Here is a 218,940-nt window from a genome sequence, read left to right as displayed (position 1 = left end):
TCGGTGCTAACTTAAACTGTCGAGCCTGGCTTACCGAGCGCGTTGCCGATTGCAAAGGGGAAGAAGGCCTCCACAAGACGTGCATCTTGGCGTGCCGACGGGACAGTCGATTTCAGCTCTGGCATGCATCGAATCCAGTTTTCTACGGAGTAGTTGGTCTTGCTAACCCGCCGATGCTAGAACATCTTGGCATCTGTGCTCCGTCCAACGTCCAACGTCCAACGTCCTCGCGGGTGCATGATGTACGGCGACGACCATTGGCACAGATGCCGGGGTACTCACTCAGTACGCCAAACGAGGACGGGCGGGCGCGTAATAGATGAACCCCACAGCTGATGCAACGCGTTTTATTGAATTCATAGAGACCCTCCCTCATAGGGGTCCAGGAGGATTTTGTATCGTCACCTGTGCACGTCACATGCTGGCCAAACTGTAAGTGTGGCGCTCTTTTGTGGTCGACATATGGCTAATCACATTACTTCTTTTAGTTTAGCGAGGCATTATTCAAAAGCAAAAGGAGCTTTTTACGTGTTTGACCTTGTCGAAGCAAAAAAAAAAAAAGCAGTTGGGCGCGAAGCAAGCAATGTCGTGAGCTTGATCAGTGTCAAGGCATCTTCCTTTTCAAGTAATGTCAAATCAATATATTCAAAAGACGCCTCCAAGCGTCCAAAGGGTCGATTTTCGACCTTTTCCCATTCATCAGTTCAACAGCATCACTGTCAGCTCTTTTCCAACTCTTGACAACACCGCGCTCAGATGCGAATAGCCATCGGATAACACGATCTTGGTAACGTACTCCGTAGAGCTTTTGGGATTAACTAGCTTTTTTCGCTCTTATCACCGGCTCTTAGGCTAAGCCCTTCCAGCGGAGCCTTCTTGAATGGATATTGTATGAGCCTCGCCATTGGGTGATGATGATTGCGCCACGAGAACTAGTTGGCTCACCTCCTAGCCATGTACATGCTTATTCGGTGGAGAGGGAGCTCACTCTGGTTACTATCGTTGAGAGATCATGGTGCCGTACTCTTTTCTCGTGAATTTCCTATTCTAGTCTTCAATTCAATATTTCTCATTTTTGTTCTTCGCAACCATGACTCGTCCAGTTTTCCTCATTCTCATCGCTCTACTACGCAAGCCAGACCTCATGTTATGCACAGTCTACCGCAGCCTTGTTATATATTGATAGATATATATATATATACATATATATATCATTACCCCTCACCCTCAGAAAGCAGGCTGCACTCGTTGCCTCATCCTCAACTAACCGTTAACCAGAGCCAGAATCACAATGCACCGGCCGAAAGCTGTCCTGATCGTTGCTGGCGGTTGGCACGTCCCCGTTCACTACCGAAAGCTCATGGCAGCACTCGAGTCCCGCCAGATACGCACCATCTGCGAGACGCTCCCCACGAATAACAATGCTGTGCCACCCAACGCGACGTTGTACGATGACATCAACTTTATCAAGTCCATCGTTGCCAAAGAGGTGGCGGTGGGCACTCATCTCACCGTTGTTGCACATTCGTGGGGCGGCATCGTCTCCAGCGCTGCTCTCGCCGACTTTGCCGTCCCTCGTGGTTCCGCGACGGGCGGAGTCACGGATCTCGTCTTCATCAGCGCCTTCATACCCAAGGAGGGCGAGTCCCTGGTCAGCATCCTTGGCGGCTCTCTCCCGCCGGACATCGTGACACAGGGCGACATCCTCTCTTGGCGCGATCCCATCGGCCGATTCTATCACGACCTCAGCCCTCAGGAAGCTTTGTGGGCTGAGTCGTTGCTTGTGGCCCACGGCACAGTAGTTCAGTATACGCCGGTCGACGTACAGAAGGTAGCGTGGCGCACCACACCGTTGACGTACGTACTCTGTGAAGATGACCACGCACTACCACTCGATATGCAGGATATGATGGTGGGACGAGTTGAAAGCGATGGCATCCCAGTCAAATGCTTCAATATCCCATCTTCGCACAGTCCATTCCTCAGCATGCCAGAGAGAGTGGCTGACATTGTGGAGGAAGTTATGAACCAGGCGTCTCAGTAGCTTAACAAGTATCTGTGTTGCCTTTATTCACAAAGGGGCTCAAATCGGTGCTCTGTACTACTGATAGATCCTTGCAGTGGTGGCACGCTATCATTTCGATGTTGTTGATGTGGTTGATGTTGTTGATGCTGTTGGTGTGTTGATGTGTTGATGTGTTGATGTTGTTGATGTTGTCTCAAATTGTTACTGTATCGGTTCCATTAACCAAATCATTTAGCTAAACTGTGTGAGAGAAACTGATCTTTTGGACTGTTACATCTGTGCCAATTTTCCGAAACGTGTCATTCAGTGTGGGATAGTAGATGCACTAGACAGCATTGTTGGAAATACACCTTGGCTCGGCTTGCAAGCTGCTTCCATCTAGAATCCTATCTTTGTTCTAAGTTGTTGTTTCAGTGAATCGAATCGCATCTCAATACTCTGCAAGTTCCCGGATGGGACGTAATCATCGTTCTGCAGTGCCGTCACTGCTGCCTCACGAAGTTGAAAGCCGTCACCACCAAGCTGACACTCGACCGACTTCACTGCTGTGCATAGCGTGTGCATCTCTGCATAGATACGATGCAACTCTAGAATTGATGCAATGCATGGAAGCTTACCTAGCCCCAGTCCAAGATCCGGGAGAGACAGTAGCCCACTTCGGTGTTCGCTTAGTAGGTCGGGCCACAACGTAGCATGGTCCAAGAGCTGGCTATGGTCCGTCACAGTTGGTATGTCATCGATTCGATTTTGAACATGATCTAAGACAACGCTGTAGAGCCGCATCAACCAGATGTGCCCACAGAGGAGAAGGAGAACTGCCGGTGTGTCGGCCTTGGTCCCATAATGAGAGGTTGGTCCAATCTGGTAGTTGAGCTGATTCTCCCGGAGGGCTTCCTCACTTTTTCCAAAGATTGCGCTGGCCACTTCACGTATTTCTCTCGCCATCAGCACAATATTCCAGATGGGATAGTCGTCGAGGCTCGCGGCGCCCTCGTTGCGCCAGAATCCGTTTTCGAACTTTGAAAGCTCTTGTTTGATCTTGGGCAATAAACGCAGGAGCTGAGAAGTAGCACGGCTACTATAGCCAAACTTTTGTTCGATGCCATGCGCCGTGTTCCATTGCTGAGTTGAGTTATTTCGGTTCGAGGCGCTCAGTATAGGGTCCCCGGCCTTTGCTGGTTCCGAAGGGAAAACGTCTTCACCTGGGAAGGCGGGGATATTCTGATGGTACGAAGCTGTGATGGGTGATTGAGCTCCCGAGAACCTCTTGTCGGCTGCAAAATCTGGTGTTCCCAACAGTGTGGCGAGATCACAGCCCCCTTCGTCAAAGGGGGGTGCGGTCGATGCTGCTGACGCCAGGTCAACTTCTTCTCCGGCACTCTCCAGGCTATGCGTGGCGAATGGGTCGTCTGTAGGAGTTATGTGGCCAAAGAAAAAGCTCATTGGAGAAGGTGCTGCTATCGCTGCGAATGACTTGGCACCTGACGGGCAATTGTCGTGGCTTTCCGCTGGAGCTATTGACTCCTGTGGCCTGCCATCGGTATCATCAAGCTCATCTAATGGAAAGGTCGTCTCCACGCCGGAGGTACAGCCTGAGTCTCTTCGACGCTTGGCACGGACTCGTCTTCCGAATATACAAGCTATCCGTGCCTTGTTGCAACGCTCGCAGGACTCTGAGAGGGCAGTGACACGGCGGCACTTGAGCTTCAGTGACCGACAGCGGTCACATGCCCCACGCATGGAGAGCTGCGGCCATTGGTCGCCTTCCGAGATCGGGCACATATTCGCCATAGGCATCGTACGTTTTGATATGGTGTTGCAATCCAACACTCGGGGGCCGGCGATTGATCGTCCAACGATGTTGAGAATATCCCACGATGTGACCTAGCGGCAAATCACGGTATTCTATGCAGCCTTCAGACGTAGCAATAAAAGGCCTTGGACTCTGTAGCAATACACGGGGGACTCGACGTGGGACAAAGTACAATAGATCGCAGATATACAAAGTCAACATTAGTCAACTTACTATACTTGCTTTCTTTCAGCTCATAGACTGCGTCAGCTATTCAAAGTGCCATTTAGACGCATTGTGGGGGGGACGGCAGAATAAGGCTGGGGTAAACGGCTCGCCTCTTGTAAGTCTCTGATTCAATAGGGCCGCGCGACTAGTCTAAAAGGTATAAACGGGCTCTCTAGTCTACAAAGGTTGAGGCTCACTTGAATCCGAGGACAAAAGTATCAGCCAAAAGATAATCACGCAATATAGAAGGGGAGGTCGAGGCCTATCAGAATTTCAGCCACTAGTTGTCTTCTGCCACGACGGGGAAACGATCCTTCAAGCAGCGATCAGATGTCTAACAACCTGATTTCCTGTTATACAGCATTGCGAGCACCGTCTCTCGGCTCATAAACTCGAAGGTCATGTTAGCACACTTGAGTCTTGGATAGACCACTCATTTCGCCAAAAGCTAACGCTGGAAGAGACAGTGCAGAGCACAACACCCAACATTCTCCGCAGCCAGATACCTTCTACTTGCGGTGCCAGAGGATACTGTTCGTAAAATCAGCCTCGTACGTCTTTTCTAGGCATCCTTAGAGTAGACAACTCATCGTCGCCGACTTCAACTCCAGATTTTCAACATCCATAAGAATGAACGATCGCGGACGCCACGTGTACCAGTTCATAATCGTAGGTTTCCGCCATACACTTGCATTGTTCACCAATATAAGTCAAAGGCTCTAGTTCATCAGCACTTTAATTCGTGAAACTTGTCAGGCACAAGTCGGAGTTCTTCGGAGACATACGCGACCGCTGCAAATCCTATCCGCCACCATGAGCCGCAATTCGACCCCAACAACCCCGGTTGCTTCGCGGTACTTTTAGTAAGGAGAATCCTTTGGTAACTATACAGTCGAATGAGTAGTTGGTCCAGAACTGCACCCAGCGATACTCTTTGAGCCCCCCCCCCCCGGAAATTGTTACTGGGGACGCATCGTGGAATATTTGCCAACGCCCTCAAAGACCGCCAGCTCACAAAGCAGGAGGGTCCGCCTGGGCCCGAATATAGCACGTCCAATTACGATTGAAGTTACTTGGAGGCGCAGACCCCCTTGCGAAGGCGGCTTACATGCATGTGCATTGCGAACCTACAAATCGAGCCGGGAGTTGCCCGTAAAGCCTTGCTGTAACCTTTCGGGCTGCTAACCCAAACAATGTGGATCGGGAAATTTAGAGGCGGAACTTGCACGCCAATAAGCATTTGAAAGCATAGCCTGACAGACTACGCATCGGAAAGTTTTTGTTAAACCCTGATTCTATACGAGTTAATGCGATGTCGAACGTGAGTGGCGCATTTTCGGCAATTCTCAGCTCCCATAATCCAGGCCCCGCAAGGCAGAACAGCATATTCATGCTTCATATGCCCTGTACATCATGCTTTCAATTGGGATAGTTGAAATCTGTGCTTACCTGAAGGCAGGGTGTGATTGAAAGTGCACATCGCAACGCACATGACATCGATGGTGGTTTTCCATCCGCAATCCGTAATTATGGATAGTGAATCTCTAGCTTAAACTATCATCATTGATGGCGAGAACAGTCAGTCCATTTTATTCTTTGAGACTGCAATTCCTCAAATCACGAACGGCATGATCCGGGTCCGCAACGGGGCCATTGCCGCGAGCCATGCCGGCACGGAGATGGTCAGCACGTGTGTTTCGCGATTTGTGCTTGGAGAGCCAACTCTACCGTAGTCGTCCTTTGAGTGATATAAGATAATATCAACACGAGTGAATACAGCAGCCAATACCTTTGATACATACCAGCGGCTGGTCAATTCAATTTTGCTTCGGTTTGCCTCCGAAACAAGTTTTCCGCTCTCTTCATATTTACGACGCCGCCATACTGATTGCGAGACTTGGTCGCCTTCATGTCATCTATCGGTTAGGCTTTGGCCGGAATGGGCAATTTTCAAGGCCTCGCGAGCAAAGCCGGTATCCCAAGCCGCTTCAATGAGAAGTAGTATCATCCACAGGATAGTGTATCGCACCGTTGATCCTGCCAGAATTGGGTTCAAACTTGGTACGCAAGAATGGATGATGATACCTCAGGCCATATGTTGTCCACGAGCTACAGATCCGAACACTGGTACCAAACCCTAAAATTGTGTCTTAAAGGGGGCCAGCAAAAGCCGGCATTATCAATAACAAGCCTAAATGGACGTGGCCTTGCTACAGCATTTTCTGAATGTGACTCGCGAGCCCTGCAGCTTGTCTGGGTTGTACACCAGGGCTTCAGCAATAAGTCAGATCGTTTTATACTATGAGTATTTTCTGTGTTTTGGAGACCTATAATAAAAGCTTGAGCGAGGCATCACACATTACGATACATGTCGCAAGAGCGCGTGTTTGAGCGGCCGATTTGTACATATGTCAACGCGTGAGAACCGAAATTCATCATTGCCCACCAGGGTTTCGCTTGTATAAAAAACTTACAAAGTCGTCTTTTGAGGAGAGTGCCAGGTTCAAGGGGTGAGCTGATTGCAGAAACCCAGAATTCCCGAATAACTGCGCGCGTTACGTTGAATAGGGAGACGCGCCAACAACAACCTAGCTTTTTCCCAAAGGCTATTAAAAGATGTTAGATATTCTAAGGAAATATGATAAACTAATCTATAAGGTTAAGCTATAACTAATAATATACTAAATGTATATTTACCAATAATGAGTTTATATTATAAGTTAAATAAGACTGAAGTGTTACTAGGATGTAGCTATAGCCTGGGGAGCCCTAGCTGTCAGCACCGCGGTGGTAGATTCTAGAGACAACATGATTTTTACATTTGCAACACAACGCTCGCATCTCGAACAACCTCTGGCGACTGGCCATTCGAGCTCTATGTTGCTTGGTCCGCAAATTACGATCTGGTTGCCAAACACCAGGCTAAACAGCCACAAAAGCGATGGCCTTTAATGTTCAACATTCATCACAACCCGTGGCAGTGGACAGCGCAATCGACCGTGTCGTCCCGCCCTGGGTGCATTTCGCTGCTGGCGCGTAAGCCTACTACGAGCAGCCAAGGTTGTGCTGTTTCGCACCCGCAGCTGATGTCCTCTTGCTAGGTCTGGCGGTCTGATCACCGCAATCGTCACCTCTCCGCTTGACGTGCTGAGGACTCGCATGCAGTCAGATCTTTACCTGAGCGCGTCCCGATTGCGGGCCACGTCAACCATGCCGTTGGCATTCCGTCTTGCCAGCAGCCCGCTCCGGCACATCTGCGAGACCTTTGAGACGATTGGCGCGATACACCGGACCGAGGGCTGGCGCAACTTGTTCCGTGGGCTGCTTCCCCAGCCTCGTCGGCGTGGTGCCCGCCCAGGCCATCAAGTTTTACGCCTACGGCAACTGCAAACGCCTAGGTGCGCAGCTTCTTGGCCGCGCCGAGAGTGACACCCCTGGTGCACGCGCAAGCCGCCGTCGCTGCCGGCATCGCCACAGCCACGGCTACAAACCCCATATGGCTGGTCAAGACGCGGCTGCAGCTCGACAAGAAGCAGTCTCGACTGTACAGCGGGGTGTTGGACTGTGTGTAGCAGGTCTTCAAGAACGAAGGTATCAGAGGCTTTTTACAGAGGCTTGAGTGCGAGCTATCTGGGCACGCTGGAGACTGTGGTGCACTTGGTCCTTTATGAGCGTCTCAAGACGCTGTTTCGCAAAGGGGGCGCCAGCGCCTCTGGAGCAGCGTCTTCCCGTCACAGCGAGCTGTCGCACTGGGCCAGCACGGCGGCGGCGGCGGGCTGCGCCAAGGTGGCCGCGGTCCTCATTACATATCCTCACGAGGTAAGCACAAGGCCGACGGGAAGAATGCGGATAGTCTCGAAGGGGCTTGTTGACCGAATGCGTGTGCACGAATAGGTGTTTCGCACGCGACTGCGTCAAGCTCCAGCAGAGAGCCTGGGCCGGGTGCAACAAACGAGCCTCGTCCAGTGCTGCCGGACAACATGGGTGCGTGAGGGCTGGCGCGGGTTTTACGCCGGCCTGACGCCGCATCTGATACGATCCGTCCCCTCAGCCATCATTACATTCGGAGTATACGAGTTTGTGCTAAGAACAGCTGGGGTGCGTTCGTGACGGTAAATGCCGCCCTCGGGAAATACATGTGTGTCGATTGAGGCAACTAGCATTTTATATTTGTCCTATGATCATATTTGTATAATAGTTGGTTTCGTGTATTAAATAAATAGAAAAGTTTAGGCGAAATGACGGAACTCGATACCTAGCCTACATCTTTTTAATTTATATATATAATCAAGTATAGCTATCTATATTAGTATGCTCAAGCCTCATTTAACGTGATAACTCTAAAATGGTATAAGCTAGTAGACTCGAATATCCAGATTCTACATCTTTATGCCCAGATGCTGAGTTGTCTCAGTATCTGGGCATTAAATGCGGGTTCTCTTTCGTGATCTAAAGAACATATTGGCCCAAGTACTTGTAAAAGGAAACCCTTCAAAACAATGCAGTGGCACTCCAAAGACAACAGTACGTACACTTGCATTGTCCAACGGCTGATACAACTTTGCGTCTCGGTACAAACATGGTTGCCGCTTCGACGTCCGCGAAACAAGACGCATATGGACCCAGAGCTACGATAGCATGGCCCTTATGAGGTAAGTCATTTCCGTTCTCTATCCCAGATGAAATTTTCAGGTGGGAGCTGCCTCGATTACGACACGAGAAGCCGAACATCTGAGGCCAATGCAGATCAGCAACAGTCCCTCCCTCTCCACCTAATTAGCCATCATCAAGGAGTTGTTGGCATCATCGCCCCGCTCGGGAGAGGACGCCACGGCAAAGGCGGGAATCGACTGGAGACTGAAAGTATGCGTCGTGACTCGTCAGTAGTTAGTTACCAGGTCCCAGTCGTGCTATGGCGAGAAGCGCGCCCAACAAGGTACCTCGGGCCATCAACTGAAGAACGAGCGGGAGGCACCCGCCATGGCTGTACCAGTATGCCAGTTACCAGTACAAACACCGATGGACCGAACGTTTCCCCATGACGCATTGATCCCTCAAACTACCAATGTCCTCCCTTGCATTAACCGATGTGGTGAAGCATTCATTGTGGGTTCCCCTTCTGTCATTGGCGGCATTAACCATGGCCGTAAGCACCGGCAAGTGGGGGATTTATCCTAGCCTACGTCCAAGGTTTTGGGGTCATGTTGCGGCCACCCAGATGCTGCCTTTCGTTCTTTGCTGCCTTAATGGGAATCTGCTTACTGGGTACTTATTAGGGTGGCATGCATCTGTTCGAGTTGTGACTTGCATGTCGCCGGTCAAGCGGAGAGCAAGCTTGACGATGTTGCTACACAGATCGTCGGATTGCAAATTTCGAGTACGGCACAGTGTACGAATGAATGACCCGACAACAGTAACTTTTCTTTTGCATTTGATTGACTTGCTCTGGAAGAAAAATCCCACGAATGGCACGAATCTAGCATCAAACGTGAAGCCGGGACCCCGGTTCGATGAGCGCTCGAGAGTCGACCCGCCCTGTCAGCGTCGCATCTGGAGGTGGGTTTGGAGCGCCGCCTCTCTCTCTCTCTCGATATAGTGCACAAGATGGGGGCAGCAGCCATGGCAACATGGGTAGGCAAGTGCCGATCTTGAAGGCTATTGGGGCCTCGCTTTTACTGTACGTATATGGATAGGACTCAAAATGGATCCAAGCTTGCGTGCTGTCTGTTAGCGTTGAGAATGCAACGAACAACGGCTTTTGGCTCGAGAGAATAAATAGATGTAAAAGTCTCCCATCTTTTTGACGTCTGTTTCTCATCGACCAAGTTCTTTGCACGGGAACCCAAGACGACCAAGACCCCCCCCCCCCCCAAAAAAAATGAGATCCGCCATTACCACCGTCGTCGCCGCCGCGTTGGCCGGCTTCGCCTCGGCCTGCTCTACTCCTGGCAACTACATTGTCACCTTCTACGGCTATCCCGACAACGACCCTCCCGGCCCCGCCATCTCCGGCAACTGCGGTCGCGGCAACCGTGCCGGTGGTACGTGTCACATAAGCCTCGCCCGGCCGACTGCTTTCACGATTTGCTAACAGGCCCCCATTCAGGCAAGGGTACCTATGATGACCCCGTCACCATTGCCACCGCCCCCGGTGAGCTGAACCAGTGCGAGATTGTCTACCTGCCTTTCCTCACCAAGTACGGTCGTGTTGAGGACTACTGCGCTCAGTGCGGTGAGTATTTTCCCTTCCCTCAAACTTCTCCCGGAGAAGCCGCCCCAGACGCTGACTGACATGGTTCAAGATTCCGACTGGAAGCGCGGCCAGCCTCACATTGACATCTGGACGGGTTCTTCCAGCCAGAACGGCGGCCAGGCCCAGATCAACTGCGAGAACCGCCTCACTCCCGGCGGCCGCTACTCGATCGTCCGCAACCCTCCCAAGAACTATGGCGTCAACAGTAAGTCTTGCCCTCGTCACGGATCGGTGTGTCAGGTCCAAAGTGCTAAAAGTGAACTTTAGCTGCGCCCCTGTTCTCTCCCCCCAACACTTGCAACACCGGCAACGTCTATCCCAACAACCCTGCTCACTGCTGAGCGGCGACACGTACATAGAGACTCGTCTCAGCATGATGTAGTACATGCAGACGTTTTATACGTAGTCTTTGCGCATGATAATATATACAGACCATTATAGAAACTTGTCCATAACGAAAGCTCTCTTCTGTGCATGGATCTATTGTCTTTGAAACAAGTACAGCTCTATCGACTCTTGTTCATTCCCCCGGACCGGTAGATTCAGTACTTGGCTGTCTTCAATAGACCACTGCTTGTTTGCCATCAGGTCAAAAAAGGCTCGCTCAGATGCATGCCGCGGTTTTGTAGCTAGAAAAACCTTTGTCCTCATCGCTCTGCTCTCTGCTCTCTGCTCACTCAAGCACTCGATAGCACTTATGGTCTCTACCAGTGCCGGGAGCATGTCGACATTGTAAGTGCAGTCACTTATGATGATGAGATCCCAATGGCGAGAGGCAACCTCGTGGCCGAATATCCCCTCCTTTCCATCCTCCCAATCGAGATTCTCGTATATCAAGGAGACATCATGATCTGATGTGTTGGAGGATGATTGCCGCAGGTTTGACCTTGCCCGCTCCTCAGCCTCTTCCAAGTCCGTCATCATGATTGTACATTTCTCCAGGCCCTCTTTTCTCATTTCTGGGAATATCGTTGCCAGTCCAATGCCTAGTATCCCGACGCCACATCCAAGTTCAAGGATGTTTAATGAGCTTTTGGAGGAGAGAACAGCTTTCATAGATCCGGGAAGCGATTGTTGGCTGCATTCGAGGCCCGGGCATAGATAAGCACCAGCGATGGAACACATTGCGAGCAAACCAGCGTCCCAAATGTGCCGTGCTATGCTTTCGCCGATTTCTTCTTCGAGTTCAAGGTGATACCTGGAAGCGCCGGCGTCGTCCAGCAATATTCTACGTGTTGACACGTCTGTCCGCTCATTTGAGCTGCTCAGCGCGGCCCAGACCGGCATGATTTGGCCGCAGCTTTCGTCTCTCTCAGAACTCGAAAGGATAACTTGTGCGCCATCTGCGGATATGTCTTTGCCTGCGGTCACACAAATATCGACCCTGGTTCCCGAAGCCAGGGCGGCTTGCAGTGGTCTGGGGACTGCAATCTTTTGTTTCGCCACGCGCATACCAGATTTCCACACAGCCTGGCCTTTTTTGGTCAATTTCAGCCTCGAAGCATCAGGAGAGTCCTTTATTTCTGCCACTATATGCAGATCAATTGGCGCATCCGGGTGGAGAAATGAGTCTCCGAGATCAGTCGTAATGGTGAAAACCAGCTCCAGATGGAGCCCAGCCTGTCGAATGACCTTGGGCGGCCGAAGAAACCGAACGTAGTGCATGACGTGTAATTTGAAGGGGAAATACAATGTTCAAATCAGCCATCAATGGGCACCCTTGTGCTACCCTTGAACCATTTCTGACAGATTGACATGTTCCAATTAGCGAACGAAAAAACCTCCGTACTTATTGTGAACGGAAGTTTTTCATTGCATGAAATCGCTTAGTCATCCTCGCAGAAGAGTAGGCAGACCAAGAGAGCTCTTAAAATATTGAAATCTCGATTTGCATTCAATGATATGATTTGATTACTTGTTAATACTACACGTGTCTCGCTGTCTGTTTGGTTCACGCATCAGCGATCTACATTGTGTGGCGGTAGCCGGAAGGCGCCGGCGACCCGTAGCCAGGCGGTGTTCGCCGGGCTACAGGTCATGATAAAAAGCATACTCACAACTCTATTGCGGTTTCGAATTGTGCTCTAAGCAAGTCTTCGAAAATGCCTGCCAGCGCCAGAGATCTTCTGTCCACTCTTCTTCACACCATCGAACATGAAATTGTCCCGATGACGCGGGACGGCGTTGCGTCCGGCTCAAAGGTTTTCGGAGCCGCCATCCTGTCCCGACACGATCTGGCACGGCTCACCCTCGTGACGAACAATGAGCGCGTGTCGCCGCTGCTCCACGGCGAGATCAACTGCATCCAGGCGTTCTTCACCAGAGACTTCCCCGACCCGGCCAGCCGCCCCGACCCGCAGACGGACTGCATCTTCCTGGCCACGCATGAGCCCTGCAGCCTGTGCCTGAGCGGCATCGCGTGGTCGGGCTTCCGGGAATTCTACTACTTGTTCACATACGAAGACAGCCGGGATCTGTTTGCCATCCCGTACGACATTGACATTTTGCAGCAAGTTTTTCGCGTCGCCGGGACGGAGTCGGAGGAGCAGGTCGAGAGGCGCGAGCTCTACAATCGAGAAAACAAGTTTTTCTCGGGCAAGTCGTTTCTGAGCCTGGTCGAGAGATTGGAAACAAGGGAAGAGAAGGAGCATTGGCTCGCGGAAATCGAACGCGTCAAGGCGCTATATAATGCGCTGAGCGTCACGTATCAGGAAGGCAAGAAGGCTGGAGCTCAGACAGCCAGCGCTTGGAAATAAGATTTAACATAAACTGAAGGAGTCTCATAGCATGTCACTGATTTCGACAGTTTTCCACTTAGTTGGGCGTTGTGTGCTGTCATGTTAGAAGGGTATTCAACCATGGAGACTTGGGGTGGCGGCCTATTTGGTATTCCCGCGGAATACGACTGGAAACATTATAAGACATCTTATTCCGGTATTGTGTTTGCTCCTTCACCATTAAAGATGGTTCGTCCACCTCCGCGCCACTCTCCGGGACAGGCCGTCATGTGTAGAAGCGGGCTGCTCCTCCTTCTACTCTCCAGCGGTGGCGTCGACCTCCGATTGCCCGGCGTGGTACTTGTATAATCGACCGGTTCGATTGGCCTCCGTAAACCCGCTGACAACGGTTCAGCTTACTTTGCCTCTCAATTTCATTCCGAAGTCTGCTCCGTTCTTGTTTGCGTTGAGGCTAATATCACCGTTACCGGCACTATTGAGGCTATTGGTGGCTGTGGTACTGCCGCTGTTCGTGCTGTTGTAGAGATTATGGTAATGATAGAATTATGTCTCGATATGATCTGTGGTCAACTTTCGTCTGAAATATATTGAAAGCAAGCAATTGGCTCCCCTTCCTCAAATGTTAGGATCAGGCTCGTCGTCACTTTGGACTGCTGTTCTAATACCAGTCTCTTGGGCACGTCAAGGTCACATGCCTTGCCGAAAGCAACAGTCAATTCCATTGCGGAATATGAAGCTCTCATGGTAAGTCATGACACGTCGATCGGAAGCCGGGCATCCCCTCGTCCGCGGTACCCCGGATAGCCTGTTTATCAACAAGGTAGTCGCATGACAGCTCGGTCATTAGCACTACAGAAAGCTTAGCTCGGGCATAGCAATCCATCTTTCGTTGTGCTAGTCCCTTTTTTTCTCTATCCCAGGCACCAGCCGTGACGGCGTATGAGGTGAAGGCCTTCATGGCGATGCGGGACGGCATTCTAATCAACCCGGCCGCGGGTCGAGGGCTCGAGTGAAGAAGATTCTATAAATTGGAAACAGGCAGCTAAAAAAGCGTCGAGCTTTTCGGTTTACAACCGGTTTCCAACATTGACTTGTATACAACTCTCCTACAATGCCGAAGCAGAAGAGCAGGACCCCGAAACAAGACCACACCCTACTACAGGCGGCACGGGCGGCGCGCGCCGCACGCACGCAACACCAAAAATCCAACATGGGGGTCTCACTGTCCGGCCTCGCGCCGCGCAAGCGGGCCGCGCCGCGCGACTCGCTCGAGCCGTGGCTCCGGAACGTTTGACCCGTCGCCTTTGGCGGCGGCATGGTGCTGTTCTTTCCTGCCGGTGCTGGCGGCGCTCCGCTGGGGCCCCCGGCGGCGCGGAGCAGTACGAGGACACGATTGCGGCCGTCTACTTGGTCTGAGGCGTCTTCCTGGTGCGCGCCGTCGGCGGACCCGCAGAGGCACGCGCTCTTCCTCGACTTCCACCGGCCTGCGGCAACGTCGCGCACATTGGGCTGATGACGCTCATGGCCGTCGCCAACGTCGCGCACATTGGACTGATGACGTTCATGGCCGTCGCCAACGCGGGGGGGACCGCGTCCACATCGTCGGCGACGTGCTCGGGGCCTGGCTGGTTCCTCGGTCCGTTTGTCCATGTCTGGAGCTCGGTGAAGAGGGAGCGCGGGCCGCTCCTGCGATGATGTGTGGAAGCCTTTTTTTTCTTCTTCCTTGTTCACGAGCCGCAAGCCCGGAAAGGGGGAAGAGGCTCCATGTATCGGCTCGTGACCGTGTTCATGAGAAGCCGTCTTACCAAAATCCTTCGAGTCCAGATGCTTGAACGATGCGCTACGGCTCGACATTCTCGTCGCAGACACAGCCTCGAGTTTCTCAAAGGAGTCTAGTCACATCGTTTCTGATAGATTCGCCATTATGCGCCCCCCCCTTCATCAACCCCCCCTTCCAAAACTAGCCGTGGACATGGGTCTTGCGACGGGCACTTGGGAAGAAGTGCTCCACAGGTGCCGTCATTGGGAGGTGGCTTGCATGCGTTCATGACTTTCCTTGGATGGTGCAGCCGAGTCGAGTCGCGAGCATGACTGCCCCAGCAAGTTCAGACCAATTCCCTCATGCTCTATATCCTCTTTTTTTTTCTTCTTTTTTTTTTTCTTCATGTAGACAGGCATGCCAAATGCGCTCCCCTTTCGCTCTACAGCCACGAGAATCGAGATAAGCAGTACTCTGTAGAGTTTCTCAGCTCTTGGCGTTTCTTACCAGACAGCTGCACGGTTCAAACTTTCACGGCCACAGCAAACGAGCGTGCAGCAAAAATTTAAAAAAAAAAAAAAAAATTTACTGGGTAAGCGATGGCTTGCTTGCTGCATGGCTGACTACCTGCGTGTGCCACTGGTTCGGTAGCAAAGGTGCCAGGTGCTAGTGTGGGCAAGCCCCAACTGAAAACGACTAAGAAAAAAGACAGAACCAAAAGGGGGGCATGGGTTCTTAATCTATTATGTAGAGGGGGCGGTTTGTCATGACTTTTTTTTTTCTTATTGTTATTTGCCAAAAGCAAGTTTTAAGGGTGTGGGCATAAACCGCTCAGAAAAAGTACATTGAGGTACTTGATATGTCTTCCAGCCTCAATCAGTGAGCGTCTCTCTCTCTCTGTCTTTCTTTTTTTTTTTTTGCCAAATCCTTTTTGGGGGCGAGACATCCCATCCCATCTTTTGCTGTATAGATTGCGGCTGGAAAATGATATGAAAAGCCAGGCGACCCGGCCAGCTGAATTGATTCGTCGTGATGGCTGCCGTACGCGCCGAATGTAACAGTGACGTGCATCACAAGGCTTGCATCACAGAAGCTAGCTCTGCGGCATGCACGCAAAAGCAGGCTACCGCTAAGCTTCTATAGGAGGAGGAGGAGGAAGGGCGCGGGATAAGTTGAAAGAGCTAGAACGCCCGATATCCCCAGTCATGGCTTGTGAGCGGCAGAGACAGTGTCACTAGCAACGCAGCCTGCCGCAGCAAAAAACGGCATCTTACATCCCATAAGGCAGCCTCCCGGTCTGACTTACAACCCGGACGGGCCCTGAAGTTGCATGCTTACCATGGTGCTTTGTACGGAATACTCCGTAATCAATATGCCACCCGTTTACTTTGCCTTGTTGCCGCAGGAGTGGTTTTCTCGGGCGTGATGAAGTAGGATGCTTTATTCTCGAAATAATAAAGAAGGTAAGCAACAGATGCTACCGTCAAGTCATGCCGAGACCACCTCTACCTCCTCCTCTCCCCTCAGAAGCAGGTCGCCGGCATATAGGACGGAGGAGGGCTAGTTTGTCGCAAGAAAAGCTCGGCATAGAGCCTCTACTGTACCAGTAGGCGTCAGAATGCATGTTTTCACTCTTCAACTGATCAGCGAAACTGGCCCTGAGATGGGTCATGCAGGTGATGGCAGCCACGCAGCCAGCCACTGGCGAATACTACTGTAGCCAGGCAAAGGCTTCGGTACCCTTGCTTTTTTTTCCCCTCACGAGAAAGAGGAGGGGGGGAAAGCATCGCTCTCCATTGGAACGCCTATTGTGTTGTCTGTCTGCTTTTCTTTTCTTTTTCTTTTTTTTTTCTCAAGCCCCCTTTTGTTGCAAAAAAATCTGCAGAAGCAACAAGTATGTCCCTGCGCGGCGACCTTGGTGCGCGTGATCGGACCGTGGCGAAACAGACAGGTCTTCAAGACAAAGGAAAGGGAGAAGGAAGAAAAAAAAAAGTCAAATTGTGTAACACGCGCGCGCCCGGTCTGATGAAAATGTCCATGATGCCTGCCCGCCGCCTCACACCCAGTCAATTCATTCGGCCAAGTATTTCTGTCCATCGCCCTGCCGGTTTGACTGACCCCCCCTTCCCCAGCCCAACCACCCCCAACAATCCCCCCCATCACCCTGCGGCTCGGGCCAGGCACGGACTTGCCAGTTCTTTTTTTTTTTTTTTGTTCCTTGTTAATTACTAGTGCGCCCGGCGTCCCCAATGACTACTAATAATACGGAGGAGAGGGGAAGGCCGTCAGGAGAGACAGGTGACTGACTGACTGGGCGCTTTTTGGTGCAGTGTGAGTGAGTTGTTGTTGGCACAGGGAATCAAACAAAGAAAACTTGATATGCATGCATCCTTTCAAACAACAGCGGTCAGACTGCCACGCTTTTGGACGGTCAGCTGGAAAGCGACAGCCAGCGAGTAATTTATTTAGCGACACATGTATTTTAATCAGTACCCAAACCAACCAACGTGTAGTTGATAGAACAGCCACAAAGATGAAAAGGGGGGGCGGCGCGCGTCGAGCAAAGACATTCTCAAGAGGCCTCTGAAACATTTGACGGAGAGAGAGAAACAGAAAGAAGAGTCTAGTTTTGGACCAAAGAATCACACAAACAATTAAAGGTAAACAGAAAGGCTGGTCCAGCTTTTTTTTTGTCTTTTGGACTCACGCCCTTTACTTCTCCGCTCGGCTGCACTTGTCCGAACCCGTCTATCGTATTCCCTCGATGAAGCCCCTCCCCCTCTCCCTCCGGGAGTCCCTCCGGGAGGACACAGACAGGAAACCGAGCTTTGTGAAAGGGGAGAGGAGAGGGGGGAGGGGGCGGGTTTTTTTCACTGATTTTGCTTTCCCGCCGTCTCCGCCCGCGAAAACCGGCGGCACAGCCGACGCTTGGCTTGTCTCACTTTTTGGCTGGGACGCGCGACTCAAATTCTGGTGGGGGGTGTGAGTGTCCATGCAAAGCTGGACAAGGCCTGCAAAAAGGGAGGGTTAGGTAATGAGCATCGTATGATTCTCATCTTGTTTCTTTGTTTTTTTTTTGTTTTTTTTTTTTAATTTCTTCCTTCTCAATTGTAAAATGGAGCTAGCAAATCATGGAGAATACGAGTACTCGCATAGTCCCCAAGAGAAGAAGAAATACTGATAAAGCACGTCCTGCAGGGGCACGTACGCACAGGGAGCCTTATCCGTTCACGCAGGCCCAACTACCACTAGCAAGAGCCATGCTGGCGAGTAAGATCTCGCCATCTACGTTCATCGTCGAGCCCACTGGTACTAGCAATGCTACGCTGTTCAGTCGCCTGCTCCATTATTACCCGTATGTATAGGCATGTATTGGCACATGGAGCGCTGAGCCTCCTTCAATTCAAGCCCGGCAGGTAGTGGCCCGACGGCGAAACAAAGTTTACAGTCAAAGGGCCAAAAGATTTATAATATATCCTCTATTGTCAACTCAAACTATGAATCTCGGGCGTCTTGCTTCATTATGCGAAGCAATATTATCAATATAGCAAAGTTCTTCATCTCCAAATCCCATACTTTTCCAGTCTATAACAAAAAAAAATCAACAAGTCGACATCTCGCCCCGCGTATCTCGTTATTGTCTCAAACGACCGCCGGGGTATCTCTAAAATGTTCAGCATAAAAAACGACAAGAAACATGATTCACCAAACTTGGTGTTCTGCGCAGCGCGCGCTTTCCGGTTGATAGTACAGGTTGCCCTTGCATTCCATCTTGCGCATCGTGCTCGCGTGTCTGTCTAATAGACCCAGATATCCGAAAGAGGATGATAAGAAATAGGAAATAAAGCAAATACTCCGGGGTATAAATTTGGGTATCCAGGCGTGCTCCGTCCTCGGATAAACAAAAAATCAGATTAGTGTACAGTCTGACGGTGCCATTCCCTGGGTGTGTTGAAGGCGTTTCCATGTGGTTCGTTGCTCCAACAAGGGTCAAGAGGTTCCGAGATCCAAATGGTTTGAATGGCCGGGTAAAGAAAAAGAAAAGGGAAAGTCCAGGGAGCCAGGGATATAATACAGGCTTTGGGAAATTTCTCCTTTGGGGGGGGATGAATGAGGGGCCGTCTCTAATGGTCCAATCCAGGCATTTATCGGGTGGGATTCCGGACAATGTCATCACAATTGGCATCAAAGCGGAGAATGAAGAGACGAATGCTCTGCATAAATTTGTCCGTCTTCTCGCCCTCGCGGTCGGGACCGAAGAGAGTGTGGACGAACTCGATACCAGAGCTCTTGCCCAGGCCGGACTGACGCTTCTTGGCAGCCTTGAGCATGGGGGCCTCACAGGCCTTGAGAAGCAGACGCAGCTTCTCCATGAGACGCTCGCCCGACTCGAGAAAATCTTCCAACATTTCGCGGCTTTCAGAGTCGCGAACACTACCGATAACATTCTCAGAGACCTTGATCTTTGAGTTGAGCTGAATCAGAAGCAGCCATAGTTCACCGGCAATGTCGGCAATGGGAGCGCCACGGCCTTCACGGTAGACAGTCCAATCGAAAATCCACTTGCCTAGACTGTTGAAGTCGAAAACACTGCCGAGCAGAAGGATGGGTCTCTCATCGGGATCCCAATTTTTGAGCGCATAGCCGGCAGGAATTCTGTGAGCCTTTGCATCAGCCTCAGTCGCCTTTCGCGGAGCAGGAAGGTCTTCCGGTCTGGCCTTGGACCTATGGGAGCTCTGGGGACGGGCAGTGGAGGGGCGCTTGGGGGTGGCCATGGAGGCATGGCGGGCATGACTGAAGCTGGTGGGGGGGCGAGTCTGGAAACGCGGAGTCTGGGGTGGCTCGCGAGGGGCGAAGCGCTCGGGACCAGGCGTCGCAGCGCCGCCGCCATAGGCAGGGTAATCGTAGCCATTGGGGTAGTAGTATGGGGGAGTCTGGGTCTGCTGATAGCCATGTGTGTTAGTGTACCACCCTCCGTTATAATATACGTGCTGAGGGTATGCGGGGCGGCCGGTGCGGCCGCACGTCTGAGCAGGCAAGACGAATATTCCTCCGTCCAGGGATTCGATTATCTCGTCCTCGTCGGATTCTCCAAAGGGAGTGGAAGCCCGGACATGGGAATACGAGTGTCTACGATCACCCCATGGAGGGGGAACGTGAAAAGAAGGCCACGAAGCCGAGTGTCGGCGCGACGAGAAATATTGGGGACTCACATCAACATCAACCCTGGCGGCGTAGACTCCATCGCTGGTGTAGCGCGGCGAGTCCCATGGATGAGGACTGTAGACGGGCGGCTGCGGACGCGGCTGCGGCTGCGGATGAGGTGGGAACGGGGAGCGCTGGCAGTAGCTGGCAGCCCTTCCGTGAGCGGCACGCGTGGCAGGGCGAATGGGAGTCGTCGGGGTGTCGAAGGTCCAGTCTCGTCGTGGCGAAGGCGTCGCAGAATAATCGCGATAGTCGCGATCGTATTGGGGGGTAGATCCCGGCGTCATGGGCGAGGGAAAGTTCATGTTTGTCTGGGTTTTGTTGGTGGGTGGCTTGGAGTCGGTCTGGTTTTTTTTTTCTGTGATTTTTTTTAAATATTGAAAATTATTGACTGATGCCCGTAGGACATCTACTCCTCGGCTCTCATCCAACAACTACCCGTCGAGGGTGGGAGTGGCGCGATGTTGTGGTTCAAGCCGACTGGTTGCTGTCGTGTGCAAATGGAGTCGATGTCATGCAGGTGTCGGGGTGAAGTAGGCGAGTCACCTTCCTATGTCGTGAGACGCGTATTGTTGAGGAGAGGTGTTTCCTGTTGCAAACATGACAGGCCTAATGTGTATTTATATTCGATTTCCTCGTGCGAGGAAATACGGTGTCAAGTTCCGAGAGGAGACCTGACGAGCAGTGACGAGGAGTCGAGGCGCTTGGGCTCGCAGTGAGTCAAAGACGATCGTAAAAGCGACGAGCGTACGAAGATAGGAATCGACAGACGTAGCTAAACGGCTGTGTTGCGAATAAAAGAGCGGCTGGAGCGGTTTGTAAAGTGATTTGGTTGTTGGCAGAAGCCAAGAGTGGTACAGAAGGAGGAGAAAAAAGAGAGGGGGGTTGGAAGGGAGTTGCAGTGAGGCCATGTATATATTGTGTGTGCGAGGGCGTGGGCAAGTAGCGGGTAAGGGGGTCGCCTTTTTTGGGGGGGGCCGTTGTGGGCTTTGACTGTCGTAGAGGGTCGTGGAGGGGGGGGGGGAACCTAAACAGAATCAGGACGCCAGGACGCCAGGACGCCAGGACGGGCCAGGACAGGGCAGGACAGCCCACAACAAGCCCATGACAAGGGGGTGTGGGCAAGCAAATCAGGCCGAGCCAGCGGACGTGGAGCGTACAGGGGGGGGAGGCTGGGCTTGCAGGGGCGACGACAGTGGGTGTGGACGCTACAATTTACTTGGTTGGTACTTTTTTAGGGCGGTACATAGGGACATCGTAGGGCAGGTAGGCACTGGTGTAGGGGTGCATGTATGGTAGGGGCAAGATAGGTAAATAAATAAATAGAATTAGTAGGCACGGCACACAAAAAAAATGTACCCGCCTGTACTTTGAATAACAATTAGGCTGTACCAAAGATGCCGTCACAGTTGTTGTTTACACCCCTCCCCCCCCCTTTTTTTTGAGCCGGAAGGCAGAAGAAAGAGGGAAAAGAAACAGAAACAGAAAAAGAAGAAAGAAGAAAAAAGGGCGGGACGACTTGGATCTCGTCATACTGATAGTGTTGGGATGGCATGTGCGGCGGACCGAGTACGGTATGGTTGGGTGTGGCATGGGTTTACTCAATATTCCGCAGGTATTTTCCTCCTATCTGTTTCTGGTTGTTAACTCTGTCTTTCTTTTTCTTTTTTTTCCTTTTTCTGTTTGGTCTAGACGCACGCTTCTACGACATGCGCCTGGCCTATAATACGGTTTTTTATTTCATGTATTCATTTTTTCACAAACGCGCGTAATTTCCAGCACCTGCTACCAGGCCCTGGACGCCGCCCGAAGCCCCTGGAGAGAGTCAGACAACGAAGAAGAGAGAGAATTAGCAGGGTGCATTAGCCACTAATTAGCCACTGCCAACCTCTCTCTTATTGCCGCGCACAAGCCACAACACCGCTGTTGGAATCCGCCATCTTGGCTATTGGTGCCACATTTTCCCTCCCCAAACGCACTGAGCCAGGCTCCTGCTAGGTATGCGTATACCAACAATAAACAAAACAAAATAGCAACGCCGTGCGAAGATGAAAAAGAAGAGGGGTGTGGAATCACGGCATAGTCCAATCAAGACGCATGCCGACCCAGCAAAAATGACAAAAAAGGAAAATGCCCATCGAGAATTACCCTTTCCATACTCTGTAATCCGTACATAATCTTAATATCCCTCGCTGACTCGCCCACACATCCACCACTCTACTGAGTAATAGTACCTGTGCTGACAATGCTTTCCTCTCCCGGCCCTGCTATTTGCCAGTCGGCAGTCGCCCATCCGTGGCCACGCCTATTTGCCACCAGCCGTCTGTTCTCTGCTAACCAGGCAAAAGCCACTTCTTTATTTCTCCAAAACAGCCGCCCCGTTTGCTTCTCTCCGACGACTCAATACTGGTATTGGTACTGATACAACACCCGCACGCCCCCTTGAGCACAAATCATAATCACATCTCGGCCTTGCATCTCAGCCGACCATCCAACCATCGTTGTCTCACCCTCACGGTCTCCTCTTCACCCTTCTGGAAAGCCCGTCGACCCTCAGTGACGTTTACCTTGCCGCGGTACCGGTAGCTGCTAACCTCTCGCGCTACGCCAGGGCTACCTGCAAGAAAACTCTGCCCCCAGCCCCGTCGATGGAGTTCAAATTACCACCTTGCCACCTTTCAGGGGTCTACCGAAATGATGGCTCCGGTGGCATGTGCGAACCGACCTTGTCTAGCGGCCGGATGCACCTAGACCACCATTCCGCCGCTATAACCAGTTCCAACCATACTTAGTACCCGGCTGAAAAGTGAAGGGGAAAAAACGAAGAGGAAAACTCTGCGTCCATAGCCGCTCTCCAGCCTACTGGTACTGGTGCAGCCTATTGCCATGGATCGCCTTCCTGTTATGGCCATATCGCACCGTCGTATTCCATGCCATTCACGTACCAGTAATAAGCTCGAGACTCGACCCTGCCTGTACCCTGTCGTTGAACCATACCGAATCGGCTCCCTCGGCCAACCTGCTTCATCCTAGCACCTCTGGCTCCCTCAACTACGGATACTGGTACAGCCGCTTCTGGTAAAATGCTCGTTTCCGCAGTCGGCGCAGCGCCATGTTGCCTTGCTGATACGGTCGCTTCAGCTAGCCGCAGGTCAAGCCTTGTATTAGCATTGCGACTGCGAAGCAAATCCCGTATCGTCATTGGAGAGCGTCGTCATATTGCTCAGCGCGCAACTACTAATAAGCCTGGCTGGCCCCGTATCAGAACAGCCAGCCACCAATCGTGTAAGCCAGGACGTTGTACGCAGCGCAAGGCTACGAGCCTCATCCTTACAAGACTCGACATTTCATGCAGTCAGTACCTCACCTCGGGCACATCTGCGTACATGCATCTGCCGGCCAGATCGCAACTTGGGTACTTTGAAAAAAAAAAAGAAAAAAATTACCGACTAGAAATAAAAACGTCCCGTGAGTCGTCCTACGCCTGCCACATTGCCGCATTTCCTGTGGTTTGTTTGTCACATGCCCGCGCCAGGTGGTGGGCGAGCAAGACAGCAAGACAACAAGACTCAACCACGGTGCCATGTCAGCCCGCGCTACCCGGTGTACAGCGAATTCGAAAATCCGAGCCCTCAGTCACTTGGCAGCACCAACAAAGCCGAGACCAGAGCACCGTGTCTACTCGGTACTTGTCATTTTGACTTGCCCAGCTTTTCATGATGTGCCGATCCCATCATGCCGCCAATACTGGTACAACTTGTCCATGACTCGGCCACCTTCATCAGGGTCGCAGCAGAATCGCCTCTCGCTATGCTCAACTCGCCACGCTCCGTGCTGTCAGTAAGACAAGGGCCGACTGCCTTGGGCGAATAGGGTGCTTTCCTGCAACAGTTCAAACCTCAAGAGCCACAATATGCACAGCTATCAGCAGTATGCAACTACATTTTCTACATTGCAGCACATATGACTAGTCGCATTGTACAAGGCTTACGACACAGCTGGTCGTACGAGTAAAGTGCCAAATACAGCTTTCTAGCCACGGCCACAACCTTGACACATGCGCCGCCCGTCCGGTACACAAGCGCGCAGATGCAGACTGTTTGCCTCACATACTTGGCTGCTCGCCTACTGTGACGAGATACGGCGTGCAAGGCTGTCAGCAGACCTTCGCGCTGCACCGCGAGCAGATTCACACCTCAAAGATGCTCAGAGTGCTACGATTCCGTTCTCAAGCTCCTGCAACTTCGGACATGGTGGAGTTCAAAGTTCCACAGCACGCGGGAACCCGCAGCCCTCCCGCTCTCCGCAGCATGCTAACGCAGTAGTGGCAGCGGCCCGCCATGCTGGATGATGAGCAAAAACCAAAAAGTATGTGCGCCGCTTGCCTGTGAGTATATATGTGTGACGACGGCTGTTTCGACTCGAGTCCAAATCCGTGTATCGCTGTTGGCGCATCACGAGGGAGTTACCGCCAAGGCCCAACAGGATACAAATTCGATTTACCATTCTCTTTTGACCGGAATTTCGCATCTTTGTGGAGCCTTGGCGCTGAGACCAAGACCAGGGCTCTGACCTAGCGTCTCAAACTGTACCAGGTTCTTGGGGCGGCCAGTCCACCAAGACCTCTGACAACAACAATAACAAACAATGGCCTGTGTCGTTGCTGTGTGCTCCGGCCTTACAGATTACAGCCGTTCCCATTCACACCGCCACATACGTACTCAGTAGTCACTCTTTCTGGAAGACATTTATTTTCATTTCTCTTATTGGGTTTCATGCCATGGTTTCCCTTCTGATAGTCTATGTTACTATGCACACGCCCATGGCGCCAAGCTGGACTGATCAAAGACACACACGGCAGGGAACCCGCCGCCCCTCAAGACTATCCGTACTGTTTAAGAAGAAAAAATGAAGAGAGTGAAGCAAAGGGAAAAAAAAGGAAAAATTATTGTGCGTATTAACACCCAGGTCTTTCATCATACCTGACAGGGATGGGGTTGATCTGGCGCACGCACAGCGATAATTAGTATTACAGGCCCTCCTCAGCCAGGCTACCCCTGGCCTCAACTCGACACATGTTGACGCCCAGGCCTTCTGGCATAGCTGCCTGAATCCCATTTCAAAATTTCACGCCCGGAAACCAAGAGCCATGCCGGCCGAGCACCAAAACAGGGCAGCCGCCTCACTTTGCTCCGGGAAAAGACTTAACAAGTAGCAATGATGGATAAGCGGATGGAGCGTCCTCAATGCGCACGAGTGCCGGTTCCCTAATTTGCAAGGAGAGACTAAGAAATGCAACGGTGGGATGTGACTCATGACATCAGATGCTCGCCTCAAAACGATCGAACGAGGCTTATGTATTGTCTCCCAATGGCGGCGCAGCTGCAGAAATATCTGTATTGATGCCAAAAGCTAACCCTTTTCACCTTTAGCCCCTCTCCATGGTGTGGAATACGCAAGAGCACGAACAGTGTTGGCCGAATTGTCATTGGTAGCTGTAAGCTGAAAGGATGGGTGCAGTACACGTCGAACCAAGCCGAACAGCGCTCGTTTCGTCGACAACGACACACCCATTGCTTTGCCCTGTATGTCTGTGTATCTCTACCCCAGTCATATCTGGTGACCCGTTGTTCTGGATTTGTCCCTACCCAGTACTTCTCACGTTGGCAAGGACCATGGCAGCGCCGTCATGTCGCGTGTGAGCGATGGACGGACCATGACGGCCACTCATACGCGCTGACCGACTCTTTGCATTGGACAAGCACGACGGGCCCATGGAGGGGGTGTAAAGAGGGCCTCAAGCGATATCAAGGGCTTGTTAAACACAATTCATATCTGATTATGCGAGCTGGAGGGGAGAGTTTTCCAGCTCTTGATGGCAGTTTTAGTTTAGTTCCGGCCCCTCCTGCCTGGCACGACGCATCACCCATATGCGTATTGGAAAGGGAGCAGTTATAGATGCCTCAACCACTTCGTCTACAGATTTCTTTTTCCAACTTTTTATTGGATATTATTCATTCATCGCTGGCCAGACAGGGTACCGGAGACCAGGCTCTCTCAACAGCACACCGGCCGGTGACCGGGGCCGCACAGCAGCTGGGTTGGACAGAGAGCTCTTGTCATATCAAGAGGCGGTTTCGCCTTGTTCTTGTCTTGGCCATATACTGCGATTTTGATGCCATCTTTTTCTTGCATGTTACTCTTGTTGCTGTTCTAGACTGCATCATAATCCACAGCATGGCCCCCAATGCACCCACCAACAAAGAAGAAGAGACAAGATGCAATGGTTGGGCGTGTGCATGAAGATTGCAGCTGCCGGATGGGTGGATGGAGGTTTATGGATGGATGTATGGATGTATGGATGGATGGGCGCTTGTCAAGATGTAGTCGTTTTGTATGTGGGTGCATATGTAGAGCCAGGCAGCTTTCTGCCTGCGCTCCGTTGCTTCTCCATGGCGCCCCAAGTGCCCCTCCAGCTCGGGAGGATCTCAAAGGTTTTTGGAAGCCGTTTGCAGTCATTTCAGTCGTAGACGGAAGCCCAACATCTGCGCGGATACCCAACCTGTTATGCGCTGGCCCACCCCAAAGGAGCCAGAGGGGTGCGCCAGCGCAGCAAGCAGAAAGCAGCATGCAGCTCATGCCGGCGCCCGCCTTGCCGCTGAATGCACGTAGATGGAATCGTGTCTCTTTTTTTTTTTTTCTCCTGCGGTAGTAGTGTGGCAGAAGCCCTAATTCGCTTTTTGTTATCCACGATATGGGAGAAAAAAAAAGTGAGGCTTTCCTCACCGTGTGGTGGTTCCAACTGCTACCCGCTGCCCATGGTTAGGCGGCATCAAGCTCTCCTGTGGACGCCTTTTTCAGCCGTAGTACACTTGGTTTTGGTTGCCCATCCATCTCTTTCTCTTTTTTTTTTTCCCTTCTGTATACATGTTGGGCCTCCATGGCATAACAGTGCAAAAGAAGAAGAAATAGAAGAAGCCAGAAACTCCAACGTATTGAAGGAGGGAGACGTTTGTCGCCAAATTTTGATCTCTTGGTTCGCTGCCCAACGCCACAACGCTTGAGCGATGCGCCACACTTAAACGCCACTCGCCACGTGGAAAATGGCTTTATTTTTTTGTCAAGTGTGGCGGTGCGCGGGGGAGCTCATACTCTAGCGCCCCTTTTTCCCGACCGATTGGTTTTCCTTTTTGTTTGCCTAGCCTGACCTTTTCTTTGTGTTGCATGTAAAGTACGTCATTCTCATGGTTCTGGAAGATTTGTTTTTTTATTGTTTATTTTTTTTCTCCCTCGGCCTTGGTCCTGCAGGGAAAATGTTGGTCATGCAAGATTTCGGTGACTCGATCGTCGGGAAAAGGTAGGCAAGGGAGAGGAGGGGGGGGGGGGTGAATGACTACGACGACGGTTTCCCATTCACTTTGCAGTATGAAGGGGGAATTTTTTTTTTTTTAGAAAATGACGAGCCCAAAGAGTAATTTTTTGTAAGGCTGTATAATTCAAAAAGTGGTCGGTAATACATACGCCACATGGACTGACACCCAATGTGGCAACACACGCACACACATGACACGGGGAAGAAAAAGCCATCACCAACATTTGCACCATGTCGACAAGGAATGCTCACGTCGCCGAAAACTGACCTTGACAAGGCCAGGGAAAAGAATAAACCTGAAAGTTGGATATTGTCAAAAATTTTGAGTCACTTTGTATAATGCCTTTTCCATGATACACATTTAGCTCCCAAAAAACGTCTTCCCACCAACGGTGACTCATTGACTTCTATTCCCTGGTGTTAATAGTATCAGTGAGAGCCCAAACCCCAGGCGGCGGGCGTGCATTCACACCCAGGTTTCTTCACGACGCACAAGCCAAGGCCGGGAGCGCGTGTTCTTGCTCTTCTTTTTCTCTCTCTCTCTCTTGTCACCCTCCTCCACAAAGACCCATTGACGTGACGTAGATGTGCTTGCTTTCACAAGCATCGTGAAGAGTTCACGTGCCCCCTCTTCCTCTCTCTCTCTCTCTCTCTCCCTCTCTCCTTCTGTATCGCCCAACTCCGGGGGTGGCGAACAACGGCTTGTCCCGCGCCCTAGAGAAACTAGTTCTGGACTTTTCCCATCTCTGCCTGGAAATGGGGGGCTGGGGGGGCGACTTTTGAGCTTTGGAATCAACACTAGGCAGCCAGTACGCGTGAATCTTCAAACATGGGGCCCAAGAATACTTGGACCGTTAATCTTGTACTTCTCTTTTCACGTCCACAACCTGTTTCTGTGCTTGAGGGGAATGAATGCGAGGGGGGGGGGAGGGCTTGGGCCACTCGGATGAGGCCATCGTCGGTTTGCCACCCCCATGCTTGCACTTATACAACAGCAACACCAGCAACAACAGCAACGTTTCTCGATGTTGAAGACTCACAGAGTATGACAATGTACTCCTTTGTACCTTCAAGGCAGAAGCCAGTCTACGCAAGTCTTCTTTTGCTATCGACACGCCCACGTAGGCTACCTCGCCGGCGGCTGGGCAAGATGAGTCAGTAGCCAACTTCATCACTTTGGCGATAATTCACGCCACAAGAAGGGTGGCAACGGGCATTTGTCATGTTGGACGTCAAGTTTTTGATTGAATGTTTAATCTTTTCGCTGCTGACTCTGGCCAAGGTTCTTGACATTGCCACCGTCACATGGCACAGCTGCCTGAATAGAAAACCAACAACAAGAAAGAAAGGGAAAACAAAAAAAAAAAAAAAAAGTAACGCGTAAACACGTCCTCGAAATCGCCACCTCAATCGTCGTCATCGGCTTCTCCTCCTCCTCGTTCTTCTCCTTCGCCTTCCTCCTCCACCGCCGCCGCCGCTGCCGCAAAAGCCATTTTACGCATCCAACGGTTTCCTCGCGTACAGGTTGTGAAACGGAAAGTACGAGTGGAAGCGGGGCAACCCGTTGTCCGCGACCGCCGTGAGGGCCTTGCGTACGTCGACGAGGAACACCTCGGTCTGCGCGGGCGTCCACCCGAGGCCGTCGCGGAACGGGCGGCGCGCGAGGCCGACGAGCCCCTCCATGCAGACGTCGCGCAGGATGTGCCCGCACTCCTGCAGCCGCCGCCGCCGGGCCCACGGCCCGTTGGGGCACTTCTTGCGGCGGTACCCCAGGTCCGCGAAGCCCGCCCGCGCCAGCTCCTCGTCCGCCCGCCGCACCCCGAGCAGGTCGGAGCCGCCGAGCGCCCGCAGGCCCGCCCGCAGGTGCTCCAGGAAGTCGCGCCACGCAAAGGGCCCGTCGCACGACGCGTCGTCGCACGCCGCGACGTACTCAAACTCTTGGATCTCGACGTAGCCGCCGGGTTTCAGGTGCCTAAGACGATGGGGAGAAAAGGGGCGGGAAAACGGGTTCAAGGTTTCCCCCCCCCCCCTCCCCTTTGCGTCAGCACTCGAGGCCTGGTTTCCGATCCCGCACCTCCCGGGGCAGAAAAGAAAGAAGAGGAGAGGGGAAGGAAGGTGGTGGGGAAGGGTTTGGGAACACGAGCAGTCTCTCTCACTTGTATATCCGTTCCCATAGCTGTTCCCGGTCTCGGATGGAGTGGATAATATGGCGAACGTGAATGTAGTCAAACATGTCGTCGTCGTACGTCCAGCCTGCTTCATGTTCAATGTCATCCACGACAAAGGACACGTTTTCTGGCACCCAGTCAGGTTGTATGGGAGAAAGATCCATTCCTTGAAACGTAGCATTCGGGTAAATATCCGCCACTACAGACGGGGGGGCAAACACCGTCAGTTTAGTATACTTTCAAACAAAGAGTGAGTGATGAATCAGTAGGGTTCTGTACTACGCACATTCTATACACCATTTTCCATTGCCCGTTCCTTGTATGCTAATCAGCAAACTCATGTTCGGGCCCAGAACAGGTCGATCATCGGGTTTTACCTAGATCGAGCACTTGGGCTCCATTCTTGAACAAGTCTTCGACGGGAGCCAGGAAATACTTTCCATCACAAAGATGCAATGTCAAGTCATGCTTGAGATCGTCGCGACGCTGCTCATTCTCATCATTGGGAAACGCATACTGCCCGGCATGATACGCGTGATACCGGAGACCGCCGTCTATAATGTGTTGGCGTATGCTGGATGTGAGGCTCTGGGTGTCATCCGTGTAGTCCGAGTCGATGTACTCGGCTCCGCGCTCGATGCCGTATATCACAGCCACCTCGTCGGCAGTGCCGACGGCGACAAAGTCGCTAGGAGGTGATGATCCTTTGCTGCTCATTTTCTGCTCCCGGTTATCAGACTGCGCGCGTGTGGACAAGGTGTTGATCTTGTGTGTAGATTCCCAGTTGCAGGTCTATGCAGCGCCGGGTTTGCCAGCTGCCAAGGAGCACGCACTTGTCTGGTATAGAGGCGAAGAATGGCAGAGATGCATGAATCATCCGCCGGTGGACGGGAAGCACCGAGGTTTATACTCGGCGGACAAACCTCCAGTCGAGACACAGGCAAGGTCCTTTGGCGAGCATCTCGCAGCAGTGGTCACTGCAGGCAGCCGAGAATGGAACCGGGGCGTTTCTGCAAGTGGTCCACGGAGAAAATCCATGCAAGGTCAGGCAGGGCTGCGTTCTTCCTGACTCGTATAATAGCCGGCCGGGCCTTGAGTGTCAGACACCGGCTCCCCCTGTATAGCGCTCCAGTGCCGCCCTCGGCTAATGTCTTATCACGCGGGCGCCGAAGTTTGTGTCACAATACTATTTCGGCCTTTTTTTTTGTTTTTTCTCTTTTGTCAAAAGCCAACCTCGAGGAAGCGAGAGAGCGAGAGCCAAAGTGTGCTCGTGTGCGTGCGTGTGGGTGTGTGTGAGGGGCCAACGTAAATTGTCTTCTCATCTATTCGGCCAGACTCCGCTCTGGCCCTACCAAAAGCACCAGGATTTTGGTGGTGAAAATAGAGTCCGACGATATCTCGGGAAGCACGAGGCGAGGCCCCTGCAAATGCAGATAAAAATGTGGACTCGGCAGGGGAGAAAGCGAGGGTACCGTGTGAGTGTGCGTGTGTGTGGAAGGGCGATTTTTCTCGCCACTCTGGCCTAATCAGCCACCGATAGCATGGGGGGAAAAAAGAGAGTTATACCAACTCACGCACGCTCTTTATTCGTTGGTGGCCGGCAGAGGGCGGCTGAGAAGGGCTATACCAGCGAGCTTGGTAACTGCGAGAGTTGGAAGGTTGATGGCTCGGGTCCGTGAGACGGGGAACAGAGAGATGGCACCGGCAGCGGAGAGACAGGAGAGCAGATCGAATCAGGGTTCATGTTTGCCATGCACATCTCAAGCAGGACAACGTTCGTGGGGAGCGCAACCAGAGCACGAGATATCAGCCGTGGCTATGTAACCCCCTTTGCGCCGCCCAGACGGAGCTGCATCGAGTTTGTTCCAGGAAACCGGTAACAAGCTCATTTGCAGCTCAAAAGTATCGAAATTTCTGCTTGTCTTTTCTCTTTTTTTTTTTCTTTTTTCGGTGTTTTTTTTTTTAAAAAAAAGAAAGATAACCGAGTGGCTTTGTCTTTGCCTTCCATCTCTCGCTCCCCATCTTTTTTTTCCCTTTTTTACCCACGGCTACGCGACTTGATTTTACTTGAAGCAGAAAAATAAAATGCTTGCATTTGTGAGAGGGCATGCATGAAACTTGAGATACGTGCGCACGCAGCAATAAGCAACAACTTCCAGTAGTTTGATGGACGGCCCCTTACAGTCCCAAGAATTGACCGTCTTCCGACAAAGAGGCATGGGTCAACCAACCCGTCGCCGCGGAAATCCGTCTTGTCTCGCCGCAAACCACGCAACGAGAGAAGGAAGCGAGAGGAGCGAATTCGTTAAACAAGTATGTCTGTCTGACAAGACCCGCACGAGACAACAAGGCACATGGATTTGCGGTACAAGCAGAAGCCACTGCAGCGCAACCTTGTCTCCGGTACCACCTTTCGACTCATCTCTATCATTATGCACGCAGCAAGCATGCTTTTTCCTTGTACCTGACCAGAGAGGCTGTCTCGGCCGGAGCTGTTTTTGTTCGTTGCCTTGCCTTGCCGCCGTTGAACCTTGGCTCATCCGAGCCGTCCAGCCTCTCTTCCCCCCCGGCCAACTACCGCCGGCCTCTCTGTAGAAGAATGTCGTCGAAAAGACGACTATACATATGAAGCTGGGCATTATCATCATTGCCGCTCGACTCGGCTCCAACTTGCCTCTTTTCCTTTTCCATGTACGGCTCGCGCAACATGCAGTGCGGCGTTTCCCTGCTGCCGAAAGTTCCCTCCAGGTCACCGACATCTATTGTGCTGCACAAGATAACTGAGGGCTCCGGACACAGGATGGAATAAATCTCGCAGAAGGAGACAGCTTGGTATCGTCGTACAGCAGATGCCCGCGTAACGATACACCAACCCAGGACCGCGGAGCTGGATCCCTCAACTATCGGCTATTGGTCCACCGACCCCCTGACTGCGCAAAGACCCGTCAGGAAGAGGCGAAGCACCGCTTCGCCCCCTCTCCCATCCTCTCTTGGAGCGCAAACCATTCAGGCGATATTGTTTGAAGTTAAGTGATGACCAGGAAAATCTGTCACACATCTTGGTACCTCGGAGGGTGAGGCAGAGAGCGAGGGCCGCTTTCGAGAAAGTGGCCCGACAATTCGTATTCGGTGCACACTCGGAACCACATCCATCATTATTCATCATTCGGCAGAAACGGCCATGATGATATGGGCCCCTTGCCTTGAGGGGCTTGTCCAGTTGCAGGCAACCGGCCCGCGACACCTGCGGGCCTCGCTCAGATTTCGGAGGCTGGCGCGCCGTGCCCCCCCTTGGCTTCCCGCAACGGTACGCAGATCCCGGGCGGGCAAGGTTCACACTAATTTACTAGTAGTAACCGGCAGGCACTTTACCACTTGGCGCAGAACTACTAGAGGATTCGGGTCAAAGGACTTGGTATGGAGCCGGCGGATACGGACAGACTGGGAGGGCAAGGTAACAGAGACAGAGAGAGAAAAATCTCGCTATTTAAATGAATGAATAAATGAATGACACTAAAGTATACCTAATAACCCAAAACACCCTCAACCTGCCCGGAACGGTCAAGTGATATCATAACCCGTCAATACGCTAGCGAACAGTAGAGCTTGTCATGACAGCAGCTCATTTACAGGAAGAAAGCAAGACCAGCCAGAGCACCGAAGAAGGTGACACCGCTGCGCTGAGCACCACCGACCATGGGAGGGTGAGTAGGGCCGACGACACTGGGGCCACTGGCAGTGCTGCCCGGGGCGGGCTTGCAGTGAGGCGGGTGGCAGGCGTTCTCGCCATTGTTGTTGCCCTTGTTCTCGCCATTGTTGCCCTTGTTGTTGTTGTTGCCCTTGTTCTCGCCATTGTTGCCATTGTTACCGTTGTTACCGTTGTTACCGTTGTTGTTGCCCTTGTTGCCGTTGTTGTTGCCAACAGGAGCAGCAGTGACGACGGGGCCGGAGGGGTTGGTAGGAGGAGCAGGCTTGGGGCAGTGGTCGCCCTCGCAGGGAGCAACAACGGTGCAGTCCTTGCCGTCCTGGCAGACAACCTTTTGGTGGCACGCTCCGCTGTCGCACTGGGCGTAGTGGCAGTCATCGCCGCTGCAGACGAGGTTCTTGGCGCACTCGTCGCCGACGCACTTCTCGGTCGCGCACTTGCCGCCGTAGCAGACAATCTTCTTGTTGCAGTCGCCGTCGTGGCAGCCGGGAGCGTAGTGGCAGTCATCACCACCCTTGTAGATGACGAGCGTGTTCCACTCCTCACCAGCCTTGCAGGCCTCGGTCCAGCAGTGGTCGTCGTGGCAGACAACGCGCTCCTTCTCGCACTCCTCGCAGGGGTTCTCGTGCGCGCAGTGGGGGCCGTAGCAGACAATCTTCTTCTTGTGCCAGTCGGGCTTGTGAGGGACCTCCGTGGTGATGATCTGAGTCTGCGTGGTGGTGATGGTAGTGATGTGGGGAGTGTGCGTGCAGTTCTTGAAGTGAGGGGGGCAGGCGGTAGCGGTGATGGTGCTGGTGATGGTAGAGACGTGGTGCTCAGTCTTGGTCTTGGTCACCGGGGGCGGGCGGACGTAGACAGTGCAGGGCTCGTCATCATAGTCATCATCATCCCAATCGTAGCAGCTATCGCGGCTGAATTCGGACAGGTCGTCAGTGATTTCATCACCGCAGTGGCATTCACTTGATGGACTGGTCAGCGAGATGATCATGTGGGTAGCACGGGCCGGGATGTGATAATAGACTTACTTGCTGCGGCTGACAAAGTACTTAGCGTCGCAGCTGGCGGCGCAAAGGTCCAGGTCCATGTATTCGTCGAGGGCGACCAACTCAAGATTCGCCCAGCTGAGCATGTCAAGAGCACAGCCGATGAGGTCGTAGTCGCCAACACTGTCCGGCACATTGGCGGCGTGGGAAGAGGCGTTGCCGGCGTTGGAGGCGGCCATAACGGCGCTAGCCGCGCCAGCGGCGAGGATGATGGACATTTGCATTTTGGCAGCGTTTATTCAAGATGCTGTTCGGGTTAGTCAACGAAGGAAGAGGGCGCTTAGCCGGACAGAAATGAATGTACTCGCGAATGCGGGAGTGGATGATGAGGATGAGAAAACTGATCCATGGAGGCAGATGAACGACGGTTATTTATAACCAGTTTGGACCGGCAACCCGTACTGCGCTGTTTCCGGTATCTCTTCTCTCCCTTTGGTCGTGTCTTGCCGTCCAAGACAGCATTCTCTCCCATAGAATGTCGACCTGTACATAGAGCGGCCGCCGGGAGCAGGCGTTTGGGGGTCGTGTTGAAGAATGCAAGCTTCGCGGGTGGCGGGCGTGCCAGCACTTGTTGTGTCTCGCATTAGTCCCACGAGCTAGTCCTGTTCCTCATTTTCGGCTCGTCGGTTTGCTGGAGTGCGGACGATTGAATGCGCAGATCCGGCGGAGGTGAGACAGATGGGATGACTGCCCTACCCACTTGGCGCCGACGCAAAGAATTTCAGTAGCGCGGTGCCGTCGACGCGGCATGCTCGAGACCAGTCTCCGGATGCAAAAGCAGGTATGCTGATTGCAAGATTGCCAGCCTCTGGAGGGCAAAGCCGCCGCGACCTTGCTATGTTGTCCCATTTAGCTTCATCTGTAGCTGGCCACTCATCCCAAGCGCGTGAAAGCACTAGCGTTGAGTACAGCATCTCCGAAGAGACAGTATGCACATGGCTCCATTATCGACTTCATTCGGCATCAATCGACTGGTGCTATTTGCCCAGCTCTGCGCTGAGTGAGGTTGGAGTCCCCGCTTCGAGAGTCCGCCGATGGGCCGTGACATAGGCGACGCGCCTTGCGATGTAATTTCCTCCTGCATTTGCTTTATATGGCATTGAATCGGGATATCAGAGGTCTACGCGCCTCATTTGACGATAGCGTATGGACTCGTAAAAGCATCGCTCCGAGGACTGCCATCCCATGCTGGTGCCGTCAGTGCTGTTTGATCGTTACCACTATCATCAACGCATTCAGCGATTCTGACAGTATACTGGTACCAACCTGTTGAACCAAATTCATGCATCTATGATAGGCCGCGTCTCTGATTTCCTGCCAACCACCTGATATCGTGAGGCCACTCCGTACCGTATGTGGGAATGCGTTGGTTGGTGACGCGAACAGAGTGAGACATGCTGGGCGCAGATGTCAGTTTCGCGTTTTTGCTCTGTTTTCCTATAGGGTAGTCCTGTCGCGTTGGCTCAGCAGCGTCTTCGCACGGGTCTAGATGGTGTTTTGATGAAGAAAAAAACATGTAGTCATTTATTCAATCGTTGGATGCTTACGAAATAACAATTAGTCACAATCTACGGCAATATGGTAGTGCACTGGGCAAAGATTCAGCAGACGTTCCCCAAGCCCTTTCACGAGCTTCACTGGAGATTTCCGCATACGGCCAACATTTAACGGTGTGAGCTTATTCTTTGTCTGTGGTTGCTGCAAAACTTGTCTTACAAGCAACTCCTAGGATCGGCATTGAGGCTTCACCCACGCGGAGAATAAGGAGGAACGCCGCTCACAATCGAGAGATCAACGTGGCACTGTGATATTGTGATTTACCATGTTACTATAATTATCAAGACCCCTATAACATCGAATTCAGCACTCAAATGCCGACATCGTGGACGAGTTCTGAAAAAAGGTCTACCAGCAGCCTCTCCGTATCATTTCTGGTGACGGGAGGTCGGCTTCTTGCTGCTGTCTGGGCATATTTCCTCAGTAATCGACCGACTGGACCTATTGACTGGGCAACTGGGACATGCCTATGTAGACCCAAGTGTAGAATGGTAGACGAGACATTTGGGATGATCCGACTTCAGCTGCGGTAAGTCAGAACACAGATATGAGCAGTCGCTTTACAAAAACAGACACGAGCATTCTACGGATCGTGGGGTCCACAAGGCCATCTGATTAGTTGAAAGACAGTCTATCAGTTATCCCAAGACCTCAACCGTCTTGAGCGACCCTGTGCCTGTGTAATCGAAAGCGTGGTCGACCGAGGCAACGGCTCACGCGTCTGCAACCGTCATTCCTGCACGCGACAAGTGTATGCGGAAGGGTGGTTGGGGCAGCCGTTTAGCGTGCTCCCGTCGAGACACAAGTCTTGTCTGGGCCCCCCTCCTGTTTTTCGAATTGAGACATGTATTTTTTCCCTCGGGAGATCATAAATCCAACGCCAATTTCGTATGAAGATATAAAGCGCATTCGTCGAGGAGTACAGAGACAGCTGGTTCAAGCCAGTGGAACGTATCGCTGTCGCGAGTGCAAGACTCATACGATGAACGATTCAAAACGCAAACGTGTACATATGCAGCCGAATTCAACATCAACAGCCAATCTCGAGATGATTTAAGCAACGCGTTCCTGGCGCGCCGCACTAGGGAACGAAGCCGACTGGCTTGTACTTGGCCGCCTGTAATGAAGCTGATACGCATTCGCAACGGCCCGAACTGTTCCGTCCGAGATCGTGTTGTGCCTGACTACCCGTCATGCATTATCAGCCCTATCATATTTTTGCTGGTATAATGTAGATTTGCGGAGGATGAGAACCGACGACTGTCTGCTACGTTCGCGAACTACTGAAGGGCAAGCCCCCCCCTCACCCCCTCACCCCCTCACCCCTCCCTCCGTAAATCGATATCCATGTTCGCATGAACGTTCATCCGGATCACTCTTGACTAGCACAGCTCAAGCAAACCAAGCAAAGCTCTCTCAGCCGGGTTGGGCTTCTGCGTGACGCGAGGCCAAAGGAAGGACTTCCCCCACTGCGGCTGTCCAGAACGGCAGTTGGCCATCGAACTGCCGATTTGATGCGGGGTTGAAAATGGTCCTGTTGCCATTGACACGGAGAGAGTTGGAGCATCGGTCTTGCAGATATCCATGAAAGACAAAATTACAAGTCGATCAGTACGGGCTAAAGTGTAAATGCTAGTCTAAGAGTCTTACAGCCACATCGTACACCAGCCTTGATAGTGCCACACACCAGTCGGGTATCCGACGGACCTGGCGTTGCGAACTTGAACGGCTTCGAGAATGAATAAGACTGCAGCGTAGATCGTGCGGGGCAACTACTCTGTAGCACTATTCCCGTAACAATCGTATTTCAGCTGGCTCTATGTCCTGGGCTTCTTGCTCCCAGTTGTTACCCTCCAACTTTGTCCTTCAGCTTTAGATTGACCATCATGAGTGGCACGAAGCTTCCATTTCACGCGGATCATATCGGGTCCTTGATTCGGCCAGCCTCATTATCAGAGGCCCAAGAACAGGCTGACAAGGGGACCATCTCGGACGCCGATTTACAGTTCGTTCAGCGAGTAGCCGTTGCGAACATTGTTGAAAAGCAGCTGGCGAATGGGGTACGTGCCATCTCGTCCGGCGAATACGATCGCAAGTACTACTTTTCAGGCTTCTTTGAGAAGCTGGCTGGCTTCAGGGAGGTGAGTCCGGTGCCATGGGAGCTCGCGCGCGTGTCTGCGCCCCCGATTGCGGCCTTGAAGAAGGCGGGCAAGCCGTACCCAATGGCAGCCGTTTGTGATGGCAAGATTCAGCGGCTAGAAAGCCCATACATGGATAGTTGGAAGATGCTGCGCGACACGCTGCCACAGGAGAAATGGAGCGCGTGCAAGTTTACGATGCCTCCACCTTGCTACTTTCACCTGCGTCTAGCCAAGGGCAAGTGCTACAGCCCGGACGCGTACAGCAACGACGGGGACTTCTTTGCCGACTTGGCTGTGGCCTACCAGCAGGAGATTCAGGCTCTGTACGACGAGGGCCTGCGCAATCTGCAGATCGACGACCCGACACTGGCCTACTTTTGCTCCGATGAGATGATAAGCGCGCTCAAAGCCGAAGGCGAGGACCCAGAGGCGCTCTTTGGGCAGTATCTCGACGCGCACAACGACTGTATCGCGAAGCGCCCCGCAGACATGCACGTCGGGCTGCATATCTGCCGTGGCAACTTTGCCAAGTCGATGCACTTTAGCCAGGGCTCGTACGAGCGCATTGCTGAGCGCTTCTTCTCGACGCTTCGCTACGACACCTTCTTCCTCGAATACGACGACGAGCGCTCGGGCGGCTTCGAGCCGCTGCGCCACCTGCCGCGGGGAAAGAACGTGGTGTTGGGCGTGGTGACGACCAAGGACCCGGCGCTCGAGGACAGAGAAGCGATCAAGCGGCGGGTGGTTGAAGCGGCGCGCATCGTGGCAGCCGGGCAAGGCATCAGCGTAGACGAGGCCATGGGCAGCATCGGCATCAGCCCGCAGTGCGGATTTGCCAGCGTGGCGGTCGGGGCGGACGGCATGACGGAGGCAAGGATGTTTGCCAAGCTGAAATTAGTGCAGGATGTTGCGACGGAGCTATGGCCGTGAAGGATAGGATTCGAGGGAGTAGGCAGATCGACGGGGAGCTGGACAGATGGCCCTGCTGCCTGGTTCTTCCGCACACAGTTGGATCTTGAGTAGCCGAAATAGACGGTTCATGGTAGAGTTGGCTTCCAAGACACGTGTGATACCGAGTTTGAGTCAGGATGCGCAACGTGAGATGCCTGCGTCGTGCGTCTCCTGCAGGTGGCGATGCTGGCATGGGCTGTCGGCTCTCTCCCTTTCCCCACTTGTAGATGTCGTGCTGGGGATTTATTAGCTTTCGGCGTCCTGTGGCGTAGTCCCTGCAGGCAGCCGCGGAAGAAATTCACAATTCAGACAGTTGGATGTGAATCCTCTGAAACTGCGTCTTGCTTGACATAGTGTGCACCTGCAGTAAAACTACTGTCAAGATAAGCTGTACTTTTTGCCTAAGTCCGTTTGTGCGCGCAGGTAAGTATATTGTGGTTTCGCCGTAGGCACGACATGGCTAGCCGAAGCCGAGAGTCGGCCGTCGGCATCCGAGCGAGCCAGGGCGCATGAACTGGCGGGCTGGTTGCTTATTAAATGCAATGGCGAGGCATGGGTTTTCTCACCAGGCCAAGAGTTTGGATCCGTGATCAATAAAGAGGTCACGCGTGGCCGATGACGTAGGAGGGAGAACAAATATCCAGCTAGATATAGTAGTAAATGGTAAGCCTAAACCAAAGGCGGCGAGCTATATGTACCTAGGTACCTAGTGCTTGGCCAGTCCAACTAAGAAGTCACCCAGTAAATTATAGCTACTGCAGCGCCCGCATGGCTTGTTTAGCGGGCTGCAGGGCGACGACGCCCGCCCCCTCCCCCTTGTAAGTGATGCCTAAACACCGCTAAATGAACCCCCCGAGGACCCCTAGACGCCCCCAAAAGCACCCTCAACGTCCCCTGCATGCAAGCCACTCGTCAGGCTTCGTCAGGCTTCTTACGGCAATTTTCCAGGCGCTAAACCGCTGCAACCTTGCGCATTTCCCCCACTACGACCCCCCGAAGCTCTTCAAAGCCAGTGACACCAACGTGGGTCCCTTTGTTTCCCTATTTGGAGCTCGACGCTCACCTGTGCATCATCGCCCGCACCCGGCGACGCAACTCTCGATTCCCCTCCTCCACTTCCAACTCCAACCTCTTCGATAGCTTTTCTCCCGACATACTTACAACCTGGCCTCTACTTTCTGCCATCGTGTCATTAATTCTTCCTCCGTTATGAGCGGCTAGCTGGCTTCGTTCTGATATATATTTCCCGTGCAGTCTCACTACCCCTCTGTCACGCACCTTATCACGAGAGTCAGCTGCCCAGTTCACCCTCCCGATAAGCCAACCACTAGTTACCACTTTCCTACGCCGCACGATATCTCTTCTCTATCACAACTTTCTCAATATCGGCAATATAGACCATACTTAACCTTGTGGCTATCCTATTCAGCAGAAACCACAGATTCCTAACTCCTGACCATCATGTTTGACCTACCTGCTCTGTTACTTTGGTGAGCCTTCCATCCGTTTGCCCCGCCTTGGGCTTGCGCGCGCTCCGTATCCCTACCACTGGTTCTGACAATATGCGTTTGCAATGCTCTTTTAGCTCGGTAGCATCTTTCCTCTTCCCAATATTCGCTTCCTACAAAGCTCTCAAAACATCCGACCCGGCGCAGCTAACACCATGGCTCATGTATTGGGTCGTGTTTAGCATCTGCCTCCTAGCCGAATCTTGGGTATCATTTATTGTCACTTGGTTCGTACTTCCACCTTCATGTACGTAGCCAATTCAAGATGCTAACCTCTTCATTTTAAGGATACCTTTTTACGGATACTTTCGTCTGCTGTTTCTTCTCTACCTCATCTTGCCACAAACCCAAGGGTCCCGCATTTTATACGAACGATACGTCCATCCATTCCTACAGGACAACGAATCCCAGATCGACGAGTTCATTGCCGGCTCCCACGAGCGCCTCAAATCAACGGGTCTGTCGTACCTTCGGCAGGCCATCAACTATATTAGGGAGAACTTTCTTGGCATGCCTCCGGCTGAGCCGCCCGCACCCATTCCCGAAAATGTCGGCGCGCAAGGCTATACCCAGGCTCTCCTCTCTAGGTTTAGCATCCCTTCCGCCAAATGGACCGCTGCCGGCTCTCATGGTGGCAGCGACTTTTATAGCCTCCTGTCCAACGCTGTCGCAGCCGCCAGCGGCGCTGGAGCTGCTAGGAGTGCTCCAGGCTCCAGTGACATGACTGCATCTGGAACTCTCATCCCGGAGCACCTACGTGATTCCGGTGAGAAGATGAGCTTCATATCCACACAGAAAGAACGTCTTAGTTATCTACTGGCAGCTCTCGATCGTGAGGCGCAACAACTTCAAAATGAAACGCCGAGGCAGTCCACCTTAGGCACTTTTGATGGAGCAGACCCTGGGTCGACACCGCGGTCGCCTAGTGGGCTTAGTATGCTGAGCGCTCTTAGCAAGAGCCGTAGCGAGACGGATTTTGAAAAGATTGACGTTGACAGCGGGACCGAGGATGAGCTCACCATGCGCAGGCGCAATGTGTCGGGAGGCAGCTCTTGGATGCCGTGGGGTTGGGGCGGAGCCGACGGGCACCAACAAGACCATGGCTCAACCACTGGACGGGAGCACTAGGCCTGCAGCTCGTGCAGCAGCAACCAGGATGAGACTTTTCCTTGGGAGGACCGGCGTTGGAGCGTAGACGGCGTTGCCGGACAGCACGGGTTTACATATTTTGGTTGAATTGCTTGAATTTTAGACTTGCAGTATTTATATGCGCTTACGGTGATGCAGGTAGTACGGTGATGCAGGTGGTACGGTGATGCAGTAGTACGATGATGCAGTAGCACAGCGATACGGTCAAGTAGTGGTGTGGATGGGCATTGTGCAAAATTGCTACCTATTTGAGAATCGGGGTTCTTTGACGGCTCGTCAAGGGTAGAAATATAGTTGATAGAGGCGACAATGAGTCTACTGCAGGAAGAAGATCGAAAGAAGAGAAAAGAACAAGAAGAAGGAATTGTTCAAGGGATAGTAATGTACAGTTACAACGTCGGAAGAGGGTATTTTGGTCTCCATCCAACAAACCCCAGCCGAGATGGAGCGAATGTATGTATATAATACATGTCCGGGAAACCTTGCCCGTCCTTTTATCATCAGGGGAGAACGTCGTCATCTATTTGGCCTGACGGTAGGGGTAGGCGACGTCGACGGCGCCCTTGCGGTACCAGAGCGTGCGCTTCTTCTTGGTGGTGGCGTGCTCGACCCAGACCTCCTCCATGCGGTTCTTCTTGAACCAGCGGATGAAGCTGGGGTCCCAGAGCTCCGAGGCGATACCCAGGTCCTTGCAGCAGCGCATGAGCGCGTTGGACTTGCAGCCCTCGACGGCGGACGGGAGTTGGTCGGCGCCGAAATACGAGTTTTCACCTTGTGCTTGCGAGACGAACCTATGGAGATGATCATGTCAGTCTCACGATGGGTTTCTTCCCCCCCCCTTTTCTCCCCTCACTTTTACGTCGCTTGCGACAATGCTTGCGACAAGAGAGGGGAAGGGGGACATCTTTTGAATCTTACCTTCCATCTACAATCAGGGCATACTCGCGCGTGACGATGGAGTCCCCGACGACGGCCTCGCCCTTGGGGATCAGACCCCAGCCCATGGGGCCAAAGGCCTCGTTGAGGCGACGGCGGTAGCGGATCTCGGGGAGGTAGATGATGCCGTCGGGCTTGACCTCGATGTCGTCGACGTCGAGGGGTCGCATGAGCGCGGTGAACTGCCTCTGCGTCACCGGGCGGCTCGAGATGCCGTGGAAGCTCGCCGACCAGTCCACCGCGGGGATGGGGGCGGCGGCCGCTGCTGAGGAGGGGTCCGTGGCCTGCTCGTCGTGCGCGACCGTCGTGGGCTGGTAAAATAGGTCGTTGGGGATCGCCGAGGAGGGAACCTTGCTGCTGCTGCTGCTGCTGCTCGAGGTGGAAAAGGGCTTCGACAAGGGCTTCGTAGCGGCGGGCTTGGAGGGCGTAGCAGGCTTGGCGGATGTGGACTTGGCGGCGGGAGCGTCTGGTAGTTTGTTGACTTTTGGCGCAGGCGGTACGGTCTTGGAGGAAGAAGCCGCGGCGGAGGCTGTCGATGTAGAGGTCGACCAGGATCGTGTGGTGTGGGCGTTGATGCTGCGAGTGGCGAGGCGACTTGAACAGCACAGCTGCCTCTGGCCCCGCGACAGGGCTCTGTAAGAGGCGTTCATCGTGTATGGATTGTGATAATGAAGGAGTTGCCGACCGAATTGGCGTCCAAGAGAAGTCGGGCGACGCAGAGATACAGGGGAAGAGAGAGAGAGAGGTGAACAGCTGTTTTTTTTCGAGGCGCGAGCTGGTTACCTACCCAGATGTGCCCCACAAATTACTGTTGATGTGACTTGTCGGCAGAACGAGATTTGTCTGTTAAATTGAACTGAATGGGGTATTTTCTATAGATACAGAGAGGTTGATGAGGTGTTGTACAGATTGAGTGGCATGGCAACGATGCGTCTATGCGTCCTTGGTGGATGTGCGCTGCTCGTTTCCGTGGCGCTTCCAGCACTCCTTGAACTGTTGCATCTGCTGATGGTTAGCACAAGGATGAAGCTACCGTTATGGGTAGAACCAAAGGCAAAAAAAAAAAGAAAGGAAAAGAAAGAATGGGACAAGAAAAGGAAGAAAGAAACAAAAAGCAGAATAAAAACAGACAAGAGCATCGATACTTACTTCGGAAGTACATGCCCTCCAATCCTTCTTGTCAAAGTAGCAGTCGGTCATCTTGGCGTTTTCCTCTGTAATGGCAGCGCATCAAGTCAGCCTACAGCGAGCGGCCCACGACAAACCGTTATGACGGGCATGACGGCAGCCAAGCATTGGTTGGGACAGGAAGGAAAGAGTTTTGCAACGAAAGAAGAAAAAACAAAAGAGTCAAAAAGTAAAAAAAAAAAAAAACATTCAAAGAAAACTCACCAGAGCATCCTGTGCTAAAAATACGCTTGTCCCTGTTGCTCCGTCCGTAGCCATCCAAGGTTAGCATCGGGCCCTTCTTGGTTCACGTCTGCGGGCGAGAGAGAGACAGAGAGCATGTGCGGCGCGGCACTTTTGCCCGCTCTCACATCTCCCTCGACATCATCATCTCACCCCATACGAAACACAACCCGCCAACGCACACTCACCACTCATCCGGCTCGTCATCGGCGTCGTCAATTGTCTGAGCCGCGGCATCGGGCTGCTGCACCTTGGCCTCTTCCACCTTTTGCACCTCGTTTTGTGCGGACTGCGACGATCCCATCCTCTTTTTTTTTTTTTTTTTTTTTCTTTCACCAAGTCGAGGGGGCGGGTGCTTCCTTGATATAAAGGGTCTGGGTGAAAAGGGTTGTAAGGTGGAAATTCTCCAGGCTCATCTGCCACGGTTGGCGACCCGTCTTGTCCAGACCACTCTGCGATTCGCCAACATGGCACCGCAACGACTCAATGTACTCGTGTATACAGGTATTGTAAAAAAAAAAATCTCTGCATCCTCTCCCAACTCCCTTTTTTTTAATTTCCTTATGAGTGTGTGTATGTATCGCATCTGACTCTTCTCTCTTCCTTCGCCCTCCCCTCCCACTTGCCACAGGTACCGGCACCACCAGCGAATCCGTCCGTCATGCCATGTACTCGCTGCGGCGCCTGCTCTCGCCCAACTACGCCGTGATCCCCGTCGGTGAGGCCGCGCTCCTCCGGGAGCCGTGGCCGCCGACGTGCGCGCTGCTCGTCATCCCCGGCGGCGGCGACCTGGGCTACTGCCGCGCGCTCAACGGCGAGGGCAACCGGCGCATCGCCGACTTTGTCCGCCGCGGCGGCGCCTACCTCGGCCTCTGCGCCGGCGGCTACTACGCGTCCCGCCGCTGCGAGTTCGAGGTCGGCAACCCGCCCCTCGAGGTCGTCGGCGGCCGCGAGCTCGCCTTCTTCCCGGGCACCTGCCGCGGCGGCGCCTTCAAGGGCTTCGAGTACGCCAGCGAGAGGGGCGCCCGCGCCGCCCGCCTCGCCCTCGCCCCCGAGCTCGTCCAGGGCAAGCTGCCGGCCGAGATGGCCTGCTACTACAACGGCGGCGGCATCTTTGTCGACGCCGACCAGCTCGCGACCAAAAAGGTCCACGTGCTAGCCTCGTACTGCGACGAGCTAGATGTCGACGGTGGCAGGGCCGCCATCGTCCAGTGCAACGTCGGTGATGGCAAGGTCATCCTCTCAGGTACCCATCCAGAGTAAGGCTTTTTATTTCACTTTCGCTTCCTTTGATCTGTTTCACTTTGCTTTTAGGCACGCAACCGAGCAAAAGCAGTAGTTTTTGAAAAAAAAAAAGAAAGAAAGAAAGAAAGAAAAAAGGTTTGCCGTTTGCTGACGCGACTTGTATGACCGCAGATTCGCCGCCGAGAATCTCCACCGCCAGCCCGACGTCCCCGACTACGACGAGCTCATCGCCAGCCTCGCGCGTGACGAGCGCACGCGCTCCGGCTTTCTCGGGCTGTGCCTCGAGCGCCTCGGCCTCGAGGTCAACAGCCAGGGCGGCGCCCCGCCGCCGGTCCTCACCAGCCTCCACCTGTCCGCCGCGGACAGCGGCACGGTCAGTGACCTCATCCTCCACGCCTGGCAGGACGTCATTGACAGTGAGCGCGGCCAAGACCTCCTCCGGGGCGAGGCCGACACGTTCCGGATCCGCAGCCAGGGGGCGGCGGGCGCCGCTTGGAGCCTCAAAGATTTGAGGGAAGCCCTTCCCGACGCCGCCGCCGCCGCCGCGCCGGACCTCGATGCGCATGGCGTCCCCGACTACAAGGCCGTCACCAAGGACATTGTCGCGCACGAGCACCAGCTGCCGGATGAGAAGCTCACCCCGCGCTTCAACCACAGGCTCTTCTTTTCGAGCTTGCAGCAGTTTCAGTCCATGGAGAACGGCGCCCGCGAATGGGGCAACACTCTTCTCTACGGCGATGTCGTGACGAGTACCAATGTTCTTCTGGAAAAGTACGCAACATGTGCGCGTTTTCGCTTTTCGTCTTACCAGATTCTCTAACCATGGACGGCAGGAACCCGAAACTCATCGCAAAACTGCCATCCGGCTTCACATTTACCGCCTCCACGCAGCTCGCCGGCCGCGGGCGCGGGACCAACGTCTGGGTCGCGCCGCCGGGCTCCCTTCTCTTCTCCGTCATCATCACCCATCCCGCGAACCTGGCCGCGTCCCGGCCCGTGGTGTTTATCCAGTATCTCGCCGCCATTGCCGTCGTCGAGGCCATACAGTCATACGGCCGCGGATACGAGAAGCTCCAGGTCAAGCTCAAATGGCCCAACGATATCTGTACGTTTGAACCCGCCCGCGGCGGTCCTGTCCGTATTCCCCTTTCTTGAGGGGGCGCGGGAGAGGGGCAGTCCAATCGTCCCAAAATAAAACCTTCCCATTTTCTGATTGACAACCTTGGCAGATGCGTTGGACCCGAGCAAGCCCGCGTCGGAGAAGTCATACGTCAAGATTGGCGGTATCCTCTCCCAGTGCGGGTACTACGACGGCAGCTACCAGATCATCCTGGGCATCGGCATCAACGCCGTGAACCCGCGCCCGACGACGTCCATCTCGGACATGCTCGGCGAGGGCGCCGCGCCGCTGCACCTCGAGACGCTGCTCGCGCGGGTGCTGACGCGCGTCGAGGCCGTCTACGCCCAGTTCCGCCGCGAGGGCTTCTCCGCCAACCTCGAGTCGCGGTACTACCGCCACTGGCTGCACACGGGGCAGGAGATCACGCTCGAGGCCGAGGCCGGCACCCGCGCGAGGGTCCTGGGCATCACGCGCGACTGGGGCATGCTCCGCGTCGAGGAGACGGACAGGGACGGCCGGGCCACGGGCCGCACGTGGTCCCTGCAGAGTGACGAGAACAGCTTCGACTACTGGAAGGGTCTTGTGCGAAGAAAAGAGTGAGGCAAAGCCCGGGAGCCGCGGGAGAATGATCAAAAATGCACAGGTTTTACGTGAAAATAGTAAATAGTTGTATTGTGTTGGTAAAATAGTACAGGTGGTATATTTGCGGCAGAAACCCAGGCACACTCCGGTGGCAAGATTCCGCGCAAAATCTACCAGTTATCGCTTCAAGACCAGGGGCTGTCGTCAGCCTCTTGGCAGTCTGTTGCTTTCTCTAGATTGTAGTGTATTTTTCCGCCCATAAAACGCCGTGCCATGCCGCAGTCGAGTGAAGATGTACATGTATACAAAGGAAACGTCTCCTTTTCTCCTTTCCTGTTTCCGCAGCCACTATTTTTTTTTTCCGTTGCCAGGTGATTATGTCGCGCATCTCGCCATTGCTTCGAGTAAATTCGTGTCCTTTTTTCTCTCTTCCTTCTTGGACGAGTCAAAGTCATGAAGCCGGTCGTGTTTGCGTCATTTGCTGTGGAGGGTTCGATTTCCGCTGCAGATCAGCCACAGACAGGCAGCAGGAAGCCACAAAGGGCTCTCTTTGCCGCGCTCTCCGTCTACCGGTCCTTGTAGACCTTGGGTTTCCACCCTTCCTTGGCCTCGGCCTCCTGCTCAATCTTCTCCTTCATGGGGCCGAGCTCGCGCTCGAAGCGCTCCTTGGCGCGCACGATCTTGCTTTGCAGGTAGAAGCTGCCGCCCTTTTGCGGATCGTTGGCGTCAAAGAGGCGCTTGTAGCGCTCGAGCACCTCCTCGACGTTGGCCTGGCCACCCGCCGGGGGCTTGACGTTGAGCACCTTGCAGGCCTCGTCGAGGGTCATGCCGCCCGACAGCGAGGCGCCGGCCGAGCTGCCGCCGCCGGCCTTGGCCTGCGCACGCTGGTACTTGGACGCGGCCTGGGCTTGCTTGTACGCTGCGACAAAGGAGCGTCCGAGGATGCGCGAGCCTGTGACGAAGGCTGTGAAGACGAAACGGTGCGCCTGGAGAGAAGGCCTGTGTTAGTCGGGTGTTCCTCGAGCAAGAAAAGAGACGTCCGCCTTTGTCAGACGAGCTTGGCCGAGCTGCGCGCAAAGGCGCAGAAGAGCATTTTGCGCGAGCTATGCAGGCCGAGCAAGGGTTGCGGGCGGTTTCCGTACCATTTTGTTTCTTTTTTTGGAATCAGACGAATTCAATCGCTGACGAGAGGTTGGGTCGATAAAGGTAGACGGTGATAGGAAGTAGAGGTATCTCACTCCCGCAAGACAGCAATATACTCCTACGTCGTCAGCTGGGGGGCTGTTGAGTGGCGGCCTAGGGTCGAGAGGGTAGACGCAAAAAAGGCAAAGGAGAAATGAGTCGCGAGATTTCGGAGGCGCTAGATTTTCCGTGTCCAATGCCGGCGCAGCGCCGAACAGCCAGCCAGGCGGTGCTAAAATGAGAATGCCACAGAGAACGATGCTTAGTCATGCGGCGGAGAACCAGTCAGGTTATACAGGGTATCGACCTGCGTATCTTCGGTCCTGATAAATTACCATCAGCTGTTATCAAATTGTCAAACCTGGACTCATAAATACCATTTTCTTCGACTAAGCATTATAGTGGTGCTCATATGGTTGTAATTTTATTTCTTCATGAGAGAAAAGACTTGTGACGGTGCCAATGCAGACACACCCATAGACTTGATCCGCCCCAGCGGGCACCTTCTACCCGCCTCTAAGCCGCGGGATTGCCAAACCTCATGTAAACACCATACATCTAGGCTTGACCATAAGCCCGCTTTGAACATTCATTTCTAGTAGCCTTTCCGAATTTCCTGGGGCCTTCATTTTTCCCATTTACTTCACTGTAAGTCCTTTACGTTTCCCTCCCCCTGGTTCACTCTTCGGCAAGGTCACCATTGACGAACGGCTAGCTTTAGCTGCGAGGGGAGGCTATATTCAGCCAGAAAACATCCAGAAAACATGACGCCGCAAGACATCGCAGACCTGCTACGGCGCGAGGGCCGTGGGGACGCAACTGAAGAGTACGACGCGACCCTGGAGGAGCAGTCCGCAGTTCAGCGCCGCACCGAGCTTCTGGCTGATGTGCTAAAGACTTGCAACGAGCTGCGAGCTTCGGACCCAGCCCAGCTCGCGGAGGTCGCGGAGAAGCTGGGCGACGGTAGCCGGGATGGTATAGTGTCTCCCTGTTGGACCGTCTGGTTCTCAACCTCAAACAGTGCTCTGCGGGCTAATTTCGTGTCTAGAGGCTTGGCGATTGCCGTATGGTGACTCGGGCATCTTGGCTTTTTTCCTTCAAGAGCTTGCCAAGGACAACATCACCAACAAGCTCAAAACTCACTCCCTGCGAATCGTGGGAAATGCATGCGCAGACACAAACAAGAATCGAGCTCTCATGGTCGAGGAAGGACGTCTGGATGCGGTTGTCCGACAGCTTAGCGATGAAAGTGTCGTCCAGTTTACCATTCCCGTGCTGTACAATGTCTTGGTCGACTACGGTATGCACCCACACTACGATGCGCCGTGGAATAGCCCTTTACAAGACCTACCATACTAATTGCAGTGTGGTACAGATCCCGCCCAGGTTCTTGCCTCAGAGCTCAAGATCAGCCAAGCCTTGATCAAGCTCCTTTCCTCGCCAAACCTGGCGCAGTTCGCTGGCGTAATTCTGTACCTTTGCCGAGTCCTCGCGCTTCTCGTCAACAGGGACTCTGAACTCGCCATAGCCGCTGACGAGACTGTTGGTGTTCTCCTTTCCGTCGCCGTCAACAGCCCCTGCAAGGATGACGTGGAGGAGTTCGCCTCGCTCGGCTCCGTCGCCGTCGCCTACCTCGCGGCTGACCGGTTCCAGCAGCTCGCCATCTCACGCGACCAGATCGGCCTCTTCTTGGACGCTTTCCACCACGCCCATGCTGGCTTTGACACGGCCGCCATCGCCGATCCCGAATTGGCCGCCGCTCTGAAGCAGCTCCGCCTTTCGATGCTCAACATGGTCGCTGAGCTCACCGCCCAGGACGCCTTCCCCGCCTCGTACCCGCCAACGTCGGCGCCCGCGCAGATGGTCCTCGGATGGCTTGGCAGTGGCAGCGACACGCAGCTCCAGGCGGCCGCCTGCCTCGCGCTAGGAAACCTTTCGCGGTCCGACGGCGCGGCGACGGCGCTGGTCGAGGAGTACGCGCCCCAGGCGGCGCTTGTCACTCTCCTCTCGGACCCGGCCGTCGCTGACGCGCAGCTCCTACACTCGGCGTTGTCGCTCCTTAAGAACCTCGCCATCCCCGCGCAGAACAAACCCGCGCTACGCCCACTGCTAGAGCCGGCCTGTGTTCCGCACATCTACGGCCTAGACGCCCAGCCGCAGGTGCAGTACGCCGCCGTCTCGCTGACGAGGCTCCTGTTGTCCAACTGCCCCGACAATGTTTCGCAGTTCTGCAGGGACCTGGGCCAAGAAGACGCTGTTGATGCTGCTGCCGCTACAGAGACTAGCCCTGTGACGACACAAAAGAGCAACACTTTGGGTGACTTGCTCGCGCTCTTTGGCCGCACCGACACGGAGCCCACCAAGGTCGAGGCAGCCCGCGCCGTTGCCGCCATCTGCCGCGTCTTGCACTCCAACGCCGCCGCGGAGCTGCTCCCGGGCAACGGCTCGTCAGACAGCGAGAGCCGCTCCGGCTTTTATGCGCGCCACGACGTCAGCAAGCCTCTCGCGTTCCTCGTGACGCAGGAGAAGTGGCACGTCCTGCGCTCCGAAGCGTGGTTCGTGCTGGCGCTCATGTCTCGCTCCGCGGACGGCTCCAGCGTTATTGCCGCCATGCTGAAGCAAGAGGCTGTCTCGGCGCAGCTGACCGAGACCATCACCGGGCGGAAGTCGGACTCTGGTCGGGTCACGGAAGTGGTAGACGGGGCCGGCGACGCCCAGGGCACGGCCGCGCTGTCGGCGGCCGAGGGGCTGGGCTTGCAGCCCCAGCAGGCAGATCCCAGGCAAAAGGAGAGGATAGCAGCCGTGGAGCGTGAGAATGCTCTCGTCATGTGCACCGAGCTGCTGAGGAACTGGACTGATGACTTTGCACCGCTGAGCCGCGGGTTCTTGGAGGGCTTGTTAGCAGAGGGCACCGAGCTCGTGGTGGCACACAGGAGCAAAGAGTCAAGCACGGCATGATACGTAGAGAATATGATGCTACATTCCTTAATGCAGGAGAATGCAATTCGAGACAAAACAGTCGGGATCAAACAGAGTTAGGTCACCCGAGATGGCACAAGGTGACTGATTTGCAGTAAAATCAGATTTCACGTAAAATATTTTTTGTTCTTGATTCATTTAGCGTCGAATACAAAAGGGAGAGCCAATGATCATGCAAATAATTCTTTACCCTGGACCTAGAGTTACGCTGCTCCTGAACCGGGCCAAGCACTAAACATCGTAGCCTTGCAGCAGCCGACCCATGCCCACTCCCTCAGAACACGCAAAGAGCACATAAAACCCTCATAAAACACCAGTATCCCATTTTTATCTTCAGCCCTCCCCCGGAACGATGTCTTTTTATTTCTTCGCACCCTCGGCCTCGGCCTTGTCCTTTGCGCGCTTCTCGCGGGCGCCCAGGTAGCGCTTCTCGGCGCGGGCTTGGCGGAGGGCCACGTAGGCGCCGCCCTTGACGGGGGCGGGCATGTCGCCCTTCTTGATCTCCTTGACGGCGATGTCGGTGGCGGCGACGGGGAGGACCGAGGCGATGTTGGCGGCCGTCTTGACCTTGGAGAGATCGGTCTTGGTGTCGCCCTTCTTGGGAGCGTTGGACTTGCGGGGAAGCAGGATCAGGCGCTCCTTGTAGGCCTTGAGGCGGGCAACGTTGACGGCCAGGGACTCCTCGGAGAGGTTCTGGCGGCGGAAGTCGACGGCGATACCGATGGTGGGAGCCAGGGGACGGGGAATGCCAGCCTCCTGTGACATGGGTTAGTTTCTCTCAATCAGGTGCTTTTCAAGAGCGCATTGGCCTTGATCGTCTCGTGGTCCAGAAACGCTATCCCGCCCAAGTGCAACAAATTTCCATTGATCGTAGGGCTTAGCCTCCTGGAGGTCGCTTGGAATTCTTGTCGTCGAGCGGGATGGGGCGAGAACACGACGGGACGGATCGTAGCTTTTGCGGTAGTCTCTTCCGTACCTTGAGCTCAGTCAGAGTGAAACCGCGGCCAGTGCGGACCTTGCGGTTGTACTTGAGGGTAGGGCATCGGACAATGGGACGGAGCTTGTCGACGGGGCGGGGAGCCAGAGCAGCGGCCTTGGCCTGACGGGCAGTGCGGCGGGAAGCCTTCTTGCCAGCCTATAGATTCCAATCACGTCAATAACCATATTTTCTGAGCGTCTTGTTCGTTTTTGCATTTGCCAAGTCCTAGTTGCGCTGGTTCGGAAACAGACCCGGGGGTGATAGGAAAATTCGCATACCTGGTCAAAGTGCGTGCGTACGCGACGCTGCCAGTCCTTGTGGAAGTCTGATAGAGAATCCCAGTCAGTCGAATTGATCTTTTTTGTAATACGTTTTGATCGCCCGTTTCCATGTCGCCATCTTCGGGTTCGGTCCGACCGTTTGGGGAGGGTATATATGCTCACGGTTCTTAACGATCTTCTGGTTGTGCTTGATCGCCTGTTGAGAGAAAAAAACTGCTGTCAGCATTCATGTCTTTGATTGTTTTTTTCATCATGCGCTTTGCGCAATGGCGGGAGTTTCGTACCATTTTGTCTGCTTGCGATCAAACGATCCGGGTTGTCGATTGTTCGAGAGGCGTGGTGTAATCGAAGGAGTTGGAGGCTTGACAATTTCTTAGAAGGGTTTTCGTGCCCTACAAACGATACGTACCTGGTGGGGTATGCCCTTTCCGCTGGACGGACAAGCGAAAGGGAGAAAAAATTGACGAGGTTATGTGGGAAGTCACGTGTACACAAAGCTGTGGGAGACCCAAAAAACATAAAGGTGGACCGTACTGCCGGTTTGGGCTTGGCGCGGCGTCTCTCGTTTGCCCTTGGATGCCTGGATTCAAAGGTGGCCAGGCAGGAAGAAGTCATGGCAGCTGGCTCCAGAAAGCTATAAATTTCCCACGCGCCGCCTCGTTTTTCGATTTCTTTTTCTCTTTTCTTCTTCATACTTACCTTGTTCCGAACTCCCCAGCTCAAGATTTGGGGGCTTCAGTGTGGAAGGCCTGCATTGCACAGCGCGGTGTCGATCCACGCTCTATTGTCCTTCGGGGCCATAGGGGGCGTAATTTTTGATATCTTCCACTGCTTTTCATTGTGAGCGACGCTACACGCGACGCCATGAAGAAGATGCGACGGACTGTGAACCCGGTGTAAAGGGCGGATTGCTGGTGTTCAGACGTGTGCCAGTTCTGAGCGTAATTTACGCTGCAATATGCCAGATAGAAGAAGCAATCCACGTTGCATCCGGCAAATCTCATTATCATCGCGCGCGTGATCAGGGGTTACGACAGCATTTGGCGAGAAGAGGCTTTGGACAGCGCGTCCAACACCCCTCCTCAAGCAGCCTGTCTATTCTTCATTGTAGGTAACATGCCCCATTCCACAGTCATTGTATTGTGTCTTTGCCGATCAAGACGTACGTACGTAGCAGAGTGCCCCCTTTCCGAACCGTCGATTTCTCATGGATTCTCTTCGCGCGCTCAGCAGCTGTTTGCTCCGGATCGAAAGGCCAGCAATCAGCAACAGCGTGTTGATCGCATCGTTTCAAAATAAAGCTCTCAGGCAATACAAGTCACTCTATCGAATACTTTCCAGAGCCCAGTAAAGAAAACGACCCCATCTCCAACTACTTGTATTCCAGACACTCCGAGCAAGTAAATTGCACTGTAGAGCTTCTGCCCACCGGGATTACTCCGTGCCAATCATAGCGCGCGAATTCCACGCCAGACCCGGGCTCCCAGAAAAATCTCATGACAAGCTGGACTCCTTTGAACCCGCCCCATTTTCGCGGCAGAAAAACCTCCCAGTAGACAGCGCCTCGTTCTCGTACCTTGCCTTGTCTTGTCTCTGTACCATCGCCCACCCTTTTCTTCTACGTCGACCCAAATTATTCACCTCTTGTTTCGTTTTTCATTCTGCTCTATCATCATACAACCCACAAGCCTCTCCCGCCTCTACCGACCGGTAACAGCGATGGCGTCAAGGATCGGCCCGCGCACCGTCAAGGACGCTACGAGGTTCACCTCGACGATTCCTCACGCCACATCCAAGACCGCCGGCTCAGCATCGCCGTCCGCCTTTGTCGCGACGCCTAAACCCTCCAGAGTTCCCGGCGAGACGCCCGAGCAGCGCGTCAAGCGACTGCGGCTCGCACACCTCGCCGCGCAAAAGGCCCAGATCAGCCAGACGGACCGCTTCATCGATGCGTCCCGCCGCTTCCTAGATGTAGCCCACCGCTGGACAATAGGCGGCATTGTCGTCTTTACCGGTATGCTCTGCTCTTTCTCTTCTTGCTCTTTAGTTTCTTTTATTCTTCTTTTTGCCCCCCTCCCCCCGCTCTCTTTTTTTTTACAAGGTCTCCCGAAAAAAAAGGCTCCGACAACTAACGGTCCGCCCTCCATCTAGCTGTGGCCGGCGTTGTCAGCATATACTCGGTATGGGACATGCTTCGATACAACCGCGCTCGACGCGCCGAGTGGGCCGAGGCCCAGAAGAAGCTCGAGTCGGACGAGCTCGCCAGCGCGCGCCTGGCGTATCTCAAGGGCACCGCGACCGAAGACCAGATTGCGCTCGTCGAGGCGGCCAACCGCGAGGCCGAGGAGAAGGGCATCCGCCTGCCGCCGCTGATTGCGCCCCCGGAGCACCGCACGCACTTCGAGGAGCACCTCAAGCCCACGCTACAGGGCGACGCCGCCGGCAAAGGCGCGCCCAACAACAGCACCGGCAAGGGCGTGTTTGGTGTCTTCTCCGGCCTGTTCGGTGGTGCCGCCGCCACCACCACTACCAATGAAGAGCCGGTCGCCGCCGCCGCCGTCGCAGCAGCAGCAGGCACCCAGGCAGGAGCCGTCAAGTCCGCAGCCAAGAGTGCGTGGGACCAGGAGATGGAGAACCAGCGCATTGGAGGCAGCCTGGACAGACTTGGTCTGGAGGGTGCAGCCGGCGTGCAAGGCTCTACTACTAAGAAGGGGTGGTGGCCCTGGTAGTTGCATTTGTTTGGAATAATGCCGGCGGCCGGAGAGATGAAAGCCAAGCACAAAAAAAACAACGCAGCATCAGCATCAATGTTAATTTGGGATTCAAAAGGTGAGAAGCGGCCATGTATGTACGCTATAGGAGGAAGGCCTGTCAGGAAGAATGGTGACAAAAATTGTATCATAGACTGTAGATGGGTCGAGCATTAGACGGCGTCCTGGAGTCCTTTTTCTTCTTTTGTATGTACGATAGATGAATCTCTCATCCTCAACATCTACGCAAACCAAACAAAAGTGTATAATTTCTTATGAAAAAAAAAAAGAAGATGGAAAGTCATTTTAAAACCCAGTCGGCCATGCAAAGGCCAGTGCAGGTGATGGGTAGGATCGTGCTCAAAAGAAGAAAAAAAAGTAAAGAGTGAATTACTGTTTAGATGATATGATGCAGAGCGCTCTGCGAGTGGGCGGCCTAGATTGCCTATAGCAAAAGGACCTTTCTAAATGAAGTCGCGAGTTGAAAGCGATTTTGAGGATCTAATGATGGCGGCAAAGAGAGTGCAGTACCCCAATACAACAAGAAAAAGATTTCGCTGGGACAATACCGAGATAACAAGATGAAAAAAAAAAAACGCTCCGATCCGTAAGAATGCAATTGAAGATGAGAATCGCGTCACACTCAAGTAGTATCGTGAATGCATTCTCGTGGGCAAATATAGAGTACAGCTCCTTGGGTGTGGAGTACGTTGCGACTTGTCGTTGTCGGCCGTCGGCAAAGGATGTCAAATTCATACGAGGGCCAGGGCCGAAGAGGCCAACGATGGTTTTCGAGAGATGAGCTGCGTCAGAGACTCATTCGCCCCGCTGGCTTTCGATGGTAGACCAGACCTCAGATAATCATGGGCATCCGCTTCGCAAAGCAGCGGAGCTGTTGGCGCTGCCGCGACCATGAAAGCGGTCTCACCGCGTTATCCCACACTTGGTGCTCCGTGTTGGGATCTGCGATGAAGCTCTTCCCATGCTATGAGATAATGATGTGGTTGAAGTGTCCGGGCACCTTGTCTCGGCACTTGTCGCAGTCGGACCGGTATCCTATACTGAAACTGCGCTTCATGCCAGGTTGCCATGTCCAGGTGTTGACGGTGTGTCGGCTTCGAGTATGACCCTTCCGGTGCGAGCTGGGAGAGTCTGGTTCGCCTTCTCCGTCGTCCGATCCGGTGGGTCGCTGGATCTCGACATCCATCATGGCGTTGGGATGCTCCATCGCCTGAAGGGCGGCAGAGTGTGAGGGAGAATGCGCCATACAGTCGTCTGATTCCGATATTGGCGAGGGTAATCTTCTATTGTTCTGCAGGGCTTGCCAGTTCTGACCGGGAGGCGCGTCGCATTGGACGCAGGGTTGGTCGACAATGTCACGGCATCCCGCGGCAGCGGTTGCATTGGCCCACTGCTGACCTCGAAGCTGGTTGGCAAAGCTGGATTGCATAGGTGTTGGGATGCGGCCAGTTGCGGGGTCTGGTTGCAGATGGTTTAGATGGTTCGGTATCGCAGAGTGAGTCTCGATGGACTCCATGGCGGCCAGTTGCTGGTAATTTGAGACGGGATTTTGCCAGGTGGAATAGTTTGGGCCTGACGAGCAGTCTGATTCGTCCATGCCGGAAACCATCATTGTGGAAGAAGGCATGCTCTGCTGCGGCATCATGGGCATCGGCGAGGTGCGCACGGGCAGGCATTGAACGCGTTTCTGAGCATATCATCAGCATGGGGAGGGTGGATGGAGGTGTATAACGCGGCGTGACGGTTCAGTGAATGACTTACGGCGCGGTGCTCGGAGAAGCCAGCAGGCCCGTTGACCAATTCAGCCTCGTCTCGCTGCCTCTTTCGGCCACCGTCCATCACGTCGTTGTACTGCTGGGTAGCAAACATGTTGGTTGTGATGCCGGTCGCACGCGGCCAGGCGAGACGAGCTGCAGCGTAGGCGAGGTACGTTCTGAACGGCGAGGTGGACGACGCGGCGTGGCTGTAGTGGCTTCTGAGATGGTGTGCGTATGCAGCGACTTGCAGTATGTGCGTGGGCAAGAGGCTGCGTCGAGAGTGCTGCGGGACACTTTTGAAGCGGCGGTGGCAGCGGCAGCTCGTATTTGCTGCAGCGGAGGGGCGGGTTTGCTTTTGCGAAGTAGACCGAGGAGAAGGTGGGGTGAGCGAGAAAGACGAAGTAGAAGAAAAGAAAATAAAAGAGTACAAAAGAGATGATTTATGATGAGAGTAGCACGTTTTTGGGAGGATGATAATCCAGGCAAGGCCTGAAACGGATGAAAGCCAGTTTGTCAAGGGACCGACCGATGGGGGGGGAGGAGGCGGGAGACGCAGGCGGAGAGCGAGAAGGCGATGGTTGGTAAAGTGCCAGAGTGCCAAGGTGACAAAGCAAGGGACCAACCAGCGCCGGTGCGAGGGGCCCTCGGAACCACAGGGTATTCCCAAGACTGGGAGAACAGTGATGGACGGGTTTTTGAAACGTATATTCAAGAGATTGAAGATATTACCTTTTATACCGGAAAAAAAGGAAAAAGGGCAGAAATCGACAGAGAGAGAGAGTGAAGCTGGTTTGCTTTGTTACAGGCTGGGCCCGTGTGAGGCGGCGCTCTCGCTCTCAAGGTGACCCGCTTGCCTTGCTAGGCTGCTGGGTACTGGGTACAACCGTACCATGTGGATGGGTGGGTGGCGATGCGCTGTGGCTGAGATGGCTGGTGGCTTCAGCCTGTCAAGGTAGTACTAACTTCCAAGTCAAGGAATATACTGATATACCAACCTACCCTACAGGTTGCCGCACCGTTGATGAGCGATCATCGATATGCGCGGTACAAGTCAATTTTATTTCGACTTGTTTTGTTTCTTTCTTAACACGTAGGATATCTCTTTTTGTTTAACCCTCTCCGGCATCATGTCCACGTAGAACATGGTTAGTCAGTTGTCTCGTGATAACGTACAAAATACGACCAGACCAACCACCCAAGTCTCGGACGACGAGTCAGCGCCCACAAAGAATCCTGCCTTCTCCTGCAGCACAAAGGTAGAAGACTAGGTCGACAAGATTCAGACTCAGCTTCTGCAGAGTCAGCCATGGCGGCTGCGCCGAAATGCTTCAATACCATGTCTCAATGTCTCATACTCTTCTTCTTGCTGGCACTCCGCACCGCACTAGTGCTGGAGGTTGGCTGTTGATCGGCAAAATGGTCGTTGCGCACTGCTTTGCTTTTTGCATGCATCTAGATGCCGACCGACCGGGCCATGAGCCGACATTGTCTATGCCTTTTCTGGTTTCCGTGTCCAGCCAGGTACTTGGTTGGGAGGAAAAGGGGCTAATAATGTTGGTACAGAAGGCTCAACATACGCACACACACAAACACACGCGCGCCTCTCTCTCGATACCATTTTGTGTTTGATTACCGACATTAATATTTCAGGCCCTCGCCTCATTATCAGTGATACGGAACGCCACGGGCTGAAACTGGCCTGGCTGGGCTTCGCATTGCGCTCATACTTGGCCATCTGGTCATGTTGCGATGGGCCCCAACCTTGGCAAGCAAAGCAGCCAGGCAGCTTACAAGACAGCTTATTACTTACTCAGTACGGAGGTACTACTAGTATAATAGACTCCAGTATTGTACTGGGTAGGAGTGACGTACCCGCTTCTGACGTAGGTCCCGCAACTCCCTCTTGACTTGTGAGTATTACACACCTTGTTCACTCGGCTGTGGTGCGCTACCAGCCGCCAGCACCACTCGTCAGCCCATGGACCACCCGCCTCTGCTTCTGTTTCCTGCTCCCAAGGGCATCCCGCAGCGCTGATATACTCATCACTTGCACTTGCAGGGCCAAGCAAACTGACTTGCAGGCGCAGCTGCGCCAGTGCGCTGATTTCATAGCTTCAACCTCCAGTCTTTTTCCCACACTGCAGTTAATCTGGAACCTGCCAACGTTGCCTGCCAACTTGCTGGTGGCCGAGCGGGATATTCGTCCACACTTGGCCGCTGGTAGGTGCCTCGTCTTGCAGTGATCTTGTCAGTACTGGTACCGAGTACCTTAGAGGTAGGCAAGGTAACTAGTGTTCTCCACTGCCTCCGTCAGTGGTCTTGCAGTGGTCTTGCAGTTGTCTTGTAGTGGTCTGTAGTGGTCTGTAGTGCCTTGACGTGGTGGCCGTTAGTGGTCCTGCAGTGACCCTTGTAATGGCTCTACTGGTTCCGGCTAGTGGGGCCTATCGCAGCGATGGTGATGAGTTTTTTTTTATTTTTCCCGAACCAAAAAGAATTTTTATCCAAAAAAAAAAGAATTGAATAAAGATGAAAAGATTTAAAAAAATAGACTCTCCTAACCAATTAGCCGCACCTCTACTGCGTCCGAACCTCGCAGATCTGACTCACGGCAGACGTAGTCTATAACTTGCCCTTTACCTTCCTCTTCATTGGCTCCGTCATCACGTTCCGCAAGCTTCATTCTTTTCGGCTCCTTCTACTCAGTACATTCTCCCTACATCCTGGTCTAACAAACTCATCTGCTGCAGTGTTGCATGCATATATTGGTCTCGGAAACATCTGCGTCTGCTATTCCCCCCCAAACCTGCACCCGCCGATTACGGACACGCAGCCCAACACACCTTATATCTGTCGACTTTCTAGTTCCCTCCAAGAGCCAGACAATATGTCATCTACAAGTCTTTTCGGCATGGCTGCCGACGATACTCGAAGTCAGTCTTCCCTGTCTCTGTTGATTATTTTTTTTGGTTCTTGTCGTGTTTCGTGGCTCGCATGCAGGTTCTCTGTGCCATGCCCGACGCGGGGCAGTATGGCCTCGTTACTTTTTTTTTTCGTCACCGCCACGGACCCCTCGCCCAACCCAATCCTTGCCGCCTCTAAACAGTCAACGTACTAACAATCTCAAAGTCCTTGGGCAGGATCCCCTCATTCCTCCCGCTCTCCTCACGACCGAGATCCCCCTGACCAAAAATGCCACCAAGACCGTCCTCAAGGGCCGCAATGACGCCGCCGACATCGTCCTGGGACGCAGTGACCGTCTACTCGTCGTCGTCGGCCCATGCTCTATCCACGACCCCCCCATGGCCCACGAGTATGCCTCCCGCCTTAAGGCTCTCTCCGAGAAGCTCTCCGGAGACCTCTGCATCGTCATGCGCGCCTATCTCGAGAAGCCAAGAACCACAGTCGGCTGGAAGGGTCTTATCAACGATCCCAACATTGACAACTCCTTCGAGATTAACAAGGGCCTTCGCGTCTCCCGCCAGCTCTTTGCCGACCTGACCAACAATGGCATGCCAATTGCCAGCGAGATGCTCGACACAATCTCCCCCCAGTTCCTTGCCGACTGCATCTCTGTCGGCGCCATCGGCGCCCGCACCACCGAGTCCCAGCTTCACCGTGAGCTGGCCTCGGGCTTGTCTTTCCCCGTCGGCTTCAAGAACGGCACCGACGGCAACCTCGGCGTGGCCATTGACGCCATTGGCGCCGCCGCCGCCAAGCACCACTTCATGGGTGTTACCAAGCAGGGTCTTGCCGCCATTACCCGCACAAAGGGCAACGAGCACGGCTTCGTCATTCTTCGCGGCGGTACATACGGCCCCAACTTTGACAAGGAGAGTGTCCAGGCTGCCAAGAAAACTCTCGAGGACAAGAAGCAGAAAATGGCAATCATGATTGACTGCTCCCATGGTAAGCGCCCACGGCACGCTGCTCCGTCGTGTCTTTACCTCCTACTTACACGCTACGCAACAGGCAACTCCCAGAAGAACCACAAAAACCAGCCCAAGGTGGCCAAGGTTATCGGCGATCAACTGCGCGAGGGTGAAAAGGCTATTATTGGTGTCATGATCGAGTCCAACATCAACGAGGGTAACCAAAAAGTTCCTCCCGAGGGCCCCGCGGGTCTCAAGCCTGGCGTCAGCATCACCGATGCCTGCATCCATTGGGAAGACACCATAACTGTTCTCGAGGACCTCGCCGAGGCCGTCCGCGTTCGCAGACAAGTGAATGGCAGCTCCGCCTAACCCCTCCCCCACAAAAAAGAAGAAGCAAGAGACACTTGAAAAACGTTTTTGCATGAGTATTTTGAAGTTAGAGAAAACCCTTGCGATGAAACGCGATATCAGCGGGAAGCAAGGCACGATATGACATATCAGAAATTTGTACCATCTAGGATATGGACGGCGCGCACAGTTGGAGATCAACATCAAGTTGGACACGGGATCCCTGTAGTCATGAATACCATTATTATTTGAATGACCTTTCCGCGTGTACAATGCGCAATACTCCTCAAACGCCATTAACTGTATATTGTATATATGTATGTATCATCTCCTCTCACCGGCCGGGATCAACGGGATCGTACCCCATGTTCTGGCCACCGAACCTGCGGCCCGCACGCCACTCGGAGAATCGCTTGAATGCAGCCCATCCAAGCAGCCCGACCGTGCCCAGGATGAACCCCCAAACGATGATTTTGTCCTTGTTGCTGTCGCGCTGAAAGCACATGGTGAATACGTCGTCCTCGGTCGCGTCCTTGCAAAAGGGAATGCCCTGCTTCAAGCAAAACGCCTTGGTACACTCGGAGCATGATGTCGATGCCGACCGCGGCGTCACGACTGGAGCCTCGCTCGAGGATACACCTATCGCATCGAACAATGGTGATGACCGTCTGGACTGGTGTTCCGGCCCTAGAGGGATAATGGTGCTATTCTTGAAGCATGTGCATTTGCAAAAGGTCGGCGCAGCTGAGCGTGGGGCATTAGACGGTGTCTGCTGCTTCTGAGAACTGATGTGCATGAGCATGGCAACTTACAGGAAGCGGCAGCCAGAGACAGAAGCGCTGCAAATAACAGCGCAAAAAGATGTATTCGCGCCATTATATCCGTATGATGCTGGCAATGAACTAGGTTCCAAAAGGATGGCGTTCGACCTCAAGTAACTGGGTTAGTAGTAGGGGCCAGTTGGTGTGCATATACCTGCTGTGGGGTCGGTTGCGGTGGATGCCGGCACCTGGTTGGTTCAATTGACCCCTACGCCAAAAAAAGCTGGTCGCGGGCTTTGGTCTCAGGAGCCGTCGACTTCATCTACCACTCTTCTTTCCACAGAAAAGCGACACATCACAGCCGTCAGTATGAACCCGGCCATGCCCCGGATATCGTGGGTCAGGGGCCTCCAGTCCCTACATCGCGCGAGCTCCGCGACCTCGCGCAGGACGGCCGCCGCAGCCGCCGCCACCGGCTCTCTCGCCGCCGCCCGGTCCATCTCGACCACGCCCGCACAGAGCAGCACCAAGAATACCGAATGGGTGCGCAGCAAGCTCTGGAAAGACGGCGAAGCGCCCGGCGCTGCCGACCCCTACACACAGCGCCCCGATGACGTGCCGGAGGACTCGGCCGTCACGCGGCTGCCGCGCGAGGCCCTCGACGCGGCCAGCACAACCGACCCGTCCGATAGGCGACCCTTGGCCGTGCGCCGCTCGAGGCTGCCGTTCCCGGCGGGCCGCAACGAGGCCGCCACCCCCGAGGAGGTCGCCGCCACGGACCCGGCGTACGAGCCGGCCACGTCGCTCGAGGACCTGGCCGAGATGGGCACCCTGAGCGAGTGGTGGGAGCAGCCGGGCCACTGGAGCGAGCTGGACGAGTTTGCGGCCTTTGCCAGCGCGGAAAAGGTCACGGACAAGGCGGCCATCGAGGTCTACTACCGCAGGGCGCTCGTCGAGGTGCTCGCCCTCCAGGAGACGGGCGCGCTCGGGGCGTGGGCCGCGCAGAAGTGGCCGGAAGGTTCCCGCGAGGACCTCGATGCCGCGCTCGCCGTGGAGATTGTGGCCCAGGACGGCGCCGCTTCGGCCATGCTCAAGGGTGACGTGGCCGCTGTCGCAGCCCGCCTGCAGCAAACGCCCGAAGCGGCGGCGACGACGACGACGACGACGGCCGAAGGGGCAACAGCGCGGCCAGAGAGAATCTCTGGCGAGGAGGCTGCCGAGATGATCAAGGCGTGGGACCCCTCATGGAAGGGCATCGCTGTCAATGACCAAATGAAGTTTGCTGTGCGTATCATCATTATCGAACTGTGCTGCCCCGTTCAATATCTTGCGCGTGCTGACTGAAATAACGTGCAACAGCTTCGCAAACGACTGTACCAGCTCACCGGCAACCTGATTCCCGACGCCAAGCTCGGCGCGGCGACGACAGTGGGACATCTGCTCGTCCTGACGGCGAAGCAGCCCAAGGCGAAGCGCCTGGCCGAGATCCTGCAGAAGACGGAGGAGCTCCAGCAGCTGGCCAACGTCAAGCTGCACGACCGCCGGGTCAGCTCCATCGACAAGGAGGTGGCCGTCGGCCGCTGGAAGCTCATCGAGGAGGAGCTGGCCAAGAGAGACCTGCCCATCACGGGTCTGGCCAACCTGTCGAGGAACAGGGAGAGAGAGCGCCTCATGGGCAAAGTATAAAAAAGGGCGACCCCCCCAAAAGAGAGCTTGGAAAGACGTACTTTGAGTGAAGGGGAGTATGCTAGAAAAGCATGCTGTGTATAATGTACAATAAATTGACACTTGTCAGAAATTACAGCACCGAACAGCTATTTTTTTCTCTTTTATTTTCGGGATGAGTGATGGACGACCGCTTTTCTTCCGTCTTCTACCGACCCGACTAACTGGTCTCTTGATATCTAGGTAGAATGGGGTTTACTGAGGTGCAGCGACTAATGACAGGAGGAGTTTGCCGAGTTTTCAAAGTCAGTTCATATGGGCTTCGGACTTGTATGACGTGCTTTTCTACCCTTTTCTCTCGGGGGAAGGCTACCCGTCCCCATCTTCCAGTTCTATTCCGCTCATCATCGGTCTTATTTCAACATCTGCGAGTACGGACACCACTTACCTGCAGTCAACAGCAGCGAGAAATGATTGTGAAAAAAAAAGAGAAAAAGATTGAATCGAATTTTACTATCTGGGGTACCGAAAACTAGAAAGCTATGCCGCTCTTACTCTATACATGTCCATTCTGCCACCTTCTTTCCCCTTTGTTCACGAGCACGCGTCAGCTGCCTTGGTAGGACGGGGGTGGTAGGTGGTGATGGGCTGCTGCTTCTTGTCCTTTCGGCCGTTGACGCCAAAGTTGATCCAGCCGATGAGGCCGTCCTCGAGCCTCGTGCCAATCTTCTTGACCTGGATGAAAGGGTGGCCGCCGGCGCGGATGTCCTCCTGCAGGATCCAGTCCTGGTTGTTGCTGGTGCGGGGCTGCTTGTTGGTGTTGTACGGGGCCACGCGCTCGACCTGGTCGATGAGGCCCTGGTCAAAGTACATCTGGCCGACGTGCGAGGCGTGGTCGTCGATGATGGTGTTGTTGGGCAGGGGCTTGGCGTTCGGGTGCGTCAGGACGTGGATGTGGATGGCGCGGCCCTCGTAGTGGCCGGGGAAGATGGTCTCAAAGTGCACGGCGCCGTCGACGCCCGACTTTTGGATGCCGCGCAGCCACGTCAGGCCCCAGGTGGCCTCCCAGGGATCGTTGCGATCCTCGAAGCCCTCCTGCACGACGCCGCCGTAGACGCCAGTCGCATTGGCCTCTATACAAGAAGGTTAAAAAGAGGAAAGGTGGAAAAGGGGGACGAGAAAAATACGTACGCCAGATATCGGTGTAAGTGTTGGCAAGAGGTCGGCAAGTGTTGACATCGATGAAGGAAATGTCCAGGTGAAGGGGCACGCCCTTTTGATTCTCGACAATGTTGGAGCGGATGTACTCTCCCGCAACATCTGCAAAACGGTACATGCGATTAGCAAAACTGAGTCGCAAAGAGGCACGAGGGCCGCGGTCTCGGCGGCAGGGAGTAGGAAGACGGGAGGGGGCGGGGGGACGGGCAGAGCCACGTACAGTAAGGTCCGAGAATCTCTTCGGGAGACAAGACACACGAGCCGTTGCTCTTAAAGGTGGCCGACTCGTTGATCTCAATGTCGTAGCTGCGAGCGACGTGACCCGAGTCATCACCGTTGCTGTCGAGGCCGCGCTTCTTGCGGATGTGGTGAATGAGGTTCTCGCGACGCTCAATGGCGCGCGCCGTCACGCCCGACGCCTCGAGCTCGGCCTCGCAGTGGTCCAGGTTGGCGTGGTTATCCTGGAGGTACGCGCGGCGCTTCATGGCCTCGGCGTGGTGGTCCTCGCCGGGGTGGCCAGCCACCAGAGGGATGGCCGCGAGGCCAAGGGCCAGAGAGAGGAGGGAAGTATACATGACCGCTGCGTGTATATGAACTGGGGGGCAGATTGCTTGGGAGACCCTGAGGATACAACTAGGGGCGTATATGGCTTGAGGATCTTGAGAAAGCTGCTCTCTTTTTCATCTGCATTCTCGACGGGAGCTGCTTCGCAGCTTTATATATGTATTCGACATGCAAGTAGAGCTTGGCCATGGCCGTTGCCAATGCTCCCCAACTTTGGAACTAGGCAAAAAATAGCAGGTAATACGTATATCAAAGACGGTTCCCTGGCGAGTCCCTCTGACTCGTACCACTAGTTAGAGTAATAGCAATATCGAAGCAATATGTTGTTTTTGTCCAGCGGGCATCGCTAGCTCTGCTGTCGATGCAACCTCGAAGCTGGGCGATTGGGTTTCGGCAATCCAATGGCCGGCGACGGTTTTCTCGATGGTGGCACCGAACGACATGGGCATCCGTGCAGAAGCTAGCTCTCGGATACCCACAACTTACAAGCAGGCGTCGTCGACAAAAGGGAAAGCTGCCGGCGGCGCGCGCCAGGTATAATTGGAAGCTTTTTTTGTGAACAGCTGGGGCCGGGCTTGCTCCGCCGGGCCAATCAACAGTGACGCTATCTAATCCTGCTCTGGGCCGGCCATCCCACCTGGTGATGAAAAGGAACCGTGCCAACATGCACATCTTGACTTGATGAAGTAGGTCAGGGCGGGGGTGGCGGGAATCATCATGCAACAATCCCAAGGGTACTCGATGCGCGGCGCATTGGTAATCCATGATGAGAGCATTTTCATTTGTCCACAAAAGTACTCCATCTTGCATGAATATACATGGGCAAGAAGAACTTTTGTTGTCCGGCATTCAAAGAGAGAGACAATACCTTTGTTCTCTGGGGGGGGGGGGAGGTTGGGTTTGTCTCACGGCTGGTTGGGGAAGAGGAAGAGAGAGAGCTCAACACGGACAAAAACAACTGCGCAGTCGGTCTAGGTCGAGCCCGATGCTGCTAGAAGAAGCGTAGAAGAAGCTTATAACGGAGTTCACCGACCGACCACTAGGGAGACACTGGAGGAGATGCGTATCGGGTATCTGGACCATCTGAGGCGGGGGGGTCCTTGTCGCAATTCGCATTGGGTTCCCCGGCCACTGCGCAGCTGTGCCTCCGCGTTGGCGTCTTGGCGAATGCGGGCTCGATGGATCAAGCAGGATAAATGGTCCTAGGGCTCCAGGGGATCCCCCATGACAGCTGCTCAAAAGCCGCTGAGTCAATCCGGTTGAACGGGTTTCCGAGCCGATGTATACGCGGAGAATGAGAGACAGACCGAGGGAGAAGGCAGAGAGAAAACGACTCGGAAAATGCGGAAAGATAAAGGCCGATCCGTTCCATTTTGAGTTTTGCAGCAGCTTCAGAACCTCAATTGACAGGCCTGTTCTTTTTTTTTTTATATATCCTTTCCTGTATGTACCCATGGACGGGAATTCTACAGAGTCACTGGAAAGAGGTCATACGATTAGACGCATAGCGTTTGCTGAATGCATCCCTCTCTATTACCAGAACGAGCGAGGCAGGTCCAAACAAAGTAACAAGTGGCTTGCTTTCATTTTGGAAACGAGCTTGACTAGCGGCAATCGAGGTAGCAGATCGCTTCAGCATGATGTCCAGCCCATTGCCAAGTTCGGGAACTTTTGGTCGGGGAGAGGGAAGAAGACAACGGGGTGGCGGTTCGCCAACTAGCGGGCATGGGGGAAAAGAGGCAGGAGCCCAATAACAAGTGGTGGATAACAAATTAATCTATGTGGATTGGCATGTCCATGTTTCTTGGGTGTCAATGCTTTTGGCGTAACAAGTAACAGGCGCGGGAGATGCTTGGCCTACTTACTTACTAGCCCAGCATGATGGTTCATCCCTCTGATCCATGAACCATGAGGCTCACAGGCATGACACCACCAAGGTTGCGCAATTGGGCCCAGCCAGCACTCGATAGATTGGGGAATTTCACATGAATGCATTGTTTTCCCCTTCTTGATGCCCGGATTTAACCAAAGGCAAAAAAAAAGACGCAATCATGGGGCGAAAATGGAGAAGAAGAGAGAGAGAGAAAGAGAAAAAAAAAAGTCTAAATTTAAAGATGACCTAGTTTCGTGGGTATAGAGTCAATGCAAAGTGTTGTCCGTGATCAATAGTAGACTGGTAAGAGAGAGAGAAAAAAAAAAAACCACGCAGCAGTGCGGAAAGCGCTTTCCGATGGATGACAGGAGAAACTCTAAAGTGTCATCTTTTTTTTTCCCTCTCTCAACAACTTTCTCCGCTCTTGCGACTTTTCAGCAGCTCAACTATTGCAACTCGCCGTCTGAGCTTCGTCTTCCAAGGAGAGAGAGACACGCATAGAGAGAAAGAGAGAACGAGAGATGGGTAGAGAGGCTTCATGTGTGTGTGTGTGTGTGTTGTGTGTGTGTCTCGAGTAACGTCACAGCTGAGCTAGGCTCATGGGAAGGTGCAATGTAGCAAGCCATTGTTTGTATGATTTGAATATATCACGAGGCGGCGGACGGCGCCATCATCATCATCACCATCACCATCAAGTGCCGGTCCATGCTGACTACGCGAGGAAAGGAGAGAGTGAGAGATGGGAAAAGGCTCTTGTCGTGTGCTCTCTTTTCTTCTCATAGTCTTGCCTCGAGCTAGAGACGCTGGGATATATGAGCGTTACATTGTACAGTGCGGCCTTGAAGTGGTTGCCAACTACCGACGGGGGGCGGGGGGGGGTGGTCGCGGACGAATAGATCCCTGACACTACATTATAAGCCGCCCCCACGAAACAACAAGGATGGGAACAGCCACAAGGCCAAGAATGTCTCACCAGGGTACCGAGTAAATTCAAAATTGTCTGGACAAAAAAAAACAAAAAAAAGGTGCGTGTAGTGCCATTGGTGAGGGGAGCCAAGGCCCGGAATCAGGGCAGCCAGGGTGTGTGCTTCAGAGTATTTGGTAAGTAGTAGAGGCTGCCCAATCAGGGTCTGTCAAGTAAGCCCATTCTTCTCTGGATGAATATCATGCCAAGTATAAACATTGGTAGCGGACTATTATTTAATCTAGATGGAATCCTCGGAGCTAACCTTGTTAAGCAGCTAACCAGCGAATGATTATAGCCTCCAAGGGTATCTATAGAGCTCTACTGAGATAATTAGAAGCATATACTCCGTACGGAGTACATGAAAAGCATGTCTAGAAATAGAGGACCAAGACAGGGCTAATCCCCCTTGAGCCGCCGCCCGTTGCCGGATGTCTCTGGAGTCTGGACCACACGCACCCACCACCCTACCACCCAGCAATCAAGTTTGAAGCTTGTCAACACTAGCCACGTCTCCAAGCTTCCATGGCATACCCTGGATTTATTCCGGGCAAGGAGAGGGATATCTTCCACACTCGGTATTGAATTTAGTAAGCAGCTCTGTCTCATTGGTTCAACGTTGCCACGTTGGTGCAGGCATGCTACCAGTAGGTTCAACGCCTGCCTAGCGACAAAGGCACGTCCCTTTTTCTCTATTTGCGCATTGGCTTTTTTTTTTCGTGGCGGCGGTCTCAGAGTTTTTGGTCGTACATGTTGACCATGTATGTGCTGCGTCTAACAAATAAGAAAAAATTACAAAATCGAAAATCAAAATCCAGGGCAATGATGCGACAACTGCGACGCACGTTGCTTCGAGGGGTTCGGGCTAGCTGAACTTGCCTTCTCGCCTCGGCCCCAGACGACTCTGCGGAGGGGAGGAGGAGGGGGAGGGGGAGGTTTCTCTTTTGACATTTTAGTTTCTTCTCTCTCTTCCTTTGGGCTCATCTTGATACTCTTCCCCCTCCTCTCCATTTCCCCTTGGGGACGAGCGCGGGGGGTCCTGGGGTAATGATGGCTTTTTCCTCGACGACAAAATGCCTTTTACCCTACCGTGTACATTGTACGTTGCGAGGCAGTCTCGCGCCGCTGCCATCTTAAACTGGTCAAGCTCACCCCTGATGTGTCGCAAACACGTGAACAAATGTGTTGTAGCTGGATTTCCTCTTCTAGTTCTCGTGACACTTGTATAGTTTCATGTGTGCTCGATCGCGTTCACTTTACACTCTTGTAAAATACAGCCGTAGCGCTTCCCGGCAGAAAAAGAAAGAAGACGAAGAAGAGGGGGTTCAACAGAAAAACAGCGACTCGGTTAAGCACGCTGGTCGCTGGGACATCAAGATCAACAAGAATGCGACTAACGGCTATGAGAACAGTTCTACGGTTTGCCGTGTTGCTAACAGGAGTGTCTGCAACATTGAGAAGCGAATGCGACAGCGTGACGACGACATTCACTGGCGGTAGGCACCTCCGCCTCGGCAATTACTTGGCCGATTTGCTCAGCCCTCCTCGTCCGTCCTCGCAATACAAGACAACATGCGACTGGGCGCCGTCGGCGCTCGAGATATGGCAGCACGGCGCGCAGCCCTGCGAGGACGGCTTACTGTTCGTCTCGCCGCCCGAGGGAGCCGAGGCGTCCGCCGCCATCTTTCGAACCAATGGCGACCTGGTGTGGACGCAGAGCGGATGGGGACGGACGCGAGACTTGAGGATGCAAAACGTGGGGGATCGGAGCTACATTACGTTTTGGCGGTATGACGACAACAGTCGCCATGACGGCCGGGGAGGATCATATGTCGTGGTAAGCTTTTGGCCAAGCATGGCGCGTGGAGAGAAACGAGAGGCTAACATACATGGGCGTCACCGTGAACAAGTTGGATCAATCCTACGAAATAGTCCGGGAACTGAGACCATGGGGCCAATTCTCGTCACCGCCAGTCGAGCTCAAGCTCACAGAAAAAGGCACCGCCATCATGGTGATGCACAATGTCACGCAGGCACACAAACCGTTTGCAGGCTTGCAGAATGGGTGGATCAACGACGCCATCGTACAAGAAATCGACCTCATGTCCAACGAGCTCGTGTTCGAATGGAGAGCCTCGCATCATTTTGCGGTTGAGATGAGCCAGGCCAGCATCAAGGACCAGGGCCGCACTCCTGGGACGGCATATGACTTTTTCCACGCGACGAGCCTCGATATCGACCACAACGGCAACTACATCATCGCGTCGCGCAACATGTGCAACGCCGCAGCGCTGCGTCGCAGCGACGGCAACGTGCTATGGATACTCGGCGGCGCGCTCAACTCGTTTGCCGACGGCGGAACAGGACAGGCGGTAGCCATGATCTCCAGCCAAGGGGTGCGGTGGCACGGCGACGCGACGCTGCTGCTACTGGACGGCGGGTACGTGCCCGAAGCTGAGGGCCAGCCCGGACGGCGGAGCAATGCGCGCATCATTCATCTCGACACGTCGGCCAACACCGCCACGCTGACGAAAATGTACACGACGCCGGCCGCAGCGTCATCGCGCCATGCCCAGGGCCGCCTGCAGCGCCTGCGCGGAGGAAACGTCTTTGTGAGCTGGGGTGACGGCAGCAGCCCATGGGCAGTCGCATACACCGAGTATTCGCCGCAGGGTCAGATGCTGTGCGCCGCGCGCTTCCGGGAGGAGTCGAAGCCGTCATCGTTTGCAATTTCGGCCAAGTTTAGCAGGAAGAAAGGTAGCTGGGGCAGGGCACGAGGGGAAAGGAGAGGAGAAGGAGGCCGCGTCGTTTCCAAGCACGAATGGACGGGTAGTCCAGCGGCGCGGCCCGTCATGGTCGTGCACCCGCAAGAGAATGCATTGTACGTAAGCTGGAACGGGGACACGCGAACGACAGCGTGGCTGCTGCGCAGCAACAATACGGAGAGGCGCGACGGCAGCCTGGGGGTGCGGCAGGTCGTGGCGAGGACGGGGTTCGAAACACGCATCCCGATCCCACGCGACGTGGGCGAGGTGATTGAGGTCATGGCCGTTGACGGTGACGGGAAGACGCTGGTACGGCTGGAGCTGATCTGGAGCGAGGGCGCGAGCGGTACGTGGTCAACGCAGCGGGTGCTGGAGGAGGGCAAGGAGGAGCAGATGGCCACCACAGACGGGAGCGTGCTGTCACCGCAACCCTGGTGGCAGACGAGTATGTCATCGAGTGGGCACGATGAGCTGGCGCTCTCGGGGCTTGTATTTAGTGTGGCCGCTTTCGTATGGCGTCGATGGATTCGGAGGCGACGGGGGATGAGGCTGGAGGAGGGAAGATTGCGGGATCAACGGCGTGTGTTGGTGAGTAGGAGGGGTGTGAAGAGTCTGGTGGTCTGAGGGACGTTTCCCCCTCTTTGTTTTCATTTTTGAGCTTTTGATTGTGTATTCTTTGCAGGCGAAAATGGGATTGTTTGTCATGAAACCTTCTGGGCCGACAGAACCGGCTGATTGTAGAAATCGATAGCAATCGAGTCATTCATTTGCCCTTGAACAGTTGAAAAGCACAAAGACGGACAAGGCATGGAAGCAGCTAGCTGAGTGACCCACAGAGGGCTGCGTCAGGTGCCGGGCGCTGCAAGCAGCAAAAATCACGCGCCAAGGCGTGGTTTGTGCCTAAATCCCGACGATGAATGACGGAGGGATTTTCGCCGAGACTTGCGCGCGCGCGCGAATCACCAGCCGCTTCCACTTCCCTTTGCCTCTCCCGGATTCTCTTGCTTTTGGTCGAGGGCTGACTGGCTGACTGGCTGAACCCCCCCGCCACGGGCGGCGGCGAGGGACCGAATCAGGTTCAAAGTTTTCTACTATTTCGGGAATAGCGTGGGTCCTCGAGAATCCGCCACCGCGAAAAGAACGCAAAAGCTGGTGTATATAAATGGGTGACCGTGTCCGCCTTTTTTCCCAGATCTTGATTTTATTAAGCTCCAGATACAATCTAGATTTCATTTACAGACACATTCTTCTCTTTCTTTACTCTTTTAAAAACAACCAAACCAACCATCAACATGAACGGCAACTGTGGCTGCAACGGCTCTGCCTCTGCCTGCAACTGCGGCGCTAGCTGTATGTTTTCCTCTGTTTGCTTCTGTCACAATGTTGAACATGTTACTAACTGGAAACCAGGCACTTGCTCTGGCTGCAAATAAATTGATACCATTGGCACAATGCCGACAGCCTATCTTTGATTATTATACCACAATACAGGGGACGAGTTATGATGATGATGAGACGATGAGTGCAATGCCCAATAGGGGCAGCTGCTGATGTACAACGCTGGAGAAATTAATATCAAAATATCCATTTTTCGAGCAAATTCTTCGTCTTTGGATTGTGCAATGGGCAATCTACAATGTGAAACGTGGCATGTCGTATCTGTAAGAATGATTCAGCATCAATAATCAACGCACAACACTGGCTGGTCGTAGATGGTAACTTACAGATTACACCGATGCGGGGTGCGCCACAAGTAGCGCCACACGCTGTAAATAGGTGAAGTGCGCTATAAGTGCCAGTGACCACTCACGTACAGCGTACAGAGGCTCCAGGCAGTTTTTTCTGGCTTTCTACTCTGTTTCTACCCCTGGTTCTTTGTTTCATTTTCTTCGGGAGCCGTTGTGTGCACTATAATCATTTTCTTCTCTTCCACAAGTCAATTCCCATGATGTCGTTGACACACATACACACACTCGACTCTGCTTGCCCTGTCCCTGTTGCTGCGTCACATGCCAGCCATCCCGTGCCCTCTGTGCCCCGCTGGACTTGTTGTGTCTGCTTTCTTGTAGTGCTGAGCAGCATTGTACCTATGGACAGTTGGGTGACGATTTGCTTAAAAAGTACTTGAGCCCACTGTAACGAGCCTTGCAAGCACTGTAAGTACTTTTACCCCACTGTAAGTAGTGGCGCATCTGCAGCGCCGAACTCGTACATCACTGTTTTCTTTGCATTACTTAGGTACTTGCTTAGGTACTTATCAGTACAGCCTTCAACCCTTCCTGCATGAGCTACCTAGGCACATATAATTCCCTGCTTCTCACTGGCCCCCCGGCCTCTACAGCTCAACTACTTGCAGGACGGGTTCGAGTCTGCAAATCCTTACAGAGACCCCCAAGTCCCCTACCTAGAACATTCTTTGTCTCTCCCCTGGCGAATCTCTTTTCGTTACACTGCTCGGCTGCGCCAGTCACTCACGTGTGTCGCCTGGCCCGGCCATAGCGCCTAATCATCAACTTTCCTCCCCCCGCAGCTTGGTTTGGCCTCGGCTCATAAGCCTAGCTAGCTTCTGGCCTTGCTGCCAGCTGCCAGCTGCCAGCTCCGGTTCGTTTGCTCGTCTGCTCCCCTTCTCTTCTGCCAGCTAAGTAGCTGCCAGCCTCGCTTCGGCTTTGACACTCCTCTCTGACGGCCCGCCCACTCCTCAGCCACGGCATCCGGGGTCAACTCTTTATCCCGTGCTCGACGACAAACCAACCGCCTTTTCCCCAGACTCTGTTTTCTATGGAGCTCCTGGACTCTTTTTGAGTTTAGCATGCGTTCTACCAACTCTGCGACAGCTTCATGCACTTTTTTCAACTGCTGCTTCGCCTCTCCCTCACCCGCTCCCCGGCCTGCCTCTCGACGTCTTTGCCATATCCCTGGTGGCGCGCGCCGATGACGTCCTGAGACCTCTGCGCCTGACCACTTCAAGCTCTTCTGAATGGCTGCCTTTGTGAGTTGTCCCTGCATCGCCGCTACACCATCACAACCACCAGAGACGAGATTGCTCCTTGGCCATTTTCCGTCGACTGCCGACTGCCACCATTTTGAATCTTCACATCTCTTTCGCATGTCTCTTTTCTGCGTCTAGATGCGATTTGGAGGACCGGCCCTGCAGCTTGCCGTCCGCCCTCGTGATTGCTTATAGCCGAGCTACCTGTCGCGCGCTTCACACCCGCGTTTCCGCTCGCCTGTAAAGCTTGCAATGACATCTCTCCAAGCTGTCTGGCATCATCGTCATCATCATAATTATCATCTCGCATACTCCCATACCATCGCCTTCAACTTCAACGGCTAACGTACCATTCCTTCACCCCAGGAGCCGCACTGGCCGCCTGCCGCAGCCATGTCCGCCTATGACGATGACTCCGTGGTCGACGGTGGCTCGCCCGCCGTCCTCGACGAGAGTTTCGTAGCTCCTCCTACCTATGCCGCCTTTTCTCCCGTGACACTCTCTGCCAACACGCCCTCGAGATCGTCCCGCCGCTCAACCGTCCTCGTTCACCAAAAGAGCCCGCTGTTGCTGGCCACACCACCCCAGATCACTCGCGCTCTCGCATACAGCCACCCATTTCTCCTGCCACTCAACACCTTTGTTGGTCTGTTGACATGGAGCACTGGCGACCCGTGGCAGAGCTTTCTCTTTGTCTGCAGCTTCTGGTTCGTCGTTCTTTATGGCGACACCATCCTAATGAGAGCTGGCCCTGTCGCAGTCGGCATCGGCATGATCATTGCCATGTACGGTCGCCGCTACAGCCCGCTTAGTAGCAGTGGCTGGCGTAAACCTGTCAAGCCCACAAAGAAGAAGTCGTCAACTACTGCGCAATTTTCCAATACGGATGCCGACGCTGCCAGTTCGCGTGCTGGAGCAAAGTCGAGCAACCAAGAGGATAGCAAGACCAAACATCAAAAAACACTCGATGAGATTGTCGAGACTCTCAAGGAGTTCACTGGCCGCTGCAACGCTTTAATGGAACCCATGCTCGAAATGACTGATTTCCTCAGCACCCAGCGCACCGCCACCAGTGCAACCACCAAGCCTGCCTTGACCGCCATGTTTATGCGCCTTCTCATTGTCACTCCGTTCTGGTTTGCCCTCACCATGCCCCCTCTGAGAATAATTACCGTCCGCCGAGTCGTCTTGATTGTTGGCACGATCACACTGACCTGGCACGCGCGTGTAATGCGCGTCTGCAGGGCTATCCTCTGGCGAAGCAGGACGGTCCGTCGACTCGCTGCCGCCGTTACAGGCCTTCGTTTTGACACCCCTGTGAAGAACCCGGCCGCGGCTCAGCTACATGATGCACAGACTCGCGGTCACCGCCGCACCGACAGCTCACGGAGCGCAAAGAGTGCCGGTGTCAAATTCACCTTCATCATTTACGAGAACCAGAGGCGCTGGATTGGTCTGGGATGGACGCATAGTCTGTTTGCTTACGAGAGGGCTGCCTGGACTGATGAACACAACAATTCACTTCCCTCCAAAGACGAATTCGAGCTGCCACACGTGGAGGATGGTAGCCGCATGGAGTGGCAGTGGGCTGAGGGAAGTCGCTGGCGCGTTGATGGCGTCGCAGACGAACACGGGGCCGTCGACTATGACGGCACCGCTGGTCGCAATGGTTGGATATTCTATGATACCAAGGTATGAATCGTCAGCAACTTTTTGAAATTCAGGCTGTTGGCACTAACAACGTGTAGTGGAACAATGGACGCCGAGGAGTTGATGGCTGGGGCAAGTGGACAAGACGACGCAAGTGGTACCGAGACGCCGAGCTTGTCGAAGTCGAGAAACCAGATCGTCGACAGGCTATCATCAAAGATAGCGCTTCGCTGCACAGCAAGTCGGACTCTGCCTCTGTGGCCAACGTTCCTACAATTGTTGAGGAGGAAAACGCTGACGAGACAAATGTCAAGTTGATTGAGGATAATGCATCAGTATATTCTACTTCTTCGAAATCGTCATTTTGGCCGCCGATCCTGCGGCGGCGCGCCACTGATCGATCTGCCGCCGACAAGGAAAGGGAAAAGAGAGAAGCCCGCGCTAAGCGAGCTACCGAAAGACAAGACAGCGGGCCTGATACAAGTGGCTTGGGCATTGAAGTGGAAATGGAGCTTCAACGGCAAGGCAAAGATGGTGGCCAATGGGGCATCGGCGATGATGCTAGGATGAATCTCGAATGAGACATGATACCTCTATTTTTAACATGTACATTGTATGTCACGCCGCAGAATCGCAAACAGCTATAACCTAACAGGCTTTTGTAGAGTTGAGAAGATCTGGAGTGCCGCCCACTACCCGTAAATGATTTGCGACGTTTCTCTGCCCACTACCAAAGTTAGCCACGACACGCTACGCGACAAGATACCACAAACACCATGAAAACGACAAGCTTGAAGGGCCATTGCTTTCCACATTGCATTGAATCTCTCTTTAAATATTTCTACAAGTCCTTCAGCGACTTGTTTCCTGATCTCGAGCGCGCGTGTCGTCCAATCTTGCCTCCATCCGAGCTAGGTATCCCAGAAACAGTCGACAAAGGAGTCGCGCGCTCTCTCCTCGCTCGTCACCCCGTTGTCTAACCTCTCCTGGAAACCGCGGAACGGGATGCTCTGGTAGAACCTCAGCCCGCCCTGGTCCTCCCACCCGGGCGCCTGCGGGGCGTGCATGAGAATGACTTGCTGTCCGAAAAACTTGTTGTGGAAGCGCAGGAAGCAGCTAAAGTCTTCGAAGAAGGCAATCGTGGAGTCGACATTCCACTCGGGCCGGGCTCGCGCAAACGGACGCCACTCCGCGAGCAGGTACTCGCTCATGCCGCCGACAAAGTCGCGCAGCACCCGCGGGAGCGACGTTGTGACACCAAGACTACCGCCGCTGCCGGCGCTCACCACCGTCACCACGTCGTCCGGGCGCGCCCACGGCGGCGGGTACAGGCGCGTGAGCTGGACGTGCAGGTCGTAGAGCTCGCGCAGCTGTTTGTGCAGGTCGCCGAAGCCGGCGCGGGCGGCGCGCGGCATCCGGTGCACGTCAGCGCAGACCTCTTGGATGTGACGGACCGTCCAGTACGGCGGGTCGACGCGCCGCCGCAGCGCCTCGATCTCCCCGATGCGTTCGTGCTTGTAGGCCGCGCGAATGGTGCCCTCCACGTCGCAGGGGACCAGCTCCTGCGCCCCGGAGCTCCAGAAGGGGTGCTGCCCCACGTGGAGGCGCGGCAGGGCCTGTGTGATGCGGCTGGTGATGTCGGCGCGGGGCGCGGAGGTGGACGGGCCGCTCAGCGGCCTCGGAACGGCAAGCGATGGGTACAGATGGGGTCGCACCGGGGGCGAGCGCGGCGAGGGTGACGGCTCAACGGATTGCGACGGCGGCGAGGACGAGGGGCTCGGCCGGGGAGCGATGGCACGCAGTGGCTGACCAAGCTTCGAAGAAGGACGCTCGTTAGGGGGTCGCCCGCGACGCGCTCCGGACTGGCGCGGCAGCAGCGGCGACGGCGGGCACACATGCGTGGGGGCGGGATCCGCCCGGTCTGCGGCCGCTCGGTGGGCGGCGGCCTCGCGCTGCTCCGGCGTCAGAGACAGTAAGCTGGGAGCAATCGTGGATGGCAGTTGATCAAGCCGCGGACCCGAATCTCCGAACAGAGAAGGAAGCGCATGAGGTGTGGAAGGCGGTTGAGGCGACCACTGCTGCGTCGGCGAAGTTGGAGCAATGGGAGGCGGCAACTGAGGAGAACCAGGACGCGGACGCTCAGGCGGACTTTCTGCGGGCCAGATTAGAGATACTCGGTCTATGACAGGTTCGTTATCGTCGGATTGGTACAGCGGCGGCGGCGAAGATGGGGCACGGGGTTTCGGGGCAAGAGGACGGAGCGGCCGGGTATAGCTCGATGGCTGATGCTGGGGCGGATGCTGTGCTGGACGCTGTGATGGACGCTGTGCCGAAGACGCTGGAGTAGCCTGGCTTGGAGTCGACCCTCTCAAGCTCGGTAGAGGAGTGCGCGACGATCCAGATCTAGATCTTCCCGCATTTGAAGATCTTTTGCCCGAAGACATGCTGGAGTGTCAGTTGAAGGATACTATTCTGGGTGTGTTAATGACTATGTGTACTGGAGTTTCCCATAGAGATTGTACAAGAAGAACACAAGGGTATGAGGACATGATGGTAACTATTTATGTTCAGATCACTCGCGATTGGATATTGCGATTCGCAATGGACTTGTGGCTGCGTGACAGAAGCGCACCAAATCTGCGCGGGACAAGTCATAGAGTACGCGTTTTATTCACGCTTCGAATAGATGACTATTTCTACCTTTGTCCTGCCCTCGGCCATTGCACAAGGGAACAATCACGGGAGGGGTGTCACCTCCCTCAAAGGGCGCTCCCAGTTGCTCGCGTTGGCCAGCGTTCTCATGGCCTCGGCCAATCGATCACAATAGCAGTCCACCTCGTCGCCGTTCAACTGCGCAGTATCCCAGGAAGCGATAAAGTACAAGTTTTCCTTATCGACCATGAATGCATTCCAGAATAGTCCACTAGATGGAAGACGCAAGTTAGAAAGTGGCTCGTCAAGACCAAGAGCAAAAAAAAAAAAAAAAACAGGGCTGTACACAGGTGTAACACGGTGACCAAATCTTACCACCCTCGCCCTAAACCGAGATTGTGCAATGATGATCAACGATTTCAAGGGGACGCAAAAGGGATCTACCATACCAGTCTGGCCAGTCGTGACGACTGACGGGCTCCAAGATCTTATAGTTGGAGTGACATCTGCTCTGCTGCGCCGACATGCCCAGCGTCATGTCCCACACGAAGCCCTGCCGGAACGAGGCGTCTTCAGCGACATCGGCCTCTTCGCCGAGTGCGGCCTTGACATCGTCCCACGGGGCGTGGTTGTGATGCGCGAGCGCCGCCTCCTCCTCACGGATCCTCTGCAGGAACCCCAGCACCGTCTCGCTGTCCGCCTCTGCCGTCGCCGTCGCCGCCGTCGTCGCCGCCGCCCCGACGCCGTACATGTTGAGGCGCCACTGCGTCGTCGGTCCGTCGACGGCCATGGCCGGAGGGAGCTGCGCCTGCACCCATTCGGGCACAAACGGCCAGGCCCGGCCAGCCTCCCAGCTGGCGAAGACGGCGTACGGCGCGCGCGTCTGCCGCACGTTGAGCAGGATGACGGCGCACCGCGCGAGCACGTCCGCGGCGACGCCGTGCTCGCCTTTCAGCACGGCCAGCTGCGGCAGACGCACGATGCGTCCCCGGCGTGGGAAGGGCGACTCGCCGGCGGTGGCGACGGGGGCCTTTGCACATGTGCCGCTGCCGCTGCCGCCGCCGCCGCCGCCACCTCGCGCTGACGCCGCCGCTTCACGGGCCGCGTCCCGGGCTGCGGCGTGCGGCGAGCGGCTGTCGTCGCCAATCATCCACCCGGGCGCGCGCTGCGGCGGCCACAGCGCGCCGGGGAAGCGGGAGAGGCCGCGAAGACGGGCCGCGAGGCGGGCGACGGCGGCGCGCGCCAGCTCGTTCCTGCGGTTCAGCTGCCACAGCTCGGCCCAGAGGCGGTACGGGACGGCCGGGGGCAGCGTCATCGCGGCTTGTTGCCGGTCGCGCAGCACGTCGTCGAGGTTGCGCAGCACGGACCAGAGCGATATGGCGTCGACGATGGCGTGGTTGAAGTGCAGGACGAGCAAGTGGCCTCCGGTGTCGGCGCAGCGCACCGTGTCGGCCTGGAAGGCGTACGGAGGCCGGAGCGCAGAGGACGGCTCCTGGATCAGGCCGAGTCTGGCCTCGTCCTCGGTCGCGGCCTCGCTCTGGTGTAAAATGTGGCTCGCCAGGCCCTCGTCGCAGAGGACGTGCTGCCACTGAGCGCTTGCGGCTGCTGGCCGTACCAGGACGGAACGAAGCAAAGGAGTCTTGGATACCAGCGTCCGCAGCCCTTCCATTATCCGCGCACCAGTCAGTTGCGGGACGCGGTAGACCAAGCGGATGTGGTAGGATTGGGGACGCTGGCCTTGAACCATGCGGTGTTGGTTGGCGCGGAGAGATATCACCGACTCTGGTACGGCGCCGCTCGGAAGCATGGATGCGATGTCTGAAAAGGTTTCATGGTAGCAATCGGAGCTGGAGGAAACCTTGCCTTCAGAAACATGATGACCGGCATCGTAAGGCACAGATTCTGTTTGAGGTCTACGGGGGATGCCAGAACACCGCTGAAGGAGCAGTTCAGATTGCGACAAGATATCCTTGTTTTCAAATAAATCCTGCAGATATAGCGGAGTTTGCAGTCGACGATATACGCGATCGCAATACTGCATTAGCAGTATGCTATCGGCAAACGTGTGTACACTCTGTCGCGGCTGCGGCCTCACGCCGCAGAGCTCCTCCCATTCTGCAGCAAGTTTTTCCACCAATGCGCATTGCTCTGGCGTAGCACCTCGGGCTTCCTTTTCCCGCTCCCTCGCCTCGACAAATCGAGAGAGGGCCGCCTTGAGGAGCTGCCTTCGGGGTTTCTTGAGGGACGTGACGGGCATAACGTCGTATCCAAGCTGCGAGAGGTCAAAAATGGCGCCAAGTGTGTACTTGGAGCCCAAGCTGCGAGCTTTTTCGAAAATCGCGCTGTCGAGCACATCCTTTGGCCTCTTGACCACGGCAACGGGAACCTCGCCGGCAACCTTGTCTGGATGGCCAATAACTTGAACTTCGAGGTCCGGCAAGGTCAAGATGGCTTTTTCGATTACGGCTGGGTCGATATTTTCCCCACCCCGAATAATCATGTCCTTGTAGCGACCGAGAATGTATACGACTCCTTCTTCATCGACCCGAGCTTGGTCTCCCGTGATGAGCCAGCGACGTCCACTCTCTTCGTAGAAGCTGGAATTGTCCGCGTCCATATAACCCTGGATCACGGAAGATCCGGAAACATGAAGCTCCCCTACATCTCCGACGCAGAGTACTTCCCGGCCCCCAGGCTGGCAGATACGGATTGAAGCCCCGGGAAGGACCTTGCCTACGCCAGGATGGAAGCCGTCGGCAAGTAGAGGGTCCTGCCTACACCAGCTCACAAGCGGACCGGTCTCACTCATACCATAAGCCTGGATAGCATGACTACAGCCAAGAGATTCCTTGCAGAGCCGCACATCCTCGGGCGATATCATTGTGCTCGCCAGCGATATGATGGAGAGTCTAAACTGGCTGACCTCGGGGCAGTCGCTCTCGGCAAGCATGGCTCGAATCAGGGTCGGGGTGGCCGACATGATCGTGCAATGTTCCCTCACGACAGCGCGAAGGCTGGCTCGGACGCTGAATGTGGGTGAGGGCAGAATGACGGCGCCGCCCAGACGCCATGCGCGCAAGGCATTATTGATGGCGAAAATGTGATGAACAGGGGTATGGACGAGCCACCTATCCACGAACTCGACATCTGGATTGGGGTCATAATCATGAGTCTGTGACATAAGATTGTCATGCGTGTGCACGCAAGCTTTTGGCACTCCTGTCGTGCCGCTCGTGAAGATGATGAGGGCGGTGTTGCCTGTACCGCCTGCTCGCAGGCCGTCGAGCTGGCAACTCCTCTGGCATAACCTGTTGGCTTCATCCTCGAGCTGCACAAATGATAACCAGCCAGCTCTGTTATTCTTTGACAGAATAATCTTGACTTGAACGGAAGTCTCGCTCTCGACAGCCCAATGTTCAACCGTTTGAGCCATCTCCTCATTCTCGACAAAGAGCAGTTGGGGAGATGAGGCTGACAGTAACTGTCCGAGGTCGTCTTTGGCCCCCGGATCCAAAGGTACAAATGTCATGCCGAGTTTCGCGGCGACCCAGAAGAAAAGCCCCCATTCGGCGATATTTCTGGTAACGACAACCAGTCTGTTGCCCGTGCCGCCACAGTCGAGTTGGCTAAGCCGGTGAGCCACTAAGTCTACCTTGGATAAGAGTTCCTGGTAGCTCCAGCGCTTAAAAAGATGCTCGGAATCAAGCAAATGGCCGTCTGTCACTTCTGTCCTGGCCACAATTGCATCCCTACTGGGGTACTTGGTAGCGGTCGCAAGAAGCATGTGCCAGAGAAGCTGGCCAAGTCCAGTCGGAACTTCCCCGTGAATCTCGGCTAGGTCGACTTTCACGGTGGAAGAGTCCGGCGTGGATACACGGACCCCAGTCTCAGACATTTTGAGAGTGCCAATTGTGTTAAGGCTGAACACAAGGGAGAACTGCAGCAAAAAGACTATTTTGCAAAACGTCAGTCCAACAGATCAGATATCAGTGCTTTGCCGGTAAGAGAATAATAGCATCTGATCATTGCGACAGTTCAACTCAAATCCGCGGTTACGGACGATCCTTATAGTCCATTACTCATGATTGTACAGGGAGATAGTAAGCCTGAATCTGGATCATGTGAAACATCAACGGTACAACGCATAGCACCATCTATATTTGTCACAGATTGTATAACATCGGTCAAAGTAAACAGAGGTGCTACCAATCACAATTAGGAAATGCAGAGGCTGGTAAGCCCATAGCCGGGGAAACCAGGAAGTGATGATGAATACTAACACTGCACAGTTTGCCAGGACCGTACTCTGTCTTAAGTTGTACGGGTAGCTACTGTATCTGGTGCTACAGCTAAGACGGAAATACAGAGCCTGAAAGTTGAGACAAAACATGAGCTTGAAGCAGCGCCTGAAGGCTCTCATACTTTATTTAGGCCATCAATGTGAGCTGCTGCGCAATACAGCACGTGCATTCCCCACGGACTTGCACCGAACCTGCTTCAGCCGCAGCCTGCGTCAACCTGAAAAAGCAAAACTGACAGAAGTCACGCAAACATCAAGCGGATGAGGGCTCATCATGCTAAGTCGAGAGGCGATCCGTAGCCATGGTCATGGAGCGCTGCAACTAACCGTTCCGTATCCACCGACGATACGAGGAGATATTGGCAATGCCATCCCAGGATTTGGTACTGCGAAGACAAGGGTACAAAGGTGGAGAAGGAGGACAGACTGTGGCGATCACTTCACTAAGCGAGCCTTTTGAAAGCGCATTGGTGTAAGAGCATACAGACTGACAAGGATTGGAGGAAGCTAGACTTGGTCTGAGCGATCTGTGTAGTGCAAAGGGAAGCACACAGCATCACTATCTAATGACCAGGGTCCCCTTAACTATTGAAACAGACGAAGGAGTACTATTAGTATCGTGAAAAAAAAAATCTGCGGAGATGTTGCAGCCAGCCTTTTGCTTTCGTGACCGCCAGGATGCCGAACATCTAAGGCGAAGATCGCTGCAGTATGGGTGCAGAACAGAGACTAGTGTTTTGAAAGGCCGTCTGCAAGAAATAACAGGGATCTTGATACCGATTTAGCTGCCTACTGTACTTGAAAAGGGGCGCACGAACCAGACTCTCGTTTGCCACTGGGGAAGGACCAAGAGCGAAGACACCGGATCTCAGTCTGAACATGCCACAAGCATCTCCGCCCGCATGATCGGATAAACACCCAGCTTGCTGGTACCGGGTACTTTTTTGTAGAACATGGCGGACGCAAAGACCCGTGGTGATATGCGTGTTTGTCCCCGAATTATGGAGCAATAAATGATGCATCTCAAGGTCACGGAGGGTCGAGGAGGGGGGAGATCAAGGGCCAGTGATTCGTTCGTCATATTCCTGGGAGCTCTGTCATGGTGAACAAGGCACAACGTCGGATGAGGGCCTCAGCCAAAGTTGTTATGTGGCGAGCACCTCGATTGGCGCCAGCCAGCATTGGGGGAAGCAGGTGGCCTGCAGTATGTGATGAAAGTACAGGTGACCGTGTATAAATAGTAGAAACTATGCGCATGAAAGAAGCCCCCCAGACTTGACCGAAATCTTTTGCAAACTAGCTATATCATTCCCATCAACTTCAAACTCTTTGTCTGATAGTCAAAATGGAGTTCGCGATAGCGGTGTTCATCCTGCTGGTCGCGCCAGCTTTTCTTCGCCGCCTTTACTCGTTGCTCATCTGCTACTTTGGTGTAAGTCGGAGCGACAGCTGCCGAACCACTTGCCCTACAGGCCCTCTCGAAGCCAATATTTCCGTCTTTGATTTCATTTACAGCATAATCTTCGGCAAAAGTAACGAGAACTATCTCGACTCTACCTGCAAGCTCTTCAACCGGTTTGGTCCAACCTACTCCATGAAGAGCTGGTTCTGGCAGACAATCTTTACCAACGACAGCAGAAATATCAAAACGATACTTGCTACGTCCTTTTCTGATTTCGAGCTCCCCAAGATGCGTCTTGATGCCATATCCACGCTCCTGGGGACTGGAATCTTCAGTGTCAATGGCACATCCTGGTCGCACGCGAGGGCGCTGCTGCGGCCTTGCTTTGCCAACAGAGACAAGCTTGCCGTCACGGCAATGCTCGAGGACCATTTTCAGAGCTTTCTGCGTCACATACCGCAGGCCGGAGAGGAAGTGGATTTACAGCCTCTGTATTTCGCTCTCACCATGGACTTTGCCACTCAATTTCTGACATCCAAGTCCTCTCACATGTTGGATAAAACAAAGTCACACGACAAAGAGTGGCAGTTCTTTGAAGACTACACAACATGCTCTGAAGAGGTCATTAAGAAAATGTGCCTCGGCCCTCTCCAAATCTTCCGCTACAACCGTGCCGCAGAGCAAGCAAAGAAACGCGTCTTCAAGTACATTGACGAGTTCATTGACGATGCCTTGAAGAGTATCAATCCAGAAGAGGCGACAGAGCGCAACGTGCTGACCAGGCTTGCGGAGGTCACTTCGGACCGCAAAGTCCTTCGGGACCAGATGTTGCACCTGTTGGTGGCAAGCCGTGATACTACGGCTAGTTTACTCTGCAGTCTATTCTTCATGCTTGCAAAGGAGCCTGCCATGTACGAGACACTGAGACAGGAAGTGCGCTCTGTCTGTGGCGATGCGCCACCCTCACCAGAGCAGCTGAAGCAGATGGAGTATCTTCGCTGGTGCGTTCAAGAGTGTAAGTTTGTGCCACCACACGTGTACGAAAACAACAACAACAGGAACCGAAAAAAGCAAAAGTACAAGGAACGTGCGCTGACAAGCAGGGTAGCACTGCGTCTACACCCGGTGATACCAACCAATGCCCGCGAGGCCACGCGAGACACGACGCTACCCGTCGGGGGCGGCAGAGAGGGGATCGAGCCCATGCTTGTCAAAAAGGGCACGCTGATTGTCTACAACATCTTTGCGATGCACAGAGACGAGGCAGTCTTTGGGCCCGACGCGGAAAAGTTCCGTCCCGATCGGTGGGCTGGGCTGCGCCCCGGCTGGGGATATCTCCCCTTCAATGGTGGACCGCGCATCTGCCTCGGACGCACGTATACGCAACAAGGGGGGCCAGGAGGGGGGCGGCGTCCCTTGCAAGGTCTTTGGATGAAATGAGCTGACGAGGTGTACAGAGCAAATTGCGCTTCTAGAGGCGCACTACCTTGTGGCGCGCATGGTGCAGACCTTTGAGACCATGGCATCGCAGGACAGCCGAGACTGGGAAGAGCTCTTTGCTCTCGCCACGACATGTAAACACGGAGTCAAGGTGAAAATGGGCTGGGCATAAGACGGGACGATCAATGCGTACATGTAGATAGTACATTAGATAGGCCTCGCTCTTGGTTCCGGCAAGACCTGCTGTCTATTACCCAGAGTTGTAGCTAAAGTATAGCAAGAATGTCCATAACAACACGAAAAATAGTGACTCACGCGAAATGATGCAGACCATCTCTTTTGATGAGTCAAAATATTTAGTGTCAGGACAGAAATGAAAAAATTAAAGTCCTATAGTGCTGGGGAGCTGTGGTTTTGCACACCTACCTCTGTGCACTTATTTGTGTTTTTGCGCATCGATACTTTTAGGAAGCCCAAAAAAAAGATTGCCAAAGATCGAAATTCAGACTAAGCTCTTTCTCAATCTAGTTTGACTGTAGCAAAAGAATAGTAATGTAAAATACAAAGAAGCAATAATAGTAATAAGAATAATGATAATGATACTCATAATCAAAAGACAAAGGAGATAATTATACAGGGTATCTTGCATGGAGTTTGGGTATAATGAATACCCTAGTTAAGTGTAGCCTGGCTGGAGGAAGACGGGCTAAAAGCTCAACAAAAAGATAATTTGTCAAGCGAGTCTTGGCTAGAGGTGGCCTGGCTGTCGGTTGCTTGGACGGCCGAGGCTTGGACGGCCGAGGCTTGGACGGAGGCAGCCTGGGCTCGCTGGTAGTCGCCAGACTTGTAGAGGAGTCTCTGATAAAGAGAAAGAGACTTTTTGTACTTCTTCTCGTCCATCTTGGCGCGTTCAATCTCGACCCGCTCTTCGCACTGGCACTTTGCGACGTAGCAGTCGCGGATGGTGGCCTCGATGGCGATGATCTTGGGACCCCCCGCCCAGTCACGAAAGTAGCTGCCGTGGTACTTTGCCCAGGTGATTTCCTGGACCGCGAACGTGGTGACTCCGCTGCGGTCGACGAGGAGCATGGCCGGGTACATGGTCGCGCCGGGGGCGGGGACCCAGAGGAGGCGCAGACGGTACACGCCGTCCGGGCTGTCCTCGCTGCTCTTGCTGAGGTGGCAGTTCTGGATCCAGCCACCGTCTAGGCAGCCCTGGCGGACGCCCTTGACCGTGTAGCGGTCGGTGTCCCAGCTGAGCGGGCAGGTGAGGAAGGCGTTGACGACGAAGTGGCGGTACATGAGCTCCTTGGCCTGGAGGAGCTGCTCCCGGCGGATGGCGAGAAGAGCGGCGGCGCCTTCGCGCAGGTCACGGTCGTCCTGGGAGACCTGCTTCTCGGCCCTGCGCCAGACTAGCGGCTCGCGAATGGAGCACGAGCCGGACACTTGGGCGCGGCGGTCGAGGATGACGGCCTTGATCTCGTCGAGCTCGTGCTGGTGCTGGACGCTAGCCTCGTCCAGGCCCTGGCGGACGGAGGCGTTGTACTTGCGGAGGAGCGTCTCGAGGTCGCCGAGCATGAAGCGGCCGTGACGGCCGAAGCGGTAGACGTCGAAGCGGGCTTTGCGAAGCTTTCCCATGCCCACCACATGGCGGATGCCGTGCCCATCGGTGGAGAAGGACTCGTGGCTCTGCGTTTTGCGGAGGGCATGTTCACGACGATCAAAGGTCTCGATGCCGTTCTCCATTTCCATGAAAGGCTTCTGCACAGCATTTCCAGGACCGGGGCGAAAGACCTGCTCGAGGTAGGACTCGTCGGGATAGATGTTCATGGTTGTTTGACTTGAAGTCGAGTGAAGCCGGCTTGGCAAGGTATTTGGCTTTGGTCTTTTGAAGGTGTAGGGTTTTGGTTTTGGTTTTGGTTTTTCTTTTTCTCCAAGTTTTGATTGAAGGGAGTAGTAGAGTGTGAATGTAATGAGGTGTGATGAGGATTCAGAGGGTTGAAAAGTTGGTCAGGAGAGGGAGGGAGCAAGACCATGTTAAATACCCGCGGAAGAAATTTTGATGCCAGACTAAATCAAGCTTTCTTAGCCATAATAACGGTTACAAAAGTTACTTTCTCAAAAAAAGGTCCTAGTTCGACTCTAGAGAAGAAGACGGTAAGCTTGTCATGGCCACATAAAAGTATAATATGAGGCTGGCACAAGCGGCCACGGGGACTCGTACGTCCGTCAACATGATGACGCCCTGCAGCCTGCGCAGACTACGGCCGGACAAGTGCATGGATTCCACACAATATGATTTGATTGAAGTCTATGGAAGGTTTGAAGGCGGGCATGTGGCGTATTTGAGCGCAGCGTTGACAACCTTGAAATCGACATGTTGTAGGGACATTCGCGTGTAAGTCGACGAGGTGACTCTGTAGCTTGGTGGGATATCGAGTGGTTCTTCCGTCATTGAGGCGTTTTTGCAGACTTTTTCTGAAAAAGATACTTTTCCAGAGAAAAGAAACTTTTCCTTTCTCTACGTCTTGTCAAAAGTTGGTCTCCATTTGCTGTGTTGGTAGTGACTGCTGTACTTGACAGGTACAGTGTGGTGATAAACGGCGAATAGGGTCCATTTTATAGCAAAGTTTTCAACTACGTAGAAATTACTATAATTAGTATGGAAAGCCTTTGAAAGATGGTAAAGGAAGATCATAGATGGAAGATCCAACTGCAATTTTTCTGATCTTTAGAGATTCAATCCGAATGTCAGACCTGGGAGGGCTGCTAGTATCTCTCAGTTGGTGGCCAAAGGTGACTGACTGGTAGCGCGTCAATACTGATGATGTGCCTCTGTTCTCTGACTATTATGTCAATAGGCAACAGGATCGTTAGCATACAGGCAGTTCAATCTGCACAATATGCCGTCAGAGTGACAATAACTGTAAAAGGGTCCTTGCAGGCTTTTGGCCCATTACTGAGTTGGTGGACTGGAGGTACCTGGCAACTAGTTAGTACTTTACTGTGTTGGCTGACTGACGAGACACGACTCTGCCCCGAGTAAAACAGGAACTGCAGAGTGATGGGAGCCATATTCACTATTTACGAACAGGCAGTAGAAACAGAAAAAGAAGACAAAATTAAAACAAAGATGGAGAAAATTCCTTGTCAACACCAAGCTCCTATTTGCAATCTAGTCTGCATCAGCAACGCTGTTTGCTACCCACTAATAAATACCTATGCCAAAGCGTCGCACGCCAGGAGCCGCTGTACTGAGTAATGCCGCGGGCTTCTTTTCAGAGCCTTGCCGTTAGCTGAGTTTCGCCGTTTGGCATGATCACCATTGTCATTGCCATCACCATCACGATTGATCTTTACCTTGGCCAGCATCATCACCATCATCACCATCACCAGACTTGCTGCCGCCTCTAGTCTGCCTTGCATCAGTCCCATGTAACCTCGCAGTTGCTCCGTACGCCCTTTACCATGAGCGTCGCGCCATCACGACCAACTACCGACAAGCATCAAGGCCATCGCCATGTCCGAATCCACCCAGAATGCTCACTATGCGGCTGCTATTTCGAGGTTGGGGAGCCCATGATGGCCTGTAAGTACGCCTTGACTCAGAATGCACACCCTGACCACAGCTTACCTTTTCGTCCTTTTTTTTGTGTTTCTTCTCTAGTGCTAGGGGATCGCTTCAACTCTACATGTAGAGTCATTGATGCCTCGACGTTTCCCATAGCCATCTACTGCAACCAAAAACCTGGCACGCCGTGGACGTTTTGTCAGCTCCCGAAATGCACAAAGTGCGCCACCGAGCTTGAGAGCGTCACGGTGCACCGGGATTGCTTCCAGTTATTTCTTGAACAAACAAGCAAACGTAAAGATATCACGGCCTACAATCTTTGGCATGCAGCCCATGCCCGTTACCCGTGGCGCGGATTCTGGCCTCTGCCGCAGGGCATCCTGGACCAAGATGCGGCGAACCTCGCCATGACGCACGCCGCTGCGCACTGGCGCATCCCCCTGGCCATGCTTCCAAACGAGCTGCTACTGCTCATATGCGAAAATCTCCGTCACGCAGTCTTTTGGCGCTACATTCTCGCCAAAGATTTTATCGGCAAGCTGATGGCCGAAGCCAATTGCAGTGTCGCGACAGTGACTGTTCTGTCGCAAATAGAGTCGTGGAAGCGAGGTTCTTCCCCCCAAAAGGCAGCGCCCGATGCCGGTCCCTACTTTCGCCTCACAATAGACTCTCATGGGTTGCGAGAGATTGAGCGACTGCCGGGCATTCCGGCGAAAAGCCCGATGCGGAGCGAAACGAACGTCTATGTAGTCGACAGCGTGGAGCGCCTGGGCCAAATATCAACATCTTTCAAGGTCTGAATCATCTACGGCGGCGGCATGCGAGATTCTTGGTGCTAACTAACCATTGTAGTTTGGACTTGGCCGGCTCTATCCACACAAAGGAGTGCGGCAGTTGAGATCGTGGGACACTCCAGGCCCCCCCGTCTCGCCAGACTACCAATTCGCACCCGACCTGCAGCCGACGTGTCCGCGCCTGGGCACAATCGAGACGCAACATTCGTTTGGCATCACCTTTTTCATATCATCCGGCACGATCGCGGCGATACACGCGCACACGGGGCAAGCGCCGTCGGCGTACTCGTGCTTCCAGCGACTGAATCCTGTCAAGAAGAAATGGGTTGCCTGGATCTTTGTACCTATCCAGGGCGGAATCGACAGGTTTGGGTTTCGGACTCCGCTGCTGCCTCCAGGTGCAAGTTTGCCTCAGTTTGCGGGCAGCCTGCTTGTAAGTGCAGACAATTGTGTGACGAGGAGTTGGTGCGGGATTCTGACTTGTGCGCGTGCAGTTGCAGATGACCATCTCGGGAGAGGTCGTGCTGGGGCCGTACATGCACTACGGCAAGGACTTGTGGATGGAAGATGATGCTACGACGCTGATGCATGGCATATCCCGGATGGGTGCCGTGTATCCGCTGGGGACGGCGCCTCGAAACGAAGAAGGCGAGGAGGAAGAGGTGTTTTACCAGAACCCGATGAACCTGTCACCGCCGTTTGAGCATGCGTACTTTTCGCACGCAGAGCTCGACGACGAGGTGAGCAGCGTCGAGGTCTACCACGACAGGGCGCTGCGCATCTGCCGAGGCGTCATTGTCGGGTATAGGAATGGCGGGGCGAGGGCGCTAGGCCAGTGCCGAATTGGGGTCGACGCCGTGCAGGTATACGACTGGCCGGCGTGCTTTTGTTTCAACAAGACCAAGTATCTGCGACCGGGCACGCGAGTGGAGCGGGATAGCGTCAGGGTCGAGTGCCATGGCGATGGGCATCATGGCCACGCCGAGGACGGGTGGACGTGCTGCACATTTCCCAGTAGGCTAGAGTGGTGGTTTACAAGTGAAGAGTCACGAATATCATTTACGCCGGGGCGGGAGGGCTGCAGATGAGTTGCATACTGTGGTGCAGACGGGCCAAGACTGTGCAAAGGAGGGTCTCTTCTTCTTTTCTTCTTTTCTTCTTTTCTTTTTCTCTTGCAAGGTCCCATTTTGGTCTTGGAATACCCACATGGAAATGTATAGCCGCGGCGTTTTTTTTTTTTTTTTTTTTCCTCCGTCACCTCTTCTCAGTCATGCTACTCGGGAGAGTTAGCCAGCCAGTCTCCGTCACAGCAGCTAAGCAGTTGGTAGGTGTTTTTCAACGCTGGATGTTTTGGTGGTGATGGTGATGGTGGTGCTGCAATGCTTCTTTGTGACTTTTTAGACGCAAAAATAAAAATGATTAAAAAGCTTTGTGGATGCAGAACTCGCATGACAAGACGCTGCCTAGTGGAGTTTGGAGTGACGTTTTGCTGCCTATTTTCTATTTTCCATTTTCTTTTTTGCTGCTCTATTTTTTCTAGGACTGCCTGTTTTGGTGCAAGCGCGGGGCAACTCGGTGCGGCAAAGGCGAAAAAAAAAGTTTTGATAAGAAAATTCTCGCGGTCAGGCAACTTCACGCCTTTTGCCTTGATTTTTTTTCTTCTCTCCTTCTCTTTTTCCTTCTCCTTCTTCTCCTTCTTCTCCTTTTCCCTCTCTTCTCTTGGGCATCTTTGCTCCCGTCTTGCTCCCGTCTGCAGCTCTCTACTCTAAAACAAATACACTTGGAACCATCCCGGCCTTGTTTTTTTTTTTCCTTTTTCTTCACGCCCGCTCTCTCAACCCCCTCCATAAATAACCCCGCCAAACAAACAGCCAGTGACGCCCTCGAAACCGGCAATCGCATTCTCATTCACAATGGTGGAAAAGCTCTACGTGACCTACAATGATGTAAGTGTGTGCTTTTGTAATTTCCTCTTTGAGATGACGAGGCGGCTTGGACATGGACTGCCATGCAACCCGCCTATGCAGACAAAATTTTTTGTGTTTGCGTGTGGCGTTTTTTTGCTCTGTACCTATATCCTCCTCTTCCTCCTCCACCTCTCACGCCTCACCAACCCCCCCCTCCAAGATGCTAATAATAACAAAACTAATCCACCCCGTGGGGGTTCTTCTTTGCAGGTGCACAACCTGTGCAAAGAGTCTGCTGAGCGTCTGCTCGCCGACTTCCAGCCGCAACTCATGATCGCCATTGGCGGCGGCGGCTACATCCCCGCCCGCATCCTGCGCTCGTTCCTCAAGCAGCCCGGGTCGCCCAACATCCCCATCCAGGCCATCGGCCTGTCCCTGTACGAGCAGCTCGGCGAGGACCCCGAGGTCGAGACCCCCGGCACCAAGGTGACGCGCACCCAGTGGCTCGACCTCACCGCGCTCGGCCACATGCAGAACCTCGTCGGCAAGCGCATCCTCATCGTCGACGAGGTCGACGACACCCGCACCACGCTCGAGTACGCCGTCAAGGAGCTCGAAAAGGACGTCGAGGAGGCCCGCCGCCAGATGCCCGACGGCGACGCCCAGCCCCGGACCGAGTTCAGCATCTTTGTCCTCCACAACAAGGACAAGCCCAAAAAGGGCCACCTGCCCGCCGACATGGTCCCCGCCCGCTACCACGCCGCCCGCACCGTCGCCGACGTCTGGATCAACTACCCCTGGGAGGCCATCAACATTGAGGAGCACGACCAGAACGCCGAGGCTGGTCGCAAGTAGTCGACATCGTGCGTTGAACCGGCCGAAGCGTGGACGGACGGGCGTCCGCCTCGTCCTCTTTATGAAAATACCCCAAATTTATCACGGGCCTACACCACAATTATGAAAATCATATCCAGTAAAAGAAGAACCTCGGAAAAAAAGAGAAGAAATAGACAGCGCAAAGGTACGGAACGATACGATTCCCGATACCCAAGATGGCGAAAAAAAAGAAAAAAAAGTACGAGCAAAATAATGTAAATACAAGGAGCTGGCTGGACCATGGGAGACTATTAAATACTGGGCAAATCTAGCATTTTCTTTGTCCCACCGCTTGCTCTCTTTGTTCCTGGTCCCCTCTTCATGTCAGATAAGATCCAGCAATGCTGCACGACTTTCCATGCACGAATACCGGTGCTCTCTTTCCCCCCTCTTGCTCGTTAAAAAAGGTGCACATCGCATGTATACTTGTATCCCCATCCAGAAATAGCCTCGCCAACGCATGCGCAAGGTCATGACCCCCCGGAAGCACACCCAATCTCCTCGCTTCAGGGCCACCAGTCACCAGTCACCACCCAAGGGGCCGACGTCGCACAAGACAGGGATATTTTGTGACTAAAATGAGAAAGGAAACAGGATCGTAGTGCAAAAGGTGGGGATGTGTGTGTAAGAGAGAGAGAGAGAGAGAGAGAGAGCGAGGGATTGATGGGGGTGCGTGGCGTACCCTGTGCGCCTTTCGGCAACGTCGCCTCCGGCGTGTAGGACGAAACGCTACAGCTTCGGCGATGGCAACGCCGAATCGGAGAGGGTTGGTCGTTCCGGTGCCACATGCAAAAAGCCACCATGTGCGAGCCGGAATTGCCAATGCAGGATTTGCTCTCGAGTGGGAGAGGGGGGGGGGGGGGGGTCGATTTGATGTAGGCCAGTAGTCCAAGTAAGACAGACTGTGTTGCGTTCTTGGCCGGCAGGCATGGAAGCGTCGCTTGTCAGGGCTCGCAGGTATCGAAACGCAAACTGTGTGTATTTCCATGTCTAGTCTATACTCTCTCCATGCTCTATGCGAACGCGGGCCATGCGTCTCAAATGCCTAGACATCCTGGCGCGCCCGAGTCTCTCTATCCTGTATACGATGCGGTCCGTCGTTTCCCCCCTCCCCATATCTAGACTCGAAAATGTAAAAGCTCTTGCTTGCCCAGCGAAAAACAACAACAACAACGCCAATGTAATGCTCAATATATATACCTCCCTGAACCACTCGACAATTGCGCCTCGTGGCCCTCCGCCCTCGTCGCGTCTCTATCCACCGCTGGTTCCCTCGCGTTGATGCTTCTCCTTGAGTCTCTTTTCCTGCTTCATAAACTCGCGGATGCCCACGGGCACGTTTTGGAACATGTCGTCCGTCCACAGGTCCTTGGCAATCTTTGTGTCGCCCACCACCGGCCAGTTCGTCTCGGAGCCGCCGCCGTCCGCGTCCATCGACGACGACGACGACGACGACGCCGGTGCTGGTGGTGGTGGCGGTGACGGAGGAGGCGGAGCATCCAGGCCAGGGGACTTTCCTCCTGAGCCAGCCGCCGCCGCCGTCGTCGCCGCCGCAGCAGCAGCAGCAGCAGCAGCGCTCTCGGCGAGACGCTTCTTGGCCTCGTTGGACTGCAGCGTCCACTCCTCCATCTCCTCGCGGTACAGCTCCCACACGCAGTTGACGCACCCGCTCATGCAGCAGTTGTCCGGCTCCTCGGGCCGCGGGGGCACGCGCACGCCCGCCACCGTCGTCGACCGCGCCTGTCGCCCGGCGGCCCGGTCGGCGCGCTCCGCGGGACCCAGCAGTCGCGAGCCAAAGATGACGCGGGCGCGCTCCGCGGCGCTGCTGCTGTTGGAGTCGGAGTAGGCGGTGCGCGACGAGATGGTCTCGTACGTCTTGGCCGGGCGGCTGCTGTTGTCACCGCCACGCGATAGATCTACTGCCGAGTCTTTTGTCGGCGACGAGGGTGGCGGGCTCTGGACGGCGGCGGCGGCGACGCTGGACGATGGAGGCTCCTCGGCCTTGGTGGCGGCGTAGGGTGTGGGATCGCGTAGGAGAATGTCGTAGTATTCGCCGCGCGGTTGACGCTGAGGCCAGGTAGGCTGCTGCTGCGGTTTGCTATCGGAAGATTTCGTCGTCGTCGTCGTCGTCGCCGAGGCAAAGGCTCGCCGAAACGCGGGCGAGGACAAGCGGCAGAGCCGACACACTCTCGGCGCCAGCCTCGACGGCGCGGACATGTCGTCCAATGAGCAGGCTACCGGGCCAAGAGACTTTGAGTGCTTCTCTCTCTTTTTTTTTTCCTTCCAATCTCTCTTTTTGCCTGGCGCGAAGGGGTAGGAAGAGACAAATCAGGGCTGACCCTGCGATCGGCTGTGTTCGGGATGATGTCAGAGCAAAAGAGCACAAGTTTGATAGCGCCGGTGGGGGCAAAACGAGTCGGCTCTGTCGACAGTTGGCTCGGCGTCTTGCGTGGAGGACCCTTTTGAGCTAACTAACGAATAAGGCAACTCTGCAACTAGAATGCAAGCAGGTGCATATCTCCGTAGGCATCCTGTCTAAAAGCGGCAGTAGTAAATATTCAAACGGGTTCTCAGTATATTTGGATATCGGCTCTGCTTCATGTCGATGCACTGGACAGGATCCCTGTGCTGAGCCTGTCTTGATGAGCTTGACCTGATATCTCACCCAAACTCTAGGTACTTAGTGTTTGAAGAGCGCACTACTTGATTAATGTCACCTCGTTTCAATCCAATTGCTGCCCATAGTCATCGTGCTTTATTAAGTCGGTGCGGACAGCGCGAAAAGATGGGGACGACTACAATTACTCGACGGCTATGATTGGCCAAGTGCTTCATGTCCACGGTGCTCATCTCGATTCCCTGCAGCTACTTACAAGTTCCTGGAATCGAGATTCGAGCCAGAAAACTTTTGTTTTCTGCGTGAGAGCCATAGATCCTTGTATCAAGTCGCTGCAGTCGTGAAGCCGCACAAACATGATTCTTTGTCTTCTCGAAAACATTAATAACGAAGTTATGTATCAATCCGGCCTTCACAGAAATTATCAGATCGCTCATACACAGCAGGCGCTAGCTTGAAGTTGTATATGAGGAGTGGACTTGTTATGAACGGCTGCAAAGTAAAATTGACAGTCGCTGGTTGACGGACCATGATAATTGGAGTCGTCACCATGACGCACCGGACGGCGGCGCATGGGCTTAGCAGAACAAAACTACTGGGGTGAAACAACAAGAGTACGGAAGAAAAAAAATAAAGAAGCAAGAAGCAATATTTCTCCTACATATAATTTTTTAAAGGAAAAAAAAATCCCAATGACCGGGTAGTACGGATGGAAAGCCAGGAGGAAATAGGCAGAGCTGTGCCGCTGACACGGGAAACGGATAGTCATGAGACAGCACCTTCGGAGGCAGACTCGCCACCAAACCGCCACCAGCATTCTAAACGAAGTCGTGCCTATGGTACTGTAACAATCAATGCATGCAATGAGTGTCGACGAAAGCGCGCAAAAGTGAGCCATTTCATGCTGCCTCACTGTCCCGTTTGATCATGCATGCTGAAAGCTTGCTAATCAATGTGACCCCAGTGCGACGGAAAGCAGCCTTGCGGCCGGTGTCTGGATAGAAATCACAGCAATTGTGTATACGAGACTCCCGTACGCAAGTCCAAGTCTTCACTTCGAACAGAACTTGATGCCCTAAGAGAAGAGCAACAAAGGAATGATCTCGTCTTGACGGGCCTCCGCCACCCCCGCGTCCAAGACGAGGTTCTGGCGCGGTTGAGAGCTCGGCAGCCCGTTGACCACATTGCAGGCTGGCTTGCGAGCACAGAACAGCAGGAAGACTACATCTCTTCCAGTCAGGTCGCTGGCAGTCGCGACGCTGCTCCTGGTCCAAGCTCACCGAGCGGTGATGAAGGATTGCGTGCCGGCTCTGTGGTGGAGGACAATGGAAACCCGACCTTTGGGCCGAGCTCACAGCACAACTTTTCGGCGGCGGGCCAGCGCCGTCACAAGAGAGGCATCTCACTCGACGAAACACTACAGAGCTCCTCCTCTGGTCTTCCGGAACCGGCGCGGTCCCGGCTCGCCAACTGGGCCGAGGCACGGCACACCGACCACATCGTCGACGGCACGGACGAGCCCGGTGCTCTCCACGAAGCCGTGGCGTCCCTGCGGGAGCCGCTGCTGAAGCACGCCGCAAGGACGTGGACGACCGTCACCGACGACATTGGGCTGGTCGAGCACCTGCTGGGCCTGTACTTCTGCTGGGAGTATCCCACGTTTGCGTCCCTGAGCAAGGAGCAGTTCCTGCGCGACTTTAGCGAGGGGAGGCCCAGGTACTGCTCGTCGCTGCTCGTCAACGCGCTGCTCGCGCTCGGCTGCCGCTTCTCGAGCTTCCCAAAGAAGAAGAAGAAGGCCGGTCCCGGCGCCCCGTACCCCTCCGGCCAGCAGTTCTTCGACGAGTCGCTGGAGCTCCTGCGCCGGCGGAGCGACTACCACTCCCTGCTCGTGGTGCAAGCGTTGGGGGTGCTGTCCATCTGCGAGGCCAGCTGCGGCCACGTCATGGAAAGCAGGGCCTTTTCGGGGCAGAGCATGCGATTGGCCGTCGAGATGGGGTTGCATCACATTGTTGAGCATCCGGAAGGCGGCAGAACGGCCGATGAATTCAGCGTTTTGAGTGCCACGTACTGGGGGGCCTTTTCGCTGGAACAGTGAGTGTCCCCTTTTTTTTGCCTGTATCATAATGAAACTGTCTCCAGAAAGTCTAACAGCTGCTCTCACAACAGGTCCTGGTCACTTGCGACCTCCTCACCACCGTGTTTCTCGAAGCATCTCATCACGCCACCTAAACCACCTTTGGTCTCGGATATCGAAGACTCCCTATGGGTTCCATATACAGACTCTGGTCAGCCCTAGAAATGGTTTCCTTATCTGCGTCTCGCTCAGATTGTACTAATGTCTTTCAGGCACTCCACCGAATGCCTTCCATGGGCAGCCGTCTCACGTACGCTCGGTCTTCAAGTGCTACTGCGAATTGAGCGAGTTGACGCATCAAATTCTCTACCTGTTCCGCTCGCCTGAACAGCCGGTCACGTCGAGACGATTATTAGACATCTACACCAGCTGTGTAAGTTGGTTTGATAATGTGCCCGCCGCCTTGAAACTAGGTTACAACTTCACTCCAGCAGTCTTGTTTTCCCAGTAAGTCTAAGCCAACAGAAATCCATGCAGTAGAACCGTGGTAGTAACCCAGGCGTAGTATGCAGTATCACTTTAGTATTCTTCTACTATTCCGACCGTTTATCCGTCTGGTCATCTCAGGCTCCGAGATCATCCCAAAAGAAGTTTGCCTACAATCAGCAAGCTCCATCAACACTCTGCTGAGGTGCTATGCGCAACTTTACACGCTGAGGAGAACACCGACGTTCCTGCCTCAATTTATTCTCGCTTCATCAATTACATTGCTTGCTATTGGAATCATGGACGCTCATCCCAACGCTGATGGCAGCGGCATCGTAATAGATCCAAGCATTGTCGACAATGTACAACAGGGTATGGATGGACTCGCAGAAATCGCACCGTGCCATCAGTTCGCTGAGCAGGCAGTCAACATCTTACGCCGTCTTGCACAGAAATGGAATATTCACTTGAATACTGACTTAGAGCCGACTCTAGATCCCGACACCTATAATGATAGGTTTGTTGAGCCTTATTTTAGTGGACTCAACCTCTTCCCGGATAGCCGACCTGCTTGGAGCTTGCCAGTGAGAGATGCAGCCAGGGAAGTGTCCGAGGAGCAGTCGCGTCAGAATCAGAAACAAGAAGCAATGGACATGCTAGAGAACCTCATGCTGCATCCTATTCCGTTGCAGAACCCTTCGATTTTTCTACGAGAGCCGGGATTGGCCAAGCACGGCTTTGCAAGAGCGTGAGCGCATCAAGGCCAGCAATACGGCTGCATGCCAAGTCGAATCAGCAGGGAAATCTTCAAAGAATACGTCCGGTGGGTGACAATTTCTATCGCTTTGAGGAGTGTCAGAGTCCTCGGCTTTTTATTTGGAAGGCCTAGTTCCCTGGACGCTGATCGGCTAGCGGGGGCGAGAAGCCTGTAGACAGACAGCAATGCCCAACCTGGACCGTGGCGAGCACGTCTGGGTAAAGCCGTGGCTATAGAACCAAGCAAACAGAGTAACAAGATGTGTGAATACAGGCTCGATAGATTCCGTAAATAATAAGGACAAGAAGTAGCATGCTCTGTATATCAGCGTATGATGTTGCTGGCTGTGTCTTGATGCACTAAACAGGGGCCACGTGATGGGCCGGTATACCCGAGCCTGTTGTAAGCATTCAGGGAACCCTTCTTTTCTTGTTCGGCGCATTGTTCAGGGATCTCATCATGCCTTTCAATCGAATCGCCATCTATGGTCACCGTGGCTGGGCTAGTACCGCCATCGTCAAGGCACTCGCCTGCTCCGGTGCTCCAGTTAGAGTGCTGCACCAGCCAACGTCCGACACCAGCATGCTACCCGCGAATATTTCGACAAGTAGCGTTGATTCGGGCGATGAAGAGTCCACTGTAGAAGCCCTGAAAGACATTGATATCGTCATGTAAGCAAAAGTCCGCATGAGAGATATTCGCTCAGCATATTCTGACCACTCCGTCTCTTACCACTTATTAGTTCGCTAGTTGGGCATGAGGGGATCGCGCGGCAATTTGGCCTCATCAAGGCCATTCCCAAGACCCAAGTCAAGTTGTTTGTGCCGTCAGACATGTCGCATGAAATAGATGAGCAAGGTTCGCGAATCCCCGTGCTGAAGCTCAAGAGGGAGGTGGAAGAAGCCACAAGGACCGCGGGCATTGCCATGACTCTTGTGCGTCCTTGCTATTTGGTTGAATCATCGATGAGAACACCGCAAGTTGACTCCATGCCATCCATTGTCCGGCCCAAGTACTAATTCAGCTCGATTAGTATCATGGGAATTGATTATGCTGGAAATAAGCTCATTTTCAGTGGCGACAGCCAAAACCAGCATTTGCCGCTTTGGTAAAGTTTTTAGACCAAAAAGCCCAAGAAGAAAATAGCACGCCAGTATGCTAACTAGCACTGAGCAGTACTTTGAATTATGTCGCTGCGGCGTATACTTCCTTGTTTGCCTCCACGCCCATCTCTGAGCTTTCCGGTAGAATATTCGGCATTTCGGAGCTGTCACCCACAGGCGATGAGATTGCCAAGGCTCTGGAGGCCAAGTACGGACAAAAGCCAGAGATTCTTTACCACAGCCTACAAAAGATTGACCAGGAAATCGACCTTGCGCTGGATAATGGGAGTCCTGGTGCGACCGTCTGGTATTATCGCCGACTTTGGGGCGCGGGAAAGCTTCCGCATCTGATGGGAAGTGATATCTGGACAGTTCCAGATTATAGAAAGATGAGCCTTGATGAGTTAGTGGTGCAAGACAAGCTGGAAGCTTACCGCAACTTACCACAGCCAGTGCTGGAAAGACTGCTGGCGACATTTACCAAATAGGAGGATTGGAGATCACTTTAGCGCCTGTCTGTCGACTTGTTGCTTCATTTTGATCGCTGGATTGATTCTACTTTCATAGTAAACAGTTTTGGGAAATGAAATTTACCGTTGTTGCTTTTTACAGTCTATGCAATTTCTTGTAGATGCCAAAAATGCATGTAGATTATTTACTTGCCTCTTTGGGCCATGTGGATGGATATCCACTTTTCTGTTTGGCGCCGTCACGGTTACGCGACCGCTCATCGAGGCCCGTTGATACCTTTTCTTCAACACGCGATTTCAGCAACTACAAAGCGGGCATGAGGAGACTCGAAGCGGGCTTACAACCAGACGCGCCATATCCATATACCTGTCATCATGGATGAGCGCTCGCCCAAACGACGGCGGACCCGTGGCGCTGCAGACGTGTCGAGCCCCAGCCCGGAACAGCGCTCCTCACCACGGTCGCGACGCCGACGCCCGTCGTATGCCTCGCCGACCAGAGCTAGCATGATGCGCCATAACCCGGAAATCCTGGAGCGGCGGGAAGCTGCAGCCGCGGCCGAAGCATCTGCCGCGCAAATATCCGCGGAGCAAACAGCCGCAGACCGCGAACAGCAAACGGCACCTGCCCGTCGCCCAGCCCGCGGAGGCATCCTTGCACCACCACCACTGCCGCCGGGACAGCAACAACCGCCGCCAGCTCGGCCCGAGAGAACGGGTGCGGAATCGCGAGCCGAAACATTGCGCGTACAAGATCCAGCAGAGGCCACGACCGAGTTCGAATTCGTTCCGAGGGCAGCTCGTGCCGAGCCAGTCACTCGCGCTGCCCCCCCTCTGCCGCCCGAGCCCGAGCTCCCCCCGGCCAGACCAGACCCGGTCACATCCTCGCCGTCCAGGGGAATCCACGGCAGTCCTTCCATGTGGAAGGCGAGAGCAAAGCAAAAATCGTCGCCGCTCAAACAACCACCGATGCGGCCTGACGAGGGGGAGGAGCCTCGCCCGGTGCCTACGCCTCTGGCGCTGCAGCGTCGACCGAACCCGCCCGCCGCAGACACCGCCGACGAAGCACCGCGCAGTATAGCGCACCCGGACCCGGCGCGGAACGTTTCGCTGCAAGACCCCGACAAAGTGAAGGAGAGGAATGCGCTGCGCGAGGAGCTCGCGCAGCTGCAGAAAGATCTAGAGACTGCCGTCAGCACGCAAAACATGGGGCGCTCCATTGCGTCGGAGAACAAGGATAAGATTCTGGACCTCCTGCGGCGGTCGTTGATACCTTCAGACACCCTGGCGGCGCCGCCGCAGTCGCAGCAGCTCATGTTGGCGGCGCTCAATCCCATAGGCCTCTTGCCATTCAGCAAGCCCGTGGCCACGCTGGTGCCGGAAAAAGACGACAGCAAAAACATTGCATCGCATCACCCTGTCGAGATGTCGGCCGAGGAAGAACTTGGCTACTTAAAAGTGTTTACTCCCTTCCATGTAACATCAACCATCAGCGCACTGCCAGGGACACGAGAGCACCCGTTCCGTCAGCGCCGTCTACTTACGCTGCGAGATAAAGAGCGCCTGTTTCAAGCGCGGGTGGAAATAATTGTCGATAAATTAACGCTCACCATCCTCGAACTGCACGTCTTGTCGCTCGAGTCCGCCGCCGAGGCAGAGCTGAAGCCCTTTGTCGACACAATATGCAAAGGCCCCTGCAACAGAAGCATGCAGCGCAACGTGGGCATGCTGTTCTGGGCAATGGCCGAGTGGCGGCGCGCTGCCGTTGAGCGCGCCGAAGTATGGGCTCGTCTCGACACCGAGGTCCTCGCCAAGGGCGGGCCAGCGCAGGCCGCGGCCGCGATGCGCCGCGAGGCCGAGCAGAGCGGCGACAAGGTGGCCGCGCCGCCGCGGGAAGGAGTCGTGCTCAGAAGCGCAGATCTGAGGTACCTGATGGGCAAGCAGGCATATGACATAGCGATTGGGTCAGGGGCCGGCAGGAGAGATGGTGCTCATGTGCGGCTTGAATGGAAGATTGGCTTCGACTGGACAGGGGAGGCGGAGAGCAAACTCGCCGTCTTGGAGGGCGTGCCAGGAAAGTGTAAGTCGTGCTACTTCTACGCAACCGGTGACCATGACTATGAGCGTGCTGACTTGATGTTTACAGGGAGGCGAGCCGATCGCCGCGGCAGCTTGGGCAAGCTCGGAGGGTTGTTCCAGAACCTGGTGCGCGGAGGCGAAGACATAGACGTCGCCGCGCGCAAGGTTGCCGCCCTGTTGGTCGATGCCGGTCTCTGACCAAATACGGACATTTATAATGGAACGCATATACGCATGAGAAAATGACATGAGCGATGGGCGCATACACATTTGTTTGGGCTTTTTTACATTTTTTTATTATTAGTATTATTCATGTTGGGGCAACACGCTTGCACCAAGCTGAATTGGGTTCTTCTCTTGGCTAGTCAAACAGGCCAACCCAAACAAACCATTAATTCAAAGACGAGCCTGGTTGATGCAGCCAGTCTTGTCAAAGGAAAACCAGCATTTCCCCCTCATCAATTCCAATGATTCCATCATTAGGTGCCACGTGACTGGCTTTCGCGATTCGCCCAAACGTCTCCCGCCTGGCTCTGCTCCCCTCTTCTGTTGGTAGTCGTGTCTCGGCAATACGCCATTGAAAATACGGTCCTGTTCCGTTCGGGCATGGGCCTTTCGCTTTTCTCCTGCCACCAATACGCGGGACACGTTCTCCGGCAAGACGGGTGGTGTCTGAATTTAGTCGACGTCGACGCCGAGCTTGCGGAGGTCGACCTTGGCCTGGTCAATCTCCTGCATCAGCTCCTTGTGCGCTTCGGGAACATCGTTGAAGGTGAGGACGCCGAGACCGAGACGGAAGAGGAGCAACGCGCCAAAGGAGACGAGAGCCCAGAAAGGAAGCTGTGATTTTGCGCGGCGCGCGGCGCGTTAGCATGTTTTTGGTCCCCAATGGCGGAAGGGGGGGGGAACAGAACAGAGCTGGGACTCACGACAGGGACGACCTGCTCCTGGACCAGAGGGGGGAGAGGAATGAGCTGGAGGTAGAGGGCGAGGTAGAGCTATTTCGACAGAGAAGGGTCAGCATAATGGCCAGAGTGGCAGAATAAGAGATGATTGAGGGCTCGCGCAGGTGAGAGAGAGAGAGAGAGAGAGAGAGGAGGAGGAGGAGGGGGTCGTGCGTCGCCGACGAGGGGTGGCTTTCGTGCGGTGATGTTGCGAGACGTACGGAAGAGACCAAGAGGCCAAGGGAAATGGTCTGCACTGCGCGCGTCATGGTGGTTGCGGATAAAGATGAAGGAAAGACTGTAGTTGGTTTGAGGGATAGGAAAGAAGAAGAAGAAAGAGGAGTGGTCGATTGAAGCTTGGTGACGAATGGATCACAAGCTCTCTCTCGTGGGGAGACGTGTAAGGAGGCTCTAGCGCCGCGCTTGATGCCAAATTTCAGGAACCAGGGGGGGGGGGGGGTTGCATTATGTCAGCATTTCTGCATCGTCGAGTTGTTTGGTGCACAACATTTTGTCCATGTCAGATGCGCAATACCTGGGGAAATGTATTAATTTCCGCGTTGTTAGAGAGTCGAATCGGACCGTCTCTTTCAGTGGTGGCCTTTTTTTTTTTCTGCCATTTTCTTTAATTATTCTTGTTTCTGAATTGGCCGTGTTTTGGGAAGACAGAGTAACTGTAGTCTTGCTACTTCCAGACATACACCATCATAATAATAAACCCCCCTTCCCAAAACAGTGACCATCATTTAAGCTAAATTACCGTCAAATGTAGAAAGCTTGCACTACTTGAAATTGGGTGCTGCGCAGTGATCTCCGTAACCATCTTGGCCCCCCCCCCAATCTTGTTACTGGATTGTACGGCAGTCTGTCTGCGCTGTCTTCACGTGGTGTTGAGCACACAACGGGGGCCTATAACCTTCCCAAACACATATTTCGAGAGTTTCCATTAACGGTAGAAATGCTCGCATGATTTTCAATCGCCAAGGTGACAAGGCTTCTGGCAATATTCAAGGTGCCCCTTCCGGAGCCGCTTAAGTGGGTCTCTCCCGGACTTGGGTCCGGTGGCGTCCCTACTTACAAACTTTTGTGAATTGGGAAGAAGAAGGCTCTCTCTCTACTTAGTCGTCGGGTACACATCCCTCCCCCAAAACACCCGACGCCATGGCCCGCCCGCCTTGACGCTCGCCAGGTTTTAAGCATCGAAATCAGGGTGGCGAGGCCTCTTGGGATCCGCGATGTGAGTCTGCAGCTCTATGATCGTAGGCTGCCAACGCAGACTTGATCCTGCTCTGCCTGTGAGACATGCATATTGCCTCCTTCGGTTGCCATGCGAGTTTGCCTCAGTGAGCCCACTGCAAACGCAGGGAGGGATTGCCATGGCAATCTCTTCCCAGTTCTCAGTACCTCGGGAGGTAATACTAGAATGCAGGCAAAATGACAAGTATCACTTGTAAGCATAAATCTTGGGTTCCGTTTGTGATTGTGTTTATTTTGGATAATATTTCGTCGTATAATATATGTAAATAGATTGTCATTGCAAAATGGTAAAATATGCCAATATTGCAAAATAAAGTCGTTCAAATCGTATGCAATTTCCTTTATATGTAGCCCAATATGCAAAATGCCTTCATTCTCCGTCATGATATTGGCGATGCTGCGCAAATGCCAAAGGGTATAGAACGCCGAAAATGATGCCCCACCGCTGCTAAGATGTGAGAACAAAAGAAAATGGAATAATCAGTCATTAAAACATGCGTAAAAAAAAGGGGGGGGGGCCAAGCCCCGAGGAAGAGAAAGACGGCCCAGACTCCCTGGGGCCGTCCGGGCAGCGTCCAGGATGGGTGGGCCAACTACTCACGCCAGAAGCGCCAGCTCCTGCGTCGAGTCGCCTGGTCATCCTGGCGATGCTTCTCTCCATGGTCCTCCTCGAGATGCAGCCGGTACCTGCGCACGCTGCCCGTGTCGTCGTCAAAGGACAGGTGCTTCTGGTCCGGCACCAAGCAGTCGGGGACCAGGTGCTTGCGCACCCAGCCCTTGACGCCGCGGCCGGCGGCGTCGATGGCGGCGTACTCGAGACGGCGGGTGCTGTCGCTGGTCCAGTAGTGCGTCGTCTGAGGCAGCTGCTGGGGTTGCGTCAGGGCCTGGGCCTCCGAGGCCGACGGCTCCGCCAGCTCCACGAGGTCCGGCGTCGGGAACTGCACGTAGCCCACCGGCTGCGACTGGGCGTAGGAGCGGACCGCGTACGGTGGTGCCTGGTTGCCGCCGCCGCCGCCGCTGCTGCTCGAGTATGTGTTGTATGAGCGGGCGGAGCGTCGCGTGCAAGGCCTGGACGACCGCAGGCGCGGGTTGGACGCCGACGAGTTGCGCCGCGTCACGTTGCCCGCCGACGGCCGGCTGCCGCCGCTGGACATGGACATGGACATGGACATCCGCGGCGACGGGGGCTCGTAGGACTCGTAGCCAGAGTCTTGCCGCTGCATCTTGGAGGCCTCGAACGGGTCAAAGTCCCGCTTGTGCTGCTGTCGTTGCTGGGCGTAGCAGTCGGACTCGCTGACGGGCTCCGGCGGCTCGACCAGTTCGATGTCGTTGAAGCTGTAGTATGTAGTGTCCGACAGCGCCGGGCTGGCACAATGTTGACGGCTCATGATGCACTGTGTCGTTGTGGCGGAGAGGGAGAGAGGGAGAGAGAGAGAGATAGATGGCGTAAAGGCGAAGCGGGCGCAAGCGTTGCAAGTGGGGGGTCCAGGGCAGAAGAAACGAAGACGGTGAAGAAATGACAATTGTCGAAAGAAGTTGGAGAAAAGGTGCAGAGTCTATATAATCAAGAGGCTCGTTGAAATGGCGGCAATGGTTTTAATAATGTAGAGCGAATGCTTGTCGGTCCAAGGGGGAAAAATGTTGTCGTGACCAATGATTGCAGAGAACCCTGGCCTATTGAAGCGAGATGACAAGCAATAACAAGACCGAGGATTTCGACCAAAGAGTTTGGCGGTCTGTAAGTACACCCCCGACGTTCCAGGATCGAAACGAGACCCTCTACCTCAGCAACGGGGGAGAGAGTGTAATGATCCAGGGTTTAAGGGGGGAGTTCAGGGTGAAAGGGAATGGAGGTCCAGGCTAGAACGACAAGCAAGGGCAGGCGGGCGTCTGTGTATTCTTATTAAAAACAACAACAACAACACCGGCAGCAGTACTGAGTACCCAGTAGCAAAGCCCCAGGTATATTTTTGTGTCTTGCCGGGTTCACCCACGGGTAGACCAGGGTTGTGTTGGGGATGGGCTCAACTGAAGTGGACCTATATAAGTCGGCGGTGAAGAAGAGAGGAGAGGGCACCGCGGCGACGCCAAAGCGGGTAGCTCGCAGCCAGCTCGCAGCCAGCTCGCAGCCAGCAGGGCAACGGAATAGTCGTCCTGCCTCGAGTGGGTAAGGTGTGCTGGCCGCGGGAAACCGATGCAGATGCGTGCGTGCGTGGGGAGGCGAGGGGGGGGGGAGACCGAATAGACTCAAATGGCTGGGCATGAAAGGATAGCTAGCGTTCCTTTGGTGTGGCTTTTTTGGCAAAGAGGAGGGAATAATAATGGAGGCGGTGCCTGGGTCCTGGGACGGGGATGGGTGCAGTAGCCCTGCGTCCACAATTCAAGCAGAGTAGACTGGCGGTATGGGATGTCGCTGGAGTTTTTGACGAAAGAAAACCCTAATATGAATCGCTGATGTGATGTGTGTATATGGCAAGAGCTTTGGCGTCTGAATGACTCTGGTGGTGTGAGTTCCGTACTTTGTAATTTGGCTCGTATCAAGCAGCGAGTCAGGACGAAATAACGGGCAATATACGGGGTATTCTGACAAGGAATACTGATGAGTAATAGTAGCAGCGTGCGTGTGAATCGGGTCTTGTTCAAAGTTGAGTTGGCTTTGCGGCTGCAAGGGTCACTGGTTTCTGATATTGACCTCACACCACACCTCTCTTCCTCGTTATGCAAGCCTGTGTGGCGTATCCAGCAGGGCTCGAGTCGGGAAAACCAGCAAGCAAGCAAGCAAAAGCAAGCTCCGCTGCGGCCAGATGTGCTGATCAAACGTGGGTGAATTCTGAGCAAGTAGGCCGCTTCGGTGACGTTGGGCACCCGAAAGGGCTCTCCTGCATGGGTGTACTAAATATGTTACTGTCTCGCACAGTCTCGCCCCCCCGCAAGTCTGCGCGTGGTCATGCGCTGGTCCAGTAGCAGGGCCAAGACAGGCTCCGTGGCGTGAACCAAAGAGGGGAGGTAGGTGTAGCCGATGTCGCTGCGACACGGTCTTGAGGTTGTGCCCCGGCAGATCGAGGCAAGTCCAACGTTTCCTTTGAATCGAGGACAAGTTCATAAAAAAAAGTAGTAGGGAGAACGGGAGGTCGTTTTTGTCCGCCGGTTGGCAAGAAACATTCTTTTGGAGCTTGGACCGTGGGAAGAGGGGGGGGGGCCTTCTTTCGTGTTATACGATGGCCAGTCAGTCACCAGTACAAACAAAGGACGAACTAACTTGGCAAGCTACAGTACCCAACGTGGCGGGAGTAACCGCTGATTTGCCCCTTGATTTGAACCTCGCCGCGTGAGCATCCAGAAGCCTCAGTGCCGATTGCTCCATCATGTGATGCTACAATCACACCGGGTGCAGGGCCTTCGCTTCCGTCTCCGCGCTGCCCATCGCACCTTGTTAGAGTCCCGCTTGACATGTGCTTGTTGCTCGTCTTGTTGATCGACTGGTCGGTTTTGTTGTTCCTTGTAGCCTGTAGGGGGCCGCCTGCTGGCACACAGACTGACCGGGAATAGCTGCCCAATGAATGCTAATAAGCGCCATCAGGCACCGAAACGTTGCTACTCCATCGCCCCTAACAAGGCCAACCAGCTATAAGTAAAGTTTGGCTAGACCTCTCTCTCGTCCTCTAATGAAGAGAGAGTCAAGTAGTCCACACCCACAAAGGAGGCCGGCCCGCCACCTGCGGTACGCTCCGCCTCCAGCGCATGATTTGCTGGTTCTCCTCTACCACACAGCATACGGGAATGATGTGCCAACCAAGTGGTAACGACAGGTAGGCAACGAGAAAAAGCCTCATCAGTGGCTGCGGTTTACTGGCTCAGCCGTCTTCAACGCCAGACTCTACCCTGGCGCGACCGTGGAGCCACTAACAGGTCGGGCCGCTGCCATGCTTTTGTCAGGCACCATCGTTAGTGCTTGTGGTGGATAGCGCTGCGAATATTTCGGTGTAACAGAGTTTTGGTATAATAATGCTTGTGGGCAAGGGCTTACTTATTATTCGGCTCGAGGCTTTCGGACGGACAGCAAACCAGAAGTGGTGCTTGACCGATGGCACGGCCTGTGTGCTTGCGACAGCATGTGCTGCTTCGGTTAACCCTCGCGCACCACGCTGTACCGAATGTGTCATCTCTCGGCGACGACCGCGTAGCCCGAGAATCACGTTTCACTGACGGCTGCCTTTTTGTCCATCGGCTTCGGGGTGTATGGGTAACTAGCTAGCATGTGCTATGCGCGGGCATGTGCTGCGTCGCAGATCAGCATCAAAGATCAGCATCATCACTCTGCATTGACAGTGACAGCCAAGCCTCTCCTCAGCTCAGCCTCGGGGTATGCATGTGAGAGCTACACAAAGCAAACACTGCTGTGAAGCATCATTCATTCTCCCGTTAATTGCGGACGGTGTCCCGATGCGGGGCGGGTGTCCGTCGTGCATCCTTCAGTACTATTAGTTTCTCATCACCTCGTCAACACTACTACATGTGAAGCAGGCTCTGTCTAATACATAGGAACGGTATCGCTTCCTGAGATGAAGTCGGCCACATAACCAAACATCTTTCTGCAGTCCCAGGAGCACGACTCCGGGCCATGACCACTCCTCAATGCTGCCTAGTACAGGCGGGTACCCTAGACCCATTCGTCAACGTGTAACCGGCTGCGTCGCCGACATATTGCTCTTTGCCGAATCATACGATGCCCTGCTCTGTATGATGTCTCACATTGAACAGCTCAAACAAACTCTCAAGTTAGGTTTGCCATCACGAAAGGACCGACATGTGATCCAGTTGGTAGTATTGTGCTGATGTATTGGTATATCCAAGGCGTGTGCTAGATCTGCTTAGAGTATACTCCGCACTGGCTGCACCGCCTGTCTATCTTCTTCCCGAAATATGTCGACTCTTTCTACGCGCTACCACCATCTTCCGGTTTGCTCTTCTTCGTCTGCTCGGCGAGAATCTTGCGGAACCTGCCTCTGGACACGTCATGCATCGTCTCCTTGACACCCTGCCAGTTCTCGCGTACAATGTCCATTGTTGGGCGAGAAAAGACCAGGTCAATCTCCTCTAGCGTCTTATTTTTGGTCTCGGGCATGAAGAATATCTGGTACACCTCACCAACAACCGCGATGCCGCCATAGAAACCGAGCATGAGACCCGTCGGTGTCATCGCGTCCCGCATAGCGCTGAAGTTGTAGGTGACAATGAAGGATACCAAGAACAGGAGAGCGTCGGACGTCGTCATGCCGTAACTTCGCAGGTAGGTGGGATAGACTTCGGATGGAATGACTATCGAAATCTGTTAGAAGGCTTTTTTTGCCCAGAAACGCTGCTTTTCGTGTTGTAAAGAACTTACCCCATGTCAGGCAGGCGTAAGAGCCGAAGAATCCCATGTAAATGATCAGGCCAGTAAGATAGATACCCTCGGCCGCCTTGAGATTTGTTTGCGGGTCATAAAGATTGGCAATGCCAATTAATACGAGGCCGATAAAGAAACCAGGCAGCATCATAATGGCCCAGAAACGGCGACCGCACGTCTCCATCAGAAATATGGCCGGAATGGTGCCCAAGAGAAGCGCGCCGCCACCAACCAAGGACATGTAATTCGCATCGTCTGGAGCGAAGCCGATCGAATTCATCAAGACGCTCATAAAATACAAAATAGCATTCACACCTGTCGCTTGTCCCAGGATAATCATCGTATTCGCATAGACGAGGGCTCGCCGAGCGCGAGGCACACTGTTCGATGACCTGTTAAGACTCATCGCGTTTGAATGCGGTGGTGGTAGGAAGCTTACGTAAAAAAGTCCATCCAAGGATAGTTCTTGTTCTTGGCACCTTCATGAACAGCAGTGTCTTCCTCCTGAACGGAGCATGCCATGATATAGAATTCCTCTTTCGACTCCGCATCGGCGACGCCTCGAATTCTCTTCCAGACCTTGAACGCTTCCAGCTTCTTACCCTTGTGCATAAGGAATCGAGGGCTTTCCGGAAGGAACAGCATACTACAAACGATTAGCCCCTTTGTCGTTAGTCCGAGAGGAGAAAAATTCTTACCCGAAAAACATGATGGTTGAGAATAGAAGTGAAGATCCCAGGATGTACCGCCAGTTACCGGGGACCTTGAGGAAGATGGCTGCCACCGCATAACCCAAAACCTCCCCCAGAGCAATGTTAAACTGGTACAATGAAACCAGGTTGCCGCGAATGCGACGCTCGACAGTCTCTGCGACATAGACTGGGACCGTACCACCTTCAAGACCGACACCCATTCCGAGAATAACTCTGGCTGCAACCATCATGCCTAGGCCCGAGTTAGAATGTGACATTTTCCCCGACACACAGAGAAAGACATACCAAAGTTGATTGAGCCGGCTTCCAGAGCTGCACCGACAGTATAGAGCATGATGGAAATGATAATGGCCCATTTACGGCCAAAGTATTCGTTTGTGGGTGACAGAGCGAGCGCGCCGCCAACGGCACCGAGAGGCATACCGGCGTTGACAAGACTGTTCTGGCGCTCGGAAAAATTCAAGTCTTTCGGTAGGTAGAGATTCGCTCCAGAGATGAGACTCTGGTCAAGCCCCGACAAGAGACCTCCCATGCTGGCGAAGGCGACTAGGAGCCAGGTGAAATGTTTGGGATTGGCGAAGTTGACGTGGAAGAAGCCAGTCTTCAACCCTCCGTCGGCTTCAAGCTCACGCTCCATGTCGCCGATGAACTCGTCCACATCGGTAGCACTGGGTCCCTCGTGCCGAACCATTTCGAGCGCGTCAATTTGCGGCTTCTCCATGCCGCTGGCGACCGAGGACGACTTTCTGTCTTCAGCCATGGTGAACAAGATACTCTCGAGGCACCACAATGCAAACCAGGAATGGACGAAGCAATCAGATTTTTTGGCAAGAAGAAGAAAAAACCTGATCACCAGACTGGGGTCTAGGGTTGCATTTGTACAAGTAGCGCGAGCAGCATTCTTAATAACGGACTGACTTACCACACCAGGCACACTCCGGCGCTCGCTCAGTAACTACCTCCACACAATTAACATCCTGGGGAACCCATACGTGGATGTCTGGGGCAAAAAAGACATCTGTGGGGAGGCACAAATTCATGCATACTGGCAGGATAAACTGGAGAGAATGCGGACAGCAGTCCGACCGTCTTGCGGCATTTGGAAGCCCTCCTTGCCCTCCCTTCTCTCTGCTGTACCGCACCCATCGCCGGTCTCCTTCGACCCGGGCCGACAAAGTGGAAGCCGTGGCAACTGATCGTCGAATCAAAGTCCCGGAATGGCCGATATGGCGCTTTTCCTGGTGCTGGACGACCGCCACTAATGCAAGCCCCCATCCGGAACCGCGTTTCCAAAATCATCAAAGTCGCCATCTACGTAGGGGCCAATGCACACGCTAAACAGCGTTTCCACAACCAGGCAGCAGCCAAAAGGCTTGGTGCTTTTGCAGACAATTCCATGTTGTGGTGACGGAGACGATTGGGACGGCCCCCCCATGGCAGGCGGAGGCATCAGTAGCCGATCAATAATCAAAAAGGCTCCGAAGTCAATTGCCGTGCCACTAGTGTAGCGCTATTTCTTTCTGGAACCGTTCCATATGTTCGGTTTTTTTTTTTTTTTTGGCTTCCTCGCGCGGGCATTCGATGCAGTACTACTTGGCATCTACGTTGGATAGTCTGGTAGATGGAAGCATTCGACGGATTCGCCGTTACGACTGGCAGCAAGGACTCGGGTTCAATGAGATTGGTTTATTTTCTTCGTCCAAAGGGACCCCGCGAAGTCGTACCCTCATCGCCAAGCATGGCTTCTGCCGCCCCTTGGCATCGGGCGCCTTGGCCAACATGATGCCAAGCAAAGCATCGCCAACGACATTCAGAGCACGAGTCAAATATGAGCGAAATAATCTGGACTTTTTGTCAATGCGATGCGCCACAATGATCCCACCCTAGACCGTCGGCTTCTCCTCCTTGACTGCTGCGTCTTCATTATCCACTTTCGTAGCTTTCTCGGCGAATTCCCTCCGGGCATTGTCGCCTTCAAAGAGATTGGCCAGCTCTTCCAGCGTTGGGCCCGCCGTCTCCACGAAGAAGAAGTATACCACCAGAAATATAACGCTGACCCAGACGCAATAATAAATGTAAAACTTCCAGCCAATGTTTTGAAGCGCAATCGGGTTCACATAGCCGCCAAAGATGGAGGCAACCTGTATGGTCAGCAGGACGAAGGCCCAGGTTTTGGCGCGCATCCGATATGTCACCACCTCGAGCGGATAAGTCACCACCAGATTCGTCCACGCAAAGGTATAGAAGGCTTGAAAGACGAAGATGCAAGCGAGCACGAGGCGACCCGCTGCGAGCGAATTGTACTTTAGGTATTGCTGTGCAGCAACTGTCCAAATGACAAACGTCACGACGACCCCGCCAGAGCCTACCAGGAAGAATGTTCGCCGCTTGAACTTGTCAATCAAGACTGTGACTGTGATGGCGACGATGTACTGCCACAGAGTCACCATGCCGTTGACCAAGGTAATATCTTTATCGGATTTGAGGCCTGTTTGTTTGAGGATCTGCGTGAGATAATTGGACACCAGCAGATTGCCCGAGCTCTGACTGAACACGGCGGTGGCGAAACAGAGGGCTATACGCTTTAAATTTGCCGTTGACGAGAAGAAGTCTCTCCAAGTCATATTTTGCTCGCGTTCCTTTGTCAAGGCTTCCTCTATTTCTCGAAATTCAAAGTCCACCAGCTGTGAGTTGGCGTCACACTCACCGTGGTATTTGACAAGGATTGCTCGTGCCTTTTCGGGGTACCCTTTTGCGATGAGCCATCGCGGTGACTCTGGGCAAAAGTAGACGAGAAGCAATTGATAAGCAGAAGGGACGACTTGAATCAAGGTCGGCAGCCTCCACGACCATGACCCTGGGATGCGAAAACAGCCATAAGTGGCCCAGGCCCCGATGACGTAGCCCAACACAATTGACGTGTTGTAGAACGTAGTGACTTGAACTCTCTCCTTCGGGTGGCTCAACTCAGTGACAAGAACCGGCGCGCCCATCTGAATCAGCGAGGATCCAATGCCAAGTACAATCTTGCCGCCAATGTACATGTTCAGTGATGTTGCGAAAAACTCCACCAGGACGCCGGTAATGATCACGATGGACCCCAGTGCTGTAGGCAATCGACGACCCAGTTTATCTCCGATCCAGTTGAGGAATATAAAGGGAATGACGCCACCTATCGCGTTCGCAGCCCCGAAGAATCCCAGTTTCGAGCCTGTAGGATGCCCGAACCGGTCCTGCCAGGTAGGCAGGACTTGCATGCCATTTGTCATGGACTGAAAAACATGAAGTCAGCAAACGAGGGAGGCAACCATCGAAACTCAGCCAATGGACGTTACCCCATCTATACCCAACGCTGCACTGGCAAGGAGCGACGACGTGAGTAGGAAGTATAAAAGAAGGCCATTCTTGCGGCGCCAAAATGGCGGTACCGATGTCAAGTCAAGTACCGGTATGATGGTGTCCACGGCTCGGGCGGCTGAAGGAGCCATCATGCAGTCCGCGTGATCTTGCAGCGATATTGGACGGTTGAGCGGGTCTCTCTGGGATTCTGACTGCCGAAGATGTCTCCCATGCAGCGATTTGGAGTGGAAGCTAGTCAACGATGAGGCTCAGCTTTTGGAACGAAGTGGTAGCCCATGCTTCATGACAGCGCCGTGCGACCAATTATATACCTGAGAGGCACCAATCCAGATCTTGAGCCTACTACCCCAGATGATGCTTCTGCGACGTTTGCCGGCGCCTCCTCGTCCCCATGGGGTACGCAGTCGGCCGCGGCTCACCTTTGAGGCGGAGAATCGGAGAATTAAGCAGTTCGGTACATGTTTTAATCTCGGCTTACCGGCGGGGGAACCAAGCGCCATGGCGCAGTTCCTCAGCCAAAATCCTGGCCGGATTACACCGAGACACCGGAGAAATAAAAGAAGCTCTGGATACAGCTTCGCTTTTGTTTTTAACAGCGAGCTTGACCCGCTCCAGCTCGACACTAGGCCATTCTTTAGAGGGGTTCAGAGGTATGCGCTATATATTTTGCCGTCGTCTGGAAATATAGTCTTGCAAGTCATCTCAACAGATCTTTGACTTGCCAGTCTTCAAGGAGAGCCGTGAAGCGAAAAAAAAAGGCTGCAATGACTGCCTCAGCGCTGCCGTCCGACTTTGAATGGGGCTTCGCCACAGCGGCCTACCAGATCGAAGGTGCAGTAGATGAGGGTGGCCGCGGAAAGTGTATCTGGGACACGTTTTGCCATCTTGAGCCTTCGCGTACCAAAAATGCCAATGGTGATGTTGCCTGTGACCACTACCACAAGTTCGAGGAGGATTTCGATCTACTGAGCAAGTATGGAGCCGGCGCTTATCGATTCTCCATTGCCTGGTCACGAATCGTACCTCTTGGTGGGAGGAACGATCCCATCAATGAAGAGGGAATAGAATTCTACAATCGGTTGATTGATTCCCTCTTACGCCGCGGAATTAGACCCTGGGTCACGCTCTACCATTGGGACTTGCCACAAGCACTACATGACCGGTACGGTGGGTGGCTAAATGTGCACGAGGTCCAGAAGGATTTCGAGAGGTACGCGCGTGTCTGCTATGAAAGGTTTGGCGATCGGGTCAAGAATTGGATCACCCTGAATGAACCATGGATCCAAGCCATCTATGTACGTGAAGCAATTTCTAAAACAGGGCACCAGGGGCTAACATGGCATGGCAGGGCTACGCCACTGGGGGTAACGCCCCAGGAAGAAGCAGTACAAACCCTCTGTGCGATGAAGGCGACACAACGAGAGAGCCATGGATAGTCGGAAAGGCCCTCATTATGAGCCATGTTCGTGCCGTCATTGCGTATAATCAAGATTTCCGCAAAGACCAGGGAGGAACGATCGGAATCTCTCTAAATGGTGATTACTATGAGCCATGGGATTCGACCAACATCCAGGATGCAGAGGCAGCGGAGCGTCGCATGGAATTCCACATTGGATGGTTTGCGAATCCTATCTTGTGAGTCAGCTAATCGAAAACCGAAGCAAACATTGACACTCATCATTCTGGCAGCCTGGCAAAGGATTATCCCGCATCAATGCGCAAGCAGTTGGGGAATCGCTTGCCCAACTTCTCCGAGGAGGAATTTGCGATGCTTGCAGCTGCGGAACCCGACTTTTACGGGATGAACTACTACACATCGCAATTCGCAAAGAGCAAAGGCGAAGAGGCACCGGAGACGGATGTCCTGGGAAATGTCGAGGAGCTTCAAAGCAACAAGGACGGCGAGTCTGTCGGTGCAGAGAGCGGCGTGCACTGGCTCCGATCATGCCCCGAAATGTTTCGCAAGCATCTCACCAGAGTACATCGCCTCTACAAAAAGCCCATCTACATTACAGAAAATGGCTGCCCTTGCCCCGGCGAGGACAAGATGACCAAGGAAGAATCAATCAACGATCCATTCCGACTCCAATATTTCAAAGATCATCTGGATGCGATTGGCAAGGCGAGACAAGACGGAGCAGTCATCAGCGGATACTTTGCTTGGTCTCTGATGGATAACCTGGGTGAGAACACTGTTGCAGATTTCATACTACAAATGGCTAACGCAGAAATAGAATGGTCGGATGGCTTCGGTCCTCGATTTGGCGTCACATACACAGACTATGAGACCTTGGAGCGAACACCAAAGAAATCGGCACTCCTAATCCAGGAGCTTATTGCAGAAAGGCAGAAATAACCTGGGTTACATGGAATGTTGGTGTCATGAATGGTGCACGCAATTCATACAGGAACAGGAACAGGAAATAAAAATATCTTACAATATCCAAGAAGAATTGCTGCGTAGTGCATCAGACGCCTTGGAATCTAACCTCGTCAAAACATCCAACAAGACATCAAAATCTCCGCGAGCCCGTGACGCAATTGGGGAATTGGGATTTCGATGAATGATTGCCATGAGACTGGCACCAATCAACCGAAGTTTCTCTACCTGTGGCTCTGTTAGAAACCGCCATGGCAAAAGAAAAGGGCTCCCTGCAAAACTCACATAGGGCTCTCCATTCAACTGAAGTGCCCAAAACGGCACTTCATGTATTACCCGCAGCGCGTCTCTTACAATGTCCGTCTTTTGAAGATCCGTCTGCTCGATGCCGGCCGTAAGATACGACAGATGCTCAAACTTTTGCACGACAACCATCCGTAAGCAGTGCATCGACACTTGTAGGTTCGCGCACTGTATCACAAACTGATTCGACTGAGGAGTCTCGGATTTCGCAGTGGGCGCAAAAGACTGCGATTTCAGAAAGGACGGCAAGTCATCTAGACTTGTGATGAATGAAATGTACAGGGGGTCAATGATTTCTCGCTGCTGTGGGCTCAGAGCGTCCATCGCGGGCCCTTTGGACTGGTCCTCCACAACACGCAAGGCGAGCAGCAAATCGGCAGCCGCACCCCAGAGCCGGACGTTGGCATTGAAGCCGATGATGAGCTTCTGACGCTTGGTAGACGCCGGTTCGCTCGAGTGGACACTGTTTGGAGAAATCGGCATCTGCGACTCTTCCTCGATGCCGGTCGGGTACCCAACTGTCACGCCACGTTCAAAAGAGTACTTGTGCATAGTGATTGGCCTGTTGTTCAGGATGGCGGCCGACTTGTCGCCCATGTAGACGATCCAGAACACGCGGCGCCGCATCTCGGCCTCGACAGAATAGAGGCCCTCGTAGCTCGCCTCGTCGTGCAGCCGCATGACCTGCGCCAGGCGCGTGGCCTCCCCGAAAATGTGCCACGAAAACTTTGGCTTGCCGGAGGCGTGGACGCAGTTGGAGTGGAAGTAGCGGATGGTGATGGAGCTCGCGCTGGGGTTCTCGAGGTCCGCCTCGAGGTACCCGGCGAGACAGCCCCGCGAGGCTTGCAAGAAGACGTCGGCAACGGTCTCGCCGCTCGGGAAAATATCCTTGGGAAGGAGAAACGCCGCTTCGGCGCACACGGCAGTGATCAAAGTGAATGCGGCCTCGGGGCATTTCTCCAGGTGTGGCGTGCGGCCGGGCGGGACAAAGTACGCCAAGTTATCCCGAAGACTAGGCTCATGGATAAGAGGTGTAAGAGGATATAGGTACTCGAAGAAGAGGTCTATACATTGGTTCAACACGGCGTCAAAGTTTAGTCCGCGGGCTGTGATTCCATCTTTTAAACCCCTCCACCTCCGGAGAACGGGCACGTCCAAACTGTCAGCATTTGGATGCGAGGGACTCGTTGTGATATTGGGTGCCAGTAGAGTGTCAGTGCTTGCGGATGTCCAAGTTTCTTGTGTAGTTGAAGTGCCGAAATTGAGACCGCTAGAAGGTGGATGATCGAATCTCAGTGGAGGAATGTCCGAGAAGCTCGGAGTATTGTTGTCCGATGCGGCCTTCTTCTTTGCCTTTGGACCTCTTCGAGCTGTCGGAAGATTGAATGTGCAGCTTGTCCTGGCGGCGAGACACTGCGAGCAGCTACCAGCGGGTGGAAGATCGCACTGTAAGCTGTGGATTAGAAGGGCCTGGTCGACACATTTCGGAGAATTATGTTGCTTTTTTTTTACCTTGCATTTTCTCCGACGACAACGGTCACAGGCTCTAGCGCCGAGCTGCCTTCGCTCTTTCACAATGGGCGGCGCAATTTCTCCATCCGAGGCGGAAGCCAGTGATCCAGCCATTCTCCAGACATGACGGAGAAATTGATCAACTTTACAAGGGGGGGAAAGTTGAAGGCAGAGATGATGGATCGGGGGTGTAACCCCAGATATATCCCGGAGTTTTCGGGAAGCGGGCTCGACTTCCTTTCACAGAACCTGGCTCCCCGCGTAAGAAAGAGGCTTGCCCAAGGAACCCTTCTCGCTGAGGCTGAGAGCAGGGCGCACCCAGTTTCTCCGCCCACAGCTCCACAGTCACCTCATCTACTGGATAGAAAGGGCCTAGCTGTATGCGCGGTGGGTGGTATTATTAACCTCGATAGGGATCTAGGCCTGGAATATAGGTTGCGACGGCAGCTGCAGGGAAAGTCGGCCTTGGCCTAGCGAGGCAGATAGATGTATTGGCATGCGGAATTGGCCCGCTGGCATGGACGCGATGACATAAAAAGGATCCGAGCCCGCAGTCTGCACAAGGTGAGTTGCTGCTACACGAGACTCCTAGACTGGATCAATTGCACATGCCGCAGTCCACTGCAACAGACTAATAGCTGAAAATGCGGACTGCATCATTGTGTCTGCTGTGGCCGGGGCTGGTGGCCGGGCTTGCTTCCCCGTCGTCCTCCCCACCACCGTGTCGATTTGCACTAGACTGGACTCAGGAAGAGGTCGTGAAAGGGTCGGATCGATTTGAGTGGGATCTTTTGTATTGGGAGGGAAAGTTTCACCAGAACAACATTTCTTACAATTCAGACAATGGAATGACGTACGATGGTACACAGCTGGACTGGGTGACTGGAGAACGCACCAAAAAGCACCCGTTTAGCGCTGCGAGCAAAGAGGTGTGAAACAGAAAAAGGACGCCGTTAGATTGTTCAGGTGCTGATGGTTGAATAGGCACTTCAGATAATGGTGTATGCACACGCCATTTCCGGGTCTTCTAAGGCGGCCCGGTTTCTTTCCCCAGATGACCCTAAGAAAGCGCCAAAGATTGCGGCGTCTATTATGGAGAGGAAGCTAAAGTCGTACCTACAGTTCAATGCAACATACCCCGGCTTTGGAGGCTTCCTCCCGTGGATGACCACCAGCTCACAGAATATCGAGCCAACTTGGGACTGGGTGAACAGAGTGCCAGGCTTGGATAATGGGTAACGCAACGCCTGCATATGGGAATACGCGACACTACTAACACCGCCGTCGTTTATAGCGAACTGCTCTGGGCCGTGTATGGCTGCATAAGCGCCCTCGAAAAAAGCTGCAGGGCTTCCGATCGCCGGCTCGCCGCTGACTGGCAAAAATGGTTCGAATATGCCAAAACCACGGTCGACAAGGTCTTTTACCAGGGCGACGGCCATGTCTGCGCTGTGACCAAAATCGGAGACCAGAAGCTACCAGTCGACGACCCCAAGCAGTCGTATGCGTGTGAGAGCCCTGCTTACTTGGACGACCCATACGAAGGCGAGCTCTTCACCTACTTCATCGAGTTCTTTAGCGGACTGTCCAGAACAGAAAAAGACAAGCTCTGGGTTGCCAAGCGTGCGAAGCTGGTCAGCGTCGAATACGACATGGGCGGTGTTGGGCCGATCACTGTCGAGCAGGGTATGCTTACCAGACACATGGGCCAACACGCCGACTAACATGTTTAGGATATTGGTTCTCGGGCCATGAGCCATGGAAAGTTTTAGAGCTTCCATATTTCGATGTTGACATCATCCGGTAAGTCGCGTCGAATCGGTAATATCTTGCTTGCCTCGTCTAACGCCTGTTCAGGCGTCTACATCACAACGCTGAGCGAGTCCGAACTTGCAACTCCGTGGTCACCAAAGTTCCGGGTCTCTTTGCGTCGGTCAACAACTCGACTGATCCCAACACGGACGAGATTCTCGGATACATTTCGCCCGCTGGAATTGTGTCGGTTGCCAGCCAGAAAGAGCAAGAGCACGATGTCATTACACCGTACGGCGCGTGGCCGACCATCATGTTTGACAAGGCGGTCGGCCTTGCTTGGTGGTGGAATATGCTGCAGGGCAAGAAGATGCAAAGTATGCCCGCCCAAAGTGCCCTCCAAAAAAGAGAATTTTGCTAATGGATGAAGACCCCTACGGCAGCACAGAGTCAACACGAGTTGACGGCAAACTTGTGTCTGCACTAGTTACTTGGGATAGTAAAATCACAACTGTTGTGAGTCTCTTGGGGGGAGTAGGAGACTTGGTGCGCAGGAAGATGAAGGTTGATGGAATCTATGACGATTTTATCTCAATTGCAAATGTAAGTGCATATGATCGTGTGACGAGTAATAAAACTAACGTAGCTGTCAGCGCGAATACTCTCGAGTATTCCGTGATTTGAAGGGTGAGAATATTGAGTTGTGCTTGCCGAAAGAGAGTCTTCCAGCTGCTGGTTTGGAGGACTTCTCTCTATGTAAACATTAGTTTCTTATTGATCTAATAGGCAACAGTATTTGCTCAAACTATTGAATCTTCAATACCGTATCTTGCTGCTGTATCAATAGAGGACCAGTTATAAGTTAGTGGGAGCTCGGCTTCTCAGTGGTTTCTCCCTAGCGTCGCCCGAGAGCCCGGTCAGGTATTTGATCGACGTCATTACCCCAGACTGCTGAGAACCCCGGATAAATAACATCTTTAATCAGCGACCAAAGATGGTTCTTACAACAACATTGAAGCAAACGTTTTCCCCTACTTGCAATGTGGCGACCGCCAGTGTCCCTGGGGCGCCAATTGGCGACATGCCGCACTCGACGGCTCTCTGCACTCTGGTATCATGCTGAAACTGGAGCTATGCCGACGAGGCGGCTATCAACAACTAGGTCGCTACGTATAATGGAGACGACAGGCTTCACAGAAAACCAGTTGATGGTTCGCGAGGCTGTTTCACAAATATGTGCCGAGTTCCCCAACACGTACTGGCAGGAAAAGGACCAGTCAGAACAAGACCCCAAGGATTTCCACGCCGCCCTGGCCAAGGCGGGATGGCTGGGCATCGCACTGCCAGAGTCGCTAGGTGGTGCAGGTTTGGGCATATCAGAGGCCACCATGATGATGCAGACGATTACAGAGTCGGGGGCTGGTATGGCGGGCGCGCAAGCCATCCATGCCAATGTCTATGCCACGCAGCCGCTCGCCAAGTTTGGTTCCCAGCAACAGCTGCAAGAGACGATTCCCAACATCATTTCCGGCAAGTGGCGCGCTTGCTTTGGCGTCACAGAGCCGAACGCGGGCTTGGACACGCTGAGGTTATCGACCAAAGCCACCAAGACCGACGAGGGATACAGCATCACTGGGCAAAAGATTTGGATCACCTGCGCGCAAGTGGCATCGCGCATGATTCTACTCGCGCGTACCACGCCGCGCGACGAGGCAAAGAAGCCAAGCGAGGGCCTATCCCTGTTCTGCATCCCGATTGATAAGGAGATGAGTGGTCTGGAGCTGCGCAAGATTCGAAAAATGGGCGGCCGTGCCGTCGACGCCAACGAAGTCTTCTTCGACAATTACAAGGTTCCCGGGTCGAGCTTGATCGGCGAAGAAGGCAAAGGCTTCAAGATGATCCTGCACGGCATGAACGCGGAGCGGTGTCTGCTCGCCGGCGAGGCCCTCGGGCTGGGCTACGCTGCCGTGGCCAAGGCGGCCGAGTACGCGTCGGAGCGCGTAGTCTTCCAGCGGCCGATTGGTATGAACCAAGGCGTTGCGCACCCGCTGGCCGATGCCTACATGAGGCTCGAGGCGGCCAAGCTGGCCACGTACCATGCGGCGCGCTTATACGACGCCAGCAGAACCGACGGGGCGATCAAGCAGGACGCTGTCGGCGTGGCCGCCAACAGCGCCAAGTACTTGGCCGCCGAAGCGGCATTCACAGCCTGCGAGAGAGCCATCCTGGCTCACGGCGGCATGGGCTACGCCCAAGAGTATGATGTTGAGCGCTGGTTCAGGGAGTGCTTGGTGCCTCGAATCGCGCCTGTCAGCCGCGAAATGATTCTCAACTACATTAGCGAAAAAGTGCTGCAACTGCCTAGAAGCTATTAGAAACCACCGTAGATAAGATAAAGAGTCACGAAATAGAAAGCGAAAATGAATAACATGCCCTAACGAGGCGCGAGGTAATTGCCGACGCTGAGCGAGCCTTGCGACAACGGAGCGCAGACTCAACAGTGGGCCGCCCCGTCGGCATCTCGATCTCGGTTACTTGACTCCTACACAACTCAACTACCAAAACTGTTCCTGGGGGCGAGACAAGGTGCTGGCAAATGAAGACACGGCCCAGCGAAATCAGCTCATTACCAAGACACGGCTTCAACCACCCGCATGAGCTCACACATGACCTCACCGTCGCCCTCGGCGACCGAAGCCGCGTCGTCGGCTAAAAAGGCGCGTGCGAAGCATGCCTGCACAGTCTGCAACTCGCGGCGTGTGCGCTGCGACGTGATGGAGGTGCAGCCATGCACGAACTGCGCCGATGCTGGGGTCACCTGCGAGGTGTTACCGTCGCGAAGAGGAAGGTGAGTTCTGCTCTTTGAGACAAAAAAAAAACATTGCCAATGTGCAGCAAAAGCCGGGCGGGCATAGTAGAATGAATCCCTGTAATGGCGTACGACGGGCGGCTAATACGAACGCCTGCTCTTTTGCTGGCTGGTGACTAGATATCCTCGCAAGCCACGGCATAAAGGACCCAGAACAAGGCACAGCCGGAATGGAGCATCCGCTTCCGCGACCGCGGAGAGCACAGATCCAGAAGACCAGATTCGCAGAGAGGCCCACGCGACCACCCAGTCGCCTTCTCAGGCTCCATCGTCCTCCTCCGCAGCGCCGTTGAGCAGCGCCGCTGCGTGCCACAGCTACCGCACGAGGAAGCAGACGGCGGCGCGCGAGGCCAGCCCTCCTGCGTCGCCGACGCCCGCCTCGTCGGCCAAGGCGTCGGGCGCGCGCTTCTTTGGCGAGTCCAACTTCCTGACCATCGTCTCTGGCGGCCGCGAGGGCGGCGACACCAGCTCCAACCAGCCGGGAGGAAGCCAGTCGCGGTACACCTTTCACCTCCCGGCCAAGCGGCCCAATCCGGCCCAGGCGGAAGGGTCCGGCATCAAGGAGTCCACGCTGCGGTATCTCCGGGACGAGGGCGTCTTTGACCTGCCGTCCAACGAGCAGTGCGCCCCCGCGCTCCGGGCCTTCTTCACCTGGTTCCACCCGTGCTTTCCCGTCGTGGACGCCGCGGACATTGCCAGGCGCTTCACGGAAAATCGCGTGCCCAAGGTGCTCATGTACGCGATGCTGCTGGTCGGAAGCACCTACTGCAACGACTCGGTAATATCCGACATGGGACTCAGCGACCGATTCCAGGCCAAAACGCTGTTCTATACCCGCGCAAAGCTGTTGATAGATGCCGACTGGGAGCGGGATGAGATCACCCTCATTCAGTCGCTTTTTCTCATGAGTTTTCAGAGAAATGGGCCGGCAGACGTTCGCGACGTGCGGTATTGGTTGGGGAACGTGATTACCCTCTCAGAGTCTATCGGTCTTCATCGATCGTGAGTATTGCGGCCCGTGTTCGAAAGTCTACTTTTTAACAAAATTGCAGATCTTGCTCAGTTTCAAAAACGGTAGAGACTCCTACGATGAGAAGGAGAATTTGGTGGTCAATCTATGTATGCCTGTCAAAATTGCAAGCGTGGCTACACAATTCCTTTGCTAACACACGCTAGGTACGCGAAAGACAGTCTGCGGCGTCGTTGGGCTTGCCTAGCCGCATCAGAGATGAGGATTGTGACATTGAGACGCTGAGCCCGGCGGATCTGGAGGCACCCGACGTTGATCTGGAGCACCCGATTCTCGCACCTACGAAGCCCGAACACATTACGTACGCTATCAAGATGGTGGAAGTTTCAAGGCTGAGTATGCTCTTGCCCTACCTGTATCATATGCGCACAGAAACTCTAACCTCGTGCAGTCGGCCGCATCATTGACCTGCACTTTGTCCCTGGCCGGACAGGATCCAAGGCCAAAGACGTCGAGAGTCTAGATAATGCTCTCGAGGCGTGGAAGGACAGCCTGCCGCAGAGTATGCGTTTCCTGTCAGACGAGACAAACACGTCAGTCTGGGCGTGCCTCTTGCACCTGGCATACAAGTACGTACCGACAGACACGCTCGCTTGTAAACCGACAGTGTTTCTCTGATACAAAAGTCCAGTCACCTTCGAATCCTCATTCACAGAAACAGCTACCTTCACTCCAACGATAAGACGGAGAGCAGTATGATTGTCACGGCCTCTGCATGCCGCATCAGTCGAATTGCCGAAGACATGTATACGAGCGGCATACTAGGTTGTGGCCAGATGCACATGTGCGTATCCACGCGATGCTCTCGATTTCTCAACATTTTTTTTGTTCCATGTTTATTCAAAATGCTGACTGATACTTGGGAATTTCCAGGATCACGAGTCTCTTCACCTCGCTGTGCATCCATGTCATCAGCATCCGGCGCGACACGGGCGTCAACCGGCGCATCGCGGAGAACCGCGCGCAAATGTGCCTGATTTGCCTCAAGGAGATTCAAAAGTACTGGCGCATCAACAACAATGTGCTCGACATCTTCTTCCAGTACCTCGACGCCTCCATCGCCGACCGCCTGCACGCCAAACAGCTCTACGCCGGCAACGGCCTCCCCGCGGCGGCGGCGGCGACTGGAAACGCTCACAACATTGGCGGCAGCCACGGTGCCAGCGGCGGAGGCGAGGCGGCGACCGGTGCGGCAGCAGCAGCAACGGCGGCGGCGGCGGCGGCGCAGACATCACTCCCACCGGCGTCGTTTTCCATCAGCGCCAGCGTGCCCTGGCAGTCGCAGCCGGCGGCGTCGACGGCGCAGTCCCCGCCGCAGCTGCAGACGCCCATGATGACCTTTCCGGGGGCGGCGAACCACGTCCCGGACATCATCTTTGACGACCAGTACTTTACGAACCTGATGAACGGCCACTGGGAGGCCGATGAGAAGATTAGCGAACTGGGCCTGTTTCTGCAGGCGGACGATATCACTGGTGGCAGGGGATGGAGGTGAGTTGCGCGTTTGGCGGCAACCATAATTAGATGTGTGTATATATATATATGTATATCTATACCAGGGTTTTTCTAGAGATGATTTGAATGATTTTTTCCCCCTCTCAATCAAGTCTGATCCTGCCTTGCCCATGCTGTAGTGAATACGGCTCTGGCGTAGCCACTCTGGAGTGAACTCGTACGAAAATGAACCGGTCCAAGGCCATCTCGGCGCAGTGCCTGGACAAGTTAGCGGCTGCGACAAACGAAAGTGAGTCTTTTCTCGCCAGCTCTCGGGCCACGACCCCAACTTCATTTTTTCTTGGCCGCATTCCATCTCCTGACAGCCACCCTCTTTCCTTTCCCTTGCTTTTTCTACTGCCGGCTCTCAAACGCAAACGCAAAAGAAAAAAGACGCCCACACTTGCTCTCCCCCCAAACCTTAAAAATCCACAAACTCATCACAACGCATGATGCAGCGATTGCCCGTGCAGCCAATCATGCGCGGCGTCCTACGACCACGGACGTGGCAACCCTTGCTGGGGCGCCGCCACCGCGCCCTCTCGTCGAGGAGCACCACCACCACCACCACCACCACCACCAGCGCGGAAAGCATCAGACACCGCCAGCCAGCGGGAGACGCGACGAGAACGACGGTCTCGACCGGGACCACCACGGCAGCGCAGCAGGAGCAGCAGCAGCAGCAGTCACGGCAAAAGACGGTGGCCAGCCCAACCGAGGCGGCTGGGAACGGGAACCCAGAGCTGCCCAAGTTCAGCCTCGACGGGCTTGGTGTGAGCAGGAACATGAAGGTCTTCCTCATCGTCGTGCTGAGCATATTTGGCACCATGGAGACGTGGTTCTACTGCAAGGCCATCTGGCGCTGGTGGTACGGCGAACAAGGCCTTGCTGTCACAGCAGACGAAAAGTAAGGGGTCGTCAGGCAATTGTTTTTTTTTTAAACTTGTTTGTATAACTTGATACCTGAACTCCCTGAGAATCTTCTTTTGTAAATCAGTAGCAAGCATATAGACGCGGACAGGTCACGGACTTGGAGTGCCAGTAAAAGGGACAAATCATCGCTCAAATATATTCAAATCAGGGATTAAATAGAAATGTATTCACAAGAACCATCGAAATTCTTCTGTGCTGGGGCCGTCTCGTAGTCGGTGCGTGGGCACATCACGCGCGTCAGTCTTCCTGCCCGCTCTGCGGTTACGTCGAGCATTGTCAAGAATCATGTACGCGCCAAGGCATGCAGTGAGGGTTGCACCGGCGGCACCAAAGCAGGCAGTGGTGATGAGTGCAGGCTTATACTTGGGGGCGTCCCTCTGCCGGAAGATATTGCTCGCCACAAGGCCCATGAGGTTAGCGAGGGGCACGCCAACAGAGGTCAGCGTAATGCGACGACCTTCGTGGGCAATGTTGTTATTGTACCACGTCGAGAGGAGCACGGACGGCGCCGAGGTTCCCCAGCACATCATGAATGTGGCAAAATAGGCAACGTGCAGCTGCTTCTCGACGTCGTCAATGGCAGCATAAATGATGAAACCAGTAAAGGTGAATACGTAGCCGAGAACGATGAACGGGAAACGCAGGCGTGTAAAATCAGACGTAAAGGCGAGAATCAGTAGCATGACAGCGCCAGTGACATTGGGAGCAACAGTGTATAGGTTGGTCTTGATGGTGTCATACTTGAGACGCTGAATAATTTGGGGCAAAAACAAGGAAACAGATTGGAGAGGCACACCAAGGCAGATCTCAATGCCAAGAAAGCAATATGTTGTGGGATACGTGAAGATTTTCAACGCCTCCTTGAGGTTGAACTTTTCATCAACGACAGAGGAAGAATCAACCTGGATACGGTGGAAGGCAAGTTCTTTCTCTTCTTGGGTCAAGAATTTGGCCTCGGCGGCGTTCTTGGGCAGATACCAAAAGGCAAAGATGGCAAAAAGCACCGTGATGCCTCCTTCAATGATGAAGAGATAGCGCCAGACCAGGATCTTGCTGTCTTTGATGTGAAAAACGGCAAAAGCCAGCAGGCCGCTGAAGGCGTTGGCAATGTTGGAGGCAGCGTAAAAGATGGCCAGTCTCCTGGCAAGCTCGCCACGGCGGTAGAACGTGGTGAGGTAATAGATGACAGTGGGAAAGAAGGCAGCCTCTGCCATTCCAAGAAACCAGCGGAGGGCAAAGATGCCACCAAAATTCTGAGCGGCTGCCGTGAGCAGTGTCATGGAACCAAAGCAAAACATCATCACAGGAAGAGCGCGGGACGGGCCGTACTTCTTGCCCAGCATAGCCACGGGAGGCGCAAAGATGACGTAGGGAACGAAGAAGATGGAGACGATGAGGTTGTATTGGCCATCTTTGAAGTGAAGATCTAGTGGGGAGGAAATTGTTAGAAGCTAGGCCGGTGCTGAAGTTTAGCAATCAAAACATACCGTTGCTGAGGCCCTTTGTCTGAGCATTGCCAATGTTGCCTTTATCGAGAGCGTTGAAAAGATCTGGGAGAAAAGGTCAGCCAATCGTTCCCGTAAAGAATGTTATCTGACTTACACATGACAGCAAGGACAGGAAGGATGCGAAAGTCAAACTTGAGAGCCAGGCTCTTTTCAGCGGCGTGATCAATGACTCGGGCAGTCTCATCCGCGGCAGCATCCTTTGGGTTGTCATCGTGAGAAAGCGTGGCGTGGGCCATGTTGTCTTTGCTGTTGGACATTTCCACGTCCGGTGTATAATCTGCCTTCATTATGGCTGCGAAGTGAACAAGCACCGCCAATGTCAACAAATGAGATTATGTGTGTCAAGTCGAGGACTGCTGCGCTAGCCGACAACTGGTGAGTCGAACCGAGGGTCTTATAAACGGCGCTGAGCACAGCTCTCAAGTGTGGCTTGAGATAAGAGAACTTGATAGGCAATGTGCATAAACAGCACGGGAGCCGTTGTCAGTGGGAACCGGTAGATAAGGGACCACTTGCTTGTTTAGCCAAGACCTGGAAGCTGGAGTGGTCGGGAACCACCCTTTTAACTCTCCAACAACGGGGAACAAGAGACAAGCTGAAGCACAGGGCAAGGCAACTTGGTATAGCGCTAAAAAAAACAAGCCAAGGTGATAGGCTGAGAAAGGCGTCCTAAGTAGTCATTGGCAGATTGTACTGGTGCCTGATTTTGGGTTTGTCCGAATGCAACAAGCGTGGGATAGCTGCCTTTTAATGTCGTACTCTGCACCAGGCGCGGTGCGGAAGAGCGGTGCCGAACTGAGAGGCGACAACGAACTGTTGGGGTATGCTGGAACAAAGGAAGAACGGGCTGCCGAACATTACGGTGCAAGGAAAGGCGGGCGCGCGCCACGATGGCTATAAGCTAGAGCTGAAAGTTGGATAATAGCTTATAAGGTGTGGTTGGCAATCTGCGGCCGGTGGCGGGCGCAGGGACTGGGCGAGGCCAGGCGACAGGCCGGCTGTCGAAGAAGTGAGAAAGTTGCGAAACTGGGCCGCGAGCGCAACCAATGACGAACCGACGGGTTGATTGCGACTAGGCAGCCCTGGAAATGCTTTTGCATATTCGCCAAAGCAATATTGGAGATTGATTGATTCCTCGATTCAATTTCTGCAGTCCCAACCCCAGACATTCCCCGGATGGGGGCTGCGGATTACATTTTTGGAGCCGAAGGGTCTCAGAGGTATGCAAACTTTCGGAGAACCGGCATCTGTGTGATTTGCTGGCAGCTCAAGCCTCGCCCCAGCCCACGCCAATGCTCAAAGGGATTTGCGCCGTTGCTGTTTCGTAGTTGGAGGCGACTAGTCTCGTGTTGCTGTTGCGGCAAGGTGACGGCAGAGCAGCGCAGACGCCTTTCCTGGATGGGGAGGTCAGATAGACAAGCAATCAAATAGACATGGTTGGCAGAGGATGGGGGTCATGTCACAGCTTGTTATTGGATGGGGGTCATGAGCAAAGGTGGTTGCAGCCCCGGCGGGCTGGAGGCAGAAAATGGCTGATATGGAGTTGTGACTATGATCATGATTGTGATACTAATGGCGTGGGGGTTGGTGATGTTGATGGGGGTGCAGAGGTTGAAGCCCAAGCTGATGATGATGATGATGGTGATGGTGAGGATGAAAGCCCGAGCTGGTTGTTGGGCGTTTGACTGATACCTAGGCAGGCAGTTCGCAGACTGCCAAAGGTCCCCCCCCCTGCAGGGTATCTTGGAAGCAAGCTACAGCGGCTCAAACCCTTTGCTTGGGATCTTTCTGGGGGCCGGTGTAGAGTCCAAGTGCGGGGTAACTGCTAAAATCGCCTGTAAGCTGCCGTCCCCGCCTCACCGCAGGGCGCTGTAAATTAATTTTCCGGGGGGTAGGTAGGTAGGTAGGTAGGTAGGTAAGCAAGAAGGTGATTTCTTATTCTTTGATTTTTCAACAAGCAAAAAAAAAAGAAAAAAAAATACTGTGTTTTGTTCCCGAGACAGACCTTTCAATTTTATGACTTTTTACAGTCAAACTCGCTTCTCTATTCCAAGGACCTTGCCGACTTGGCCAGGACGGTTGCCCCTCCACCACTGCCCCGTCTACCCCCCCTTGCCCCCCCCCTTTTGATAGCAGGTGCGGGGTCCAAGAGCTCTTGATGGCCCTAAAAGGTGGGATGCCATTGCATGACATACCTTGCCTTATACAACAAGAAAAAAAAAAGAGGTCTTCTCTACGCCCTACCATTGACAACTCTTATTCCCCTTTATTCCCCTCTATTATCTCAATTCCCTCAATTCTCTTCTCCTCTCAATCTCCAATCTCGTTGACCAATCCCTCGAAACCCTTCTTGCTCATTCTCCCTACCATCACCACCACCACAACTACCGCACAACGCACCCCTCTCACAATGGCATCGGTCAAGGAACCTGTCCTCACTGACAAGGCCCCCAAGCCCCTCCCCGGCGTCTACAGTCAGGCAATCAAGGCCAACGGCATGGTCTTTGTCTCTGGCGCCGTCCCCATGGACCCTGAGACCAACCAGCTGATTCCTGGTGATATCCAGGCTCACACTGTAAGCCCCCCTCCCCTCCCGGTCTCTCAGATTTCTCCTCCCTTGACAAGCGTTTATCAAAAAGAATTTCAGCTGACATGCATGATTTTTCCCTTCCCCTCCCTCTCCAGCACCAATGCATCAAGAACCTGAAGGCGATCCTCGAGGCCGCCGGCACAACCATCGAAAAGGTCGTCAAGGTCAACGTCTTCCTCGCTAGCATGGACGACTTTGCCAAGATGAACGAGGTCTACGTCACCTACTGGGGAGACGTCAAGCCCTGCCGCACGTACGTTTATCCCAGTCAAGCCCGTCAACAAACGAAACTACTCCGACCCCTCCTAACAATGCCTTGCAGTTGCGTCGCCGTCAAGACTCTGCCCCTCAACACCGATGTTGAGATTGAGTGCACTGCGGTGCTGTAAATGCGGGACGAGATCCGAAAAGCATATGATCAGAAATAAAAGTAATGAATAGAGTAGCCATTGAATTCAGTGGCATAGCATAAATACAACATTATACACAACACTGCCATGGTCCAGCAATCTCCATCCAAGGCAAGACAGTTGTATGCTCAGATATCTAACGTGGTTGTAAGACCTCTACGTAACTTTATTGTCTTCTCCTATATCAAAACATCTTCCACGTAGTCGCTGGCCACATTTGTTCGTAGCGGAAGAGGCCCAAGAGTAAATAGTGCAACGTGACCAGACCGAAGCAACCAAACAAATGGGTAAAATTTTCAATTGAGAAAAAAAAAGCTCTTCAAAATTTATCTTGCAACGAATTCTCCAACGCCATCAACTCCTTGAGCCCGTCCACAATCGTCTTGGCCTTGGCGCCGTCCGGTCTGGGCAGCGGCCTGCGCGAGAAGCCGCCATACCCGGCATACTCGTTGAGCGCGACCTTGACGCCGACGACGCCCGTCTTTATGGCCACCCAGTCGCCGCGGGCGACGACCTCTTGCAGGCGCACCGCCTCGGGCGCCAGCACGCCGCCGCCGCCGCCGCCCTCCGTCTCGGTGGCTGCTGCTGCGTCAAAGACGCGCACGCACGCGCGGGGCGCCACGTTGCCGAGTCCGCCGATGACGCCTGCGGCACCCGCGGCCAGCGCCGGGAGCGTAAAGTCGGCCGAGCCGGCAAAGCACAAGAAGTCGTCGCCGGCCGCGCGCGCCGCCGCCGCCACGCGGCCCAGCTTGCCCGTGTTGCCGCAGGTGAACTTGCAGCCGGCAATGTTGGGGTGGCGGGCGAGCGCGGCGAGCGTGTCGGAGCAGAGGTCGACGCCCGGCGTCGCGCCCGGGTAGTTGTACACGAGCACCGGAATGGGCGACGCGTCGGCCACGGCCGCGAAGAAGGCCGTCACCGTCGCCGTCGCCGCCGGGCCCCCCTCCTCAAAGAGCCCGCAGTAGTAGCTCGGCGGCAGCACCAGCGCGTAGTCGCCGCCGGCCGCCGCGGCGTCCCGGCACAGCCGCACCGCCTCAAACGTCGACTGCGCGCCGCACCCGACGATGAGGGGCATCGCCGCGAACCCGGCCCCGTCGAGCGCCTGCCGCGTCGCCCGCGTCACCGCGCTGCGCTCCTCGTGCAGCAGGTGCACCGCCTCGCCGTTGGAGCCCTGCACCGCGATGCCCGCCACGCCCGCCTTGGCCAGGCGCACCGCGTGCCGCCCAATCGTCTTGGTGTCGAGCTCTTCCGTGTCCCCGTCGAAGAAGGCCACGGTCGGCACGTATATGCCGCGCGTCAGCGGCCGGGCGCTGCCGCCGTTGCCGCTGCTGGAAAACGCCGAGGGTGACATTTCGTCCTCTTGGGTTAATATTTTCTGTCTTGTCCTGCCTGTGCCGCCGCCGCCGCTGCTATGCGAGGAGGTATGTGTGCGTCAGGCTGTGTGATGGCGGGCAGTCTCCCACCGGATGCAAAATCAATTGTTGATCCGAGTCGAGTCAACAAAGGAGGATTTTCAAAGACAATGTAGCTAAAGGAATGGAAAGGAAAAAAAGAAAATACTGTTTGCGAAAAGATGGGGGAGAGAGTGGGAAGGCTTATTATCCACGCATCCACGCACTCCCCAACTAATTGAACGGACCCCGACATGGTAGTGCTGTCTTGCTCCCAGTTGCCGTTCCGTCCCGCACAGAACTAACGAAATCTACAAATCGAATCCCCATTCAATAGTTAACCCCGCTTCTTCTTTTTGTTTGTTATCAAGTGACTCAATCGCTGTTGGGTGGAGGTGATGCCTTGCCATCCCTGGGGCAGCTCAGCCAACTAACACCTAGTTATGTCTCAAAAGGTTCTTCATGGTGCAGCTCATCACCGTGGAAGCCAATCTTCAGAGTGCTTTCTCACACCCCAGTGAAAACCGTGCGGTACAGGCTACAGCCAACTCTGTTTTGCGCGGGGGGCAAAAAGTCAGATGTGGGAGGAGCCGACTTGCTTGTCCCTCCTCGTCTTCTTGCTGATCGGCTCCCCACGCCCAAGCCGCCCTCCTAGCAAACAACTAACTGACCTTGACTCGTTAGTCAGTAGACCAAGACCGCTGCCCCCCACGCCCCAGTTCGGGATGCGCTAGGAGATCTTCGAGTTTTCAACTTTTCAGGCTGTCAGAATTCTGACGTGTATCCAGCGCTGGTGGTGCGTGGAGGGGCGGTCGAGGACCGTGCTACTACCCATGGGGTCGATGCCGGGTTTTCCAAGGCGCCTCGAAACTTTTGAATGCCCGCATTTGCGAGATGACTTTCATCTGCAGTTGTCAACTTGTCATTGGTAAGATGGAGCGGGAGGACGGGGTCGACTACGCCCCCCCCCCCAAGTTTTGCAGGGAACAGCGCCACCACTCCCACTCAGCAGTTTAAACCTAGCTGGGGCGGGCGAGCTTGTTCGGCTGGCGATGCGAGCCAAGTGGAGAGAGAGAGGCATTGCTCGAGGCCATGCCCGATCTGCTGCATTCAGGTGAGAAAGAGGCGGAACGTAACGTTTCGACATGCTGCAGTGCTGTCGCCGGGGACTGAGACGTAAACACCGTGTCCCATCAAGGTAGTGGGTGATTGGCTTGATCATCAATTTGCTGACATGGTATTTCACGTGTCTTTTGTTTAAATTAAATACACCCCCGCGCTCCTGTGAAAAGGGGGGACAGACTGTCCTGGACCCCCAATCTCACTTGCAACCCCCAACGCGGCGTGGGGGACTCATCACAGTCTAACATCACCAGACAACACCATGACGCGGCTTGCTGAGCGTGTACGACAGACGACTCTGTTTTCCTCCGTCTACCAGTCCAATCAGTTGTCTACGCCGGTGTTTGCCCCCCTTACCAGCCCCGTGCCTTTGTCCAGATATCCACAATTTCATCCTCCTTGCCAGGCTGATCCTCGTCCACCACAAAGTACCACCCAAAGTGGCTGCTCGTGATGCACGCGTGGTTGGGCCACAGCTTCACCTTTTGGCCAACCTCGACCATGTCCGACGGCGGGCCTAGCGCCGCCGCCGCCGTCTTGGACGCCCTGCGCTTGCCCGCCGCCCACGTCAGGATGCCGTGCTCCTGCGAGAACCGGCCCACGGTCCAGCCCTCGTAGTCCTCCACGTCGCCCGCGGGCGGCGACGCGCCCGGCCGTCCCCACGGCGTCACCATGGCCATGCCGTCGTAGGCCTTGCAGAACTCGCGGCCCAGCGCCAGGCCGCCCGCGCCGACGAGGGCCTCGGGCGTCCCGTTCTCGCCGCGCCCCGGGTAGGTGCCGTGCACCTCGGCCAGCACCGTCAGCGCAATGTCGCCCCACGACAGGCGCGACGCCGACATGCTGTGCGCCGCGAGCTGCTGCAGGTCCAGCGTCGGGTACACGCCGGCGTGGATCTCCACGACGTGGCCGCTGCTCTTGACGGCGCCAAAGAGGGTCGTCAGGCTCTGCACCTCGGCCTGCAGCTCCGGCGAGGACGCGGCCTGGGCGTCGTCGTCGTCGTCGTGCTGGCTCAGGAGGTTCTGGACAGATAGCGCTGTCGGTGACGCGCCGCCGGAGAGAATGAGGGCGGGCAGGCTTGACACGCCCTGCTCGGCGGCTTGCGCCTTGATCCTGTCCGCGCCCACCATCATGGCGGTGATCTCGGCGCCCATCATCTTGATGGCAGCCGCACGGCTGTCACCACCGTAGGACTGCCCGGCGTGCGAGTAGAGGCCGGCGAGAACAATGTCGCCGTTGCGGTGCGCCGACAGGGCGGCGCTGGCCACTTCGAGCAGGCGATCGCTGTCGGCAGCGACGCCGGCTCGTTTACCGCCCATATCAATCTTGATCGAGGCATGGGGTGCGACGCCGCTCGCCTGGCGTAGTTTGGCAGCGACGGGGAGCTGCGCAGGGTCGTCGAGAAGTATCGAGACGGAGCCCTCGCCGAGAGTGCTGGCAATCGCAGCGAGACGGTCTACCGCATTGGCAGTGATGGGTAGCCCGTAGAGAACCTGCAACGATTGCAAATTAGCCACCGACCCTTGCTCCCGGCACTTCGCAGCAACATACGTTGACCTGACGGCCCTGAGACTTGTATTCCTTGAGAGCCTGCAGCAGAAATTCTCCCTCGGCCAGGGTAGAAATCACAATGTTTACTGGAAATGCAGCATCGTCACCGACTTGTAGGCGGGTAATCTCTACTGTCTAATACGTAGTAGGGTTAGCATGCGCTCGTGCAATGGGAATCGCTAGCGTCAGCATACCTTGTGCGTCTTGACGTGTGCTCGCCAGCCCAGTTTGAGGCTCTTGCAAGCTTCGAGCATGCGGCTGCAGTTTCTGCGCACGGCGGCGACGTTGATGATGGCCGCCGGTGTAGGCACGTCGCGAATTGACTTTCCTACATACTCGGCGATGAGTTCCTTGCGAGGCGACGCAGGATAATAGGTCAATGACGACATTGTGACTGCGGGAGCGCGGAGTAAGGGGGCGAATTGAATGATCGAGCACAAAAATCAAGACTTGGTTCTTGTTTGCTGCGAGCGACTTATACCGTGTGACACGAGCAAAACGGTGTTGAACAGAAGAGTAACAACAAGGAAATCCACACAAGCTCATAGCATGGATCTTTTCGCTCACAGCCGCCCCTCCAAAGACCGCCCCTCTCTACGCCCAGCCAAGGCGCGGCATATAAATCCATGAGAAGTGTCAGAGCGGACCATGGGGTAGAATGGGGTGCCCTGACTAACTGGTCTCCCAATTGCACCAAATGTAAGTGGCCTGGCGCGGCCCACTGGAGCTAACTCGATTCTCAGCCAACATTAGCTGTATGGCATACCTTTTCGGAGGTCTTCGTTGCTGACACTTGGGCGTTGCAAGAACCGGCCCCTTCCTCGATCGGGAACAGCCACATTCTTCCCGGATATAAAGTGTTCGAAGGGCCCAGCCATATTCACCGCGGCCATGAATGGTACTGATTCCAAATGCGCCGAGGCAGCCATTACGCTGTTGCCCTATTATGTCCGGGCCAGAACAGGCTCCCTGCGCTGACTCGGCTCCAGCCTCGGGATCAACGGGCTAGCGAAAGCTCCGTGTCATAAAGCCATATAAATGCCGGCTCCCCCAACTTGGGCCGTCTTTGGATATACAAGACCCAAAAAATAACGAGCAAACCCGAAAGTAGTGAAACGAAATGACGGACAAGACGTACCCTATCCATCCATCTCAGGAAGACCGCCTAAACAGCGAGTACAAGGCCTTTTATAATGAAAACGCCATCGCGACCCCCAAGCTCCATACGATACCCATTGGCGTACTCCGCTCTCTACCCAATCGTCCGTTCCCCGGCAGCGGCCCTGAAGTCCCGGTCGGTAAGAAGGAAGACATTAGCATCACCCCAGACTCGGGCCCAGCCAAGGGCATCACGATACCGACTCGCTGCTACACGCCGTCAGGCCCGGCACCACCCAGGGGCTGGCCCGTCCTCGTCTTTTATCATGGCGGCGGCTGGACAATCGGCGGGACTGAGTCCGAGGCGTCCGCCATCACCAACATTTGCACGCGCGCCAAATGCGTGGTTGTGTCTGTGGACTATAGGCACGTTTATTCCCTTCCGCGGGCGTGGCTTTTTTTTTTTTTTGACGCTAACAAGCACGCAATTGGCTTCCAGGCTGGCCCCGGAGCATCCATTCCCAGCTGCGGTGGACGATTCCTGGGCCGCGCTCCTCTGGGTCGCCACGGAAGGCAAGGCCCGGCTCAATATCAACGTCGACAACCTCGCCGTGGGCGGGTCCTCGGCCGGCGCCAATCTGGCCGCCGTCATGGCCCAGCGTGCCGTGAGCCGCGGGGCGCCCTCCATCAAGACGCAGCTGCTCAGCATTCCCGTGACGGACAACACGCGGACCGTGGATAATGACGCGTGCTGGCGCGACCTTCAGCACTCGCCCGCGCTCTCCGCCGAGATGATGATGTGGTTCCGCGACAACTACCTGCCGCGCGCGGCCGACTGGCCGAACCCGGAGGCGAGCCCGCTGCTCTGGCGCGGCGACTGGTCCGCGCTGCCCCCGGCCGTCGTTGTCGTGGCGGGCATGGACGTGCTGCGCGACGAGGGCCAGGCTTTTGGCGAGAAGCTCAGGGCAGCCGGCGTGGAGGCGCAGGTCACCACGTTTCAGGATCAGCCGCACATATTCCCGGCTATGAGCGGCGTGCTGGAGGACGCGCGTCGGGCAGTCACCGTCATGTGCGAGAGCCTGCATGATTCATTTTACAACGACAGGCTAATGTCTGCTCGTTCCAACATTTAGTCATTGGAAGACTAGCTTCATCAGACATGAATGGGCTGAGGGAGAACCATCTAAATCCGATTCAAATTAAAGGGATCTTCGACCAAGAGCATCTAGTCGTGACAAACCGGCACCTCACTGGCAGAGTTGGCTCGACTAGTGTAAACAAGGTATGCGTGCAAGGTGCGAGTTAAGCTAGAGGCCTTTCTCGGGAGGCTGATACTTTTGCTCGGATGCCTAATAGGAGTAGAGTTGATGTATATGTTGCTCCTGCTAGAAGGACTTGTTTTGCTGATATTATCAAGGTTGGCAGAAGCAGAGCTGCTGGAAGTGGTGTCAAGGAGTGTGTGCTCAGTTGCTTTCGTAGAGCGGCGCGGGCCGGTGTAGCTGCTGGATTCAGTGTCAGAAGGGAAAGCAGCAGTAGAGCTGCTGGAGACGCCGTAAGAGAGAGTAAATCCAGTTCATGTCGGGAAATGGCGCGGGCCGGGGTGACTGCTAAATGCGGCGTAACTGCCGAGGGTCCCTGGATTTGTGAAGTTGGCCGAGGTCGTGAAGCTGCCTACGCCGGTGTTGACACCCGCATTCGTGTAGTTGCCGAAGTTGAGAAGCTTGCATGCAGCGTCAAGTGGAATCGATACGTTGCCTGATCGGACAAAGCGCTGGAGGAAGTCAATGACGATGGGTGAAATATTCCATGGGACTGGCCAGGTTCATTCACTTGTAGCCACGATCTACGGCCGTGACGTGCTCGGCAAGCCTGATATTTGTCTGAGGTTATCCTCTTGCTGACCAGACTGGATTGGCACCGGGTCGCAGTCGTTGCGACGCACCCAGCGCTTACTCCAGTCGGGAATCGCGGGACATGCGCCCACTATGCGGCGCAAGTCTCCCCGGTGTGGCTGACGAGATATACACGCAGTCCAGGTTGATGCAGTAGTCATCTATGAGGCATTCAAGCGCCGGCTCGGTATACTTGAAGCCGTCTGCGACTTCAAACGCACATGTTGGACCCCACCAGCGTCTCTGGGCCGGCGGCATCAGCACAGGTCACGTTAACAGTGCCTGTAGAAACTCACCTTGTAGGCCGTCATATACTGGACCATCATATTGAGTTGTCCTGGGGATTTGGAAGCCTGGACTGCTGGACGAATCTCGGCTGGGTCTCGGCATGGCCGTGGAATGCCGAGATGAGCGATGCCGGCTTGTTCTTGTCGCACTGAGCAGGCCTGTAGGTTCTGAAAGCACGCAAGGTGCCTGATACATTCTACCTGGCCTCAACCTTTCTGAAGTATCCAGGTGAGTTTCTACTTTAGGTGATATTCGAGGTTAAATCAGCTGCGGCAAGTGTTGTAGCGGCAATCGCTTTCAGGACGGGAAGCTTCACCTTTGCTTTTTGCCTTGCAGCTTGGTCAGTGTCGAGGGGCAATTGTGGTTTGAATGGAATCTGTTGCGTCTAAATATCATAAACAAGTAGTTGTATGTCACTTCATCGGGTCCTCTGAGCCCTACTTTAGCAAGATAGCCTCTTGCCGCTTTCGCGGAGCGCCTGTGGACTTTAGTATAGGTTATTGTGTGCGCTCAGTTGACAATGTGAAAGTACCGCGCGGCTTATTAACTAGTACGGGGAAGTAGCCATTTGTGTTTCAAGATCTCGGAATGGAGGCAGAATTCAGCCGTTATTATCATAGATTCTCGGCCAGTCGAGTATTTTCGTCTACGCGATACGCCAAAATTCCGCCGGCAAGCGAAGAAGTCTGGGCACGCGCCGTCAAGAACGAAACACGTTGTTGTGTCAACACTAAACAAAAGGAAATTCGGAGAAGCTTTGTCTAATTTTCCTTTTGAGAACAGAAACTTTTTGAAAAATAGCTCCAGTTCATACTTTGAAAGGCTGGAGATCTCTTCTTGACGAGTTGTGAGTGCATAGCGATCGCAAGTCCCAGGACGCACCCTGGACCGGGCTGGTCGCGCCCGAGCCAAGACGCCTACGGTCACAGAATTTCTTGTTATAACTTTCTACAAATCATAAGATGGATCAACGCTCATGGAATAAATTTTCCTCCGAGGTGGCATCCTCGGACAGCGCCAGATCGGAGCCAGGTCAATTTGTGACGTCGAGGAGCCAGGTACAGATGGCAGCGGCAGCCCGCTTGCAAAAGATTTCAACAGACTGACAATCCAGCAATGTATTATACGCCCACTATGAGTCAGTGCAGTAATCTTGTTTGCCGATCAAAGTCGTTTTTGACGGAGTTGGGCCGTGCGTGTATGGTGTTGTTGCGCTGGCTGGATCAGGCTGCGAAACCTCAGCCGCTCGATTGCCCCAAGCGGGAGCCGCAGACTGGCAAGAGGGCAAGGTCACGGCGAGGCTGCGTAAATCCATGGCCACGGCCAAACTGAATCACCGTGCCCCGGCGGCGGCTGGCATGCTCCGCGGCCTCTGCCAACTCAGCCGACAGTGAGCCTCTCAGTGGGGTACCTCGGCACTGTCGTCAACAGCCAGTAGCAAGGTGACAATCTGATATTATCATCGTGTCTCACGCGCCTGTGTAGACACCGGGTATCGTTTTGTGGGCGGCTATAGAAAAATGCAGTTGATCTCACTAATAAACGAGATACTGTATACAGTTAGCGTCAGCGGAATGTGGCCGTGTAGGCAAGTAGCCTGTCATGGGTTAGGTGATGGTGATGGGCTTGTTGAAAACAAGCAGATTGGGCCAATTTTTCGCAAGAACAAAACTGAGTGTATGATGAATTACGGATTGTAATTGCACTCGAAGGTAGCCATCTGATAGATAGTGTCGTGGCATCGGCGCCGCGAGTAGCAAGTGAGCCTACAGCGTTCTGACCAGGAGCAATTATGGATTTTGGTAGTCGAAATAACCTTGCCGATCTTTCTCGTAGATGGGCAAAGATGGGCTATCCCACAATCCGGGCGGCGGGATCATGAGACGCAGGGTCCCGGCCTGGGCACGCGGTAGCCCTACCGTAGCCTAGGTGCGAATAGCCACAGACACATCATGCGAAGTCGACGTACAAGGCTGTGAAGGTGCCTGCCGGCAGACAGAGAGCATCCATACACCGCAGCATTCTTGGACAAGAGCCCCTGCCAGCTGAACGGAGACACTTCCTAATAAACCCTACTCGGGCCTCAAGCGACCTCATAGCTGGCCGATCATCCGTTATCAGCCGGGCTAACCATTCCGCGCCCCGAATGTTGCATCTACTTTCACGCATACGAGCCATTCATTACATCTGATCAAGAGAGTCCCATGCACGAGGGTTTCTACCAACTTTTCACATCAGCTGGGCCGGCACGTATAAATATCGCCTGCCCTCCTCCGGCCAACGGGCCCGAACGGCACGGCCCCACCCAATCTTTTGCTCTGCCAGCCCCAAACCAAAACCCACCTCTGAGCTCCGGCGGCGAAAACCCACGCTCTTACACTGACACCGCTTGAACCCTTGATCCAGGGCTTCTAAAAACTTACCTCGCCGGTTCGTTTGCTGCGCGCTCGACGCGTCTGTTACCTACTACGTTGCTTTTTTTTTCCTGTGTAGCAGAAGCCCATTGTTGAGGCCCCCCTCCCCCCCCCGAGTAGAAGTTCTTGGGAAGTGATTATGCCGCCCAACCCGGAGAATAACCCCGGCCAGACGGGTGACTCGGCACCGTCCACCACCAGAGCGTATGCCTGCGCGACTTGCGGGAGGCGTTATCAAAGAAACACCCACCTACGTCGCCACGAAGCCACGCGTAAGTTTTGAGCATGATTGGTCCGGTTCGGCGTGTAATCTCGTGCGAGGGAAGCGCCTCAAGCGTGGGGCAGTCTCCTCTGCCTTGAGCTCTTCGGTGATTTCCCATACTCGATACTTTGAACCCTTGCATCACACACCTTCCCTTCACTTTTTTAGAAAACATTCCGTTCAGCCATGATACTCTTCGCCATGCTTCCATTCTCACTCCACGCGGCCACGTTCCCACATAGAGATGCTGATGTCTTCCTAGACGCCGCCACTGGCAAATTCCGATGCATATACTGCGACAAAGAGTTTGGACGAGGGTAGGCTTCTCCCTTCACCTTACTGCAGTCTCTTTTTCTTTTTCTTCTCCGCCTTCTATACTGACGCCGCCCTCTACCTCGACAGAGATGTATGCCGCAAGCACATGCTCAACTGTATCAAGAAAAGCACCGAGGCCGTCGTTCCCGAGCTCCGCCGCGGACGGAAGCCCAAAGCCTGCGAAGCCTGCTTCACCAGCAAAGTGTCTTGCGACAAGGGGCAGCCTTGCAGCAGGTGTCTTCTCCGACACCTCCCCTGTCGACCGCGGGATGTCCCCGAGGAGCTTTCGCCATCCGCATCGCCATCCGCGCCGGACACGTTGAAAGCCGACACATCGTCGCAGCCCGGCGGAGGCGGAGGCGAAGGCGGAGGCGATATCGGCTCGGTAAGCTCCTCACGCGCGGATGCCCGAGTCGACGAAAGCATGGGCTGGATCAAAAACCTCATCAACCCTCGCGCGGCATCCATGCTGGAGCACATGGCCAACGACACCAGCGTCGTCACGGAGCGCATCCCGGACATGAGCTTCCTCTCCGGCGGTGCCGGCGACGACCTCGGCGCGCCGCCACAGGCGCAGGCAACATCATCAGATATGCCCAGTGACCTGATGGAGCTCTACCCGTGGAACTATGCCACGATGCTTGACGATGCCATGTTCAACTTTGGGGACGCCGAGGACTTCAACATGCTGTCCCTCGACGAGTTCCCGTCCGTGCCCGGGCTCAGCCCGTCCTTCTCTTCCTCCTCCTCTGCCTCCTCCTCCGAGGGCATGGAGGACGCGTCCCTGCTCCTCGTCAACGCGCTTCACGACCTGCACAACGAGCTCTGCACCGGCGACCCGACCTACAGCGAGCCGTTTGACGTCCAGGCCGTCTCGACCGCGCTGTCCGCGACCAACCTCAGACGGTTCGCGGCCACCTTTTTCCGCCTCAGCCACGTGCACTTCCCCATCGTGCACATCCCCTCGTTCAGGTCCACGTCGTCTCGGTCGCTGCTGCTGAGTCTCGTCATCCAGGGCGCCTTTCGCAGCCCGCCGCTCGACGACGTCCTCACCACGCGTGGCCTCCTCCGCCTCGCCGAGGAGTACGTCTTCCGCGAGCTGCAAGACTCGCTCGCGCTCGGTACCACGCGCCTGCCCACCACGCCCACGCTCGAGGCGCTGCAGGCCGCGCTCGTCATCGTCTATCTGCTCGCCATCAACAATAGCTTGTCGTCGCGGCGGCAGAGCCGCGTGCGGCGTATACCGGAGCTCGCGTGGGCGGTCCGTCACTTGGACCTCATGAACGTACGGCACATGCCGGATGAGGACTGGCAGCTATTCATCTATCGTGAAACCTGTATCCGGTAAGTCACTATCCTACGCAGGTTCCTTTCAAAACCTCTTTCATGCCATCCTGCATTAACACACTATTCTACAGCGTCGCTACATGGACAGCAGTTGCCGACTGGCACCAGTGCGGCATGTTTCGTTGCATGCCCATCATGGCCACTATCGAGCTCAACTGTAATCATCCATGCTCGACTGCGGTCTGGGACGCTGCTGATGATGCTGAATTTGCCTTGGCCATGGCTCAGGAGAGGCGCTCCCGCAACACCCACCGGTCCCCTTCATCCGCCAGCTGCTCCACATCGTCCTCTTCGACTCCAGGCTCTGTGCAATCCAATATTCGGCAATTCATCGACGTCCTCATGGCAGACAAATGGAATCGAGCGGAACAGTGTCCCCGCGACTCATACAACATTCATGACCTCGCCACTGCCATTGTCGGTACGCCACACCTTCCTTCTGCCCTTTGTTCTTCTTCTTCTTCTTCCTCCCATATATCGCGATCCGGATCGCCGTATTGCTCTCCATTCATCTCACAAGACTTCTTCTTCCCGTGGCCACCCTGGCTAATGCAGAACACGCAGCTCTGAGCAACGTTGCCATTACCGCTGATATCATGTCTATTATGCCTTTCACCGCACCTGCTCTGTTGCGTTCATTGGCCCGCTGGCAGGATCTCTGGAAAGACTTGACAAGTGAACTTGGTACGACGGCGTTAATGAAGACTGGCATGTCCAGGCACAGTAATGAAATGTGCCATTTGACGCGAAAGATTGTCGAAGCTAGTATCAACAGGTCTAAACATCCATTCTTTCAGAAAGTTGGCCATGAGACGGTGACGGAACTATATAGTTTTATTATCCATGGATAAACAAGGCCATTGCGGGGTAGGCTTGTATTATACTCATAGACGAGGCTCAATCTCGTTTATCGAGCCTGTGAAAGATCTGGCTCAACTCAACTCATTCGAAATTTTCACTTTGGAAGTCGCGTGTTGCCCTCTCCACATCCTTGCATGTAGCAAGCAATGCAGTGAGAGAAAAGTTTGCGGCTCGAGCAGCCACGATAGATGTCATCTCTAAGCAATGGAATGGCAGGCAAGTCGCTGCTATTGCTAGAAGGAGATAAGGATGTTCCTAAGAGAGGTGGTCAATGAGATCCGGTGTCACCATGTTCTTTTCACTATGAGGTTAGCAGATCATAAAAATGGAGAGAAAAAGAAGAGGAAAGAAATTATTGCGATCGTAAAATTTCGTGCTGGATGGTTGTCCAACAATGCTAACCCATGGGTATCGGAAGAACGCGAAAAGAGAATCAACCCGCTGGTCAACAACAGGTATAACTCGACCGTGCAGCAGCAGCCAGTATCCGAATAGTATAATACAACATCCTAGCGCCGAGTTTCATTTCCATACTCCTCATTTTAGAACCGTACCATATCTAAACCATTTCATGTCGAATATGCTGGTCAGCGCCAGTGTGCTGCGGCTGCAGCATAATGTTTGTACAATGAATAGAATTCTCCAATGTCGAATCGGCCCATTTACTCGGAGCAAGGCCCAAGGAATTGTTCGTGAACCCTTTTCAGGAAGCCTCTCTGCATTCGAAAGGAAGAGTAGTCACCCTTCATTATGGTGTCGAGAATACCACCACAGGACCGGTCTTGGGCGACTTGTTTCATTCTCTCGCGAAGTGTGTTGAAAGCGTCCCCAAAGCTCGCGAAAATGGTGGCCGCATTCGAAGAACCACCCGAGATGTCATTTTCAGGGTTGTTTGGATCAATGATTGAAAGTCTGTCTGTACTCTTGTAGACAAACGAACGAACGTCGGACTTATGTACGGTCAGCTTAGCTCCAAGTCCAGTGCTTTGTATTAGTACTTGCCTTTTTAACATAGCCTACCGGTCGTGTGAGAGAGACTGCATTGACCTCGTAGTCGAACTGATGCCCATAGAGATCAAAGAATTCGAGCAACATTTCCCCGAGATGGTGTTCAGGGACGAGACTTCGACTTTGCACTTGTGGCAATAACTGCAACATGCTTACCACTAAGCAAATGACGGAAAAACCACCGATTCCGCCATTCACTGGTTCGTTAAGGCCGCGCATGAGTAGATAATGCTTGATCACAGTGACAAGGATTGGCATGCAGGGGTAGAGCTGCTTCCACTTGACAAATGTCTCAACAGCATTGACACCGCCGAGGTTTTCGAACGAAATATCGACTCTCAGACCGGTAAATTTGTCAACAAACTTTACTAAGGGTATGCGCGCATGCGCAATGACTTGAATTGCATCGCTGTCGGCCACTCTCTGAGCAACCAGAAACTTTTGAAACTTGTATAGCCAGCTCTTGGCGCCAAGGTAGGTTGGCGGGCCCCCTCGCATAAAACTCGCCGAACAAACGACAATATCCATGTCTGCTGTGGGAAGATAAAGCCCGGACATGAATGAGCCGAATGGAAACACATGAGCACTGGCAAAATTTCTCCCATCTCGTTTCATAGCCTTCTTTAAATTATCGACGAGATTATCTCGAATGCGTTGCTCAAAGTCTCGTGGCCGAACGTACTCATAGAAATCAATGACTTCTTTATGGAGACGAAACGCCATATCCGATGTTGCACTGTGGTCCACCGTAGCCCAAGGGCAGGGCTCTTCGCCCTTTTTAGTCAGCCACGAGGCTGCGACCGAGCCTTTCGCAGGTCTGGCTCCTGCCTTCTTGAACTGCCCATAGTTGGGTGGCTTGATCTCATCATCGATTGTCCGCTTTCGCGATCCGAGAGGGTCAGAAGGCCCAGCAGTAGCAGTGCTCACGTTGGGTATCGGGGGCCTTGCTGGCAAGGAGCTTGGCAGAGCACCATTTGAAGATATTTGCTGCGTAGGCGGGGCAGGAGGCGGTGGTTCATAGTCTGGCTCGGATCCGGAGTCAGACTCTGACTCCTCGCTAGTTTCGTCTTCATCGTCAGTTGGATCAAAGGACAAAAAGTCTTCAGCTTGTGAGGGTGACCCGAGTTTTTCCTTTTCCTCCATGCGAGCCTTGCGAATCAACTTGACGACGTCGCGCTTCTTCTTCGTGGTATCGTCGGGGCACGGCAGCGCAGTGTAGGGGTCTGGGTTGGACCACTTAGGTGCCTCTGCATGACTTTCCTCAGCTGCATCCGTTCGCTGCCTTTTCGTGGATGGCTCCTGGCCGCTGTCGTCTCCAGAATGTGATGAGATATCCATGGCTAGCTCATCATCATCTGAGAGCTCGTCCAGGTCACGAAACTTGTTCGGCCCATCAACGCCGTCGAGTCGCTCCTCGGGTAGATTCAGGGTTGCGCCAGAGATAAGAGCACGCTCAGATGGTGGAGGCGGAGGTTGCCACCTCCTGCCTGGGCGCCCTCGTGGGGGTCGACGCTGGTCGCGCCGCCCATCACGCATATGGCCACGGCCGCTGGCACTGGACTCGCCAACGCCGGCAGGCTTATCCATGCGAAATGTAAAGTCGCCTTGTGGTGGAACATGAAACCGGTCGGGCTGCCCAGGCCGATCACCGTTTGGTCGTGACCTGGGGCCGCCACGGTCTCTTCTATCATGGTACGAGTTATCGGGTCGCCAACTGTCGCGATTTCGTGGCGGCTCGTCGCGAGGTCGGAAACGACTGCCGGGCGGTCTACGACCGTTGTCCGGCCGGTTGCCATCGCGGCGCGGTGGGTTGCGTGGCATGTTGTGCCGGTTGAGATCTGGCGCGAGTATGTAAGATTGTCAAACGTGTTTACCACTCGCGATCTGATGACAATAAATTCTCTGGCGGCGGGAAAAAAAAAATTACCGTATCGGAAGGCAAGTGCCGATCGATGCTTACTCATCAGAACCGTGCTACTTTCCTCTACACAACGCAGCGTCGACGCCAATGGCCGGGCACGCAAAAAATTTGATAGGTGGGATGGGATAGAATGAGGGAATGAGAAGAATAAATAACCACCAATGAGTACATGGTAACAAAAAGCCCCTGAGAAGAAGTGCATCGGCACCCAGACAATTCGGCACCTACGTGGTGTAATACCACAGGCAATGTGGGCCACACCAGTGTGCGCGTGGTCAAATCAGCCTCACTTGTACTAAGTACTCAGTACTTGGCCCTCAACCGTAGCTCAGCCCTGTTTGAAACAAAATTTATCAAACTCGTGAAAGAATGTCCACTGACGACGGCACAAAGCGCGCCCAGGAGTTCAACGAGGCTTTGCTTGGAGTGCCTGGGTATGCAGACGACACAATGTTCTTTGTGGCTCGCTACGGCCACAAATGCCAGGTTCGCACGACTATGACCAGTCACGGCCACGAGAGTCTGGTATTCTAACCCTGGATGACGACTGTAGACTACTCTCCGCAAGGCAGATTTCGAAACAGTAATGCAAAGCACACAGTCGCTATCGGCAGCCATGTCCAAGCCAAATAGTCAGGCACGAGTCTCGGAGCTTCGTGCCCAGGTCATGGAGATTCTTAAGCCGTTTCCTGAGCTGGCACAGGATTACGATAGGTTTGCTGCGAGCGCGAGATCAACGGCAGCTTCTATGGGAGTCAGGAAGAAATAGTCTCGATGATAGCGTGGCACGAAAAGATCATTTCAAGGCTAGGTGACGAATGCTGGCCAGCATGGTGAAGATGTAATACTATGGGGAAGCATATAGAATCACCACAGAGTAATACTGCATTAACAACAGAAATTCCGAACATTTCAATGATTCATCAAATAAGTGTCTTTCCACATGTATTGATTCAAGTTGATTTTTTTTCTAGAAGCATAGCAGCATAAACCGCTACTGCTGTCTGGCTTGCGTGTGCCTCACAGGCAGCTACTTGAGCGCATGTGGGTCTGGAAGCTGAGAGAGAGAGCTAGCTGGCCACATTCAGGAGTTCTCTCCAGCCAACGCTCGCAAGCTGTCCTCGACCGGCGAAAAGAGGCAGCATCACTGATCTCCATCTTGCCTTCCACTCACCCTCGGCGAGCATCCTCTACAGACCTCTCCCAGGCAATCGACCTCAGCCCGTTCCATTCAACCCACTCCACCCATTCAAGGGACGCGCGCGCGCACACACGGCACACTCGAAGAGGAGAGCACAAACCAACCCGCCATGTCCAACTACTACGGGCAGGGCAACGCCGCGCCCCCTTACGGTGCCGATGCCGGCGTCGGTGGCGGCGCGCAGAACCTCCAGTTCTACTCCTCGACCTACTCGCAGGGCGTCTCAGGCGCCGCGACGCCACAGCAGGCCGCGTACGGATACACGGGCGGCAACATCGGCGGCGGCGCTGGCGGTTTCGGGGACGGCTCCGCGCAGAACGGCTTCTCATCGGGCGGTTTCGGCGGCGCCGGCGTCTCGGGCGGCGTCTCGGGCCGGATGGGCGAGCACGGCGGGCTTCGCACCGGATGGCTGGCGGCCTTTTCCACCGAGGGCTACGATGGCGAGCCGCCGCTGCTGGAGGAGCTGGGCGTCAACTTTGGTCACATCCAATCCAAGGTATGATTCGGGAGACTCCCGATAAGGGGGGGAAACAACGAGACGTTCAGGCTGCTAATACTCGACTCGAAAATATCCACAGACCCTCGCGGTATTGAACCCCTTCCGACATATTGACCAGCACATCATGGACGACTCGGACTTGTTCGGTCCCATGTTCTTCTTCCTACTCTTCGGCTTCTTCCTGCTCTTCTCGGGCAAGGTCCACTTTGGCTACATCTACGGCCTCGCCCTCCTCGGCTCGACGTCACTCCACATGATTCTCTCCCTCATGTCCCCCGCGGGCGGCGACGAGGCCTCCTCCTTCCACGGACAGTACGGCGGAGAGGCGCCCCCGCCCCCCGCCCCCCGCGGCCCGGTTCAGCAGGGTGGCGGCGGCGGCCACTTCTCCGCCACGCTGACGTTCCCGCGCTCGGCGTCGGTCCTGGGCTACTGCCTGCTGCCTCTCGTCGTTACCAGCATGTTTGGCGTCGTCATGCCCATGGACACCCCGCTCGGCATCATCCTCACCAGCTTCGCCATCATGTGGAGCACCTACAGCGCCAGCGGCATGTTCTGCGCCGTCGGCCGCATGAAGGGCATGCGTGCCCTCGTCGCCTACCCCCTCGCCCTGTTCTACGTCGGCTTCGGCATCATGGGCATCTTCAGTAGCCGCGGCAGCGGCTCCCTCGCCAACGCGGCCGCCAAGCTCAACAACTCTTAGAGACGCTTCGAGATTCAATTCAGGTAGCTGAAGGCACGAAGGTGTTGACAAAATAGATCAGCAGCTTTCGCCCTATTTCGTCAATTGGAGGGAAAACTGACAGGCACTATGAGGACTAGGGGGATATATAGTGGGTTTTGCATTTGGGCGCATAGCGAGGGCAAAATTTATTTGTAATGAAATCAATCAGGCTTGGGTTCGGTGCTGGGGTGGACTATAGTCAGGAGACGATGTCTAAATCACAAAGACATGAGGGGGCTAAGTGCGATGCGTATTGTATCGTGGAATACTCTCGATTGTACTGCAATGGTCGTTCCGGATAATGTCACAGATGTTAGAAGGCTCTGTAGCATGCACTTATTAATGAATATAAATTTTAAGAACGCTCAGCTATGACCTGGCAGTCTATCCACCACTGCAGTAAAAGTCACGCCTGCAAATAGTACACGATCAAATTTCGATGTCTGTGAGCTGAAGCGTCTGTTCGAGTCAAACGAACGATTGGTAAACACAAGTGATGTTTTGATCTTTTAATATGTGTCGCAGCCGATCCCCAAATACATCTCGTGACAAAGGCCATTTGCATCCGAACACGTCTTCTTTTCTTCCCGTCATGTCAATCGATAGCTTTTCCTCCCCAGTAAACAAATGCTGTCCCATAGCCCTGAACTCACAAAAAAAGTGGCGCAAAACAATTCAAAACAGACAAACATGCCAAGACTAAGATAAGAAATACAAATGTGCGGGCGAGAACCAGCTCTCTCGCCGACTTGTGGCCAGGCATTCTAACGCAAAAAGATGTGTGCAACCCAGACTAGCAGAAAGAGGAAAAGGAGAAGAAGAAAGCAGAAAAAGAAGGAAATGCCCAAATTATACATGCGACTGCACAGGTCGCGTTGTCTTGTTCAGTATGCAAACTAGCGGTGCGCATTTTAGTGAGCGCCATTCGTCTTGGCCCCATTGGTCTGGCCCTCGGCTGTACCGAAGAGCACAGAGAACTGGCCACCAGCACCAGCACCAACAATCTGCTTTCCGCGGATAGCAGTGTTGTCAATCTGTGTGGGGGTCTTAATATCCTCGATAGTGCCCTGGCCAGTCTGGTAATTGCTGGAGAAGCCCCACGAGTATGCTTTCCCGTCCTTGGAGATGGCAAAGCTGTTGTCAGATCCCGCGGCAACTGCGCAAATGTCAGACACCTCCGTGTTGACGGTGGGCGTTACCAAGATTCTGGGGGCGCCTCTCTCATCAAAGATGACATCATCCTTGTTCAGCTCGTCAAACTCGAAGCCGACCTGGAAGCCGTCCACACGGCCCCAGGTGAAGAGTTTGCCGTCCTTGGAGCAGGCCAGAGAGTGGTGAACACCGCCATCAACATCCGTAATGACATGGTCCTCAAGATCAGTAAGCTTGGCGGGTTTGAGGATAACAGCGTCATCTTCACCGGCGTTTGACTGGACACCAATCTCGCCAAAGTTGTTCAGGCCCCAACCCCAGACTTTGCCGTCCTTGTCCACGGCAAAGCTGTGATAGGCACCGCAGGCAATCTTGACGATCTTGCCGCGAGGCAGTCCCATGCCCTGAGGGGTGAGCGACGACATCTTGTTGCGCTCGATGATGCGGCGGCCAAGCTGGTTCTGCTGACCGCAGCCCCAAGCGACAACGTTGCCCTTGGTGTCGAGAGCCAGGATGTGGTTCGATCCAGCAGCAAGCGCAGCGATATTCTTGAGGGTGGGCAGAAGCATAGGCCGCTGCTGGATATGAATAGACTCGGTGAAGCCCAGGACACCATCGCTGGAGCGGAATGTACCCCAGCCGTAAACGCGCCCGTCTTCCGTCAGGACAAAGGTGGCGCTGTCGCTAGCGACAACCTGGACGAACTTGGTACCGGGAGCAAAAAATTCTGCCCCAACTGCAGTGGGAGTACTCTCCTTGGGGTTGATGCCAGTGTCGTCGTCGTCGTCGTCCGAGTCAGAATCGTTGCCGTCCATGTCTTTGAGGCCACCATCCCAGGTCGTGTCGCGTCCGAGAGCGCCCTGGTCATTGACACCCCATGTAAGAATTTTATGATCGCGCGTCAAGGCAGCAGCGTGCATGCCGCCGCACGCGATCTGGATGACGCCGACCGACTTGGCACCCAAATTGTCGTTGAGACGAGGTCGCTTGACGTCAATGGGCTTCTTGCCATTCACCTTCTTGCTGCCCAGGCCGAGCTCTCCCGAGGTACCCTCGCCGAACACGTAGACGTCAAGAATCTGGTGCGGAACATCATTGACAGCCTTTCCAATGTCGGGAAAAGCCTTCTTGGTCTTGGGGACGGCTATGGCACGGGGAGCAGGCGTTTCCGACTTGACTTTTTTGGTGCGCTCAACATCGTTCGTTGCCTCAACAGACGCCTTGCGCTTTCTAGACGCGGCGGCATTGCCATTGGGCTTTGGCGCAGCTTCCATTTTCTTCTTTGTAGCAGCCTTTGGCTGTGCGACCTTGGAGACGGGCTTCTTGGTCGTGGCAGCAGCGGCTTTCTTGGTTGAGGCTGCGGATGCAGACGCTTTCTTTGCAGCTGGCATATTGAAAGAGCGGGAAGCTAAAATAAGAAAGACAAAAAATAAAAGGGTTGGTTGAAAAGGGGGGGGCGCGCGCGCGGCTGGATCGGAATCGTAACGTTTGCTGTGGGAGCCGTGTGGCGAGACAAGAGCAAGCAAAACACACACCCGTGTGCGCGAAAAAAAAGAGAAAAGCCACGCCAAGAAGGAATGGATTAGCTTTTGAAAAACGGGGCGCTGGCGAATCAAGCAGCTAATCGAGTATGAGCGAAGAAAATCAGCTAGGAGGTGAGGGCCGCTTGATGGAATGCAGGTTGGAGAGCTTGATGCTGGGAGCGACGAAAATGCGCGTTGGAAAAGCTGGCGCCGTGGCTGATGGAACCACTTTGTGATGAGTGAGCTTTATTATTATTGCCCAAGCACTCTCGCACCAACCAACCGTGCTGGTAGCACCAGGCGCTAGTGAGCTGCTTAAGCTCTGACCGCCTTGGGCAACATCTTTTTTTGATCAATGTCCGGCAGAATCGCCTCAGACGTCCCGGGCGGTGAAGGTCCTACTCGACTGTGGGCCCTATTACATTCGTTGCGAGTTTCTAAGAGTACGACAGAGCATGATGATTTTGCTGAAACACGTTTGATCTTAGGATTTTTGATTGTCATACGAGGGGTTGCGACGTGTTTCCACAAATGCGAGCCCTCGTAATCCTATTGATGAGTTTTAAAGCTCCCCATTTACCCTTGCCTATGTTTCTGTGTGTTTCCCATTCCCATGTGTAAATGCAGCAATTCAACCCCTGCGTGATAGCGGAAGCCACTCAAATAACCTGGCGATGGTATCTTGAGTCGTCCGTCTTCAACGTTGTTTGAAAAAAAATATTGAAAAAAATAAGGCAATCCTGAAACGCCGATGCTCCCCGTCCCATGCCTGCCAGAGTTGTTCGTTCAAGAGTGTAATTCAATAAGCGTAGCTGTGCCCTCGGACGACAGGGCTCTACTTGCGAGTAGTAAAGTCGATCTCGTTGGCAGGGTTGAAGCCGCCGTCCGCGGCCCTCTCGCAGGTGCAGGCATCGGCGGAGCGGAGACCGCAGGAGCATGTGGCGCCGGCCGGGCGGACGTTTTCCGTCGCGGAGCGCTGGCAGGTGCATTCACCGGCAGGACGGGCGCGGCACGAGCAGCGAGCGCCGGCCTGGATGGCGTTCTCGGTGGCGGCCTTGTCGCAGGTGCAGTGGAGGGCGGGCTTCTGGCCGCAGCTGCATGTAGCTTGACGGGCTGGGGATCAGACACGAGTTAGCATTGCGGACGCTGGATTCGGATTGGGCCATCTTGTATGGACATACCACAAGCACATTCGGCAGCGTCGCCCTGGCGGCAGCAAGTGGAAGCCTTGAAAGCAGTCATTGTGAGATTTGGTTGGTGTGTAAGAATGATGGTCGCGTGGGCGAAGTAGTGGGGTGAATGATGTATTTGAAATGGTAGAGCTGGCTTGATATAAGGCTTGGTGATTGAATGCACAAAACCATATGTCGAGGTTCGGCAGTGACGTCTTTATACTTGGATTCAAGATCCACAAGGCTTGCGATCGGCTGATTTTGCATGGTCAAATTGGCGACGCCGTGATTGGCTGGGATGGGCCAGTGGTCCATTTCAGCCAATCAGACACACCATATTTCCAAGCACCGCACGATCCTGTCCCTGCAATCATTCGTCACATTTTGTAAGCATTCATTGACACCCTGTAAGCATTGTTAAGGGACCTTTCCACAACAACCTTGTCGTTGAATGCAAGACTACCACCACCCGAAACCCGACCTGCTGGGTGACCTCGACCAGCCGGCCCCGGGAAAGTATGGCAGCCCCTCCAGTTCCTTGATGTTCTGGTGCTAGGTATTGATTCAACCCTGTAGCTTATACCCCTGTCTACAGAGTCCTACTACAGGGGCTTCTCCTCATCATGACGGCATTGGTATGATTGTGCAAGGATATTACTTGCGGCATAAGACGTAGTCGCCATACAGAGGGATTTTTCTTCTTCCTTTCTTTTTCTTATTTTTCTCTCAAATACTGGAAGAATTTCCAAGCCCCAGTTGAGCCATCCGGTCGAAAAATCTTTGGGTTTTTCATAACTGGCTGCAGACACTCTCATGGGACGAGATTGCCCTGCAGCGTCATGCAGCCACGGTGGGGCATAGTTGATCTTCTACACCACCCTGTATCGATAGAAGGATGGCTAACGGCGATGGCAGGAGATTGAAAAACTCGACATGATCGCGTCTGTAAATGTATAGACAGCCATCAATGGCTGTTGCATCCAGCAGTTTATCAAGCTTCGCATACACGGCAGCGGGCCACGATTCTCGTTGACGTCATGATACACTCACCACGTTCCTTGACGAAATCGAGTAAGCTCTCATGCAAACCGTCATTGAGCACCAATGTAATATTTAAATGTCCTCTCCAACTCGTACTTTACTTTCCTTCATTCACTTTCATCAAAACATCACCAAAGGCTCCTCTTATACGCATTATAACATGTCATTATCGCGCGCCATCCGCCCCCTCCTGCGCCAGGCTCCTCCGAGCGCCGCCGCCGTCTTCGCCTCGCGGCGCCTTCTCAACACCGACAACGCGCCGGTGCTCTACTCGGCGCACGCCAGGACGATTGGCGCGCGCAACGGCCACGTCGAGGGCAGCGAGGGCCTCCAGATGGACCTGGGCATGCCCAAGGGGCTCGGCGGCGCCGGCGGGCCCGGCAGGACCAACCCCGAGGAGCTGTTCGCGGCCGGCTACGGCGCGTGCTTCCAGTCGGCCATGAACCTGGTGGCCCCAAAGATGGGCGTCAAGATGCCGTCCGCGGCCGAGGACAGCGTCATCGAGACGACGGTGCACATGGTGGGCGATCTCAAGAAGGTGGACCTGGGCATCCGGGTTGACATGCTCGTCAAGGTCAAAGGCGTCGACAAGGAAGCCCTGGAGAAGCTGGTCGAGAAGACCAAGGAGACATGCCCGTATAGTCGCGCGACCCAGGGCAACGTAACCACCAACATCAAGGTCGAATCATTGTAAAGCACATTTGTACAACAACCGAGCTGCCTTGATATATGATACATGTTTGGTCTGTTCATCATAAGGCCTCTGGTCATTTTTGCGAGATATATCGCGTCGTTATTTCTGCCCCTGTCTTAGTGCAATGAACTGCGTTACTGCCTTGTCCATTTCTTGATTAATGTCAAAATCCGTGATAAAGTCCCAACGTCCGCCCAGCAGAGTGCGCATGGCGTCGGCGTCGGCAGAAGCGGCTAGGCCTTGGCCACACATGAGGTTCCCAGCGGCTTTGCTCGAGTCAATTATTTTCTGAGCGCGTGGCCGTCTCACTTGATCATATACCCGGAACGCGATGGCTATCTCCCCCGGCATTTTGACGTGACCCAGCAGTGCCCCGAGGACGGCTGCGTCCTCGATCGCCATAGCCGCGCCGCTGCCTTGCCACGGTGTAGTGGCGTGAGCTGCATCACCCATGATGCAGATACTACCTTGAGCATATGTGGGTGTAGACTTGTGCTCCCATTGCGAATAAGCCTTCAAATCGGGGCTTTCAAGAAGGAGCTGGCACATGGGAGTTAGCTTCTTTGAGTCTTTTGAAAAGAATGTTGAGCAGATTCACACATACGTCCATCATGTTTTTCGCAATAGGTCCTTGGAACCACGTCTTGAGCGTCTGCTGGAGGATCTCACGAGTAAGCGGCCGGCTGCGGTCCTCTGGCTGATCCTTCTCGACTGCGGAAACGACACACTGCACCGTCTCACCGTTATCCAAGACGTCGTGCATGATGAAGGCACCGTCTCCGCACCAGCCATATTGCCTGTGCTCTGCAAAGTACTGAGAGCCAAGTTTCTCTTTGGCCTTTTCAAACGGTACCAGATATCTGCAGTCCCAGAACCCGGCAGGTGTGGCGGTGTGGACAGACGCAGCATCTTGAAGAACATGCTTGCGAACGGATCCAAATAATCCATCGGCGCCAATTATGGCGTCAAAGGTCTTTTTAGCGCCGTCTGAGAATGTCAAGACGAGCCTGCTGCCCTGAGCGCTGACTGATTCGAGCTTCTTGCTAACATGTAAAGCGTCCCTAGGCAGCGGGGCGATCAGGGCGGAAAGGAGGGCCGCTCTGTGAACGATGATGTTTCTGTCGCTAGTCGGCAGGTCGATTATCTTTTTTCCAGCATGCGGTCCAGATGCCTGGACGACGGGCCAGTCAGGGTATGCTACATGTGACTGGGCATGACTGGGCACGGCCCCGATAGCTTACCAACATCAGACGACTTGAATTTGAGGGCACGGCGCCGGCCTTGTCCAGGACGACTTGTCGAGCTGCGGGTATTATGGCTTCGAGAGCGCCAATGCCATGATCGGCAAGGCCCACGGCGGCGCCGCGCTCCGAGAATTCGGGAGCGGATTCGTAGACGTGAATGTCAAGATGCGTTTTGTTGATGAGAGCATTTGCCATGCAAGTGCCGCCCAAACCACCACCAATGATGGCAACACGAATCTTTGGCTCATTCATGACTCGGTAAGGTTCCGCGGGGGATCTGCGATGGCTCAGAACAGCGTGCGGTGGATTGTTGACCTCGCTTCTGGGTTGCCAGCATTGGCTCTCGCCTGTTGATATATAAGCGCATTTTCAGGCTGGCAGCCTTGTCTAGCAGCGAGACTAGAGATGAAGCATAGCTGGGTACGTGACTCGGAGACATTTTCTTTGACGTGCTTGAAGATCGGCATTCTGGTGAGACAAGCTAGCAAACGAGAGCGTTTTTGTCGAGGTAGATTGAGCAACTGCATCACAGACTCGTCCGATTGTTCATTATTTCTTGGATTTAGAACCACTCTTGTGGTCAGTTCCGTTCTTCAATATTCTCTTTCTCCCTGAAAAAAGCGTATTGCCGATTTGATCTGCCGACGGAATGGCTCGTATGAGTCGTAAGAGGCTACTGCTAGTGCGGGATATGGCGGGATACGCCGAGGACGATGGTTGAACTCGAGGTGGGGTCTGGTCTGGGGTAAAATGTAGGCCGACGACTTGCCAACGGTGACAAATACTGGAACACTAATGGACAAGGCTGATTTGGAGAAATTGTGGCTGATGTTAATCTAAGTAGTTGAATGGATTACTCTGTAATTTGTAGGTGCTCTGTGCGAAGTTGAAAGTCGGCCAAGACAGCTGATTGCAAGGAAGCAAAGGTAGGGAGGTGACCAGTTGTCAAGGTGCACAGATGCCTACGCAACTTGGCCTTTTCAACGTGCCAATGCCTACCTCGCCACGCACCTAGCTCAGAGCAATGCCGCCCATCAAAGAATGCGAGGTGTCCCTTTGGCCGTCTGTTGCGATGGGCGGAAGAGGCCGATGCGTACCCACCCGAGAAGTTGCCCAGATGCCTAGGTAGAGGCAGGGGGCTGCGGTGCCAAGCCATGCTATTTATGCCACAATGCGAATCAACGAATACGTCGTTGTTAAAATTTATCAGTATTTCGACATCTACTACTGAGTAAGGCTTTCCTGCGTCTCATGAATCAATAAATATGGACATGGAGCTCAGGTTGTGATGCTGAGATATATGCCGGCTGTGGTATTGCCTACCGACGGCTAGGTACCTACTTTGGGTACCAGCATTGCTGCAAGCCCCGCCATATACTATAAGCCACCTGTTTTTAATACCGACATGCATACTACCTAGATATAGGTACTACCTAGATATAGGTAACTCCCGAACTAGATACCTGAGCCGGTGTTGTATATGTAGGTAGATACCAGCATTGTTGTTTAGCGCAGTGGCATCTACGGATACTGTAAGCCCAGTTGTTTGCCTGTACCAGTAGACTGTCAGCTGTCCACCACTGGAGACGCCCCCCGCGCACCACTACCGGCGGTGGGCCCCTATAAATCGCCCATAGCCAACCATCTAGGTACTACCTGGCTGGGTACTTGGCTAGGTGTCTCGGCTCCACTGAACAGAGACCCCGCTAGTCCGCCGCTAGACCCCAGGTTCGCCCCAAAAACCCCCGACTATCCTCATTTTCAGCATTACCTGGCCCTGCCATAAGCCCTTCTTCCATTCTAGCATCGACAGATCAACCCTTGGACAACCCTGGCTGGTTTCTCTTCTTCTTCCTCTCCTTTTTCGTTTCGTCTTTTTGGCTCGTCTTTTTCACTCCTTCTTGTTATTCGTGCCAATGAACCCGTGCCACTATCACAGCTATATAGGCTTGCCTCTTCCCTCCTCTCCCATTTCTCCGATAGTCTTCTTCTTTAACCTCCAGCACGGAATCCCTCGCCATCACTCGCCACAGGCACAATGAGTGATCATCTGCGCAATCCCTCTCCCGGGGGCGCAAATAGTCTCAAGGGCACCACCATACAAACAGGATCCCTCCACCATGACACGGCCACAACAGAGTACGTTTCTCCCCCGCGTCGCTCGGTCTCGTACTTCTCGCCGTTTGGGTTCGTCTGACTCCCGCTCTTTTACTTCACTAGTGACGAATCCATGCAATTTGACCCCGTGCTTGAGCGCCGGTTGCGATTGAAAATCGACATTTGCATCGTTCCCACGGTCGCTATTCTCTATCTATTTTGCTTTATTGATCGCGCCAATCTGGGTACGTGCTTTCTCCCGCTCTTCATGATGAACACTTGTGACTGACTCTTGAGCCTCTCCAGGAAATGCCAAAATTGCCGGCATGGACAAGGATCTCGGTATGAAGGGCTACGACTACAACATGATCATCTCCATCTTTTATATATCCTATATTCTCTTCGAGATTCCATCCAATATTCTATGCAAATGGATCGGACCTGGATGGTTCATTCCCCTCCTCACTGTCCTCTTCGGCGTTGCTTCCGTCGGCACCGCCTTTGTCAAGACGGTACCGCAAGCAGCTGGCGTTCGCTTCCTGCTCGGCATCTTCGAAGCCGGCATGATGCCCGGTACTGCCTACTATCTCTCCCGATGGTACCGTCGATCCGAGCTTGCCTTTCGTCTCTCCCTCTACATTGTTATGGCACCGCTGGCCGGCGCCTTTGGAGGGCTGCTGGCCACCGCCATCCTCAGGCTCAACAGCTTTGGTGGTCTACACAGCTGGCGTATGATTTTTGCCATCGAAGGCATCATTACCATCAGCCTCGGCATCCTCGCTTTCCTGACCCTCACTGATCGTCCGGAAACAGCCCTCTGGCTAAACCCCGAGGAGAAGCGACTTGCTATTGCCAGGGTCCAATCCGAGCGCGTCGGCACAACCCAAGTGCTTGATAGCATTGACGTGAAAAAGTTGAAGCGCGGCATTTTCAACCCAATCACCTTGAGCACGGCCTTTGTCTTCCTGCTCAACAACATCACCGTGCAGGGTCTGGCCTTCTTCGCACCCACCATTGTTGCTACCATCTACAAGGACAGGACCGTGGTACAGAAGCAGCTCTATACTGTGCCCCCATATGTCGTCGGAGCATTCTTCACCGTGCTGTTCCCTCTCATAAGCTGGCGGATCGACCGCCGCCAGATCCTCTTCATACTTTCCGCACCGCTCGTCATGGTTGGCTACAGCATGTTTCTCGGCGCCCACGACGCGTCCATTAGATATGGCGCCACTTTTCTCATTGCTTCTTCCGCCTTCTCTCTGGGTGCCCTCACAAACGCCCAGGTGTCCGCCAATGTCGTCGGCGACACGGCACGCGGTGCTGCCATCGGTACCAATGTCATGTTTGGCAACATTGGCGGCCTCATTAGTGGCTGGTCATTCCTGCCCTTTGACGCGCCCGACTACCACATTGGCAATGGTCTGAACCTGGCGGCAGCCGGCACCGGGCTGGTCGTCAGCACCCTCACACTGCTGTGGATGAAGGCTGACAATAAGAGAAGGCGCGGCTTGGATGTCGATAGTCAACTTCAAGGCAAGACACAGCACGAAATTGAAGACATGGACTGGACTCATCCAGGTTTCCTATGGAAGCCGTAAATAAATCTCTTTGAATTTTGGACATCTTCAACTTTTGCATCCAATGATCTTGACTGCTTTTGTGAGTCACTGAACTCTTATTCATCTATAATGTGCATAATGGGCATAATGTGTATAATATGTAAAGACTGAAAATTTTGCAACGTGATCATCTCTATGTACCATTGTAGCATTTCCTATCGCGGCCGGCCGGCAGAGCCATCTCATACAAAAGCTCCGCACTGTGGCGTTGAAAAGTTTTCTGTCCACCGATCTTGCCCCGGATTTCATTCATGATTCTCCGATACTAGCTCGGGTGGCGCCGTGATGACATTCTCGAGCAAGTTGGTAAACTCAATGCCTCCGACATTTTCCATTGCATACTATCTACAACCTTTGAGGCTAGACTTGTGCGAAGTAACTTTTTGCCCAACGCCGACCATTGTTCATGTCTTGGGAGCAAGTGTTTTGTAATCCGCAGCTCTATTTTTAGTTCCCAAGGTCTTTTTGACTTGTATGAGCCAGCTTCTCATATACTCGCAAGCCTGTAAACTTAATATGCTAAACAATTCTCATCACATGTTACCAACACCCCTTTAGATTGATATCATGCGAGTCACTCTTTGCCCAATTATCGTCAATTTCCGCATATTCAGAAGCATAGGTTTATACCCGGTAGGTATCTCTATTCCACCAAGCTCTTACAAAAGCATTTACTCATTTAATGATCCATGTACGAACCATTTCGGGCCACCTCCTCTCAAAGCTCAACACTGCCCTGTTACATTGACCAACATTCCCGTCACCCCTCTTTATAGTTTTACGTCGTCAACGGGGTGGACACCCCAAAAGTATCATGAACTACATGATCTACTACAGACTACCATGCAAGAGACTTTCCCATATGGCTTTCGTACAGCATCTAAGCTTGCACTACAGCCACATTGTGAAACTTTGCCGTGTGACAGCCAATGCGAGGCTCACCGCACCTCTGCTGGCCTCTTTTACACCAAAATTACTTTTCCCAATTCAACGCTTGATGCAGCCACGCAAAAGCTTGTCTGGCCTGGAGGCTTTGAGATAGAAGAATCTGGAACTCCGAGAAGGCGTATATAAGGAGGCGTTCCCCCCCGTCGTCTTCCCTCCTCACTTCCCATCTTCCCATTCATCCTCTTTGCCCTGCTCCCACAAAACATCCACTACTCTCAGTACTTAACTCTACCCAGTGGCCTACCTCTACCCAGTGGCCTACCTCTGCTCAGTGGCCTACCTCTACCCACCAGCCTACTTCTTCTCAGTGGCCTACCTCTTCTCAGTGGCCTATCTCTGCTCAGTGGCCTACCTCTACCCACCAGCCTACTTCTTCTCAGTAGCCTACTACTTCTCAGTGGCCTACCTCTTCTCAGTAGCCTACCTCTTCTCAGTGGCCTACCTCTACCTACCAGTCTACTTCTTCTCAGTGGCCTACCTCTACTCGGTGGCCTACTCCTACTCAGTGGCCTACTTCTTCTCAGTGGCCTACCTCTACCCGGTGGCCTACCAATCTTGAGTACAAGTCAAAGCACTTTACCACCAAACAGTACAACGCTACTTCACGCAAAATCTACAAGTATGGCTCCCATGAGCACCTCCGCATCTCAGCACCGCGGCGACAGCCCTGGTCCTATCCAACAGGCTACCCCTAGCCCTACGCCGAGCCGTCGTCACAGCTCCTCCGCGCTTTTCCTAGGAGAGCGCAGTGACTCCCCTGTCTACGATGGAAGCAATAGCCCCATCTATACCGTTGTCCAGAGTTGCAACGACTGTGTAGTTGAGAGGGAGAGATCCGAGTCCCTGAAGCGAACTCTGGAAGTCGTTTGCGAGGCCAGTGGAGATCTGAAGCGTCGGTGCGTGTGGCTTGAGAACGAACTCCACACAAACAAGGAAAAGGCCGAGAAGGAGGCCTATCACAAGGGCCGGGAGCTGAGATACTTAAACTACATCGGCTACAAGGCTTGTTCACGAGCGGAGCGGTACAGGAAGCAGTTCCGCGAGTGTGCGGCCCGGTTCGAGAGGGAGCTCATCGAGCATGACGAGTGCGAGGAGGAGTGCGAGAGACTCCGCACCCTGACCGAGGACCTGAAGGACCAGAACAGATCCATCACCAAGCTGCATGCCGAGAGCACCAAGAACGCTGCTGAGGACGCCAAGAACGCTGCCCTGCGCCTCAGCCAGCTGAAGGAGACCCGGAAAGAGCAGGTCGCCTTTCTTCAGGCTGACAAGGTCCGGGTGGAGGCGATCAAGGATGCGCAAATCGCCTCTCTTCAGGCTGACATGGTCCGCGCAGAGGCGACCAAAGACGAGGAAATCGCCTTTCTTCAGGCTGAAATCGCCGGGCTCGTCCGGATTTGCTCCGCCAAACGGCAGCAGGTGGAACAGCAGCGCAGCTGCCTCGACGCGCTCATGTTGCGCCTCGACGACAAAGACGCCTCCAACACCGTGGTTGGTGAGCCCTCAGACGCCACCAGCCTCTCCGTGGCAGCCCGGAACAAGGTTGGGAACCTTGTTGGCAGCATCGACACCCCATCCGAGCGCAGCGCCGCCGTCATGGTGCTTCATGAGCGGGCTCAGCAGCTCAACGCAGAGCGCGATGCCGTTTTTGATAAGCTCGACGAGCTACAGCGTTGCGAGTAAGCCACAGTGCTGGATTCACTCAAGGACAAGTCCGGTCCGGCCCAAGCACAGCAAGCCCTTGGCTGTTGTTTCTTGCTGCTGACCTTGGCTGTCCCTACCTGCCGCGAGCTGGCCGTCATTGAAAAGAGAAGGGATATTGGTGTGGTTGGGTACTTACAGGGTTTGGTTACTCTTGTTGTCTGTTTCTGGTACTTCTTTTCTTGGGGGGGATTATGATTGGTGAATTTTGCTTCGGGGAAAACGTCTAACAGTGACAGATTGCTTCTTTCAGGGATACTGGGATTAATGATATTGCTTTACACAACTTTTGGTCTTTTTATCCTGTAAGAGCCTCTTAATTGTATGTGACGGCAAAGGCACTCGCTCGTAATGGCACAATAAAATGGTATGAAGACAAGAAAATACTCATTTGGCAACATATATATATATATGTATATTTCAATATAACCACATTTTACTCTCTGTAGATTTGATACTCATCTAGCTGCCTTGACCTTGCTGTGCAAGTCGACAGCACCCGCCTCCATGATATAGGTTTACCCCCCCACCCCATTGCTTGTATGAAATCCAGCAGCACTGTTGCTGTCGTGCGCATTTCACCCCCCACAAAGACTTTGATTGTCATGGAGTGAAATTGCCTCCTCGAGAGTGTTACAGAAAAATTACATATTGCAGGCACATCACCCTGCTGAGGCTGACGGGGCAGTGTTCCAGCTCCGGTCCCGGAATTGCTGCAAGTGGATTTACCCCACCATCGCGATGCCCGTCATCTGTTCTACCTCTGTTCAACAGATTAAATGAGCGATGTACATTTCTCTTACGCATCTCAGTTCCATTGTCTAGCGCATATTACGTCATTCCGGTCTACTTGAGTCCCTCGCAATGTCTGCACAAAACAAAGCAAATGTGCCTACTGTGGTAGTAATTGGGTACACGCCTCGATGCTCGTTATCAGCCCCCAGCTAACCTGGATGTGTAGCGCTGGTATCGTAGGTCTCTCATCGGCCATCAAAGTACAAGAGGCCCTCGCCGCCCGTACAGCGCGCGGAGAAGATGAGATACAGGTGCTTCTGGTGGCGCGAGAATGGCCCGGCTCGATTCCCGGCTCACCCTCCCAGCACTCAGCCAACTATGCTTCCATGTGGGCTGGCGCCCACGTGCGGCCTATCCCAGCAACTACAGCGCAGCTACGACGCGAAGCCAAATGGCTCAAAGAGACTGTGGCAGAATTTCACACTCAACTAGAGACAGAGCCATGGAGCGGCATTACCCGGACGCTGGGCATTGAGCTTTTGGAAGCACCAGATGATGGGTATCGGGAGCAGGATGCCAGGAGCTTTTTGGAAGAGACTGGTCTTCCGCGGTATAGAAAATGGTCCGAGTCTGAACTTCCAAAGAATGTGGTTCTTGGCTACGAATATGAGACATTTTGCGTCAATACCCCTGTGTACTGCCAGGCACTGCTCCGACGATTCATTCTTCAAGGCGGCAAGACTCTATGTCGAGATCTCAAGACCGAATGGGAGGCCTTCGGAATACACAAGAATGTTGTATTGGCTATAAACGCTAGCGGCACCGGTTTTGGTGACCCAAAATACTTTCCCACACGAGGTACGCCTGGTGACATGTGTGTTTTGCCTGCATTGCGCTGACAGGATAACACAGGCCAGACAGTTGTCACCAACATGGAAGATGCGACCAAGACGGTCACACGCCAGAATAAAGACGGCACGTGGAGCTTTATCATCCCCCGGTTCCTCTCCGGAGGTACCATTGTCGGAGGCACCAAGCAGCCGGGAGAGTGGTCTACGGAGCCAGATGCGGAAACGCGAGCCACGCTGCTCGCTGGAGGACGAGAGCTTCGCCGGTTTGCCAGCTCTTCCGCCAGCGACGCAAAGGATATATCCGTCATTGCGGACGTTGTTGGTCGCCGACCAACAAGGGAAGGAGGCATGCGCATTGAGCTAGAAAAGAAATCCGTGTCGGGACGACAGGCTACGGTACTTCACGCCTATGGAGCTGGGGGGCGAGGTTATGAGATCAGCTGGGGCGTTGCAAATGAAGTTGCGCGAATGGCAGATGGTTTTTTGGTTGGTTCGCTTGGTTCGGTTGCCGCCAAGTTGTAGACTTTTATTGGTCTTCCTATATTGAATCGATAAATTCAAGTAACTATGCAGGACATGACGAGGTCGTAGCGCCGCATTTCTGAGTGCAAGACGGCTAAATGGCTGGAATGATGCAACTCATATCACCACAATCCCCTTTGTCAGCTCTGTTGCTTTACACAGATTAAATGCCCAAGTATGTAGGTATTTAATCTTAATTATTATTTAAATCGACAGTTCCTGCTACTTTCATGGGCCAGAACCAACCACCACGTTCGAATATAGGGTAGCCGCGGAGCGGAGAAATGTTTTAACCCGCTGTGCCCCGCCTCCACACAAGTGCTTTGGCGCACTGCTTCCCAGTGGGACATGCCACAACTTCCCAAGTCGAGCGAATCCTAGATACCCTTGCCATAGCTGCCTTGCCTCGCCCCGAGCGACCAAACTCGACAGCATGGTTCTCCAAGATCTTGGCCGCCGTATCAACTCGGCGGTCACCAACCTGACTCGCGAGCAGAACCTCGATGAAAAGGTACTATCACCACCAGTCCTCTTGCGACTGCTCACCCCGCCAGAAAATCGCCACCCTGGCCGAACCGGCGCAAATGCTGGACATGATCGGATAGGTCACTAACTACGAAGTGTAGGCATTTGATGCCATGATCAAAGAGATTTGCTCCGCCCTCCTCGAAGCTGATGTCAATGTCCGACTTGTTGGACAATTACGAAAGTCGATTAAAAGCACAGTCAACTTCAAAGATATCCCTCCTGCCGTGAACAAGAAGCGATTGATTCAAAAAGCCGTCTTCGACGAACTGGTGAAGCTCGTCGACCCCCATGCGGAACCGTTCAAGCCCAAAAAGGGCAAGCCGAATGTCATCATGTTTGTCGGTCTCCAGGGTGCTGGTAAGACGACAACGTGTACAAAGCTCGCCCGACACTACCAGACACGAGGTTTTCGCGCGTGCCTTGTCTGCGCCGATACATTCCGAGCCGGTGCTTTCGACCAGCTGAAGCAGAATGCCACCAAGGCCAAAATTCCATACTATGGTTCGCTGACGGAGACTGATCCCGCCGCCGTCGCGCGCGCCGGTGTCGAACAGTTCAAGAAGGAAAAGTTTGACATCATTATTGTCGATACATCGGGAAGACACAGACAAGAGTCGGCGCTTTTCCAGGAAATGGTCGACATTCAGGAGGCCATCAAGCCAGACGAGACCATTATGGTGCTGGATGCCTCGATCGGTCAGCAGGCAGAGTCGCAAGCCAAGGCTTTCAAGGAGGCTGCAGACTTTGGTGCCATCATTATCACCAAAACCGACGGTCACGCCCATGGTGGTGGTGCCATTTCTGCCGTTGCTGCCACGCACACGCCGATCGTCTTCATTGGTACCGGTGAGCACATGCTCGATCTCGAGCGCTTCGCCCCGCAGCAATTCATCCAAAAGCTTCTGGGCATGGGTGATATTGCTGGATTGGTCGAACACGTGCAGAGCTTGAACTTGAATCAACAAGATACCATGAAAAATATCCAAGAAGGCATTTTCACAATCCGCAACTTGCGCGACCAACTTTCAAATATCATGAAGATGGGTCCACTTTCCAAGATGGCTGGCATGATTCCTGGCATGAGCAACATGATGCAAGGCATGGATGATGAGGAGGGCGGTGCGAAGTTGAAGCGTATGATCTATATTTGCGATTCCATGACAGAAAAGGAGCTGGACTCGGATGGCAAGATCCTTATCGATGAACCCACCCGCATGACCAGAATTGCTCGCGGATCCGGCACATCTGTACGGGAGATTGAGGATCTACTGACACAACAACGTATGATGGCTGGCATGGTAAAGAAGATGGGTGGAAACATGAAGAACATGCAGCGCGCGCAACAAGCCATGGGCGGAGGCAACAAAGCCCAGCAGATGGCGGCCATGCAAAAGCGCCTCGCCAGCATGGGTGGTGGCGGCGGTGCTGGAGGTATGCCTGATATGGGCTCCTTGATGAAGATGCTTGGCGGCGGCGGCGGCGGCGGCGGTATGCCGGGTATGCCAGGCGGTATGGACATGCAGGCCATGATGCGACAAATGGGCATGGGCGGTGGTGGAATGCCGGGGATGCCGGGGATGCCAGGAATGCCTGGCGGTGGCGGGCGCGGAAGGCGATGAGTTGCCGTGTGACAAATCGGGGTACAATAGATAATGCAGGGATGGATTGTAAATGCAACACGAAAGGATGCATAGGTTTAGGCGTTGGTTTTGCTTATCATAACGTCCAAGTAGACTTTTTATACAAAATGACACGTCACGCGGCCAGAATGGCCATTTCATTGCAAATAGCATCTTTATTACTTATCGATTCGACTAGCTTCATCTCGTCTAGCGAAATGGCACGCCTTCAGCAGAGGTTTGGGCGAATCGGCGCCGAGAGCCAGCTTCATGTCCGGATCCGACTTGGCCATGGCGGTGCGGTACGCCTCCCTCTTGCCGATGCGCTGCAGATACTCGAGAATGTTTGGGTACTCGGCCAAGCTGTAAGGCGAAAAGTAGCGCATCGTGGTGAGCGAGAAGACGGTCATGACGTCGGCCGCCGTGAGCTCGTCGCCGGCCATGTAGCGGGTGCGCCCGAGCTGGTCGTCGAGGGCCGCCAGGGCGCGGGCCAGCTTCTCGCGGGCGACGGCGCGCATCGGGCTGTCCTCGGTGCCGCCGCCACTGCCGCGGACGTACATGGCGCGGGCGACGGCGGGCTGCAGGGTGCCGTTGCTCCAGTGCCACCAGTAGAGGAAGTCGGCGTAGCCGGGGTCCGCAGGCTCGACAAAGAGCCGGCCGCCGCCGTGCCGCCGCGCCAGGTACTCGACGCAGGCGCCCGACTCGGCGAGGACGAGGCCGGGCGAGGTCGAGGCGTCGTGGATGACGGGCGCGGCGCCGCTGTGGTGCAGCGCCTTGTACTCGGCCGGGGCGAGGAGCGGCGCGCGCCGGTACGTCTTGAGCTCGTAGGGGACGCCAAGCTCCTCGAGAAGCCAGGGGATGCGCTCAGACTGGGAGACTTGCAGGTGATGTACGGTGATTTTGGCCATGGTGTATATATATATATGTGTGTGTGTGTGTGTGTTCACTGGTTATTATATCCTGTTGGCTACCATGTGGCAGAGCTACGGCGACGTCGACTTTTTAAGCTATAAGTAGGTGCCATACTATTTTTTTTCTTGGCAAGGACTTTGAGAGTGTAACCTTTTTCGGGTGCTGAAAGGATGTCATTGAATCATGGATGATTTGGAATTTGTTGCCGCTTTGCTTCTTGGTCGATCGGTCAGATCGTTGCGATTAGTGCGAGGCTATTGAGGAGCGAGGCGTGTCCATGATGTAATGAAGGGGTTCAGGGACGGATGTGTTTCTACAACCACAAGTCCCGCTAACAAGTTAATATTAGAAAGCTAAAAATTGCATCAAATAGAACTTCTTGTTTAAGATATATAAATGAGACAAAAGAGCTTCTCCAAGAACAAGAAAGCTCGAGGTGAGATAAATATTAGAAGAAGAGAGAATTTATTACATTTCTGTTGAATAAAAGGACTCTTGGTCATACATAATTTACTTAACCACTAATTAGGTAGCTACCCATAAATGACGAGACCATGAAAAATTGTGTGATACATAGCTGTGCGAATATTATACGATACGTAGCCCTCGACCAAGTATCATGGTCGTGCTTTTCCTTCCTTTAATCTAACAGACGTTCGTGTTACACGACCATGACGCTCAAAAATAATGTTGCCTCTGCGGAGCGTCGTCTGAAGTCTACGTTTAATTACTCTTCTAAACGGCTGCCGCCTGTCAATGCCGGTTCCGAAGAAAGCATCAGTCGCTGCTGTGATGGAGGGTACTATTCCTGTGATGATTGGGGACTCCATCAACAACGGCAGATGTAAATTTATCAGCAAGCTTAGATATGGTAGCTACTCTACCATCTAGCTTGCATTGGCTATTGGTTAAGTTCTTGGGCTTTCGGATATGCGCTAATTTCTGATTTAAATGCCAGCTTAAAGCCACATGTTGGGCTCAAAATCCTTATGGCCGACTCTTTAACACGAGGAAGGGACACATTTTGAACTGGAAATTTGTAGCTGGATGCGCAATGAGGTCTCCTCCAATCCCGGCAAGAAAAACATTCTCTAGCTGCTCGACACTTTCGACCATGACGGCCCAGATAGAAGCCATGTCTGCCTTGTCTTCCAAGCCGTGGGCCCTGACATATCCAAATACAGACGACTCTTTCACAGGATCGAGGATCCTCATACTCCTGATGAAAGATATATCAAGGCAGCTCTGACTTGCCCTTTCGTATTTACATGATACATGTCGAACAATCCACACCCGTTAGTCAACATCTAAAAGACTAGCTATCGCCACACCCATCCCTCCTTGACTCAGGTGCCAGACATAAAATCTCAAAGTATTTCATATTGATACTGGAAATTTAGCTCAGACGGGGCCAGTCAAATACTGAGGGCTCGTGACGGGCAGGCTGCGGCCTGCCGCCAGTTGAGTGATATGTGATGAGGCTGTCACTATCTATCTGCCTGCTGCCCAAAACTGAATTGCCTTTTAGTTTGAAAATAAAACGGCCATGTCCAATTACTCAGTAACTTGCAGGGCAAGTTACTGAGCTGAGCTGCAGGCCTCACGGCCAGTTGCAGTTCATGCCGCACGCCTCAGCCCACGGTCAGGCAACCAAGTGCAGAGCACCAACAGATTGGCCCTGATGCGACCTCGAATTCCAAGGCAGAAGTATCGTTCCGGGCCGTACAGGGTCGCCTGCATGTTAAGCACGAAGAAGAGGCCGCATGGTGACGTGGCCCTCTGATTGGTCGTTTGTAACATTTGTGCCCGCAAACCATGACAGCAGGCCTCGTGAACGAACAACGTGCGATTGGAATTGTGAATTGCTCAACCGCAACATCCAGCGCTACTGGTGCCAGTCGGATGCTGGTCCTCAGAGTAGTTGGTGTTGCAGTATAAAGATCTACGTGTGGAAGGTGGGAGTCAATTGCATTCTCTTGCATTCCCTACCCTCCTTTCGCCACACACTGTTTGAGCTTCCCAACATGACTGCCATCATTGATCGGATCTATTACAACGGTCTCCCCTCTCTTGCAGAGGCCAACATCTCATGCCAGGTTCGTACTTGTTCAGGTTCGCCCATCTGCGATGCTGACGCCCCGTGCATTCGTACAGACTCCATCCATCGACGCCATCATCAACGGCCCAATCCGCGATGTCTTCCTCAGACACGGAGCTCATGAGCTTTTCTGCCTCTACCTTCAACACCGCCACCACAGTGTCGGTGCAGATGAAGCTGTCGTCAAGGTGCAAGGCACTGCACACTTGATGGATGAGCAAGCTATCGAGGATATCATGGCATTCGGGAACAAGGTAGTTCCAACAACGTGGATGACTTCGGGCAACAAGGTGCTTCCAATGGAGTATACCGTCGTCCCTGCTGGGTATGTCGCCTCTTGGCGTTTTTTGTCGCGTCATGCACTTACAATTCGACTGCCTTGAACCAGAACTACCATGCCACGCCCTGCGGCCGCGTTTCTGGCAGAATTCGTCTCTGTTCTTGTCTCAAATGGGTGCAGCGATATATTTGGCATCGACACTATTGCCAAGAATGCTTGGTCCGAGATAAAAATTGGGGATGCGAGTGTTGTTGTGCCTAGCAACGACAGCACGGGCTACGATGATGACAAGTTTATCCCCGTCGCATTCGCGTTCGGCGAGGAGGACCCCAAATTCAGGGTGCACGGCAAGTGCAAGAGCAACCATAAGCATGCTAGCAAGCCTTCTCCGAGCTAGCAGCTAGTTAAATAGGCACTCGAGCACTGGCGCCCAAACGGATTTTTAAAAGATTGTGTATGGAGGTGTCGAACTGCTCTATACCAAAGTACTTCACCAGGCGACAGGAGGAGAGCACTGGTATTTGGCATAGGCGTCCAAATGACCCGGAGTACTGGGAGTAACGTGCAGATGAATAATAAAAAAAATTGCGAACCCCCACCCTCCGGACGAATTAGATGTACTTGGGCGAGGCCGGAACTTTGGGATAGGACAGGGTGGCTTTGAAAGGAAAAAAAAAAAAGGCGTCAAGCGGTGGACAAAAAACCATCGCCGGTCTGCCCACACCAGCTACCTCGACAGCCACCTACTATAATTTTTTATATTAATTCTATGCCTAGATGTCTTGAAAATTATATCTCTCTTTATGGAAGACGGACCACCTAATAACGTTGTTCTATAATCTAACTTTTCTAATTTTCCACTATTAAATTGACATTATTATGAGTGGTTGTTTCTTGAAGGTCGGTTACTGGTAGTAGGTGGACCGGCGATGTTTTTTTTTTTTTCACCTGCGGGCGTCCTACTAGACGCACACTAAATCTGCAAGAGTATAAAGCTAGAGCAAATCTAGTCAAGACTGATATTTCAACGAAAACCTTATCTAACTTTACTCACGCCCTCATTCGCCCAATTGCAACCAACTCTGGGTCTGACTTACGTCTCATCATGTACTATCAGGACCCTTGGCCGAGTATGCCAGATGGCACTAACTTTGACGGGAAGCAACTGTTGAGCCTGGTCCGCAGCGGCGAGAGTCCCTTTGAAGGTGCTTTGGACGTCAACCTACTCATTCAAGAGCTTGAGGAAAATCTCGATGCCACGGTGACTGACATTCCGTTCGTCTACACGGGCTCCAACAACTATGTAAGTGCTTTGCAATTCCGATTTCAGTCAAGGCCGAGGCTGAAAGGTGCAAGGGTTTCCACTGTAGGCTGTCGAATGGTCTGGACATCGTGGCGCGCCTGGCATGTGGCGACGTCAACATGCCTGACTTTGACGGCTTTCCGATTCATGTGCAAATTCCCGAGACCAGGTTCGAGGCGGCGGTGTACGAACTCTTGAGCTCAGAGCCCAACATCTTAACCTCCCGCCTGCTCTACTACCGTGTTCCGATGCAGCGCGATGGTCCTAGACGTGATCGCCCGAGTGATATCACAGGCCGTCGATTGTTGGTGTTTGAAAGAGCACAAGGAGAAAACAATATTTGGCGTGACCTTGATTCGGAACAGAGGGCAAGTCCTTCCGTCTGTGATACGTTCTATTCTATTTTTCTGATCTTGACCTCAGGCCTGTCTTCTTGCCCAATCCGCTCATATCCGTGCATCACTATTCAACTATGAAGTTCCGCTTGACTTCGCCGCTGATTGGTTCCTCAAACGTCTCTTCGAGCAGAAGCCCGAGTCGCTTCCTACTCCAGTTGCGCCCACGCGCGAGTTCTGTGTTGCTCTCTTCACGGCCAAGATTGAAGCGACAATACGGAATCTAGGTGATCCGATCGCCTGGGAGGACGACAATGAGTTTGTCGGCCCCGTTGCTGCAGCGGCGAAGCAGTCGCTTCTGCGCCTCATCCCACACATCATGCCTGCAGACGGTGACCAAGCCTCTCTTTATCGTCTTGTCCTCGACCACGGCGATTTTGGCATCCACAACATGTCAATTACAATGGATCCGGAGGGTAAACCCCTTGTAACGTCTCTGTACGACTGGGAGACTGGGTGCATTGCGCCAGCCATCTTGTCCGATCCGCTCATGGCAGTGTCTGTCGACCTTGTGGCTGACGAGAATGCCATGCCGTCAATAACGAGAGTGCCCAGCGACGCCAGTTCAAGCGAGCGCGCGCAATATATGATGCACACAAAGCATTATTTCGAGGTGCGTACTTTGTTTACTCCGTACACCAGCACAGTATTAACTGCCTTTCTCTACCCAGGCTCTCTTCAATCAGGCACCCAACTACGAACGTGCAATCCAGGCGGGGAAAGACGCGCGTCACCTCTGGTTTGCGCTGCGAGATTGGCGAGGTGCAGATCCGGAGGGATTCTTTGGTAGTCTGGGAAGCTGGGCTGAAACGAGGATGAAGGACCTCGGCGTGACATCTAAAGGTGAGTAAGCTTCTTGAAGTAAGTAAAAATCAACTTGGTAGAACAATAGAACGATAGAATGGTTATATAGTGTTGATCTATGTTATTACCGAGTCTAAAAAAAATAATGTGCCTGGCTTTTGGAAACCGTAGTGGTGCTCGGTGTGTCCAGTTCGTCGTGAAGAAGAAATTCAACACTGACAGGGTGGAGACTTGGCTTGCTCTACCAGTACTACACTCATGATGAAGAGTACGGGGCAAAGCCTTGGTTGCCAGGCGTAGACCGAAATTCCAAACATGATCGCCTGTGTTGGCGGGGAATCGTTTCACATGTCAACGATGGCAGTATTGTTGCCGCATCGTGAGCTAATTTTTCAATAAAGCATATAATAGGTTGGTGGACTCTCAACAAAAATAGGACGGCTTGAACCGCGACTTGCTGCATATGAATAGAGGGGCAAAAGCAGCCAAAATTGCAAGGATCTCCGATAGATTACATTATCAGACGACGTGAATGGCTAGGGGTCCAAGGGAAAAATCTCAAACGCCACCCTGAATCCTAGATTTTTTTTTTTTGGCCTCGAATTTCTCCCGCCGGCATAATCATCCCGCCGGTCCCGAGGCACCGGCCCTGTGTAACGTTGGTGGGTCCCCCGTCTCGACATGATAAAGTAAAGCCACCTTCCCACCCCCCATTGTTCTCGGCCGTTGCCTAATAGAAGTCATTTAGAAGGGTATCGTCTCTTTTATTAGAAAAAAAAAAAAAAGAAGCCCACCAGCCTTGCGATTGACGCAGGGATGGTGCAACATCGAGCGCAACGGGAAGCGGCCGAAGCCAGTTCGAAAATCCGCGTCGCCGTGATAGGTACAGGACTGGCTGGCCTCACCACGGCGCATCTCCTGCACAATGACACCGAGGCAAGGTATGAGGTTGCCCTTTTCGAACAGGTTCGTTGCCCTCCTCCCATTTTTTTTTTTCTTTCGCAAAGTTTCGCCAGATTTTTTCTCTTTTTTTTTTCTTCTTTACCTCCGCCTCTTTCTCACAACCGGTTTGCGCAACAGGCAGAAACGCTATCGCTCGATGCCGCCTCTGTGACTTTGCGAAACGCCTCGACGGGCGTGACGGAGCGTGTCAACATCCCGCCCCGGAGCGTCACCCGAGGCTACTACCCGAACCTCACCCAGATGTACGATTACCTGCGGATACCCCTCCGCTCTGTGCGATACACCTTTCTCTACGCAGAGATCGCCTCGAGCGAGACGAGAGCCGAGCCGCGCCAGCCGCAAAGCGCGGATCCGATGGCGGGCGCATACTTTGCCTTTGACAACATTTACAAACCGGTGCTGTCGGCCCGCCTGAATTGCGGCTGGCTGCAACAGCTTTGCCAGGTCGTCTTCCTCGCCGTCTGCCATGCCTGGTTCATCGCGGCCTGCTTCCTCGTCGAACCCCGCGTCACCGGCAAGACCGACACGAGCGAGTCGCTGCAAGCCTACCTGCGCCGAACCCGAGTACCGCAGCGATTCGTGGACCGTCACCTGTTACCGGTGCTGGGCGCCATCTGCACCTGCTCCCACGAGCAGCTTTTAGATTTTCCGGCCAGCGACGTGGTCAACTTTATGACGAGGTCCTCGTTGCAAAAAACGTACATGACCGACGGTGTTCACGACTTGCAGTCCAGGCTGGCACACGGCATCAAAGATATTCGTCTCCAGGCGCGGGTGCGCAAGGTGGAAAGGGCGGGCAACGGCGTGCTGGTGCAATGGGATCAGCTCCGAGATGGCAACGGGTCAACTTCCGAGCAAGTCTTTGACCGCGTAGTGCTCGCCGTGACGCCCAACGCCGCCGCCAAGCTCTTCGCGCCGGCCAGCTACGTGCTCTCGTCGATTCCCACCGCCCATATCGAGGCTACCGTCATCGACCCGTCCTACAAACGGGTGTCCGTCGAGGAACGGGGAACGGCCCCCACCGGAAGACTATTCTCCCAGAACAACCACCGCCAGCTCATGGCGTTCCGGACCCATTTCTCCGAAGCCGTCGCACAGACAGAGGCGTGGAACTACCTGCCCAGCGGAGCGATTTGCAGAACGAGCCCGTTCCCCTACACGTCGGATCAAGGGGCGGTCCTGCACAAGGCCCAGTTCACGAGAACGCTGCGGACCGTGGAGAGCAGGAGCATTGTCCAGCGGGTTGTGAGCCAAAAAAGTCCAGTCGGCGGCGAGGCGTGGGTCAGCGGCAAGGACAACGTATGGGTCACGGGCTCTTGGTGCTGGGACGGCATGGTCCTGCTGGAAGGCTGCGTGGTGTCGGCCATGAGGGTGGCGGACGAGTTTGGTGTCGGGGTTCCCTGGAGGGCCGATGCCTAGTGCTGATGAGGCAATCGCAGCTCGACCACCGGCTGAGCCGGCGGATTTGGGGTCGGTGTTGGGATAATGTGGAGGGGGAATACTCTATCCCCCCTGGGAGCGCCCATTGGGGGACACGAGCACGACTTGTTCGCGTTTTGTGAATATTGGCCACTCATGAGCGCTCATGGGAAACAGCATGTTGATGGCACATGATTCATCTACTGAACGGCGTTAATATAAAGGCATTAATCAAAGAATACCAATGTTGCGAGACGGGTAAAAAAAAAGGCTGCGCGATCTAGTTTAAGAGTAGCCCCTGCCAAGGTGTAGCGACGAATCCAATTGCACTCACTTTGGCGTAGTCACTCCGATAAGCCGCTGGGCCTGCAGATGGACACTTTCAAATTCCCTTTTGTTTTGCTGGGATATCTCTGTAGTAAGATGCCATGGTGTTGCAACCAGTGTTGGCGGTGGTGCGATGGCTCACGATGAAACGACGCTTGTAGCGGGCTGCATCCGACCCGGAAGCTCACAAATGCCAACACGTCGCCTTGCGCGAGTGAAATGGCCGGGGCCGACTCTGATGTGACCCTTGAATAGGTTTACAGTCTTTTTTTCTTCTTTTTGAGATTCCTCTCTTTCGTGTTTATGATTTCTCAGCATTGGTAGGACCAATGTCCGTGGACCAAGTCTAGCGCTTTCCGTAATCGAAATGACGATGAATGACGCCGGATGACGAGGAGTAACTCACAAGACAAGGTAGAATTACACGAAAAAAAAAGAGAGAGAAAGAAACACAAACACGGTGGGGAAGTAGTGTAGTGACGGACAGTCAGTTTTTGCGTGCAGCGAGCACGAGAGTGGAAAGAAAAAAAAAAAGCAACAGTGAAACCATGTGTGTACTTAGTAGAGAGAGAGAGAGAGAGAGACAGAGAGTGAGATAGGGAAGAGGTTTAGCCGAGACCATCAATGTCGGCGTTGTCTTGCCGGGGAGCTTCTTTTTTTTTTTTTGTTTTCAGCCAGCCCAGTCCGTTGTACGATGAGGAGAACAGCGCACAAGACTTAGACCTGCATCTGCTAACTAGTTGTATAGTGAAATATTGTGTGGGTTTTTGTGTGCAGATACTGTCTCGGGTCGGCTCGTCGTCGTCGTCGGCGTCGTCGTCGGCGTCGTCGTAGTCGTACCTGGGGCCGCGACAAGGTTGTAGTCGCAAGTCTCAGCGCCACGGGTCCAGTGCCGGCATTAACTGACTTGGCCTTGGTTAGTTGGTTACTATACGGTTGACGGGTAGGTAGGTATGTGTTGCTTATTATTAGATGGTAAAACTACTTACTCTGTACGGATTAGTTACTGATAGGTGGTCGATCATAGCCACCCCGGCTAACATCCAAGCCACCGACCGACCACCTACTGGTACTGAGCACCCTACCCAACTACCAATGCCCCGACCCTCTTGTCTTCCAACCCTCAATAATTAGGAGAACCGCCCATCTAGTTATCGTGTGCAGAGAAAATCGCACACGTCAGATCCACCATGGCCTTCTCCCTACCGAGTAGTACTAAGTAGTTGAACGTGTCTCGCAAGACGACAGCTGAAGAAGAGCCGGCTTGCAGAGAGGGCGGGGAGGGGGGGGGGGCGGCCGGGGCGGGCCAAGACAATTGACTTTGTTCATTTGAACAAACCGTCACCGGAGCCCCGGGTATGCTTCCCTTTCTTCTCCTCCTTTCCGTCTTGTCTACGGTCTAGTCTGCTTTGTTTTTCGCCCGTTGCCCGCAATTTCCGACATTGTCTGGTGGGGGAGGGGTTCTGGAGATTATCTTTCTACCTTTTTGTTCTTTTTTTTTTTCTCTCTCTCGGATCTTGTCTTTTCTTCTCTTTTCCTTTTTTTTTCCGTGCCTGTCGTATTTCGGGGGTGGTTTTTTTTTTTTTTTTTGCCTTCTCTTCTTCCCCCCCAACTTTTTCTCCCCCCCTCCCCCTCCTCTTTAACCTCTCCTTTGAATACAGTCTTGAAAGGGGAAAATCATATATGCATGTATACATATATCGGTTGACATCTATATGACAGGAAACAATGTCAGCAGACGAGACGACACCGCTACTCCCAGGCAGTGCCGGCGCCGCCGCAGCACCACCGCTTTCGGAGTCGGCCGGCGGCGGCCTGGACAGCGCCGGCCAGAAGCCGCAACAGCAGCAGAAGCAGCAACACGGTCGCTTCAGATCCTGTCTGGATTCCGTCCTGCACGTCGAGAATCGCATCCTGCTCGCCGGCTTCTTGATCTCCCTCTCGTTTAGCTTTACCCAAGTTCCGTATGGCCTGAACCCAAAACTCTCGCTTGTCTAGGCCGTCTTGTTGCTGACAAGCCTTACCCTCGGCCGTTCCCCCTCCCTCCCCATACAGGTTGCTCTACGTCTTTCGGCTTATGACGTGCGACGCTTTCTATGATCACCACCCTCCGTATACCGGCGACGGCGACCGATGCGCCCGCAACGAGATTGCAGCTGGAACTGCGACGCAGTTTAGCATTCTCGGCATCACAACTACATTATGTGGTAAGTGACTATCTATTTTTTTTTCTATTTCTTTTTCTTCATCTTTCTTTTCTTTTCCAGACTCTCCGTAACCACTTCTTCTTCATCCATGGGACTTTTTTCGCCCGCTTTTGTACCTCGTTTCGCACATCTCTCGTTTTCCCCTGGCTAACCGCCTCTCTCAACTCAGGAACCGTAAACCTCTTCTTTGCCGGGCTGGCCGTTAAGAAATGGGGGCCCAAGACGGCAATACTCATCCAGACCTTTGTCCCGGCCGTCCGTGTCCTCGCTCAGATTCTCGGCGTCGTGGCCGGAAAGACACTCGGCATGAACATTATCCAGGGCACGCAGCTCATCACCGTGCTCGGCGGCCCTGTAGGCTACATGTGCGTTGGCGCGCCAAACGGGAACCTTGGCATGCTCTTCTTTTTCTCGCCCGCGCATTTTCTTTTTTACTGACCTCGTAAACCAGCCTCGTCATCAACATCATTGCCGGCGAGGTCGTCGCTCCGATCCGCCGTACCGCCGTCTTCGGCATGCTGCAGGGCTGCTTCATGCTGGGCCAGTCCTTGGGCAACTTTAGTGCGTAATACCGAAGCTGCAGGGTTTCGCCGTGCGCAGGAAGCAATTGATGAGAGCTAACAGTTTGTCCTAGCGGGTGGCCTGTTGGGAGACACCTTTGGCATTCGCGCACCATTCGACGTGGCGTGCGGCTTCTTTCTCCTATCATGCGTATACATCCTGGTGTCCCTGCCTCATATCCCGCCGCCGCCCAAGACTGGCAAGTCGAGCGAGCGCTCCTCTGGCTTCTTCGCGCCTTTGCGGATATTGGTGCCGCAGAAGCTGCGGCTGGCCAGCGGGCAGACGAGCAAACACTACGGCGTCGTCTTCCTCTGTGCCGGCATCTTCTTGGGAGTGGTATGTGGCCGGCTCGCCCCTGTAGACCGTTCCCCTTTGGGACGCTGAATCTTTATTCTGACACTCCTCACTCGCAGCTGGCTACCGATTACGCCCCTCTCTTGATCCAAATGTATGCCACGGCCGCGTTCAATTTTAACCAGGCGAGCAATGGCCTGCTCATGTCCGAGTTTGCGCTGATGAGAGGCATCTTCCTCCTGCTCATCTTCCCCCGCGTCATTACGTTTGGCAGACGAGTGCTGGCCTCGAGGCGAGCGCGCGGCAAGCCGCAGCCGGCAAGAGAGGAGGGCTACGGCACGGACGGAACGCTCACGCCGGACTCGTTGCCGACAGACCCGAGGGAGTTTGACTCCAGCATGGGCACAATCCCGAGCGACGAGCCGGTGAAACCTACACGGCTAAAGGAGGACGAAGAAGTCGACCCGCAGTTTGATTTGATATTTCTGCGCTGGAGCCTGATTGTCGACGGTGGCTTCACTACCGTAGCAGCGTTTGCTACGGAGCCGTGGCATATTTACCTAGGTATGTTGACGGCGCGCGTGGCCTGCACCCTTGCCGTCCGAGTTTGTAGGAGCCTATGCGTCTCTGCTGACACTTCTTTTTTTTTTTCCTTCTTCACTGTAGCCGCGTTTCTGCTTCCGTTTGGGTCGGGATCTGCGCCGGCCGCCAAGGGCGTCATCACGTCCATGTGTCCCGACTCACAGCGCGCCGACGCCTTGAATGCCGTGACCTTGGTGGAGAACATTGCCCGTCTCTCCACGCAAGGCTTGTTCGGGTTTATCTTTGCAGCACTGGCAAACGTGGGGAAGGCGTACGCGACCTTCTTCTGCAACGCTGTGAGTCTTCAACGACGTCATATGTACGGGAAACACGACACATGGCCTTGCGCTAACATGACCAATCTAGGCACTTGCCGTCGTTGGCGTGAGTGTACTGTTGCTGTCTCACTTTCCGCCTGGTGGAAGTGTCATTGTCGACTCTATAAATGAGGATGATGGACAGGATGAAGAACAGTAAAGTACAAGAAGATTGTGAATCGACAAGTTTAGAGGAGCCGAGTAGCTTCACGGGTCGAGTTGCTGTTGGTGATGCTTTTTTGCATTCGAGGTGTTTGGGATTTTTTTTTCGTCTTTCTCTCTTCCCTTCTTTTTCATGGCTTGATAGATCTGCATAGACGACGGATCTCTGTTGGAGAAAGATGTATTCTGGATCATGATGTTGATTTAAGCGTCTACTTATAAATATAAAAGCGTCCCACATATGAAGATGGTGTCAATTGTGGTATATGCTTTGAATGGAACACCATCTACCAAACGTGTTTTTTTTTCTGCTTTTTTCCCGACGAGAATATCCATAAAAAAACTCGAGGGAAATATTGAATTCTTCTACCATTCCCATCAACAAACTCCAATCACCTGCGACCGAGGTTGCAAGCAGTTGGAGAAGAAAAGCGGGACCGGACATTGGGGACGGAGTTGCTGCTGGAACGGCGGCGGCATCTCCTCTTTTACTTTGATCCCAACTGGGAGGCTAGTCAATGTCCGAAAGCCCTTGTCCGGTGTCTAATATATATATATATTGATTAGTGCTGATAAACGCCACATCTATTGCCGTCTCTCCCAACAGACGACAGGCACTGGCACCACTCTGCGCTGAAGTGGAGTGAGATTTACCCCAAGAAAGGTCGTCCGAGTTCCCCAGATTCGGCCCGCTCGCTAGTCCTCGAGCTTCCCTCTCTCTCAGGGTACAAACAAACAGGGCCTTTTGCTGCTGGCGCTTCTCGTTTCTCATCATCTTCTTTCTCCTCTTCAACTCTCCCCTTGCCCTCCGGCGAACACTTCCCCCCCCTCCCCCCTCCCCCAAAGAAGAAAAAAAAAAATGGCAAGCGAAGCCTCATCACAGAAGAAGCCAGTCATCATCGTCGGCGCCGGCCTCGCCGGCCTCGTCGCGGCCTTTGAGCTGGCGGAGCGCGGCGTCCCCACCGTCATCCTCGACCAGGAGAACCGCAACAACCTGGGCGGCCAGGCGTTCTGGTCGCTCGGCGGCGTCTTCATGGTCGACTCGACCCGCCAGCGCCGGCTCGGCATCAAGGACTCGCGCGCGCTCGCCATGCGCGACTGGCTCGACTCGGCCCAGTTCGACCGCGACGTCGAGGACCACTGGCCCCGCCGCTGGGCCAAGGCCTTTGTCGACTTCGCCGCCGACGAGATGGAGGCCTACGTCGGCGCCCGCGGCATGGGCTTCGTCTACAACGTCGGCTGGGCCGAGCGCGGCGCCGGCCGCGCCGACGGCCACGGCAACTCGGTGCCCCGATTCCACCTCACGTGGGGCACCGGCCCCGAGGTCGTCCGCGTCTTCCGCGAGCCCGTGCTCGCCGCCGAGGCCAGCGGCGGCGTCGTCTTCAAGTTCCGCCACCAGGTCGACGAGGTCATCACCGACGACGCCGGTCGCGCCGTCGGCGTCCGCGGCAGCGTCCTCGAGGACGACGACGCCGCGCGCGGCGTCAAATCGTCGCGCAACGTCGTCGACAGCTTCGAGCTCTACGGCTCCTCCGTGCTCGTCGCCTCGGGCGGCATCGGCGGCAACGTCGAGGCCGTCAAGAAGGCCTGGCCCGTCGACCGCCTCGGCCCCAAAGTCCCCGAGCACTTCGTCGTCGGCGTGCCGGCCCACGTCGACGGCCGCATGATTGACATTTCCGAGTCGGCCGGCGCCAGCGTCATCAACCGCGACCGCATGTGGCACTACACCGAGGGCATCCAGAACTGGAACCCCATCTGGCCGGGCCACGGCATCCGCGTCCTGCCCGCGCCCTCGTCCCTCTGGCTCGACGCCACCGGCAAGCGCCTGCCGCCCTTCCTCTTCCCCGGCAGCGACACGCGCGCGACGCTCAAGCACATCTGCGCCACCGGCTACGACTACACCTGGTTCATCCTGGACCAGACCATCATCGCCCGCGAGTTCGCCCTCTCGGGCTCCGAGCAGAACCCGGACATCACCAACAAGAGCATCTGGCAGATGCTGACGCAGCGCATCTTCAGCAGCAAGGGCACGGTGCCCGTCCAGAACTTCCAGAAGCACGGCAAGGACTTTGTCGTCCGCGACACGCTCGAGGAGCTCGTCGACGGCATGAACGCCCTCGCCGAGGAGCGCAACGGCCCGCGCCTCGAGCTCGCCGCCGTCCGCGACGTCGTCGAGGCGCGCGACAGCCAGTTCGACAACCCCTACAGCAAGGACGCGCAGGCCATGCTCATCAACAACGGCCGCAGCTACTGGCCCGACAAGCGGAGCCGCATCGCCGCGCCGCACCGCCTGCTCGACCCGGCCCACAAGCCGCTCATCGCCGTCCGCATGAACCTGCTCACGCGCAAGTCCCTCGGCGGCATCGAGACGAACCTCGACAGCAACGTCATGCGCCCCGACAAGACGCCATTCCCGGGCCTATACGCCGCCGGCGAGGCCGCCGGCTTCGGCGGCGGCGGCGTGCACGGCTACAACTCGCTCGAGGGCACCTTTGTTGGCGGCTGCATCTTTTCTGGGCGCGCGGCGGGCAAGGCCATGGCGGCCGAGTACGAGAAGCTGTAGAGAATGAATAATAGGTTTAGGTAAAATGGGCGCTGTTCGATGAAAAGGAGTTTCCTCTTCTTTTTTTTTGTTGCACATGTATGAATAATAAAGTAAATGAATGAAAACGATAAACGATGGACCTGTTTAACTTTGATTCTGTATAACACGTCTATCACATATTCCATTCTGGTTTTAGCGCCTCCATCGTCACTGGCAGACCCCGTCTGCCCGTCTCTAGCAGTCCTCGTCGAGGTTCGAGTTTGACCACCTTGAGCCCAGCTTGCTGGATCATCGTTTTCCACGTCTCTTCTCGTCTATATTGCCTTGTCATTACCGCGATCTGCGAGCGTCGATACATTCTGCTCGCTCGTGCTGGGGTTTTCCTTGGCAACAATGACGACGCCTTTGTCCGGCTCCGGCACTAGCACTGGCTTGCAGGTCTCGAGCTACCTGACCACTTGTACGTCGGCGAGGTGGCCGGCGCACACCAGTGCGTCCAGACGAGGTTGTACCGGTGCTCTGCATCGTCGACTTCGCCACCGGCGAGCGCTTCCTAGAGGTGAGGCACTGGGGATGTTCCGGCTGCTGTGCGTCTCTCGCGACGGATGGCGTATGCTTCACCGCGGCCAGCGACCGGCACCGCATACCGCTCCTCAACGCGGCGCACCAGTTCGCGCTGCGGCCCGAGAAAGGACTCATGGCCCGCCACACCGAGATCGTGACGAGGGCATCCAGGAGAAGAGAGCAAAGCCAAGCATGTCTCTTCTCAGTGTAGACGCGTGATCAACAAGAGACACCAAAGGTTGCATGCTTGAATGACTATCTTGTTCGAATGTCTGTACCCCTCCCGTACAAGAATCTGACATAAAATTTTATGTTGCCTTCGCAATTCGATCACAACTTCGTTTTTTTTTTTTGTAAAACTGCACGAGAACCAGATCCCCGTCCAGGGTGAAAAGAAAAATGCATATACCAAATGACACAGGCGTGGTTCAAGACGTGATCGTCAAAGCAGCGAAATATACAAGTGGGATTCCTGTCTTTCCTTGCACCAAGGAAAGCAATGTACTTCTGCTAACGCTTTTAGGAGGTCTACATCATCACGCTCCTCCATGAAACAAATGCAACAAGAGAGAAAAAACAAAGTGCCTCTCAACAAAAGAAAGAGAAGAAAAAACCTACACCCAGTCCTTATGACAGAAAAATATCAAAACGCCCAACAACCATGAAATAGAATCGTAACGCATGTGTTTGATGTGATATACCAAATTTCCAAGGGATTCCGGGTATAATTTGGCGGAAAGAGAAAAAAGTGGTATATATAAAATTGGCACATCTTCGAAACCAACAAAAATCATCGAGAGGCTGCCCGAATGAGTTGCAGCAGCATGAACCATCATCAGATGACATCACTGGAATAGTAGCGCCTGGCAGATGCTGTAGGTGCGTTCTCGCACTTCAACAATAGAGCGTGTCGGCTAGGGTTCTTCTTCAAGCATGGCCCGTATCTCCGCCTCGTTGAGCAATTTTCGCGTGCCAAGTTCTTCCGGGGCCACGCCGTCACGAACAGCGCCAAAGTCCAGAATCTACATAACTGTTAGTTATTTGCTTCAATATTATCGCAGCAAGCTGAAGTCATACCTCAACATATGTTAAGTCTCCACGCTGTACGGCAGCAACACATCTTCGCTCGTCAAATTTGACTTGCCAGACACCACGAAGGTCAGTCAATAGGTCCTGCACCCATTCCCCACTGCGTATATCCCACATTTTTACAGTCTTTTCGCTACCGCTAATGACCTTACGGCCGTCATGCTGGAAGCAGGTTATGGCTCCGGTGTGGGCCATCAAGGTGTGTCTACACTTGCCATTCTCGGGGTCCCAGATGCGGAGTGTAGAGTCTGCCGCAGCAGACACGAGACGTTGATCGCGCAAATCGAGGAGACCGACGAGCATATTATGGCCTTCCAAATTGTGCAAGCAGGTACCAGTGTCAAGGTCCCAAATCTTGACAAACGAGTCCATTGAACCAGAAATGCATCGGTTGCGTTCGTGATCTAATACGACGGAATAGACCTTTTGCGAATGACCGTGAAGCACATGTACGGATTCGCCGGTGCTGATGCGCCACACTCGTACAGTGCTGTCATATGAACCGGACACAAGGGTATCTCCATGCGCGGCAATAGCGCGCACAGAGTGTGTGTGGCCTATGAGAACTCTGATAAAGTATGGGCAGTCGGACTCGTGCGCCGGTGGCCCTGTCTGAATGTAGCGCCTTGAACCAACTTCGGGCAGGCGCCAGACACGGAGCTGGCTGTCTCTAGATCCTGTGATGATCAAGGGCTTCTCCGGCTGCATGATGGGGCTACCGTCATGGTTGCGGCCGGTTTCTGCAGGCATGAGAATTTGAAGGCAGCGAACGGTACTGGTGTGTCCGTAGAACACTTGCTGGCACAAGCCTCGTTCAATATCCCAGACTCGCACCGATCGATCTGTGGAGCCCGACACAAGAATGTTGCCCTCGTACTGCAGAGCCCACACACCACCCTCGTGACCCTCAAGTTTCTTTTGCAATTTGCCTGTATGTGTGTCGTAAATGTGAATTAATGTGTCGTCACTTCCGGTAATGATTTTTTCTTCGTCAAATTGTAGACAGGTGATAACATGTCTCGGGTGTGCGGCAAACGCCACGTGCCGAGGCTTGACTTTACCGCTCGTCCAGCTTTGTCGGATCATATGGTGGCGACGGTAGAGAGACTTGTAAAGATGTAGCTGCCGAAGGCTGGGCAACCCAAGCTGAGGGTCAGGTACGGCTGAAGCAGCAGCATTGGCTGCAGATATGGGGCCTTCGGATTTGTGCTGCTTGATTCCGATCTCTTCTTCGTCATATCGCGAGGTGGCTGCTTCATTGGGAAAGACCCGACGTTTCGATCGTTCAGCCGCAGTATACGCATTGATACCTCGCTTTCGCTTTGCACCTCGGGTTTTGGACAGCTGCTCGTTCTTGACAGCGCGGATGAGGTCCCGTTGCGAAGAAACGAGGCGGCTGTGCATGCTCAAATCACGCTCGTGACCTGTTGGGCCAACAGGATCCTGCCACCCCCATCCTTGCGTAATCGCCTTGCTGAGTTCGCCTGGCGGCAGTGCGAAGCCGTCCATTTCAAGGAGTTCTTTCCAGCCAGTCTCGTTGCGATCAACAATATTGCGCCAGTGCCTAGAGACTTGGGCAGCATGGCAAAGATCGCGGTAATCGAGATACGCCAGAACGTGATAGCCAAGCTCGAGAGGCAGCTGTTTTAAGAAATCACACTTCAAAGCAGGGTTCACTGTATCAGCGATGACACGAAGCGTCGGGCGAGGACAGCGTCGAAGAAACTGGTACATCATGAAGGTCTTCATCTCAGTCTTCATGGAGTCGAACGCCTCGAGTAAGTTTTGCGTATCAACAAGGAAGGGGTGGCGAGCACGACCAACATCACGAGAGTCATCATGTCGGTAGCGGATGGGTGCAAGCTCCATGGACCCCAAGTCGTCGGTTGACTGAGGAAAATGCCACCCGGAATCGTTAGATGTATCAAAACCAGACGCTTCATCGTTGGAATTAGTCGCAGCCGCAAGTGTTCCGGCAGCCAATGTGGGTGAGAGTCGAGGGCTTGGAAGGCTAGCGTCTTGGGCCGCCACAATATCAATTGAAGGCCGTTGGTGGAGGCGGATTGATCTTTGAAGAGATTCGTCGGCATCGTCAAAGGGTTCGGCATCGGCATCCGTTATGGGGGGTGTCGCCACAGTACTACTGAAGATGGTGTGGGCCTCGCTCTCGGTCGGGCTGCCAGCATCATACTGAGGCTGCGTATTGGGTGTCGTCTCTCGCGAATCTTGCACCACATCCAACTGGCGTCCTTTTCCCTTTGCAGCGCGTGATTGGGGGCCCCCTAAAACCGCAGACGTATCTGGAGTAGCAAGAAACCCACCACTCGCGTTGGCACGAGAACCATCACTGGTTTGCCGCCGACTGGTGGCCGGCTGTGATTGAGCTACGGATCGACGCAGGCGATCGGATTGTGACTGCGAACGAGAGGACCGCGTCTGGCGTGTAGCAGCCGATTTTGTGTCTTGGGGTACGGAGGTCGAGGAGTCGGCGAGAGATGGTCGGGACTGCCTAGTGCGGCGGGCAAGAGGCTCGCTAGGTGAGACGGAGGAATGTCGGCTGGAGCGGCGGAGGGTGTTTGTTGGTCGGGATGCAGAGGCCTGCGGCTCGGAAGTAGGACGTGAAAACTTGGCATTAGGCCCATAAGAAAACTGGCGAGAGCGACAAGTTAGTGTATCAATGCCGTCATGTGCGTTGTGGAAGACGACAGGTCTCCGTACAGTAGAATGGTTGGCCGACATGCGGGTGTCGTCGTCAGCCTCGTGCTTGACATGCTCATGTTCCTCTTCTACTTCATGTTCTTCTTGCTTGAAATATTGCTCGTCCTCAAAATGGCCGGGCTGCGTCAGGGAGAAGCCAGTCAATTCCGGGGGGGTTGGTTTCATGGCGAGAGGATACTCCCTGACATCAAGAGTCGACAAGGGCGTGGGGTCGCGGACAAAGACTTGAGGAAATTTCCTGGTGAGACGAGTGGTGGTGGTGACGGTTTTGGTCTCGACACACTCGCTCACATGGAGCTGGAAGTGATGAGCACCCTGCTGACTCGGAGTTTCGACCATGTTGACGGCAACCGTCTGCGTCTGGGCGCTGCGCGGGCGACGGGCGTCGAGAGCACGGGTTGAGCCGGCGGGGGACGGCGATGGCGAGGACCTCATGCTGGAAGAATGTCCGAGTCTAGGAGACTTGTTCACTGCAGGTACTGAGCGAAGCAGGAGGCGCCGGCAGCCGCGTCGGGAGAGGCGGGAAGTCGGATCGCGGACGTGGGCGTCGTGGCCACTGATGCGTGGCGTCGAGGGAACAGGCTAACCGGCGATGGTGATGCAACAACCGTTGGAGCCAACACGTCCTAGGGGGCAGCGGTAGAAACTTATTCGCGCACCACGCCAGACTAGACGAGCACCGCGCGAGACGAGGCGCGGAAGACGGGGGGGAATGGCGGAGGATCAAGATGCGTTGGCCACGACACTCAACATCGGAGGGTCGGGGGTTTTGCAAAATGGAGGAGGTGGATTGTGGACATTGGCAAACGGAGGTCCCTCTGCTGGCTGAGCGTCGAGCGCAGGTGCAGCCGCCGGGGCCTGCTGGGACTGGCACGGGCGTGCAGGCAATGGGGGGACCGGGTGCAGGCCCCAACCCCGGCCAGCGCAGTGAGGAGAACAATGAAGAAGGTACTTGTAGTGAGCAGGGATATACGCGCTATTGCAAAGTACTGTTTTACCATGGTGGTATGACTACCCAAGGCAAGCCTAGCGCCAGTCGCTAAACAAGTCATTGGGGCCATGGGAATGCTTGAAAAGGGAGGCGGAGGAGGAGACTTACTGGTAATACAGCGAAAGTCTTAAAAGTACTATGTATGATGGGTAAGTTTTCTATCCTAGCAGTGTATCTTGATGCCGCTAAACCCTTTAGGGAGCGTCCGCTGAGTTGCGGTATCGCTTAATTGGGACTAGCTCAAAAATAAAGCTACCTTGCAAGGGTGTAATACTTTCGCCTCGCACCCAGTACTTACCTGATGTAGGGCAGGTACGGAGTACCTACTTACCTACCTACGTGAGTAGTGAGCCATGCCTATCAGTACGAAGTAAGTGCCTAGAATACCCAAGTACTCCGTACCTGTATGCGACCACGTATCTACCTAGGTAATTATAGGTACTTTTTCACCTTGTTAAGTACCTACCTACCTAACTACTGACTTGGGTCGTAAGTAAGGTAGGCAAGTATTTACTTTACTAAGGGACCTAAGTAGGTCGGTACCTGGCTCGATAGGTACCTAGCATGTAGGTACATTTAGATATGCAGAGGGTGGCTCGGGTACTTGACTTGATGTCTCAACGCTAGGTACCTGGCCCCCCCACCCACTGCAAAAGACCGCAAGCGCAGAAAGGCACACGACGGGGGTTTTGCAAGCGGGACGCTTCGAGGGCATATTTTTATATTAGTGGGTGCAGGTGCTCTACGCGCCTACTACACATAGCTTACTGCGAGGGGAGATGCTCCCGGAGAGGGTACAACGAGAGGGAAGCCGACGGTGCAGGTGCCAGGTTGATATGACGATTCTAATAGAAGAACAATGAAATAAACAGGGCCGTGCTCAAGAAGAACAAGAAGAACAAGAAGAATGAAGAACAGACCTGGGCCCTATTCCGGAGGCATCTCCCTTGGCGCAAGCTGCAAGTTTAGTAGTGCTGTTTAGCGGCTGCTCCGTGTTAACCTACAGGGCGCTCTACGTTAGTGGCTGCTCTCGGTGGAGCCTATCCCTTCCCCGAAAGTGCTGTGAAGAGACCTGTAATCCTAGAACACAGAGGCACATTCGTGTGCTCCAGCACATTTTCAATGCCCAATTTGCACTAAAGTAAACCGGGCTGCCCCCGGCCCGCCAGCCACTGCATTCATGATTAGCGAATCCAGGTGCCGACTGTGTACTTGCAGCACCAGCTAAGTACTTACTTGGTGCAGCCATCGGAGCCTAAAAGTAGACGCACTTTCATCATCCACCAGTATGCAAACGCTTCGCATCACCAGCCTGATTACTATCCGGATACTACGTGTTCTTGCCGGATAGCTAGCAAAAGCACACACCACACTCACACTCACGCCAGCCACAAATCCTTTGATAATTTCTAGATTCCCCTTCTCCCTCCGATGCCCAATCCCGGAGACGCAAGGCCACCTGATGCCCACAACCCGCCACCAGAATCCTCCCCAACACCATGTTCGTCACACCCCCGCCGGGCCATTGGCGGTCGGTTTCGGTCTAGTTGCCGAACCGCTGCTGGGTTTTGGGGTCCGGACGGACACGGAGGAGGAGAGCAAAGACTGCAGCCCGCGGGACATGAAGGGAAGCCAAACACCTCTCTTTGTCTTGCAAGCGCTAGCCCTCACACCCAGACACCAAAGCTGTCCACGGCCTGGCACCACCGCCGGTGTCGCCTGACTCGGCCCAGGCAAAGACAGACGGGAAAGAAAACTCTGACTGCACTCTTGTTTGGTGGCAGGTTGCCAAACTACGCAGAAAGAAGAGCCCGTCATATGCCACTCTTTCCAGACATTGTGCGACAGGGTCCCATCCATATGCTGCTAACTGGTACGAACCGGCGTAGTTCGTCTCGTTCGCTCGGATGACCCGAAACACACCAGTTAGTTATAAGATAGCTCGCAAATTTTCATCCGGGAGCCCAACCCAACACGCCGCATCCGCCTTTGCCCTTCATCCTTGACAAAGGTAAAGGGAACCACCAAACATAGTTCCTGGCGCTCACATTCGTCTTAGTCTCTTGCATGACAACATCGAAACGACAGCCCGTCGACCATGGAGAGGCCTCGGTTTCGCGCCCAGCGCCGTAGTGCGATGGCACTGTGCATTAGCCCGACAGGTGCTTTGCCTTTGACCCATCCCGTCGCGTCGCGTGCTCGGCCAGCAAGGGTTGTCCACATATTAACTCCTTAGATACGCCGTGCGGATACGGGCTCCCATCCCCGCACGCAGCATGCACTTCCGGGCTTGTTGGGTCACTACGCGGTGGCATCGGAGCCAGTCTTATGTTAATTTTGACTTTTTGCCCTTTCAACGCGCTATGAATCCTCGCCCACGTCTTGTACTTGACAGCGACTCGGGCCCTGTGCCAAAAATACCCCGACGATGACACATGTACAGCGTGCTTACACCCATTTTATCATAGCTTGCTAGTGCCATGTGGCCTGCAATCCAGCTCCTATAGTCATCGGCAAGCGCTCAGCCGACGTGTTGCGCTGGCAGCTCTTATGCAGCTGTCGAGCTGCTGTCGAGCTGCAGCCGATTGATAGCGAGCGGAAGCCACCATATATGCGTTTCCCGCAGTTTGCTGTCCCTATTGGTCATGTAAACTTCCCCGGCGCGACAGCCACGCCCAGGCATCATTCATCCATCCCCGGCAGTTCCGTATAGCTGATATGTACATGTCTATCCGCATATTCTCGACCAAGTATCCTAAGCCCCCCTAGTAGGTCACATCAGGCTGAATGTAGCATTGAAACAGCTCCACATCTTCACTGCTGCCAATGGCAGGAATGCAGTTATTGCTTTTCGCTTTCCCGGCAGTGCCCCAACTTTACCAGAAATAGAGACGCATCGAGATGATACTCGGATCACACATTTCTCTTTAGAGTACAGTTTTGCGTACATCCAGTCCCCTTGCATCAACATGCTACAAAGATGATGAGGGGGAGGCATCACGAAGCGCTTCAAGCGTTGTTTATGGGCTAGTCTGTGCATGGTAGAGCTACTGGTGTCAGGGTCGAAAAGGGGATGATGCCAAAAAATACATCTTTCTCATTCATTCACATGGTTATCCAAATACAAGCTCCGCTATGAATCTATGCCCAAAGAAAAATTACAAGCCAAATTAGAAAGGAAGGAATCGCCATCTTATGTAATGTAGACAGGCACACGGCTACCCAGGAGTTCGCTCTTGGGTAGTTGCACATCCAGCTTGTTAAAGTCGTGCAGCATCAGCCAGCAAATCATCCTGAGTACCAACGTGCACCAGATGTCGTCATGCGAGGCCGGCTCCATCGCGAGCGGCACTCGGCTCCTCCCGCGACGATCCGCGGCCGCATTCACCGTGGTGCCGTTCCCACCGTCGCCGACCTCCAATTCGTCCGCGTCGCTCCCCACGGCTACGTCGGCGTAGGCGTCGTCGATCTCATCGCCAGCGGGCGACGCTACCCGCGGACCCTGGTCATCAGCAGGCACGTCGGGCAGGTCCCCGGCGGAGGAGCCGCCGCGGCTGGAGCCCGGGCGCGGTGCGAGGCTGGGGCCCCGGGAGATGCTCCGGCCGCCGCCGCGCATGCTGGGCAGGCTCTGCGGACGCTGACCCCCGACGAGACTCGCTCTACGGTCCGTCGAGAAGGTGGCCTTGGGCACCACGCGCGGGCGCACCACCTCAAAGTACACGTCCATCAGGAGCTGCTGGCGCTCGTCGGGGCTCGCGTCGTCGACGTCCTCGAAGCGCGGCGGCGGCGGCGCGGTGCGCAGCGGCAGCCCTGGCCGCTCGTGGAGCCGCGCCTGCAGAGGCGAGACGGGTGATCGGTCGATGCCAACGCCGCCGCCGGCCGAGTGCACCTGCAGCGACTGCGTCTCGGCGCGTTCGTCACGCTCGTTGAGTAGCCGCAGGACTTCCTGAATGTGGGAGCGCAGAACGTCCTGCACCGCCTCGCGCCGGTTACTTTGTATCCTCGTCTCGCCCTGGTCCTCGGAACAGACCACCACGGGCACCGCGGGATTGCCGGCCGCTGCGACCGGGGCACTCTCGGCGGCACACGCATCCACGGGACCCTTCTTCTTGGCCGTCAGGATCTCGTCCATGTCGTCAATAGCCATGTGAAGCACCTTGAGGCACAGCAGCCGCTTGGGCCCGTCCTTTTCCCAGTAGTTCTGCAGGACTTCGTCGACGTGTTGACGGAGAGCCTCGACAATGACGTGATTGCGCGTCGTGTGAGCTTCCCCTTCAAAGTGTGACTTGAACGCCTCCAAAAGCTTGCGCAGCGAAAATGAGCGCTTATCGAAGACGTACGGGGTCGGGTTAGGGATATACGTGAAGCTGCTGTTGTTGATGTGAAAGTTTTGGCTTAGCATTCCAAGAATCTCAAACGCCAGGGAGAAGATATGCGATGTACGACCGCCATCTTCGAGAAAGTGGTTGACCGCATTCGTGTTGCACCCAATCACCGTCAAGCTCTCCGCCAGCTCTCGATCGCAGCCCATTTGCAGCGAGCTGAGATTCTCCGGCATGTCGCTCGGTACATTGAGTCGGCTCTGGTCGATGGTGTCACGATATATCGTGGGCACGTACCCAAAGGTGAGCTCCTTGACGTAGTCGACGGGAATTACCCTGTTGCGCTCGAACGTGGACTGCCCGTGGACCTGCAGTGAAAATACAATGCCCAGGTCGTTTCGCTCGCCAAGAACCAGGAATCCGTTGCCCTCCGCCCAGTAGCGATCGCGACGTCGATCGAATTCTTTCCAGTAGATTCCCAGCGCAGCAAGCATCTCGATCATGTGGCACATGGTCGTAGTCGCATACGGTTTCGTCATGGACGGCGGCATAGTATCCCAACTCTTTCTCTTGCGCTGCAACGCCACAGTCAGGGTATGGTGGTCGCGTAGCGACGGCGGCGTACTGGGCAGGCCATACTTTTCCGCCAGAGATCCACGTGGACCGTACTGCTTCTTCTGCCACTCGCTCGACGTGGCCTCCATTCTTTGAATGGCATAGAGTAGCGCCGACCAGGACACCCGCTCATTGTCGGCGGTGTGGATGCGCTCCTTGACCGATAGTTGCTTGCGTGGCTCCAGCTCCGGCGTGGTCCACGTATCTTCCAAGCTCTGACGCGTGCCGTCGAGAAAGTATATAGGGGCCTCGAGGATCGGGCCGCGCTCATTCTGCGGCGGGGAGACAAATATGACGGGTGATTCATACTGCACTTCGTACCGCAGCTCCTCCCACAAGAAGTGTCTCGATTTGGTTCTTGCCCAGCCGCCCATGACCTTTTCGTTGCACTGTGAGTAGCCGGCGGCGGATGCGTAGTATTGCTGGAGAACCTGCATAAAAGTTGCTGTCAGCGCAACCAGAGAGACGACGAGAGCCACAATGGCCACGGCCACCTCTGGGGAGAGGCCCATCTTGGTATTCGCTCGTGGCTATCGCCTTCAAACTCGATGGCCGATTCCCCCTGTCCAAGCGTCGGACGGGTAGCAGTGTTTGAAGTAGCTCGGGGTTCGCCCACAACTGCATTAGCAGACGTTGCAGCCGTGTCGGTCTAGGACTGTCGAGGAGCTCCGGCGAGCGCTCAAAATATCTGCCTCATGCATTCGGAAGCAGTTGTGAATTTCCAGCGTTTCTCGTCATGGCCAAATCGCCTTGCAGGTCGGAAATTGCCCACTGCTGACTGTTGCTGCAGCCGTGTGGGTTCGAGCTGGTCCGGGTTGCTTCCGAGCCATATTCAGCCTCACGGCGCGTAATAAGCCTCTTTCGGCAGTCGGCATGCTCCTGTGCTTCCAGTGTGCGCGGCAGCTGAAGAAGAGAAAATCTAGCCTCATCGACGAGGAAAACCTAACTAGTAGATTATACAGTGATGGAGCCCGTCATTGGTCGTTTTCCTGTACAGAGAAGAGAGGTGATGATAAGGGGTCGCTGTTCCCACCCACTTTCTCCAGAGCGAATAACCGTCACCCGAATAAACAACACTTTGAGCTCCAATCAACCTCGCCAACCGCACCGCTTTTTAATCTGTACACCGATCTTGGGACCACTTTGTAGATGCCGATGAAATCCTTGTTCAACCCATTTCGACCTCGAAACGCCGGGAGCTAGCGGCACCGATAGCGGTGAAAGCCCTCCTCCAATTCAGGGTAGCGCCCGCAGATTGTCTCTGCAACCGTTGCGTCACAACAGCCAGCCGTACGCAAGCGTTGCTATGACTCTGAGCGCGCGGATGCGAGGCAGCCCATCAAAGGAGTCCTGGAACGTTTGTTTGGAAGCAAGCAGTTTGCGCAGTGAAACCTTGTTAACGTGGATGTGCAGAACAATGTTGGCCAACTCGCAGACCACCCTTCCCCTCCTCGCGCGCTGCCGCGGCCCTACGATAGGCCCAGTATAGAGATCGAGTCCAAGGTCTGACAACTCTCCTTTGCCATGACTACGGGAAAATGTCGACAAGTTGGTGGTCATACGTGGTAGGGTAACAATGGTGCCCACAATGCCCACGGCCAAGCATACCCCGGCAGCCTCATCTCTAAGAACAGGCCAAAACCGCGCCGCATCCAATGAGGGCCGACACCAAACGAGCTCGTAGGCTGGTGAACAATTGCACCCAGTGAGGTGCAACTCTCGTGAAACTCGGTCACATATCGAAAGGTTGGCGCTGATACATGCTCTTCGGCATGGTCCACATCCAACGCATCGGCTCCCAATAACACCGCGGGTCGTGCAATGGCATCCTATCCCGCATTTTTTCATCTCGTCTTCAGTGGGACAATCGACGTGATACTGAGATGGCGAGGAAACGCCACATGGCCAGCGCTAGGTCGTTCCAGGCCTTGCTCGACCAGGGTGCATCAGAGGCTACGCTCTCCTGCTTCAAGTACTTAAAGAGCCAACCTTCATCACCCATGTTCCCCTCTCTGCAGCTTTGAACTTGTCAAAGTAGCCAAAATGCCCGGAACTACCTCGAAACTTCATACTCCTGTCGCATGTGGCAATGGTAGAGAACCCCAAAGCTCAGTGACACACCTTGCTACTTTAGCAGAGGCCATTCAAACAAAGACCGCACTTCTCACCAGCAGCCTCGATGAGAAACGCCTTGACGCACCCTCATTTGAGCTTGGCGGCTCTACAAATTTCCCTCTAGATGAGGTAGACCCCAAGGATAAGGACACCCGAAGCGAACTAATAGCGCTTACCAAGGAGCTTCATGACTTGCTTGTTGGCCCCAAGGATGCCCTCAGAAACTTTGCCTGGAATGTAAGCGAGTTATAGTTGCTATCTTGGAACAGTTTGAAGAACAGCTAACAGACAATGTGTAGTCGATCAGCTACATTCCCCTCGAGGCCATCTGCGAGTTCCGGGTCGCCGAGGCAGTGCCTCCCACGGGATCTATACCGTACGCCGACCTCGCTGCCAAAATAGAACACCTTACAGGCACCAGAGTCATTGTTTCTGATTTGAAGTGCATAATGCGCCTTGCAATGGCAAATAACTTGTTTTCGGAGCCCTGTCCAAACCATGTCGCACACAGCCGATCATCCCTACTCTTATTGGAGGATCCGGGTGTAGCGAGTTGGGTGGCCATGTTCACCACTGATCTTCTTCGACCGATTGTCAATACAGTGGAAGCAATGAAGAGGTGGCCAGGCTCTCAAGAGTCTAATGAGACTGTATGCATAGCCAAAACCAAAGAGACGGCCGCCGAGCCTCTGTGCTGACCATGCCTCGACTGGCTAGGGAGTGAACATCGCGTACCGAAACGACATGCCGTTCTTTGAGTTTATACAATCGGACCAAGCGAGAATGAAGCGATACGGGCTGGCTATGAAATCTCAAGGTGACCGTGATGGATATGACCTGTCACATACCACCAGCGGCTACCCATGGTCCGACCTCGGCACCGCAACGGTAGTAGATGTACGTAACACCTGGTTGAGGCTCTACTTTGGGTGATGCTAACTCGATTTACGCCCAAAAGATTGGTGGCTGTCAGGGGCATGTGGCCTTTGCGCTTGCAGAAGCCTTCCCGCAGCTCTCCTTCATCGTACAGGAAAAGCCAGAGATGAGGACCGAGGGAACGATCGGTCAGGTTCCCCAACACCTTGCCACTCGAGTCAAGCTGACAGCGCACGACTGTTTTAACCCGCAGCCGGTTGAAGCCGAGGTCTACTTTTTCCGACACGTATTTCACGCCTTCTCCGACAAGTACGCCGTCACCGCCCTCAAGGCGCTTGTACCAGTGATGAAACCCGGGGCTCGGGTAGTCATCAACGACTATGTCTTACCCGAGCCCGGTGTCTTGTCGCGGAGAGATGAAGAAAGCGTCAGGACGATGGATATGCTGATGAGGACTGTCTGTAACGCGCGGGAACGGGAGGCGGGCGATTGGGAGTCGCTCTTTGAGCAGGCGGATTCTCGTTTCCGATGGAAGGGTGCTACCAAAACAGCTGGAAAGCTCTCGTTTATCGAGGCGGTATGGGAGGAGGAGGAGGAGGAAACACAGACTGAGGCGCGGCCGCGGCTGTCGAGCGGGCTGTGAACGAGTTGTTGTCGGAGTCACACAAAGGCAGGAGGGTTCTTGACTATTGATCGGTCGTGTTTCAGCTCTGGGGGGTACTGGATTGGGTAGAAAAACAATTCCGTGACCAAGACCACCTGCCTGTGATTTCCTTTTTCATTTGGGAGAAATGTCCGCGTCAACTCCGCGCCAGCTCGGTTCCTTGCTTCAGCTCGTGATGCGTCCCGCGCCGTTACACAGCATTGTATGGAACGATAATCTATTGTTTGAAGCGTAAATGCTATATACTCGGCCAAATTTACTAAAGTCTAGTCGTCGTTTTTCTGGTAGGCACGGATGTCCTTTGCCCCCGTCAAAGCACATATTACGCCCGGGCACAACCCCATGGTATGATCCCTAGCCACCCGTGTCTAGACGCCGTCGTTTTTTATTTTTCTTTTTACAGATTTGCCTTTCCGCGGCCTGCCGTATTGCGCGACATGTCCACAATCATGGCCACGTGCCGAGCCTGAGCGACTACATCGCCATCAGTGTCGTAAATGTCAACATCACAGCCGTAACGACCGTTTTTGGAGCCCTGAATCGACGTTCGCAAGCGGAGCCATCTGACTCCGTCGACCGGCAGGCTCTTCTTGAAGTCCATGTGGATGTTGAGTGTCGGATACCAGGACACCGCGCCCTGCACCAGCTGCGAGGCGTTTGCCGGAGAGTGCTGAAGGCCATGGGTGCAGACCGCGGGCGTGACATCGGACAGGTACGCCAAATCTAGGTTCTTGATCGGACCGCCAGACTTGTACTCGATCCACATGTCGCGTATCCCGGCAGGTGCCGCGCCTTGCTTTTGCTCGTACATGTTCCAGTGCGTATTTTTGCGGAATTTGCCTTCGGCGAAGAGCTCCCAGTTGGGGTCTTGTCCAAGAGGCAAGAGGTTCAGGTCCGTCGGCTGAACGGGGTACTCAGCGACCCATTCGCCGTCGAGAGACTGACCAGTCTCGGTCGCCATGTCCCTGCAGGTGATTGAGCCAGTGACGACCCGCCGGGCGTCCGCCGAGACCCAGGGCGCTTCCATCAGCTGTCCGTCTTGATACAGCGAGATGTGTAACACGGACATGTTGCGAGCAATCTTGACCTCGTCGACGACCATGGTCCCGCGCCCGGCTCGCGAACGGTTCAGGAAATCCCAGTGCGCCGATATGACATGATGATGGCCGTATTTGGCAACATGAGTGAGTGCCACAGCAAGAAAATGACCCGCGACATAGCCGCCGTTGGGCACTATCATGACCACCCGGTTGTTAGAAAAAAAGTCGGTCGACACGGGCCGATTGCCCCGTATGCATATGGAGGCGCTTCTAAAACAGGAGCAGATGCAACATGAGTTTTGCTCCGTGTACGACTTACCTGTGCCAATGTTGAAAGCCGGGGCCAGGTCGACGACATACGTCTTGCTGCCCACTTGCTGCACCTCTGTAGAGTTTGCAGCTGTTGCAGCGGCGTGACCCTCGTCCGAAGTAACGGCAGACATGATGCCACTGGCTATTGTAGTAACGATGTTTTGCTAGTTTGAGGCTACTGGGGAACTCGAAAGTGTCGATGCAGCCGAGACCGAGGTTCACCAGCGCTCCCCGCAATTTCCCGCTGCACTAAATGCCTTTTCAAACCATTAGGAGAGGAACCAGTTTAGCTCAGTTATGCGGTCTACAATTAAAAAGGAGTTCGAGCACAATTGAGATTGCATCATGTTTGAACATGCGGGAACAGAAAAAAAAAAACCTTGTGATGGAACACGGGCAGAGACATGAGGTGTTGGTCTGACTGCATTGTGTGGGCTCAAGTCTCTGCTGTAACCTTGACTGCCAAGCTTGAGGTTCTGCCTGACTGTCTTGGGCAGTACGGAACTGCCGTAAATAGTGCGAACCGATGTAACAGCGCCCACGCGCAGTCTATCATTTTTTTCTTCTTGTTTTTAACTTTACTAACTTGAAGGTGAAAAGACAAGGTAGCATTGCTTTGCTTGTTGAGCCGATGCTGGGAAAGGTAATACCCCAGACACAGACTGTGTGGCCAGCTTGATTCGAGTTCCCATTCGCAACCGGCCAATCATGTCGAGATTTTGTGATTTGCCAACGTAACTAGATTGACGCTTGGTTTGTTCCATGTTTAAAAAAGAAAAGGATAGCACTCCCGAAGCCGCGCGGGGAGTTCATCGCCACCCACCAACAAACTCTACCAATGGTACACAAGCATTCAAGTAAAGTTTTTGTCCCAGCACACCACAAGCGTTGCTGCGCTCGGCATCGGCGGTGGCTGCTTGGCATGCATATGTACAGCCACGGACTATCTTGATGATCTGGGCGTGGCCGCAGACATGTTACGGTGGGCGAAAGCCGGGCGCCCGCCCTCTTCCGGAGATATCGAGGTGGGGGATACATACTCAATCCAGTCCTCGGCGTCGGAACCAAAGCCACCATCGACGGGCGTGGCCGCAGAGATTTCCTTATCAGCCATTCAGCGACCCGGGGCATGGTTCGTGCATTGGTCCACCTGCAAAGTACTCTTTTTGCTGGCTGCCAGTAATTGGAATGCTACATCGCTTGGGCCACGACGATGGGGCCGTGGGGGGGGGGGGGGGGGGGCTCGGTGACGGTAGAGTACGGGTGCACGGGAAACAGTGACCCGTCGCCAAGCAGGCAAAGCCCACCGGGAATTCAACTTTCCGACTTGCCCGTCTGCTCTTGATTGATGTAGCAGTCCAAGTGGTTTTGCTTCACATTTGGCTGCACCTGCTTGCGTTGCCTGGATCGAAATCACACCACTCCCGCCTCTGCGACCAGTATGGAAACGGGAAATTCCTTTTCTCTCTCACCTTGCTGCTTTTTCCGACAGCGCACTCTCGGACCACACAGAGTTTTAGGAACGTGTCGGCGGTACGTGGACGAGATCATGTACAGAGTTGCTTGCCAGCCAACACATGATGTTCTTGCCAAGGGGGCTGCTGAGGATGTGAATGTAGTTGTCAGCGGTGTGTCTACAGGCGATAACACGGTCTCTCCGCTGTCCTCCACTTGTTCCCGCGACCTCCGTGACCTTTGGGCTCACTGCTGATTAGTTAGTGACTCGATACGGCCCATGCCAGCGTGGCAATTGTCCTCGCGAGGTACTCTATTTTGTGGAGTTTGCAAGTTGGTTAATCGGGCCTCAAACCTCGTTGCATCGCAGATATATTATTAGCTGGCACGCACGCTTTGCTGATATCTCGGCGGTATCCAGTTTTCGCACAAGGAAAGCTGCAAGGGAGAAAAGATGAAAATCATGCCCGAAATCAGATAGAAAATCACCTTGATGACAGCGTCGCATTCCGACTCGATGCTGGCGGCCTTCCCTCAAACTCAGCTTGTCCGTTGGTCTAGCCCCGGTCCGCATTGAAAGGCACAAACAGAGCTTGACATGGACGGGTGAGACGAGGAACAACAGATTTAGATCATTGTCCATCAAGGGGCTGTCGGTCAGTTTGAACACTGAATCTCTAACCATGTCGTGGAATCTCTGGGCGTCTGGCGTCGTGGCAAGGGTAGCTCATACCGGCCACGCACTAAGTAGTTGGAGCAACGTCTCCGTATATTCTATCCGTATGATGTATACCGCTGCCCCTTGAGCTGCGTTGCAAATCCATAAACTCCCGATAAGTTGTAGCTGCCGCCCATCGTCCAATCATGTTGGTATCGAGCTGAGGACCGACCAATGGGGTTGTTTCCCATGGGTAGCGTGTTATCAATGCAACTGCGTCCAGGGTGGCCACGCAACAACTCACTTGCGACACCGAGCAGGGCAGCCAGGGTTACGGTGGTGGCAATAAGTCTAATCATAGCCATGCCTTGCCATGCAGCCCATGCTCGCCTTTTTTAAATCGCTGTGGATATCCGCGGCGGTGCAGAGGCCACGAAAGTGTTTCACCTCGAAATTGATGTTCATAAAACACAATTCGCATTATAGAGATAAGGTTATCAACGCGTCCCCCTTTTTTTTGTGTTGGACAATTCTGCGGCAAGCCTCCGCCGAACGAGATGCGATCTAGGGCAGGCAGCGATGGCGCCGCTGCACGCCGCCGAGCAAATCGTCCAAGATGCATGCAAACTCTTTAGAAATCGCTCGACGCCCGTCAGCACTCTAATAAACTCAGTACATGGTGGCGGGCATCGCAGCGGCCGTGATTGGATAAGTAGGGGGGGGGGGGGTTGACATGGCACCGCCGAGTCAAGTCCACTACTTCAGAGTGGCGCGCCAAGCAAATCGCCCGTCCCGGATATGACAATCGGCAAGCCTACTGAGTAGGCGGAACATCAATCAGTGGCGTTTTTTTGCCTTCTTTTTCTCACCCATTTGCATGGCATCCTGGCATCCTGGCCCCCAAAACCCTAACTCGATCCCCTGCAGTTGGGCAATTGGGTTGCACGTTGGCGCCACACCCAGCGGCCCTCGCAAAACCAACATCCACTGCCAAGGACGAAACACACCAAGTTCCACGATATTTATAGGTGTCATGAAAAGAAAACAACAGTGTTTTGGCCTGCTCTGCGTGCGCAAAGCACTGCAAATGACCCTGGATTGCTTGGCGGGCCTGGACGCATTCACCGTCCAGCGTCCAGCGTCCAGCGTCCAAAGTCGTGCCACGCCACGGGCTCTCGTTTCTGAGTGGCTTCTCATCGAGCAAACCCCCCCCCCCCCCCCCCTAGCGTTACAACATGACCGGCACCGGTAACGCCAAGGAAGGCAGATAGAACTTCTCTACCTGTGCACGGCCGCCCGTCGCCCCCCCTCTGCCCAGGTTGAGTTTACCAAGCGTGACCCACAGAGTCACTTAGACGCTTGTCGCTCCAATGCTTCAGGCAGTTCGACGTTGAGGCTCTGCTGCTGCGACAACTACCTACTCAGTACGCACTAACCTGGCTTGGCCTCTGTACACTATCTTTATCTAGTCAGTATTTGATTTGTCGGGTGTGCTGTTAGGGGCTTGACCGGGGGCTGTGCCCAAGCAGCAGGCCACGCAAAGCTTTGGGATCAGCGTAGAGAGATTGGAATCTGTGTATCAGTAGATGAGCCGACCAGGCAGGGCCTGTTCCCTTGGTTATACTTAAGGGATGAGCTCCCCTGGAATACCTTTTAGCGAAAAAACTTTTCTCGATAGACCTCATCATTTATTTTCCTTTGTTCAAGATATCCGAAATATTCATAACTTACAACTATCTCTAGCAACCCTTCTTGTACTTGGTCTGGAACCATGGACGAGAAGAATCGGAACATCTCGGCCTCATCTTTTGGCAAGTTGGTTGCCTTCAACCCTTCCCATGAGGCCTCACCTCCCTTTTGGATTGACTCAAACACACCTACACGAAGAAATTCCTTTCACTCTGCCATATCTCGATCGGACGATCACAAGGACCCTGGTGGCTCCCGGCTCGACGAAGAGGCTCAACGACTGCCAAAACATCTCCAGAACACATCCGTTTTCGAAATCTCTCACGGCTCAGATGAAAAGGCACGCTCTCCAGCCGTAGACCCCTACGACCCCAACCGCCCCAGCATTTCCATCAAGCAACGTCTTCATCACTTCACATGGGCTTGGTACACTTGGCCCATGAGCACAGGAGGTTTGGCTTTGCTCATTGGCAACCAGCTCAAGACTTTTCCCGGCCTCAATACTATTGGCTTTGTCATATACTTTATCAACCTTGTCATCTTCTCCTTCGTCACTACTTGTCTCCTGCTCCGTTTCTGGCTTCACAAGGGCTCCTTTTCACGCTCCATCACCCATCCTCGCGAGGGGTTCTTTGTGCCAACCGCCTTTCTCTCCTTTGCTACCGTCATCACCAGCACGCATAGGTACTGGATACCTGACAATGACGGAGCGCTGTCCTGGGCTATTCAAGGTGTATTCTGGGGCTATGTTCTGCTTACCCTCACCCTCGCCGTTGGCCAGTACAGCTTCGCCTTCGCTGCGCACAGCCACAAGCTGCAGACCATGATGCCCACCTGGATTCTCCCCATCTTCCCCATCATGCTCTCGGGTACGATTGCGTCCGTCATTGCAAAGACGCAGGCCGAGATCTCCATCTTGCCCGTTGTTGGGGCTGGCCTGACGTGCCAAGGACTCGGTCTGTCCGTCGCGATGCTCATGTACGCGCACATGATCGGAAGACTGATGCAGTCGGGCCTGCCCAACAGAGAGCACCGACCGGGTCTCTTCATGTGCGTCGGGCCTCCCGCGTTCACGGCGCTGGCCATTATCGGCATGGCCAAATCTCTTGAGCGGTCCACTGCCCTGGAGAACTCTCTGCTGGATAAGATGGTCCTCTACAACTTGGCCATGATCGGTGCAGTGTTCCTATGGGCGCTGAGCTTATGGTGGTTTGGTATTGCAGTTGTCGCCGTAATCCAGTCACCTCCAAAGTACTTTCACCTCGGCTGGTGGGCTGCCGTCTTCCCCAACACGGGATTCACCCTGGCGTCTATTTCCATGGCCCGAGAGTTCGGAAGCGATGCTCTCATGTGGTGTACAACTTTTATGAGCATCATGATGGTTTGCGCCTACTTGTTTGTTCTTGCCTTCCAGATTCGCGCTGTTGTCATTCAGGATATCATGTATCCTGGAAGGGACGAAGATGTCGAGGATCACTAGACAAGACGACTCCGTCTACTATGAAGCCTTCTTGAAGGCTCAAGATAAAAAGTGGTTTCACGTTCGTTTTTAAATTTTTTTCCACATTCTGCATAGCCGGCATTCAATATCATAGAGTTATTCAGCATTCATTTCCGTTAATTAAAGCTCACTTCGTAATGTTCCGTCGCTTCCCACGTCAATCTGCGATGCATTCTCCGATCCAAGTCTCGCACGCTCGCTGAGAAACAGTTGATTCTGGATCATGAATACAAAACGAAATCTCCCGGGCCGCTACTCCAAAACGGCATTGGCATTCCGCTTTGCATCAAAATTTCCACTAAGCTACCCATGGGCCTCTCCCCCCTTCTTGTCTCATCTTCCATACCGTCTAGGCCTTTGTTTCCGTCACTGGCTTTCCGGTGCAGCCCACTCCTGGAGCCGCAATGTCGTAAGCCCAAACATCGATCGCAAAATACTGGAGCGCGTTGCTATCTTTAGTACTCTTTGAAGGGTCTTTCTTTGCCAAATCCAGAACTCCGGTATAACCGTCCTCCGCATAGTGATCCACTACATTGCCGCTGATCGTTGGGACATGAAGCAATCGGTGCAGGATGTCGGTTCCCCATATGAGCTTCGAAGGGCTCCCAGCGACAGTATAGCCAAGGTTGCAGACTGATGAGAGTGGGCGTCGCAATTCAAAAGACAAGGGACAGATGACGGTTTCCTCAGTGCCATTCTTTCCTCGGTGGTGTCCTGCCCAGGCTATAATTATAGTTGTCAGTTGCGTCATCTTTTTTTTTGTTATTTCGATGCTCTTCTGGAACACGTACTTGGCTTCGAAGCGCAAACTCCGTCAGGATCGTCGCAGCGGAAGGTCATGGCCCCTTTGTCTCCCGCAATGATGTGATCATACAAGCCGATAGCCTCTGTCAGAGTGGCGTTTCCAAAATACCTTTGGACGAACTCCGACTTGCTGCCGAAACGTAGAAGGTGGTCTCTAGCATGCTGGGCCAGCTTCACTGCGTCGTCAAGGGCGGATCGAAGTTGGGCACGTAGCGTGCTATTACATGATGAATGAATGGGGATCTCTGCATGCCATCCTTCATTCCAAACGTAGGCTTCTGCCTTGGGTGTCGAAGTCGGTACGGTGCTGAGTGCCGTCGGAGTCCCTTGCTCGGCCGGGAGGGGGGAGGCCATGACACCTGGGGCAGCGAGTGCCAGAATAAAGCTCAGTGTCTTCATGTTGGAATTTCAGTGAGGCCTTCAAAGTCGGAAAGTTGATGGTACGATTCTCGAGCTATTCAATGAGGGGGGCGTTGACTAAGATATATATAGTCAGTTGTATTGACACTCTACACTCTTCTTTGTTGTGAAGCGGTCAAGATGGCTGACCGTCCATGTATCTGCCAAGACAGCTCCCTGCGCCATTTTCTGTTCTCAATATATGAGGCGTTCTATGCTAGAGTTTACAGCCCGGGCAAGTGGGTAGAACGAGTTCATCAAGCTGGCAGCCAGACGTCATAACAACTTTGAGATAATTGTTATCCGCGCAGGCATAGTGGGCTGCAAATTGCTAGTTTCTGAGCCATTTTTGCCGCCAAGAAAATTCATAAAGAGTTTTCAGAGTCTCGAATCCCCAAAAACCAACATTTGGTGGTTATGGCTTCAAAAACAGGGACATCAAGGTGCTTTGGCTTGCCAGCTACGGTGCCAAGCCAATGAGGCTGGCTGTCGCCAGGACCACGAGGCTGGGTATTCTCGCCAACAGATTAGAGTTATTTTCAAGCTTTATCTAGAAATCCCACCTGTCCTGACTGGTAGACTGTGCGCCCGAACCATTCGTTGATATCCACAAGTCGTACGGTCACCTGCACGGGTGCAAACGCTTCGGCTTGCAGGGGCTAGCCTTGTAAATCCTGCATCTCTGAGCAGGGCGAGGTCAAGTCCTCTCTCGCGGTTCATTCCATGTCTTCAGTATGAAGATCAATATCTGCCACATGCATGGAATACGACATCTCAGATCCTCATAGCAAATATCGCGTTGGCAAGCCAGGCGCCAGCGATGACGGTGATGAGCTCTCGGCTGCACCAGCCACTTGTGGCAAAGGTTCCCTCTTTGGGTTGCTTGAGCCACAACTAGCGCAAGGCAGCCAAAAACCCACGCCACGTTCCATGGCAAGAAAAGTACAGATCGCGGGCCCTTCGCCGAAAGCCTTCTTCCACATTCTTCGCCTTGCCGCCGCATCTCCATCCGGGTTCTTTGGCGACTGCTTCTCGGCTTATTTTTCTGTTATCGACGGCGCTGACGGAGCCTCCTTTGCAGACGCCATCGCTAATTGACGCGCCCGTCGCTGCGTCCCCCCCTTGATTCCTGGCCGGCGCCGGCCTACCCAAACGCTTCAAGATGGCGCCCCTGGTCGAAAACTCGCAAATTAAGCACGCGCAGCTGCTGAACCCGCTTTCCTTTCACTTCCGCGCCTACATTTGGCCATTCGCCATTGTATGGCCTGTCTTCCTCCGATATTTTCTTACGCCGGATCTCTACGAGAAACACATCGGCGCCCCCGAATGGACTTTTGTCTGGGTCGGTTCCATCATTACCGTCCAGTCTCTGGTTTGGCTTAGCACTCATTGGAGTGTCAATCTCGATGCCATCTTCACAGCCAAGTCCGCCAAGTCGGTTGAAGATGCCCAGCTCATCAAGGTCATCCCCGTTGCCAACGCCGGCTCAGCCGAAATCTGCAAGTTGGTTCGCGACAAGGTAGGCGCAATTCACATCAGCACCTTATACTATCTATTAACACCCCATCTTTAGGCTGGCGGGAAGACCAATCTCTCGTTCCTCTTTCAAAAGCGCCGTTTCCTGTACAACCCCGCGACCAAGTCCTTCGATACGCTCAAGTATGCAATCGACTCCGAGCCCAAGCCCCTCATTCGTGACTTTCAGTCGTCCCGTGGTATCGACAGTACTTCCGAGCTGTCGCGCATGGAACACCACTATGGCACTAATACTTTCGATATTCCCGTCCCGACTTTCACTGAGCTGTTCAAGGAGCACGCTGTTGCGCCCTTTTTCGTCTTCCAAATTTTCTGCGTTGGTCTGTGGATGCTCGACGACTACTGGTACTACTCGCTCTTCACTCTCTTCATGCTTGTCGCCTTTGAAAGCACCGTAGTCTGGCAACGTCAGCGCACTTTGACCGAGTTCCGAGGAATGAGCATTAAGCCATACGATATGTGGGTGTACCGTCTCGGTACATGGACCGAGGTCCAGAGCGATGCTCTCCTTCCGGGCGACCTTGTTTCCGTCACCCGTACCAAGGATGACAGCGGTGTTGCTTGTGACATGATTCTTGTTGAGGGCACCGCTATTGTCAACGAAGCCATGCTTTCCGGCGAGAGTACCCCTCTCCTTAAGGACTCGATCCAGCTTCGCCCTGCCGATGCGACACTCGATGCTGATGGTCTTGATAAAAACGCCTTCCTCTGGGGTGGCACAAAAGTTCTCCAAGTTACTCACGGAACTGCCGACCAGGAAAAACCTATTCTCTCTTCCGGGGTTCCTACACCCCCTGATAATGGTGCTATGGCTATTGTGACCAAGACCGGTTTCGAGACTTCTCAGGGCAGCCTTGTCCGAACCATGATCTACTCTACTGAGCATGTCTCTGCTAACAACGTCGAGGCTTTGCTTTTCATCTTGTTCCTTCTTATTTTCGCCATTGCCGCTTCTTGGTATGTCTGGGATGAAGGCGTGCGTAAGGACCGCAAGCGTTCTAAGCTCCTTCTCGACTGTGTCTTGATTGTGACTAGCGTCGTCCCTCCTGAGCTGCCTATGGAACTTAGTCTTGCCGTCAACACCAGTTTGGCCGCTTTGGCTAAGCTGGCCATTTTCTGCACCGAGCCCTTCCGTATTCCTTACGCGGGCCGCGTCGACGTTGCTTGTTTTGACAAGACTGGAACTCTAACAGGCGAGGACCTCGTCGTTGAGGGCATTGCTGGACTTGGTTTGAACCATTCTGATGTTGAGGACAAGAAGGAATCTGATGGGGCCCACTCCACCATTATTTCTGTCAAGGGAGCCAGCATGGAGACCCAGCTGGTTTTGGCCACTGCCCATGCCTTGGTCAAGCTTGATGAAGGAGACATTGTTGGAGACCCCATGGAAAAGGCTACCCTTAGCTCTCTTGGCTGGACTCTCGGGCGCAAGGATATACTCTCCAGCACTGACAAAGCCGAGGGCACTGTTGGAAATGTCCAGATCAAACGTCGTTTCCAGTTCTCCTCTGCTTTGAAACGTCAAAGCTCTATTGCCATGGTCAACGGTACTAACACAAAGACTGGTGAAAAGCTCAAGGGCACTTTCGCTGGTGTCAAGGGAGCCCCTGAAACTATTATGAAGATGTTGGTTGAAGTCCCAACGGACTATGAGGAGACGTACAAGTACTTCACCCGAAAAGGTTCACGCGTTCTTGCTCTTGCCTACAAGCAGCTGACTGTCGACTCTGAGCTTGGTGCCGCCAAGATCAATGACCTGAAGCGCGAGAAGGTCGAGGCTGATTTGACGTTCGCTGGTTTCTTGATCCTTCACTGTCCCCTAAAGGAGGATGCCAAGGAGGCAGTCCAGATGCTGAATGAGAGCAGCCATCGCGTTGTTATGATCACTGGTGACAATCCTCTGACCGCGGTTCACGTCGCTCGTGAGGTGGAGATTGTTGATCGTGATGTTCTCATCTTGGATGCTCCTGAGGATGACAAGGGTGCTGAGCACCTCGTCTGGCGCAGCGTCGATGACCGTATTACCATCTCCGTCGACCCTACCAAGCCTATTGACCCCAAGATTGTCAAGGACAACGACCTTTGCGTAACTGGATATGCTCTGGCCAAGCTCCAGGGCCAGCCAGGATGGGACACTCTTATTCGCCACGCTTGGGTTTACGCTCGTGTCTCGCCCAAGCAAAAGGAAGATATTCTGCTCAGTCTCAAGGATATGGGATACTACACTCTGATGGCTGGTGATGGCACTAACGATGTTGGCGCGCTCAAGCAGGCCCACATTGGCATTGCTCTTCTCAACGGTACAAAGGACGACCTGAACCGCATCGCCGATCATGCTCGTAACACCAGGCTCAAGGACATGTACCAAAAGCAGTGCGATCTCATGAAGCGGTTCAACCAACCCCAGCCTCCTGCCCCTGTCCTGATTGCGCACCTCTACCCCCCCGGGCCTGCCAACCCCCATTACCAGAAAGCTGTTGAACGTGAGGCGGAGAAGAAGGGTATTTCTGCCGAGGAATATGTCAAGTCTGTCGGTCACCCCATCGAGACAATCACTTCACCCGCCGCTCAGCAATTGATGAACACCAATGATCCTCGTGCTGCTCGCCAAGCCGCTGCTCAAGCCAAGGCCGCGAGCTTCGCCGACAAGCTCTCCTCCGGCATGATGGAAGCTGAACTGGGCGATGACGAGCCTCCTACGTTGAAGCTTGGAGATGCCTCTGTTGCTGCTCCCTTCACGTCCAAGCTCCGCGATGTCATTGCCATTCCCAACATTATCCGTCAGGGTCGCTGCACTCTGGTTGCTACTATTCAGATGTACAAGATCCTTGCACTCAACTGTCTCATCTCCGCCTATTCCCTGTCTGTTTTATACCTTGAGGGTATCAAGTTTGGTGACACACAGTACACTATTAGTGGTATGCTCATGTCCGTCTGCTTCCTCAGCATCTCCCGCGCCAAGGTGGTGGAGGGTCTGAGCAAGGAGCGGCCGCAGCCGAATATCTTCAACATTTACATTATCGGATCAATTTTGGGCCAGTTTGCCGTGCACATTGTTACTCTCATCTACGTCGCCCGCCTTTGCGAGAAGCTCGAGCCTCGCTCCAACGACGTCGACCTGGAAGCCGAATTTGAACCGTCGCTGCTGAACTCAGCCATCTATCTGCTGCAGCTTGTGCAGCAGGTGTCAACATTTGCCATCAACTATCAGGGTCGCCCGTTCCGCGAGGCGCTCACCGAGAACAAGGCCATGTTCTACGGCATCGTCGGCGTCTCTGGCCTCGCCTTTGTCTGCGCCATGGAGCTCATCCCCGAGATCAACGAGGGCATCAAGCTGGTGCCGTTTACGGACGAGTTCAAGCTCAAGATGACCGTCGTCATGGGCCTCGACTTTGTCGTCTGCTGGGTCATCGAGGTCGTCCTGAAGTCCCTCTTCAGCGACTACCGCCCGCGCGATATTGCCGAGCGCCGTCCCGAGCAGCTCGCGCGCGAGGCCGCTCGCAAAAAGATTGTCGCTGACCAGAAGGCTGCCGAGGAGGAGCAGAAGCGCCTCGAAAAGGTCGCCGAGTTTGAGCGCAAGGTGGAGGAGCGCAAGAGGCAGCTGCAGGAGTGGCGTGCTGGTCGCCAGCGGCAGTGAGCAAATAGAACTAGCGAAGGCTGTAAGATCATGGTGGACGTTGTGAATTTTTTGACGCACTATGCAAAGAAGAAATGGATATGGAACTGATAGAAGTCGAGATGAACAGGAGCTTATAGACAAAGGAGAAGATGTATCTAGGCTTTGGTGTTTGTGTGTGTATGCATGTGCATGTGTTGCGCCGTAGTTGAGTATCTAGGCTGGGCTGCAGCTGCACAGTCAGATGCACAGGTTACCAAGACGCCGCTCGCTCTGTATAAATAGATGCTGGTTGCACTCTCAATTTTTAAAGGCAACACACTCCAACCTGGCCTGCGACCAGGGAAGAGGGTCAACTTGCTAGAGGTTGCAGCGACATGTCACGAGTGTTGCAAGTAGTGATACTTTCACGGACTCTATTGCGTCTAGAAAATAAGCTCGAATACATTGTAAACAGGAGCTGACAAGGGAGCCAGCGCCAAACTATGCCGGAGTCTCCCGCACAAAATCATTGACCAATCCCTGCTCATGGTATTCGGAACTCAAAATTGCATCTCTCATTTCCTCCCTCCATCCTACAATACGAATTTTGTCATACAGGCAGAAAACCCAGTTCGTGCGTGGGCTGGGTTACTCTGCGATTGATAGCCATGGTACGCTGCCCAGCGAGACCACGGCTATTTTACACCAGGTTGGGGTAATGGGTGCATTTAGTTGCCGGGGTTCTGGGCAACGAAGGAGACACCCTTCTCAATGTTCTTCTTGAGGTCGACAATGCAGGCGTCGAGGAGGCCCTGCTCAGTGGCATCGACGTTGCCGACGGGAAGAATCTCCTTGACACCGTCGGGGCCGAGCTCGACCTTGGAGCTGAAGAACTCGATGCCCTGGTCCTTGTAGAGGGGAGACTCAACAAAGGTAGGCTCAATGACCTTCTCGCCGGCAGCGGCGCGGAGGAGAGAGTCAGCCATGCGGGCACCAGCCATGGCCATGGAGAGGGTGGCAGAGCCAGCGCCGTCCTTGGCCTTGACAACCTCGTCACCACCGAACTGGACACGCTTGACGAGCTCAGCGTTGGAGCTCAGGTCGGGGTGGCTGCTCTGGCTGAAGAGAGGGACGATGGTGACACCGGAGTGACCACCGACGACGGTGATGTTCTCGTCCTTGGGGTCAGTGCCCTTGATGGCGGAGACGAAGCGGCTGGCGCGGACAACGTCAAGAGTGGTGACACCGAAGAGGGTCTTGGGGTTGTAGACACCACGGGCCTTGAAGACCTCGGCGCAGATGGGGACGGTGGAGTTGACGGGGTTGGCAATGACGAGAGTCTTGGCCTTGGGGGCAGACTCGGCGACGGCCTTGGCGAGATCACGGACAATGGAGGCGTTGGTGTTGAAGAGGTCGTCACGGGTCATGCCGGGCTTGCGGGGAACGCCAGCGGGGATGAGGACAATCTCGGCATCCTTGAGGCAGGCGGCGAGACCCTCGGGGGTGGGATCGTAGCCGGTGACGGTGGACTTGGTGTTGACGTGGGAGATGTCAGCAGCGACACCTAGAAGGGGAGAGACTGGTTAGCCGGGTCGCCCGGGAGCAGCAGCATGCAGCTGGACGCATTTGCGAAGCGTCAATTGCCATCACGGGAGCCATGGCAAAGTGAGACAATGCAAGGCGGCAGCAGGGTTCATATTTAACGCACCAGGGCCACCACGGATGTCGTAGAGGGCGAGGTCGGTGACACGGGGGTTCAGCTTCAGGAGCAGGGAGAGGGGCTGTCCGATACCGCCGGCGGCACCGAGAACGGCAACCTTGGAGAGCTAGAAGCCGGTGATGGGTTAGCAATCGCGTCGACGGGAAGCGGCAAAGGCAACGGGCAATGACGCAGGGGTCAAGGAAGGGACGAGCTCTCGGCGGCGTAGTACCGACGAGGGTCGCACGCTCAACAGGCGAGGAGGTGGGAAGAAAAACGTACGTTGCGGGCCGAGGCAGAGAAAGCCCGGGTCTGGATTCTGGAGGCGGCGAACATGGTGACTGGTGAGGATGGGGATTGAGGGTGAGAGGATGCGAGAGAGGCAATTGAGAGGGAATACAAGGTTGAGTAAGTACTTGTCGGAAGTGGTTGAGGGAAAAGGCGTTCGGGTCCGTTGCTCGGTCAGATGGGGCCCTTGGCTTGTGCTGGCCTGCTTTCTTGGCCTCTTTTGTTTGGGGCGGCGCAGGTGAGAAAAAAATGCGGAAAAGCCACATGCACTAGCCTCTTTGTGGCTGCGTCGGTCAGGACGAAGAACGGGCATAGCTCGGCGGTGCTCGGCTAATGCCCATGCTCACCCTGCATCTATACCAGGCTATTTTTTTTTTTTTAATTCTCTTCGTCGAAGCGGACCCCTGTTACCAAATATTACTACTGGCCCAAAGTAATTCGGGGCCAATGACCACACCCTCGTCGTTGGCGGGCCTTGCCGTCATTGTCATGAGTGGGCGCCTACTGGTATTACGAGCCCAAGCTTGGCCATCACCAACACTGCATGCGACCGTTGTCCATGCGCCGGCGTCCTGAACGAGACTGTGCGCAAGTTGCCAGGGTCAGTACTCCGTACTTGCGGAGAACTTGTAGATGCGCTATTATGTCTCTACTACTCCGTACTTAAGTAAGCACCCATACTAAGTAGTCTCAGTACACAGTCCGTATGCATCACGGCTGCTCCCATGCAAGTGACGTTGTGCGAAGATACCTGCAATGATTACCTACAACATCTGCCCCGTAACGAAACATTGAGAAATCGTTGGAATCAATTTGCTAGTATTGCCATGCCAAGACCTTTTCTTCTCCTTCATTTTGCCTTTGTTATTTCCACAAGTACTTAGTATTTCCACCGCCTTGGCCCATGACTAACGTGACGTCTTGAGGTAGGCATCACTTACCCTGGCGCAGACGCAGGGACACCCTACAAATTGAAAGAGACAAAAAATCCCACTGTTGGCAGATAGGTGGCTAAAAACACAGTGGAAATGGTCCGACAATCTCAATGGCAAATCGCTACGTGACCTGCGCTTCACCTGTGCCCTCTCTCACCAAACAGCTCCTCTAGTGCCATCGGCGAGTGACGCATACTGGCGGGGCGGCCACCAGCACAAACGCAACCTCGACGACAAGAATCGTGACTTTTCTTCAACAACAGCCATCACCACCGCCATCACATCACATTCATACCGGCCGGCCAGCACACCATGTCGCGGGCTCAGCTGTCGCAGCTGCTTCCGTTGCCAGATGACGAGCTGCTGCAGGTGCTCGACTATGCCAACACGCTCTCCAAGTCGGACGCCGCATCCCACTTTAGCAACCTGCTCGGCGACTCGCCCCTCGCCGTCGACTTCATTGCCTCATTCAACGCCCGCCGCGAGACGCCCGCCGCTGCCTCTCCGAGTGCCGCCCCGTCTGCCGCCGCCTCTTCTTCTTCTCCCGGCCTCGACGCCGTGCCCAGGTCGAGGCGCGGCGGCCCCAAGAAGAAAAAGGCGGCGCTGCACACTCCGCAGGCCCGCCTCGTGGACTCGTATGTCGGTCCCTCGGGGACGGTGTACAGCAAAAAGGACTCGGATCTCGACTACATCACGCAACGCGCGAGCGCACCGACGAGCAACCAAACGTCGCGACCCGCCTCACCGCCCACCAGCCAGCCTTCAAAGTCGCAGCCGCAGCCGCAGCCGCAGCCTCAGCAGCAGGCAGCGCCCAAGCAGCACGCCTCGTCCGCCGGCTTCCTAATCTCCGAGTCCCTCGGCAAGCCCAAGTCCAAGTCCAACCCGAGCACGCGCAGTTCCACGCCGAAACCCGGCGCCGCCACCACCACCACCAAGGTCTCCATTTCGGGCGGCAGACCCATGGCCGGCCAGTCGACGGCCGTGGCGGACCTCGACGCCGCGATCCGGGCCCTCGAGGTCTCGACCAACCCGTCGCTCGACGACCCGCGGGCGCGGCGGTGCCTCTGCGTCGCCACGCGGCACCCGCTGCAGACGGCCGCGCCCAACTGCCTCTCGTGCGGCAAGGTCATCTGCGTCAAGGAGGGTCTGGGGCCGTGCACCTACTGCGGCGCGGCGCTCATGACGCCCGACGAGGTGCAGGTGCTGGTGCGCGAGCTCAAGGACCAGCGCGGCAAGGAGCGCATGGCCGCGCACGCCAGCGCCCACCGGCGCGCCGAGGTCGCGCAGAAGCCGGCGCCCTTTTCGCAGCCGCGCGGCCACTTTGGCAGCGCCGTCGTCGAGGCCGGGCCCTCGCTGGCCGAGGCCGCCGCCAAGGCGCGCGAGCACCGCGACAAGCTCCTCAACTTTCAGGCGCAAAACGCGCAGCGCACCACGGTCCGCGACGAGGCGTCCGACTTTGACGTCTCCGCCGCCGTCGCCGGCACCGGCGGCGGCAGCATGTGGGCGACGCCCGAGGACCGCGCGCGCGAGCTCAAGCGCCAGCAAAAAGTGCTGCGCGAGATGGAGTGGAACGCCCGCCCCGAGTACGAGAAGCGCCAGCAGGTTGTCAGCATCGACCTCGTCAGCGGGCGCGTCGTGCGCAAGCTGGCCCCCGTCGAGCGGCCGCGCACGCCCGAGGACGAAGAGGACCGTGACGCGGGCCGGGAGACGATCCTCTCCCACAACGCTGCCGCGTCGGCGGCAGCAGCATCCCGAGATGGCGGCGGCGGCGCATTCAGCCGCAACCCGCTGCTAGGCTCCCTCATGAAGCCCGTCTTCCAGCCGCCCAAGGGCAAAGAGCCGGCGGCGGCGGATAGCAGCAGCAGTGCAGGGGAGGACAAGGAGGCGGCGCGGCAGCGGCGTCAGCAGCGCAAGGGCTGGCGCCGGGTGCAGGACGACCAGGACGACAACGAAGGGCTCATTCTCGACGGCGGCATCCATGGCCACACGCTTGGTGCCGCGGGCGACGAGCCAGCCTGCGGCTAATGCCGGATATCAAAACAGCTATTTCCTTCTTTTTTTTTTTTTGTCAATTATGTGACGGGCGGGCGTTTGGCTCTTTTCTGGCAAAAAAGGTACGGGTATACATACATGCTTATAGAGGTTTCTTATCAAGTGATTTACATGAAGGAAAAAAAGAAAAGTTGAGGCACGCGGCATCTATAGCATAAAGGGAGCGATACAAAGGTACCAATGACAACCTTTTGATAGTCAACAACAAGACGCATTGCACATGAACATGTCAACATTCTTCTAATTCGAACTCTGCTCGGCAAACTTTTCTTCTTCTTCTTCTTCCTCTTCTTCTTCTTCTTCTTGGCAACCTTTTTTCTTCATTGATTAAAAGTGATATTGGACGCATCGGCGCCTCTCTGAATAGATGAGGAGGCTATTCCGACGACAAAGTACAAATGTATACAAATGTAGCGCAAAACAGCGGTCAAAAGTAAACGACGAGAAAATAGTAAGAAAATAGTCAGAAAAAAAAAGAGGGCGCAAGACCGTGCTTCAAACAAAAAAGCTTGCGCATATTTCTCTCTCCATGTAAAACAAAAAAACGAGTGACACAGAAAGGAACCGTCCAGTCTTCTTTTGTTACACCAAATCCTGCTCTTCCATCTCTTGGTCTCAGAATGTCCCCCTTTTCTTCTGGCTCATCGAGCAGGATCAGTTCGTGAAATCAGTCCCGGCGTGGCGTTAAAAAAAATCAGAACCCCGTTGTAGTGTTCCTGCCATTTAAAAATCCCGCAGAAATGTAGAAATAATGCAAACGTCAGAGGGCAGCTGACAGGTGGCGGGAGTGCTCACTCCCTGTTGTTGCCAAATTGGGTCTCCAAAACAAAAGCCCAACATGCCCAAAATGGTTTATTTTGTGTACATTGTCCGATGGCGCGAGTACGACATTCGTCTCAGCAAAGGGTCTTGCGTCGTAACGGCGCTGTTGTACATGGTACTACCGGCCCTTACACGCGCTTAGCCTTGGCCTTGCGAGGGAGGCCTTGGGCCTTGCGGGCTCGGATATCGACCTCGGCAAGCCACCTGCTGGCCTTGACGAGCTGGACGACATTGATGACATTCTTGGCAAACATGACAGGGAAGCTGATACCGGCGAGGATCCAGGGAACGGTCGAGTCCATCTTGTTAGCGCGGGCGAGCTCGAGAGCGGCGGCGCTGTACGGGTCGGGGAAGAACTGCTTGAGCAGGGAGGCGTTCATGGGAGCGCCGGCCTGGATGTGGGTGCCGCTGGACTCCTCGACCGACTTGATGAGGTGAGGGGACAGGAGAGGCGAGGAAAAGGACAAGAGGTAGATGGCGATGAAGAAGAGCTCATTGAGGCCGCAGAAAATGAAGAGGACAGTCTGGTGTTGCGTGCGTCTGCGGTTAGCAAAAAAGTTTCGACGGGGTGGCGAGGGGAGCCTTGGGGTGGGCAGGGAAAGGGGGCTTACGAACCTTGTTGGTGTAATAGAGATTCAAGAGCCAGCTCTTGCTCTTATCAATGTTCTTGTGGCTTGAGTCGGCACCGCCAACGACAAGAGTGACGTACATGTGCATGTAGTGGCTTGAAAAGTCGAGGGCGATGAGAGCCTGGAAGACAATCGCCCAGCGGGGAAAGGCCGATGACAGGAAGACGAGCAGGCACGAGGTGGTGCAGCGATCGGTAACCATGTCGAGGACGGCGCCGAAGCGGGTCGACTGCTCAAAGAGGCGGGCGGCGTAGCCGTCGAGGGCGTCGAGCAGACACGAGATGCTATACAAGACTGCGCAAGTTCGCGGGTGGAGGGGCATGTAGTAGAGCGAGGCGATGGCGAGAACGATCCGCGAGTAGCCTGAGGGGTGCGGGAGCAATGGTCAGCTTTTGGTGGACTTGAGTCGCCTCCGGGGGAGGGAGGGTGTGTGGTTCGGCCATGGGCTGGGGCAGGAGGGCATACCGATTAGGTTGGGCCAAAAGAGGAAGATGTTTTCGCGCTCCTCCTTGTCGTCATCGGTGTTTCTGGCGAGGGCATCGTCGTGGGCGTGAGCAGAGCCGTTGCCGTTCATGGTAGTGGTGGTGGCGGCGCTGCCGTTGGTCTGTTCATCGTCGGACGGGGATTGGGCGTCGCGGTTGCGCGCGGATCGTCTTCTTGTCGAGCGGGCAGACATTCTTGACGGCAGGCAGAATGAATGCAGGGATGATAAAAGTTGTCGGAGGCCGAACACGGTATCGAGAAATTGAGAACACGGTATCTAGATATTGACCTAGGTTGATGGTGGCAACCCGATGGTTCCGGCAGAAGGGCAGGGGTCGTGAAAGACCCAACGAAGCTTCTTTCTCTTTTTTTTCTTTTTGCCTTGCCCTTGATGGGCAGAGAGAACAGGGTTGGCGCACAGCTGCGGGGGAGATGTGTGCCCAATGTCGACGATGAATAGAATGGTAAAATCGAAAAGCACTGGAAATCTGGAGATGGCGAATTGGTGGGAAAGGAGTGAAGATGAAACGAAGAAGGTGGAAGGTGAAGAATTAAAGAGAGAGAGGAGAGCTTCGAGGTGTGGATGGGGATAGCAAGGAGGGAGCCGGCTGAAGGTGGCAAGCAGGCCAGTTAGGTAGGTACTGATAGCTGTGCAGGCTGCCACGCCACAGCTGCAAAGTACGTAGATGGAGAGCGCTATGTGAAGAGAAGGGGGGGATTATCGGGTTCTAGTCATTTATTATTAATTACTCTTCATCCTTTTTTTAATACATCTATTTATCTCGTTACTCTCTCAAGTTTTTAGATGTTTCGCACAACGGCGTCGCGTCTCCCCTTTCAAGCTACTTAGGTACTTACACAGGACCCCTATTTTTGAAATCTGCATGACGCACCCCGTTTGTCCTTATTACCGTCATTACGAGAGACATATATATATGAAAAAAACAGCAAAACAATCAAAGTGACCTGCCCCCCTTTCGTCACAACACAATGACCTGCCAACGTTGCTCCGATACAATAGAGATTTGCCAACAATGATAACCCCTCCTCCTCTAATACGCACTAAAATGAGTACCAACCCGCTCCGCCGCCCGACGCCGCAAAACTTTCAATCCAACGAGTGAGCCCGTCCTTAACCCACTTCACCTCGCTTTTTCGTACTTTTTTGCTGTACTGACCGGCTAACATGGATGGGCCGCGGGGAAGGGGGGGGGGGCTTGCCTGATTACATCCGCCTACCTTGGGTAACTACATACTTTCCAGTAACTCGGTGCGCCCCAACCCAGAACCAAGGCAAGTCGCCGAGGTATCTCTTTGCCTCACGTTTCGCCAGCCTCACCACCACTTACATGCCCCCCCCCCTCAAGGTTATGGAGAGAAAAACACCCTGCGCCAATGAACATGCTCGCAAGCTCATGCGCCGTAAACCCCAACAATGCTGCCTGATAAACAGATGTGTGCGCGCAACATTTCATTCGTTGGCTACCAAGGTTTTTTTGCTTTCGGCTTGCTCGAGCGTGCCGCGCCGCGCAGTCCACCCCCCTCCACCACCGACCTTTCCGTCCTCCATTGCTCACCCTTTCCAAGGCCTGAGCTGTACGCTGATGATCCTTTTTTTTTCCGGATGGCGACGCCCAAGAGAGATCAAGTTGGCATTCATCGTTTCATCTCGCCGCGTGGAGCTGCCAATCTACTCTTGTTCCGATTCTCCCCAGTGCCCCGGCCTCCACATCAGTAATCCCGTCAAATCAAACAATCGACCCGATACCTACAAGGGAGATGGACTCTCGTCTACTCCGTACATCCGCGCCCTTTTCCACGGACGATTGCTCTGCCTCCACTTTGCATCTCACATGCTATTTCCCTTCCCGCCGCGGCTCGCCATAGCGGCGCGGGGAGGATTGCGGGGACCCCTCTGTTATCAGGGCGTTGTAATAAGTACCAGTAGTCCTGTAGATGAACCGACGGGCTGGGCTGGCCATTGATAATTAAGTATCAATTATAACTACCCCAAACCCACCCACGTGCTGCTTTGCATCTGTCGACTTTCTCTCCGGAAAACGATTGACCTCTTTTCAACGGCGCCAGGTCAACTGAGCGGTCAACAATTGTCAATGGTGATTTTTATAAAGTAGTATATAGTCCCGTGCGGCACATTTCCGCAAGCTAGAAACTAGAGTCTGGCCAATTAGGATGTTTCTTTTTTCTTTTTTCTTTTTCTTTTTTTTTTTGCTATAATCCCGCGATAGGCCAGTGAGTGCTACGATGAGGCGTGGCCGTAGGTATCAGAGATTTCTATAGCTAATAGTTCATCAGGATAATAGACATGGAAAAATACATTCTCGGACCAATCCTTTCATCCCTGATAATGACTCAAAATATATGCTTGCCATAGACCTGCGCACTGTTCAATCAAGTACCGCCAGACGTGGTGGTAATGGCCCACGACTGAAGTGGCCAACCAGGGGGGAAAACCCAGATGGCGTGTAAGGTAAGAAAAGTCTTCAATTTTTTTTCCGAACCCGCGTGTGGAGGTACTGACGAGATATCGGGATCAAGGTACATAGTAGTGGCGCGTGGGCGACGTCTGGTTCGTTATACGTGTGCTGACTATAGGTAGTTGATGGTTTGATAGAATTACATCATTAGATGCCATAGATCAAAATCTGTACGATAGTATATTCTTTTTCGCTATAGAGAATAACCCAATGGCTAGTTACTACTTTACTAGGGACTCCTTGCTACCTAAATACCTCTACCCTCCTGTGTTCTTGGGTACTATAGCGTAGTACATAGTAGGGTAACCAAATCTACGTGTAGCAGTAGTTGGTCAATCAATTCATAGTCTTCCACGTGCTATACTGTGCTATACTGTGCTCAGTAACATCAATACCCTGAAGATCTGTTGGCCCAGGCTGGTGTGGTAGCAAGGGAGGTCGTCCCCACGAACCGCAGTAGACGCCATCGCGGTGTCGGCTCCTTGCCACGGCGCCAGATCTGGAGCGACAGAAAGAAATATGATGAATCAGGTGATAGAGTGGAAGCAGCTGCCTTTTTTCAACCAGGTAGCACACACGGATTTTTTCTCTCTCTTTAATACACACACACTCTCTCTCCCTCTCTCACACACACTCTCTCTCCCTCTCTCACACACACTCTCTCTCCCTCTCTCACACACACTCTCTCTCCCTCTCTCTCTCTGTGTCTCTCTCTCTGTGTCTCTCTCGTCAACAAGGATCAGCGGATTGCTAAGAACGTACTATATCACTGTCACTTGCACTTGCAATCTCACCTCTTTCCAGTCATCTTGTTGCTTGCCACTCGCCTCCTTGATTGCCAAGGATACGGAGCAAAACATACCGCGACGTTGCGCTCTTGTTGTCACTTGGGCCTGTGCAACGTGAGCTTGCAAATTACGATATCGACAAGACAGCCAATGGAGAAGAGTAAATCACGGTTCATCATCATCCCAGGGTCTTTGCCAGTTGCTCCAAAGTCATTCTAGACGTAGCCGGCTCACTCGGAGCCGCGGGCCATCCTGTCCTGGTCACAGATACGGAGCCTCTGTCCTGCCGGTTTGGCCATTCACTCGGCCTCGCACATGGGAAAAGTCTTTGTGACAAGCATCAACCATGCATATATCTTGTACAAATAAAAGTCTCGGAGCTGCAGCGCCGATACTCTGGCAAGACACGGCAGATGGCATTGTACGTTGGGTAGCACGAGACGGGAGCTTATTCTTTGCCCCTCCGTACATGTATCACAGTTTTTGACTGCTTGGTCTATTTTGGTCTCCATGCTAGACTCGTATTGCTATCGGATATGAGTCGCGCGCGACTTTAGGCGCAGGGCCATTTCTCTTGCCCCAATACTATCGCATATGGGCCGTTGGCAATGTCTTGGCCAGCATCCCGGAGCTGCATTCACAATGAGCGCAATGCGAGCACCCCTCATGGCATGGGTTGACCCCGGTCTGGTCATCTATGTTGCCTCAAGAATGAGTGCAACTCGGGGATTTATACACGGAAACACTTGTTTCACTCCAGAGGCTACGAATATAGTGGGCATCGGGTTTGAATAGTACGATCCGCATGACGTGGCCCTGGC

The 218,940-nt window shown here is 54.1% G+C and overlaps 75 protein-coding genes across 75 annotated transcripts; 42 read left to right on the top strand and 33 right to left on the bottom strand.

Annotated features, from left to right (window-relative positions):
* Positions 1 to 1,291: 1,291 nt before the first annotated feature.
* V2A60_006437 (alpha/beta hydrolase) lies at positions 1,292 to 2,044 on the top strand (the record flags this gene model as incomplete). Its single annotated transcript, XM_083257731.1, has 1 exon — positions 1,292 to 2,044. The coding sequence occupies one exon, from the start codon at positions 1,292 to 1,294 to the stop codon at positions 2,042 to 2,044; it is 753 nt and encodes a 250-aa protein (XP_083113857.1).
* Positions 2,045 to 2,404: 360 nt separating this feature from the next.
* V2A60_006436 (uncharacterized protein) lies at positions 2,405 to 3,469 on the bottom strand (the record flags this gene model as incomplete). The annotated part of the gene is made up of 2 exons (XM_083257730.1): positions 2,405 to 2,568; positions 2,644 to 3,469. 2 exons carry the CDS (start codon positions 3,467 to 3,469, stop codon positions 2,405 to 2,407), a joined length of 990 nt encoding a protein of 329 aa, XP_083113856.1.
* Positions 3,470 to 6,987: 3,518 nt separating this feature from the next.
* V2A60_006435 (uncharacterized protein) lies at positions 6,988 to 8,156 on the top strand (the record flags this gene model as incomplete). Its single annotated transcript, XM_083257729.1, has 5 exons — positions 6,988 to 7,082; positions 7,148 to 7,357; positions 7,453 to 7,590; positions 7,667 to 7,865; positions 7,941 to 8,156. 5 exons carry the CDS (start codon positions 6,988 to 6,990, stop codon positions 8,154 to 8,156), a joined length of 858 nt encoding a protein of 285 aa, XP_083113855.1.
* Positions 8,157 to 9,924: 1,768 nt separating this feature from the next.
* On the top strand, positions 9,925 to 10,681 carry V2A60_006434 (uncharacterized protein; the record flags this gene model as incomplete). The annotated part of the gene is made up of 4 exons (XM_083257728.1): positions 9,925 to 10,087; positions 10,153 to 10,278; positions 10,349 to 10,504; positions 10,659 to 10,681. The coding sequence occupies 4 exons, from the start codon at positions 9,925 to 9,927 to the stop codon at positions 10,679 to 10,681; spliced, it is 468 nt and encodes a 155-aa protein (XP_083113854.1).
* A 1,720-nt stretch (positions 10,682 to 12,401) lies between these two features.
* V2A60_006433 (cytidine deaminase-like protein) lies at positions 12,402 to 13,055 on the top strand (the record flags this gene model as incomplete). Its single annotated transcript, XM_083257727.1, has 1 exon — positions 12,402 to 13,055. The coding sequence occupies one exon, from the start codon at positions 12,402 to 12,404 to the stop codon at positions 13,053 to 13,055; it is 654 nt and encodes a 217-aa protein (XP_083113853.1).
* Positions 13,056 to 14,352: 1,297 nt separating this feature from the next.
* V2A60_006432 (uncharacterized protein) lies at positions 14,353 to 14,732 on the top strand (the record flags this gene model as incomplete). Its single annotated transcript, XM_083257726.1, has 2 exons — positions 14,353 to 14,416; positions 14,455 to 14,732. 2 exons carry the CDS (start codon positions 14,353 to 14,355, stop codon positions 14,730 to 14,732), a joined length of 342 nt encoding a protein of 113 aa, XP_083113852.1.
* A 4,209-nt stretch (positions 14,733 to 18,941) lies between these two features.
* Positions 18,942 to 20,306, bottom strand: V2A60_006431 (uncharacterized protein; the record flags this gene model as incomplete). The annotated part of the gene is made up of 1 exon (XM_083257725.1): positions 18,942 to 20,306. One exon carries the CDS (start codon positions 20,304 to 20,306, stop codon positions 18,942 to 18,944), a length of 1,365 nt encoding a protein of 454 aa, XP_083113851.1.
* An 8,561-nt stretch (positions 20,307 to 28,867) lies between these two features.
* V2A60_006430 (S-adenosyl-L-methionine-dependent methyltransferase) lies at positions 28,868 to 30,258 on the bottom strand (the record flags this gene model as incomplete). Its single annotated transcript, XM_083257724.1, has 3 exons — positions 28,868 to 29,345; positions 29,530 to 29,668; positions 29,919 to 30,258. The coding sequence occupies 3 exons, from the start codon at positions 30,256 to 30,258 to the stop codon at positions 28,868 to 28,870; spliced, it is 957 nt and encodes a 318-aa protein (XP_083113850.1).
* A 2,909-nt stretch (positions 30,259 to 33,167) lies between these two features.
* On the bottom strand, positions 33,168 to 34,514 carry V2A60_006429 (uncharacterized protein; the record flags this gene model as incomplete). Its single annotated transcript, XM_083257723.1, has 2 exons — positions 33,168 to 34,206; positions 34,273 to 34,514. The coding sequence occupies 2 exons, from the start codon at positions 34,512 to 34,514 to the stop codon at positions 33,168 to 33,170; spliced, it is 1,281 nt and encodes a 426-aa protein (XP_083113849.1).
* A 3,219-nt stretch (positions 34,515 to 37,733) lies between these two features.
* V2A60_006428 (cobalamin-independent methionine synthase II family protein) lies at positions 37,734 to 38,918 on the top strand (the record flags this gene model as incomplete). The annotated part of the gene is made up of 1 exon (XM_083257722.1): positions 37,734 to 38,918. One exon carries the CDS (start codon positions 37,734 to 37,736, stop codon positions 38,916 to 38,918), a length of 1,185 nt encoding a protein of 394 aa, XP_083113848.1.
* A 1,482-nt stretch (positions 38,919 to 40,400) lies between these two features.
* V2A60_006427 (TB2/DP1, HVA22 family-domain-containing protein) lies at positions 40,401 to 41,575 on the top strand (the record flags this gene model as incomplete). Its single annotated transcript, XM_083257721.1, has 3 exons — positions 40,401 to 40,429; positions 40,525 to 40,674; positions 40,735 to 41,575. The coding sequence occupies 3 exons, from the start codon at positions 40,401 to 40,403 to the stop codon at positions 41,573 to 41,575; spliced, it is 1,020 nt and encodes a 339-aa protein (XP_083113847.1).
* A 541-nt stretch (positions 41,576 to 42,116) lies between these two features.
* On the bottom strand, positions 42,117 to 43,182 carry V2A60_006426 (mitochondrial genome maintenance MGM101-domain-containing protein; the record flags this gene model as incomplete). The annotated part of the gene is made up of 2 exons (XM_083257720.1): positions 42,117 to 42,387; positions 42,515 to 43,182. 2 exons carry the CDS (start codon positions 43,180 to 43,182, stop codon positions 42,117 to 42,119), a joined length of 939 nt encoding a protein of 312 aa, XP_083113846.1.
* Positions 43,183 to 44,608: 1,426 nt separating this feature from the next.
* V2A60_006425 (biotin--[acetyl-CoA-carboxylase] ligase BPL1) lies at positions 44,609 to 46,907 on the top strand (the record flags this gene model as incomplete). Its single annotated transcript, XM_083257719.1, has 4 exons — positions 44,609 to 45,201; positions 45,359 to 45,958; positions 46,021 to 46,292; positions 46,417 to 46,907. The coding sequence occupies 4 exons, from the start codon at positions 44,609 to 44,611 to the stop codon at positions 46,905 to 46,907; spliced, it is 1,956 nt and encodes a 651-aa protein (XP_083113845.1).
* A 548-nt stretch (positions 46,908 to 47,455) lies between these two features.
* Positions 47,456 to 47,982, bottom strand: V2A60_006424 (import motor complex subunit PAM16; the record flags this gene model as incomplete). The annotated part of the gene is made up of 2 exons (XM_083257718.1): positions 47,456 to 47,875; positions 47,944 to 47,982. 2 exons carry the CDS (start codon positions 47,980 to 47,982, stop codon positions 47,456 to 47,458), a joined length of 459 nt encoding a protein of 152 aa, XP_083113844.1.
* Positions 47,983 to 48,835: 853 nt separating this feature from the next.
* On the top strand, positions 48,836 to 51,029 carry V2A60_006423 (armadillo-type protein; the record flags this gene model as incomplete). Its single annotated transcript, XM_083257717.1, has 3 exons — positions 48,836 to 49,046; positions 49,120 to 49,371; positions 49,447 to 51,029. The coding sequence occupies 3 exons, from the start codon at positions 48,836 to 48,838 to the stop codon at positions 51,027 to 51,029; spliced, it is 2,046 nt and encodes a 681-aa protein (XP_083113843.1).
* Positions 51,030 to 51,410: 381 nt separating this feature from the next.
* On the bottom strand, positions 51,411 to 52,597 carry V2A60_006422 (60S ribosomal protein eL13; the record flags this gene model as incomplete). Its single annotated transcript, XM_083257716.1, has 5 exons — positions 51,411 to 51,806; positions 52,027 to 52,185; positions 52,308 to 52,354; positions 52,473 to 52,506; positions 52,595 to 52,597. 5 exons carry the CDS (start codon positions 52,595 to 52,597, stop codon positions 51,411 to 51,413), a joined length of 639 nt encoding a protein of 212 aa, XP_083113842.1.
* Positions 52,598 to 54,029: 1,432 nt separating this feature from the next.
* On the top strand, positions 54,030 to 55,039 carry V2A60_006421 (cytochrome oxidase c assembly-domain-containing protein; the record flags this gene model as incomplete). The annotated part of the gene is made up of 2 exons (XM_083257715.1): positions 54,030 to 54,324; positions 54,462 to 55,039. 2 exons carry the CDS (start codon positions 54,030 to 54,032, stop codon positions 55,037 to 55,039), a joined length of 873 nt encoding a protein of 290 aa, XP_083113841.1.
* Positions 55,040 to 56,045: 1,006 nt separating this feature from the next.
* On the bottom strand, positions 56,046 to 56,950 carry V2A60_006420 (uncharacterized protein; the record flags this gene model as incomplete). Its single annotated transcript, XM_083257714.1, has 2 exons — positions 56,046 to 56,768; positions 56,843 to 56,950. The coding sequence occupies 2 exons, from the start codon at positions 56,948 to 56,950 to the stop codon at positions 56,046 to 56,048; spliced, it is 831 nt and encodes a 276-aa protein (XP_083113840.1).
* Positions 56,951 to 59,722: 2,772 nt separating this feature from the next.
* On the top strand, positions 59,723 to 61,079 carry V2A60_006419 (3-deoxy-7-phosphoheptulonate synthase ARO4; the record flags this gene model as incomplete). The annotated part of the gene is made up of 3 exons (XM_083257713.1): positions 59,723 to 59,768; positions 59,965 to 60,744; positions 60,808 to 61,079. 3 exons carry the CDS (start codon positions 59,723 to 59,725, stop codon positions 61,077 to 61,079), a joined length of 1,098 nt encoding a protein of 365 aa, XP_083113839.1.
* A 313-nt stretch (positions 61,080 to 61,392) lies between these two features.
* On the bottom strand, positions 61,393 to 61,860 carry V2A60_006418 (putative MFS transporter; the record flags this gene model as incomplete). The annotated part of the gene is made up of 1 exon (XM_083257712.1): positions 61,393 to 61,860. The coding sequence occupies one exon, from the start codon at positions 61,858 to 61,860 to the stop codon at positions 61,393 to 61,395; it is 468 nt and encodes a 155-aa protein (XP_083113838.1).
* A 328-nt stretch (positions 61,861 to 62,188) lies between these two features.
* V2A60_006417 (uncharacterized protein) lies at positions 62,189 to 63,505 on the top strand (the record flags this gene model as incomplete). The annotated part of the gene is made up of 2 exons (XM_083257711.1): positions 62,189 to 63,103; positions 63,179 to 63,505. 2 exons carry the CDS (start codon positions 62,189 to 62,191, stop codon positions 63,503 to 63,505), a joined length of 1,242 nt encoding a protein of 413 aa, XP_083113837.1.
* Positions 63,506 to 64,078: 573 nt separating this feature from the next.
* V2A60_006416 (intradiol ring-cleavage dioxygenase) lies at positions 64,079 to 65,277 on the bottom strand (the record flags this gene model as incomplete). The annotated part of the gene is made up of 3 exons (XM_083257710.1): positions 64,079 to 64,617; positions 64,676 to 64,804; positions 64,923 to 65,277. The coding sequence occupies 3 exons, from the start codon at positions 65,275 to 65,277 to the stop codon at positions 64,079 to 64,081; spliced, it is 1,023 nt and encodes a 340-aa protein (XP_083113836.1).
* A 4,228-nt stretch (positions 65,278 to 69,505) lies between these two features.
* Positions 69,506 to 76,088, top strand: V2A60_006415 (integral peroxisomal membrane peroxin-domain-containing protein; the record flags this gene model as incomplete). The annotated part of the gene is made up of 4 exons (XM_083257709.1): positions 69,506 to 69,940; positions 70,014 to 71,378; positions 74,224 to 75,549; positions 75,606 to 76,088. 4 exons carry the CDS (start codon positions 69,506 to 69,508, stop codon positions 76,086 to 76,088), a joined length of 3,609 nt encoding a protein of 1,202 aa, XP_083113835.1.
* Positions 76,089 to 76,418: 330 nt separating this feature from the next.
* On the bottom strand, positions 76,419 to 77,951 carry V2A60_006414 (uncharacterized protein; the record flags this gene model as incomplete). Its single annotated transcript, XM_083257708.1, has 1 exon — positions 76,419 to 77,951. The coding sequence occupies one exon, from the start codon at positions 77,949 to 77,951 to the stop codon at positions 76,419 to 76,421; it is 1,533 nt and encodes a 510-aa protein (XP_083113834.1).
* A 292-nt stretch (positions 77,952 to 78,243) lies between these two features.
* V2A60_006413 (uncharacterized protein) lies at positions 78,244 to 82,054 on the bottom strand (the record flags this gene model as incomplete). The annotated part of the gene is made up of 2 exons (XM_083257707.1): positions 78,244 to 78,430; positions 78,609 to 82,054. The coding sequence occupies 2 exons, from the start codon at positions 82,052 to 82,054 to the stop codon at positions 78,244 to 78,246; spliced, it is 3,633 nt and encodes a 1,210-aa protein (XP_083113833.1).
* A 1,750-nt stretch (positions 82,055 to 83,804) lies between these two features.
* Positions 83,805 to 85,473, top strand: V2A60_006412 (cytochrome P450; the record flags this gene model as incomplete). The annotated part of the gene is made up of 3 exons (XM_083257706.1): positions 83,805 to 84,876; positions 84,970 to 85,233; positions 85,319 to 85,473. 3 exons carry the CDS (start codon positions 83,805 to 83,807, stop codon positions 85,471 to 85,473), a joined length of 1,491 nt encoding a protein of 496 aa, XP_083113832.1.
* A 542-nt stretch (positions 85,474 to 86,015) lies between these two features.
* On the bottom strand, positions 86,016 to 87,131 carry V2A60_006411 (uncharacterized protein; the record flags this gene model as incomplete). Its single annotated transcript, XM_083257705.1, has 1 exon — positions 86,016 to 87,131. One exon carries the CDS (start codon positions 87,129 to 87,131, stop codon positions 86,016 to 86,018), a length of 1,116 nt encoding a protein of 371 aa, XP_083113831.1.
* A 1,638-nt stretch (positions 87,132 to 88,769) lies between these two features.
* Positions 88,770 to 90,754, top strand: V2A60_006410 (uncharacterized protein; the record flags this gene model as incomplete). The annotated part of the gene is made up of 4 exons (XM_083257704.1): positions 88,770 to 88,890; positions 88,969 to 89,666; positions 89,725 to 90,099; positions 90,161 to 90,754. 4 exons carry the CDS (start codon positions 88,770 to 88,772, stop codon positions 90,752 to 90,754), a joined length of 1,788 nt encoding a protein of 595 aa, XP_083113830.1.
* An 825-nt stretch (positions 90,755 to 91,579) lies between these two features.
* On the top strand, positions 91,580 to 92,428 carry V2A60_006409 (phosphoribosyltransferase-like protein; the record flags this gene model as incomplete). Its single annotated transcript, XM_083257703.1, has 2 exons — positions 91,580 to 91,612; positions 91,844 to 92,428. 2 exons carry the CDS (start codon positions 91,580 to 91,582, stop codon positions 92,426 to 92,428), a joined length of 618 nt encoding a protein of 205 aa, XP_083113829.1.
* A 1,275-nt stretch (positions 92,429 to 93,703) lies between these two features.
* V2A60_006408 (oxidoreductase-like protein) lies at positions 93,704 to 94,666 on the bottom strand (the record flags this gene model as incomplete). Its single annotated transcript, XM_083257702.1, has 1 exon — positions 93,704 to 94,666. The coding sequence occupies one exon, from the start codon at positions 94,664 to 94,666 to the stop codon at positions 93,704 to 93,706; it is 963 nt and encodes a 320-aa protein (XP_083113828.1).
* Positions 94,667 to 95,929: 1,263 nt separating this feature from the next.
* V2A60_006407 (fungal specific transcription factor domain-containing protein) lies at positions 95,930 to 98,378 on the top strand (the record flags this gene model as incomplete). The annotated part of the gene is made up of 6 exons (XM_083257701.1): positions 95,930 to 95,955; positions 96,031 to 96,099; positions 96,147 to 97,157; positions 97,233 to 97,351; positions 97,413 to 97,647; positions 97,706 to 98,378. The coding sequence occupies 6 exons, from the start codon at positions 95,930 to 95,932 to the stop codon at positions 98,376 to 98,378; spliced, it is 2,133 nt and encodes a 710-aa protein (XP_083113827.1).
* A 464-nt stretch (positions 98,379 to 98,842) lies between these two features.
* V2A60_006406 (uncharacterized protein) lies at positions 98,843 to 99,974 on the top strand (the record flags this gene model as incomplete). Its single annotated transcript, XM_083257700.1, has 3 exons — positions 98,843 to 99,054; positions 99,126 to 99,395; positions 99,560 to 99,974. 3 exons carry the CDS (start codon positions 98,843 to 98,845, stop codon positions 99,972 to 99,974), a joined length of 897 nt encoding a protein of 298 aa, XP_083113826.1.
* A 357-nt stretch (positions 99,975 to 100,331) lies between these two features.
* Positions 100,332 to 102,233, top strand: V2A60_006405 (uncharacterized protein; the record flags this gene model as incomplete). The annotated part of the gene is made up of 2 exons (XM_083257699.1): positions 100,332 to 102,036; positions 102,103 to 102,233. 2 exons carry the CDS (start codon positions 100,332 to 100,334, stop codon positions 102,231 to 102,233), a joined length of 1,836 nt encoding a protein of 611 aa, XP_083113825.1.
* Positions 102,234 to 102,713: 480 nt separating this feature from the next.
* Positions 102,714 to 103,248, bottom strand: V2A60_006404 (dolichol-phosphate mannosyltransferase subunit 3; the record flags this gene model as incomplete). Its single annotated transcript, XM_083257698.1, has 3 exons — positions 102,714 to 102,875; positions 102,965 to 103,033; positions 103,201 to 103,248. 3 exons carry the CDS (start codon positions 103,246 to 103,248, stop codon positions 102,714 to 102,716), a joined length of 279 nt encoding a protein of 92 aa, XP_083113824.1.
* Positions 103,249 to 104,829: 1,581 nt separating this feature from the next.
* On the bottom strand, positions 104,830 to 105,624 carry V2A60_006403 (uncharacterized protein; the record flags this gene model as incomplete). Its single annotated transcript, XM_083257697.1, has 1 exon — positions 104,830 to 105,624. The coding sequence occupies one exon, from the start codon at positions 105,622 to 105,624 to the stop codon at positions 104,830 to 104,832; it is 795 nt and encodes a 264-aa protein (XP_083113823.1).
* Positions 105,625 to 109,172: 3,548 nt separating this feature from the next.
* V2A60_006402 (uncharacterized protein) lies at positions 109,173 to 111,098 on the bottom strand (the record flags this gene model as incomplete). Its single annotated transcript, XM_083257696.1, has 5 exons — positions 109,173 to 109,555; positions 109,623 to 110,005; positions 110,065 to 110,271; positions 110,324 to 110,570; positions 110,624 to 111,098. 5 exons carry the CDS (start codon positions 111,096 to 111,098, stop codon positions 109,173 to 109,175), a joined length of 1,695 nt encoding a protein of 564 aa, XP_083113822.1.
* Positions 111,099 to 112,221: 1,123 nt separating this feature from the next.
* V2A60_006401 (general substrate transporter) lies at positions 112,222 to 113,826 on the bottom strand (the record flags this gene model as incomplete). Its single annotated transcript, XM_083257695.1, has 2 exons — positions 112,222 to 113,610; positions 113,674 to 113,826. The coding sequence occupies 2 exons, from the start codon at positions 113,824 to 113,826 to the stop codon at positions 112,222 to 112,224; spliced, it is 1,542 nt and encodes a 513-aa protein (XP_083113821.1).
* A 636-nt stretch (positions 113,827 to 114,462) lies between these two features.
* On the top strand, positions 114,463 to 116,054 carry V2A60_006400 (glycoside hydrolase family 1 protein; the record flags this gene model as incomplete). The annotated part of the gene is made up of 3 exons (XM_083257694.1): positions 114,463 to 114,993; positions 115,047 to 115,333; positions 115,388 to 116,054. The coding sequence occupies 3 exons, from the start codon at positions 114,463 to 114,465 to the stop codon at positions 116,052 to 116,054; spliced, it is 1,485 nt and encodes a 494-aa protein (XP_083113820.1).
* A 78-nt stretch (positions 116,055 to 116,132) lies between these two features.
* On the bottom strand, positions 116,133 to 118,007 carry V2A60_006399 (fungal specific transcription factor domain-containing protein; the record flags this gene model as incomplete). The annotated part of the gene is made up of 3 exons (XM_083257693.1): positions 116,133 to 116,306; positions 116,364 to 117,827; positions 117,894 to 118,007. 3 exons carry the CDS (start codon positions 118,005 to 118,007, stop codon positions 116,133 to 116,135), a joined length of 1,752 nt encoding a protein of 583 aa, XP_083113819.1.
* Positions 118,008 to 118,741: 734 nt separating this feature from the next.
* V2A60_006398 (uncharacterized protein) lies at positions 118,742 to 120,506 on the top strand (the record flags this gene model as incomplete). Its single annotated transcript, XM_083257692.1, has 8 exons — positions 118,742 to 118,822; positions 118,878 to 119,128; positions 119,188 to 119,579; positions 119,627 to 119,696; positions 119,751 to 120,022; positions 120,076 to 120,248; positions 120,299 to 120,332; positions 120,439 to 120,506. The coding sequence occupies 8 exons, from the start codon at positions 118,742 to 118,744 to the stop codon at positions 120,504 to 120,506; spliced, it is 1,341 nt and encodes a 446-aa protein (XP_083113818.1).
* A 314-nt stretch (positions 120,507 to 120,820) lies between these two features.
* V2A60_006397 (acyl-CoA dehydrogenase family protein) lies at positions 120,821 to 122,020 on the top strand (the record flags this gene model as incomplete). The annotated part of the gene is made up of 1 exon (XM_083257691.1): positions 120,821 to 122,020. The coding sequence occupies one exon, from the start codon at positions 120,821 to 120,823 to the stop codon at positions 122,018 to 122,020; it is 1,200 nt and encodes a 399-aa protein (XP_083113817.1).
* A 291-nt stretch (positions 122,021 to 122,311) lies between these two features.
* Positions 122,312 to 125,039, top strand: V2A60_006396 (Zn(II)2Cys6 transcription factor; the record flags this gene model as incomplete). The annotated part of the gene is made up of 7 exons (XM_083257690.1): positions 122,312 to 122,493; positions 122,635 to 123,516; positions 123,567 to 123,633; positions 123,691 to 123,880; positions 123,936 to 124,113; positions 124,176 to 124,328; positions 124,418 to 125,039. 7 exons carry the CDS (start codon positions 122,312 to 122,314, stop codon positions 125,037 to 125,039), a joined length of 2,274 nt encoding a protein of 757 aa, XP_083113816.1.
* A 478-nt stretch (positions 125,040 to 125,517) lies between these two features.
* On the top strand, positions 125,518 to 125,949 carry V2A60_006395 (uncharacterized protein; the record flags this gene model as incomplete). The annotated part of the gene is made up of 1 exon (XM_083257689.1): positions 125,518 to 125,949. The coding sequence occupies one exon, from the start codon at positions 125,518 to 125,520 to the stop codon at positions 125,947 to 125,949; it is 432 nt and encodes a 143-aa protein (XP_083113815.1).
* A 189-nt stretch (positions 125,950 to 126,138) lies between these two features.
* On the bottom strand, positions 126,139 to 127,766 carry V2A60_006394 (major facilitator superfamily domain-containing protein; the record flags this gene model as incomplete). Its single annotated transcript, XM_083257688.1, has 3 exons — positions 126,139 to 127,397; positions 127,459 to 127,521; positions 127,574 to 127,766. The coding sequence occupies 3 exons, from the start codon at positions 127,764 to 127,766 to the stop codon at positions 126,139 to 126,141; spliced, it is 1,515 nt and encodes a 504-aa protein (XP_083113814.1).
* A 2,123-nt stretch (positions 127,767 to 129,889) lies between these two features.
* On the top strand, positions 129,890 to 130,458 carry V2A60_006393 (RidA family protein; the record flags this gene model as incomplete). Its single annotated transcript, XM_083257687.1, has 3 exons — positions 129,890 to 130,054; positions 130,165 to 130,322; positions 130,392 to 130,458. The coding sequence occupies 3 exons, from the start codon at positions 129,890 to 129,892 to the stop codon at positions 130,456 to 130,458; spliced, it is 390 nt and encodes a 129-aa protein (XP_083113813.1).
* Positions 130,459 to 130,798: 340 nt separating this feature from the next.
* On the bottom strand, positions 130,799 to 131,827 carry V2A60_006392 (dihydrodipicolinate synthase family protein; the record flags this gene model as incomplete). Its single annotated transcript, XM_083257686.1, has 1 exon — positions 130,799 to 131,827. One exon carries the CDS (start codon positions 131,825 to 131,827, stop codon positions 130,799 to 130,801), a length of 1,029 nt encoding a protein of 342 aa, XP_083113812.1.
* Positions 131,828 to 133,342: 1,515 nt separating this feature from the next.
* V2A60_006391 (uncharacterized protein) lies at positions 133,343 to 134,926 on the bottom strand (the record flags this gene model as incomplete). Its single annotated transcript, XM_083257685.1, has 3 exons — positions 133,343 to 134,479; positions 134,538 to 134,672; positions 134,732 to 134,926. 3 exons carry the CDS (start codon positions 134,924 to 134,926, stop codon positions 133,343 to 133,345), a joined length of 1,467 nt encoding a protein of 488 aa, XP_083113811.1.
* A 731-nt stretch (positions 134,927 to 135,657) lies between these two features.
* On the top strand, positions 135,658 to 136,768 carry V2A60_006390 (alpha/beta hydrolase fold-domain-containing protein; the record flags this gene model as incomplete). The annotated part of the gene is made up of 2 exons (XM_083257684.1): positions 135,658 to 136,046; positions 136,135 to 136,768. 2 exons carry the CDS (start codon positions 135,658 to 135,660, stop codon positions 136,766 to 136,768), a joined length of 1,023 nt encoding a protein of 340 aa, XP_083113810.1.
* A 3,909-nt stretch (positions 136,769 to 140,677) lies between these two features.
* V2A60_006389 (Zn(II)2Cys6 transcription factor domain-containing protein) lies at positions 140,678 to 143,509 on the top strand (the record flags this gene model as incomplete). The annotated part of the gene is made up of 5 exons (XM_083257683.1): positions 140,678 to 140,808; positions 140,894 to 142,150; positions 142,225 to 142,574; positions 142,718 to 142,837; positions 143,433 to 143,509. 5 exons carry the CDS (start codon positions 140,678 to 140,680, stop codon positions 143,507 to 143,509), a joined length of 1,935 nt encoding a protein of 644 aa, XP_083113809.1.
* Positions 143,510 to 143,676: 167 nt separating this feature from the next.
* On the bottom strand, positions 143,677 to 145,843 carry V2A60_006388 (uncharacterized protein; the record flags this gene model as incomplete). Its single annotated transcript, XM_083257682.1, has 2 exons — positions 143,677 to 143,964; positions 144,035 to 145,843. The coding sequence occupies 2 exons, from the start codon at positions 145,841 to 145,843 to the stop codon at positions 143,677 to 143,679; spliced, it is 2,097 nt and encodes a 698-aa protein (XP_083113808.1).
* A 469-nt stretch (positions 145,844 to 146,312) lies between these two features.
* Positions 146,313 to 146,712, top strand: V2A60_006387 (uncharacterized protein; the record flags this gene model as incomplete). The annotated part of the gene is made up of 2 exons (XM_083257681.1): positions 146,313 to 146,429; positions 146,497 to 146,712. 2 exons carry the CDS (start codon positions 146,313 to 146,315, stop codon positions 146,710 to 146,712), a joined length of 333 nt encoding a protein of 110 aa, XP_083113807.1.
* Positions 146,713 to 147,253: 541 nt separating this feature from the next.
* V2A60_006386 (transporter YIP1) lies at positions 147,254 to 148,343 on the top strand (the record flags this gene model as incomplete). Its single annotated transcript, XM_083257680.1, has 2 exons — positions 147,254 to 147,640; positions 147,723 to 148,343. The coding sequence occupies 2 exons, from the start codon at positions 147,254 to 147,256 to the stop codon at positions 148,341 to 148,343; spliced, it is 1,008 nt and encodes a 335-aa protein (XP_083113806.1).
* A 932-nt stretch (positions 148,344 to 149,275) lies between these two features.
* V2A60_006385 (regulator of chromosome condensation 1/beta-lactamase-inhibitor protein II) lies at positions 149,276 to 150,907 on the bottom strand (the record flags this gene model as incomplete). The annotated part of the gene is made up of 1 exon (XM_083257679.1): positions 149,276 to 150,907. One exon carries the CDS (start codon positions 150,905 to 150,907, stop codon positions 149,276 to 149,278), a length of 1,632 nt encoding a protein of 543 aa, XP_083113805.1.
* Positions 150,908 to 151,874: 967 nt separating this feature from the next.
* On the bottom strand, positions 151,875 to 152,281 carry V2A60_006384 (uncharacterized protein; the record flags this gene model as incomplete). Its single annotated transcript, XM_083257678.1, has 2 exons — positions 151,875 to 152,152; positions 152,221 to 152,281. 2 exons carry the CDS (start codon positions 152,279 to 152,281, stop codon positions 151,875 to 151,877), a joined length of 339 nt encoding a protein of 112 aa, XP_083113804.1.
* A 1,131-nt stretch (positions 152,282 to 153,412) lies between these two features.
* On the top strand, positions 153,413 to 153,946 carry V2A60_006383 (OsmC/Ohr family; the record flags this gene model as incomplete). Its single annotated transcript, XM_083257677.1, has 1 exon — positions 153,413 to 153,946. One exon carries the CDS (start codon positions 153,413 to 153,415, stop codon positions 153,944 to 153,946), a length of 534 nt encoding a protein of 177 aa, XP_083113803.1.
* Positions 153,947 to 154,045: 99 nt separating this feature from the next.
* V2A60_006382 (uncharacterized protein) lies at positions 154,046 to 155,442 on the bottom strand (the record flags this gene model as incomplete). The annotated part of the gene is made up of 3 exons (XM_083257676.1): positions 154,046 to 154,486; positions 154,551 to 155,117; positions 155,188 to 155,442. 3 exons carry the CDS (start codon positions 155,440 to 155,442, stop codon positions 154,046 to 154,048), a joined length of 1,263 nt encoding a protein of 420 aa, XP_083113802.1.
* Positions 155,443 to 157,228: 1,786 nt separating this feature from the next.
* V2A60_006381 (uncharacterized protein) lies at positions 157,229 to 158,885 on the top strand (the record flags this gene model as incomplete). The annotated part of the gene is made up of 3 exons (XM_083257675.1): positions 157,229 to 157,329; positions 157,411 to 157,532; positions 157,594 to 158,885. 3 exons carry the CDS (start codon positions 157,229 to 157,231, stop codon positions 158,883 to 158,885), a joined length of 1,515 nt encoding a protein of 504 aa, XP_083113801.1.
* A 1,590-nt stretch (positions 158,886 to 160,475) lies between these two features.
* V2A60_006380 (uncharacterized protein) lies at positions 160,476 to 161,537 on the top strand (the record flags this gene model as incomplete). Its single annotated transcript, XM_083257674.1, has 1 exon — positions 160,476 to 161,537. The coding sequence occupies one exon, from the start codon at positions 160,476 to 160,478 to the stop codon at positions 161,535 to 161,537; it is 1,062 nt and encodes a 353-aa protein (XP_083113800.1).
* Positions 161,538 to 162,419: 882 nt separating this feature from the next.
* Positions 162,420 to 163,663, top strand: V2A60_006379 (FAD-dependent oxidoreductase; the record flags this gene model as incomplete). Its single annotated transcript, XM_083257673.1, has 3 exons — positions 162,420 to 162,466; positions 162,517 to 163,148; positions 163,203 to 163,663. 3 exons carry the CDS (start codon positions 162,420 to 162,422, stop codon positions 163,661 to 163,663), a joined length of 1,140 nt encoding a protein of 379 aa, XP_083113799.1.
* A 433-nt stretch (positions 163,664 to 164,096) lies between these two features.
* V2A60_006378 (RNA-binding signal recognition particle subunit SRP54) lies at positions 164,097 to 165,810 on the top strand (the record flags this gene model as incomplete). The annotated part of the gene is made up of 2 exons (XM_083257672.1): positions 164,097 to 164,174; positions 164,290 to 165,810. 2 exons carry the CDS (start codon positions 164,097 to 164,099, stop codon positions 165,808 to 165,810), a joined length of 1,599 nt encoding a protein of 532 aa, XP_083113798.1.
* Positions 165,811 to 165,989: 179 nt separating this feature from the next.
* Positions 165,990 to 166,718, bottom strand: V2A60_006377 (glutathione S-transferase; the record flags this gene model as incomplete). The annotated part of the gene is made up of 1 exon (XM_083257671.1): positions 165,990 to 166,718. One exon carries the CDS (start codon positions 166,716 to 166,718, stop codon positions 165,990 to 165,992), a length of 729 nt encoding a protein of 242 aa, XP_083113797.1.
* Positions 166,719 to 168,746: 2,028 nt separating this feature from the next.
* Positions 168,747 to 169,497, top strand: V2A60_006376 (uncharacterized protein; the record flags this gene model as incomplete). Its single annotated transcript, XM_083257670.1, has 3 exons — positions 168,747 to 168,818; positions 168,877 to 169,145; positions 169,209 to 169,497. 3 exons carry the CDS (start codon positions 168,747 to 168,749, stop codon positions 169,495 to 169,497), a joined length of 630 nt encoding a protein of 209 aa, XP_083113796.1.
* Positions 169,498 to 170,205: 708 nt separating this feature from the next.
* On the top strand, positions 170,206 to 173,984 carry V2A60_006375 (uncharacterized protein; the record flags this gene model as incomplete). Its single annotated transcript, XM_083257669.1, has 5 exons — positions 170,206 to 170,403; positions 170,457 to 170,711; positions 170,827 to 171,411; positions 171,470 to 171,641; positions 172,687 to 173,984. The coding sequence occupies 5 exons, from the start codon at positions 170,206 to 170,208 to the stop codon at positions 173,982 to 173,984; spliced, it is 2,508 nt and encodes an 835-aa protein (XP_083113795.1).
* Positions 173,985 to 176,039: 2,055 nt separating this feature from the next.
* V2A60_006374 (major facilitator superfamily domain-containing protein) lies at positions 176,040 to 178,432 on the top strand (the record flags this gene model as incomplete). Its single annotated transcript, XM_083257668.1, has 8 exons — positions 176,040 to 176,275; positions 176,367 to 176,518; positions 176,688 to 176,883; positions 176,970 to 177,079; positions 177,153 to 177,415; positions 177,493 to 177,937; positions 178,040 to 178,251; positions 178,322 to 178,432. 8 exons carry the CDS (start codon positions 176,040 to 176,042, stop codon positions 178,430 to 178,432), a joined length of 1,725 nt encoding a protein of 574 aa, XP_083113794.1.
* An 861-nt stretch (positions 178,433 to 179,293) lies between these two features.
* V2A60_006373 (FAD binding domain-containing protein) lies at positions 179,294 to 180,997 on the top strand (the record flags this gene model as incomplete). The annotated part of the gene is made up of 1 exon (XM_083257667.1): positions 179,294 to 180,997. The coding sequence occupies one exon, from the start codon at positions 179,294 to 179,296 to the stop codon at positions 180,995 to 180,997; it is 1,704 nt and encodes a 567-aa protein (XP_083113793.1).
* A 1,460-nt stretch (positions 180,998 to 182,457) lies between these two features.
* V2A60_006372 (WD40-repeat-containing domain protein) lies at positions 182,458 to 185,785 on the bottom strand (the record flags this gene model as incomplete). The annotated part of the gene is made up of 3 exons (XM_083257666.1): positions 182,458 to 182,565; positions 182,621 to 185,281; positions 185,351 to 185,785. The coding sequence occupies 3 exons, from the start codon at positions 185,783 to 185,785 to the stop codon at positions 182,458 to 182,460; spliced, it is 3,204 nt and encodes a 1,067-aa protein (XP_083113792.1).
* A 3,749-nt stretch (positions 185,786 to 189,534) lies between these two features.
* V2A60_006371 (uncharacterized protein) lies at positions 189,535 to 191,790 on the bottom strand (the record flags this gene model as incomplete). The annotated part of the gene is made up of 1 exon (XM_083257665.1): positions 189,535 to 191,790. One exon carries the CDS (start codon positions 191,788 to 191,790, stop codon positions 189,535 to 189,537), a length of 2,256 nt encoding a protein of 751 aa, XP_083113791.1.
* A 1,531-nt stretch (positions 191,791 to 193,321) lies between these two features.
* Positions 193,322 to 194,912, top strand: V2A60_006370 (uncharacterized protein; the record flags this gene model as incomplete). The annotated part of the gene is made up of 4 exons (XM_083257664.1): positions 193,322 to 193,630; positions 193,693 to 194,043; positions 194,111 to 194,290; positions 194,352 to 194,912. 4 exons carry the CDS (start codon positions 193,322 to 193,324, stop codon positions 194,910 to 194,912), a joined length of 1,401 nt encoding a protein of 466 aa, XP_083113790.1.
* A 418-nt stretch (positions 194,913 to 195,330) lies between these two features.
* On the bottom strand, positions 195,331 to 196,416 carry V2A60_006369 (thioesterase-like superfamily-domain-containing protein; the record flags this gene model as incomplete). The annotated part of the gene is made up of 2 exons (XM_083257663.1): positions 195,331 to 196,166; positions 196,293 to 196,416. 2 exons carry the CDS (start codon positions 196,414 to 196,416, stop codon positions 195,331 to 195,333), a joined length of 960 nt encoding a protein of 319 aa, XP_083113789.1.
* A 3,753-nt stretch (positions 196,417 to 200,169) lies between these two features.
* V2A60_006368 (voltage-dependent anion channel-domain-containing protein) lies at positions 200,170 to 201,567 on the top strand (the record flags this gene model as incomplete). The annotated part of the gene is made up of 1 exon (XM_083257662.1): positions 200,170 to 201,567. One exon carries the CDS (start codon positions 200,170 to 200,172, stop codon positions 201,565 to 201,567), a length of 1,398 nt encoding a protein of 465 aa, XP_083113788.1.
* Positions 201,568 to 201,937: 370 nt separating this feature from the next.
* On the bottom strand, positions 201,938 to 202,791 carry V2A60_006367 (putative peptidase domain-containing protein; the record flags this gene model as incomplete). Its single annotated transcript, XM_083257661.1, has 2 exons — positions 201,938 to 202,311; positions 202,380 to 202,791. 2 exons carry the CDS (start codon positions 202,789 to 202,791, stop codon positions 201,938 to 201,940), a joined length of 786 nt encoding a protein of 261 aa, XP_083113787.1.
* A 1,162-nt stretch (positions 202,792 to 203,953) lies between these two features.
* Positions 203,954 to 207,964, top strand: V2A60_006366 (ion-transporting P-type ATPase SPF1; the record flags this gene model as incomplete). Its single annotated transcript, XM_083257660.1, has 2 exons — positions 203,954 to 204,310; positions 204,365 to 207,964. The coding sequence occupies 2 exons, from the start codon at positions 203,954 to 203,956 to the stop codon at positions 207,962 to 207,964; spliced, it is 3,957 nt and encodes a 1,318-aa protein (XP_083113786.1).
* Positions 207,965 to 208,653: 689 nt separating this feature from the next.
* V2A60_006365 (malate dehydrogenase MDH1) lies at positions 208,654 to 209,960 on the bottom strand (the record flags this gene model as incomplete). Its single annotated transcript, XM_083257659.1, has 3 exons — positions 208,654 to 209,489; positions 209,634 to 209,751; positions 209,907 to 209,960. The coding sequence occupies 3 exons, from the start codon at positions 209,958 to 209,960 to the stop codon at positions 208,654 to 208,656; spliced, it is 1,008 nt and encodes a 335-aa protein (XP_083113785.1).
* Positions 209,961 to 211,159: 1,199 nt separating this feature from the next.
* Positions 211,160 to 212,872, top strand: V2A60_006364 (putative zinc finger motif, C2HC5-type-domain-containing protein; the record flags this gene model as incomplete). Its single annotated transcript, XM_083257658.1, has 1 exon — positions 211,160 to 212,872. One exon carries the CDS (start codon positions 211,160 to 211,162, stop codon positions 212,870 to 212,872), a length of 1,713 nt encoding a protein of 570 aa, XP_083113784.1.
* A 977-nt stretch (positions 212,873 to 213,849) lies between these two features.
* V2A60_006363 (CDP-diacylglycerol--inositol 3-phosphatidyltransferase) lies at positions 213,850 to 215,026 on the bottom strand (the record flags this gene model as incomplete). The annotated part of the gene is made up of 3 exons (XM_083257657.1): positions 213,850 to 214,245; positions 214,337 to 214,713; positions 214,816 to 215,026. 3 exons carry the CDS (start codon positions 215,024 to 215,026, stop codon positions 213,850 to 213,852), a joined length of 984 nt encoding a protein of 327 aa, XP_083113783.1.
* Between the last annotated feature and the right edge of the window lie 3,914 nt (positions 215,027 to 218,940).

This window comes from Cordyceps javanica, chromosome 4 (genome assembly GCF_051103115.1).
Source record: "Cordyceps javanica chromosome 4, complete sequence".
Taxonomy (NCBI): domain Eukaryota; kingdom Fungi; phylum Ascomycota; class Sordariomycetes; order Hypocreales; family Cordycipitaceae; genus Cordyceps; species Cordyceps javanica.
Note: the sequence above shows the minus strand (reverse complement) of the source record. Positions and strands in the feature narration are given on the sequence as shown.